This window comes from Coffea arabica, chromosome 4c (genome assembly GCF_036785885.1).
Source record: "Coffea arabica cultivar ET-39 chromosome 4c, Coffea Arabica ET-39 HiFi, whole genome shotgun sequence".
NCBI lineage: Eukaryota > Viridiplantae > Streptophyta > Magnoliopsida > Gentianales > Rubiaceae > Coffea > Coffea arabica.
In genome coordinates, this window is record NC_092316.1 from 4,051,389 (window position 1) to 4,286,332 (window position 234,944).

The window sequence follows — 234,944 nt, forward strand, 5'->3', positions numbered from 1 at the left end:
AAAAATCAGTGCACTATAACAAGGCTACAAGAGACTATTTATCAAAAGCATTGCCATTTCTTGTAACACTACTAACTGAAAAGTTAATATAGTGGGCGGTGTAGCCAGGCAATACTAGTCAATCTCCAGAGGGTACAGAAATCTGCTGGGATTTGCAGAAAATGGAAGGCAAACACAGGATAGTTTAACAAGACTCTGAAGCGCAAAGAAATTATATGGAAACCAGTGTTGCACTGCAAGAAAACTTTTACTAAAACTACAGATTAAGTATTTTGAGAGGTACCATAAAAGTTCTGACATTGGCATTTTCTAGGTACAAGGGCAACGTGAGCAATTAGTATCTCTATGGTCCATATATATTCCAAGCAAATCAACTTATGCGCTTAATGAATACACACAATTAAGGCAGTTAGAATTGCAACTGCTGCGACTTAGTTGCTTATGTCTTCATTTCTTATAACAACTGCAGTTAAGAACTTCATTCCAATTCTGCAAGATTGTTTCTTTCACCTGTCTCTAAGAAGTCAGAAACTAAGCAAGCTCTGCAGTCTAGAGCAGTGAATTGGAACCTACCTTTATATTTTCCTTGACCCTTCTCTTTGTAACTCCAACCACCGCAATCGCAACCAAAGTTGCCACATTTGCTCCGAAAACTAGCACTGTAACTGCTCTTAAGGAAGCGAGATGAGAAAAAATAATTCAAAACCAGCATAGCAATTTTTTATGTATGTGCTAAGCAAAATAGAAGCCAGGGCAAGTGTAGGATATATGTCACTAAAACACTCCGAGACACCTTTGCCATCCCATACCTGACCAAGAATAACAAAGACAGAGTCATCAGCAGGAAACCAGCCAACAAAAATTAGGAATTAATAACCATTGTTTTATGTCCTGGACACCACGGCAAAGAGCAAATATTTACATCCACATTTTTTGATGCCAAATATGAGATAACCCTTCCTTCAATGCCTTGACATTTCCTTCAGAAGTCAAACTTTTTGCTACTGTATCGTTTCTTCATTGAAATGGCAGAAGGTAACACAAAGCAAAGAAGATGTCATAATCATCTTTGTACGTCAGACGAATTAAGCATTCCGGTGTCAAACAGATTATTCTCGTATACAATAAATCAAATACTTCGTGCTAGTCAAAATTGATCAAGAATTCTAGAAACACAAAGTAAAAGAGAATAAGATTGTCCCATAGAAACAGAATTCTTGGAATTCTTAGCATGATATCTTCAGCAATCATGAACCTTTCTCAATATTAAAAAAGAGGAAAGAATTTGCATACATATGGTGAGTCGGGGCAAATGTGCTTCAACAAGTCCATCAGAGCAAGGCTTCACTCTTGAACAGCAAATTTCTTTCAGGGCTAAAATTCTAATGGTTGAGGAATGCACTCGTGTTAGCATGATAAGGTAAGGTGGCAGAGGAACAACTACTAGCCCACTATCTTATGTTCATAAGTATGGCCTGATTAAGATTGTGACAGAGGAGTGTGGGTTTTAATGATTAGGTTTTTGGGTTCTAGGTGTAATATTGCAATCTGGGATGTGTTTTGTTGAGACTTTTACATCGGTTTTATGGGCAAAAGCGAAAGATACTCTGGTACTGGTAGCATGTGTGGGAGAGAATCCAGATTAAGAGAATATGTCAAAGATCCGCATGCATGTTTGTTTTTATGCCCTACACGTGGAATATGAGTGGCACGGAAAAGACTACAAGGCTTTCGCCCTCTCATTCTACAGAATCTTCTTTGTCTTCTTTTGCTTTTGTGCCCTTTAAATTTGCCTTTTGTTTTCCTTTGTTTACTTTTACGCTATTTTTCCCCTTTAACTTTTTGTTTCTCTCGTCTTATCTGATCCTGATTTTGCAGGAAACTCATCAGAGCCCACTCTCTTGAACATAGTGCACCAAAGCTCTTGCTAATCTAGCATATGTCTGAGGCAACTTGGACTGTCACCATGCATTTTTGAAGGGGAGAAGTTGATTGTAGATTTAGAAGAAAAGCATATTGATTGCTTATGTTTCTGCAGAGAGGATGTATCTGAAGAAATTTATCCATTGATTTATGGGGTGCAGTCAAATGACCCGATGCTAAATCCATAACACTGATATGAACAAAGGCAGCTAACAGAAATTCTTTTCTCCGTTCCTAATGTGTTGTTATACTTGCTTACAAATAAAATGGTTTTGTTATACTTTTCGATTGACATTATATTCTAACGCTTTCAAGTATTTGTTGTCAAATGATAAAAAAAAAAAACATTCATATATATATATATATATATATATATATATATAAGTTAGAATTTTTTCTTTAAGGAAAAAAAAACACTAACTGTATATATTTTCTTACCATTGATTTGAACCCCGTTGCATTTTTGGACTGCATTTTGCATTTTTCCCTTGTAGTCAAAACAACAATCACAAATTACACCTTCGTCTTTTTCAATTTCCAAAAGTCTTCTCATCTTCCTGCTTTCCATTCCTTCTCTCCCCCCCCCCCCCCCCCCCCCCCCCTTTCCAAATAATCCCTTCAATTCCTTTTCCGTTAATAAAAGGAAAATCAGTAAAAAGAGACCGATACTACCAAGTGAGAAAATACTGCCAATTATCAAATCCATTATATTTATAACCACTTCAGCTTCTGAACCTTGTGCTATCTTCCCTCCACTCCCCCGCTGCCTCCCACCAAGCAGACCTTATCATGGCCGTTCCCGTGCCCCTTTCACCCCCAGCACAGCCGCGTCCACTGTCCTCGACTTCCCTCTTTAAGATTCATCAACCACTTGCTCTCACTTCTTCTGTCTCTCTCTTTCCCACATTTTCTTGCCCGCCAAAAAGACTATGTTTATCTCCCGCCAGCTCATCGCAGTACCGCACTACCATCAAAGCAGCAAGAACAACTGCAGCTAACGAATCGGATCCCAAGCTCGGTGTCTCACTTTACAAGCCTAAATCTTACGAAGTGCTCGTCACTGATGCTGCCAATTCTCTGTTCTGTGCTCTTAATGATGGCAAGACCCGCCTCGAAATCGAATTCCCGTAATTTTTCATCCCAATGTACCTACTTAAAGTTCTCACTTTTTGATTGAACTTTACGGTTATTTTTAGTTTATTTGTGCAATTTTAGACATGGATTGTTGTTGTTCATGTTGGAATTATTTTGCTTTTGCTATACCACTATTAATTTTTTTGCAGCAGGGTCAAATGAAGTCCTGTAGAGTTCTTTAATTTATGATCCTACATTTCGTCTTGCGAATTTCGGCCGTGGGTTTTTTTTTTTGTTTTAGCTTATAATTGATGAATAAATGCGCACTCTTGCGAAAGAAAAAAAATTTTAAGTGCAGTTTAACTGAGGCAATTTTTTCAGCGAAGTAACAAAAATGACATTTATGATGTAGCTAACAAATCAGGGACTCTATCATGTAGAATTAATCTAAGATGCATCTCAATTCCCTGAGTTAACATTGCATTGTAGGGTGCCTAAATTCTGGTAGTGTAATTGCTTATTAACATTGGCGTAATCGTGTTTCTTAATCTACTTCAGTATCTGTCGTTACCGCCTCGATTTCTCTCTTGCTTATGCTGACACCATTTTCGTCTTTGTGTTTCACTTTTCACTGGTTTGCATCAAAAAGTCCCTTGCCTAGCAACATGTCTTCTTATAAGGTAATTCGTAGCCGGCCTTTATTTACAGAGTTTGTTTTACATGGATCGCGTGTCCTTTATTTTCCATAATTTGAGTGTGTCGTACTTATCCTTTTTCTGATGCAATTTGGAAATTGGAAAGGTATTGGCCTTTAACAAAAGATGTTACATGATATTGTCGAATTGCTGCATATGTGAAGGGATCATCAGATGAGTTCAGTGATGCCAATATTCAACTGGCTTTGGCAGTTGTAAAGAAACTTCAGGAGAAAACTGAAACAAGAGCTTGCATTGTAAGGCTAGACTTGTTTCGTTCACACACACACACACACACACATATACAGATAGAAACACGCTAAAAAGGGTATGAACTCTTATAACTCCTATTGGAATTCTAGGTGTTCCCAGATAAGCCAGAAAAGAGAAGGGCCACAGAACTCTTCAAAGCTGCCTTTGACTCAGTAAGAGAGTGTCTCATTTGTACATCACATACTGTTCTCTTCAGTCCGAGGTAGCTAATTCATATGTAGAAGCGCCTCAGGAGTCACATTGACTGTGAACTACCAGTGGAGTTGCTTTAATGCAGATTTTTTTTTTGAGAAGGAATATTAATGGGATGTACATTGTATCACGTGAAGTTTATGGGCTCTTTATCTTCTCTTGCTGGAAGTGCTGAAATGACTTCATCTTATCATCTCCAATGGTTGCTTTAAGATCAACTGAGGGAGAAGAAAGGAAATTTTATAATAACTAGTGTTGTTAGGACAAGTTTTCAAGATTTTTTTCAGTCTAAAAACAGGTTTTCAAATAGTTTGAATCAATTTTTATACCTCATGTGTTTCTAATAAAGTCAGTGAATTTCACATACCAAATTTTCACAAGTGTTATTTAGGTATTGAGGCTCAGTATTTACCTCTTTTGTTCAATGTTTTTAATGGTATAAAGAGCAGTTGCATGGTTTTGTGCTGCATGTGCTTTTATGTTGAGACGGCGCAAGGCAAATCACAAAAATCTTCCACATGATGTGATGGTCCAGAAATTAATTGTTGTGAGGAAAGGAGAAAAGATACATGCATTGAAGGATTGACATCCAATTAAAACTAGAATATTACTTGACTGAATCAATAGTTACATTACTCATTATCTTGTATGATAGAAACCTCTTAGCCAATGTCTTATGATACTTAGATGCATGAAATTGCTTGATGCTGCTTCTGGGAAAAATTGCCGGAGCTTTAACAATTTGTAAAGTCATATGATCTCAAGTGTTTATTTGTTTGTTTACGTGTTCAGATTGAAGGATTAACCATTGGATCCTTGGATGATATGCCTGCTGGTCCTATTACCACATTTCTTAGATCTGTACGGAACACCTTGGATTTCGATTTTGAGGATGAGAATGAAGGTTGGTTGAACGAATATAAGTGTCGCATTGCTTTGTGGAATTTAGACTAGACTTAGCGTATCCCTACAAGCTCATAATTGGTAAAATTAAATCTCTAGTATTTCATGACATAAAAAGTTCCTGTAGTCAAAGTAATGGAAATCTCATCATGAAACATGAAGGAACTATTGACATGCCAATGGAGGAGAAATAAGGAGGTCTGATTTAATAATCTGTTTCTTCTCCTTTGGATTTTGGCTGAGTGCAATATTCTTTCTGGAATTAATAGAAAAGTAATCACTATACCAACCATTCCTTCCAAATGCAGGTCGTTGGAAGTCTGACAAGCCACCATCAATCTATATATTTATTAGTTCTAGCACACGTGATCTCTCAGTGATAGAGAAGTATGTGGTATGCTATCCTTGCAACTATAATTTCCTAGTACTTGATGTCTATAAACTTCACGTGCAAATGTGACTGCATAGATGATGTTTCATGTCCAATAGTTGAGCATCGGCAATTTGTCAAGGTTATTATTGGCATCATGCATATATAAGGCTCTCAAAAGGTTTTTGTAGGGGTATGAACCATTTGTATGGATAAGGCTGTATGCACCTAACGTTCCTGCCATGATGGTAGGGCTTTTGTCCGCAAGATAACAAATAACCACATCAACAGATTTCTCCTTTTTTTCATGTGTGTTTGTGTTTAATTTCTAATACAAGAGTGTAGTGTTTCTTTGAAAGAATGAAATCCTTCTTAGATATGTAACTTTGCAAGGCAAGTGTGATTTTTTTGAAAAAACCTATGAGAAGAATCAGAAGAAGCTGAGTGATGTAAGGCTATTACCTTGACTCCCATTTCCTCCTTTAACATCACCTATTAAAAAATAACCAATTAAAACATAAATACTGAATTAACCTGAGGCATTTTCAGGTTTTGCAGTTTACATTCCCAAGCTCCGGACTCTGAGTCTGAAACTTATTATAATTGACAAATTTAGAGGTTGTGTTACTGATTGCCAATCATGAACACTAGTTGTACTTCTTGCAGCCTGTACTTTTCTAACTATAAAAAAGAAATTTATATGTGGTGCTCATATTCAGGTCACTGATGAGGCTTTTATTTCTTTTGCAATGATGCAGGAAAAATTTGCCACCTCCACTCCTACCCTTCTTTTCAATCTGGAGCTTGACACGTTGCGGTACTTTATGATGACCCGACTTTTAGTTGGATTAGTGGTAGTCTCATCTTTGATTTGTTCCCTCTGACCAAGAACCAATCACAATTGCAGTGCTGACCTTGGTCTTCTTGGCTTTCCAACGAAAGATTTACATTACAGATTCCTCTCTCAGTTTACTCCAGTTTTTTACATTCGAACAAGGGAATACTCAAAGGTAATAATTGCTGTTGTAGGTTTAACTTCCTGCTTGATTTCTCATAGTACATTTTACAGATCTTTGTTTTCTGATTTGGAAGACAATTGCAGTGGCACCTTATGTAGTGAATTATAGTGGAGCATTGTTTCGTCAATACCCTGGTGAGATATATAGCTGTCACGCATTCTTATAATACAAATCCTTATCATTTTCTTTTCTCTCTGCATCTTATAATGTTCCTATCTTTTGCTTCTACTGCTGATGCAGATTTGCTTTATTTTAATCAGGAGATTTCGTATAAATTCTCCAATAATGATTACTAGAAATAGATGTCTCTTACCTCAATCATAAGTTCTCAATGGTATGATATTCATTGAGGAGAATTTGGAGCAAAATTTTGGAGGAAAATCCATCTTTTGATGTTATTGTTTTGCATTCTTCTATAACACCTTAAAAGCACAAAGATTGGTTCTGCTTTCATCCCTGTAGCTTACACATTGGTACTTCTACTTCACAGTGTGTCATTAGCTATACAATCTTAATATGTAGCATATAGCAAGACACAAGACTCATGATTAGCTAACAAAATACAGTCATGCTCTTACATTCCCTCAAAAATTGCAGGGCCTTGGCAGGTTATGTTGAAACAAACAGATGGTTCTTTTGCTTGTGTTGCTGAGAGTACAACTCGCTTCACCCTTGGTGAAGTAAGAATCCTCACTAATCCTTAACAAATTCTAAGGCGTTATTATTATTTGTTAACTTGAGATTTTCTTGGCCTGCCAGGCCAAGGAAGAACTGTTGAGGGTCCTTGGACTGCAGGAGGAAAAAGGAAGCTCACTTGAATTTCTTCGAAGAGGCTACAAGGTTGTATTTCAGAGTAGTTTCCTGAGATCTCTCCCCGCCCTCAACTCCCCCCCAACCCCCAACAACACCCCTTCTGGCTTCCTCTGGATATGCATCTGTTGTTCTTGCATAACTGCACTTTTTCCATTACTCCTGGTCCTTGCTCACATACTTGAATTGAAAAATTCTCATTTGAAGTACATAATTTCAGACTATCACTTGGTGGGAAGAAAATATTGATCTGGAACAGTCTGCTGCTTGGCGGAGCTGAACAGTAGCAATGGCAATGAGACAACTTTCACAGGGGAGAGGAAATTGAAGAATGAGAGAAACGAGTTCACTACATGGGTTGGGTGTTTGTAGTGGGAACCAATATGAATAAAGGGAACTCAGTTAATAGATTAAGTTACACATTCACCTTCATACCGTTCCCCTTCCTACAACTCAGCAGAAATTGTCTGCTTGCTTTACAAATGTATCGCAGTTGCTTTGCAACTGCAGAAATGGAAAGTTTTTTTTTTTTAAAGTAGTGGATTATTAAGTTCATTCGTGGAGGCTTCCAAAGTTTATAATCTCCAAGGAGCCCTAGCGATGAGAGATCAGATTGTCAAGATTGATTTTATGCTTTATTTCTGTTCTTGATTTTGTTTTCTGGCAATATTCAAAAAGAAAATTGCAATTGAGACTTGAGACTTGAGGCTTGAGAGTGGGTATTTGTTTCTCTTCATCCCGTTCATGATCCTTTTCTACCTGATACAAGTAGTTCTAAATATTTTGACGCACGCTGGTTAGTTTCTATATTTAACTTTTCCTCATTTGTTCTCGAAGCCAGATAATACCACAGATCAATTGAAAACTATCCTCATTTGAAGCGGATTAACATAAATGCTTTTCAACTACTAAGAGGACATTTGGTCTACAGCACAGATTACTGCTAGAGATGCTGCTTGGATACAGAAGAAATTTCACTTAGTACAGCAGATCCGGATTTCTATTTCACCTGACAAGTTAATCTACAGTTTAATCAACTTCTCAATCCACAACATCAGTGTTGGAATCAGGAGAGCTTGGCGCAGCTTCATCCAGCAGTTATAAACCAGCTTCAAAGTCAGGTTCGGGGGGCTTTTGCGGCTTTATCAACCTGGAGCTACGAATCCTGTGAACACCACGCAAAGCGTTGGCGGCAAATCTTGAGGCGTACATCGCAGCTCCAAAGCTGGATGATGGGCCTGAGTTGGATTCATATTCTGCATCTTCTGCGGCTTCATCTTCAAGGCGACGAATTTCCATGTGCTTCCTCCTTGAATAGCGCCTCCATGCAGCCTGGATGAAGGTGGCGGCCCAAGTTCTCCACTGCTGTGAGTAAAAACGGAAGGTATGCTGCACTTGTCGACTATGAATGCGCCTGAACTGACTGGTAATGTATTTCACTTCATCTGCTATCAAGGCAAACGCCTCCACTTCTGTTAAAGCCTTGACAGTACGAGTAGATGGTGGTAAGTTGGAACCAGCTTTAGGATCCAATGCCCAAGTGAGGAGCTCCTCCCCACAAAAGTCACCTTGTTTCAAAAGACCTCGATTGAAAAATCCACTTCTCCCACCATCTGTTGTTACGCTCTCCAGGCGACCACGGATTATAAACAACATCTCGTCTACTGGATCCCCTTCTCGGACAATGTATGTATTTTCTGTGCATAAACTTGGTTTAAGTCTCTCACAGATTGCATCAAGCAACCTCTCATCCATATTGGCAAATAAAGGAACCTGCAAGCTCCCATTACTAAAATCAATAGCAACATATAAATGTTTATAATCGTTCAATGCTCATACATGATCATATACCATGCCATATTTCATCTGGCGCCTTTACAACCAGAAAAAAAATTCTTAAAAAAATGTCACCCCAAAGTTATCATACACAGAAATACCCTTGGTCTTCATATTCTTGTTCACGACGACACAAGATAGAAAGTAGCTTCACAGACATGTATCAGATAATTCTACTCCCCAACAATGGAATATTTATCTAAATTTGAGGACTCGGGAGAAAAGCAACCATCAAATGCTTTTACCTATTATCTCATAGTCCCAATGCACATCTAAAAGAAAAGCTCACGTGGCAGTAAACAACTACAATAACAGGGGATAAAAGTTATATAACACTTACTCTTCTGACCAAATTCAAACAGAGATGCCGCTTGATATCCCTCCTGAGATCTTTTGGCAGACTCTGGACCAAGCTCTCTTCATCTACTCCTCTTGTTTCCATCCATTTGTACTGATCATAGCGCCGAACTCTTTCTCTTAGTTCAGGGGGAAGCACTCTATGATGCATCCACTGCTCAGAGTCACGTCTTTTAATTCTCATCTCCTCAAGCCGAACAGTCATAGATTGAAGATAAGTCTGTCGGAGAAACCACAAGAGTCAAGAAAGTCTTGCTTTCATTGTAGAAAATAATTGGTGTCTTAAAGATAAAATACTGTACGGATGTACTGCATAAACTTTGTACAATGGCTCTTTATACTCATTTAGAAAACTGCAGAAAAAAGAAAAACTTATGAATTCAGTATTCTTATTGATACATATGGCTTTGAGTAAGAATTTGAAAAAAGCCTTGGTACCCAACAAAGAAATCCTTATAATGAAAAGGAACTGTAAATGCAACAAAAATGTGCAAGTTAAATCCCTGTAAAGCTGTTCTGATCATAAACCTAATAACAGTATTCAATTCTTATCCAACGTATGGGATTCTGGGCTACCAAGCCGATGCTTCTGCAATTTCATCTGCTAAGCAGGTTGTGACACAGTGCTAGCAATAAATCGTTGACCCAAAATAGGTGGTTTAGCTAGTGTAGTGATCTGTATAAGTGCAGATTCTGTTTAAAATGTAAAGACATTGTATAGTAAGAATAATTTTGCAATTTATCATGTAATATCTTTATAGACGGTGTCTTTGTTAATCAGCAGAAATGAACAGATTAGTTCCATTGCCACAGTGTGCTGGTAAACTAAAGAAAACATCTGCAATTGATTTCTTACGCACCTGCATGTTACCGATGAGAAGAGCAAACAAAATGAGACCAAAAATTGCAATCGCTATGGAGAATATGACCTCTCCAGGATAAGTACTGGTTTCAAGCCCCTGACCAAGTGTACTGGAAAAAATGAAACATCAAAATGAGCTCTGAATACTGCACGCTACTCAACAGTTAAATTCTCTAAGCATATTGGAGAAGTATTGAATTTAGTAAATAGTTCATTTATGGCTTTTGTTACCAAACTATTTGCAACCCAGTCAATCAAATATTATATGCTTTCTCATGCGCAGCTTATACAAAAGACATGCACATGCACTAGCATGTACAGGATTTTGATTTTTTTTTCTGCATAGCCCTCCCTCGGATTCAGTTTTTTGACAAGTTAATTGAGGAGGGAAAATCTCACTGGTAAAAGTGACATTTCAGAGCTTGTCTAAGATATTCCAAAATTAGCTCCTGCATCTTTTCAGTTAAACATGATAAGGAAAGTGAATGCGTATAATTTATCACAGAAATGCAAAAGACTCCAAAACAATATTTTAGCTGATAAGCATTGCATGGTGCTGCTTTTCCCCTCCCCACTTTCTCTCGAAGTCCGTCAGAAGTGGAGGGGACTTTAAATTTCAGTGGAATCCTGAATTATCATTGACAGAATGGCAGTGTAGATAGTATCCAATTTTTAAACATTTTAGCAGCTTACCTCAAATTCTGGAGGCCCCACCATAAACAGTAAAAGTATTTAGAGATAAAATATTCGGATTCAACAACTCCAGATGTTAAAGCATTTGCATAAATCCCATAATCAAATGCTGAATATGTATCATTAATAGCACAGCGAGAACCGAGAACTGTCTGGGTGACGTTTTCCCAATTTGAATTACTTGGTCTCTCACTTGCACAATAGAGAAGATTAGCATTAGCTTTGCACATATCACTGTCTTGACAGGCTTCCTCCCAGCATGCATCTCTGCGTTCCACAGCTAATAGGTACCAAAAGGCCCCAACAATCTGTAGTGTCAGAGTAACATATGAGCTCAACATTTTTGTAGAGAGAAACTAGAGCAACTTGAGCAAGTAAAGCAGTTCCTTCAAGTAGCTCAGGTTTTTGATTTTCTGTTTCTGAGTTGGTGATTCAGAAAATCTTATTGCAGCAAAAGGACACCGTTTGAAAGTCAATTAGTTAAATCGTATCATATGAAAGACCATGATCTTTCTTAGGATGATTCACCTCAGTAGAGCCTCCATTCAATGATCAAAGATAGCAGTAAAATTGCAAAGAATGCCAGAGTAGAGTTTCGCCTTATAAGTAGCTGATTCTTTTTATTTGTTCATTAGTATCTTCAGAGCAACTTACATGGCTAGAAAGCAAAAACCACAGCAGATAGTATACGGCACCAGCCCAAGCACTTTCTGCAAAAACTCCAGCTGTTTTTTTCAACTCTGACATCAGTGGTAAAAACCGCAAAAACCTGGGGATATATTGGAGAAACACAATGAATACTAATGCTTGTTTTGTTGCCAAGACATCTGAACCTTTTGCCCTATGAAGAAATCTCCACACAACAATCTGCGGATAAAAAATGATGTAATGGCAAATCAGATCAAGGATTTCCTGTAGTCTAATATTATGATATAGCAAAACAAATGTGCACTCATTCTGGTAGTCATTTCCTCCTATAAAAGGGAGATGCTACAAAAAACAGATGCCATTATATGTTAAATGTTGCTTGGTGTAATCATCTAAATATAGGATCCTATTAAAGAGTCAAAAAGGGCAACAATCACTTCCGATGTCTCTAAAGTAAGAACTTCGTTTAAGTGGTGGTAACATAACTCTCACTCAGAAGCAGATTTGATATCAGCTCCCGCTTGGAGCTGTGTTTTAACTATTTCAAATATGAAACTATTTGTCTTAGATAACTGCAATGGCATAGGTTAGTAAAAGTGCCCTTTACAACTAAAAGCTGTTTGGATATAGTGCAATTGTCAGCTGATGAAGTAAAAACTTTAACATATATTTATGAAGGATGGGAAGATCTAATTGACAATGTGGACAATTAAATTTGAAATTTCTTTACCATGCTTTGGGATGTCAAATGTCACTCATGCAGAAATCATTATGTAAACCACTTTAACTTCCATTAGCCGTTCAAAAAGAAAGAAAAGCACGAACCAAACCTGTGGTAGAGGTAGCACAGAGAGAAGATCTACTATAAAATAACGATGTGTGTATCTTTTTGCAATTTGTTTAGGATCTATCACAAGTTCACCACGGCCAAACACTCGGGATGATGGTGCAATGTAAGCTGTCCGGAACTGCAGAACCATGCGAATAAGGTAAAATGCATCTACTAATGTCCGAAGAGTTGTAGTTGTGTGAGCTAAACTGTTATCTATGTGAAGGCACATCTCTTTACTCCGGAAAACTGGAAGATACAGAAACAGAGGATCTATTGATACTGCAAGGGTGCAGGAACAAACCAAAAGTTTGTTCCAGAATAAGAGAGACTTGTCTTGAGGATCAAAAATTTTTCTCCCAGAAACTTTAAGATCTTCTGGGAACACAGCACGGCTGACTCCAGATTTTAGTGATCTGCCCAAGGTAATAATACCCTCGGATCCTCTTTTCATCCCTACCCTAAATGATTTTGATGGTTTGTTGGAAGAACGACTGGCACCAGTCAGTCCCTCTAAGCTAAACCCAATTCTTGTTTTTCCAGGCATATCGGCTTTAAATGATAAATTAGAGTCCAAATCATCTAACCTACAACACAAACAAGTGTCAAATTATCATCTACAAACATTAATAAACATTTCATAGAGCCAAGCAAATGCAGATTAAGTCATCCAACAGAGGCTTCAAGCAATGTATACAAAAGAATAACCAGTACTCCAGCATCATTATAACCATCTATCATGCCACAGTATTTACAAGACAATATTTCAAAGGTTCTTACCAACTATACCTCCAGTACTCGAGTATTAAAAGGATGAGCATATATTAAGTATAACGAGGAATGCAACTTAATTTGTTTTCATTAAGTATATTAATTTGTTTTCATTAAGGATGAGCATAATTAAGTATAACAAGGATTGCAACTTAATTTGTTTTCATTCTGGATATCTATACTTGCCATCTTGTCTAGGGGCAACACATCAATATACTAGATCTCATTCTGAGTGATCGCATATGAGATAACATCAATCTCCTTTAAGCCCTTAATTGATTGCGAATGCATGAGAGACACATGTACAGACTTCAAATCAAGTTAGTAAGAAACAGGAATTAGTCGTTCTGGAACTGTCAGTTGTATCATTACAAGTTGGTAACTACAAAAAGGCCAAATTTTAAATCTATCAATGAAAGAATATGCCTCACATCAAATTTTCAGGATCTCTCACAGAAATGAAACAAATATATACATGCAAAATTTCAGGATTCCTTGCAGTCTGCAGAAATACACGCACAGTCTTAAGCATTCCAAAAGAGGGGGAGAAGGGAGGACTAACAGGAAACCACTTATGAGTAATATTGAAAACCTGAAATGCTGAAAAGCCTTTCACTCTAGCTAAAGGAAACTGTAACGACATATTTTAACTTGCTGATAATTTGTTCATTCACCCAACAACATGATGTCCTGAATGGTTTTAATGCTAGAACATCAATTACCACCCTACCAGGAACTTACAATCACCATGGAAGGGGAAGCAAAACAAAGACAAAATCAAATGACCTTCGACCATACATGCATAAGGTAGTTAATATGATTGTGACACTCTTTAGGATGATTATAACACCATCAGTGGCACCATATAAAGCAAAAAAGTAGGCCCATAAAATATAGTCAATGGCATTTCAGATGGCTAAAGCAGCTAAAGTCAAAGAACCAAAAAAGTCCATATATTATAATTGACATAACCACAAATTCTTAATAAAATTACCATATCCCTGCAAGGCTGGTGCATTATCTTACCTGACAAACTTCTCTTTCTTGCCGCCCATAAACTGAGCCTTGTAGTTACTGAACATTTTGTAACACTGACAACATAGAGAATGAAGGTTCGCTTAATCCAAATATCAATTTCTTGTGAAGAATGCTGTACTGGTGTACCATAGGTCGGGCATCACGGTAATGCAATTCCTTTGCTGCACAATGATATATGATACAGCATGTGAATTCACATCTAACGAAGCAAATGACATACCTCGCAAGGTAGCTTAGGCAGCTACATTGTCTCAGATGATCAATTAATTGGAAACATCAGAAGTAACTTAAGCTGAGGAAATATCAAGTCTCTTGTCCAGAGTGCAAATTTTCAGACTAACAAGGGCGAAGAAACTTATTATTTTTTAAGGGGATCATAAAAAGGAAATTATTGAATCACCGAAAATGCAGCAAACAGAGAACGTAGAAACCAAGACAACGTTTTACAACTTTTCATATTTTTCTGGTGATACCAACATTTCGTAAATGCCCCATCTTAAAAAATGTCAAATCCCCTGCTTCAATTGGTCGGAAGTCTTTCATCCCGTTGATCATACAAATGAAATTAAAAAAAAAAAAAAAATCCTTAGTCTAACTACATTGCCTTTTTATGAATGTGAACAGGAATATTTCAAACAGATGACAGAATTGCATTAAAAGAATCCTTAAAACGAATGATTGACTTACAGGAACATGTGTCCAGTTTTGGTTCCCCAAAATGCTCTTCTCAAATGGGATGTTCGTATCCAATCCAATGAAAAAACGGGAAAGGAATTTCTGGAAATTTAATAATTTTCCCAGAGAAAGAATGATGGTTTTTTCGTTTGGACGGAAATGCGCGCGAAGTGGATATCCTGCCCATTCAGATTGAGCAAACGGATTTGGCAAAAAATACTAACCGATTAAAGCGGTTAAAGAATCGTCAGACTCTGACCCTTTTTTAAGAAAACAAACCAATAATCTCGACTGTGTTTTGCATGATTCAAGAGTTGGAGAAATTATGTAAATAAACTAAAGTTTGAGTCTTGCACAAATAGTATATAACAAGAATTGAATAATATTAAACATATATTTACGACTTTCTCTTATTACTTGTTTAGAATATCTACTATATATATATATTACAAGGTTTCAATTTCTCAGTTTGAACCCGCTTGTTGCTTGTGATGTTGGGTTGTATCAGTTGAGGAGCTGGATTACATCCTACCAAAGCAACTTTCATGCATATGAAGGTAAATTGGTCCAATCGCACCTTGTGAACCGTCCAAAAAAGTCTTTTGCATACGAATTTTTTCATCTTTAGTTTTAAAATGATAACTTTATACCTCTTATAAAATTAAGCCATCCAACACATGATCCACACATAACTATTTTTTATGGGCAAAAACATTTAATCCCATTTATAATCAAATAAATAACCTAATTTGTATTCATTTTAATCCCTATAAAAATAGGATCCGATCCCAATCGTATTTATCTATTTCTTTAAAGGGTGAGATTGGACCTCATTTTTGCCACTGAAAAAATAAGATCTAACATTTTTTATACTATAAAAAAAATGAACGTGTGTGGATCACATGATGATTTCAAATGATCAAAAACTTACGTTAAAATCAAATTTTGCTAATTTGAATTTATAAGAAACGTGACTTTTTAAAAATAAAAAAAAAATTTGTTTTACAAAATATGACGGACACTTCGAACAATTTTTCCTCTCCCGACCTTGGGATAGTTGAATTGGTAACACGCTTGATTATAATTCTCGAATCGAGCTCCTGTGGTGGAAATGAAGAAGATAGCCATCAGATAGCAGTTCCAGTCTCTAACCAATTTTTTTGGGGGAAAAAACAAAAAAAAGGTACAAGAATGTATGTGTGATCCAGCTGCAAAAGAAGATAAAAAAACGATGCTAAGGCAGGCAGTTCAATTAGACAAATGTTTACAGTTAAATTTACATTGATGCATGGAGCACAACGTCTCTCAAAGACTAATAAAAGCTGAAAGGCAATGATGTTGTACTTCTTTTGATAAAAATTAACTTTTTCTAGTGCGCATCCTTTTCAAAAGAATATTGCAACTCGACAATTGACAAGGATTTAGGGCCTAAAAGTAAAACGAAAGGGAAAACTTTCTCCTGATGCTTAAAATGGGTAAAGTTTGGAGACAAACAAGATAATATATGGGCCTAAGCAAGTTGTCCGTGGTTGAGGGTGGAAACGTTGTACCGTCTTTTCACATTCCTTTCCTGTTTCTCGTCAAAGCCTATAATATTCTCATGTTCGAATCGGATTAGTGGATGCAGGTCATAGGAAAATTTTTCATGAGAATGTAACGCAAATTTTAAAATCAGGAATTATGGTTTGGAAAGTGGACAAAATTAAACCGGCTGTGGATAAATTAATTTTTTGGGTGCAATTTATAACCATTCTTCCCAAAATTCATAACCATACAAAAGGCTTCCGCGAAAAATGTGCTTATATTACAGCCATATAAAATCTATTTTCCGTAATCCTTGAAAACTTGAGTCCAATAAAAACCCTACATTCTCTGTTATGGATCAGGGGCATGTCTCCATTATGGATCAGGAATCTCATAAGTTGAGTTTTGTTTGATTCAAACCAAGCCATGCAATTTCTCCTGCACTTGATGTAAGCTCATATAGTTTTTAGGAATATTAATGGGTAAGGTAAAATCCGATGCCTGTGAGTGGTCAATCTGATGGTTAATCTGATTAGATGATCAATGAGTAATCCGTTAGGGTTTGATATTGACGAGAGATTGCTGACAGATAATCCGATAAGGTTTGATAAGCAAACTCTAAATACCAGATACATATGATGCATGCACATAGCCATAATTTTATAGTCTAATAAAATATAATTTTAACCCAACTTTTTATATAGCCCTTCACAGAAAAAAAAATGTTGAATTTCTCTTATGCAGGTTCTATGACTCTATCCAAATTTAAGATTTAACACAGTGGGTTAATTTAATATGATGCATGCATTAATTTTAATTTGATAATAGTTAATTCCTTTTTTTTTAACTATTCAAATTAGTGAGTAGACGATACTTGATGGATTATCCAAACTCGAGAGTCAGAAGACTTGGGGATGAGAGTTAAAACGCGTAAGGTCATCTAATTGAATTTGGTGAAAGATTTAAATATGCGGATTACAATTTGGTAAATTGGATTTTTGAGAGTGTCCGATCGGCTGCCATCCCTAACAATTTTGTTGTATTTGTAATTTTGCATTTATTTAATTTTATGAGTTGATAAATTTAAATGTATGCTCAAAGCGTATGAATTTGCACCAAAAATTAAAAGAATTACATCAACAGATTTCAGCCGGAGAAATCCACAACTTGTGAGACCCGTTTCCCTTTGCTATGTACCTCTCACAATAATGTCATATACCTTTCACAATCCAAGGTGCCCAAGCCTACATGCTTCAAGCCCTGTACCCAAGCAAGATAAATCGAGGAAGCACAAAGGAGAGGAAGGAAATGCAACCACTACAAAAGTCTTAATTCTGGTGATCTCTTACCCTCTTCTTGGTGGAATGGTCCTACATTTTCCGCCACCAGCAACAGCAGCCACGTTTGGTTTTGCCTGCCAGCAACCGGCTAAGCACGAGAAAGATATACTGCGATCCGTGACCTGTTTAATTAGGATAAACCTTTCTTACTTACCAAGAACAAGTGCAGCAAAGTGACAAGAACAACTTCCCACACGTCCAAATTCTGCTTTTGGTTACAAACACAGTGCGGTGGAAGTGAGACTAGTGCTTTGCTGCAATTAATGTCAACATCAAACGAAGATGAGGATCACTTATTAACGGTGCCCCAGCGCCTAACTATAAATACAGCGCCTAACTATAAATGTCACAAACTTAAAATTATTAATTGCATGGCTCAATCATGCTTCAAACCAAAAACTAACCACGATGGCTGGACAAATGGGAACCTGTTCAAATTTATAAACTAGTAAATTTGATACAAATTGACAGTGTATACATTTTATTATTATCATTAAATTCATGATATATGTGTAAAAATAAAATTTAAAATTTAAATTTTACGTAATTATTACTTATCAAATGCTAACAGTTTATACACAGTTAGCGTTAGCGCAGAAAAGATTAATCCATATATAAAACAAACAAAAAAAAAACACTCTATCTAAGTCTAGGGCTTACACCGGGGGGGGGGGGGGGGGGTTTAACTTGCTAATTGTGAAGGGTTTTAATTTTCAAGAAATGAGTTGCATCATAAGAACATCATTCTCAATACCAATTTTAACCGTCAAAAGCACTTCAGCAGCATTGATACCGTACTACTTGATATGGGGTATGGTCCTTCAAGCCATGTGAGATTTGGGAACATTAGTAGGATGTAGATTGATCTGGTTAAAAGCACTACAATGTACTGCAGTCAAATTCACACGCATGCAATCATGAAGGGGAGCACTACTAATATGTTCCTTTTCAGTCATATTATCTCCCGCAATTCAATTCAAATGTTTGGAGAGGAACACAATTACAAACTTTTTTTAGATTCTGTTTTATTAAATTTTATAAAAAAAAAAGATTGTTACTTATATAACCCCCACCACGCAAAACCCAAAAAAGAAAAAGAAAAAGAAAAAGTCGTGGTACTTTTTATCATGATTTTTGCTGATAGCTATGGACCAATATTACACTTTTATGTTGAGATTTGAGAATTAGAAATTAGGAGGAATAGAATAGGTAACCTACAATTATTATGCAAAATGCAACTCTGTATTTTAGGCAACATTTTTTTTTTTTTTTTGGAAAGGATAATGGCAGCAATAAACATGATTTCGTAAGGGAAATGTTACTGGCACTCTTTTTTACCATAAAAAGGTAAATTTAAGCAAATTTGGGATAGTGAGCTAATGGAAAGTGGAAAACTCCGTGGTGGCATTAATTAATTAATTGCGTAAAGACCCAAACGCTGCCGATCCGATCCACATTGCAATTGCAAAAGGCCAACATCTTTGCCTAAGCTTGCGGATTAGCACACGACTTTTTGTTGCCAAATAAAAGTGAAGAATTTATTAGTTAAAAAAACGAGTGCATAATCTGCTGTCGTTCAATTTACAAGTACCTCAAAAGTCAAAAAAAAAAAAATGATGAAACAAAGCATATCCTTTTCTTTCTTTCTTTCTTTGATTTTTTTTTTTTTGCCTTTCCTTTTTGAAGCATGCCTAAATGTAGCTTTAGCTGAAAAATGTAGAAGGCTTTTCTTAAAATAAAAAAAAATAAAAAAAATCTCAGCCACAAAGCCTCTTGTAATGTCGTGTTAAACAGGAAACAAGCCTAGGCCGAGTCTGAATAGAGCAGCAGTTTTATGCTCTATGATTTGCTTGTAAAAACTCAGCATAGTGGGACCAAAATTTCAAGGTTCCTGATACTAATACCTCAAGACAGTCTTGAGTCTTGACTCTCAGTCCGCGGTTCTACGCCCGGAGGAAGGGGGTATTTGGCCAAGGCCAAAACAGAAGCATGGCACTTGGCAGTGCCAGTACCGTGTTTGGACTTTGGAAACCAAACAAGTTATATGACAGAAAAATATTTTTATTAACAAGTTTTATTATTATCATTTTTATTTTTTCCAAGGGAAATTACCTTTGTATGATACGAGTACTTTATGACACGAAAAAGGCTACCGTAGATTGAGAAAAAAAAAAAAGTTTTTCTTCTCTCTAAATAATCCCAATTCAAAAACACTACACCTAATTGTGTGTGTCTCTTCTGTCTATGAAAAAAAAGAAAAAAAAAACACTACACCTAAGAAAAGAAAAAAAAAATGCAAAAATACATGCAGTTTTTCCCTCCAATTTTCTTCCCCAATCCATCACCTGCAGAAACCTTCTCTTTGGTCAAAAACCCAAAAGCCGATTGGGTCCCCCACCCCACAATTCCCTCTGCTTTCATTAATCTCCTCCTTGGCCTCCTAACTTACACTAAAACGACTAAACAGCCCCAGAAATACGTACGACTTTATTGTAGTGTGAAATGTCTCGTCTCGTTACAAAACTGATACTAGTCTCATTCTTTTACAGAGTCCATACATCATAATCTGATCAATACCTCTTGATTACCCAACTGTAAAGCCAACCCATAACATAAACAAATACTCCCTTCTTCCCCGGACAACTCCCCCCTGCCCTGCCCTGCCCTGCCTGCTGCCATTCCCCACCCCAGACCCCGAACAATACGTCCTCAAAGACCCCATGAACTAGAAGAGTGAAGCTGAGTCGAAAAATGCCTTCAAGACAGCCATTTTCAGCAACCTCCAGGCCTAAAGCAAGCATAGTCTTTCTAACTGTAACCATCTGTTCTTCTCTGATTATCCTCTTTGCAGTTGTTTATTTTCTTTATTATTTATGGTACTCGTTAGTCCACCGTTCAAGAACAAGCCCATTTGATTCCACCACCCCCCTTGTCAAGCTTCAAAGATTCACCTTCAAAGAGCTTAAGTCAGCCACCAATGGGTTCAGTGAATCCAATTCCATTGGTAAAGGAGGGTCTGGCACAGTCTACAGGGGAATTCTCAAAGATGGAAAGTTGGTCGCTGTCAAACTTCTTGATTCGGCTTCTTTGCAGAGTGAAAGGGAGTTCCAGAATGAGCTGCAGGTTCTTGGTGGGTTGAGATCATCTTTTATTGTCAATCTTTTGGGATATTGCGTAGAGAAGAGTAGGAGGCTTGTGGTTTATGAATACATGCCTAACCGTAGCTTACAAGAGAGCTTGTTTTCTGAGTCTAATTTGAGTTTGAATTGGGGTAGAAGGTTTGATATCATTCTTGATATTGCTAAAGCATTGTCCTTTCTGCATCTTGAATGTGATCCACCTGTGATTCATGGGGATGTGAAGCCTAGTAACGTGCTGCTTGACTCAGAGTACAGGGCTAAACTTTCAGATTTCGGCTTGTCCAGATTGAAGCTTGAGGCTGAATTCGGGGTTGATATGTTTAGTCAGGAGCTGGGGAAGAGTCAGGAGTTGTGGAAAAGTCAGGAACTTTCTGGGAATTTAGGTACTGGGGGAGGAGGAACCGGAACCGGAACTGGAACTGGAACTGGAACTGGGACTCCTGTAATTGGGACTCCAGTAGATAGTCATGATGAGGTTGATTTTGCTTTGGCTTTGCAGGCTTCCTCTTCCACGAAAAATACTACAGCATTCCACAGTTTGAAAAGTTTAAGCTGGGGTTCTTTGAACTTTAATGGTAATTTTTTCATTGATGACGATACTAAGAGTCGCAATGCTAAGGGGAAGGAGGTTTCAGTTGTTGAAAATGGTGGTGGAGAAGATTCGAACAAGTTTCTGAATCCTGATAATGAGCTCAGTGGCGTTGAACTTGGTAAAGAGTTGAATCTGAATGCCGCTTTGGTTGGGGATGAACATGGTACCAGGACCAAACAATGGGGGAAAGATTGGTGGTGGAGACAGGATGGAAGTGGTGAATTATGTAGTAAAGATTATGTGATGGAGTGGATTGGGAGCCAGATCTGTCCATCCCCAACGCCAGATTGGGATGATGAAAAGAAGTCCTCTCCTCAAGACAATGACTTGGTGGATAATTCAATGCAGCTAAATAAGGTGGAAGATAAATTCGAAAACCAATTACAAGAATCCAGATTGGATTGTCCTAATAATGGGGTTGAGATGGAGGGTTCTAATCGGTGGAGGAGAACGCGTAATAAGAAGCACAGGAAGATGCAAGAATGGTGGAAAGAAGAGCATCTTGATGAACTTAGCAGAAAGAATACTAAGGTAAATGAACCGGACGTTAGGATGAAGAAGCGCTTTAAAATGCCACACTTCAGTTTGGGTAAACGTTTTTACTTAAAGAGGAGAAGTGTAAGGCGACAGAGCCAAGATTTAGACAATCAGGATGGGGAATTTAGCTTTAGAAAGGGTTGGAAGAAGAAGAATGCACGTTCTGTAAACAGCGATATGTGGAGCGGAGATCTCTTTAGTGGACAATTGAGCAGCACAACTAGCATGAGAGGCACTCTTTGCTATGTGGCACCTGAATATGGTGGTTGTGGATATCTAATGGAGAAGGCTGATATTTACAGCTTGGGCGTTCTGATCCTTGTGATTGTCTCTGGTAGAAGGCCATTACATGTGCTATCTTCACCTATGAAGCTTGAAAAGGCAAACCTGATAAGCTGGTGTAGGCATTTAGCTCATGCTGGAAATGTATTAGAAATAATAGATGAGAAACTAAAGGATGATTACAGCAAGGAGCAAGCAAGCTTGTGTATTCACTTGGCACTTGCTTGCTTGCAAAAAGTTCCCGAGCTACGGCCAGATGTTGGGGACATTCTTAAGATCTTGAAAGGGGAAATGGAACTCCCACCACTCCCATTCGAGTTTTCTCCCTCTCCACCTTCAAAATTATTCAGCAGGTCAAGAAGGAGACAGAAGAGCAATCCTGAATAGGTTTTTAGTTTGTTAACATAAAGGAGAGGAAGGTTCTGATGATCATGTTCTTCCAGAAAGGCTAGTTTATTTTGATGCAAGATTGTAGATGCTGATTGCCAAGTTTTATTCTATTGTATGTAAATAGATGAACGAAAGCTTTTCTGAATTGAATTCACTTGCAGCGGCCCTTGATGCTGCTGCTGCTCTTTTTTTGTCCTTAGATTCATGTTTTACTAAACAATAATATCAAATCGCACTGTTGACATCTGAACCAAACAATGCAGCACTGAGCTTGTATCCCTCATACGTCAAAGACGAACATTTGTTATGATTGTCAACCCATCTCGTCCCTTCCCCCTTTTTTTCACGCCATGGTCCGTTGGCATGAAAAGTGAAAGAACAAAGGGTGGGGACTGGAGAGTAAAACAAATAATGCCTAACTTCTCCTTGTGGAAATCGACTTGGCCTGCTTTTACTGGAGAAGGGGATGGAGTGGGTGAAGCACCAGCAGAGAATTGAAATCAAAAAGTTTTTAACTAAGAGGAAAAAAGTATGCACTAGAGCGTTAAACAGCTGCCAGTATCAGTAGGTATTAGCAGTTTTGGCTCCTCCCTCTCCTCTTCCTTGGACCAACCTTCCTTGTTCATTTGGTGAGCAAGAATTTGCACTTTCCTCGCTTCTTCTGATGATGGGAGAAAAATATACAAAATTTCTACAAACTTTCCATTAACTTTTTCCCCCTCTGTATATTCGAATCCAAGGACCCTGTTTTTAGCAGCTCGTGTTCATACTTCATAGGATACTATTACTACTAGTGTCATGGCACCACCCACTTTGCGCTGCCTGCTATACTTGACTGCAGTTGGTCCACTTCATGAATGCCATCACACGCTCTGGCAGTTTTTGTTGTTTACTGTTTAACTTCCTAAAGCCCTAACAGACGCTATATGCCAATGGAAAGCAGATTGCTTCAATATTAGCCTTGGGAGGAAAAGGAATAAGTTTTCCTGAACTTCAAAAGAGTGGTCAAATTCAATACCACACGAGTCACCATCACGGTCTGCACCAACCACCAGTGCCCTTTAAACACACACAACACAACCAACAATTGATATATATACACACACACACACACACACACACACACACACACACACAACCAGCATATATATATATATGCTCGTAGCTGCATGGCAAAAATTTCACGAGTCCGTTTGCATAGAAAATTACTAGTATATTTCTTTCAACTTGTTTTTTGAATAGAATAATACCGTTGTTATTTATGTGATGCGATATACGTGAAATAAGAAAATCATCGAAAAAATATAATTAATAAACTTGTATATAACGCAAGCAAAAAAAAAAAAAATTGCTAATAAGGATCAATCCCGACAACCTCACTCACCTTGGAGATGGAAATCTACTTTGAGAGTTGATTTCTGTGTCTATTTTTTTTTTTTTCCAGGATAAGGAAGTATGCGATTCTCTCTCTCTCTCTTTTTTTTTTTTTTTTTTGGTTAAATCATTGCGCTACAATATTATTTGTCTACTGGAGGCATGTATAAACACTTCATGGCTAGTTTGGGAGATAAGATTTGAGCAGAAAAGAAAAAAAAAAAAGGGAAGAAAAAGATAGATGTTTCCAATGTTTGGGAGATTTAGTGAGATAGAAAAGAAAAGAAATCAGCTGATTTGGAAGAAGAAAAACAGCAGCTACGGTTAAAAAATTTTTCCATCCCAAAGAAAGCCGCGGAGAGCTTGCAAAAAATTTTGATATTACTCATTCCATCCTTAAAAATTATGCAGAGACAAATCCAGAAATTAATTGCGGAAAATCTCTTCAACAACTCTTTGTGTGATACGAATATTTTTCTTTCCAAGATATCATTGATCTCTTTTATCCAATGCCTTTGAAAATTCGAACCGCCACTTCTCTCAGCTATGGAATGCAATGCCATGTGTCATTTTTGCCCCTCTTCCTTTCAAGTAAAGAATGTTGGCGTATAAACTTGGTAAAACAATTCCATTCTAGATTCTAAAACAATCCCTTTTGTTTTTTCTTTGTCAAGACAATATAATCTTCTGGATTAGACAACAAATTTGGGGATCAATCAACAAGACATCACTTAGATGATCAGTTGGCAGCAACAAGCCAACAGGTACATTAAGTTTTGTCCTGTTCGTATCATCGATATTTCATTTGGCTCTTATCCTTTAGCCTTTTTTTTCCCCCTCTTTTGGCCATTATTGTCATTTCATTTCTCTCCATGTGATATGATGCCACCACCAAAGTTGCTGGGGTGGGAGGTCAGGAATCAAATCTTGCCTCTCATTATTGGCCACAAAAATGTGGCAAGCCATTTTAAGTGGCTTCCAAACGAATGTGCAGTGCACTCGTTTGGACTGGTAGGTGGTTCCATCTCCTCCAATTTTTTCTTGATTTCTTCGGGTCTCTTCTTCAAAATATAGAATAAATGTAGGTCTAAAAAAAAAAAAAAGAAAGAAAGATACGGTACCTCAAAACATGCGTCATAATAAAGAAGTAATACTACAAAATTAGAACAAAGCCTCAGGTCGAGGCCCATCATTCAAGTAGGAATGTAGGTTGTTGGGCTTTGTTCGTCAGTAGTTCTGTAAATGGATTCACCCCATCTTTTTAGCGCACTTAATCTGTGCAATTCAGTTGAATTGTCGTATCAAAAATGAACAAAGCCTCTTGCGTTTTCAGTTACTATAGGAGAACTGGTAATAGGGCAGCCCACGCATTAGCCCAGCTAGCTAAGTTCTTGGATTTCCCAAATTTCTGGTCAACCACTCCTCATTGTATATCAACACAACAATTATGTTGGCTGATTTGATTCATGAACGAAAAGCTTGTTTAGTTTTGCTCTCTCTATTTAAGGGGGGAAAAAAAAGAAAAAGAAGAAAAATTAGACAATTGGGTTCACAAGAGGTTTTTGGGCTTGTGAATGAGAAAGGCATCTCCTTCAGCCCGTTCGTTAATTGTAAAACTCAAAAGTCATCCATCGGTACAATATATAAAATCAGAGGTGGCAATGCAAACCCAGTCACATTTTTCTAGTATAATAACTATTGATAGCCACCTTAACTGCTGTAATTACCAAATTACCGCACCTTATAAATCAAAGTTCTTTCATTAATTTGTCTAAAATTGTATTTATGTGAAAAACAAAATTCATTTTAATTGTTTTTAAATTGCATATATATTAGGCGTGCCCTTATTCGGACGAGAAAAAATTATGGAAGAGGACAATTCAACAAAAACTTTACGACCACAACATGAACAAGATGAATATGAATTAAAGACCCACCAATCTCCCACTAAAAAATAGGAGAAAATAATTTCTCCAAATTCTTCAACACTTGGATTGGATGGATCCCACACACAAGCACAAATCAAAGGCAATGGATTTTTTCGCACACCCACAAAAGCAATTTTTTTTTTTCCAAAAAAAAAAAAAAAAAAAAAAAAGGGGAATGCAGCCTAACTAGAAGAAGTCCGGATCCACAATCAAAGCCCAATCCATATAAACGGAAAAAGACCCATCAAGACCAGCATGGAGTAAATCCCACGCGCCGCTGCGGCTGCGGCTGCGGCTGATTTAGTGGACGCATGAGAGGCCGCAATGGCAGGCTTGGGCGGAGAAGGAAGAGGGTGGACGATGACAGAAACCTTCATCCCGTTGAAGCAGCCACCAGTCCCACAGATGAAGTAGTACCTTTTAGCTTTGTTAAGGGGGATAAAGTCCTTTCCGCTGCTCCAGTTGCCCACTGCCCCTTCGATCGTACAGTTATCGTAGCCTGTCTCGTTCACTTCAAAAACGTTGTACTGTGTCTTCTGATACCTAAATGCTGTCCCATATATTGTATATAACCAAAATTAATCCAAAAGAAAACATAACATTATTGCTGTTTACAAATACAACGTGGATCGTATGAGAAAGAATGTACGCGGTGGTGGAAAGTAGTATATGTACGTACAAATGAGGTCTCCAACGTAGAAAGTTTGGTTGTTGGACCAGAGGGTGTAGTTGATGCCAGGATTCCAGCCTTGGTTGGCACCCACAATGTGGTCGGTGGCGGAGACTCTGGTGGTCAGTAGGAGGAGGAGGAGGAGGAGGAGGGGGGTGGTGGTGGTGATAAGGTGGAGCAGGGTTGAAGCTGCTGAGTTGGGCATGATTGGGGTTGATGGTGGTTGGTTGGTTTGGTCGAATTTGTTTTGGGAGGTGATGACTGTAGTACTTGCAGCTCTTTTGACTGTGCTTGACTACTGCAGGTCCACTACTGACCACTGGCTAGTGGCTACCCTTTTTCTTTTTCAAGACTGCTAAGCTACTAATTTGGGTTTGGCAGGAAGAAGCCAGCTTGTCATATAAAGTGCGGTGCCCCCGCAAATTTGAGCCAGTTAAGGAAACAAACAACGGTTATCTAACGGATCCAAGAAAATCCCGAACGGATAGTAAATACTAATAAATAGAATGCTGGAGACTGCAGGGTACCCTTTCCTTTCTTTTATTTATCAGCATCATTTTTATTATTATTATTATTTTTTTGTTCTTAGCAAGTCTAATGAAGTTGAGGTCATATATATATATATATCACCAGATCAGTTAAAGTAGAGGGTGTAAAAAAAGAACATTTTAGCGCTGGTTATGCTTATACATGGTAGTAACTGAAGATGTAAGTTTTTTTTTTTTTTTTTTTTCAGAGACGATAAATCTATTCCATCCCACAGTAAGGAGGAGGGGGCGAATCTAAGGAAATTCAGGAATAATTCGGAAGAAACTAAACCACCATCAATCCAAACGGGTGCACAGCACGCCCCGCTCACTTAGGTGGTTTGGGCTGGTGGTTAACTGAAGATGTATAAGTTAGAATCGAAAAATCTCGCAACAATTTGTTTTGGAGAAATTGTTATGTCAGATTTTTTTTTTTTTTTTTTTTATCAATCATTTAACCAGCCCGAGATTTGAAGGATGGCTTTGTAGATATTTAAGACTAGTACATACAAGTTGTGAAATGGCTGGACTTGGCTGCACCGTACCAGGCCAGAAATTGTGATGTGGACCTTCCGGTATTCTAAGTCTCAAGTTAATTAATTAATATGGCTGTGACTGTATTCATGTAATGTAGCAGACGAGCCAGAGGACCTTCTCGATGAGATGGGACCAATATATTTTCTCGGTGGAAGCACCCACTTGAACACTCACTAGTGAAATGTTGGAGCACAAACATCAAATTCGGGGATATGGACCCCAATGGTACGAGCGAGCAAAGCCTTAAAAGTCACGCTTGAATCTCATGCGCGCTTCATTTCCTTCGGTTTAGTTTATTGATTCTCGCTAATCGCTCTTCCCCAATCCCAATTATCCACAGGCAACATTCTGGACTTAGCGTGGAACGTTACGTTAAAGAATCGCCCTGCGAATTCCACCATACTCAAGATCTTGATTTGGCGCGAAACGCTGAGTCGGTTCCAGTGATTGCTATCAAGAGCTTGCCAAACAATGGGGATCTACAATTACATGGAGTAATCAGTGAACCAGGCCCTCATAAAGTCTTGATCCCGCAAATAAACACACAGTTTCCTCCCCTCTCTCTCTCTATGCGCGTGTTTGTGTGTGTGCTTATTCTATTGAATCCAAATTCTCCCGGCTTAACCATTTAACGAACTAAAATCACATGGCCTGTTTAGAATATTACCACATAAATCCCTGCAAAACACTAGACCCTACATCTGATGATTTCGAGTGAAAATGGCAGAACATTCCAACCTCTGAATTGCTGATAAAATGGTGGCTTATATAGTTAAAGTTGCAAACTTGCAATCACCAATGAGCGACGTCTTTTGCATTCAAGATGCCAATGTTCTCAAAGTGACTTTTATGAGTATATCCTTGCCATCTTACACTTCTTCTTTTTGAGTATACCAGTCATCAGGGGACTAGACCTCAGAGGCTTACAAGTTATAACTGAGCTTCAAGTTGAAGCTCCGCTCTTTCCTGAATTTCATTCATAGTCCATCACTCCATGATACTGAATAGCACAAGGCACACCAGAGACTCCAAAGAATGCAAAATGCAACAGCTCACCTGGGCACAGATTGACTCGCAATGCTGCCCATGGAACCAGCCCAAGCACAGCTCCTCCATAAATATAGGAAGAGGAGAAAAATATATAACAATCTTCCTAGTTTAGCCAATCTCCAAAATCAATAATATGCTTTCAGCAGACCACCCAATGCAGACATCAAATATAAATTTTCCATGCTAAAATCCATGCGCTGACCCAACGAGTCATTGATCGCCAAAATATATGCATTTACCAAAGCCACAAGAAGAGCAAAGGAATCTCAACCTCGAGTTATTTTATTCTTGCTTGAAGTTTTAGTACCTCTTCTATTTTGCATAGCAATATTTCTCCCATGAAATGAGGATTTGCCTTCCTCAATGTGTTTTATGGTTCTCCTACGGTCTCCTTCAAGATGCCTGTCCTTCCTTGGTTCTTTGAAAAGTTTCTCAAGCTTCGGATCCCTAGCAAATCCTCTAGATCTCCTCTCATTGTAAAATTCTCTAGCCTTGACCAACAATCCACATTTAGCTAACCCTTCAACCAGAACTCTGTAATGTGCTAAGTCAGGCAATATCTCATAGTGCCTCATTTCCAACCATACCTTCAGAGCACTTTCAGGTTGCTTCAATTCAAAAAATTTTCCCAGAATTTGGAGAAAGGTATTCCCGTTTGGACCAAGACCGGCTTTTCTCATATGATTAAGAACTTCAAAAGCTCCTTCTAAACTTGCACCAGTAAGAAATGCATGGTATGTATCAATAGTTGGACTGACATTGTCCTCTATCATCATAGCCAGTACCATTCTTGCCTCCTCTAGTTTCATATCTCCACAAAGAGGGATTATGATGTTGTTGTATGTGGTAGAATCAGGATATAGACCTGCTTCTTTCATTTTATTGAGAATGGTAAGAGATTCCTTCAAGCAGTCCTCAGAAGCCAGAACATATGCTAAAGAATTATACACCTCAATGCCAGGTTGAAAACCCCTTTTCTTCATCTCGTCACACAGTCTGAGCGAGTCAAATAGATTTCTAACTTTCGCAAAACAGGAAATCAAGTGCGTATAGGACATCCCATTAGGCAAAATACAGCATTTTGACATTTCTCTCCACACTCTCTTGGCTTCAACTATATCAACTGCTATATTGCACCATCCATTGAGAATTATGTTAAAGCCCTCAGTCACCAGAGGGAAGAACTTTTTGTTGAGAAACATGAATTCTTCAGCCTCCTCGATGTTTCCATGCTTGCAGAGAATGTTAAGAAATGTGAAGAATGCATCCTGATCAGGCAACAAGCAGAACTTCTCCATAGTTTCAAATGTTTTCACAGCCTTGTCAAATTGATTTGTTGCTGCATACCTGGTGAATTGTAATACAAGAACAACACCAAAATAAAAAAGTTAAAATCAATTATACTGATACTGTAAAAGACTCTAAAAGAAGTCGTTTTGACTGTTAGATACAGGCAGCTTTGGCCTTCAGTGACTGGATTACTATTGTACAACAGATGGATTTTGATTCTCAATAAACTCTAGAAGGAACATGTCTACTAAATCTTTTGAACAAAACAAGTGCGACAGAAACAGAGCGACAAAATCCGTCAGTAAAATCTGTAATCACACATGCAAAAAGGAATGCACTGCGCCACTGGCAATCGGCATGAACATGCTAGTAGCTAAACAAGATATATGTTGGGAGTTTCTTCTGCAATGAATTTCTTCTACAGGGAGCGGTGGGAGGACGATGGAACCGGTTTTCACATTTAGGGACATCAGACTTGTACTCCAAATTAATATTGCAAATGTAATTTATATGCTACCAAATTCAACATTAGCTGAAAGATGTCATTTGAAGTTTGACAGGTAGTGAGTGAATTACATCTCCTAGTTGGAATACCTGCTCTTTCTTACGGACGATCTACATTAATCAAGGAGATACAACCTGCATAATGACAGCGATCAAGACTCTGCATTTACCTATCAATCATGATGAGCAATGCTTCTTTAGTATCCACTGAATTTTTATGAAGGTCATGAATCAAGGACCAAGCAGTACCAAACTTTGTATGGTTCCCCAGAACCCATATCATCAAACACCGAACCATTTCATCCACACAATCCCATCTCTCACCCCATTTATATAACAAGAATGCCAACTTCCATTCTTTCCTTAAAGCAAACATAGAGGAAAAAATCAAATATTTATTGGGTTTAACACCTCCCTTATCAAGAAAATCCAATGCTTCATCTCCAGAATCAAAATTCTTAGCTTTTTGGATTAACTCAGTCAATTCACTGAGACCCACTTGAGCATTTTCACGGGTTTCTTTTACACACTCACGGAAGTTGATGACATCATAGATGTGTCGTTGGTCAGAACTACGGGATGCCGAGGAATGGAGGCTCTGTAGACTGGAGTGACCAGGGTTGATAAGCGTTTGCTGAAATGCCCCAATGGAATGATGCGACGGAGAAGTATCTGTACAGCAAGATGAAAGTTTTTGATGAGCTAGTGGGTTCAGGAGTTGAGCCAAGAAGAGTGAGGGATTTGCTCTATGGAGTCTTCTAACATGGATAAGTAGTCCTATCATTTTCAGAACTGAAGCATGTTTTAGGACGAGAGATCTAAAGGCAATTTTTAGGAGAGCACACAAAATGATACAACCTACATTTCCTCTTTTTGCCTGCAAAATAGATGCAGATTATTGCATATTGAGTCTTTCACCAACCAAATTTAGACACAAATACATATTTTCTTTTTGGCAAAGCAGAAAAAAAAAAATTTTTTTGCCCAAAATATATTTTTTTTATGAAGGGAGAAAAAAATAAATCGGCCAAAAAAATTTTCTGCTTTTCTTTTATGAAGGAAGAAAATAATAAAGCAGTTGGAAAGTGTGAGATCAATGCCTTGGCGACAAAAATAATCTCCAAAAAGTGTCACGTGGCTAGATCAAACAAGGTAATAGTATCCCCCGGAGCCAACACGTGCCGCCACCACTAAGCCCAGATTGCCTCTAGAGTCTAGAGTCAAGGCTATTCACTACACTATTTCTTTCCTTCGTCGTAGGGTTTAAGGATTTAAGCTCAAAATCAAGAAACCATAGAGTAATAAAATTGGGGGGAGGGTTTAAGGCTTTTCAGATAAGAAGAAGAGAAAGAAAGAGACCGAGCTAAAGATGGCTAGTGAAACTAACAAAACAAGTGGAAGCAAGAAGATTGGAGGCGGCAATGGTGGTTTCAGGGCTAAATTGGATCATTACCTGTATAGTGGGGAAAAGAAGCATGTCATCGCAGGAATAGCCATAATTGGCGTCCTCTTTGGGGTTCCATGGTACCTCATGAACAAAGGTATCATCTTTTCACATTTTTCCCATTTGTTTCAATACAATTTCTCTCTGATCCTTTTAAATTTGAGGATTTTACTTGGTGCAAGTTGTGGTTGGTTTTGGAAAGATTACGTTTTTATTATCCAATTGTAAAGATTTTCGCGTCCCCAACTCCTTTTTGTGAATTTATTTGGTTACTAGAGAGGACTGTTGTTGTCGTCGTCTTTTCCTTCCCTTTCTTGTTTGTGGTCTCCCCTGTTTTGGAGACAATTCAAGTGATTAAGATGGTTTTGAAAGTCGGGCATTTGTTTTTTGATTTAGTATGTGTCAATTATTAGTTTACGGGAAATAAATTGTTTTTGGGTGGAAATGTAGAAATCCTTAGCTTTGGGAAGGTGAGATTTTGCCTGAAAGATCAGGCATTATTTTACTTAATTCAAGGACAGAACATGTTCTTATGATCAGTGGCCTGGGAGAATGTTCTTATGGTTCAGTTGAATAATATGGCATGAGAAAGCCAGTATAGCAGTCATTGGATTCCGAAGTATGACAAGCGAAAAAAGCTTGAACTTTCTCGGACTTCAGCAAGTTTTAACCAAATGGAAAACGTATCCATTCTTGTTGCTACAGCAACCTCAACCCTCGTGCAGAAGTTCTTTTCCAGAGTGGTTACCCATGCTACAAAGCAGACAACAATGTGATTGTAGTAGTAACTTCTGCTTCTCCCAGTCGAAGTTTTGATTAAATTGTATGGATTTCCCACAAGCTCTTTTCCAAGTTTATCAGATTTCTCTCTGGGAGACATGCATACAGAATGCCTCCTCAAGGGTCTTATCATGTGGCAATCTATGTCTTTGAATGTACTAAAATGCAGTGAATCTTGCGTGAAAGCTTTGTGGATTAAAATTGAGTTGATCCTGAACCATTGAGTAATTGTGTAGCTGTTCCAAACATTGTTTTTCAGGTTGATTGCACCAGCGCCATAAGACTTTTCTTTTATTAGATTGTGTATCAGGTTGCTCTATCCTCTCCCTATTTGCCCATGCATAGAAAGAAAAAATAAATCTGCATCTTGTCACTTGTCTTCCTTTATCAGATATGCTAGGATAGTTCTTGTTGGAATTCTATGTCTGTGCGTTTCTTTGTGTGATCCAGATGTAATGGAGCTGATAGTCCACTGGTCTAACAAGATTGTAATGAACATGATAGATTTCAAACATGTAATTGTGGATCTCTGTCTCATTTATCGTCAGTAAATGTTGAGAAACTGGCACGAAAGCTGTATCTCACGCTCTGCATTGGTTGCTTTCTTTCACTTACTGATCAAGCATGGAAAACTGAATTTTCTATTGATACCTGATCTTAACAAAATTTTTCCACTTTCAGGCTCAAAACATCAATCTCATCAGGACTATATGGAAAGAGCTGATAAAGCACGAAGTGAGAGACTTTCAAAAGGTTCATCAGCAGCTTCAACATCTTAGTGTGGGGAAAAGCTAGCTCGATGATTGTCTCTCATTATGGTTCATTGGACTTGCTGTTTCCTTTATACCACCCTGGTCCGTTCTATTTTTTGTGCTCAACAGAGAGTAATGGAAGCTTCATTAGGATGACAATATCTTTTTCAGATGTTATAATGTTTGCTGCACCGTTGTTTATATGTGAATTCTTAAGGCGTAGGTTCCCTTTTACATTTGATTTGACCATCATGTTCAAGAAGAGCATTTCTATTTCAAGAAATTGGAAAGCAGGAAACTTCTGCATTAACAATGAAAATCAGACGGTTGGGGAGTCAATTGATGTGCCTTATTGTCATCAGAAATACGGCCAGGATGCTGTTGGTTTAGAATATCACCATCTCATACTCTGCATCCGGCAAAAGGATGGATTGAAGTTTGAATGTATCCCGAAAACCGAAATTTGTTATGGTTAGAAATTCGCAGACGTGCATATTTTCTGCATACCCGATCTATGTTTCTTCTTTTGGGAGCATTCCAGTGCTTTTCGTTATCACCATGGCGTTGGTGGGCGTTACGCGGTTCAAAGTATATTGGTCGAAAAGTTAGAAAAGGGAAAGTATGAAACAGAGCAGGGAGCAGGGCCTGTAAAAGAATTGAGGCAGCTTGCTCTTTTGCCATATTTCTTGGCATAGATTAGAAAAACTGTTACAAAAATTTGATGCTAAAGGTTTGCATGACTAGCAATGCTCCTAAATTTCCTTACAGCGGCATCAGCCTTTTGTATTTGAAAAACCACAAAAATGAACAGAATATGATAATTCCACAGACTGCTGTAATTATGAGGACCCACTTGAACGCATTTGGATTATCGAACAATGGTACTGAAAAATTCATGCCAAATATTCCAGCTACCACACCAAATATGGCAACGACAAATGTTGCTGTTGTAAGTAACAACTCAAATTGTATAAGCTGGTTTCGGACATTATCCTGCAGAAAGAAATAAAAATAGTTGTCACAACTGGCCATGCTTATTTAAGAGCTAACGTCCAGAAACAATAACGAGTCATGTGAATTCACAATAAACACTTTATAACGCAGGACGTGTGATTGACGAAAAATCCTTGCAATTGTTTACATTGATAGACACTTCGATGTCCTACGTACGTGATGCAAGTAAACAAAAAATTCAAACTGGGTAAAGCAATTATGACTAAACCTCGGAAACTATATATGTTTGACTTGCTGTGCAACGATTAGCTTACAGTCAGATATCTCAAGCGTATCCAAAGAAAATAATCGATAAGTCAACTATAAGCATACAGTCAGATATATCAAAAGTATACAAACAAAACCATCTACATAATTTTAACAAAGATGACCTGTGGACCTGTGGTGTGTTCCAAGAATATATAATCAATATTGACTAAAATGTTCAACTTCAACTTTAAAAACTTAATAAATTAATGTTGACAGACCCTTTGAGCAGTGTGTCCACAGTTTTACCGTATGAGTAATATTAGAGATCATAGAAGAGGTATAGGTTCCATATCAATCCAAGATACATGCATATCAGTGTGCAACCTGTAGCTAAAAGACTGCTCTCACAACTTAGCCAGAGAAAGGAATGCATACCAGCTGAATGTTGATGAAATCTTCTGTGTCATCAATGTACTCCTTCAGCTGAAATCAGACAGAGAAAGTTATTCATCAACCTTTTGCCTTAAACCAACAGACAATAAAAAGCCAGCATAGGTACTTTTGACAACAGAATATACCGATGTCAACTTGTTCAAGGTGCTGTCAATAACAACAAAATAAGCTTCCAACAACATTTCGAGCTCTTCTATACTCTCATTTGCACTTTCTGAACTCCTGACACTCTCATGTCTGCTCCTTGCAATACTTAAAGTTTTCTCCAGCTTTCTGGAATCAGGAGGTGACACAACAGGCGAGACTGGAGCAGAAATAGATTGTACACCATCACTTGACCGATATCCAAGAAGAGATTGATCACCATAAAAGGATGATTCCATTCGTCTTTTCTTCTCAGTAAGGTACATTTCAGCCATATCTCCATCATCGTCCATTAGCTGCTCTATCTCATCCCTAACCTAGATGAACGGTGGTATAAAAGAAAGACAGAGAAAACATCAGAAATGGGAAGAATGGGTTTCAATAAGATAGCAAAAATATAATAAGCACAATACCTTCTGAACTCTCCGGGTCAAAGCAACAAGTCGGCTTTTTAATCGACGAACACGCTCCAAGTTTAAGGTACTAATCTTTGATGTAAGCTCATCCAGCAGTGGGTATGCTTCAATCTCCAATTCTGCTGCCTGAATATAATAATCGATTTTCCAACAGCTAATTATAACCATATACTGCTAAAGAAGGCATGGATAAAATTTCCTAGCACTCTTCATTAAGAGCTCAATCAATTCACGTTTCCAGCAAAGTCTTACTATTATGCAGTTTAACTATTTGGTCATGGTTTCTCTTACGCACCTGAGAATCCAAAAATGTGCAAGCAGCCTCCAGAGCAACTTCAAGAGCCCGAAACTCGAAGGGCAAATAATCTGGTGAAGTATTTCCAAACATATTGTCAAAGCTCCTTCCCCTCCTGCTCGAATCACTACCTTCTGTCTGCCAAACATCACTGACTCCAGCAGCATGCAGCCGCCGTTGCAGCTCCACCACATACTGCACTACATAGTTATCTAGAGAGTTCAAAAGCAGCACCTCATCTGCTGTTATAATACATCGAATCTGCTCCAGGTTTACAACTATTGCCTTCTCTCTTCCAAGAATTGTGGATGGGTAAACAAATAATGGATCTAACAGGCGCAAATCACGGGCAGGAAGATCACAACGACGCATCATACTGAATTTGTCAACCTCAATAACTTGCGAATTCCCAGAGGAATCGACGCGAATCCATGAACGAAGGCCTTGGCCACGCTTTTTGAGGCCTAGAACGTCAACACCTGGAAATGGTGGACGGCCAGATGCAGAGGGCCTATACGATACATCTCGAAGATTGGCAGCTGATGCAGGTTTTGGGGGTAGAAGGCGTTCTTTAAGATCAGCCATTTTCTAATTCTGAGATGTGAGAGAAGAAACAGAAATCAAACCATTACTTTGCATAATGAATGCAAAAACGAACAGAAGAATGTCACAGCGTACAAAATGCCAAATATTTCATGATTTCAAGTAAAACTCATCCATTCACTATCTACCCCATGCATCATGTAAGAATTAGGGAACACTGGATCTATTTGGCATTGCATGATGCTCCAGTGGAAGCATTATTACTGAAAAACTTCATCACATAACTAAGTACTTTCACTAAAAGTAAAATGATGTATGGTTGAGCTGGAATGATGAAATTCCTTCAGGAAAAAAGAAAAAAAAGTCATGACATCATATCTCTTGTTCAGCTTATGAGGAAAATATACATTTTATTCCAAAGTAAGGACAAAATGCTCGACTGCAGATATCAATCACCTTTGAATTGTCCTAACTCCAGCTAAAAATTTTGCATAGTTGTCATTCATCCAACGCTGACAGTGAACATCTACTTTGAGTTTCAAAGAGAAGGTTCGAAAACATATTTATTCTGACTCAGACGGAGAAATACACTGGAGTATCGATGTGTATCATGCGCCCCAATTTACATATTGTAATGTGCATCTATTACCAAAAACAAGTCATTTATGGATATTATTAGGAGGGCCGTGCAGATCGAGTCTAGTCTCCCTTTCGCTTCACAAGGATCAAGATCAAATAAACACGTATTCTCTTTCTGTAAAGTGAAGATATACTTATAAACTCTCAGTAACGAATGATCGGGTGAGGTACAAATTCTTTAGTTCGGATTTTTATGGTAAAAAAAAAAAAATAGGATTCCTGATTATTTAGACCTTAATAACAAAACCCTATACTTTTCATTACAAAACCAATAAACCGGAAAAGGATGGATTATTTTGTGAAAGAATTTTTGGACCTATTAAAAGTGAAATTTTTGAACACACTGTCAGTCAGTGTAGGAAATATTAATCCCTTTACTTTTCCAATGCCTAAACGCAAAGATGATCAAAGGGCGTAGAATAGCAAACTAAAATTTGAATCTCCCCTATCTGAACTAATTCATTCAGCAGAGCTACATTTTCAACATGACACCAGCAACAAGGCATCAACGAAAATAACATTCCCTTCACTGTTTAAAGGAAATGCCAAATCACATTCCCAGAATCCCAGAAATCAAAAGAAAAAACCGATAACCGAAATAGATGCTATTTTCCAATTGTCAATCATACTCTTTCCAACAAAACAGCTTCAACCCCCATAGCCCTTCACTTTTTCTTTCCACAATTCAATTATACGTAATAATATGGACAGTTCAAAATGAAAACAACACAGACAAATAGATTCAATCACAACATCCATCTCAAATGGGGACAAGTAAATTAGAAAAACAGTGTATTATTGTCAGAAATGCGATCAAATCCAAAAATTCCTCCCAAATCCGCGAAAGAGAAATTCGAACAAACTCTGCCAACTTAGCTCAATCAATTGAATTCACAGAAAGCTACGAACTCTGCAACATACCTCCAGAAGAGGAAGAAGCTAGGGTTTGGGCCAAAATGCCGCCGTAGCTTGCTCCACCGTAATATTACGTAAGACAATTATAAAATTCCTTACACTGTTGCATCGGCAACTCGAGAAACAAAAGAACCAAAAAAAAAAAAATTCCCACCGGGACTCGTGGGCTTATATTATCTGAATCATCATTGTCGTCAGGAAAGGTACAAGAATCTTGATTGCCCACCTCGGAGAGAAAGGAAGGAACTTCTCAGTGAAACGACCTCGTAACTTGGCCCCTTTGATTGACGTCAGCCTTTCATAAAGCCGGAGCCACAACTTACCGAAGCAATCATAAGCTTGTTGTTGTTACTATTATACTCCCCTCCGTAATACTTTGATAATTTTGTTTCTTTTTTCACACCGTTTAAAAAAAAGTAGTTCACTTTATTGGAAAAGTAAATTTAGATTGCTATTTTTCTAAAATACCCTCATATTAAATATGGTATAACTTTATCGAAACTTGAATTGATGGAAAAAAAAAAAAGAATCAACTCTCATTAAATAGGATAGGTTTATAGTAACAACTACTTACATTGAATAAGGGTATTTTAGAAAAAATAAAATATAACTACATTCTTCAATTGGGAAGCGGACTATAATTTGGGACAGATGAAAAAGGAATACAAGACTATTAAAGTGGAACGGAGGGAGTAGTAGTTTTTCTTTTTGGAGACTATTGTAGTAATTAATGTATAACAATGGATTTTTTTTCCCCATTTTCTTCGTAGTGAAGTGTTTTGGTGTCCGCTGTTTTCTACCGCTTTTTATCCTAAATTCATTTCGTAATTGATATATGATCATTTTTTAAAAGAAAAACGGTTAGATCCCTTTGGTAGTTAAACAAATGATTTGGTCCATATTCATTAAACAAAAATTCCTACTTGTAGGCTTTAGCTTTTGATTTTCATTGAATCTGGTGGTTTAGATTTCATTTTTCCTTCCTTTTCCACTTGTTGATTATTGTATTACGACAACAGGACGAATTATTATATCCTTAACCTTCCGTCGGGACTAACTCCACGCAAACTCAAGAGTTGGTTTTTAATCAATTCTTTATCTCTAAGTGAATAAACGAGGGGTCACACATGCCAAGTCACAATGGTTGATGATAAAACTCACGGGGCTCACGATCTTCCTCAAAGTATTTTGATTGGTTAAAAAATATCAATTTCTAACCTTGTCAGGTAATTAATCTGGATCAAGATAAAACTTCTCGTCGCCAACAAATAATAGCCACATTTATCGACTTAGCTCCTCCTTAGATCATCTTCTTACTATTACTACCATTTATGGTTTTTTTCCTCCTCCTTCAGTCCTTCTCTTCATCTTTTCCTTTTTTCCTTTTTCTTTTTGATTCATGGATAACGAATCAAACTTTTCAATCCAAATTACCCAGTAACTACTCCTTACTACATCACCTTCAAATGGCAAGGAGTAGACAATTCAGAGTTCAATCTGCCCAAAAGGGCAAGAACCCTGCAGAAAACAACACGACTTCAACCGTCTACGAGTTCATTGACCTCGAAAGCGTTCACCGGCAACCACGACTTCTCCCAATCGGGGGCGTACCCCGGGCCAAGGGGCTTGTTGGTTGCTGGAGCATCACATTATTGATCACTGACGTTCTTGAAATCACGTACCTATTCTCCAAAAAAAAAAAAATCACGTACCTCACAGATTACCTGCCTCTCCGATTGTGACGTCCCCACTATTGATTATTGAGATGGCCGCCCCACCAATCATATGAGAGCTGATTTGCAATTCTCCATCCTGGAATCCTCTTCTCCTTCATGATGTTACAGTAACTGCATATTACAAGTTAATGACTTTCGTGATCCATTTTCTTTTCCAAGTTACATTTTAAACGGGAACGGGAGAACAGTGAAAAGAGAGCAAGAACAGGGCAATCTTGTGATCCTAATGGTCGAATCTTCTTGATACTTCAATCTGTTATTTTTGAATGAACAATTTAAATCAGTGTCTTCTGATTAACCACTCCTTTTATCTTTAACTTCAAGATTGATGGGCTCAATTTCATTACTAGCATCTGCTTCAAGATTAAAGCAGCTTTTAGATTCAGCAGCATCACTCCCAAGTCCCATTCTGTCAATCCCATCGCTTCGAGCTAGTATTACTGGGCAAACCAATTTCCTGTTTTGAAAAAAAAGAAAATTTCCTTGATTACTCCCCTGCACCTGCAGGCCCCTGATTGCCCTTTGATGTTCCATCTATATTAAGCTTCCGGATGTTAGGCTCAGGAGGAATTAATTCAGTACTAAGCTTGGAGTTTAGCGATGAAATCATAGGAAGGAGTAATTAGAAACCAAGTTCCTGGCATTTGAAAGTGGTGAGGGGTGAGCTCAGGGACGCGGGGCTGGAGCCATTGTCAGAACAATCGCTCCGGAAGGTGTAACATCATTTGTACATGATATAACATCATCTGTATAAGGTGTAACAATAATACAACAGCGAATAACATTAGAACAACATTTTTATGGATCCCACACGACGTGAAAATCGAGTTACAAGACGTGATCTGAGCCACACAAATTTTTGAGGCCTCATCCAGGCCACGGTTGCCTCTGGCGACCGTCCAGGCCCCTCGTCGTGAGCTCAGTGCTTTGACAGGCCCAATATAGATTTTTTCCTATGATTCCATAATGCCCCAGAGGCAGAAGGAAACAAATGTACTCAGGGCCAAGGAACCAAGTTGGGACAGATAGCATAAGAACAGTACAGAAGCGAAAGTGAAATCTTTAAGCTTTGAGCAAATTTTCAGTTCATTGATAGATGAGCACATGCAGTGCATTGAATTCACATCAAGAAAAGGCTCCGACATGATACAACTAATTAGAAGTACCCCCAGAATATTTACATAAATCCGACAATTTGTACATCAACCTCAACCATCTTCATCTGTTTCTTAGGTTGAAGATGTGGGTTTTTTTTTTACGGCCCTGTACTGTTTAAACAACCAAGCAATAAGATTTGATTAAATGTATGGATTGATATGGGATGTGTAGTCGCGAATCCCCGCTCCTTCCCATCCCATCCATTCTTCCCACATGTCCCAATCAGGATCATTCATCCCCCTGAATGAATCATCTATACCGTCATCATAAGCCTCCATTTGCGATTGGGTTGATTCCCCTCTCAGATTACTCATCACAATCTGCAAACAAACCATTGAAAGGAAAAGGCTCAATAATATATAGTACAGGAACCGATGACTATGATATACTGTAATAACCAATTTTTATCCAAAATTCTTGAATTGCTTCTTTCGGATAAGATCAGCAACTTGAGCAACCTACACCTGATGTGGCTTTTATCCTAATTTTTTACATGGCTGGAACAGATGCAACGTCTTGGGACAGGTTGAGGAACATTGCGTGATGCAATTGGCATCACTTTGATTGACAATGAAAAGGACTTGTTCTCCATTATTTATTGTCAAGTATAATAATTTTTTGGAAAGTTGTCGCGCATAATAATTGAATGAATACGATTGGGAATAGCTACAATGCTTGGCATATCCTTTTCAGTTTTAACATGACATTATTATATTCCAACTCAAGGTCAACCATACATCCGAGGCTCCCACTTAGACCATAAAGTAATCAAGCCCAAAAAAGAGTACTATAGGCTGATGTCTGAGATATCACTTCATTATCATATACAGTATATGTTATTTGCAACCTCAAGATCAACTGAACCTAATTTATTAACGAGAACAGAGATCATCACGGTGACTTACATCATAAGCTTCATTAATTTCGTGAAATTGCACGCCACAGTTGCTCCCTTTGCAGACATCAGGATGATACTGAAATTGGATCACGGATAGATAAATACATCAATAAACCAGCATTAGTTATGATATAACCTTAGCGCCAATTTTTTTTTTTTAAATGCAATTTGAAACATTAACAGGCAACAATTGGCAACCAGAAAAATCAAACTCGAAGGATCAGAAATAAGAAACTCTCCTTCACATTATTACATGGCCCGGATTGAATACAGAACCAGAGAAGTTAAGAACTTTCCAAATGAGCAATCAATTTAAAGAAAAGATTTTTATCCCAAAGCTGGCGTCTAGAAAATGGAAATGTTTGTAAAGATCACATTTTTAGTGACAACAACACAAATAAAATGGAAAATTGGAGGTTAAAAATAAAATACCTGAAGAGCGAGCTGTCTGAAAGCCTTCCTGACCTCAGATTCAGAAGCACTAGGGTGAATCCTCAGGGTCTTATATGGATCTGCGATAGAAGAAGAAACGCACGATACCCTGAACTTGGTATTGTCCTTGCCATTGTTCTTTCCCTTCTTTGCTGAGTTCTTCATCTGAATCCAAGAAGACGATGAAGAGGCAGAGCCTACAAAAGTCGCCATTCTTTCTGAAAAAGTCAAAAGCTACTCTTGGATCAATAAAAATTGGATCCTGTATTCTTTTTTTCCAATAGAAATGAGCAAACCCGGATGCGATTTAGCAAAACCAGCTTCAAAGATATATATAGATTATGGGTGTAAGATCATCTATCGAAGGGTCTGAAAGGAACAGGTAAATGAATATGGAAACGGGTTAGACAAGGCAAGTTTTGGTGAATGTGAAAGCTATGTGAATATTTTAAAAGGGCAAAATTCAAAGAACAAGTCAATTGCCAATGAAGAATAGTATGGGGAGGGTACTTTTCTTTGAATGCAATAATGGGTTGAAATGGATAGGATATGATGAATCTGTTCAACTGGGGAAGAAGAAAATGCGTATATATAAAGATCAAGAAGAGAGCGGAAAGGGCAAAAAGGGGATGATCTATGTGTCAAGCTGACGTAGGAAATGAAGTCCTTATCCATGGTGGTGAATTTTGGAGGCGAAGTGTCACCTGGCAATTTTTTATTTCTCTAGGAGCCAAGTCCTTTTGAGGTGCGGACAATAGAAAGGGAGAGATTTGGAGAGTTATCCGACCCTTGGGAGCTGGGTTGGTGACTCTGTCCAAGCCTTTTCTCGCAGAGAATCTTTTAAGATTTTCAAAGGATATGCCTCGTCTTTCCTGTTATTCACTTGAGGCCTAGTTTTAAGTTATACTATTCCAAATTGTCCCTCAAACTATGAATTTCAACATGCTACTCCTTATCTATATTTAGATTAGGTTGTTACATGAATTTATCTTGAAAACCACTTAAATAGATGAGTTAGAAAACTTATGTCCTAAGTAATTTCCACTAGGATTTACATTATTGTATATGAATTCTATCATTTTGTTGTGCACTTATATAAAAAGAAGTACTTTGAATCTTTTTTCTCTCTATAACAGGATTTCAATTACTTGGTCACAAAAGTGTACGATCGTTTCAATAGCAAACTTAGATGTAGCTACATTCCCTTACTTTCTTTTACCACATTTTTTTGAAAAATTGGATCAGTTAACTCATAATTATTACAAGTGAATTCTATCCAAAATAATAGGAGAAAATTAAAAAAAAATTAATCTTCACAGACAAGCCTTTTATCTCTTATTTACGTCTCCCAACCATATCATATTATTTACCTCTATGGTTAGATTTAACTATTTCTTCTCGTGAGGGATTACTACTACATAGAGCGAGATTTTTGTATTCTTTTTCTACATATTTGATGTGATTGGATGTTTTGTGATGCCGCCAAATATCCTGAAAAGTTATTATGCATGTAAAAATATCATATTATCATTAAAAAATAATAAAGATGTAAAATGCTACCATTTTTTCGCTAATTTTCCAAGTGTTTTTGCTGAATTTTTAACGTATTACATAAGAATTGCTCGTTAGTGTTTCATTGTTGTACATAAAAATTTTTCACCGTAATGAATTCAATCCAATGAAAGAACGAAAAAGAAAAAGCCATCAATTAGGGTAGCCATCAATTATTTGAAATGATCGAGACGAAGAGCAGCAATAACAAAACAATTGGGGTTAAAGGTAGAAAACGTAAAATCAGAGGGCGAAATCAAAATCGGGTGAAACAAAAGTGCTGATGTGGAAGAATTTGGTGACGTGTGTTTTTGTCATCCAGTAAAACAAACAGTAGTAGTGTCTATCCTAATCCAATAAATGAATTAATTACCAAAAAAAAAAAAAAAGGCAAAGGAGCTGGAGGTCGAGGCAAATATCCAGCGGCTTCTCATCCGCTGCCGGCGGGCGCGGTCTGGGTTTGACGTCATCAAGCTAATTTTCTGTAACTGTCATTTGAAGATGGTGGATAAGGATTCTCTGGTACTCTGAACACGTGTCTATCATGCACCGCTGCATCAGCCCTTGATGGTCTGGGATCCACATTCCACACTTGAAGCCCCATTTCCAGGAAAATTCGACTTTTCAAAAGCCGCATCAGTTCTTCTATTTTGTTTCCCGAAGACAAAAAGCGTATTCAACAACGTCTAGTTGTTTGCAAAAGTTTCCTCCATTTTTAAGCTGAAGTTTTCCACAATTCAGGTGGTAAATAATATAATTCACATTGAATCCGCTCTTCTTTTTATTTTGTGTGATATATAGAAACATAAAAATTTCTAAAATTAAGAAAGTAGATCCTCTTTTAGTTTGTTTTTGTCCTTCAAATCTTATGTTGTTTAGGATAGGACTTTTCATACAAAATAAGCATGGACTTGAAAATTCTCACCCTTCATTCTCCGCGGATGTTGCAAGTGTTAAAAAAAAATGATTTCAATCTTTTGGGATATAATTAATATGTCTCGCACGATGACGAAGGAATGAGTAAATAACTCTTCGGAAGTGGAGATGATCGTCATTCAAAAGTTTTGTGGGCAGGTGAATTAACGAGTTGGAATAATATTTGTTAGAAATGTATTGTGTCTTCTAGCCATGGTGGACGCAATCTTGCTTATTCGTTATCACTGCATACTTGGCGTCACGCTTTTTTACAATCTAGGTTCAAATTTCTCCTGAAACATTTGTCCATTGCACAGAACGACCTGTATAATGCGTTTTATCTCTCCGTGTAATTGATAGGTTATTGCGTGAGATGGGATTTATCCGGTGCGCATTTTTGGATAACCAATTTGAGTTCCCTTGTCACAAAAAAAAAAAAAAAAAAAAAGGTAATGGTAGCTCAATATGATGAGAAGAAAATCTTTTTTTTTTTTTTTACTACACTAGCTGCAAGCCTACAATATGAATCTACCCTTAGGGGGGATATACAGTACATGGGTTCTTTTACTTTTCCATGGATGCCTCTTTACCTCAATAATTCGAATTGACTTTTATCTCTCTTCTCGAGTTAGTTATAAGCTATTAGCCTTTAATAAGGGCAAATTTTATATTTTTATTTTTTCAACGTTTTCGCAAGACCACATTGAATTGGGGAAAGGAGCGTGGACCACAAAAGCGTTCCGTAAACTAAAAGCCATTTCTTGTGTAGACCGCGTGGTCCGAACTGCAGAAGTGGACTTGGTCCAAGACACAAAAAATTGGAAAAACCCATGCATGTCTAGTCCTTGTCTCGTCCAAACAAAAATAATTTTCACGTGTATTTTACTAAGTCCTGAGTTAGCGCGATAAGTCTAGTTGATAAAACATTTTAACAGGTCATGAGTTTAACTCATCAAGAAATTAAAGTGAGTTGGAATCACCATTGATCATCTTTTTAATAATTAAAAAAAAAAAAAAAGAGTCATACTCACAAAGAAGAATTAAGCAAAACTACAAGGACTTGGGAGCTTTGGAAGAATGAGGCAAAAACAAGAGAAGAAAAGTTTTCATACTCACAAAGAAGGAATTAGGAGAGCATCAAGTTTAGAATTAATCATTTGTACTCAAAGTAGGTATCCACATACATCTTCAACGCAGCAAGTATGAAAGTTAGAAACCACCAACCTTAGACTAGTGGCCACTACCAAGCCTTTAAGGCTTTGGTGGGATGGGAGGCAGGGTTCGATCTAAAAAAAATGCATTGAATTTGACTATCAATCAATTCAATTAAAAAAAAAAAAAGACTGTCAATTGCTTCCTACTGTATTTTGGTTATGCTGAGTTATGATGGTCCATACTCCATATTAATATCATGCAAAACAAAGTCCTAGGACTGGAGAAACTAAGGAACTTTTACATATAGTACTCTCTCCGTCCTACTTTGATAGTCCTGTATTCTTTTTTCATCTGTCCCAAATTGTAGTTCACTTTCCAATTGAAGAACGTAATTGTATTTTAATTTTTCTAAAATATACTTATTCAATGTAAGTAGTTGTTACTATAAACCTACCCCATTTAATGAGAGTTGATTCTTTTTTTACCATCAATTCAAGTTCAAATAAAGTTGTACCATATTTAATGTGAGGGTATTTTAGGAAAATAGCAATCTAAATTTACTTTTCCAATAAAGTTAACTATTTTTTCTTAAACTGTGTGAAAAAAAAATTGGACTATCAAAGTGGGACGGAGGGAGTAGAACAAAACGCAAGATATTTCTTCCATCACCTGTTCTTTTAGTTGGCAGAGGAAGGTAGTGTTTTGTGCATTCATGGTAGATGTTCTTAATTGTGTGAGGTAGGTAGCTTTTTGACTTTTGAGCGGATTTATGTGTTAGAGAGCACTCTTCCTTTTCCTGGTAGTTGATGCTACGACAAAATTCCATTGGATTGGCTTTCAATACATGGATTATGATCAGATTAAATCTAACTCGTGTTTCAGTCTTTGATGGAATTGGGTTTTGCTAACATTTCCTCTCTATATGTGTATAGCAATGGAGAACCTCTGAATTAGAAGCAGGATTCCATTCTTGGTTATAAACGTACGCAAGGACATTCTTTTATTAGTAAGTGCTCCAAATTCGTAGCTTGTATGCTTGGTCCCGTCCGTTGATCAAACGAGATTTTGGTCTTTTTCTGCTCTCCAATGGTTTTTATGTAGTTTAGTGTGAAAAATGGTCAAGGATTTCAAGGGGAAATTTTGTGATGTGTTGAAAAAAAAAAAAGAAGAAAAAACTCATGAGATACCACATTAAAAGTGCATGCGTCCAAATAATCACTAGCATAGCAAGAAACGGAATAAAACAGCTGTTCTTCAGTTTCCAATTTAATCAGTGAGAACCATGATCGATGCAACTTTAGGACGAAGGGAATCAAATAGTCGTAGTTGTTGTTGTTTTTGTTGAGAGAGATGGGGTACATGATGAGATCAATATCTTGATAAAGAAATATTTGGATATGAGATTATTTGAAATATTATTTAAAATAAGTACTATAGTATATATTTTTGGAATACGATGTATGTGAGATAAAAAATTAATTGAAATAATAAAAAGTTGTTTGAAAATTGTGTTTGGAATAATTTATTATCCAAATATTCCGTTAGTTTCGTTAGTAAAGAATTATGTTCCACATTAGTTCGAGATGTAAAGAAAAAGAGCGGTTAATATGTAAGTAAGAACTCAAAACTTAATAGTTTAAACTTTTGAGTCAGAGTTGAAATCTTGACTTATATATTGGACTCTTTGATGGGGTCTATAGAAGTGTTTTTTCCTAACAAATGGTATTAGAGCTTCTAGTTGCAAGATTAGATTACTCATGGGCAAGTGAATTTGGACTCTTTGATGGACTCTCTCGAAATGTTTCTTTCTAACAAGTGGTATCAGACTTTCTAATTGTAAGATAAGGTTATTCATAGGCAAGTGAATTTTTTTGGTGAAAATTCTCTTTTTGATGGTGCGAAACTGGATTACTCATGAGCAAATGAATTCTTCTAGTAAAAATTCTTTTCTTGGTAGTAGATCAAAGTGTTAAAAATTTTGGTTGCGAAATTGAGTTGCATGGGCAAGTGGATTCTTCCGGTGAAAATTCTTTTTTTGGTGGTGGACTGAAGTGTTAAGGAGTTTAGTTGCAAGACTAAATTACTGATGGGCAAATGGATTTTTCTCGCAATTGAACCGATGAATATTCTTTTCTTGGTGGTGGACAGAAGTGTTAAGAAATTTCCTTATACTATATAAGAACAAGTTTAGGACTAGATTTCAACCGCAGGGGTAAGGTTATTTTGGAAACATTTGAAGAGTAATTGGAACATTGAATACAAGTCATTATAACTTTAATTTCACTATAATTACTTATATAACCTTTCAGACATTTAAGGTTAGGGGCATGTTTGGTATGTTACAATTTTTGGTGCCAAGTTGAGTATCAAGTACAACTGAATAAAGCTTGTATTTTGATAGAATTACATAAAAGTCCTTTTAATCATTTATTATACTAACATCCAAACCTTCCAATTTCCTGAAACCTTTCTCATCCGTTAAGGAATTAATTGGATGTTACATAATTGGATTTTAATTACAATTAATTAACTTAATTATTATCTGAACAATCATTATCATATTTATGTCCCCATGTTTAGCTATACCCTTTTTTCTTTTTCGGTTTCACTTCTTTGATTTTATTATGGCTATTAAATATTTGGTGAAATGCATAACTTTTCCTTTAAATTGAGGTGAGTTCTTTAGGTTTATTCTCTTCGATTGTAGTTTTTTTTTCCTGATGATTGGTTTATTCAACAACTCCATATAGTTTGCTTTTTGATACTTATAATTCCAAAAACTAACTAATTGTATTGTTTTTCTTAGTAAATCCCAGAGATTCTGTCTCTGATCAAAGTACAATTTGACATAATGTTGTCACTTTCTAAAATAATCAGAAAAGCAATTTTATCATCTTTTTTTCCTCAATCAAGGTATTATCTCTTTATTTAAGTTAAATAACCTTATTTCTCATGAACTTTCTCCTATTATTCTTGACTCCAGAGATCTGTTGACTACATTCCAGCAGTTATGGTTCAAATAGTTATTTTTTCATGTAATATGATTTGGAATTCAGGTTGTGTTTATTTTAATTGAAAATTTTATGATTGTAAAATTTATTAATTTAGAATTTTGTACTTCATTGAAACTGAAAAAGAAAATTAATCATGCTACATAGTACTAAGATGTCATTTGCACTCTATTTGCTTTCCATGTTATGATTTCGTTCTTGTATTATACTATTTATATAGTTTCAAATACAAAAAATTTACTTTTTTATGCTATGTAAAAGAATTTACAGTAGAACTTGATGAGTTTAAATGCTTTAGCCACAACACCATTTTGATTGCATTGTTTTAATTCATTTACTCATAATTGTATGTTGTACAATGATAAATAATGTTTCTTGATTTGATTGAAGCAACTATTATCCATAGTTCAAACAAGTCAATTAAGTAGATATATTATATTGGATACTTATATAAGTAAACATTGAAAAATATCATTAAGCAGTTTCTACCTATAGTTTGCAATTCGAATTCATATGAGGAATTTCTTCTGATTTTATTTACCATTTTCTACAATTTCAAATTTAGAAAATATTATTTGCACCAATTTTTTATAATCAAGATAGTTTCAATTCAGATCTTTAACAATTATGTAAATTTGAACTTATTTATGAGATTATAAAGAAATGTCCCTAGTCAAAAACACTAAATCTAAATAGTTTCTACAAAATTTTGAAAAAGACAACTTAAGTTTCTTATCTATCTATCATTTTTGGGCATTATTATCTCTGTAAGAAACGTGTGATTAAGTCGTATTATACCCACCAAATTATATAAATAGTTAGTAAAAATAAAATTATTTTAGATTAGATTGGACGCAAAGTAATTGATGGATCAACTTGACTTGATAATTCAAGTTGACCTTAAGTCAGAGGAGAAATCAGAAGCATTGCTTGAAAGATCATTCACGAACATATATAAATTCGAGAGATGAAAGATCCAATTGATACTTTAAAATGTTTTATCATCTTGGATAAGTTTTAAAAGAGACCTTTGGATACTTTTCAATTGCACTTCAAATATTTTTACATTTTCAAACTACCCTTATCTTTGCGGTTGAAATTCAAACATAACCTTTGATCGCAACGGATTCTCATATAGTATAACGATAAGGATGTCTTATTGTACATTATTTTTATTGACTTACTATATAACTTATGATTTTTCTATTAAAATCACATGATAAAATCATCATACTTCAGTTCTTATCCTGCAAAATATTAAACAATAATTATTAATTATCTTGAATCACAAGCACCAAATTCCCGCGCGTCGCGCGGGTTGTCCCTCCCTAGTGGTTCCTATTAAATCAAGTGCACCAAGAGTTTGACAAGAGGTTCAGTACTTTTAGACCAAAGAGTCAAGAGTTCGCAGGGGTCTAGAATTTAGCTTGGACGTTAAAGAAAAATGGATCCATAATTGGAGGAATAGATGACTTTAAGTGTTAAGGTGAATTTGCATGGAGTATTAAAGTGGCAGAGCCAAGGGTTGGTAGGGGTTAAAATCCAATTTGGATGTTGAAAAAGAGTGGATCCATGATTGGGAGAAAATTATCTCAAGTTGGATGCTGTGAGGGGTTACTCATAAAGGGTTGTAAACTTAGGTTTAATATAAGAGGTTACTTGTGAAGGTTTGGATGCTGAAAAAAAGTGGGTCTATGATTGAGAGAAGAGATGACTTCAGATGTTAAAGTGGATTTGTATTGAGTATTAAAGTGAGTTGAAAAAGAACTTGTGAATTTAGATTGAATGTGAAGGGTTACTCATGAAGAATGTAAATTTGAATTTAATGGGAGGTTTTACTCATGAAGAATTAAATGTTGAAAAATAATGGGTCCATAATTGCGAGAAGAGATGACTTTAGGTATTAAGGTGAGATTGCATTAACTATTAAAGTAGGTTTAGAGAAGAGTTTATAAATTTGGATTTAATATGAGGGGTTACTCATAGAAAGAGAGATTTATAAGAATTACTAGGAGGGGAATGTCTGCGCATCGCGCGAGTGTTTGGTGCTTATGATTAAAGAAAATTTTACGGTAGTTCAAGTGAATATCAAACAATTCACACACATTGAGTAACAAAATGAAGTAACAAAATGAAGTAATAAAATGAAGTAACAAAATATCTAATGTATACTGGGAGATGGGGAAGTAAATTATGCATGCTATCTGCTTAGTTCATATATTTTGAAACAAGCACTTGTATATGAGTTTTTCATTAACAAGACTAAACGAACTTTAAACAGATACCCAAACGATTCAGAGAATGGCAAATAAACAAAGTGATTATCCACTTAAAAGTGCATCTACACAACATTCTTGTTGATGAAAGTAGCCAACTATGATGGAGGCTTTTTGATCAAAGTAGCCAACATTCTTTTTGATCAAAGTAGCCAACATTCTTGTTGATCAAAATCTATTCCAATAAAGCCATACCATTTAAATTGTATAGAACAATCAACTTTGTGGAGAAACAATAATATCAATATTAAATTACGCTAACAGAGTATCCAATTTTGGAATGAGAGCATTTAACTAACAATAGAAATTACGATTTTACAAAGCAAATCATAAAAAAAAGAATGAAACCTCACCTCAAGTTGAACCACCAAGAATAACTTCACTAGAGAACCATATTGAAATTTAGAGTACAATAGCAAAACAAATAAGTATTTATTGGAAGATGAAAGGAACATAACGGAAGAATGTGAAGGGGTAGACATTTGAAGAATTGAAGTTGAAACTAATGTTCAATCATAAATTCCTTAATAAACCATATTGTTCTTACTTTAATTGAGATGAAAATGACGTTTGAAGTTCTTCAAGTTATAATAGCAAAGTAATAGTAATAATTGATTTAAACCAAAATGAATGTCTTTGCAAGGGCATTTAAGTAATTACACCAATAAAGAAACTATTATGGGTTGTACCCATTGTAGAAAAGATGACCAAATAATCTCACATTCCCAAACTGCCCAGACCTTTGAACAAATCATCACTGCATCTTTTAGAATACAAGGACATTTCAGTAAACACAATAATACACATGCTATCTAAAGTAGTACCTAATACTATAACTATATTTAAAACCACCTCATAATCCCAAAATACCCCTACTCTTGCGGTTGAAATTCAAAGTCATTCTTTAATCCAAACTCATTTTTATATAGTATAAGGATATCCTACATTGGTTCAAAGATGAAAAAAGAACGATTAATATATAAGTAAGAGGCTGAAACCTAATAACTTAAATTTTTAGATTAGAATTAGATTTCTGATTTACATATTGAACACTTTGATAAGCTTTCTTGACGTTGTTCTCCCTAACACATACTAATTGGGATGATGCCATACTAGTCTAGATCATGCTGACTTGTTAGGGGGAAAATGGTGCCACCCTAGTCTAGATCATGCTGACTTATTATGGGAAAATCCTTTCTTCAATATGATAATTTACTAGAAGAAGCAAGTCTTACTTAGACATAATATTTAAAAGGGTTAAATGTAGAAAACCCTCATAAACTTTTATAGCTGTCGCATAATATACCCCAAAGCATATTTATAGACACTTTGCACCTTAAGAAAATTATCGTTCACAGATTTCACGATCAAACAAAAGCACGTGTCTTGCAAGTTTTGTTCGTTGAAATTTCCTAATAGAATTGTCCTCCTTCCAAACGAACATAAATGACTGTCTCTACCTGACAAAATATTATTACGAATAATTTTGATGTCGAAAAAGAAAACAAAAAGTACAAAAAATTTATCTTATCAAATGAGTAAAAATTTTCTAAAAAAGTGTCATTAACCAATAATATACTGCTACTCATATTTTTTTATTTTAATCTTATTATTTGTCACTTTGCTATTAATAATTAGATTTATTATGAGCTTATTTGTTTTAGATGTATCTAAATAATTTGAATACTATACAAAATATGCTTTGCACATAGCTAACATATATTTGCAATTATTATTACTACTAATAATTGAACACAAAAAAGAGATGAAAAGAGAATAAGTTGAAGTTCATTAAAAATAATATATACAAATAATAATAGTAAAAAATTAAAATAACTAGTCATACAAGACAAAAAAGAACAAGAAAAATGCAAAATAGAACAAGGTAAAGAGTAAAGAAAAAAGTACAAAAAATAATTGATATATAAATAATATTCTAAGTAACAGTTTTTTTTGCATACATCACATTCCAAAATTATTTAGATATTTTATTGACCATCACATCCCACTCCACGCAACACAATGGGCCATGAAGGGTGCTTTTGTCCATTCAATTATTATTTAAGGATACAGACATACAGTTATCATTTCAATGGTAAATAAATGGTGTATACAGATTCGTTAATTTTTAGTAGAAGTGCAAAGTGCATATAAACATATTTTGGAGTGTATTGTGCAACAGTCATAAATATTTATGGGAGTTTTTTGCATTTAATCCTATTTAAAATACTAGTAGTATTAATTTCACCTGCCGAGACATTCGTGTTTTGTTAGGCCTTGCCCAACTGATTTTCGGAAATACAAATCATGAGCTGGCAGAGGTTTAAAAATTAGGGGACACGTTTCCCTAGGTCTGTTTGTACCTTTAATTGTGGTTAATATAATGATATCATGATTTTACCAACAATAGAAAAGGTTATCAAGATTTTACCAACAATAGAAAAGGTTAAAAAATACTGTGTTTGGATATGAGATTGTTTGAGATAATTTTTTTTTAAAAAATACTGTAATATTCTTTTGATGTGATATATATGAGATAAAAAAATGATTAAAAAATATGTTAATGATGCAAACGAATCAGTGTGTAAATAAATTGTAAATAATGTGCAATCCAAACACACTCAGCCTTGACATCAAGTGTTTCATTAGATGTGTACTGCAGAAAAGGAAATCCACACGTTAACAACTGGATCTTGTCATCGAACAGGATTCAAAATTCCTAAAAACACGTTGGTTTGTTTGAATTGTGAATTATTAGAGATATTTTTACTGTAGCACTTTTTATGATGTGATGTATATGCGATAAAAAGGTAATTGAGAAGATAAAAAGGTGTGTTGGAAATTGTAACGATGATGTAAACAAATATATTTTGACAAATAAACCGCAATCCAAACAAACTATTTTAAACAGAATCTCCAAATTTACAGAGAGGTTTCACATGAACTATTTACTTTCTGCATGACTCAGCATGGGCTTAACCTGGACTCGATTCAACATCTGCTTGATGTAGCTTAGGTTCAATTTCTGCTGGGTCTTTCATCAGATTCAGCTTGCTCATCAAGAGGAAATGGATGATCCTTGGAAGAAGCACCATTGTTCAAAGGTTTATTGAACTGGACAAGTATCATGGTCATGTTGTCACAGCCTTCCCCACCAGCAGTTGGTGCCAAACATTTGTCAAGCAACCTCTCACACACTGTTGAAAGCTTCGTCTCCTAAGTAATTTGTAAAATACCGGATGCATCAACAATCGTGTCATCAAATGACTTTTACTTTACAAAATTTATCAACAGCATTATTTGAGATATACACAGAAGACTTACGTTGTACAGCTGCTCTCGAACAAAGTCCACTACCTGTTGACTTGACATGCAATCCCTACCACAAAAAGATACATAATTAACATGGCAAACCATGTTACAAGAAGACAAACGTATGAATTAAAAGTTCTAACATTCAGCAGGGCAGGCAAAGCAATGCCATCAACCAAGGCTGTAGAGGCAAAACAGTGGAGTGTCTTGTTGTACTCGTAATCTTCAGGTCCACTTTTCACATTGCAATTTTCATGCTAAACTCTTACCATAAAGAAACTATGGATGTTTAAAGTATACATTAATTTATGTATAGAGTACACATAATAGGCTAAAGGGCCAACAAAGGGACAAAGGTTGCAGGCTTTTAATTCTTAGGGACACAAATTCAGGACATATGTCGATGAACTACGTGACTAAGAAATGAAGTAGCAGTTAGATGGATTTGATATTGTCAATTTCATAACACACTACTCTTATCACAGAAAACATGTTAAAAGATCATCCACTATGCATCAGTTATCTTACATAAGTTTCATGAGGAGGAGATACAGCTCTTTTGCTAGAATTAAGAGTTTTCAATCTTTTACAAGCAAATCAGTGCTAACTAATTTTCCTCCTAGAGCACTATGGTAAAATCTCTGAATTCGAGACCTACCAAATTCACACAAATATAACTTAGTTTTGCCTCTGCATGAAAGTCTAACACAGCAATGCAGAGCAGCAAGTTCATGACATGCATAGGTTAGCTACTACAGACAGTTGCAACATATCCTGATATAAAACCACTGGCTCAAAATCCTTTAGAGGATGTTTTTAAGTCAAATTGATTACCAAGAAAAGTAACTATAACTAGGAAAAAGAAAGGAGCCAAGCGGAAAAGCCCTACCATATCCCATCACAGGCTAGAACAAGAAACTCATCGTCATCTTGGAGATCAACCTAGTATCAAAAGGACCAATGGAAAAAAACCATGTCATGTGAAGCTACTATTCAATGAAATGCAAAAATATGCACACTAAATATTCCAAATCTTAACCAGGCGATTGCCAAATTGAATTAAACTTAAATCAATAGCCCTTTCCCATAAAGAAGATTGTAAAGCAAGACGTTGAACATAATATCACTTCTAAAATCATCGTTTAGCAGATTCAGCTCACAATAGCATTCAAGTCATAAATACCATGGTAATGTCAGGATCTGCTGTTACAATTTGCCTTTCAGCAGGAAGTGCTTTGTTTTGCTTTAATTCCATGTCACCTGAAGTCATAAAAATTGTCACGTCCATGCAATCAAAAAAGAAACAAATTTCATTTTCTCGATAAATACCAAAAGTAAAGCTCTCCGCCTCCCAACAAACCAACATGGGTACCTATTGCCCTGGCCAGGTTCAGGCTACCATTGACACGTCCACATTGGACATAGCCACCAGCTTGCAGTATCCTTTCTTTTTCCAATTCATGGTCAGGCTTGTGATCTTTTGACAGAGCATAGGCCTAAATTAGAGATAGTGAATTTCCTATTAGCACAGTTAGGACTGCCCTATAGAAGTAACCAGCAACATATTCCCTTTGGATTAGAAAACTAACAAGTTGCCTAAGTTCTTTGGTCTAAAAGAGCAAGTGAGTGGGAGATGGAGAGCAAGACCAGATTTACTCTTCCTTCTTCAAATAAAAAGAATGAAAAATAAAAGTACATTTAGTTAACCATACTATATAATTAACTGATAGCATAGTTTTATTTTGGTAGGGATGCTATCAGGTCTCCAAACTCTTTGTATATCACGAAATCCAGTATCAAAAGTATAACCTAGATGGATCAAGACAAATCAGACTTCTTTCAGAAAACACAAGACTACAAAATTATTACCCAAAGCTTCAGCAAAATCTCTACCTGACCACCACGAGACATCACGCAACGAGAATCACCAGCATTAGCAACGACAAGTTGATTGTCACGGATAATTGCAACACAAGCTGTGGTACCAGAAGTTGGTCCAATATAATCAGAATGTGGTCCCTTCACTCACAATCATGTTTAATATGCCTTAGTTTCAAAACAAGATCATATGGGCTTATATAAATTTAATTAATAACACTATTTAAATATTTGCTTGCTGACACAAAGGAGGACAATAAATCATCTCAAGTCTTAGCAATGCTATATGACATACAGGTAAATAGTTAACCACAAAGAATCTGCATTGTAGCAGAAAATACAGGAATGATAAATTCCTCATCTCAACTCAGGTGGTGCATGCAAAATAAAACAATCAATCCTCAAGACCCTGAAAAACCCATGTTATATAACAAATTCTCAGCTTTGGATTGATGAAAAATTAGTAAAATAACAACATGGCACTGATGTCAAAATCATATATCGTAGAAAGAAAGAGCATGAAAAATTTTCCATACAGGATATGTTTGCAGACTAGGGAAAGATGCTGCCAAGAAAATAAGATTGTCTTTAAAATTAAAAAGTGAAAAGATCTCGGTGCTTGGAAGTAAAAGAAAGTTTGTCATCACTTCATTCATTCTCATAATATAGACAATACATACAGGAAAATTTATTGTTACTTTCATAATATTATCTCATGATGGAGCTAGCTTAACAGAACATGGCCATCACCTCCTCATGCAAAAACTAACAATCCCCATTAACAGAACAGCACAAATGACTTTAGTATTGCAGCATGCAAATATAAGCTCCAAAAAACATGTGATATACTAAGAGGGGGAGGTATGCAATGGAAATACATAGGAGGTGATATATATTGACATCTTTAAAAATCATATTTGTATCTAGCGTACTAGACAGATGCAAGACCAAGGGCTTACCTGCTCAGAAGGCCAATCATTAATCTGGCTGTTGGCTTCGCCACTCCTTGGGGACCATATCAATCCTTCTATCATGCCTGTGACCTTTTGCATTTTATCCCCAAGTACAGATAATTCTCTCCAACCTCTTTGCCCACACATCATCTCATCCATCCTGAAAGATAAATGACCACAAAGTAGACACAAGGTTACGCGGCATTTACATGTTGCAACGCCTAAAAATTTGAAGAACTCTGTCCTACATAAGATTCTTCTAGTAAGACAACCACAAAATACAAATTGCAGAATCAAAATTATCCGAATTAAATGCTATTCCGACACTTACTGGGTATTATTTGTAAATTCATCAATCTGTACAATAATCAAATGATTTTTTTTAATCAAATGACTTAAAACCATCAACAGACTAACAAAAATTTTAATTCCATACAATTATAAATGACTTCATACTCAAATGAGAAGTGACCAGGGTAAACTCCTACTTCACAAATCAAGGTATTACATAAAACTCAACTTGTGGGAATTACTACAGTTTCAGTGGCCAATGTTGTCATGAACAACACAGTCTGGTTCCATAATGCTAATCTGATATGAATAAGTGTTTTGCTAGTAATAACACCATACTGAAGTTATACATGCATTCCAGCTATGGTTTGACCGTGTCAATAACACATGTAGGTAAGGAACTAAAAAAAAAAGGATTGGAGTAACCTGAGAAAAGATTTCTTCATCGAATCTCCTAAATCACCAGCTAAGTAGGCTTCATTTTTTAGCACTTGTTCATGAAGATACTTGGCACAAAATTTAGCAACTGCTTTTCCTGCAAGAAAATTAAGGACACATATAATGAACCCACATATATCTGACGTCAAAAGTTCAAAGATCATATTCTTATTTAAAACCAATCTCGTCCTCCCCCAACCCTCCAACCACTCCACACGCCTCCCCAAAGAAAAAGAAAGAAAGGAAACAGGCACACACACACGACACCAACGATGATCTCCAACAAGCAAAAATTAGCTCAGTGTGAGATTAACTTATTCCAATCATTTTGTTTAGTGCAGCAAGAATATAAATCTCATTCCAATCATTTTGTTTATTGCAGCAACAATATTCTTACATTTGGCATCTCAATTAATCATATTTGTAATTAACTAAATGGAATCAAGGTCATAATTGTAGCGCCCTGAGCCCGCCAGACTGGCCCAATACCATTTTGAGCTGAAACCATGGGCTCAAAATGGTTAACCCAAAGTTATTAGTTACCTGATGGTCCGGACGTTCTATACGATTCTTTTTCTTCTCTTGAGTCCGATGTGGGATATCACAATAATAATCCAGTATTAGCCGATTTTCCTAGCTCTAAATGGAGTTATATGAATCAAATATGAGCAACTCTTTATTCCAAGAGAAAAAACAATACACAAATCTCGCAGGTTCTTAACTCATCTCTGTAATACTCTACTCTACATAAATTGCTATGCTAACATAAGCAATTAAGCACTTTAGTCAAAATTACTTGTGAGCAACAATACTATGTTTGTGATTATAGGAATAGATGTCTAAATATGTTTCCATTGTAAAGAGATTAGTTTTAATTATCTAACCAAGTTGCAGCCTTTCTTGTCAAATCCATCTTACACCTTTGAAGTTGTTTTTCAGTATATTTAATCTCTTTCGTCAGCTTGTTTATACATATCAGAATTGCCTTTGAGAAGCTATGCTATTTACTTGCTAAAATAATAGAAAGTATTAAATAGAAGGTCACAGAAATTGATAGATAAGAATAAATACCATTCAGCACTCCTTATAAGGGAAAAAATAGTATAAAATTAACTGATAGTAAGTCATGCAACAGGGGAAAAAAAATCAAGTTCAGTTTCAGATAGAAAAGGCAAAAAAGGTGATGTAAGGGGAAAAAATATAAAGGAGAAAGGTGCTAGAGAGGTGGATATTTTCTTCCTAAAAGGCTGAGCCATATCCTAAAGATGTAGCCAGAAAGCAAGGCCAAGTACAAGTCAGCTTCATTTCAGCTTTCATATAAGTCAACAAAGAGCTATAAAAACTGACTCCGTTTAAAGTCTTACCTCCATGGCCATCATAAACTCCAAAGAAAGATGTAGCCTTGTCCAAGTTGGGATAAACTGCATGCTACAGAAAACAAGATGCTGTAACTAAGTAGCAGATTCTTTTAGTGCTAGTGATATTGTCCACATCCAAAGATAAAAGCAATAAAAGAAACATTTAAAGCTCACTGTACCATCAAAGAAGAATATACCAAGTATCTAGGCCTCATATATAAAGGTCCACAGGAATCTATGCATATATAAGAAAGCTAACACTTAGTTAATATCTCATCAAGATACCTGATTGAAATGCCAAATGGTGAATGACCTAGTCATGAGCTATTTGACAATGAACATATATTTTAAAAAAAATTAAAAACAAAAAACTAAAGAAGGTGATAGAAATGAAGAGCATGAACTGCTAAAAAGTCAAATGACAAGCTGCAATAGGTTTCATTTATCATTATTTACTGCTGACTAGTACTAGACTCCCAATAATTAGAAGCCAGAAGATACTTACAGCATCTTCCATGGTAGAGCGCCATCCTTGCATGGAGGACATGCCATATCTGAGTCTATCATTCTCGCCGTCATCTGATGACTTCTCCGTTTTAGGAGTGCTTAGATATACCCCCATACTTCACTGCAGCCAAACTCAAGAATAAGCATAGACTACAAATTTGAACAAACACATTCTCTTTTCTTTTGTTTCACAGCAGCCAAACTCAAGAATAAGCATAGAATACAAATTTGAACAAACATATTCTCTTTTCTTTTGTTCTTCTTTTAATAATTTTTTTTTTTAAAAAAAAAAAGATAAATCAGGAAAAGAAAAGTTTGTTTATGTACGAAAAGGCTCATGTAGTACAATGAAAAAATTAACTCAACTCGCTATGACAGAAATACGTAGAAACACTCACAAAATGAAACTGTGGAGCCAGTTTACACTCTAAATTCTCTAAAATTTAGTCAATTGAAAAAAATCGTACAACTATTTATGTTATCCACAACATCCTACTTGGCATATGTTTTCATCTGGTAGTTTAGGAAATTATACTAATTATTAAAGAATTAACAAGATGCATGCCACCAGCAAATAACTCATTTGAAATCCTTTTCCCCGATTATTTCTAACTTAAGAGAATTTGAGATTTACAATATCCCCGCAAAAACTTGCCCAGTATAAAGTGCAATAAAATTGTAAAATAATTCCAACACAGTTCTTTATACTCTTAATATTAGCACGGAAATTGAATCAACAATGAGAAATCAACAGCATTTAAAACATTTTCAAACCAGCACAGCAAAACTCTATCGTTATTTCTCTATTTTCGTCAAGATGCCCGAAAATTCCACAGAGTTGACTCCATTTTCCACACATATACGATGTGATAATACGTAACAATTCTAACAACTCCACATACTTATAATCTTCTCTCTATCGTTCCAATTTTATTTGAACTATCACCAAACAGCTAAATAATATCCTGCGCTAATATCGATCATAACATAAGAAGTTACAACATAGAAAAGAATGAAAACGGTAAAAACGCAATTCATCGCCATGATATATGGGGAAAAAAATAATTGTACAATTGATCACGAACATAAACTAACACAGATGCTTGGTAACGATTTAAAAAACTTACCAAACAAATCAAAATCGCATCCGAAATGAAGTCGAGAGAGTTGATGAAGCTGCGTTAGGGATTTTTCAACGAGCTGGCAAGCAAAGTTATCAATGTAGAAGCACCCGGAGAGTGAGAGTATTTTGTGTGTGTGTGTGTGGCAGTGAGTGTGTGTGTGTGGGAGTGACAGAGAACTGATCAATGGAAGGCAGTTTTGGGTGACGAGCGATGACTCGGCAGCGGTGAGCTGTGGATTAACTACGGTCTATTTATTTTTGGACTGTGATATTCTCTGGGTTTTAATTATTTTACTGTGTGCTGGTTTAATGAGTGGGCCCGATGATGAGCGGATGCTATCCTTTTGGGCTGGACAGCTTTTTCGTAGGCAGAGAGTTTTGTGTTCCCAAAAAAAGGAAAAAGAAATGGATAAAAGGGGAAGATAAAATAAAAAGTTGGTCGCCACTTTTCTTAGTCATGTAGTCATGTAGATGATTCCGAAAGAAAAAATAAAGAAATCTGGTGAGAGATTAAAGGTGCAGGTTTAAATTGTAACTTAATTTGTAGAACTTTCCTAATAATGGTTGATTACAGGCAAAATTTTAATTGCATTTTAACGAAGTTTTAGCTCGCCATGTAATAGAGGACCATGCTAGAAGCAGCTAAATATTGAAATCCTCATTTAAATTTAATGCTTTTTTAGTCAAGTTAAAAAAAATGGTATTTATGTTTCTTCTTAAAAATTTGGTTAGGAGGTGAGGAGGAGGAGGAAAGGAGAAGGGTGCATGATTTTTTTTTAATAACAAAATATATTTCATTAACATATTGTTGAAAATAGTCCAACGCAGTTGATATATATCATTGCCCTAATTAACATGCTGTTTTTTGATACCATAAGATAAGATTTTTAAGAAATTGAATTCTCATAGCTTGTAAGTTAATGTGAAATTCACCAATTGGCTGGATGGTGTTGGTTTGTGGGTTCCATCTTAGATTGTGCTTTGCACCGGGATTTCGATTAGTTCTGAGTGTTAATCTAATTTTGTTGTGTTATTTCCAGAAATTTCGATTGTTAAAAAAAAAAAAAGTTAATGTGAGATTCCGTGGCTTGGAACTTATGCCATAAGAGGATTCACCTTTGTTGACACAATAAAGTTTTGGTTCCATTTCTAAGGTTGGGCCGAACTATAAAGTAGACTACTTAAATTGGGCTTTGATCTACTGGTCAGGCAGCGTCTCGTAGAACTCTTTCTTGTCGGAGGTTCAAACGTCATTTAGTGCATTACAACGAAACATTGTGCTTTATTTGTTCACAAAAATTCAGAGAGTATAATAGCACACTTATATGGTTTCCCCATACAATGCCTAAATGATGATACTCGCCCCATCATTTTCATGAGCCATTAGTAGCTAAAGGAATTGAAAAGTTTAAACTTCTAGCCTCCATCAATTAAAATTTCATTTCGAGTTTTATAAATGGATCAAGTTAACCTTGAATTTGAGCCTCTAAACTAATAATTAAATTTCAGCTTAGACTTGGAGTCTTGAACAGTCGAAACTAAGAAAATTTCAGTGCGGTCACTGGGTCGCCGGTGATTCACGCATAATGCTAAGAGTTCTTACACACCCAGTAGGATTTTGGACCTGAAATTGAAACTGGGGGAAATGACAACCATGAAAGTGAAGCCTAGTCCAGCGGGTAGATCTAAATATCGTGGCCCGAGTCCAAACTGCAAAATCAATGGATTTAAGGCTCATTCTGGCCCAGTCCTCTCCAAATTTATTTATTTTTTTTTTCATTTTTCCTTTTTTCGCGCCAAAATTTATGGGATCACAAAATGTACTTCATGGCACTAAAACAATCAAAATTTTTTGGGGGCAAAAGGAAACCTGAATCCGAAATTACATAAAAATAATGTGACTATGAATGGTCCCCAAGTAATCAACGGACGAAAACTACCAAATTTATTCCACCGGTAGAAAAGTAACTCTAGGTTGTATGTTAAGGCTCAACTTGGCTCTAATACATTTTAAGTTACTCCCCCTGATAAGGTTCTTACTCGGTGATGTTATAATAGTATTTTGTTTAGTTTTTTTTTTTTCTCAAATTTAAAAGTTTTTAGGATATCTTGCCGGTCCACCCTTCTGCACTCCGTGGCAACGTGAAGGGCTATGTTTGAGCAAAATTCGTTATTTGTAGTCCGCTTGCCAATCACTTATGGGTGATATAGGAAAAACAAAAGATGAGGGACATATATACAACATTTGACTCAGCTGTTATGTATTTTGTAGACCATTCAACTGTTGAAGTTAGAGTTACAAACGAATCGAGTCGAATCGAGTCGAATTTTGATCTAATCGAGTCGAGTCTTAACTTATTTTTATTGAACTCAAACTCGAACTCGAGCTCGACGAGTTGATAATTTAAAGCTCGAGCTTGAAAAAATAAAAAATAAATAAAAAAATATTTTTTTAATAAATAATAAAATATTAAGGATATATATATAATTTTACTATTTATATATATATATATATATATACTCGAGCTCGCGAGCCTGCTTAATATTTTGAGCTTGAGTTCGAGCCTCGAGCTCGATATTGATTGAGCTCGAGTCAAGTTTGACTCGCGGACGGCTCGGTTTGTTTGCAGACCTAGTTGAAGTGATGCTTGCGAAGGTATACTCGTATTCTCCTGCCACTATTCTTACATTTTCACCATTTTATGTTCTCCTCTTGTGTTACTCTCCTTAAAATGTCAAGGACTGAGCTCAATTTAGTAATATTTCTTCATTAGTAACGTTTATATATATATATATATAAGAAAAGCAAGTTATACACTATTAATTACGGGAATTGATTTAGTGGTCAGAAAAGGATTCTTAGAACCTCTTTCACTGTAAGATTCATGATTCGAATCTTATTTTTAATAGTTAGAGAGGAAAAAAATGAGGAGAGGTTAAAGGGTAAAAAGGAAAAAAAAGTTATGTATCACTAACTCTTTTTTTTTTTTTTTTTTTTCTAAGGAGCTAACTCTTTAGACTTTGATGTTTATAACTTTATCCATAACGATAATCGTCAACTCGAACACCAATTATGGGTATGTAAATCAGGTTTGCTCTGATCCATACATCCGTATGTTTATTTGAATCCTCTATACTTGACCTCAGGACAAAAATATGAATCAAATTATTTAATACTTAAATCGAATTCGACTTAGTAAGAATTCATTAGAATTACCTTCGTTGACTAGTCAAGCAAATTTGAACAACATTTTATGTTTAATAACTTTCAAATTTGATAAAAAAAATCCCGTTCAAATTTGATTGAACGAATAAACAAGTCAAAATTGAATTCAATTTCAAACTTGTTAAAATAATCAAATAAATTTAAGCACTAAGGTGTTCAATTTGACTGTATTTATTTACACCCGTACTTAACCAACCATCCCACAAGCAAGTATCGAAGTGGACTAAATCACAAAAATACAAAATAAACCGGATTTTGTAACAAGGCCGCCTAAAATAAGATTATTCCGTTAAATGAGTGCGTGGACTTAACGCCTCAATAAAACTTGAACCGGTATACCTATAATTAACAGTTCAAGGCTTCAAGCAGTTTATTATTACTATTTTTTTTTTTCAAAAAGCCGCCATTAATCTCTCTTTTTTTTTTTTTTTTTCCCTTTGGGTTCTGATCTCAGCTAACTGATAATTATGGGCCAACCAACCTTTACCATCACCTAATCTCTAACATTATTTTGGGCCAACCAGCAAGAAGGCGTGACTGTTTTTTTTTTTTTTCCTTTTTTTTTTAATTAGTTGGATGCAAGTGGCCTAATGTGCACATCCATCTCAGCACATAAACAATTGTAAGACTGAGGGAACTCACCTCCCAAAATAATAGAAAAATAATAAATGTTTGTGGAATATATTTATATTCCTTACTAGTATTGCTAAATAATTCAAGACTATTGAACCAAAAGAGGGTAAATGGCAGGCTTCATCATTGATAGTCCACCACTGGTAGCAAAGCACAAGCATCGTAAGAAGACCAAAGAGAGAGTGGAATTTGTACGATTTGAAACTAATAAACAATATAATTAAAAGCCAAATTTAATGCTGGAATTATTGATTGTACAAGCAATTTTATTATTCTTCATTGGATGTCATGAAATTCCTCTAACAAACTTGTTAACATTTGCCCCAAATAAGTAGTTGGTCCCGTACATTTATAATTACGAAGGTTTGTTTGGATTGTAAGTTATTTGGGATATTTTTACTGTAGCACTTTTTGTGACGTGATGTATGTGAGATAAAAAGATAATTGAGAAAATAAAAAGGTGTATTGAAAATTGTAATGATGATGCAAGCAAATAAAATTGGGAAAATAATGCAAACAAACCGGATTTTTCTTGACTAGCAGCCGTTTAATTGGTTCCAACTTCCAAATTCCTCTTAAGCAATTGGATGCAGACACCAACACTAATAACCATACGTGAATAATCAATCTCCACCGGCACAACTTCATCTGAAATTAAACTATTCCTGTTATCCTTCCCATTACGTTTATGTTATGAGAATCTCTCCGCACTCAAATTCCGGGATTCCTAAACGGCTTTTCCTGATGCTCTAATTTGGTATTCGAGGATATTAATTGTGAGGAGAGGAGAAAATATATGGTATTCGACATCATATATGTTTGGATAGAAAATTTTTTCGAAAAAATTTTTCGCGCTTGCATCATAAACACATTTCCCAATTTACCTGTTAGGTCTTGTTTCGAAACCAAGTTTGTCCGTTACAAGTTTTTTAAAAACTTTAGTCACAGTAATCTCAAAAAACTTTTCAAACTATACATTTTAAAATATTTAAAAAAAAAAACACACTTCAAAAATTTTTTAAAAAAACTTCTACAATAAGTTACAGTAAAATTTTAAATAAACACCCAGAAAACTCGCATTCCAAACGGGGCATAATTTTGAACCCAAAAGGCGACGTAGCCAATCTATGATTGCTAGCTAGAAACAATTGAAGCTCACCAAGAAGCATTGAGTTGTCGGTATCCCTCTAATCGCAATAATCATCCAATGACTTGGAAATTAATTTATGTTTCTTATTAGAAAGGAAAATCCGATGGAGAGTTCTACAACCCCTTTTGAGTAGTACATACATCGATGCAATTAAATATATCATTGAACGTAGAATAAGATCTATCAACTCCTAGATAACGTAGCCACTTATCACATTCTTTCTTTTTACCCGTTTGTTTAGGAATCATATGGAACCAAGAGCAGAAGGCTGTTGCTATGGATCAACACGACACGGCTGAAGCTACAATCAATTGTAAATGAGCCAGTATACTTCGAACGAACGAGGGACGATATTGTCCTGGTCCTGGTCTTGGCTTCAGGCGAGTTTCTAGTGGGCTGCCAGTCTTGACCAGGCTACCCAGAAATGTCAACGATCAGGGGCAGTTTTTTGTTTTTGTTTGGGTCAAACGATCAGGGGCAGTTGCGAGTTGCGACGCCTTTTCCCGTGCAGGTTTTATCCCCTTAGCAAGTGGCTACCTTCCCCTCCCTGCGGGGGGCAGCTGATTACCGGCCGATGAGTTCTAGACCGTGAATCGTCTTCATTCATTCTTTAACTGTACCTCCGATCTTGTCCGGCAACTGCCAGATAAAGACTGTGGGGTGCAATTGACCGCATCAGACAATTAATCCCAACCGAAATCATTCAACTAGATTTGCTCTAGCAGGGAAATTGCAAAGAGATTCAAGAATTAAGAAGTTTTGACCAAGAACACTACCACTAGTTCATCATGATCGGGGGTTACAAAATGGTTGGATTGTCAATTCAAGAGGTAGAAAGAAAACTGAGGGAGGGCAATAAAAGTAACTCTGTAACTAATGATTCAAGCAATCTCAAGAAGTGAAAATTAGCAATGTCAAGTTTGATTTAAGTCATTATTTTATCTTCACTCTAGACAATTTGGTCTTCATTTAACCTAATTTAGACATTTTAGCCAACATTTTTTGGGCTCCAGCAGAGGCACAACTTTGAAAACGAGTCACGTTCTTCAAACATAAAGTTGTGGATATCTGATAGATTCAAATTATGTGGTTCTGAATAAGCTATTTTCCGTTTGTCAACACGGGAAACTTTATGGCACCCATAAACCATCCCGTTGGCAGTTTTGAGTAATGACTCAACCATCCATCCAAATATATATATATATATATATATTAGTAGTAGTAGTAAAATAAATGGTTCATTTAAGGAGAAGCAAGTGACATAAGGTGGGCGTAGGATTCAACAACCACATGTGGGACCGGGCAACTCATCGAGTGGGTGGGTGCAACCGTGCAAGGCGTGGCTGTGCCGCTACACTGCATGAAATTGGATTTTGACCCTCTTTCGGCTTCACCATCAAGAAATACACACTTGTCAATTATTAGAGCGCACTTTTTTCTTGTTTCTTTTTTTTTTTTTTTAGAAAAAAATTCTTATATCGCTAGGATAATCCACCCAAGTAACGAAGGAGTGCAGATAAGTTAGGAGATAAATGATTTGTATGACAAACTGCTGCAACATGTACTATTGTTTGAGGAGTTAAATTACCAAATTTCAGAACCTTTGAATCTCCACCCAAAAAAAAAAAGAAAAAAAATCAGAGCCCTTCACTTGGAACAGCATCTTCACCAGTCTAATACTCATCTTCATCGAAAAAATATTGGCATTCGAATTAAACGAAGAGCTAGTAATTTGGGTTGACGCTGATTACCTAATTTCAATGCCCACATTTTAACAATTAAGCCACTCAAGACCAGTCCTTACCAACTACACAAGTGCATGCAACTCAAAATCAAATCCCCTCGCTCTGAATCAATTTTCGATGAGCCATGTGGATAAGAGACTTGACAATGAGAGAGTTGGTGAGATTCTTCTTGGGGCAATTCCAAATCCCTCATTGAGAATTACAGTGGGTATCTGGTCTTTGCTTGAAGCGCCCTAGGTCACCATCTCACCAACCTCCGTGCTACCCACAACCGTTGGCCATTTTCTCCGTTGTTTAGTGATTTTTTTTAAAAATAAAAAATTTGTGTGGGTTTGACTTCAATTATCAACACGGATTACTGGATATTGTCCCCGAAATCATAAGTTACGTCTTACACATTACCCACCAATACAATTGTTTGTAGGTACTTCATTTATCTCAGATCAGAAAGCACCTCATTTAACCAAATCTAGAAGATATCTCGGACTAATTTGCTTTTGCCAGAACCCAACTCGGGATGACCTATTTATCCGAAGTATTAATAGTCCCGACTTATCTCTACGACATAACTGATGATTGATATCACAGTTACCCACTCTATAATTCAACCCTATTACTGACATCGCCGTTATATCTTATTTTACGTGGTCAGACTACCAGTAAACCTCATCATTTCACTCTCTAGATCCTCTAGTATAAATATTGGCATCTTGCTCACTTGAGAGGCACGCACTTTAACTCATCCAATATGACTCTCGACAACTACTGATTTAAGTATCAAAGTGAAATCGGGGAATTTAACCCTAACTACTTCTTATTTTGCAGGTGAACTAGTCTAGCTTTTGGCCTCGGTTTGCTAGTCCTTGCTCGCACAACAACCTTCACTTCGGCAGCGGAATTTGAACACATGACTGTTTGTAAGAAAAGTTATTCGTTTTTATCAATTGAACCAACTTGTGTTAGCCCCTTTAGCGTGTGCATGCGTGTTTTTTTCTTTCTTTTCTTGTTTTTTAATTAATTTTTCTTTGGTTACGGCCACTTTCTCCGTCACTCACAACCATGTTGTCTTTCTTTTTCTCTCTATCGTTGACGGACTTTAGGAGTTAGTACAAAAAAACTATTTTCCCATTTAATTTATGCAATCTCTTTTAGTTAGGCAATTGATTTGTTGTGCGGCGAACCCGTCAATAACTTTCTTGTAGTGGGGTTACAAGTAAGCTTTCTTAGGCGCGGTAGGTAAGTCCCCCAAAACAAATTATATAGTCCCCCTGCGGTCTCGCACTCTTTAACATTTTTTTTCCCGTTTTGTTAGGACGCAGATCAGATTCATTTCGATTAAAGTCCAACCCACTTCGAACAACACCATACCTACAACATCATTGTCCTTACCACTTCTCCCATTAGCCAGCCTGCCACCTCCTCCTCCTCCTCTTCCTTTTTGAATTTCTTATCCCACCACCCAACATTCTTCTTCCTTCTCAACTCTTCAGGTACGTTTAATGCAAATTTCACGTAATATTTCACGTTCGAAATCCATTCTTCATCACCATTAAACTAATCAAAGTACGTTTATTGCACCATTTTCTTTTATGTTTTTTGGGGTACAGTTAGTTGTTGTACGTGTCAAGCAAGGATCATACAACTTTCAACCATGAAAATCGAAGTGAAGGAATCGACTATGGTGAGACCTGCCCAAGAAACTCCTGGGAGGAACTTGTGGAACTCGAACGTGGACTTGGTGGTGCCAAATTTCCACACCCCTAGCGTCTACTTCTATAGGCCGACGGGATCATCGAATTTCTTTGATGCCAAAGTGCTAAAGGACGCTTTGAGCCGAGCCCTTGTCCCGTTCTACCCAATGGCTGGTAGGTTAAAGAGAGACGAAGATGGGCGGATTGAGATTGAGTGCAATGGTGAAGGCGTGCTTTTCGTGGAGGCCGAGTCTGATGGAGTAGTTGATGATTTCGGTGACTTTGCACCAACTTTAGAGCTTCGTAGACTCATTCCTGCAGTTGATTATTCTCAAGGAATATCAAGCTACGCTCTCCTAGTGCTGCAGGTATGCTAACTCCTTTTCATCTTTTTTTTTTTTCCGATCAATTTTGTATAAATATATCTGATAATTCGTGACTAATTAACCCGGATATATGAATATCCTAGTCATAAAATTGTGTTCACTGGTTCAAATAAGATATACGTTAATCGTCAGCTTGTGCAACAAATCATGGAGTTTTGCTTAATTTATGAGTTAAGTGCTTATTTTTATTTGATTACGTTCTTAGCCCTTAGGAATTAATGTATTACTAATACTTTATGCGCTACTGCATGGACAGATTAATTATCTTTTGTTTTAGTTATTCGTGAAATATTTTTTTTTCTCGACGTTAGCTAGACTTATGAGCTCATACGATGTGAAAGCTTTACCTACCCTGACAAAAGACAAAAGTCAAAAGTCTGTGGAGGTTGAATTAAACTAACAATCAATAAAGTTTTTTTTTTTTTTGAGAAGTTTTATGTTGATGAAAGCAAGGTGATCTAAACTCTGACAACGAAATCTGGGCGTAGATTAGACTTTAGAGCAAAGCATGTCAACTTCATTTGGTGTGGAGATTCAAACCTTGTACTAGTAAGTTTGTTTTGGTACTAATTTCAGATATCAAAAGAAACTAATAAGTTAGTAAAACTTTACTCCCTCCGTTCTATTTATTTAGTTTTGTTCAGGGAATCAAATTTTTTTAAAAATAATGGTTTGATTGTGATGTTTGTATTTTTTTTTTAATTTTACCTCTACAAATTTAAAATCTAAATTTGAATGGTAACATGTATATAATTAAAAAGAAGAACTACATTGAAAAGAGAGACTAAAAAGTATTTTGACTTTTCTCATATGATAATTATTTTGAAACATCTCAAAATGAAAAGTACGGCACTTTTAATGTGACGGAGGGAGTATAAGACTAGTTGGTGAAGCCGTTTTCCTTTTGGCTTTTTTCTTTTGAAAGGTGTATTATATGGCTTTGGCACCTTTTTTTTTTTTTTTTTTTTATAGCTTGTATTATTGCCTGGACCAATTTTTTTTTAGGTCGATTAAGCTTTACACAAGTGGTCTCAAGATTGGATGGTTTCACTAGGAATTGTCATCACTAGATTATTACCATATTCTTCTTGTTCTTTTCTTTTTGGTAAATACATCTCAGCCTGTTAGCTTCCAGCCGCCATGTAGGAGCCTTGAATAATCGGGTTGGTTGAGTTGGTGACATAATTTATTATCACTAGGTATTAGTTGGAGTTGGAAAATTTTATCTTGATCGGTGACGGTGCTGAAATTGAAGGAAAAAAAAAATCAGCTAACACTTCTGACAGCGCATCATAATTTATTTTGTCAAATTTAGATATATAGACACTATAATATAGATTTATAGACATTATCATAATTAGATGGGGGGAATATATGTCCAGTTAATTTGGAAATTGTGGACCATCTAATTCGTTGAATTACAAACCTATTTAGTAAGTCCAATAATGGTACAAGTATTAATGCGTTATTATTACATTCACCTACCCGCCTACCATTTAAGCATTGATACGTAACTATTTACTAGTTTTTCAGCCCTGACGCCATACGTCAGGTAGCTGAGACTCATTATTTTGCTGTTATATTTGTGTGTTTTTTTTTTGGTTAGATATAGTAGCCATGTGTGTGAATGTGTGTTTTTTTCCTAATTTTACAAATAAATATGACTTTGAAATCAGGTTATCTTACATTCTTAATATAACATTAATCAGTAAGTAATGTCTAAAGGGCATGATTATATAACATTCTTAATGTAGCATTAATCAATAAGTAATGCCTAAAATTAGGTAGAACTAAAAGGCATATAGCTATACATGTAACGTGTAGCCTTGCTTATTAGCCACGTTACTTCTTTAAGACAAGCAATTTGACAATTTTCATTTTTTTTGACAATTTCTGTTTGCTAGTACTTCAAATTTAACAATCTTTTAGAAGAAAGAAACAAAGAAAGACAATTATAAAATGGATTTGTCATTTTCTTTTGTTTGCTAAACTTGAATGAGCATTCAAACATATTCAAAAATATTGTCAAACCAATGTAAAATTGAATTAATCTTTTTTGTATATTCAGTGGCTGTTTTGTTTTACATTAATAGGTCTATATTCATCACACATAATTTTTATTCAACTCTAGCCCACCATGGCCTTGGTTTATATATTCCACCATTTCTCCTAATCAGGATTTCATATTGGATCCTATTCTTTTTGTTGCAATTCAAATGATTGTTTGATTGATAGATTAAAAGTGTTCAAGAATGGAGGGAGCAACAATAGTTTCTTTGGATAGGACATCATCTATTGAAAATGAGCCTCGGACTCTCAATATTGAACAACTTTAACTTGCAAGGGTGTATATACATATGTGGTGAGTACAAGGAGCATGGAAGAAGCTTTTTGAATTTTCACTAAGATAATGGCTTAGATATATACAATATCTAATAATTTCTTGAGCTTAAAATTTTTCTTTTTTACTTTCTAGGTTCTTTGGATTTATAATTCATTTATTTGATGATTCTTTCTCTTACTTGGTTGTTGAATTTTTTTTTTGGTAATCTGTATCATAAGCTGCAAATTTATAGGTGAAAAAAAAAATCAGCTAACACTTCTGACAGCGCATCATAATTTATTTTGTCAAATTTAGATATATAGACACTATAATATAGATTTATAGACATTATCATAATTAGATGGGGGGAATAAATGTCCAGTTAATTTGGAAATTGTGGACCATCTAATTCGTTGAATTACAAACCTATTTAGTAAGTCCAATAATGGTACAAGTATTAATGCGTTATTATTACATTCACCTACCCGCCTACCATTTAAGCATTGATACGTAACTATTTATTTCATTTCATGAAGAAGAACGTGTTGGGCAGTTCGGGACAGAAGGGAGTGTGAGCGAGAGGTCTTGAATTTGAACTCTCTCACCTACATTTAAAAAAATTTAAAAAATATTATACACGTGTTTATCTAAATTAGACGTACACACAATTAATTTAGACACTTTTTATAATTTTATTTTGTTTTGTATTAAATGATTAATATCTGAATCTCCTCTTTGGACAAACAGCTATATACTAGCCTTTCTAGTAAAATTTGTGAGTTGAAACACTGAATTCAGGTTATGATTTCATACTGGGTTAGGTTGTGCTGGAATCATACGCACTAGGTAGCATGTAGCAGGATGAGAAGAGCTACACTTGTAGGTTGTTGCTAGTGATCGAATTCCTGTTAAGAAGAGAATGCAGAAAAGACTAGCATGTCTTCGTTAATTTCGATTTGCTATGGCTAATAATAATAATGTTAGTTAGCTCATGAGATTCTTGATTGTAACTTTGGATCAGGTGACATATTTCAAGTGTGGTGGAGTCTCTCTTGGTGTTGGCATGCAACATCATGCAGCTGATGGATTTTCAGGTCTTCATTTCATCAATTCATGGTCTGATATGGCCCGTGGCCTTGATGTGACCCTGCCACCATTCATAGACCGCACCCTCCTCCGTGCCCGCGATCCGCCCCAGCCTCAATTCCAGCACATTGAGTACCAACCTCCTCCAGCCTTAAAAGTTTCCCCGCAAACTGCAAAATCTGACTCAGTTCCTGAAACTGCGGTGTCCATCTTCAAGTTAACCAGGGAGCAAATCAGTGCCCTGAAAGCCAAGTCCAAGGAAGATGGAAACACCATTAGCTATAGCTCCTACGAAATGTTGGCAGGCCATGTATGGCGCTGTGCTTGCAAGGCACGAGGACTCGAAGTTGATCAAGGAACAAAATTGTACATTGCTACTGATGGACGGGCAAGACTTAGGCCTTCGCTCCCACCTGGCTATTTTGGCAATGTCATCTTCACGGCAACCCCGATAGCTATAGCTGGTGACCTTGAATTCAAGCCAGTCTGGTATGCTGCAAGTAAAATCCACGATGCATTGGCGAGGATGGACAACGACTACTTAAGGTCAGCTCTTGATTACTTGGAATTACAGCCTGATTTGAAGGCCCTGGTTCGTGGTGCCCATACTTTCAAGTGTCCAAATCTGGGGATCACAAGCTGGGTAAGGTTACCCATCCATGATGCTGATTTTGGCTGGGGTCGGCCCATATTTATGGGTCCTGGTGGCATCGCTTATGAAGGTTTAAGCTTTATATTGCCTAGTCCAACCAATGATGGAAGCATGTCAGTAGCTATTTCATTGCAGGGCGAGCACATGAAACTCTTCCAGAGTTTCTTGTATGACATTTGAATGGGAGCACATCACATGAATTTTCACGCTTGTATTAATAGCTTTCGGTTCCGGGCCAGCTATTCATGCGGTGGTGGTTTCTTGAGTAATTGTTTAAGCTTATGAAGAACCACTGTTCTGTTTTGTACCTATGTGGACAATAATTCTTGTCTAAGTTCCTTGTGCATGTAATGATGGTGAAAGGATAAGGTTCATTTCATTTTATTGTTTTGTCATTTGAGTTCTGAAGTTGTAATCTTTCTAACTTCACAAATTCGTTAGTTATTGTTTCTTTTTTAGTATTTGATGAGTTTAGGACGGTTGATGAGATGAATATATTCTGTCCAAATGTGCAGGCTTGGCCAAGTAATGTCTGAAGAAATTTTAAGCTGAATTACCAATCAGCGAAGGATCAAGTGTTGCATGGTTCCGCAGTTAAGATTTTGACCAAAGAATTAGCAAAACCATCCCTCGAATTTGCATCTATGGGTGCGACAGGAAAAAAAAAGAAGAACTCCAAACCAGTGGCATAACCAACATTCACATGAAAAATTTGGAGATGAGCCAAAATTAAGAGCTCATGTGACAGTCTGCTCAAGGAAGAAACTTAGTAGTCCAAATCATAAATAGCTGAAGACAGAGAAGTGGCGGAAACTTCTGTGGTTATACTCTAGGAAGCATTTAGGCAACGAGATGAGGTAAAATAAGAAGCAAAAATAAGCCAAACGGGCTTTCTAGGACTGATGCTGCAGCCTTCTCACCAGGCCTTCGATGGACTACATTTGCACCGCCATAGGTTCCCTTCCCTCTCTGTGTCATCTCTGTATCGGTGGTGTGATCCTTTGCACCCCCATGGCCATAAGTATGGAGACTGAAATTGCCACTGCTATATGTTCCTGCAAACAGTACAAAATCAGGCTATTTCAAGCAACCGTTAAAAAACACAAAAAGGAAAAAAGTAACTTACCCTGTTTTTCTTGGGCTACTGGCGTAAGTTTTTTGATCTTGGGATCTGTATTTTGGAGTGTAGGAGCTTCATCAAGAGACAAGCTACACAGGAATAATTGAGAACATAGGAAGGCGAAGAACCATAACAAGTAGCCTTTCCTCATCTCCCTTTCTATCAGTCCTGGGTGTTTCTTCCTAGCTTTGAGGGGAATACCCTTCCTTCCTTTATCTTTGTTTATTTACTGCCGGTTGAGGCTACTTGGTTTATTTGCCGCTGTGGGTCAAATAGAGTTCTTTGCTTGAAGGAAATGGTTTTACGCTTTTCTCTTCAGGAACGATGAAGTTATATATAGTGGCTAGTGGTTATCTTTCAATGGTGATCAAATTCAAAATATTCTCCACAAAGTAAAAATTAAAAAAGAAAAAAACTGCAAAAACGTGGGTTCCTCCTTTTTCCCCTAAAAAATAGTATTAATATTAAAGAGTGGCCTGAAGCATTGGAGCATCCTGTCAGCAGATCTAACTGTAGTGCCATTTTCCTGCTTGCGGAAGTATTCGTTTTAACTGTACCTGCACCAAATTGCCTTTAACTGTTTACAATGGAAATCAGAGTATAATTTGTAGGATATAACTGTTACCACCGCATCATGTGAACATAGCATAAAGGATCCCTTTACATAGTTACTTGTAAGCATTCCCACTTGTCTTCCAGGATTTGAGATCCTGTCTTCCTAAGACAGATCTGCGAGAGTTCGATCATCTTTCACTATTTTCTGGCGACAAGCTTACCGCCTTTGAGTAGCTGTAAAGAGATGCCGAGGCGAATATTTAGCTGATTAGAATACAAGATTTCATCCATCTTGAGGGTCCCTTCATTAACTAATCCATTCAAGAGGGAATGCGATTCCATCATCTTCTCTTTAGCTTTAGAAGTATCTACTAGATGCCAGTTGATGTGAGAAACAAGTAGTACCTTGGAAGCTATACTAAGTGTCTTGTGATGTCGACCCAATACTACTGTTAGTCATATGATAAGTTGTAACAGTTCAAGGGCTAGCTGCTAAAAATTTAATCATGAAAAGTAGATCTAACCTTATGAAACAATGTATAATTTAATGTCAAAATCCTGCAACAGTCACCCATAATGAAAAGGAAACTTCATCTAATACCCCATTAACGAGAATTGGAGATGAAAGCAGTTCAAAATGATCTTATATTACCCATAACTCTAAAGATGTGGAGTTTGCTATTTTGCAACCCGGTTTCTGCTCACCACTCTCGGCGGCATTTCAAGCGACTTGTTACGTAATTAATGGTACATTGTATTCTCGTCTCTGTAGATTTGGAGTTCCCAAGCAAATGTGAAGATGATCATGGTGGCCATACTAATCATCATTCAATCTCAGAACCCGACTGATAGGCCGTCTACAGCTTCACCATATATTTGACGAAAGGAAAAGAGTTCAGACGATCTCGGTTGTGACTTATTCGATGGTAATTGCATCCCATCATCTAGAAAACAGATCAGTGAAGAGAAAAGCTAATGAAAGCATAAGATATGATCACTGAACACTTATTAATGAAAGCAGAAAATGTCCGAGATTTAAATTACAGGCAACCAAGCTGTAAGTTGATTACGATTGCACTGATTGAGTGGTAAGTGCTGCAAAATAGAAACTAAACAGGAGTGTGTTGAAGTGAGGGAATCTCAAAGTAGCCGCGCAACTAAGATGTAAAATCAATAGAAGATTTCTTAAAAGGCCTAGATTCTGAGGTCTCGTAGGAGTCCCAAAATTGCAGCAGACCTGCGCTCCATTGGGAGAGAGAGAGGATTTTGTCTGCTCTCATTATTTTTTGAGTTGTCATATTATTATTTGTGATTATTGTTACTTCTTTGGGTTGAGACTTTTTAAGTCTCATGATGGCTCATCATGTTTCAAAGCATATTGTGAAAGTCCACACAGAAAAAGAAGTTGCAGTGAATCTAAAATGCAGAAGAAATCAGAAATCAGACCCCAGTCAATTACAAAAAGAGGAAACTTTTTATTATGAAGGACCTAAAGATCTACATCTATTACAGCTTTCAATCTGCCGCTCCCAACTGTTTCTGTCACTCCCAATTTTTGATACTACTATCATACAAAAAAAACAGAAAAATAAAAAGACATGCGCGGGTGAAACAGAAAATCATAAACAGGACATTTCAGCAAGAACTTTCAACTCTTCAATCAACTTCCTCAATCTTAGGCCCAGGACCATTGCTACCACTATCAGCTGTGCCACGACCAGCTCCAGGCATATCAGCAGCAGCTCCGCCCATCGGCACATCTCCACCAGCACCCTGGTACATTTTAGCAATAATTGGATTGCAGAGCGCTTCCAGCTCTTTCTGTTTGTCTTCAAACTCATCCACTTCAGCCAATTGGTTCCCGTCCAACCACTCGATTGCCTCATCAATTGCCTTCTCAATTTTCTGCTTGTCAGATGGATCCAATTTCCCAGCAAACTTCTCATCTCTCACAGTGTTTTTCATGTTGTAAGCATAGTTCTCCAAGGAGTTCTTGGCTTCTACCTTCTTCTTGACTGCCTCATCTTCAGCCTTATACCTTTCGGCTTCCTGGACCATTCTCTCAATTTCATCCTTGCTCAATCTTCCCTTGTCATTGGTAATAGTAATCTTGTTCTTCACACCAGCGGTCTTGTCTTCGGCAGACACGTTCAGGATACCATTTGCATCAATGTCAAAGCAGACATTAATCTGCGGTACACCTCTTGGAGCTGGTGGAATGCCACTTAGCTCAAATTTACCGAGAAGATTGTTGTCTTTGGTCATTGGCCTCTCTCCTTCATACACTTGGATTAGCACTCCAGGCTGGTTATCAGAATAAGTGGAGAAAATCTGCTCTTTCTTGGTCGGTATGGTGGTGTTTCTCGGAATCAATACCGTCATCACTCCACCAGCAGTCTCAAGTCCAAGACTGAGAGGGGTGACATCAAGAAGCAACAAATCTTGAACTTTTTGATCTGTTTCTCCACCCAAAATTGCTGCTTGAACAGCAGCTCCATAAGCCACAGCCTCATCAGGATTAATACTCTTGCAAAGCTCTTTACCATTGAAGAAATCTTGCAAGAGTTGCTGGACTTTTGGTATCCTCGTCGATCCACCAACAAGAACCACATCATGAACATGGCTCTTGTCAACTTTAGCATCCCTCAAGCATTTCTCCACGGGCTCCATGCACTTCCTGAACAAGTCCATGTTCAACTCCTCAAATCTTGCCCTTGTAATTGTAGCATAGAAATCGATCCCCTCGTACAAAGAATCAATCTCAATCGTGGTCTGTGCAGTGGATGAAAGCGTCCTCTTTGCCCTTTCACATGCAGTCCTCAACCGCCTCAAAGCCCTAGCATTACCACTGATATCTTTCTTGTTCTTCCTCTTAAATTCTTGAACAAAATGATTGACAAGCCTATTATCAAAATCTTCACCACCCAGATGTGTATCTCCCGCTGTGGCCTTGACTTCAAATATCCCTTCCTCAATAGTCAGCAGTGAGACATCAAAAGTTCCACCACCAAGATCGAATATCAGGACATTCTTTTCGCCGGTTCTTGAGCCCTTCTTGTCCAAGCCATAAGCAATAGCAGCAGCCGTTGGTTCATTAATGATCCTCATCACATTAATCGCAGCAATCGCGCCAGCATCCTTTGTCGCCTGCCTCTGAGAATCATTGAAATAGGCAGGCACGGTGATCACAGCATTCTTCACAGTTTGCCCCAAGAAAGACTCAGCAACCTCTCTCATCTTCGTCAAGACCATCGAAGAAATCTCCTCGGGAGCAAAGTGTTTCTCCTCGCCCTTGTACTGAACAACGATCATGGGCTTATCACCTGGGCCAGCAATCACCTTAAACGGCCAATGCCTCATATCAGCCTGGACAGAAGGGTCAGAGCAGCGACGTCCGATAAGTCGTTTGGCATCGAAAACAGTGTTCTGAGGATTCATAGCAACCTGATTCTTAGCTGCATCACCAATTAACCTTTCAGTATCGGTGAATGCAACATAAGAAGGGGTTGTTCTGTTGCCTTGATCATTCGGGATGATCTCAACTCGATCATTCTGCCACACCCCGACACAACTGTAGGTTGTGCCAAGATCGATGCCAATAGCCTTGCCTTCACCTTTTGCTGCCATTTCAGCAACAAAGAATTGAACTCAACAAATCAAGAAACGAAGAATTAGCTCAGGTCGATAAGAGAAGAAAGAGGATTTCTCAGAAAAGGCGCAGTTTTTAGATTTTTTTGAAAAGGTATCGGTTGTCAGGTTGGTCTTCTTTCTTATTGGTCTTGGATGCAGGAGGACTAACGAGGTGTTGGAGTATATATACAGGGTTGAGGGATGGGGTCGGGGGTATTAAAGAGATGGCTGGAGGCTGGAACACGAAGCAGTAAACTGGAGGGATCGGGAAAGAACGAGGAGGTTGAGCTGGAAACAGGAGTCCATTTTTTCAAAATATCGTTGGGGACTGAGGGAAAATCAGAGACTTCTGGAGAGGGCGGGAAAGGACTGGGGAGTCCGGGTTCTCGAGGGAGTGCGTTGCGACGTAAGATGGGACAAATGGATCGAGTATATTCACAACTTTGGGCCATTTTGTATTCAACCACAAAATACGTGGATCACTACTCCAGTGTCATTTTTGTGATGCTCTTACCAGGATCGAATCATTGGGTAGTTTCGGGTTGTGGGCTTGGCCGGATTATATGGGTAATCCACATTTCTTTGTTTTTGTTTCCTGGTTGGTTCCCTTTTGCATGCTACCCAATCAAAAAATAATAAGCTGAGAGTCCTCTCTAACCTAGAGTTGTAAACTTGGTGTTCGGATTGTAGTTTTTCTATCAAAATTTTTTAATATTTTTATGAATATATTTTTCAATCACCTTTTTTATCTTACATATGTCAAATCGCTATATCATATTTCTTCTACAACTACTTCAAAAAATAGCAATTCAAATGGGAAGGTTTTGTTAAATTTTTTCTATTTTTGTAAAGTAGATTTTATTGAATTTACTGTTAGAAATTAGATTTCTTAAAAGGAATCATATGCTTTTGTTTACTGTTAAAAATGCTAGTTAGGTGAATCTACGGTCTTAAAAATGCTACTTAAAGAGGTTTTAGTTACTTTTACTAATTATCTTAAAATTTTGAGGGTATTTTTTTTTGCATGAAAAAAATATAATCCAAGATTAGAATCCTAAAGCAGCGTGAGCCATGAGTTTCATCTGTGATTGTTAGCTTTTCTTGGCCCAAAAAATTTAAAATTAAATACAATAAAAAAAGATGGAGAATTTCATAAAATAATTTTGTGAAAATCAAAAGCTAAAATCCAGGTTACAAAAGCATTGAGATCAAGCCCAACAGATCAATACAGAAAAGTGTTTTCAAGCCCGACAGACCAATACAGAAAGGTAAAAACACGATTGTCTGAGATTGGGGTAAAACTATCAATATTTATTTAGTTTTGAATAAGTGTATCAATATTTGCATAAATAACCGGTAAAACGTGTTTGCATTTGGTTGCTTATTTATACTTCGTATCCATGCTGGTCGTTCAAGCATCGTCGCCATTTCTGGGATTCAATTCTGCTGTTGGTTTTCAGTCTCATTACCATATCCAAAGCCAAATTTCAGAGCCCCGCATGATCATTCACTTAAGTTTGGTCAATACATCAAATATGTTTTGAATGACCCGTACTTGTCTTTCATTAACAAACTTCTAGTTTGCAAATGCTTAAAAGGGTTAAAAATGGTTGCTTGATAAGATTGAGAATCTTCCTTTAATAACAGAAGTAATAATAAGTTTTCAGCTTTGCAATTCAGCACTTGAGCTGGTTTCTCTGTTGATCAATTGCCAAGCGCAAATTCTTTTGGGCCATCTTTTTCACCACTTTTTATCTACTTTCCAGAAAGAATGGTATTGTTCTTTCTTTCTTTTGCACAGCAGTTGATCACTTCTTTAATTGACCATATAGAGCATGCACTTAATCCCTCATTCCCTCCTAGAAATGAATCAATATGGTGAGAGGAGTAAAGATTTGATTTTTACGGTATCACCCTTGTAACACTATTACTTCTGCTTAGTTTCAGCACTGGGTTTTTCCTGTTCCGGGAAGATGAGAGTAGGACTGTTCTAATGAGAAACACTGAAACGGGAATGCACCAGTTGTTTTACAATTCCCAAGAATCATGAGATTAGCAACTTTTCAACACTACCCCTTGCCAGTGCTGTAAGTAATATGCCTTTTTGGCGGGACACTAAGACTTCGATAACAATGATGCTTAAAGAACTTTTGTTGTTGCTACGAGGACTAAGTTTGTTGCTGCTGTTGCTAATGGAGACCACATTAGGGGAAAGTGATGGCTATGTTGTGAGAGGTTTAATCAGTTCTGCAGTTCTTCACATGATGGCGTTGATATTGCTGGAAGTCACTTTTAATGGGACCTTTGACATGTCTTAGCTGGAAGTCAATTTGATAGTCTAAGTAACGAGCAAGCAATATTCAGGAACAAATTGTAGCGCTATCTTAACAACATTGACTTTTTACGAGGAGTTTTATGCTAGATGATTTCACAATGTGATTCAGCAGCCATTTCATCTTGTCTGCTGAGGACAAGGTGTAATCAGGATAGCCTAGGTGCATGAAGTTGCTGTCTTGTCAGTTGTCATGAACCTTGATGATCTTTACGGTATTGTGTGTTTAGTTTTGCGCTTGTGACCATTTAAGTTTTTCTCTTCTTCATGCAAAGTGCCTTCAAGCCATAACCACCCTGAGGTATGGATGGAAATTGACATATTCTCATTCATCAATACAACAAGTTTCACTATGGCTCAAATTAAAAGTACGAAGTTGTTGTAGTATAGCTGATTTCTCTTTCTACTAACTAAATGGATAAACTTAAGTTTGATCATTAGAATATTATGTTAGTATGGTTCTCTTAGACTTTTTAACTGAATTGTTTTGCTTGTGATCAGTTCGTATGTTGTCCCTTGTTTTATGTGACTGTATGAGTGGACTATACTTGCCTTTGAGAGTATATTATGTTAGTATGGTTATTTTAGAGTATAGACCATAGCCTTTGATTTCGCATATTGATATCATATGCTATACCTGCTCCGTCAGGTCAAGTGATTAGTAAGTAGTTCACAAAAGACGGATGAAAAAAGTCAATGAGTTTTGTTGTAAGAAGCTTAATTGAACTAAATCAACACAATCACCAATCACTACTAAAAGTGGATGATGATATTCCGAGAGATGAGGCAAAAGTTGCAGTGGTATCCCCACCTAAGTATTTCTTCAGGCGATTCAAATCATCTGCAGCATCGAGCATTGTAGGCCTCGCAGAGGGAGAATCCTGAGTGCAAAGAATGCCCAGTTCAATTAGTTCTCCTATAGCAACCTCCGACATTTTCTTGACTTCGGGAGTCTCGTCTTTTACAGCTCTTATCAATGAAGAGTCTACAATTTTCTCAACCTCTCTATGATAATAACGTTTTACATATCTGTGCAGGCTTAGACCACCAACAAACATGTCATCTGTCGGTCTCTTCCTAGTCACCATCTCAAGAACCATCACACCAAAGCTGTATACATCTCCCTTTGTGGATGCGCTTGCCCCAAGCCCATACTCTGCACAGTGCAACATAAGAATCAGCCACCAATATCTGAACTAATATAAAATGGCCAGCCAAAAATGTTGTTTCTGGTCATTGACCTATAATCTGCCCTTTGTAGACAATACTTCAAACTAAGAATGATATTTATGACGTTATTCATCATCCAAAGCGTTAATTTTTCGTACATTGCAGCAGATTTGCTATGCTAATCTGACATAAAAACTAATTAATTTCTTTGCTTATGTTGTTTTCTTACTCTGTGCTAATTGTTTTTGGTGTAGATTTACTTTTGTCGAGTTTCCAATTTGCATTATTACCTTTTCTTTTCTTCGTTTCAACTTCAGAGGTGCACAAGTCAAAGGGAAATTGTACCTGGTGCAATATATCCAACAGAACCACGCAATAAGTTAGCAGTAGAGTTACCCATATTCTCCATTACCCCAGCATTTCCTGCACCAATTGTCATAACCAATCTTGCTATCCCAAAGTCAGAGACTAAAGCTGTCATGTCATCATTGAGAAGAACATTGCTTGGCTTTAGATCACAATGTATGACTTTTACAGGAGAATGATGGTGTAGATAAGCCATCCCTTCTGCAATATCACTGCAAATATTAATCCTCTGCGGGAGACTCAAGTCCGAGGAGCCCGAACTTAGACCCGTTCTTGGGTGTGGGTAGAGACGACTATCTAAGCTCCCATTTGCCATATAGGGAAGAACAAGGGCCTTGAAGTCAGGCAAACTACATGCGGTAATAATTCTCATCAGGTTCCTATGACGAATCCTTTTTAATACTTGGCATTCTCTGTTAAAACTCTTGGTAGAATTGCCAGTTTGTAAATGCAGAACCTTGACAGCTATGGATGTGCCATCTGGTAGAACTCCCTTGTAGACGCGTCCATAGCTGCCTGATCCAATCAGCCTCTGGTCTTCAAATCCTCCGGTTGCCTCTGCCAGTTCTTTATAGGTAATTCTTGGAAAATTGTGCATCACTTCTGGGGGCATTTGGTTTTCTCTTTCAGGCTGACTAGTAGAGCCAATTACGACTTTGAGTCTCTGACATCCAATGACACAGCATATCGTTGACGAGAACATTGATACAGATACGACTGAACATAAGATGATCAGAAACAGATGCGAGTGGAAAATTTTCAGTTTCTGGTGGCAAGTTGGAAATCCAGGAATAATCCCACAGAGATGCTGATTGCCGACAAATGATAGGTTCGTGGCAAAGTCAAATATGCCTCCAGTGGGTATTCGTCCATCGAAGTTGTTGAATGAGAGATTCAGAAAAGTAAGAGTACTGGTTTTGTTCAAGCTTGATGGAATCCTCCCAGACAACTTGTTCCATGCAACATCTAGAACTTTAAGGCTCCAGAGCTCACCTAGGGATTCAGGAAGCTGACCTTCAAGAAAATTATTTGACAAATTTATTGTCTGCAAAGCAATGCAGCTTGAAATCTGAACAAATATAATTCCCCCTAGCTGATTTGATGAAAGATCAATCTCTTGGACGTTTTCAAGCTTGCTTAACTCAATAGGAATGTGTCCTTCTAGCTGATTATGAGAAAGATTCAGGAAAATCCCTATCCCACGGATTCCCATTTCTGGAGGTATGCTTCCTGTCAGTTTGTTATACGACAGGTCTAGCTTGTTTAAATCCCTGCACTTCCCTAAACTTCTTGGTATTTTTCCCGACAGAAGGTTGTTGTTGAGGAATAAATAATATATGTTCACTAGATCTCCAAAACTTTCGGGGATCTTACCCGAGAGTTGATTATTTGACAGATCAAGCAGGCCCAGACGAGACAACTGTCCTAATGCTGCTGGAATCTCCCCAGAAAAGGAGTTAAATGATAGAGAAAGTTGTTCCAAATATGAAAACTGACCAATTTCATCTGGAATGGTACCGTTAAACTGGTTGAGTGTCAAATTCATCAGTTTGAGATTGGACAGGTGTGCAATCTGAGGAGGAATTGACCCATGTATATGATTTTCCTGCAGCAACAAAATCGCAAGTGTTTTAGTAACTCCTCCAATGGAATAAGGCAAGCTCCCTCCGAGGCGCATGCCAGCTAATTCCAGCTCCTCCAGTTCGCTGCAATTTGACAGGGCAGTAAAGAAAGGTTCCAGATTAGTGTTGGCATCTTGACTGATCATATTATTGTATGACAAATGAAGATAGTTGATGCTATATAGCTTTGAAACTACGTCCACGGGCAGTTCACCAGAAAGTTGGTTGTTTTCAGCATCGAAGTTGAATAGTTCTGAGGCATTGGTTATAGAGGAAGGGATTTCTCCTTCGAGTTGGTTGCTGTAAATGTTGAGAGTCCATAATTTTGGGCAACTTCCAATTTCAGGCGGAATTTTGCCACTCAGAAAATTCTCAGAGAGGTCTACATTGTGCAATGATGTGCAGTTGGAAAAGAACGAAGGTGGAATGGTACCACTCAAGTTATTTCCACTCAGAGCGACCAATGTAAGGTTGGCAAGAAAAGAGAACGTCTCTGGGATTGGACCACACAAATTGTTCCCGTCAAGCTTGATATGATGAAGGTTACGAAGGAAACCAAACTCTGATGGAATGAAGCCAGAGAACTGGTTATTGACTAGCTCTATCACTCGCAGCTGTGTTAGGTTCGATATGAATGGCGAAAGTCTACCAACAAGACCAGAATCATTGAGATTAAGCCTCACAACACGATGATGATGCCGTCCGTCGCATGCAATGCCAGTGAAGCGGCACACATGAGTGGTCTCATTCCAGTTTGCAAGTCTGGAGTATGGATCAAATGATATGCTACCTTTGAATGCCAAGAGTGCTGCTTTATCTGTTTCCAGAGAGTGGCGAAATGGGAAATGGTGTTGGTGAACAGAAAGACCTGTTGCAGAGATTATTAATAAATGTTGTAGGAAGTAAAGGATTACAGTTCCCTCGAAGACCATATTGGAGAAAAATGCCATGCCCTCATAATAGTTGATTCCCCTATTTCGTTCTAGGGGCTAAATATTACTCGCATGAATGGAACGCAACTTGCATACTTTTGTGTGCTTGTGGGCTGCTGCTTGCGTGAAATGCGTGTCGCAGAAAGCATGGCTTTTGTTAGAGGACGTCTGCACGTAGGGTGAAAGGAGATTTTTTTGGGATGAACAGTTGTATTGTGCTATGATTCGTGGAGGGACTAAAAAAAAAAAAAAATTGTATGCTAAATCAGATTTGCTGCTGTGATGAGTAGATTTTCAACTCAGAGGATCACCCGTTTGGGAGGACAGGCCACTAGAAGAAGTGCGGCTGCAAGCCATTGGTCGAGAATCTGCTTCAGTTTTGCTACATTTGACTGATGTAACATGTCACATTTGTGTCCAATGCAGTGCAAATCTTAAACAGAGGGGGGCTCCGAGGCTGTGATTTTAACGATGCAAAAACTGATTAGTTGATATTTACTTACTTGGCTATGATCATTGTATTGTTTAGCAATTTTTGTTTTTTTTTTTTGGCGTTCAGTCCATGATTGCAACCTTGATTATCCGTCGTGTTTCATCTCAAGCTCCATTATAGTTTGGGTTTCCACTTTCCATTATAGTTTTATCAAGGGTTAAATATCAAAAACCCCCCTGTGGTTTGCCTAATGTTCACTTTACCTCCCTATGGTTTGGAAACCTACAATTTGACTCCCTGTCGTTTCAACTAAAGTAAAAGCCTAACGGAAAACATCTAAACTAACGTCTGAAAGAAAAATGTCAAAATTGCCCCTCTATAAGGGTTTTGCGTTAAGTACCAAAAACTCCCCTGTGGTTTGTCAAATGTACACTTTACCTCCCTATGGTTTGAAAATATACAATTTAACTCCCTGTCGTTTCACCTAAAGTGAAAATCTAACAGAAATTTCATTAAATGCACTTTAGTTGAAACGACAGGAAGTCAAATTGTAGGTTTCCAAACCATAGGGAGGTAAAGTGAACATTAGGCAAACCACAGGGGAGTTTTTGGTATTTAACCCTTTTATCAAAATGTTGCTGGAAAACCTCTTGTTGCATTGCTAGTCAGATTCTTAACCACAGCCACAGTTGATTGATTCTGTGCTTTACACCGAGAGGACAAAAGCATGGCAACATTCAAAGGGAAAAAAAAATAACCGTTTAATTGGAGAGGAAAAGATGATAAAACATACTTAGTATCATTTAATAGGATTTGGATCATCCATTGCATTGCCGTAGAAAACTATGTGGTAAAAGAGAGGGCTTACAACTTCCAACCTACGAGAGATTGCAGTAGACATACATATTATTAAAATTGTCAAGTGGCCAAAAGACGCATAAATTAATTTATTAAATAACGAATTCGGCATGCGCAATCGCGCATTGCTAAAAGTGGTGGAAAAACATATCCTATAATGGCAGGGTAATCATATGCTTGTACGAGTATTATATTAGGATAATATGATGTGGTTTGATTGGTTGTATACGTATTTAGTCATTGTTGATACCAAGAATTTCCAAAACAAAGTGGAGCATCATTATTCTTTTGCAACTTTTATTTGTTTATTTACTCAACTACTCTCCTCTCACCTTATTCAAAATTTAGCAACTTTAATTTGTTTATTTACTCAACTACTCTCCTCACACCTTACTCAAAATTAATTTGTTTATTTTCTCTTTCTCACTATCTATGTTTTCAGTTCTTTTTTTTTTTTTTTTCTAAATGCTTATGAGGTAGGTGTGATAAAGACGCTAGAATGAGATACACGCAACTTGAAATGTATTTTCTGTTTTTCTTTTGCAGGCTAAACAACAATATGATGGTCCTTGTTGGAACAACTGATGTTACATTATTGATTTTGAGGCACATAAACACAACACAGCAGAACATTTGGGGAAATGGGAGGAGCATAACTAAAACAAACACTGTAATTTCCAAAGTGATTTATTGTGATGCCTTAGTTGTAATGACAAATCAATTTTAAAATCCTTTCATATTTGAAAACTTGATGGATGTGTTTTTTAAGTAAAAAAAAATTATAAGTTTAGAGTTAAGAAATCCTTTAACAAATCTTATCTATAATTTGGAGACAAAATTTTAAATTGAAAAATCATAAATAGTTAACAAAGTATGTAAAAACTATTTGAATTATTGTAAAGATGTGGAAAATAACTTTTTTTCATCTTCTAAACATCTCAAGTAAACTCTAAATGTAATTTAAAATTTTTTTACTTTTCTAAAATTTCAAGCCATTGATTCAAATAAATAAAACTTACAGATTCTAAACCATTCATAAAATTTATTAAATTCAATCAAAACATTTTACATAAAAAGAAATATTTTTCTCATTTGATAATCTAAGGGCATGTGATAAACATATGGATAAATAAAGGTTGGACATATGCTGAAGTTTTTAAATTATAACTAGCCTCCTAAATTACAACACTTTTGTAGAAGAAATCTGCATTTTTGTCAAAATATAACAACAATAATATCAAGTTTATTTCTTACTATGTGACCTTAGAGTACCAAATAGACAAACCTTGAACGAAAAAAATTACTTTGGAATTTGATAACGTGTTAAATAAAATTTTATTATTTGTTTGTACTTTAAAAAAGTATATTGTTTATGGTTGCAATTATTAAATGTTGTTCCTTTAAGAAAAGAACATTTTCATGCTTTTTGTACTTATAATGCCCTGAGATTGCAATTTTGTACTTATTTTTAACATAAGATTATTATTGGAAAGAAATTATTTCTCTTTCTTAATTGAGTATTTTAATCATATAATTTGAATTGGATTGAAAATGTTACAAAAATTTAAAAATAGAGAAGGCAAGTAATATTTTTAAAATTTTAAGAATGCTAAGTGAAATTATCAAAAACCTCAGGAGAGGTTTCTCAAATTACCCCTATTAGTAAAGGAAGAAATGAAGAAGACAACAAATGTCTCGTACCGTGGAGCAAATGCCATGGCGTCTGTGTTTGTGCAACACAGACGGGCTCTCAAACAGTTCCCCGTTGGTGTTGCATTGCCAATCTAAAACTTTGATAACAACCGTACTACAAATTCCACTTGGCTTGTAAGCAATAAGCTGGGACATGGTTGCAAATTTGGCTTTACAGATTTCGCACCTCCAAGTCATGGCGATCTGTTCTTTGTTTTCTTATTTATTTCTTTCACTTTGAATTGGGGTAAGAGCTGAGTGGGTTGAGATTCTAACTTGGTTATCTATACTATATATAATTTTTTTGGGAAGGTGTTGTGTGTGTGTGTGGGGGGGGGCGGGGGGAGAGGGGGGAGGGCCTCCCATTTGGTGTAAACAATGCATGTCACTTAATGTTAAATAACAAATGTAACATCTAAAATTAGTTTTTGAATTATTTAAGTTCCTTCTTTTCTTTAGTCGTCTCAATTCTCAAACACAGCTATTCACAACCTCGCTTGTTCTTTACCATGATTTTCTATGCAATGGCTGCCTTAAAAAAAATTAGAGTAGTATTTATAGATTTGAAAAAAAAAGGCACATATATGCTCTAAATGATTCTATAAGTATAATAGCTTACTGTGGAAAGAAAAAAATTAATTATAGATTTTTAGAATAAGCACATATATAGAATGTGCTAAAAGCACTAGTTTGTGTTTAATCTTGAGCTCCTAATTTGGGTATTCACTTTTCATTATAGTTTTATCAAGTCAAATCAGATTTAGGATAGGTTTGATAAACCTAAAGTCTGAAAACTAAAGTTTAAAATCTGAAATCTGAATTCATTAACTTTCTAGTCAGCTGAAATACCTGCCCTTCTTCCTCTCCTCCTCAATTCTCAATCTCCGTCCACTTTGAACCTTCCTTCCTTCCTTGTGAATTTTCTTTTCTGTTTTTTTCTGTTCGGGGAGGGGGCTGGAGGTTCAATCTCCATCATCATTTTCTTTCATTTACTCACCTTACTACACATTCCACTTGGTTTGTGAGCATCAAGTTGAGACATTGTTGTAAATTCGGTCTTACAGATTTGGCACCTCCAAATCATGGCAAGCTTTTTTTTTTTTATGTCTGTCTTTCAGTTTGAATTGGGTAAGAGCTGAGTGGGGACGATAGAAAATGCTTGATATCTATGCTATATATAATTGGGGGTGGTGGTGGGGGGGGGGGATTTGCCTCCTATTCTATATATAATTGTTACAAATAATTGTCAAATGAAGGAGCATCTTGCTAAATACGTAGCCAACAGAAAATGTATAGTGGCGAAAAAGTTATCAAAATAGACAAAAAATTGTCTTGCTTCAGATCAACCTTTTCTTATCTTCACGCATAGCTCTTACAACTCGATTTACCTATACTTCCCAAAAATTATCAAATAGAAATGAGAAATTGTCTTGCATCAAATCAACCTTTTCTTACATTTATACATAGCTTCTAAAATTTCAATTTAAGCCTTGTTCTGAACTGGTTTTACAAACTTATATTACTTGCAGCACTGGCAAGTGATAGTGTTGAAAAGTTGTAATCTACCTGGACAGTAACAATCCAATGCTGAAAAGTTGTAATCTACCTGGACAAATCAATTTTAAAATTCTTTCATATTTGAAAACTTGATGGATATGTTTTTTAAGTAAAAAAATTATAAGTTTAGAGTTAAGAAATCCTTTAACAAATCTTATCTATAATTTGGAGACAAAATTTTAAATTGAAAAATCATAAATAGTTAACAAAGTATGTAAAAACTATTTGAATTATTGTAAAGATGTGGAAAATAACTTTTTTTCATCTTCTAAACATCTCAAGTAAACTCTAAATGTAATTTAAAATTTTTTTACTTTTCTAAAATTTCAAGCCATTGATTCAAATAAATAAAACTTAAAGATTCTAAACCATTCATAAAATTTATTAAATTCAATCAAAACATTTTACATAAAAAGAAATATTTTTCTCATTTGATAATCTAAGGGCATGTGATAAACATAGGGATAAATAAAGGTTGGACATATGCTGAAGTTTTTAAATTATAACTAGCCTCCTAAATTACAACACTTTTGTCGAAGAAATCTGCATTTTTGTCAAAATATAACAACAATAATATCAGGTTTATTTCTTACTATGTGACCTTAGAGTACCAAATAGACAAACCTTGAACGAAAAAAATTACTTTGGAATTTGATAACGTGTTAAATAAAATTTTATTATTTGTTTGTACTTTAAAAAAGTACATTGTTTATGGTTGCAATTATTAAATGTTGTTCCTTTAAGAAAAGAACATTTTCATGCTTTTTGTACTTATAATGCCCTGAGATTGCAATTTTGTACTTATTTTTAACATAAGATTATTATTGGAAAGAAATTATTTCTCTTTCTTAAATGAGTATTATAATCATATAATTTGAATTGGATTGAAAATGTTACAAAAATTTAAAAATAGAGAAGGCAAGTAATATTTTTAAAATTTTAAGAATGCTAAGTGAAATTATCAAAAACCTCAGGAGAGGTTTCTCAAATTACCCCTATTAGTAAAGGAAGAAATGAAGAAGACAACAAATGTCTCGTACCGTGGAGCAAATGCCATGGCGTCTGTGTTTGTGCAACACAGACGGGCTCTCAAACAGTTCCCCGTTGGTGTTGCATTGCCAATCTAAAACTTTGATAACAACCGTACTACAAATTACACTTGGTTTGTGAGCAATAAGCTGGGACATGGTTGCAAATTTGGCTTTACAGATTTTGCACCTCCAAGTCTTGGCGATCTGTTGCTTGTTTTCTTATTTATTTCTTTCAAAGTTTCACTTTGAATTGGGGTAAGAGCTGAGTGGGTTGAGATTCTAACTTGGTTATCTATACTATATATAATTTTTTTGGGGAGGCGTTGTGTGTGTGTGGGGGGGGGGGGGGGGGGGGGAGGGGGGGAAGGGGGGAGGGACTCCCATTTGGTGTAAACAATGCATGTCACTAAATGTTAAATACCAAAAGTAACCTCTAAAATTAGTTTTTGAATTATTTAAGTTCCTTCTTTTCTCTAGTCGTCTCAATTCTCAAACACAGCTATTCACAACCTCTCTTGTTCTTTACCATGATTTTATATGCAATGGCTGCCTTAAAAAAAATTAGAGTAGTATTTATAGATTTGAAAAAAAAAGGCACATATATGCTCTAAATGATTCTATACGTATAACAGCTTACTGTGTAAAGAAAAAAATTAATTATAGATTTTTAGAATAAGCACATATATAGAATGTGCTAAAAGCACTAGTTTGTGTTTAATCTTGAGCTCCTAATTTGGGTATTCACTTTTCATTATAGTTTTATCAAGTCAAATCAGATTTAGGATAGGTTTGATAAACCTAAAGTCTGTAAACTGAAGTTTAAAATCTGAAATCTGAATTCATTAACTTATTGAATTGTTAATCTGAAAACTGAAGTTTAAAATCTGAAATCTGAATTCATTAACTTTCTAGTCAGTTGAAATACCTGCTCTTCTTCCTCTCCTCCTCAATTCTCAATCTCCGTCCACTTTGAACCTTCCTTCCTTCCTTGTGAATTTTCTTTTTTGTTTTTTTTTGTTCGGGGAGGGGGCTGGAGGTTCAATCTCCATCATCATTTTCTTTCATTTACTCACCTTACTACACATTCCACTTGGTTTGTGAGCATCAAGTTGATACATTGTTGTAAATTCGGTCTCACAGATTTGGCACCTCCAAATCATGGCAAGCTTTTTTTTGATGTCTGTCTTTCAGTTTAACTTGGGTAAGAGCTGAGTGGGGACGATAGAAAATGGTTGATATTCCAACTTGATATCCATGCTATATATAATTGGGGGTGGTGGTGGGGGGGGGGGGATGGGCCTCCTATTATATATATAATTGTTACAAATAATTGTCAAATGAAGGAGCATCTTGCTAAATACGTAGCCAACAGAAAATGTATAGTGGCGAAAAAGTTATCAAAATAGACAAAAAATTGTCTTGCTTCAGATCAACCTTTTCTTATCTTCACGCATAGCTCTTACAACTCGATTTACCTATAATTCCCAAAAATTATCAAATAGAAATGAGAAATTGTCTTGCATCAAATCAACCTTTTCTTACATTTATACATAGCTTCTAAAATTTCAATTTAAGCCTTGTTCTGAACTGATTTTACAAACTTATATTACTTGCAGCACCGGCAAGTGATAGTGCTGAAAAGTTGTAATCTACCTGGACAGTAACAATCCAATGCTGAAACTAAGTACAATAGTACAGGTCTGATACCATAAAAATCAAACTTTTGGTCCTCTGCCCCATTGATTCATTTCTAGGTGTGAAGTGATGGGGATTACCCCCTACACCCCTACTTAGTTAAATGCATGCTATATGTGGTCAATTAAAGAATTAATCAACAAGCATGCAAAATAAAGAACATTACTATTCTTGCTGGAAAGTAGGTAAAAAGTGGTAAAAATGACAGCCCAAAACAATTGTGCTTGGCAATTATTCAGCCGAGAAACTAGCTCTTGTGCTGAACCGCAAGGCCAATAGCATCTTATTAGTTCTATTATTAAAAGAAGCTTGCCCAGTCATATCAAGCAACCATTTTCAACCCATTTAAGAATTTCCAAACTAGTAGTTTGTTATTGAAAGACAAGTACGTTTCATTCAATTCGAAACACATTTGATTTATTGACCAACCTTGAGTGAATGATCATGTGGGGTTCTAAAATTTATTAGACTGAAAACCAACAGCAGAATTGAATCCCAGAGACGGCTATGATGCTTGAACGACCAAATGAAGATATTCTTAATCAACTGGGCTAGGATTTGGACGGTAATTTGAATGAACGTAATCAAAGGTGTCAATCATAACCTCATTATGTTGATTCACCCAAACCCATCCACTAATAAGTTAACTCGACTCATCCATTTATATTCATATAAAAATAATTATACATTTAAACTCAACTTTTAATGAGTGTTAAACAAATAAATTTGAATTTATTATAAATCTAATAATAATAAAATATCATTATTTCTTGTCAAACAACATATGAAAAAAAATATAAAGTAGAATTATAAATGATTCATAAATGGGTAATTGGGTATATTCGTTTCGTACCTATTTATTTAAGGGTTAATATCAGAAACCTCCGTTGAGGTTTTTTCTAATCACACCTAGAACCCCTCATGTTTTCGAAATCACACTTAGCACCCCTGGAATGACAACTTTGGTATCATTGTCAGCCCCTCATTATTTTTGTTCCACTTTTACCCTCTTTATGAACTCTATTTATGTAACTCACATCCCTCCAACTTTTGTAACACTACAAAATCGTCATTGAGCAGTGTAACATGTTTTGAATATTTTGTAATTTTATGTAAGATTCTTGTACATCTTTATAATAGATTGTGTTTCTGTTATTAAGTTTTACAAACAATTCACATAAAGTTACACATTGTTTAAAAAATGTTACATTGATCTGAACGGAGATAAAAAAAAAATGTGACTATGGATTCTCATAATGGCAGCAATAGTTTCAATATGTGGTTGTAGTTGTAAATAAACTTGCTTTTCCATTTTTGTGAAAATGAGGTGGTATAAATAGCTTTTTGTGCATCCTAGTCGAATGGAGTTTGTAAGTTATTAATATTGCGATACCCTATTATCAAGTAAAAAAGGATTGCTATGAATTCCCATCATCTTTAAACTACTTTTAGATTATGTTATTATTCACTTAGAATTTGCAATTTTGGCAATGACACTATGTCCATTGCCAAAAGTCAAACATCACTGGAAACTCTATAGCTATTTAATATTAGGGAGTGGGATAGGAACAATTGTTAGATCAACCATCCCTAAATCGTGTAACATTTTTTGAACATTTTGTAATTTTATGTAAATTTCTTGTACATCGTTACAATAGAAGTGTGATAGGTTGTTAGTGTACATATGAGTCCAATATGTAATAATCGTATTTGTGTTGATAAGTTTTACAAATAGTTCAATTAGAATTACACTTTGTACAAAAAATATTACATAATTACATAATAGTTTTACATAATTTAGGGAAAACCTCAAGGGAGGTTTCCGAAATTAACTCTACATAAATAGAGTTCACAAGGAGGGTAAAAGTGGAACAAAAATAATGAGGGACTGACAATGATACCAAATTTGTCATTCCAGGGGTGCTAAGTGTGATTTCAAAAACATGAGGGGTTCTAGGTGTGATTAGAAGAAACCTCAAGGGAGGTTTCTGATATTAACCCTTTATTTAATTAGGTATAAATGAGTTGACCAAATTATAAGGTGGGAGAAATTATAAGTAGATGGTTCTAGATTCAAAACCTCCCATTTTAAAAAAAATGTTAGTTTTCATCTAATGGAATACATTACTCCATGGCGTCATCTGGAGATGCAGAAAGTTGAAGTGTTTTTGTTAATTGGGAACTTTTTATTTTAATTTTTTTCCCTAAAGTATAACAAATCCACTGCTGAAAATTTCGATAATAAATTTCATCCACACGCATGGTTAGGCTTGCAGCTACCGGGCAATGGACTAATAAGTTCACGTCGTATGATCGAAAATACACAAGCTCGCTACATGATTAGTAGATATGATTAAGGAATCTAACTTAGACTATCTCAACCAAACAAATATCCTTTACCTTCAAATGGAAAAATTATACAACTTATTTGGATGCTAGCTAAAGGAATATGGAGGTTTAAACTACCTGTTGATTGAAAATTCTACTATCATATCTCATGTCTAACAGTTGCAGTCATCACGAAGATGAATTGACCATTGTTCAATGTTCTTTTCACCATATTATCGGTGCTGTTATTTCACTGTTGGCCTTTTTAAGTTAGTGAACAAGCACCAAGAGTCGCCAATCACTCGTACATCTTCTAGTAGCTAAGAGTTTTTCATCTAAATTTAAAATCCCTCGATTCCTGTCTTCAGTTTATTAGATCAAGAGTTGCATATTTCCTTCAAAATCACAACTGAGTTATGGCCATTCTAAGAACAGATGAGACGGAAAAGACCTCTACCTACGTTCCTACTAGACTAATCTTCGTGTTTACAAGTCAGAAGAGATTGAAACCACGAACCCCTATTTTCAAGTCCTTGTGATATACTCAACTCAACTTCATTCATATTAGCTTTGCCTTCCATCTAATCAAATCCTATCTTTTGACAGTTTTCTGTTCCTTCCCACATATGGGGTGCCCGCATGCAATGCTTTTCATTTGAAATTGCATAGCATGCATGCTAAAGCACCAGTTTCATATCATTAGATTGTATAACTATATCATCACATCACATTTGCATAACATGATAAGCCCCCTGAATAATGATAGCGAGGATTCAAAGTTTTGGAGGATGCTAGGTACACTATGTTTATCAGAATCCCTTTTTTTTTGTTTTTAATTTGGCAATCCGAATTAATGCTCTTGAAAGTGAAAAGTACTGAAGCATCATTTGTCATTCATCTCAAGATTCTGCTTTAGATTTGAATAGTTCCCAATTCTTAAATTTGTGTCCTAAGGTAAAAATTCCTCTCAGTTACGAGTCTTGTGAGTTATTAGAAAACAAGGTACTATTGTCTATTGTTAGTTTTATGGTGGGAACCCAATAACAGAATGTTTCGCTTTGTTAATCCCTATTTAATCAAGTACCTCTTTCCATAGATGCTATATGAAACTTTGTCAGCTCCCCTAGTGAAAAGTATCGTGGGATCTTGATATAGGATTAGGATGGTTGCTCATAGTAGGTTGCATCTCATGCTTTAGTACATACCTGAGATCATGGAAAAACTGGAAATACCAAATGTCAGAGTAAAATCACTCTTTACCTATTCGGCGAACTTTTTTTAATAAAAAAATTTTGTAATCTCTCAGTTTTCGCAACATGAACTTCAAAATGTATGATTCCACTGAAGAGAATATGAGGCAAAAATTATGATTAGACTGTTATTTTCCAAGGGGGGGCTGAGTTTGATGAGCGAGAGATCTCGTGCAACATTCAAAATGAAAAATAACCATGAAGGAGAGGAAAAGATGATAAAACATGTCATTTAATTGGTTTGGATTCATCCATTTGTGTACAAAACTATGTGGTAAGATAGAAGAAGGCTTACAACTTCCAGCCTACAAGATTCTATCTTAGTATACATGTTAAAATTGTCAGATAGCAAGGTAAACTGTGCGGAGTTCAGTTTTATGCGGTTTTATTTAGTCATCGTTGATGCCAAGAATTAATACCCAGAGGTGGAGCATCATTCATTCAACTACTCTGCTCTCACATTTTCTCGTCCAAAATTTGCAAATTTAATGTGTAAGCGATTTGTGTGATGTGTAAGTGGCAAATGTAATTTGTATTTTGGGCATATCCACTCTCCCTGCACATCCTTCTTCAAGTGACAAAAGGTATACTGCTCAAAAGTGATAAAAAATAAGTATCTTGAATCCGCACATCTTTGGATCATCTGAAACTACTCACAATAAGTCTTTGGTATTCACAAGGATTAGATGTCACACTCCAAAGTGCTTGTTGAAGCAAAAGTAATGAAAGTTGATAACAAAAAGCACGGTTCACTAAAAACTCATCTGTGCACCTAAGGCAGGAATAACAATCTTGAACAGGGTCAAGTTTTGGAATCATCTACCAATTGAGTTGTTCTTCAGTAATGTGATGATCTGCAGTTGGCTCAATCCAACAGCTACGCAATTGCTCCGGAGTATTACATAGACTTGCACTCGAGAAATCCTTCAGCAATGTGTGAAACTTTTTAGTGTCGAGTGAATAAAACACACAACACCCTTTGTGCAATCTTGAAAAATAGATCTTATTATGCATTCCTTCGATGACTTTTTTTCTTGAAAAGGAATTTGTGGGGCTAATAAACACCATATTATCACCCAAATCAGATACCTCTTCCCAAGCCATCTTTGTCTCGTCCAACCTAAAAACAGAAATCTGTGAACCCAGCCGCTGGACAAACACGGAGATGAGCTCCCCATCAATCTCAAGTAGATAGCTTTCATGGCCTCTTTTATAGATTTTCTGGGGTTTGACAAGAACAGTCCACTGATTGTCGTCGGGACTGAAAACTCCCAAATTCCCTCCTTCACCCAAGCAGTAAAACATGCCCTTGTGGAAAACTGGATTGCAGTAAGACGGAATGATGGGCAGATTGTTTTCGAACCTGTAGAAGTTCCAATGTTTTTCTCCACGACGAATGATTGAAATCGCCACATGCCTGTAAAACAAGGCCGATAAACCAAGGACCAAGCAGTCCGGAGATGCTGGTGTTGACAGAAACGTTATACCTCTTAAGACGTAACGCTCAGGATCAGGTACAAGTGGCAAATACATCTTTGCTTTGGTGAATGGATTGTAAAAGAATACCGAGAAGCGCCCTTTCGACATCAGCAACCAACCCCCCTTGGAAAAACGTAGCACAGAAGAAATAACTGCATCACCACCAGGAGGAGGCTGGTGAGATGGCTGTGAATGCCCAGGCAATTCAGGGGAACCGAGGCAGAATGCATCTCTATAAACCGGATGGCTGAATTTGCATGTCCCCCGGCTTAAATCTTTATGCATGAGCCACTGCTGACTGAGGCACCGGGAATCGGATTGGGGATTGTTCGAAGGGATCAGGGACCGATTTCCATGTTCTACGCACGTTTCGGAAACGCCCGGCATCGTCCAGAAATAGATGTGACAAGATCAAGGTCAAAAGCTCCTCTGGAATGTTAGTCCAATCTCTCTGCTCCATGTTCATCCCTTCCACAACGTCCATCCCTTTTGATTCTAATGGCTGTTTGATTGTAAGGAAGATTGCAATACCTCTTGCAATTAAGACTTAATTAAAAGAAGAAGATGAATGGAAGAAAGCAATTACACCCAAGATATCAATCCAAAATCGCACAGAATTCTTAACCATTGTCCCCGTCTAATATTTTGACTTCAATCCAATGGTAACTATTTAAGCCACAAACGGCAGTAAAACGAGCGCTTAGCTTTGATACGAGGAATCAAATGGAAACAAACTTGATTCTATCTATCAGTAGGCTTGTTTAACGGCATAGGGCATAAGTATTGTGACGAGTCTCACTAAAATTTTGTCAGATGACACAGCAAGAGAATAGAGTCAAAGTTAGTAAAATGTTAAAACTTACTAAGCAGAATCACTAAAACAAGTGTAATCAGGGCGTACCTTTCAGATTGAAGATGCAAAATATGGTCTCGGACAAAAGATCGTTTTCCTGAATGCTCTTGCAATTTGTGTGCATGTATGTGTCTAACGCTGGTTCTTATACCTTTTTTTTTTTTTTTTTTAATTTAATGCTTTGCTGCTTTTTCTTTCTTTTTATTTATTTCTTGGTTGCTTATTATTACCTGTGATAATCACGAGGAGACTGAAGATTAGGAGAGCTCTAAGAAAGCTTGAGTACCGTACTGCTAATCTTTAAGCTTTCTAATGTGAATTGCTTTATGGGGTGGTATTGTTTTATCTTGGCTGCTTAGAATCTTGCTGCACATGTCCCCAGTATGTGGTAAAGTTTACATTATCACCTCTTTCATAAATTCGACTAATTAAGAGAATTAAAAGAGAAAATCATTGGGAAAAATGTAGCATGATGCTCATCTCTGCATGTGTTTATTTCTTCTTTTTATATGGTTAGCTTGAGTTCACATTGATCACTATAGTGTAGTGGTTGATTGTGCTGATATGATTTCTCTCCTTAATTCTACTGTGAATCCTGATCATCTTTTCCATCCAATTATCATGGACTGCAGATGCCTGCTTTCGCAGCTCCAGCATGTTAAACTCAGGCATGTCTACCGTGAGGCCAACAGATGTGCAGATGTCTTAGCGAAATTGGGCAAGCTGGATCAAAATTTTATGATTTTTGAATCATGTCCTCGAGAACTCCTTTTTGCTTTTGATGAGGACACCAGGGGCATCTGTTATCCCCGTAGCATTAGGACAGTTCTGTAATAGCCAGGGGAACTTTTGATCGCTTTTATTTATATTACGCCGTTTTCACCAAAAAAAAAAAAAAAAAAACTATAGTGTAGTGGAAACTGATACTACTACTATTATATATATATATATATATATAAAATCATTCTTAGAGTAGTCCAATATCATATCACATAACAATATTGACTGACTAGCTAAATTTGTACATCTTGTAGATGATGATGATGATGATGATGATGATGATGAATATAATTAGAGACAAGGGGTGTTCCTCAGTACCCCCAACCCCGAAACCTCATCGGTGGCTCATTTGTCACCAGCTCATTGGGTTAATTTCTTACCGCTTAACTAGCAGTAAGTGCCTAATTTTATTGAGTCGACCGGGTTAAACGCATAAAAGGTTGTTCTCTATTATGGCTGCAAGGATTTATCTCGCGTTTTGGAGTTCAAGGTGTTTATTTTTTTTATTTGAATTAAATACCATATTTTGTAAACACCCTCTTTTCCCGCACAAAAAAATAAGGCTTGTAGTTCTTTCGTTTGAATAGAATGTATGCTGACCTGCTTTGTCCTCTGATGCACCCAGCTGCTGTCATGCTTTCAAATTGAAGGCTAACCAACAATAATGTAAGCTCGGTAGCTTCATTATTGGTTCTTATCCAGACGTCACCGTTTTGAGTCCCACTTATTACTGCGTTGCGTAGCGCATCTTTAATCTGGCACAGGTCAGGATATCCCTGCGTTAGGATACCTCCTCCTGTTTCTTAGGAACATTATTGATTCTTTCAAGATTGCACACAATAATTTTTAACATATTCGTCTTCTCGACTAGCTAAATTGTGGTTTTTTAGTCGGAGTTGCATGGGTTCCTTTTGTAATTAGTCCAATAATAAAGTTTAAAAATTGGTAATTTGCATTTCAAAATCTAATGTATGCACTCCCAAAAGAGGCAAACTAATGAAATTGAGTTGACTTTTTCTTTTTTTTTTTTGCAATTTTTACATTAATTATTCATTTATCTTTTCTTCTTTTTGCGTAGAGCTGAGGGCTTTTTTTTTTTTTTTTTTTTGGTGTGCAAGTGAGAGGATTTGAAGGAGAAGGGTTGGATTGGATGATAAAATGGAAAGGATTTTGTGCTTTCAGTTGCACCATCGTTATTCAAACTTGGGCTATTCTCTTGAAGTAAAATTTTTCCAAGAGTTAAAAAAAAAAAAAAAAAAAAACACACAAAGGCTACTCGTCACATGTTGTTTCTTCTTCTAGTCAAACTAGTAGTTAAGTGAACTATTAAAGAGATGAAATGTGTTCATAAATCAAATATGCAATTATCTGGTATAATTGATGCAATCGTTCAATTAGCATATTCTAGCTAGAGCACCAACTTCACTGTAAAAGAAATGTATTCACAATATATTGAAAAAAGCAAATTATCCGGTTGGCCATTAAACTTTTGCGATCGTCAAATTTTGGTCACTCAACTTTTAAAGGTTTGATTTTGGCCACTAGACTGTATACAGGTAAGATAAGATGCGAGGCCATTCTGTTACATTTAATCGTTAAGTTCTTTGATCTGTCCGTTAATACATTGAAAATATTAAGTATCTTCTAGACTCTATGGCATCGCAAAGAGTTTTGTACAAATTCCATGAAAATGTATGATATGTTGCCTCCATTAATCCTTTTTTTTTTTTTTTTTTTCCTTCCTAAGGGGAGATTTAAAGCCTTGTAAGGAAGAAGGGGGAGGGCTTCAAAGTAACTAATTCTCCATTAATAATTTTAGATGTTTATGTAAGTAAAAGTAATGAGGGAAAAAAAAGATTTGTTTGAGGAAACACCAGAAAAAAAAAAAAGCATATTTGCTTAACGAAATAAGACTGACACTGTGAAATAACTAAGACAAAGAACAGATACTAAACAAGAAAAAAAAATAATGAAAAAAGAAAATAGATGAGAAACTTAGGACGCAGTTGATGGGCCATGTCCAAAATTTCCACGCGAAGCCGAAATGCTAAATCCAAGTTCTCTGGAGATGAACAGAGTCCATTGTAGTATGCTTTGTTTTTTTTTTTGTACACTTTGCTTTTGGCTTTTAAATTTTGAACCACACAGCATGAAGTTGTGTCCATTGCCGGGTAGCTACAAGCCTAAACGTACGTATGGATGAAATTTATAAACGCTAAAAAAATCCAGAGCCATCACCACATCTTCTGAGTACATCTCGCTGAAGCAGTGGTTCAAATTAACTTGCCATCTTCTTTTACATCAACCTGTCAACTTCTCCATTCTTGTTATCACTTGAGTGTCTGCCAGCTAAAATCAACACACAAAATGACCAGGATAGGTATGATGCACGCCTTCTAATATGTGGGAATTTGCATCCTTGGTACTATTACTTTACTTCCACAGCATTCAACAGTATTCAAGAAATACATGCGCTTTCTGACATGTGTATATCGGATTTCACATAATGAGAATTTTAATCAACTTATTTATCATAATCTCAAGGGTCTTTATCCTATGATTCACAAGTTTCAAATTGAGAGAGAGATTTGTCAGGCAGGTCATTAGCTACTGCTCGGATCACCTAACACCCCGACTTCAATTATTTGTTACTTGCTGCAAAAAGAGAAAACCAAGTAAGGAGATGGAGTAGTTAGTTTGATATCAAGTAATCTCCTCCCCCCCCCCCCCCCCCCCCCCCCTTTTTTTTTAATTCACTTGGGACTTGGCAGACGACGCCAATTTTAGATTTGGGGTTAACAAAGAAATTGATTAGGACGTCATTTAAAAAGAAAAATACGCATAGCCCCTCTCTCCCTGCAACAAATAATGATAGTATTTAACTGAATGATGATTAAAAGCTGTTGGAGGTATTTACGGTATGGAACACAAATCAGTGCGAGGAAACTGGTCCTAGAAAGTTCATGCATTAAGGAAGATCATGATGAAGTACAATGCTTTCTTGCCACATTTTGAGTCCGATATTCAGGCAAATACAGCGGCAACCACAAGGATAAACAAGAAGAAAGGAAGCACTCTTAACTCTGGAAAAGAGACTGGGGCACCTCCATCTTACTTGAGGTGGAAAAGTTGTGCTCAAGTATCAGCACATCTGATGGTTGATGGTTTTATGCCTTTCTCCATCAAACTGAAAATTCTGGCACATGCATGTCTTGGCATTCTCCATACTAGTGAATTTCGATCAGGGCAACTGAACAAGTTGATCAATATATATCCACGTGATGTATTTACTCCTCAAACAGAGGCACTTCAGCAACGTGAGCATGTCGTAATAAGCTTGCCACTATTGAAAACATGGGTCTATATTTGAAAGATATGCTGGGCAGTCAATAATTGCATCAGATGATATTTTAATGAGGATAAAACGTAAAGATTTACATACAAAATTTCCTAATGTTTGGGCTATCAATCATGCAGGAACAACTTAGATATGGCCACGTACAGGTGAAAGAAGTCGGGGGAAGAAATCAAGATTACCTGCGAGTGACATCTCTCCGAAAATGATAGCCAATCTATGGACTGTTTTAATCGTTTCCAAGCATGCATTTGGATTTTGGCCATGGTTCAACCAATAGAACTTTTTCTCGTACGTTAAACATATCAAACAATATGATTCTGTGACATGATTAAGCCGGCAATATAATAAACCTAGTAAAACCTTAAAAATATATCTTGTTTTTCATACTGTTTGGGCTGCGCATGCGTTACCTACTATTCTTTGGTTATAAATACACTAAGCCTTCAATAGAAGGCTTGTGTCTCTTAGTCTAAGTTAATATGACGATTCTCGGTATGAGAGCTTTGTTTCTGATTTGCCTCTTTTCTCTTTTGGGAATTCAAGCAAGACCTTTGCTAGGTAACTTTCACGTTTCAACTCCTAACTATGCTTCCTCGAATTTAAAATCTATTACTAAGCAGCCTGAAACAACAATGGCATACCATTGTCTCTGTGCTGCTACTGCTTTATATAAGTTGGAATTAGCGAGGCAAATACTCTAAAATGTTCAAGTCAGTATACTTCACACTCATTCTTGCAGTGGATTTTCTTATTCAATCTTACTGTTTCATGATACTTGATCTTGAGATCTGGTGTCTTCACTGATTTCAGCTGCCCGGCAGGTTCCTTTCAACACTTTCCACATTTTCCTCTAATTAATATGTGAACGAATGCATAACTAATTTCATTACTAGTTATTTCTGCTCTAATTTGTTATCATATCTTTGGAGGCTTAATTAAATGCTTACCCTTCTACCAAGTCATTCTTTCCTTGTACGAATCAATGATTCTTATGCCAACTATTTTCAGGTTCATCCATTTATCTCAAAATTTACTGATATATTGTGCATGGTACCATGCAGTTCCTGGAAAATACTAATGGATGGTTTAAAATTTTTTGATTTTGCACATTATTAGCTTGATTACCTAACGATTTCCTTGCGCTGCAGAGCATGGTTACACCTCTATGGTCTAGTCAAATTACGGAACTCCTGCTCCGAAGAGTGTAGACAAAGTCCTGTTGAGGATGATCGTAACTTGCGCGCAAGCACCAGGCTTACATCTGGTTCAACCGTCCTTGGCAACCAGCTATGGAAGGACTCTTTCACCTCCTCCTCCACCAATGCCAGCATCACCAACTCACTATCATGAAGCAAGCCATGGAGTCGAGCAAACGCCAGGCTTACATCTGGTTCAACCGTCCTTGGCAACCAGCTATGGAAGGACTCTTTCACCTCCTCCTCCACCAATGCCAGCATCACCAACTCACTATCATGAAGCAAGCCATGGAGTCGAGCAAACGCCAGGCTTACATCTGGTTCAACAGTCCTTGGCAACCAGCTATGGAAGGCCTCTTTCACCTCCTCCTTCACCAAAGCCAGCATCACCAACTCACTATCATGAAGCAAGACATGGAGTCTATGAATCACCTCCAAATCCTTTCCTAGCCCCAAGCTAAAGCTTGTTCTGACTGATCAAAGGTGTGGACGGTGAATATGCATGAAGATCTTCTAGTCTAAGTTCTAGTATTACTTGTAGTAGCTGCTTGAAGCAATAAAGTCTTTTCTGCTGCTTGTGCTTTTCCCTTATAAATGTAACTTCCACTATGTAGTTGGCAAATATGAAGTTGGTTTATGTGGCTCTAAGGATCCATGCATTCATGAGTCTCAGCTTAGAATTTTTGGTTAACATTCGATTTGCTATTTTCCTTTTTCACCTTTTATATACTTATAAGGTCGTTGAAGCTCCAGACACGATTCGGCTCTAATGTCTTGATTCTCGGCACAATGATCCGGTTCCAACGTTCTTGAGAGCAAAAGATATAAACAGATGTAAACAAAAAAGAGACTGTCTGAGAACGTTTTCTGGTCAATCCTTGGGAACGTAAAGGAATTATGCGTTTGGAAGATTTTTTAAAAATAAGTACTCTAATACTATGTGTGATATAAAATATGTCGTACGCAAGATTGAAAAAAAAAATGTTACTAAAAGGTAGAACGTAATTCAAAAAAATATGTTTGTGACATAAACAAAAAAGAAATTTCAAATAATAATAATGTATTCAATCACATTTTGTACTGCATGCATCTTTGATAATACGAAAGAAAATGAAAATGAAATTTCGGAAAAACAAAAAGGAAGTATGAAACTTAACCGAGAAATACATTAATCTTTTGCATCATCAGGGCAATAATTTTTTAACTTTTCTAAGTAACAAGTGAAGTCTTGATTAAAGAGAAGTCATTTACGAAAGGAGTAGCAAATTATAGACCTATGATTAATTGAAGTGATAAATTAGCTCCGGGGGAGGAATACGAATGACCCCACTAGGTGAAGACCTACATAAGAGCAGGGGGGCAAAAAAAAGAAAAAAGAAAACTCGTACTAATAAAAATGATATAAAGCTTGATTTCCTATTAAATGTGCATCATCATAGAGGACCTGTTGAATAGGAAAAACATACCATATTGTTGCCAAAAGTTTTATATTTAATCAGCATACACAAAACACTAATTACCTTGGACTTTTTCTTTTACATGAAATAATCCAATTGTACTAAATTTTTGCAGAACTTTCATGGCTAGGAAGGTAGAGTTATCTGAAATTCACCTGCAAAATAGCTCTATTTTTAATTTTAATGGACATTTGTAATCAGACCCTCAATCCACTTATTGATTTGTTCTTTTACACTAAATCAAACTATCATCCTTCTATTTTTAATTTTGTTTTTCTTCCAATCAAAAAAATTGTTTCCTTTCTTTCTCTCAGGGGATAATGGCAGAAACCTCCCCTGAGGTTTTTAATAATTTCACTTGGCTCCCCTAAAATTTCAAAAATTACACCTACATCCCTAACCCATTTAAAAGGACAATGCTAACCTTAATATTTTTAATAAAACTCTCTTGCTACCATGCTTATGGAAAGGAAGGATTTTATAATTTTTTTACATTTTTTCTTCTTATTCATTTCTCTTTTATTTTATTAGAAGTATAGAAAAACTATCAATGTTGTCCCTAATATCTATCCAAATTAAACATTAAACTAGTATTATTATTTTTTTGATAACTTTTAATATCATCCAATTTTTTTGTAACTTTTTTTTTTGTTTCAAAATCAAGGATATGTCAACAATGATTAAAAACAAATAACCCAAAATCACTACTAAATTATGATAGTTTCATCAACAAACTAGTCCATAAACTTTTATTAAAAAAAATAGTCCATAAACTTTAAAAGAAACAAATTATCACTTTTTTCTCTATCTTAAAAAGAATTTATATTTCTAATAAAGCACCATGAAAAATACCCTACTATAACAAAAGATTTATTATAATAGTTGATTATCAAATAACAAATATTGGCATGAAAAAATTGACACTTTTTTGTTTAGAAAAACAAATTGAATTTTATAAGGTAAGGACATTTTAAGGTATTCATTAAATTTTTTACTTTATTCTAAAGTTTGATTACCAAAGTGTTAAGTCAAGCGAGGTAAGTGTACCTTTTAAAACGTGAAGAGAGCTAAGTGAAATAATCCCTTTTCTCATTAAATGAGTCAAAAAAAAAAACAGAAAATGTTGTCCCTGAAATGCCAAAACTTAGATGTGAAAGTGTAATTTTACTAAATTTTATGGTCAAAATATAACCTCAAATTTATCCATTTTTAGAATTTTTATAAAATTAATCCTAAATCTGCACTCGCATTGGTATAGGTGACCTGCTATACCCGGCAGATTTTAGAAATTCTTTTTTTGATTTACTTTTTTTATCCAATTTTTTAATTTGACTAATCACACCAACATCAGCATTGTCGTCTTCTCTTTGGACCTAATTGTAATAATATTGAACTTTTTAGGGGCCAAATGCTATTTTACCAAAACTTAGATGTTAAAGTGTAATTTTACTAAATTTTATAGTCAAAATATAACCTCAAATTAATCCATTTTTAGAATTTTTATAAAATTAATCCTAAATCTGCACTCACATTGGTATAGGTGATCTGCTAAACCCGGCGGATTTTAGAAATTCTTTTTTGGAATTACTTTTTTATCCAATTTTTTAATTTGACTAATCACACAACATCAACATTGTTGTCTTTTTAACAATTAGATGAAAAAAAATTGAAAATGAATTTGAAAGTTAGGGTTGCTTTCTTTCTTTGACACTTAGATTTATCATTTATGTTTGTATATAATATCAATATGAATTCATAAACTAAAGAATATGTATGGGTATGGGTTGTGTGTATGAACTATGAAATATGAAATGGATTATGGTTTATTAAGATTTAAGAATTTATGTACTTATATTATAATTTATATGTTTAGTTATATTATAATTTATATATTTATTTAATTATATTATTTTTTATTACATAATTCCAACGATCCCGTTGAAGTGTTGAACCATTAACCCGCGCCAACCCGATCTTGCTGCCGTGTTGGTGCCGAATTGGTTTTAATAATTATGCTATCAACATCCCCATCCTTGGACCATCGTAGCGTGTGCAGTATGAGTGTGTTTGGATTGTAAGTTATTTGAGATATTTTTACTGTAGCATTTTTTGTGATGTGATGTATGTAGAGGTGGCAAATCAATCCACTTAACTAAATTTACCCATACCCGCCCATGAATAGATTGTATGGGTATCTTAAATTTTTATATATGGGTATAAATGGGTTACCAAATAATACTCATTTAATAAATGGTATTATTGGGTAACCCATCAAACCCAATTAACCCATTTAAAATTCTTTTCCCCCTAAATCTCTTCTTTTTCCCCACCTTTTTTTTTTCAAAATTTTCATTTTGTCATGATGTTAACTACTTTTGTTTCATTATTATTATTATTTTTTGGTTTTATTTTATTATTTTATTTTCTCTTAATTTGTTAACTTGCTCATTTTTCGGCATTACCAATTTATGATAAATTTAAGCCTCTTTTTCTTATCTTTCTAAAATGAAATTTTAAATTTATATATGAAAAAAATGTTAGGGGTTCAAAATTTTTGGATTAAATTTTTATATTAACTTTCATAGTACTTAGTTCAAATTTTTATATTCTTATTATTCAATTATTAAATAATATGTAATTTTGTGCAATAGAGTATAAATGAAAAAAAAATTGGTAATTAGGCTTATTGAACATTATAAGTAAATATTTAAAACTAATGATGGGTACAAAAAGCGGTTTAAATTGATAACTTAATTTGCAAAAATGAATTTAAATGAATTTACAAAAAATTAAAATAAATGGGTTATAAATGGGTAATTGGGTTACCCAATTCATTTTTTGACTTACCTATTTATACCCATCTAATTAAATGGGTATAAATGGGTTGACTCACTTATACCCATTACCCATTTTATCCAACCCAAACCCGTCCAAGTCACCCATTTTGACACCTCTAGATGTATGTGAGATAAGAAGGTAATTGAGAAGATAAAAAGGTGTATTGAAAATTGTAATGATGATGTAAGCAAATATATTTGGACAAATAACTCACAGTACTATTATGATGTGGGCTCGTACATTTCTACTTTTGTAGGCGGGGAAGTTCACAATCTTTGATTCTTTTCTCAACTAACCCTTTTCTATCCTTGGCTTCTTAGTAATTGTCCCTTTCCGGGTAAAGAACTGTGATTTCATGATTTCAACACTCCAACATGTTGCCAACAGCCTGAGAGTCGGAAATGTATTGCGGAGAACAAACAAGAAATACCTGGTCCCTTCTCAGTAATATTTCTCCGTCATAAATAGTGTAAACAAATTTCTTCGTATTGCCGGCGTTAGGGTTTTTCTTATCGGAACGGCTCAAGAATTTCCGGTTCGTTAATTTAATCTCTCTCGAGTTTAGGGGTTTAAACCCCTCCAAGTCCAAGCCTTTCTTTGCTACCCAAGTTCTTTTTTATTATTTATTTATTTATTTGTTTTTCTTGGCGCATTGAACATTTCTTGAAATTTAGGACGGGCGGTTCGCGCACCTGGGACGACGTAGAAGCATAACCTGCGAGACGGGATAGGTGTTTATTCAGTAAGACGCTGCTGGCCTGGCAACTGGCATCGTGTTTGAAACCTAATTAGCTGCTGCAAATTATCCCTGAAATTATCCCTTTTCTCAAACAACCAAATGAGCCCATAGGCCTCGGGGAGCCGTAACTCATAAACGTTGTCCTAAGAAAACGATTTCTTCTTTTCACTAGAGGTCTAGAACCACGCTTTTTTAAGATGGTATTGCTCGAAATAGAAACGAAGTACAGTCCCTTTTTCACTCTTTAGCGCGTATTTCTGGAAAAACGGACAAAATGGCGAAGAAGGAGACTGGAGCTTCTGACGTGCGAATCGATAGCGTAGTAATAACACCATGGAAGGCCCTTCTAACGAACATAACCTGCGGAGTAGGATTAGGAGTAGCTTTCCATGCTGCCAATAATTTCTACTCCATCAATTTGATTCAAAATCCGGCAAAAACCCTCCGTCTGATCTGGGTACTGACCATCTCTATCAATTCCTGTCAACTCCAAGTTGATTTTTTCTCATTTTTTACTTTTTTAATCTCTCTCTCTCTTTTTCAATTGTTGGTTTGATTTTTTGAAGGTTATTGAAGCTCCAGTCGTGATTCTGCTGTACAGTCTCTTTCGACATCGTCCTAATCAATGCTCTGTAATTCCAATTAATCCCATTTCCTCGTCTGATTAATTTCTTTTTTTTTGTTGGTTATTTTTATATGTTAATCTCTTCTTTTTAACTATTAAACGAGGTTTTGATATGTGTATTGGATAGTACTTGAAAGCCGTAGTACGAGGTTTGTTGGCACTACCTGCTGGTTAGTCGTTCGTTGTTTTTTTATTTTTATATAATTTAATTAACTTTTATCACTCATACTTCTTGGTTAAGTGGTTGGGATTTCAAAAGTTGCAATCTTTAATTGCTCTGTGCTCTTTATTTTTGTTTCTTATTATTTTTTAAAAATTTATGAAGTGATTTCTTTCTTTGAAGGTTAATGATGTACAAGTAATAGATAAAGTTGAAGGCTTTGAGAAGTAATTTATAGGTTGAAAAGAGTTACGTTAGCACTGTTTAGCACTTGTACCTGTAAAAAGATAGGTTATTTGAATACAGAACAAGGATATTACTTGAGGACTAATTCTTACACAACTTTCTATCTTCTGTTTCAATACTTTGCCTGCACTAGTGGTATAATAGCTTTATAGCTGAATGTTCGTCTGTCAATACTTGCTTAACATTTTTTGTTATTTTGTTGTCTTTTTCATTATATTGGATTCTAAGTATGTTGGTTTTTGCATGTAAATATACAGGGGCAGTAGTGAATGCACTTGGAGCTATAGCATTGGGAGCACCCATGATTCAGTATGTAACTTATCTGGGTTGTTTCCAGTCTATTTATTATGATTTTGAGAACTACTGAGGTTAAACTTCAGGTTGGACAAATGGTCTCTGTTCTATTCTATCCCATGGTACAGAACTGCTCGTCGATGTTATGGAGTATAGCAAATCCTAGACTATCTTGCGCTGAAATGGGTGAATAGCAGTAACCTTTACTATGATCAAATAGACATGTGCAGAATAATACAAATCCTGAGTAGCAAGCATGAAAAAGAGTTTTTTTTTTTAAATTATAGTTCAGGAGTTATTTTGACACTTCACGACTATTTTGTGGAACAAATTGAGATAATTTTCACAGTTTTTATCGATATCTTGGATCGGATGTTTTATTCTGTGGTTAATTACAGGAACTTCAACAGGACCCTCCACTGGTCTCTTCTGATGTCAGTGCTTACTGTAAGTGTTTCATTTGACATCTCATTTGCCATTCTGTATCTCATGCTTCAGTAAACTCCTGGATCAACTGGACTAGCTCCGAAATTTGTGCTGGAAACTTAGTAACTTGATGTAAAATTTGCTTTATTTTTGAAAGTAATCATAGATAACCATCAAATTTTCCTCTGTGCCATAAGGATCTTAATCAGTCATTTCCTGGTCTGTAAAACTTCTGCTGCTGTTGGCAGTGTGTCCCAGCAGCTTCTGTGTTTGGTTCTTCTTGGGCTGACTGGCACCAGATATTTGCTCACACAAAGTAAGCATATGAAACTAATGTGATTTTATTTTGCCGACATCATTCCCTTTTTGTTTTTCTAGCATTGAGAAGTAATACTCGTGTCATTTGACTTCTGCAATTGTTCGTAACTTTTTGTTAGGCCAAGTGGACCTATAGAGTACATGATCTGCCTACCTGCTCATGGAGCTGTCATTGGAGCATGGTTTGGCGCTTGGCCAATGCCACTTGACTGGGAAAGACCATGGCAGGTAGGCTTACCTTCCTATCGAATCCCGGTCATTTGAGACTTAGATGATTTTTGCATTCCTTTTATCTAAATAATTCATCTGGTTATTCTATGTGATTTTTTACCACTTTAAGGATTAAACTCAATCTACTATAGGCCTTTTTCCAAAAATTAAAAAATTGTCTAGTGAAATTCTTGTATCAGTTGCAGAGAAAAACTTGAAACAGTTTTTCGTTTTTGGATACATATTGAAGTTTGTTATGTTGAAACTGTAGCCGAATGAAGTTGGTAAAAGGTCACAGGTTTTGACTTTCTCTCTCTCTCTCTCTCGTTTCTTCTTCCTTTCTTACTGTGAACATCAAGAGTTGGTTCATCAAGAACTTAGTCGTAAGAGTGGCTCAGAAACCATTGATACCTTCAGGAGTGCCCCAAGGTCTACCATCACATGGCCAAAAAATCTTCTCTTGTTACATTCTCCAAAATAACACAGTAAAGTATGGAACTTGATATGTTAATGCGGTGTCAGGGTTCCCAGTTGACAATTCAATAATTGATGCTTAGCTTTCATGGTTAGATTGTTGTGTTGGCTCTGATATTCTTGTTGTTCAATTTGCCTTTGCATATAAAGACACCATATTAACATTGTCTTAGTATGAATTTTAGACCTTGCACATGAAATTGTGTCTTGAAAAGCACTGGAGAGATGGTGAGGGTTTACGCATGGTAGTCCTGATGTGGTTCTGATAATTCCATGATGTAGTGATGTGTTGATATATTGTTCCAAGTATAATCCCCTAGGACATGTTAGTTGCAATGGTTTTGGTAAATGTACTTGACTATATATGTTTGAGCTTGGCAATTAGATTCTAATTGTTGGATATTGTTCAGCCTTGGTTTCAGTTGTCATGCTTTGTACCCTGATACTGAAATTGTTTGAATTTGTTTGTAGGACTGGCCGGTTTGTGTGAGCTATGGAGCTTTGGCTGGGTACTTTGTCGGGATGGCAGCAGCTTTTGGTTTTGTCCTCTTCCTAAATAAACGAAGGCACGTAAAAGGAGACTAATGATGGAGAATTCGACATTAATCTTATTGGAGGTTGCTATCGATGACCCTATTGATAGACTGAGTTGCATCCAGCTGAGCATAGGACCTCACCTGCTGAGCGGAGGTTTTGTAATTTTTTCCCAGTAACACTACAAAACTCATCCCTCCCCAGAACTTTTCTTTTTGGGCGGGCAATGCAATTTGCAGAAACTTAGAAGTACCTTTGGTTCCCACTGGAAGTTCATTCTTTACCCTTTCTTTTCTCTTTCTTTTTCCCACTGTAATTGGAGGTTGCTATCGATGACCCTATTGATAGACTGAGTTGCATCCAGCTGAGCATAGGACCTCACCTGCTGAGCGGAGGTTTTGTAATTTTTTTCCCAGTAACATTACAAAACTCATCCCTTCCCAGAACTTTTCTTTTTGCCCGGGCAATGCCTTTGGTTCCCATTGGAAATTCATTCTTTACCCTTTCTTTTCTCTTTCTTTTTCCCACTGTAACTCTATTTCTTCCATTATGATCTGCTACTGTCTTCTAAAGGGAAAATCCTCGTCTGGTGTATGTTGAGGTTGTGAACAAGAAGGATGTTGTTATTCCTGAGAGATTAGCATCCATGCATGGCACACATTCCTCAATTTTTCGCTTTCCATTGTGAAAAGCTTGAATCACTGAGTCCTGGTTTTTGCTTACAGGTGAAGATATTTCACAGCCATTGTTTATGCTTTGTCTTTCAAATAAACTTTGGGCAGATGGGACGCTTTATACCCTTTTTTAACCCACCATGTTTGTACATTTCCACTTCTCATTGACTCACCATGACTTTTGACGAGGATAAGCAGAGACACAAACCAGGTCACCACGCATCACCCATCACTTGCTAATCTTGTAACAGTGCTGCAATTAATGATGCCGGGACCAGTACGTACCCAAGTCTTATTTGTCCATTTTCTAAATCTACCCAAGAAAAAAGTATGGTACCATGCCAACTGATCTTTTCCTTTTCATCCTTTACCATGCTACGAATGAGGGATTAGGCAACAAAATACCAAAAAAATAATAATAATAAAGAAAGAGAATTTTCTTTAGCATGTTCAAGCTCATCAAAAGCCGATTCAAGCCATTGGCCAACAAGCCTAGCAGTGGCGGGAAAATTTACCGGACGATAATGAGCAGAGCACCCTTTCTTTCTAAGCCTCCGGTTCTGTAACTCCGCGTTCTCGTCACGCCATGTTATGCTTACGTGCACGCTAGACTTCCATAAAAGCCCTTGGGCATTCCATCACAATGACGATATTGCCCCAACAATGACCAAATGTCGTGCCATTATAGGCTCGTCACTCATCAAACTGTCACAGCCGGTCAAGCTACCGGAACTGCCACATCAGCGACGAGCTCAACCCGCGATGCCCCCACATGGCCCTCTCTTTGTTACACGTGTAACGGAGAAAATTGCAAAAGTGGGCCCTACAACCGAACCCTTTAAAACTCTCATAGAGCCCTAAGCGCCAAAAAAAAAAAAACCCCCACCTTTTCCCTTCCCCTCCCCTCGCACCAGGCCACTCTGAAGTCACAACTCACAGCCCCCAAAATCTCTCAAAAACCCCTGCACTTTCTCTCTCTAGAAAAAATCGCTTCTTTGAAATTTCTCCGATCATCTGTTTCCATCATCAACTGGTACCTCCACTTCAGTAACTGGTACTTGTTTTTAACATTTCTATATGCATATGGGTTTAGTTCTCGATTTTAATTTGGAGCTTTTCTTCTTTTTTTTTTTTAAAAAAAAAAATTTCTTATTTAAGCTTTATTTTTTGCCTGTCCTGTATTTAATGTGTTCGGTGCCTTTTTTTTTTTTTTCTCTTTTTTCTTTTTTGGTTGTTGGATGATGGAATTTTTAGACTTCTGTAATTCTTTTAGTGCTTTTGGTGTGGTTTCTTGATTATCGTAACCATTAACTGTGGGCATCGCTGGGCTTTTGGAAGTCTACAACAATTTTGGAAGATATTAATCGCAACAGGGTTTAGGGCTTTTCTAGAATTGGAGGTTGTATTCATCTGTTTGCTGTGTATATCTTGCGCACAGATGGTGGTTTTTTTTTTTTTTTTTGGTTCTTTCTCGAAATGTTTGAGCTCAAATTTTGCTGGGTGGTTTCCATCCGATTTCTCATTATTGGGACTCACAAATATTACCAGCAAATTATTTCATTTCTTGGTTCTGATGAAAATGTTATTCAGGGAGATACTGTATTTACCTATATGCATACAAACGAATTGCTGATACCCTTTTTTCCTCCCTTTTTTTTTGGGTACTTAGACGGGATTTATTGATTTGAGCAATAAACGGGCACAATCACTGTTCAGACAAGGTGGTTTAGGACTTTCTCTTTATTAGATCTTAGGTTTGTGTGCTTTTTGTTAAATTGGAGTATTCAGCAAGAATTATGCCAGGATTTGTTAATCGCTGGCGAGATAGTGTCCACCTACTTTCCGATTTTGCAAATGTGATGTAATTATCCCTTTATTCCATTTCAAGTTCTTTTTGCACATATTACTTGAGAAATGAGATTTGATGTGTTCACCTATAGAAATTGCTTATGCTTGGTCTTTTCCCTTTAACTGTCAGCTTCTACTAATCTTGGTCAGTTTAGAGATTTGCTTGTATGTTTGCTGGTGCTGGGTATTTTGCATTGACATTCTACTGTGTCATTTTGCAGAGTTAGACTGGTAGACATCACTCTCTTGACTTGTCTCTCCACTCTGAAACTAATGATGGGATTTGACAAGCCAAATGATGAGCAATATCCACCTATGCCATTGCAGGGTGATGGTGGATGTATGTTTGCCAGTAGGGAAGGTGGAACTGTTGACTGTGGTCAGAATTTTCCAAGCTGTACGGGCTCTGCTGACTTTTCATTCCCATATGTATCTCTGGCTAATTCTGCTTGGAATGACATGCATGCAACCCATCATTCTTACCCACATGACCTTAGAAATGGTAGCCATTGGATGACTGGTCTAATGGGGCTTGACAACTTGCAAAGTCAGGACAACCTTAATTTGCACAGTCTCGGAGGTAATGTGATTATGTACCTTGGCAATCTCAGAGCTTCTGAAAGTTTCTATCCTGAAGGAAAATTAGAAAAGATGTAGGTTAATTAACTAAAGTAATATGGTTATTTCAGGTAGTTTGAGGAATGTAGATGTTCAGAATACTCAGGCTAACGTAAATTTTTTGCCAACTGGGAGTAAAGCTGCTGGAGATTACCAAATGAATGTTCTGGGAGGAGAGGCAGAAGGTAGTACCGTAAACTGGTCACAGATTAGTGAGAGTTCTTTAAATTTAGGATGTGGTGCATCCTTGTCACACCAAAATACAAGCTTTCTTGAATCTGGAGTTAGAAATGATGTCAAAGTAAATGCCTTCCATCCAAGACAAGTGGACGGAAGTTTTTTAACCCTTGGAATTGGAGGTAATCCAGAGACAAGAGCTAAATCTAAATTTGATTCCCGAGAGGTCGCCAATAAACTGTTGGAAGCAGTTGGGCCCCAAAGCAGCAGTTCCCAAATTCAACCTGCCACAAGTCTATCAAGTTTTCAAACTTATCCTGGTTGTTCTCCAAGCACTGTATCCAAACTAGGTGACTGGACCACCTCTAAAAATGTTGATGCTATTGTTGGGATGCGTTCAACCCCACATCTCAGTCCTCAGATGCCAGAAGCTTTTAAGCAATATGATTTCTTTGAGAATAATGCTAAGAATACAGGTTTTATCGATGAGTCTATAGGAAGAAATTCTGCACTAGAATCTTATAAATTTTTTCAAGGTGATCCTTCTCCATCTTCATTGCCGTTTAACAGCACTTATGCTTGCGTCCCCCAACCTGGATATACCAAACAGTCAGAGTTGGGATCAGAAGCCTTTGAGTCTACCTGGGTGTCCGCTCAACCAGCCAGAGACCTTCTGTGGAATTCTCATTCTATAGAGCCAGGAAATATCTCATCCTCCTTTGGTTCCCATTGTAGCAGGCTGAGGGATGTCTCTCTCCCACAGGATTACTTAGGTGAGTTTTAGAAGTTGTTTCCTGTCTCTTGTCACTTATGAGTGTAGATTACAAATTTGGCTGGAAGGTTGTCATTTTTATGTTTATTTCATAAACAAAGTCAAAGTTGGGTTCAATGATTTTTATTTGTCATCAAAGCTGTCTAAGTTTCTTTATGTCTTGAATGACCAAATTGTGGTTGCACAAAGGTCCATAATTTTTAATTTACTTCTTTAGAAAAAAGGAGGAATTGTTTCCCCTTTTTTATGACAAAACTAGTATATGGATAAAGTCACAATCGATGGCAGGCAATTTCCTTGGACTGAGATGGAAGCTTTTCATACAAGTGCCCAAAGTGATACATGCGTACATTCACTGTTGTTGTGAATTCTCTAGCAGCATGACAACTTTTCTTATTGCATTGAGTGTAAGCTTATCTGTAATTTGGGTTGTAGACTACGTAGAAATTTGCCAATTAGTAAAGATTTATAAGGTAATGAGAGTTGGAATTGATTTTGATTTTTGCTGTTCCACACCTGAGACAGAGAAGCAAAAAATGTTAGCTTGTGTTAGTATAGCCATTATCACTTAGAACAATCTGTGAACCTCAACTTCAGGAATTTCAGTGCTTCCATCAGAGGGTTGTGGAACTCAAGCTGTTGGAAGTGGTGATCAGTGTGCCAGTGGTCAGCCAGATGGTGAGTGCATCTCATTTATGCGTATTTGCATCACATACAAATGCACAAACTCCTTACATACCAACTACTTTGCATTTTATAAGCAATTCTTTGTTTAAGAAGCTTTTGAAACTCCTTTGGCATTACCATTTTTCTGCCAATTAGGAGAAAAAGGAAAAGCTTTTGTCAGATATCAAGAACATGTTCACATAAACACAATGGCCTGATCTACTTTTCTGTTAGTTCTTTAACATTATTTTGTAGCCTAGTTCAATTTGGATGGAAATGAGATTATCTCTAAGTAGTTTCATTCCTTTAAATAAAATTTCTTCAAGTGATTATGGCCGTGGTATCTCACACCGGAAGTGTTCATTTATTATTTTACTCGGCCGTACCTGATCTATTGTATGTCCAATTAAAGTGATTGTGATCATGACTTCTACAATGTACTGAACTTGTTAAGTTTGGGCCTTGGGAACTAGAGGAAAATTTGTGGAGTTTCCGATAGTGTATGGTCTGATAGTGCTTAAACTAAATGTTTTTCCCCTCATATAGAATCAATTAACAGCAAAATGGACCAATATTTTTCATCTGCTATCCTTGAATTAACTAGCACAATGAAGTGAGCAAATTTCATGGTAAGCATTTACTTGCTACTATTCTTCTGCAGGCCATGTATCTTCTCCTTACAAGGTTAATTCTGCACAGCATTTTCGAAGCACCAATTATCCCAAGAATACCAGTCTTCTGATTGCAGAGGGTAGTGCTAACAAGCCTGCTATACGTGCTCCATTTCCTCGAAGGCTAGGGGTACAAATTGATGATCCTGCTGCTACTCAATCTGCTACTGGAAGTGTATTATCCGAGAATATGGGAGCCCAGACAAGGAGTAAGTAATTCTCAATTCAAAAGCAGCTCAATCCTTTTCATGATGCAGTTGAATATCATATCCTGTGGGCTGTTTGATTTAGTATATTGGGCTGCATTTTTTCTGTTTTGTCCTTCTTGAGACCTTAACAAGAATAGTGCTTTAAGGATGACTACAGCATTTTTGACACCCCAATGCTCGAGAAAAGTTCACCACCCACCAGAACCCCCCAAAAAAAGGGGGAAAAAGATGAGAGAGAGGGAGAGGGAGAGGTTTTTTTTTTTTTTTGGGGGGGGGGGGGGGGTTTGTGTGTGTGGAGGAGAAGAAAGCACCAGTTTATTTGAGTTGTGAATTCCATAGGCTGGTTTCTAGTAGCCAAGTATGCAAAATGCTCTAGTTTAGCCTTTGGGTGACTGCATATTAGTGATCTATGTTGGCTCCACTTTTTTGCTTTTCTTTATTTGTGTTTTGTGTGTGACAAGAAGCTTTTCCTAGTGTGACTTATCAGGGAAGCACGTTAGACTGGCCCCATACTAAGTTCCTTCAGTTCAACTGATGTTACTTGAAAATTGTGTTGTGTTGAGCTAATTTTGGTAATATGACTCAATGTCAAGGTTCAAGGTGATAAGATTTTTATCACATGATGGAAAGACAAAACAGAAAGAGAAAAAGTTGAAAATAAAGACCGTCTAAAATCTGGTTCACATACCATGTGCATCATCTTTTGACCTTGTGATTATGTTGTTAATTGTCCTTGGTGCTTGGTATAAATGTTCAGGTAATGAGCATCAGTCTCAAATTTCTGGACCTGTTCAGCTTGCTAAAAATTTTCTCGGGCCCATTTCTGGTATTAATCTATCATACTTGATATATTGCAATTTAGTCTATACATAAGCATAATATTCTGATGTTCAGATAATCCATAAGAGTGACGGTCTGATGTTCCCAGGTCATCGTCAAGACCGTTTGGCAGCTAAATTTAATGTTCAAAGTCCCTCCCTCTCAACTGGTATTTATGATTAGATTTTTATCAGGAGAGAGAAATCTGAGTACCCTTATCGGCATGTTTCCTGTATGAAATATTTTTGTGTTTTCCTTTGTCTGAACTAGGTCAACCTCAACGTGCTGTCCCTGTTCGGTTTCCCAAAGATCTTATGAGAGTTGATCATACAACTGGTATTTGTTCCTTTAGAAGTGCTTATAGTGTTTTATGCAATCAGACTGAGTTTCATGGTCAGCTTATTGTGATTAATGATTATGATTGTAACTTTTCCACTTACAGGTCAGGTAGTTCCTCAAAAAATTGGTAGGACATCTCATGTTCATGGTGTTATTGGCCAGCCATCTCTTAAAAGGAGAGCAAATGAAACCCCATCAGTGCCTTCCTGGGGTCAGCGTAGGAGGTTTTTCACTCCCAGTTACCATTCTGCAATGAGCACTCCTGCTATTCCCCCTCTTCCTTCCACTTCGGCTCACATAAAGTGGACAGGTATTCCCTGGCACCCTTTCACTTGCACCATTTTCCTATAGTTTCGGATATACTGCACATCGTGGCGAACTGCAATTACTATTTATCCATGCCTGAGCATATAGACCTCCATTATTGACATTTAAGAGACCTGCAAGGAGCAGTATTCTTCAGAAACTGCATGGAAAGAAGTAATTTTTTCGTTTTAAACATGTTTATCGCATCACTGAACGTTGATATACCTTTCACATTTAGCGCAAAATTATTTCAAGGACTGGGCTGACTTTGACGATAACAATTTTGCCTAGGCTTGTCCTGGGTTCGGACCATATTTGTTCAAGCTGATCTAATGCAAAGTAACCACAGCGAGACAAAATTGATTAATTAACCAAATGCACCTTCTATGCTGCTACAATCTTGATAAAGGTTACAAGAAGTGACTGTTAGACGTGCTTGCAGATTCTGAAAGTCCTCCTCGGCCAACTGGACATAGATGCATGTTATGCAAGAGGGATCTCTCTTTCAGACCAGAAGGCCCCATTTACCAGCCTATCAATCCCCCGGCTGTCGCAGTTCTTCCCTGCGGCCATACGTTTCATGACCAATGCTTGCAGAATATCACCCCAGAAGATCAATCGAAAGATCCTCCATGTATACCCTGTGCCATTGGTGAAAAACAAGCTTGAAATTATTCTCTCATATTCTGTGTTGGGCAAACTCTAAAGATGGGAAAGCTGTATCTACATTTAACTGTATCTACATTCAATTAGGATTTTAGTAAGTGAAGATAACTTAAGAGGGAAGTAAAATTTTTGTATAGTTGTTGGAAATTAGGTGTAGAGTTCTTGCAACTGTACATAGTGAATGTGGGATGGCAGATGCGGTGGGACAGGTATTAAAAGCAACCATTCAGTTACCAATTTGCCTCGAGTGTACATGAAGCCTCCCTTTGTTTTGAGAATGAATAGAACGAATTTCATTTTGTACTAATGAGGATGGTACTATCTGTCCTTCTTGGCGTTTGAACGCGTCTAAAGTTCTTCTAAGCTTTTTCTTGGAATATGCTCTGGATTATCATTGTACGCGTAAGCCTTGCGTGTCCAAAATTGCTCTGCGCTGATTTCTCCTGCAATTGTGTGGTATTTCCGTAGTTATAAGGTAGATTTTGATGAGTGCTGATTCAACTCTTAAACTGTAAATTGCCTGGAAAATTATTGTTGGTAACTTCTTGTCCTTGTAATTATTAAATTGGGATTTAATTGATATGTTTCCTTTCAAGATAGTTATATGTTTCGTTTTTCAAGAAAAAACCCCATATGAATATGATCCAGCAAAGCGCTTCCTAATTTCCCTCGCTTTTCGTTGAGGTAAATTTGTCATTTAAAAAGTTGACAATACACAATTATTTAGCCTTACCGGCGGGGCGGGAACATGGCATATCCGGAACCGGAAGTAGTTATTTGCAGCCATATGAGCCCTGGCTGGCTATCCGGCGGCTGGCAATTAGCAGTAAGAACACGTGACTGCTCGTGATTTCTGGCATAATAAAACAAATAATTAATTAACTGCACGTGACGTAGTCTTCCAGCCTTTTCAGGACCAAGAAAATTCTCCCAAACAAACATCAGCATATCCTTTAGTATTTAGGAATTGGATCCCTTCACTTTCTCTTTCTGGGCATCTCCGAAAGTCCTTACAAACATTAGGTGGGGTGCATTTCAGTAATTCAGAAACTGGACCCATAAATTATGAAATTAGTCTATATACGCATACTATACGAATGTTTTTAAAATATGATAAACAAATTCGATACAAAAAATATGAGTTCAATAACACATTTGCAAATAGTACAAATATATTTCAAAATTACGAAATTAAGAGTATAAATAAAGTTAATATATATTTTTCACAAATCTTGCTATACTAGTACCAATTTTAACTCTTATACTTATATAAAAGAAATTAAATTAGTTAAAATTTTATCACCTTATTAGCTTTATATGAATAAATCTATGGATGTTATCACCTTAAAATTTTTTTTTTTACCCAAAAAAATCTATGGATTTTATAATATAGGTTATTGTTGTTTTGTATGTAACTCAAAACATATTTTATTATTCTTACAATAATTTTCAAAACTTTTTTCACAATTTCAAGTATAATTCGTGAATTATAATATGCCCAAATTTTGTTACATACACAATTAGCTGAAAAATATTCTTGAAAAGAAAAATAATTCAAAACATCCCCTACATTTCGTCAAATAAATTTTTTAATCCCTCATTTTTAAAATATTAATTTTACATCCCTTATAATTTCAAATTAATAAAATTTGATTCCTACCAAGGTTTTTGATGACTTTTTAATCTAAAATCACCATGTAACCCATATACAATTATTTTTTATATACAAAAGGCCAGATATCACATTTTTAGTTGCAAAGATGAATATACATTATGTCAAATTCCACCTTTTTCAGGAGAAAATAAATATGGTTCATGCCAGATCCTACTTTTGTAGAAGCAAAAGTGAATATAGATGAAGAAATTTGTTTAACTATAAATGAGATCTAACCTTTTTTTCTCTTATAAAAATGATTATGTACGGGTCCCGTGATTGATTCAAGATAAAAAAAAATGATCAAAAATTTAGATTAGAATCAAATGTTATCGACTTAATTTTGTAAATGAATTAAATTTATTATTTTAAAAGTGAAGGATAAAAAATTCATTCAACGAAATGTTATGAATATTTTAAATAATTTTTCCTTCTTGAAAAGTACGAAACATAAAATAATTATCCATACAAACCACCAGACCAGTATGATACGAGTATAATACAAATTTGTACAAACTCGGCCGAACAGATATACCACTTACAAAACATGAAAAACGCGACAACAACCTTTGCCTCAGTAATTTCAAATTTTATTTAAAATTTAAATTAAAAAACTAAAATACCAACTGAAAATGGGGTCCACTAAGAAAGACAAATCTAGGCCGTCCAAAGCCATTGACGATTCCGTCAGCCACCTCTCTCTTTGGGTGATGAATTTGATGCCAGGAAACCTGGAGTGCTAATCCTCTCTCTCTCTCTCTCTCTCTCTCTCTCTCTCTCTCTCTCATTTCCCACATCCGTCCGTGTTGATGATTCAATATTCTCTCACTTCATCGGCTTGAGTTGTGTAATAACAACCTTCTTCTTCTCGCCTACTCCAACTCCTAACAAAGCCTACTATTTCCTCAACAGCAACAGACTTAAATTAGTACTACTACTATAATTAGCAGCTAAGGTCTGAAGAGGCAGATATAATTACTACTACTATAAAAAAAAAAAAAAGATCTTTTCTTTCCTTGTTATCTTATGAGTCCATAAAATAAAAGGAAGAAATAGCTTTTGATGGTCAGCTCTTGACTTGTAAGTCGGATAAGGTACGAATGCTATGGAGGAACCAAATAAGAAGGTGGAGCAGACTTTGATCAATGGATTCTCTCCTGTTTCTTCTGCTCCTGTTTTCTGGAAATCCAGGAGAAGGGCAGGTTAGCGACCCTTTTGATTCTTGTGCTTAATTATCCTTTTCTCTTCGCATCCTTGGGGTCAAATTTTGTTTTGAATTTGTGGGGTTTAAGGATCAACCCATGGTTTGATGAGGGGTTGCAGGATGCAAATGACTGTAGAACCGTAGATCTCTTCATGCAAAGGCTAAGACTTGGGATCCAGAATTGTTTGCTTTCTTGACATTTGAAGCTTGGAGTATTTTTCTGCTTTGGTTCTTCTTGTTTGTCGGCTAAATCATTTGCAAAACTAATCCCAACAATTAACTCTGACAATTTGACACAGCTGCTCCGAGATTAAGCAGCTTAGCCCTGAACCTTATCTCTGCGACTCCTCCTCCCTTTTTCTTTTTCTTTTCTTTTTTTTTGCCCTTTTCTGGGGTTGGGAACTTGCTGCTGGGATGTGTACTCTGGACATGGGCGATGATTGTGAAGTGGGATCTTCCCATGTGGATGGGGTGCTGCGGTTGTGGGTTAGGGAAGGGAAGCGTACAGCTGCACCACCAATACTTGGTCTGACTTTGCTCCCACGTCACTTCATTACTCATGATTGGCTCGATTTAGGTTGGAGTTAGCTAGCAAATCAACCTCAAAGAAAATACTACTATTAGAAAAGAAAATAAATAAATAAAAAAGATGGGAGAAAATGGATTGTCCATCTACAATCCTCCCCGTCTGATTGGAATTTAATGTTTACCCCTAAAGATTATTTTTTAAAAAAAAAAAATTCCTTTTAGACTATGAAATGACCACCTCATGATTAGTTGGCTTTAAAGTTTTGCTGATGATTTATTTGAGATAATTACTGTAACACTTTTTTGATGTGATGTGATGAATGTGAGATAAAAAGGTGATTGAGAAAATAAAAAGGTGATTGAAATTTGTGAAGCAAATTATTTTATCTGAAATCATGCCAATCCAAACAAACCCACATTTGATTTTTCCGTCACCAAGATAAGTATTTTTCTCCTCCACAGTTTTTCCGCTATTAAGATTTTACATTTGATTTTAAAATCATCTATACCTAATGTTAAGAATCTTTTTCTACTCTGTGACATTTTTCAATGGTGAAACTTCTGATCATAGTTAATGATTGTAAACTTGAGATCTTAGTTAAGTCATAATCGCAATTTCAATCACTTAATGTAATAGCTGTAATATTTTCAAACCAGTATGAGAAGATCAAAATTTTGCCAATGCTAATTTGCAGTTTGATCAGTAAAGTAGAGCCTATTAACTGGAGACCTGCAAGCATTTGACTCTGGAATACCTCTTCAGACTAAAAACTAAACCAAACTAATACTAGTTATTTTTAAAGACTCTGAGACTAGGTTCACGTTTACAAGTTTAACTTCTTCATAGCCTTGTGGACATAGATTTCAAATAAAAGGGCGCCTCCTTCTAGTCAGAGTTTTGCCTTCTTACTTACTGCAACCCTAATTTGAAAGCACTAATTCTTGTTACTTACTATAGCATCTATTTAGCAGATTATAGAAGGCAGCAATCTTGAGCTCTTTGTGATTCCCATCTTGCTTACTGCCTTAGTAAAAATATTTTGAAACTAAGCATATTTTTTCCTGGAGAGATTCCTGCTGAACGTTTGCATCTTCCTGCAGTCAGCGTGAAGTATTTAGACAAACCAACAGAAAATGATGCTGATAAACCTCCAGAAACACAGGAAAATCCCACCGCTGAGGCAATGCAGGAGGATTCAACCCCTGTTGTTCTATCAGAGAAGAGGAAGGCACTCTTTGAACCACTGGAACCCATGACAAATATAAATGGTCGTAGACCATCCGCTGAAATGTTACTTCCCCCACCGGACTTTGATGCAGCAACTTATCCCAAAGGCTGGCTGATTGGCAAGAAGAGGAAGCTTGTGAATGTTGATGTTGTGGAAAGCATGCGCAGGATTGCCGTCCAGGAAATGAATAGAAAGGTGGTGTTCTCGGTAGCCTCTTTGAGTACTAGAGCAAATATTGCTCTTTTTACTCGAAAACGCCGGTTGTCCTCTCACAGGATGTAACAACTAATTACATTATTTCGTTTGCAGGATAGGGAGATTGATGGTCTGAATGAGCAGTTAGAAGAGGATGCTCGATGCCTTGAGCATTTGCAACTCCAGCTGCTGGAGGAACGGAGCAAGCGATCTGAAGTTGAGCGTCAAAATGCAATGCTGCAAAACCAAGTTACAATGCTCATGGACATGTTACAGGAGAATGACGACGTAGATGATGATGAAGGTGGAGAGGAGCCTTGATTTTTTCGTTCTTTCTTCAATAGTAGGAACTAGTCATATGGACTTTTCTTCTGGGGAGTATTGTTTTATTTTGCATATACGGTTGGCACAATATTTATTTTGTAATTTTGAGACTTATGCGGTCATGTGTGTGTATAATTAGTTCACATATATTTCACAACTAGCATAAATTGTATACTGTAAATCTTCTTAATGAAAGTCAACCAGAACAACTCTGCGCTTTGAGCTCTATTTTGCTTGCAGCTGACTTTTCGCTTGACTAATCGATCAAAGACTCTGCCTTTAGTTTCTTATACTTGTCATTTTACATCCACACGCTCTACCTTTGGTTTCTTATGCTCATCATTTTTGTCGTTCATAAATCAAGAGGTCTTTGATTGTGAATCTAAGCAGCAGATAAACACGGAAACCCACTCCAGGCTAAGTCCTTACCTGTGGAAATTTATGCAATCACCACCATGCACTGAGCACATGGATGTATGTAGTTTCTGATTGCCAGAAAGGAAGCCTCGGATTCATATGTATACTAGAGATGTTCTTCGATAAGATAAAACTGCACATTTTCCACTTTCCACTTAGATAATGTGATATCAGCTACACCCAATACCAAATCTACAACCCAACAAGCATAACACAAAAAGAAAAACATTTAGGATTCTTCATCAATGAGAATCTCCGAATCCACCACGGTATGCAAATTGCAGCAAAAGACCCTAACGTATGTATATGTACAGGTTTCTGGGCAAGGAACTTCACTGGTAGACCCGAAGGACACATGCTACCGAGCTTGATTGTCAACATCTTCTGAGATGTTGAATAAGAACTGAGGCAGAGATGCTATCCTTGGAAGATTTAGCAGCAAGTCCCCAACAGAGTCCTTTCTAGACATAGGAGGAGGCTGCTTGCACCCTAAGATATCTTCCATTTCCCCCTCAGCTACGGCAGACTTTTCATCGATCTTGCTTCCACTGGCCTGTAAAGTAAAGCTTGAATCATCTATTCTCTTATCCATCACCAACACATCAGAAATGCTCTCACTTTTAGATGGCAATATTTGGCCTGTCATAGGGTCTTTCTGCAGAAGACAGCACAGAGAATTGACCCTTGACATGAGAGACTTTTCATCAGAAGCTGGCACGTATTGAGAGTCACTAAACAAACATCGGTTAATTTCTTCCAGGATCTCCAGCCCTTGTCGTTCATCACTTGAGAGGATGAAATTGTCAGATGTCCTCTGCTCTGATATCCGATTTTCAAGATGGCTCACAAGATCAGACATAGACATAGAAGAATGCAACCCCGGTACTCTTATCTGATGCCAGCTGCTAAGTTCCTTCCATTGCTCTCCTCCACTATTTTTTATTTCTTCAATTACATGCGTATCCATTACTGAATAAACCAAAACACAGAGTCAAATACTACTAGAGAGACTCGACTACATATATAAACCTCCTTGGAGGAAAAGAAATACTCTGTACACATTATAAATCAAATGAAAATGACATTTTACATTTCTGTTGGTCAGAAACTTTTAGTAAATATCAAATTTTGGTTCAAGACTATTAAAAGGACCGGTTACCTGAGCTGGGTGATGGTGTTTCATGTCTAATAGATTCTCTAGGTCTACTAACAGTGTCTTGTTCATTCCTCGAAGAAGATGATTGACCACCTGATGGTGATGCTGCATCCCTCAGGTTGAAGAAAGTGGGACTCTCATGATTGTTCAAATCAAATGCAGCTTTGTTTTCACTTGGGTCATCAAACACAGAGATTCTGGGTTCAAAATATGGAGAATCCAACGTTATCTCTCCTTGTTTACTCAGGAAGTTAAGACGAGGATCACATTGAATAAGCTTTTCGAAATGCTTTCCCAACAAGCCTTGTGGACACTGCAGAAAATGACGCCTGCCAGAAATCCCAGAAAAAATGCCAATCAATGGTGAGTCAGACCATTGCTATATTGCACTTAGTCTCCAGAGATTGAGCAAAACAACGAAAAGGAAAAACTGTCACTTTAAAAAAAAATAAAAATTAGAGCATCTCTCATAAGCTACCAAATATATTTCAAATGTCCAATTCGGGATTACCCCTCTCCCCTGTTTCTTCTCCCCCACCCAATAAAAAAAATCATCTCTTTGGTGATAAAGGGAGAAATGCTAAGAGCACAGAAGGCTAGAATAGAGTAAGTCCAACAATTGAAATTCAGTCGTGAGTCGCTGATACTCATAAAAGTCAGCATTTCGCTCTAAATGCTCATAAGATAGGAACTTGGAAGTCAACATCAGAGAAGAGAGGTGTATGCAGACTATTGTTCAGATACATCTGCGGTCAAGGCAGTATAGCTGTGGTGATAACAAATCGCTATCTACATAATGCTGAGATGTTACTGAGAAAGTCAAAGAACCACCTAAGAAATAACAAATTGATGAAGTAACTCAAATGGTACAAATCAAAATGTGGGGGTGGAGAACAAAAACTCCTTGCTACATAAATAAACAAATAGGACACATACAGTATGGAACAAGTAGCTTGTTGCCTAAAAAGCGCCATTTAAAAATGGCAACACAATAAACTCATGAATGAATGAGAGATTACCATACCTTTGTATGCTGGCCTGACCCCCAGTAAAATCAGATGTTGCCTGCCACAGGGTATGCTTCCTGGGCTGTGGATTTGTCTCCCTAAAGAAAAGAGGTTGTCTTGCAAGCTACACCATTTAAAAAAAAAAAAAAAACATGATTTCACTATAAAAAGTTCATAATAACGGCATACAGTGTAATTAACAAAGGCACAGGAAGTGTTGTTAATACCACTACATCCAAAGTCCCCGGTCCATCATCAGGATAATTCGCCTTCAAAGCCATTATATCAGACCATTGAATTTCAATCTTATTCTTGAGCCCGCCATCAAGAACCTCCCATACAAGCTTATGCTTTGCAAAATAACACTTTGCTACCAAATCCCCTTCATATCTTGACTTATACTAGAAATTAGAACAAAGATATGCAATCAAAATTAACGAAATCATAAGCAATCCAATAAAACAAGTTTCTAAAATCCATGATCAAATGCCAATGTATAAAGATACCTCCCAGGTCCCAATTCGCAGAATCGTTGCTGGAAAATTTGAGGCCTTGAGCTTCTCAGAGGAACCAGAAGCAGCGGCCCCTTTAAGCTCTTTTTTACTGGAACTTGCACCCTTAGGTGAATTAGCTTGAGAAAGCCTCATTTGGATCAATTCCAAAAGGGAAGGACTTTTCCTCAGCCTCAATCCCAATGGACTCGGCTCGTCTAATGGGTTATACTGAGCCGGCGGTGCCACCGGAAAGCCACCCACTTCCCCACTTCCCTGCTGCAACAGTCAAAGCCCCCGAAAGTACATCAGAAATTGAACTTTCCAATCATACAGACAAAACCACATAGAATAAAACCAGGAAAAAAAAACCCAAAATTCACACAAACTCCTAAAAACTGATAGATGTTCAAGATCCAATTATTTGGAGTTAATCCGATTCAAATATATATATATATATATATATTTATATGTATATATACATATAAACTTAAACCGGAAGACAAAACCCCAACACTTCTACAAGTATACATGAGAGAGACAAAGAGAAAAATTACGAACATGAAGCGAAGAAGAGTGTTTGGATCGCTTGTTAAGAGGGCCATATTCTTCTTCCAAAGGGTCTTCAAGTTCCCTCTTCACTGCCGCCATTTCCCCTCTCTGCAACTCGCCGCTTTTCGTCGCCTGAACCATCAAATCAGAAAACTACAAAACTGGAATCGCAGAAATCAATAGGAAAACTCACCAAGTCAAAGCAAAGAGTTTGCCCTAAACAACCAAAGAACGACAGATCTCTCCAATCTCAATTTTTCTTCAAAGCCTTGAATGGAAATTTCTACTGCTTCGCCTTTAAACAAAGTGGCTGCTAAGAAAACTAGGCGTAAAAAGCTTCTGACGCGACTCACACGTGTCACCAACACGCGCTGCTATTAACCTTGCACGTGCAATACCCTCACTCTCCACAGCTACCGCGTGCAATGCAGGGGTAACAAATGGAGTAAGAGTAGAAAATGTCTGGTCCGGATCGATGAGTTCACCCGCCTGTATTGACCCCGGCCGCCTAAGATCGATGAGTTCACTTACATATAGAAAACTTCCAATTATTGAAAATGAATTTTGTAAAGGTTTTCTCAAAATTTGGTCATTTTGCAAAAGATATCATTGGGTTGCTTGTGCCTTCAGGTTACCAAATAAATACGCTCTTTATGCAATACTATTAATTTTTACTGCTCAATACTGTCAATTACAACTCATATACGTTTATATTAATTACCGCGTCGAATTTAAAACTTGGCCTTAGACTCTCGCTGATTATACTACTATTAGCCTAATCTAAAATAGTTTCTATCAAATGTTTTACAAATTTCATCAATAGCTCATCTTTTTTAGTTCAAGAAAAATGTCAAACTTTACGAGAGAAGAGATGAAAAATTTAGGCCATGCTTGGATTGTTTGTTTTCGTCAGAAAATATTGTCGTTTTCTGTGATCATATTTTTCTATCACCTTTTCTCCTCACATATATCAAATCGTTACAGTAATTTTTCCATAAAAAATGACGAAAAATGCAATTCAAACACAACCTTAGCCTGTCTCTTCTGATGATGATATCAAAATATAGTAGTGAATCTCGGTTCATACTTCTTTAAATTCTGTTTAAATTGTATTTTTCATGATTTTTTTTAAATTTTGCAAAAATATTTAATTTTTTAAATTACTTTTTTCTTCACATGTATTACATCCAAAAAAAAATGTGTTAAGTATATTTTATTCTACAAACAATTACTAAAAAAAAAAAACATCCAAAGAGGTTCCAAGACCATGGAATCCCATTTCAAGTGTTGGGTTGGGAGGATAGAAATTAGAAAGGTCATTGGATCACGTGAGCGCTAGTGAGTCAGTGGATAAAGTGCGGGGACCGCACATGAGAACGTTCTGCTCGTCTAGTTGTACGATACAATGCAGACAAATTTAGAGAGATGGAACGTAGGGAGATGGTGGAGGTTGGCGGTGGTGGGATGGCTGAGATGATAACGTCTGTACACGTGGAGAAATCCAGTTGCATGTAGTGACACGTAAGCAACCCAAGTGGATAATGTTTGTGAGTGATTATTGTCTCATTTTTTGTCCTATTGCGTAGGTTACGTAATCCACACGCGTTCGCTTCTGGTACTTGGCGGCGGCAACTGTATCACGCGCTGTTTTGTTGCTTTCTTTTCAAAAGATCACGCGCGTGATGTTCTTTTTAACTGGCAAGTTTTATATTTACTCTCCAAAATTTGATTACTGAAAACTATTGCCATGTGCAGTTTTTGATTATGATATTGATGTTGAATTCGGACATAAAGGATAAGAGCAGTAATTTCTGAATGGGACAGAGGGAAAAAAAAAAAAAAAAAAAAAACCTCTTGCTTATCTCTTGCATTTTGGGCCCTTTTAGCTTATGCCATTTTGGGCTCTTGTTTCTATTTATGGTTAGAGCAGATTTTTTGCTTTTAGGACAGTGTCCACTGAGATTGATGTTGTTGCCAAAATGAACGAATAAATAAATAAATGCTTTTATCTAAAGTTATATATAAACCCCCACTAGGGAGGGGCTTAAGTCCCTCCTTGGACTGTAGGTGAGGGTTACAACTTTATCTGCAGTGAAAAAAATCTAAGAATTGTGTCATAGCACTCCCTTGATCTAGTTGGATCTGTATATCCACTAGTCCCTTACCACAGCCTCCTCAGGCTTCCCCTCTCCCTTAGATTATGATAGAATAGATTATACAAATGTATCGTTGCTGACAAAACAAAAAATAATCTAAAGCTATATATAAAAGATTTTATCCATTCTTCAATTCATCATGCAATGTAACATTATTAATTTCTTCAAATCTACTCTCAACTGAGCAATGTTGTTCTAGCTATGATATATTACTAATCTTTTTCACTTCCTTCTTTTCCCCCTTCCATGACATGCAATATAATAGTTGAGAAGAAAAGTCATACTACTAGGCTTTGTAGCAGAAGAATCCTCGCTGGGAGGTCTGGAGTATGGACCACGTATATGCTAAAAGAGGCCCGTTCACATGCTAATTGACCCTTGTTACCAGTCGAAGGGCCAACACATTTTCAATTGAAAATTTGGGCTTCAAGGCCCAATAAGTAATCAACATCAAGGCCCAACGAATGTACATCTTCCACTCTACATTTTCTTTAGAACGGTAAAGGGAAGTTGTTATTGAGTCCTTTGCTTAAAGTTCATTGATGTTTTTGTCCGCTACATTTTATTTTCCTTCACGGTCGCCTAGTTAGTGTTTTTTTTTCCCTTACTAGGAAGGGAAGCCGGGAAGGTAGGGTTAGAAGTGCAAATGAGTCAAGCTTACTTGAGTTGCTGCAAGTTTGGTCGATCAAAATTTGAACTTGAACTTGCATTGATCGTGTTTGAACTCGAGTTCAATCTGATTGAATTACTTAATGAGTCGAGTTCAAACTTAATATTTGAAGATTGAAAGCTCATTGAACTTAATCGAGTTCAATCAACCTTCACACACACACACACACACATATATATATATATATATATTATTTTTAGGATAAAAAGTCTATTTTGTCTTTTGCTTAAAATTATATAAATTTATATTTATCAAAGATATGATATGGTCCAAACGATTTTGTCTCATTGACATAATGCAAAGTGAATGTTAGCTCTTTGCGAGGTGTTGTCCCCTTTTGTTTGGAGAAAATTGTACGTTTTCCGTAAATACATTTTCCAATCATCTTTTTATCTTACATATAGCAAATCGTATCAATAATTTTCTATAAAAAATATTGAAAAATGCGATCCAAACAAATCTGTCTCCAAATATTCTATTATTGGTAGTACAATAGTACTAATATACTACTGTTAACTTAACTCAGCTGTGGAAAGTATTTGTTATTCGGCCAATTAATGCGATTCCAGTGAAGCTACCACAAGTGTTTGGTATACCCGTGAGCTACTCTTTGCCTAAATATTCCCTAAACATTTATAAACCTGAGCTGGTTTATGTTTGAACAAGGATAATGCCGGGAGAAATTCCAGACGCAAACAACACAATTTGTCTAATTAATGCAAAAGTTTCACGAGCTAAATATATATAGATGTAAGGGTTAATTACATTTACCTCCCCTGAGGTTTGACCATATTACCAATCAATCCATGTAATTTGTCCAAATAACGGTCTCACCTTTTGAATGATCAAACATTTAACAAAAATCCCCCTTAATACCGAAAATGCCCTTATTGAGGCCATGTTGTATTAAAAAAAGAATATATTTTTATTTTATTAACCCTGAAGCAATCCAAAAAAATAGAAAAAAGTTTTTGCTTATTATTTTATAAAAATCATATATTTACTTCCATAAATAGTTTTGAATCAATAATTATTTTAAATCTTAATAATGAATATTAAAAATTAGATAAATCGAAAGAAAAATAAAAAAGAAGCAATTATTTTAAATCCTCAAGTATAGTTCGAATTTGTGGTTCAAGGCATGTTGCGGAGAGCACAGGACATGTTTTCCTCAATTTGAACCATACTTCAGGAATTAAAATAAATTCTTATTTTTTATATTTTTCTTCCAATTTATCTAATTCTTAAGGACCATTGTACTTTATGTGTAATCTTTACACATTAATTAATTTGTTATTGAATTTACGTGAAGCAAAAACGAAGGGCGCACCCCACGAGGACGGAAGGTAATGCAAATATTGATCCTTTTTTTTTTGTTCTTATGATAAGTCTTCATAATATTGATCAAATATATTTCTTCATCATTATGCATTCTTCCGTTTTATCCAAACTAAACCCAAGAATATTTTGCTTTGTTGATAAGTTTATCAGAGAATTTTGCTTGGTTGGAGAATTTTGCTGATATGTTCTTGGCTATTAATAAAACTTACCTATCCAAAAAAAAAAAAAAAATTTTTTTTTTGGGAAACATTATTATTGTATTTGTCTGGATCTTAGAAAGGTCCAGGATAGAGATAGGGCTTCAGAATACTCAGTTGTTTTCGTTGGTTACAAACTTACACAAGAAAAGACACTAACAAAGCTGGAGTTTTGCTGAGTGACTATAGGCAAGGATTGAGGAGGCCTACTTTGTAATAGTAGAAGAGGATAAGCACCATATGCATCTCTCCCTTTCTCTCGCAATCTGAGCTTAACATCTTTCCCTTTCTCCATTCTATTGTTTGTTTGTAAGCTGCGACAGTTGAATCCGTGAAGGAATGAGTCCTTATCCATGGAAGCCTCAACGAACCAATAAAAATCTTTGCAAAACAATTTTTAAAAAAATGCTCAAACAGTAGCTCGTGAAAATTGAAGTCCCATTCCAACCCCATAAAATAAACACAGAAGAGAAGACTTGCTTTGTTTTTCTTTTTCTACGCTTATGCACGTGAATTCCCAATAATTTCTCATGCAAAAGTGGGTCCTAAAGCCAGCCTCGTTTCTTTTGTTCTTAAGCCAAATTCCAACTCTCAAGAATCTCTCCACTTCTCCTCTTCTCCTCTTCTCGTCCCTCCTCTCTCTCATCAGTCCTTCGTGCCTCCTTCCCACGTCCTTTGATCTTTTAAATATTTCTAATTGTTTTGTTTCTCCTTCAACAATTGCACCGGGATATTGGCAGAAATCTAGATGGCTTCTTGCTCATCGATGGTGCTTGTAGCTGTTATTCTACTTCTTAGCACTAATACTCGTGGAGTTTTCAGTAGCTACAGAGAGAAGGAAGTCCTTTCTCTGAAAAAGCTTCAATGGTCACAGAGAAGTAGCAAAACAAGTTTTTTATCGCAAAAATCAAGTGAGTATGTGAAATGATGAATGCTAATAGATTCTTTAATTGTGAATTGTAACTTTGTAGCTTTATGAACTCCTTTGGGATCCGTTTTCATGCACTGTAGTTTCTTGAAATGCCATAAGATTCTTTCTCTGTCTCTTCAGTCTGAAGAGACTGGACTGGACCGTAGCAGTAGTACTAGTAAAGTAGTGGAATTCAGCTGTAAAGAGCAAAGAAAAAGCTTAGTTCTCGATTGTGGTACAGTTTTATGCTATGTTAACTGTTTGAAGTTGGCTAGAATTGCTTCATTGCCCCCAGAACTGAGATTTATTTGCAAATTGTCTAAATTATGGACGCCAACAGAAAGGGAAGCTCCTTACGTACATTCTTTCTCCTTGTTTAGAATGGAAAATTCATTTCTCTATATAGAACTTATACTGAAAGCTCAAGGTTCGTTTCAAGTATAAATTTTCTTCATACGAAAATGTCTGTAGAATAAATAATACCTTTGCTTTTGCAGGAACGGAGAATGGTGCAACTATTTTGGAAATGAGGCACAGAGATTGCTTCTCTGGAATCATATCTGACTGGAATCAGAGGCTCCAAAATTGGCTACAGGCCGATAGAATTCGAGTCAAGTCAATACATGCTCAAATTAAAATCTTGGCTTCCGGCAAAACTGAAGCCCACTCCCAAACTCGGATTCCCATTGCTTCTGGTGTAAATCTGCATACTCTAAACTATATCGTGCCTGTGACAGTAGGTGGCAGAAATATGACAGTAATTGTTGATACAGGCAGTGATCTGACTTGGGTTCAATGCCAACCTTGCAAATTATGTTATAATCAACCCGAACCTATATTTGACCCCTCATTATCATCTTCATACCATTCAATTCCTTGCAAGTCATCAGCCTGTCAGTCTTTGCAATTTGCCACAGGCAATTCAGGACTGTGCGGAGGTGATGCAGGAACATGTAAGTATGAGGTGAGCTATGGTGATGGATCTTATACTCGAGGCGTTCTGGGCAGCGACCGCCTAATACTTGGAACCATCCCTGTTGAGAACTTTGTATTTGGCTGTGGAAGAAACAACAGAGGCCTCTTTGGGGCTGCTTCAGGTCTAATGGGGCTGGGAAGGAGCGATCTTTCCCTGATTTCTCAAACTTCTGATGTATTTGGAGGTGTTTTCTCCTACTGTTTACCTACAACTGATGTTGGTTCTTCTGGTTCGCTAATATTAGGTGGTGATGCTTCAGTTTGCAAGAATTCTACACCGTTTTCGTATACTAGAATGGTTCCAAATCCACAGCCGGTGACATTCTACTTTCTCAATCTCACTGGAATTACTGTTGGCGGGGTTGCTACACAAGCTCCAAGTTTTGGTAAAGCTGGGATTCTTATTGATTCAGGGACAGTTATTACGAGGTTGCCTCCATCAATTTATGAGGCTGTGAAGACCGAATTCTTGAAACAATTTTCAGGGTACCCTACAGCACCAAGCTTTTCAATCTTGGACACTTGCTTTAATCTTTCTTCATATGATGAAGTAGATGTTCCCACGGTTAAAATGCAGTTTGAGGGTGATGCTGAGCTCACTGTGGATGTCACTGGAATTGTTTACATTGCAAAGAGCGATGCATCTCAGGTTTGCTTAGCTCTTGCAAGCCTGACTTTTGAAGATGAGATTGGTATTATTGGCAATTATCAGCAAAAGAATACAAGAGTCATATATGACACTAAAGAGTCTAAATTGGGATTTGCTAAAGAATCTTGCAGTTTCTATTAGATTAGATGGCCTACAGGCTGCTGGTAGGGAGAGCCAAACAGCTAGTTGGCTGCTATGAAGGAGATTAGGCATTTCTGTTTCAGTCATGTATGATATCCATGATTCCTAATTATTGGGAATGGTATAGGTAGTGTAATTGTATGAAAAGCCACTTGTATTTGCTGAGCGTCCAAGTGTAATATATGACACTATGAAATGTAGCTAGGGTTCTGGAGGCAAAAAGCTTCAAGTGCATATCGGTTTTCTTGAGCATTATTTTATGAAAGTAAACCTAGCGTCATCAAGAGAAGCCATTGAAATCGTGGTCTGTCGTAGGTTTATAATCAAACCGAGCTGCTCGTGAGTTGCTCGCGAGTAACTCCGTCAAAAGCTTGACTTGAACTCGATCGAGTTCGAGTAGTTTGATAGACCCTAACGCGTCAAGTTTGAGTATCCAGTAGCAAAATTGGAAGGCTCGTTGAGCCTTATCAAGTTTTTTAATTTTAATTTTTAATATGTTATTATTATGAAATTATCCTTATGCCCACAAGAGTGGTTAAATTTACAAAATATTTTATATTGTATGAAATTTTTTGAAGGATGATAATGCTTTTTCACTCAAAAATTGTCAAAATAATTTCAAATTTTTTTGACTCGAGTTCGATAAGGTTAGCTTTGACTCGAACTCATGCGAGTTGAGTTCGAATTCGATAAGCAATGTATCGATCTCGAACTTGAGCTCCAATAATGTGACTTGCTCAAGTTCGAATATCCTTCCTGCAAGTCAAGTAGAGCTCGAGTATCGCGATGCTCGAGCTTGACTTGACTCGACTTAATTACCTCCCTAGTCCGGCGGTCGGAACAAGTGTGATATGTTTGTTACCTAGACCATAGAGGCCATACCTCCCAAAAGAAACAATCCTACGTACTTGGCACACTCAATATAGAATATAGATTCATTGCTTTTTATGTAGATTATGATTCCTAAAATACACAGAAATCACTTTGAAATGGATAACCTCAACCGTCGGATAATCTTAGCCTTACACCCATGGTTCAAAGTTGCCGTCGCAGTTCAGACCGTTCCACATCGATCTCGACATATCGATTATAATTTCGGCGAGACGTAAATTTTGAACCATTTAATACTCTAAAATTGTGAATAGTGTTCAAAAATATGCTAAACAAAAATAATAAAAAAATTAGCAAAAGAAAATTTGTAAAATGTAAATTTGCGAGTCGACTCGAGGTGATTCGAGCTGACTCAGCAGAGACTATCCATAGCGGAGACTTCTCGACCAAGTTCTCGGTGACTTGGCCGAGTTTTCGGTGAGTCAAGTATCTCAAAATCATTTTGTCCCGATATCATATCGGAGGAGTCTGTTCCAATAATGACTCAGCCGAGTCGTATTGGTCTCGATCAAGACTTTGAACCATGCTTACACCTATGCAATTATTATATGGAAATGCGATTTTTTCCACCCCTCTATCTCTTTGCTGGAAGGACAAAATGACTACAAATATATGAAAGTAATGCTAATTAGGCTTTGAGCATAGGAATTTCCAAAGTTTATATCTGGATCACCGGAGCGTGCTGGTAAATGTGCAAACATCCAAAATCTGCAGTATCTTCCACAAATTCCAAATCCAGCAAACTTAGACCACAAATCCGAGAGCAGGAATATAAGAATAGTGTACGAATTAAAGCAGACATCGGTGCAAACAATGCCAGCGGGATTTGGATTTTTTTTTGCTATTCAGAGGTCTCAACAAGAATGCTGCCAAATAATCTTGGAAAAACCAACGCTTTTGCAGTGCTAAAATAAATGAAATGGGAATATAAAAAGTATTATTATATCAGAGATTCTTAACACGAATGACCACACACAAAGCTCATCTTTGGAAATGCCTCGTAGACAGAGCATATGATTTCTCGTTCATGAAATGGCACAATCACTTGCCAAATTTCTACCTAATCTTGAATGATACCCTCCAGCCAGAATTTGAGGATGGTTAAATCCTGGCAAGACTGCCAGATTAATATCTTTATCAGCAGTCAATTAAGCAAGTTTCCTCCACTGAATCACTTTTGCATCAATGGCTTCCAGCCAAACTGCTTAAATAATGAGATCACTGAAAACTTGAACCAGCAGAAAGTCAAGGACGTTATAAACTGTTATCATATGAGTAGCATTTCTTCTGTCCGACTTCCCAAAATATTTCAGCAAACTTTGATGTGATGATCTAAGTATCAAAAAGATTTGGATACTGTCCATATGATATGATCTCTTGTCTGGCAGAAGCCGTTGGGGCTGAGAGCGTTCGCGGATAAGCAATTGCCGTGGGCAGGTCCAAAGCAAATAAAATGCAGGGATGAATAGAGGAACAGATACATAGGTCCATACGAAGCAAAAAACAGAAACAAGTTCATTCAGCAATAGTGCAAGAAATTTGCTCATTTACTAAACACGAGTGTCGGCTCAAGCATGCTGCTAATTCTGGTGGATGCAAGATGGAATTATTATTTTTTTTAAAAAAATATTTTTAGTAGATGTGTACTAAGAAGGGTAGAAATTACATCATATAAATATTTCTGATAGATCAAATCAAAACCAGAGCAATTAACATAATTGCCAGTGTTGTTTTCACCTCCAAGTGGTTTGCATTAGCTAATTGACCCACTAGCCAAAAAACGATGCATTGTCACTCCTGGTCCGAAATAGTAACGTTAAACAAGTTATTTAATGTATTTATGAATCACAACTGCAAGTAAGCATGCATGCGTCCACACATCCATGTGCTACACATACTACCTGTCGCTATTACTAGGTTGTTAAGAATTATACACTTCCTTATCAGCTAAAATAAAGATCCAAGGAGAGGCAGGAAACTAACTCTTTTTAAGTTTCCATAACGTTTATCGCTTTTGAGGACGAAGGTATGGTTAACCGGCCGCGTATCCCCGTATACAGTTAAACAAATCAACCGAAGAATTATGCCGGCTACAGTCCAGAAGTAACACGCACGCGCCGATCCACGCTGCCTAGCAAGAAATCACCTACTGCTAAAATATGCTACCACAAACTACAAAACATCAGACTTTGAGGTTTGAATTCTCGTTATTGACAATATTCGTCTGCTTGGCTGTAGAATCTCCAATGTCTGCTTCTTGCGCCAATCTGAACTTTAGAATCTTGTGAAGTTGTGTTATTGGCTTGACTTGCTTAGTGGGGGCACGCTTGTTGTCTACTATACATCTTCCGGTGAAAAGGTTGGCTTCAGATGGGCCTGTTTCTTGATGGAGCTCAGGAGCAGCATCTACAAACATAACTCAGTTTTAGTATACTATAGGAAGAGGTGTTCAATACATGTATTCTTCCTAAGATTTTTGCTAAGAATGATACAGATTTAAGATGCTGGATAAATAATCAACCGTGTAAAACCAAGAAATTCAACATTTCAATGTCCAAAATGTGTCCAAACTCGCTCGTAAAGTTTCATCTATCTACTCGTTCAGTGGTAACAGGGCAGATATTCTTCTTATTCCTCGTTCTCTGCCCCAGTACTTACATGAAGTCCAGAATGACAAATGTAAAGCAAGCGAAAAATAGGAAATTTTAGAACCCATAGCCAGCTGATTCTTTAGAGTGGGGCAATTTGGCCATCATTTCATCTACAACCTTTAATCCAGTCCCCATAGAGCTAATCTGAAAGCAACTCAAGGATCACCAAAAATTCCGTTTCAAGTACTAGAGCAGTCACTGTAAGTTACATTGAAATGAAGGGCACAATATTCGTTGCAAGAAATGAAGGGCCTTGCCTATGGTGGAAGAGTGGTTATTGACCTGTATGCCAACCACTTACACAACTACAAGCAAGAATCATCAGAAGACAAAAATCCTAAAAAATTTTGGTTGGAATTCCGTTGTGCCATTCAAAGCATAAAATCTCACTCAGCCATCATTTAAGATACGGTAATAGGACTTCAGCAAACTTACATCAGAGCTAATTAAAGTTGCAAAGTGCGTCAAATTTGAAGTGAAGGAGGAGAGTAAACTAAAGCATTTGACTGATGAGTTTAAAGGTAAATAAGGGATAATCGAAATTCATTGGTCTAATAAAGAGGTATGGAGCCTTCTCTGCACTTCTATGTCCAAACACACTTTTTTCAAATTAAAATAAAAATGGACAAAGAACAGGGAGGATTACATCTTACCACATTCGCTAAAAACAAGGCACGTCCCAATTGTTTCTTCATATTCACCTATCTGAGAAATAAAAGAGTAGTGTGACGTGAATACATCAAATACAATGTAGTTTTCACCACCCAAACCAAACAAATTCCAGAAAAGCTTAACACTCACCAGTCTAAATTTCTCATCGATGATCAAAGTTGGATTTAGTGTGTCTAAACCCTGCATAAATTAGCAACCAAAGGTTAGACATCACATAGCAAAAGCCGGAGCTGTAAATCATTTAAAAAATTCCAAACTGCACCTAAAAAAAAAAGCAATTTAGATATTGAAACAATTTTGAGCATTCAGAATTTCAATCAGACTAAATAACAAAACCAGAAAACACCGTATCCACCCCTCCAGGAGCAGAAAGAATAGACATGAACCAAAAAGATAAACAAGAAGGATAAACAGACTGCAAAAGTTATAAACATTGGATAAAGCAGCTTTACAATATATCTTCCAAAATTCCAAACTTTTTGCTTCTAAACATGGTAGCTTAAACAAGAACAGAATAGATGACGGACTTCGCATTTACCACAACAGAAGCAGAAAAAGAACCATATTTATAATCAATCAAGCAATTTTACAACACACACACACAAAGAAAATGACAACATGAAATTTAACAATATACTAATAAGAATAAAAATTAGAGTTTGAGAGCGAGGTTGAAGAAATATTACAGAGAGAACATAGGGAGCATTGGGAGGAATGTTAACAAGGTCCGTCACAGCATCCAGATTTATCAATACATACTCTTCTTCCTCCACCTCTTCCTCCCTTTTATCATCCTGGTGCCATCTTATATTGTTGCCTTCCATCATTAATTTGATTTTTAGCTGGAAATAGCATCAATTATTTCAGAGTATTACTCTAATCGCTCAATAGTTATAATAAATGAACATGATATAAAACTCACGTTGATGAAGCTGCCAAAACCAAAACCCCAGAACCCAAAACCCCTATTAGCATCCAAAGAATCGACATTCAGTAAAGAAAATCAAATTTCCCAGAAAAAACACTTGCTTAGCTTGGAAGGTTTTGTGAAACCTTGATAAAGAGCAGGGAAAGTAGAGATTCGAAATTACTCATACCCTTTTCGGCTCCAGGAAACTGAAAAGGGGAAAAAATTCCTCAGGAATGAGTTTTCTATGTTTGGCAAATATGCAAACTACTAAGGAAAGAAAGTAAGTGAAATTGCTAAGGGAAGTGTTCGCATATTTTGCCTAGAATAAGAGATAACCAGCTTCCACACAAAAACGCGCGGAAACGGAGGAGAAACAAGCCTAGATGGATCAACACGCATATCGTCAAGTAAAATGACAGAATCGGATCAGTTGTTAAGGAAAGTAACCCTCTCTTTTCTTTTCTGCAACTCACCGGACAGAGGAAGGAAGAGAGAAAAGGAGAGAGGGAAAGAGTCGCGTGATTGGATGACTACTGCCCGGAATTGTGCCGTCTCCGACTCTGGCGCCGCGTGGAATTGGGTAGAATAGTGGCTGCGATGGACGTTGGTGCCTTGGTGGGGATGGGGCTTTTTGGGCCGAGAAACGATGGAGAAGAAAGCAGTTTCAAAAATTTTACTTTAGCCCCAAATCTTTTGTTCTATGTGCTCAACCCCCTCCAGAGTTTTATATCACTGGACTTTAAATAACTTTTTAATGTTACATGTTGGCCGGTCAATTTTGTTGAGAAATAATTACATTAAATAACTTTTTTGTTTTGTTTTGTGAGAATGAACATTAAATAACTTCTACATAGGTTTGACCAAGATTAATTCAAGTCAAATAATTGTTGCTTTATAACTTTGGTTTACCCTTTTTTTTTTTAACCTCCCACCCCTACTTGACCCAGCCCAGCCACATTCAATGGAAACCTAATCACTGGCTAGTGATTTACAGTTTTAAAATAATTAAATTCTTGCTCATAATAGCTAGCTTTATTTTCAATCTTTTTGACAATAAAAACAAAAAATTTGTTAAAATGATGATAAATAGTTTTGGTCCCGCACGTGCAGTTATTAAAAAATGTGAGTCATAAATAGAAGATTGGCTTTAATTCAATATGTAAATCTAAGCACGAAAATTGCAGCCTAAGTCAATTCCCACCTTACCATATGTTTCTCTTTCATTCCATCTGAACTACCATTCTAACTTGTGACAAAATTACAATTCATGTCAAAACAATAATAATAATAATATTTTATAGACAAAATTATATAATAAAAAGCAAAAGGATTCAAAGGAGTGTACACTACGATAATAGGCTTCATGTTCAAAATAGAGAGAGAAAAAGAAAAGAAAAAATCACTTTGTGAGGAAAAAATGGACTTTTTTAATTTTAATGTCCAAATTAAGACAAAATTTGTTCACCTATTGTTGGTTGATATTTGATCGCAATTTGAATAAAATAATTTAATTCATAATGTGTTATATGGTAGAGTAAACATAAACTTATTTATGAATAGCTAACAATAGATATTCGTGTTTCATATATCAAAATTTATAATATAAAAGATAAAATAGAATCGATTCATTTAAAATAATAAATAAACAAATTTGAACCGTTTTTTTTGGTTTTACTCTTTCAAACTAAACTTAGCTTTGCATTTTCAAAATAAAAGCACCAAGTTTAGTTATTTCAAACATAAATGTAAATTGAGTGATGTCAAATTTTCAAAGTTTAACTTCAACCAAAATTGAAGAGGTCAACTTTAAAGTGAAAAAGAAAAATCTCATAACCTGCATGCAATTTGGTTTACATTTGAGTGTTAATTTTTTTTTATTAAAAAAAGTATAATTAATTTGGAAGAGTGTCTAGATACATGGGGATAAGTAACCAATATCAAAAATAATCATATTATATTTTGGTAAGGTTGATAAAAATTGAAATTCATATTGCAAAATCATGGGCATTAAAATTCTGCTTTTAGGGACTAAACTAAACTAATTAAAGAACATGTTTAGAATGAATCCAAACAAAAGGTAGTAATAATAACAATAATATAAACAGCAATTCTCAATTCATTCATCTAATACGGAAGTAGTAAGAGAGTTTGGAATTTGAATTCGAAATAATGATAAGATTAGTTATAATCCGCTATTTTAAAGATTTATTGAATTTGATGTAGTATTAAATTGGAGGCAGAAAAGGTGCATCGGTTTTAACTCAGCATGTAAACCTAGGCTAGAAAATTGCAACCTACATCAATTCAATTCTTAGGTTACCATATATTTCTCCTCTCTTCAATCAAAATTTAAAAACAGCTTAACCCCACCAGCAAGAGCCAAGAGGAGGAGCTAAGCAATATAACCACCAACTCACTAGCAAAACAAGACAATTCAGAAGGAAACCAAGAAATGTACTCCCCACACCAAACCAAACCCGCTCATAGACGGCCGTACTAACTACTAACTATCCACCCTTTTTCCTCTGCCGGCTTTCTGGTTTTCTCCTCTGATTTGCCACCTCGCTCTCTTCCAAATAATCCAAATAATCTTCTCTACGTCGCCATTTTTTTTTTCGTCCCTTTCCACCCTTTATATCCCTCACATCTGATCTGAGGAGGACCAAGTCATTCTAAATAGTTACCATTATTTCATTACTAGCTATAGTTCATTGGTCCATTATTATTCCTTTTTTCTATCTTCCTCCTCCTTTATAGCCTTTAATCTCTGCACTCATCAGAGCGATCTTTCCTCAATTTTTTCGTCCCTCGAGGTGAACTATCTAATCTTCCTTATTTCATGGCGAAATCTTCCAAGCAGAAAACAAGTTCCACTACCACCACCACCACCACCAGCATTGACGCCGATAATAATAATAGCAGTAACTCTACTACTCCCGTTGTCAAAACCACCAAAACTAAGCGAACCCGCAAGAGCGTGCCCAGAGATTCTCCACAGCAACGAAGTTCTGTTTATCGGGGTGTTACCAGGTACTGTAAATATATGAAAGTGGTGTGGTGATCATCTTTCCATATATAACCACGGCTTTTCTTTTCTTCTTTTTTGCCTTTCTTTATCGAATAAAATTAAAGGGTTTCATTTTACCACCTATGCTTGCTGCAGACACCGGTGGACTGGCCGGTATGAAGCTCATTTGTGGGATAAGAACTGTTGGAATGAGTCGCAAAACAAAAAAGGAAGACAAGGTTTTCTTTTTTTCTTTTAATCACAGTACTATTTAGGATGCATGTTTTAACGTCTTTGTTTTAATTAGTGGAGAGTGATTAACGTGGGGGTTTAATGTTTTCCTTTTTGTTGGGGTGTTTCTGTTGACCGGTGTTCACGGTGGACTGCAACAAAAAATGCAGTATATCTTGGTAAGTAGGTTTCCATCTTTATCAGCATTGTCATATATTCTTTAATTATCACTAAACCTCAATTCGAATTCTGAAAAGAAATATTACTGTACAATATCGGTTTGAAAAGGTCCACTCTTCTTGCGCTCATATATATATATATATGAAATAAGAAAAAAAAAAAAAAAGAGTCACTTTAGTGTAGCTACGTGGATACAAGCAATATTGTACAAGTGGATGTGGATGCTCCATGAATCGGGCTTTCTTTTTTTTGGCTGGCAGGAGCTTACGATGATGAAGAAGCGGCGGCACATGCATATGACTTGGCAGCATTGAAGTACTGGGGACAAGACACAATTCTCAATTTTCCTGTAATCTATAATTCAACTTGCAAATCTTTTTTTTTTTTTTTTGTTGAAGGAATTTATACTGTAAGATTTTAAAAGACTTGAATTTCTTTCTGTTAGATAATCATAGCGGTTTTGCTTGATGTATGTAGCTCTCGACGTATGGAAATGAGCTCAGCGAAATGGAGGGTCAGTCTAAAGAAGAGTACATTGGATCATTGAGAAGGTACGTTGTGTACAAACGCAGTTGCCAATAGGATCACAAATTTCCTTTAAATGTCATGGCCCTTTTTTATTTTGATGCAAAGTCGGATATCAACTTAATTTGAAGAATCTGTTTTGGCAGAAAAAGCAGCGGGTTTTCGAGGGGTGTCTCTAAATATAGAGGAGTGGCCAGGTAAAATTAGTTTGTTTGTTTCTCGAAGGGAATAATGTTATATTAATTTTCGCATTTGATGAGCATGGTTCACTTACCATCAAGCAAAATAAAAGACATGAATCCCGCCTGTGATTAAGACACATAAGTATGTTTCTCTCCTGAAATTAGCACCTACCTATCATTTACGGTCCTTTTTTTTTGGAGTTTTGTTTATAACTGATGCCCAACATTAGAATTGACTTAACAACGTACCGTGTAATTATTACCCTTCCTCGCATTTATATACTTTTTCCAGTTATTTTTACTTACATTCCTTTGTATTTATTTTATTTTTTCTAATTAAGAGTATTATCTTTTAAACAATATGACACGTGAAATAAATCGTAACCAGTATCCGTTGGCACCCGTTAGACAGATTTTTTTTTTTTTTATTTATAATGTACCAAAATCCAAATATTTGTTGTTCATATCACAACTTAGTATGAGGTGGGGTTTATACTGATACATACACGGGAAATTGCTGTACTCCGTTAATGGCAAGGCCCCTCCATCCAGTTCATTTTAAAAGCCAGCCGGTTCTGGTGAAGTAAACTTCTTATTATAACTTCTGGGCATCATCCAGCCACAAAGTGGTTAGGAAGACGTAAATTTATGACTCTTGACTAATTGATGCTGGACCAATGATACAAAGTTGTCAAAGTAGTGCTTAGGTATCCATCACCCTTACTTGCCCAATTGACATGCATCATGCATGCCAAGTCTGATCGGTTCTCATCATTTTCATGCAATAGCACATCAGTCAGTCCACAGATCTGGTAGAATTGAGATGGAACTTTTTGGGATGATCTTCTCTCACATTTTAGCATTAAATTCTGGCGGTGTTGATTGCGCAGACACCATCATAATGGGAGATGGGAGGCCCGAATAGGAAGAGTCTTTGGCAACAAGTACCTTTACCTCGGAACATATGGTAACTCTTTCCATCTTGCCCTTTGTTTACCCTCTGTTGGCTGGTATATTTTTTATGCCAAAAATGCTCATTGCCTCCTTCCACCATAAGGACAAATCTAACTAAAAATTTTCGTGGTTTTTTGAGTGTTATTCTTCTTCATTTCTTGGTTTAAGAGCTAGATTAATTATGACTCTCGTTGTTGTTGTTGTTGTTTTCTTCTTTTCCCCTTTCCCCTGGTGTGATTCAATAAAAAATGAACCTGCTTTCTTAAAAAAACGTTGTCAAGATTACCAAAAGTAGGTGACTAATGCTTTCTTAATTAATGGTTAGATAATCTACTATAGAATGAAATCAACATCTTGGTCGCCCACCTAATTAACCAACGGCTCCCAATTACTTGCTCGTGGCACAACATTTGGCACTTTCCAAATTCAATAAGCTAATTAATCTATTCAAACAGATTTCATAAACATGATATGACCCTTAAGATTATCTATTGATACGCCTAATTAATTGGATATTTTAGTAGAGAAAGCTCCTTGTACCTCCATATGTCACTAAGATTGATTTGCATTCTTAACACAAGTCATGCCAAGTGAAAGCAAACAATAATAATATTTTGTGTTGGTTCTCACGTGGTATTATTAATAAATACTCCCTCCGTCCCACTTTGACAGTCTTGTTTCTTTTTTCACACAGTTTAAGAAAAAGTAGTTAACTTTGTTGGAAAAGTAAATTTAGATTGCTATTTTCCTAAAATACCCTTACATTAAATATGGTACAATTTTATGGGAACTTGAATTGATGGTAAAAAAAGAATCAACTCTCATTAAGTGGGGTAGGTTTATAGTAACAACTACTTACATTGAATAAGGGTATTTTAGAAAAATTAAAATACAACCACATTCTTCAATTGGGAAGTGAACCACAATTTGGGACAGATGAAAAAGGAATACAGGACTATTAAAGTGGGACGGAGGGAGTACCACAATCTTGAGTAATTATGTATATCTAAAGATGAAAATTTTGAAGTAGTTACATACATGCATTAATGCGTAGTCATGAACAGAATTAGTAGATGATGAAAGAGCATCAAATATGGTTGGTAGTTGTACGTGGATCACCAAACTCTCAACTGCTAAGGCAAACATTTAAGGTTTAAACTTTTTTGATGGAGTATTATAACTTTTTCAACCTTTTCCACCAAACATTATAATATGTGGGATGAATTCTTGAATTTATTATAGTTACGCCCATGCACGTCATGCAGCTACACAAGAAGAAGCAGCGACTGCATATGACATGGCGGCAATAGAGTACAGAGGACTTAACGCCGTTACTAACTTTGACCTTAGCCGTTACGTCAAGCGGCTAAGACCAAACCAAACTGGTAACGGTGTCAATAACGTTGCCAGCTCTGAACAAAACCCTAACGTTGACCTCGAAGTTAATCCAATCAAGGATGATGCCAGTGAAGAAGTGGATTTAAGCTTCATCCATCAGCAGCAGCAACAACAACATAGCTCTAGCTCGCCCGACACCTCCACCACCACCACCACCACCACCACCGCGCCACAGCCATGTCCAGCTGGCGGTGCCACCGCTTCGTCCGCGTCAGGGCTTCTCCTGCAGTCATCCAAGTGCAAGGAAATGCTCGAGCGGGCATCAGCTGTTGACAGCCCTTCGACGCCTCCCGAACAGCCAGAGCCGCCGCGGAGGAGCTTCCCTGATGATATTCAGACGTACTTTGCTTGTCAAGACTCGGGCAACTTTGCCGACGAACATGACAATATTTTTGGTGACTATAATCCATTTGCATCAACTATGTTCCCATGTGAGCTTGATGCATAGCAGAAGAGACGCAATTATATAAACGGTGGCTTCTCAAGAATTAAATATAGAATTATACATCGATTTTGTGAATACAGAGGTTGAAGACAGCGGCTGAGAAATGATAAGTAAGGCGACAAAAAAGAGTCTTAGGCTTCTAATTATTATTATCGATCGAGTTTTTAGTTAACACGGTGCTTCCATGCTCTTCCCATCTGCAATATCGGAAGAGAAGAGTTTTTCTTTCCTTTTTACTTTTGTTTGTTGGTTTGTTTGTTTTACTTTGGTTGTTAATGTAGATAGGTTGGGTATAGACATTCATTTATCAGTTGCATTGATAAAATTTTTGTAGCCAATTAAGGGCATTTATTCTTCTGTTAGTGTCACACTGTCTATTTTTTCTTAAACTTTTGTGCTTTATATCCCCTGTCCACCATCTAATCCAAGGATTTGGGGCAGGGACGGTCATACACGGTTAAGGGCCAAGATTTGCCTTCAAAATTTTGTGTGGCTGAGATTACACCATGTAACTCGATTTCCGCACCAAGTGTGGGACCCATCACTATCTGTTGTGAAAATACATCCTGTGAAAAAAAAATTACACGATGTACAAAGAAAGTTACGCGCAATTGATAATGACCAAAATTGCCCGGGACGGTTGCACCTGCAACCGTCCGTGCCCCGAGTCCCTAATCCAAATACTTTCATACTCATGAGAAGCCAAATATTTGGGTCTGGTTGCCAAATATTTGGGACTGGTTGAGGAATCAAGAGACTTCTTGATAGGTTCTTTGATACGAAATAAAAGTTTAAAATCAATCGTTTATGTAGAAGTAATTGTTAGACATTGGCACAATGTGGAAGTTGCTTCTTGTCTAAATCTATGCTCTTTTTCCTTGAGCATGCCATGCCAATAATACTCCAAGCTACAGACATTTCTCCTATTAAAGACAAAGGACTCAAAAAAGCCTATTCTTGCTTTACAATTTGCTCTCCAGATGCGAATCAACTCCGAAGTTTCTCTCTTTTGGACTACTTGCCGGAATTTTCTAAGATGCTTCTTTCATCTCCTTTTGTGATTCACCCGTAAAAGCTGCAAAACATCTATGGTTAATTGCAATTGCCCTTAAACTATCAAGTTTTTGAACTTTACCATCTTATATTATCTATTTGTATCATATAGTTTACTCAAATAAGTTAAAAGTTTGAATTTAGATTACTGTTTTTGTATGAAAAATTTGTATACCCCAAAATTGCATTTGTTTACCAACAATCCCCTTGTTCACGTAGGGGTGTCAAAGTGTTTTCACTCAAACGTAGCTAAGAACATCCATTAGGGAGAATAACTTAAACACTTGTCTTCTTTTTTTAAGGGATTTTTAAAGTACTTTGAAGGACCAAGGAAGTCACCAAACAAATGTACCATACCTGCATTTCTCAATGTCCGCCGATTAGGCAATTCTTCCCAAATAAACTGAATGCTTGAATCTTTCTGTTTCCTTGGACTTTCTTTAGTGTCATTTGGTTGGAACTTCTTGTTCTCCGACCTAAAGAATTTAACATACTTTCTGATTGGTGCAATGAACATATGTCGATCGAAAAAACACAAACCAGATTCATCTTTATCTCTTCAATTCAGACCAGCTTCCAAATGTCAGCATGCATTTGCACAAAAGGCCAGCTCAGGGCCATTTATTGGCAGTTAGCGACTAAATTAACGGGCAATATCCGATTTTATGCGTAAAAATCCGCATCAGCTGGTCCCAAATCCAAAAAAAAAACAAGTGGAAAATAAGCAACCAACTGGCAACCTTTTTGGAGTTCTACGCTATCCTGCTCCCCCGACTTAGTATAATGGGATATGTATTCTGGGATTATTTCTTGGGAATTCAATGTCACAATCTTTGTTAATGTACTAACCAGCAAGAAGATACCCATGTGGACAACGTCAAAGCATAGGTAAGGTCAAGTAGCGTGCTGCTTATAGCTTGAGACAGTAAGTTTGGGATCAATTTTGTTTAAATTTGCTTTGTCGGATGTTTGTCGTACTCTTGCTTCGTTTTATTTTCTTTTCCTCGTACTTAATTCAGGGCTACCCGAATTTGCTTAGAAGATTTGGACAGTGCATATACGATTAACTTACTTACAATTGATAAATTCCTGTGTGTGTAGATTACCTAAATCTAGAAAATTGTATGGCTATCCGTACTATAAAGTCGCTTTTTTTTTTGGTAGAATTGGCAAATTGGAGATCTTAAATTTATGCAGTAGCCTGTGTACACGAGATGCTTTCAAATTCCCACGTACAGGCTTTTTGATAGAATTGGTCCACTCGGAAGGTCTTAAATTTATACAATAGCCTATCTCCTCTATCTACAGGAAATGCTTCAAAATTCCCACATAAAGATCACACAGAACAGTGCAAAAGAAAAGATTGGAGAAGAATCTGATACTTTCTCTTATCTCCATTTAATCATCTCTAGTCGCCTAGCTTGTTACCAAAATATGGTATTCACAAATCAGATATCAGAATGTTACTTAGAGCCTCAACCTCAACTGTGGAGGCCCCCCAAATCAAGCTAAGAATTAGCTAATGACCGAAGAACTCGCTAAAAATTATCTTTCCCTCGCTTGTAAAGAACTAAAACAAAAGAAAATCATAGTCAATGAAAGTTGCTGCTGCTTTTTGTGTGTCTATACCAGAGCTGGATGTTACCAACAACATTGTAATACCCTGGTCTTGCTTCTTCTACCTATGTTACTGGCTTAGAGTTACATACATGCTAGCTTCAGGTCTTCAAAACGAAGTTCTGCTTTGAATAGTATGCCTGGCACCTCTATCCCTTGTTGGCGGGGGAAGTCAGCCAATGAATCAGTGGCTTCATCTTTGGCTGTTGCATTGCCAACAGGATATTGTAGTTACATTGTGCAACAGGCCTTTGAATCAATAGAAGCTAAACTGATGCAGAAGGCCTGAAATCCAGTCATGGGATATCTGCAAGATAGATTACATTCCTTGAATTATGACATTGGTATAAAAAATTCATTTCTTGCTTGTCGTCTGTCATGTGTTCCAAAATGCCCAAACCTTCCACAAGATCAAGCATATATTGAATTAGTTTTCTCTACGCAGGTACCTGAAATCCATCACATAGTTGGACTTCCCCACCCTTCCAAGCTGGAGGATTGTCTGCCTTCCATTCTTCTAGTGACACAAAGAGAATCTTTTAGAAAATCGATCGACATCATTATGCAAAGTGTCGTCTATGTGAAACAGAACCTGGGGCTTTAAGAGCATATAATAGTTGTGCTTGAGAAACTAATTCTATTCGTTTGATTTAATCTTGTAAGGTCCTTACGTCGATCTAATAAGCTATCAGGATTACCTCCAATGTCAGCTGGAAATTCTTTACTGAGCTCTGGATCCGAAGTCCTGTCCTTCCTCTGTCTCTATAATCTAATTCATACTTCTTTGAAATCTTTTTGCACAATAAAGCAGTAAATCAGCAGATTAATCGAGTAAAAGTGCAAAACATCAGTGAAGAATAAAACAGCCACCACATACATTTACCTTATTGTAGCGTGGAACCCTTGAGAACAGTTGATGTACTTTGTCCATTTTCTCCTTCCAATCCAGGGGTAGTCCATTGATATGCTGTAAAAAAGAGGTATAAGCATTTTTCCAATCTAAAAGGAGACTAACGTTTATAGCTCCATATAAGTAAAGAGTTAGTTGCTTCTGATTAAGTGAATGTGACAGAAGATATGAAAAAAATTGTCAAGCTAACCTGAGTCACGTTCTTTAGCTGCATTGATTGATGCTTTGGTATCCATGCCTTGATGCTTCTATGACTACCAGTCCAGGTAGTTATGGTAGGAGTAAACCTATTCACAAAGAGGGGAAATAATTGGCTTTAACAGTTTGCAAGATCACAGAAAAACATAGAAACATAAAGATAGGGAGGGATGATGTAGCTTACGTTACAGCTGCAAGTAATTTGAACAGTTTGGTCAAGGGATTGAGTTGATTTCCCTGCAACAAATTGGCTATGTCCAATTAGAAGCTTGAAATTTGTGCTTGCTTTCGCTCTTGAGCAAAGCACCTTAGCCCTCTATGAGAGGCACTACAATTCATTTGGACTTTTCGTATCGTACCTGGCCCCATATATGGTATTTTGAACCCATAAGATTTGCTGTCATATTGCCAATTAAACTGTCATCCTGACCACTTACTAATCCCTTAACACATGATGCCACCAAGAATTCTGATCTTCCATTTCGCCTTCTGTGATGAGCAACAGCAAGCTTTCTGTTTTGTCTGCCATGACCCTCCTGTGACGTGTTAAAGGCGAATCATAAATATGTTCAGTGCATCTACTGAGAAAGTTCTCGTAATTAGAGCTCAACAACATTACTGATAGGAATTTTCTTATAGCAGAGCATTGTAATCAAATTCATGCACACACGTCTATGTTTCTTGCTCCAATGAGGCGTTTCAGAAAGCAAATGACTCTTATACTACCTTGAACATTAACTATAATGGTTATGATTGGTTGAAAAACGTCAAAATATTATTATTTTTAAAAAGCATAGTGACTATAATGAGCAGCCAAATTTCAAACTCAATAAACAAGAAGGCCTAGACGCTTATAATCCAATAATCATAATGATATCATAATCCCTAAGCATATGAGCTGCCCCTCTGTGCATAAGAGAACTGCGGTAAAGTGCAGCTAAAACTCCATTTATATCTATCAAGATTTGAACTTTGCACAGAAGCCTTACTATTTTGTGAGTCCAGATAGGCTAAAAACTTCGTGAAGCACCGCTTAAAGTTGCAAAAGAGACTTACATGAGTGTAAAGAGAGTAGAGGGTCCCTTTATCCAGTCCTTCTGGAGATGGTTCCTTCACTATGAGACAAGTACACCATCCAATGTCCACAGGTAAAGGCCTACATAACAATGACCTGAAAACATACCGCCAAAACATACATTATTAATTTGCTAAAAAATATGCAAGCAGCTTCTTGCATGGGAAATCTACTTAAATGTCAGACCTATTAGGCAGAGTAGACCAGGAGGAAGCTGGTGCAGCCTCTGAATCAGAGTAATCCCAAATATTTCCAGAATTTGTAGTTCCAGAATCAAGAGGTTCCAAAGTTCTGGTCCCAATTATCGAATCAGGTTCATGTTTCTTAATACATAGCTGAAGTGAAGACGGCTTCAAAGCCCTGTCTTTCGTATTCAAATTAGGACAGTTAGGAACAAAATCCCCGGGGTCTAGCCGAATCCCTTTACAGAAGCCTGCATTTTCTTTATCATTCCAGCACCCAATTTCAGTCCTATTAGGAGTAAAATTCTCTTTGTCATCAGAAGGAACATTAGCAGGGTTGAGATTCCTTCGAATATGCACGGCAAGGGGAACAATGTTGTTGCCTGAATTCCCCCCTTCGCTGGAGCTCCGGTTATGCCTGAGCTCACTGAGAGGATTAGCATATAAGGAATTATACGAAGACTGCCGAGGAAACACTGAGGTTTTCTTGAATTCTGACATTCTTTTTTCTGGTCTGAAAATGGAAGTAAAAGATAGATGGGGTGAAGTATCTAAGCCTATGCTGCTGCTGATGAACTGAGGTGGTGGTTCACGTAGATTTTCTCATGGGATTGTCTGTTTTTGGTGCTTTTGAAGTGAAGTACTAGTTGGTAGACTGGATATGCCATCCGCCTTATCTAGCGTTTGATGCCATCGATGGAAATCAACAAAAATCAACCGCAATTTGAATTTGAAAATTTTGTATTGGAAAATGTGTGAGTTGAGGATTTTTGGAGGAAAGTGTAACGGTAACTAGTTTTGTCTGGGACTTCTTGCAGGGCTTTGGTGGTCTGGTCGGTTGGACATGGGAGCCGTAATTCGTGAAGATTAATAAATACTCGGAGGCGGGAAGCAGATTTGAATAGAGGAATCAATAAAAGTAGGAATCTATTGCCATCATCATTAGAAGCCTTGTCCTGTTACGTACAAATCTGGTAAGCAATTATGACTCAAAAGAATATTAAGTAACTCAAAACCCGACATCCATCACCATGGTTGGCTGTCCCACATCTTCCAGTTTTGTTTCTTCAGGCTAATTGCAAAGCGCCCCCTGAATTACTTCCTGTTTGCCATGTAATCCCTGAGCTATCAACTCTACTGTCTTGTGCTAGCATCTTGTGGAGAAGCGTTAATCCATATTATCGAGTCATTAAGTGTGTTTGGTTAGTAAATTATTTGAGATAATTTTGTAAAGGAAACGCTACTGTAACACATTTTGGATGTGATGTATGTGAAATAAAAAAATGATTGAAAAATGTGTTGATGATGCAAGCAAATCAATCAATATGTGTAAATAAAGTGTAAATAATATTCCAAACAAGCTCAATTATCATTTTACACTTCATCAAGTTCAAGTGCGAGTTTGCTAAAATGCTACTATCTAGCAGATGATTTAGCAAGTGCATTAAAAATTATAGTAGTTGATTGGGGAATTTAAGATTTAACTGTTTTCTTCACTATTCGAAAGAGATCTTAAGGTGGGGAAACATTTCATTTGCACCAATTGAGTTTCTCTACACTTAAAAATTTAAAATACTCTCTTGTCGTGTTCTTGGTATTCTAATCATTTTTTTTATTTTTATTTTTGATTATGTAATCCTTGGAATCTGATTTAATTTTGCTAGGAACGAGGTACTATCTACCATGTGTTTGAGCAACTACATATGAGTTAAATGCTTAACAATTCGTATTTGAGCCCATGGAATTATGTCTTTATGGACAATGAGCCATTTATAAAGTTTTCAAATTGCAATTTATTGATTGGCTAGATCCCTTCAAGTTCTAACTCAAGCTGTCCAATTTTACTCGGCCAAATTATTATAAAAAAAAAATAAATTTGTGTTTATACTTGAGGTTGGCCAAGATAGAGATGGCAACAAGGGAGGCACTTGTAGTAGGGATGGCAATAAAGACAAATGTCACGAGTGCATGTTCTTGCAAGGGAAGAATAGGAAGAGAATTGCGCTCTGCCTCAAAACTGTTCTGTTGTCGTCCCTAGGCTAAGATTTTAAGTATTGAGTTTATTTTGCAAGAACATATTGATTTATGACTTTAAGTATTGCTTCATTTGTGTATATTTATAAGCTTCATGATAAACTAATCTTTCATAGATTACCTAACCATTAGGTAAAGCATAAAATGCAATTTTGGATGCAAGTCAGGATTTTAATCCTTGCATTAGTGCACCCCTTGGCGCCCTCTTATAGACTTCCAATATCTCTTTTTTTCGATTTTAAGGAGGCTCAAAACCTTACAAAATGAAGCAATACGTGAAAATATTTGAAAGGGGACTAAAGTAATAAATGCAAATATTTGAAAGTTCGATCTCTTGAGTCTTGATTATCGGGAACTCAACCTTTTCAGTGAAGCCTCAAGTCTTGAAACGTTTTGCGTTCGTTCACCCAGCGGGCTGCATGATTCTGACCCGACTAAGTATTTAAGCGTCGACCCGAAGGTCATGCCCCAAAGTCTGAATAAGACACTGGACCTAACCCGATATGCCACGCTGAAAACGAGTGGCTCTCTTGATGACCCGAATCATCTGAAAAACCAACGCACATTTCCACCATGGCACCAAAGCCAACTAGCCACCATCACCATGGCCGCCACCGCCGCCGCCACCACTACAATTGCTCTCTTCACTAGCTCCTCTACTCTCTGCTGCAGAAAACCCACCTCATTAAGACCAAAAATCTTCAAGATAAAAGCATCATTGGCTACCATGTCCGCAACTACAACCAAAGTTGTCCCTGCGATTATAGTAGGAGGTGGACGTGTAGGAAAAGCTTTACAAGATATGGGAAATGGTGATGATGTTTTGGTGAAGAGGGGTGAATCCGTGCCCATTGATTTTCCTGGGCCCGTCTTGGTTTGTACTAGGAACGATGATCTTGAAACTGTTCTTGAGTCTACTCCCAAGTCTCGTTGGAACGGTACGATTACTCGCTATCTAAACCTGATTCCTACTCTTGTGGATTTTAATTTTCCTTTGTTTCTTTGTTTTGGATAGTCCATGCATGATTTTTTGAGTATTTCATCTCGTTTTTTTGTAGTATCAAGCTATCCGCAATGACCGAAGTACGTTACTAGCACATAGGGCCAGTTCAGTATAGCATTTCTTAAGAATCAAAAGTTGGAATAAGTAACTATTGGTAATACTTGTATTCTAGCACACAAGGCCAGTTCAGTATAGCATTCATGAATATTTGAGTATTTCATCCCTTTTTTTTTATCCTTTTGGTAGTCTTTGGCTATCTGCAATGACCGAAGTAAGTTACTAGTACATAGGGCCAGTTCAGTATAGCATCTCTTGAGAATCAAAAGTTGGACAAAAGTCTGGGATGAGTAACTATTGGTAAGACACGTATTCTAGCGGCTGAGCATCCTGAATGCTGTTGCTAGATAGGTTGCTAGACGGGTGAAAAAGATAGTGTTTGAGCTACAAATGCTTTCGAGAAAGTGTGCCAGTTGGGTTTCCATTTTTTCATTTGATGCTTTGATAGTTCCCTTGTATAGTTGTATATGTAAATTACTTGACGCATTTTCCTTGACTAGACATTTTTTTTTGTTTCATTTTTCTTTGCACTCATACTAGTAAAAGAAATTTGTTTTTTGGTAAGTACAGGGGATTATGAGAGGAAATTATGTAATAGACTGGCTTAATGATTGTTGGGTTAGTTCAGAATTGGGTAGTCATACTTCAAAGGCTTATATCTTTATCATCCTGTTTCAGGATGAAGAACTAAATGTTTCTCTAAACCTGATTTTCATGAATGTTTACTGGTTCTACATGATATAATTTTATGCACTAGCCAAGGAGTTGTAGTGGATAGATGTGTAATAGTGCATGTTAGGTTGAATTAGAATGGGACATAGGTTGATGTGTAAGCACACTAAGCACAGTTGTAATAGACCTTGAAAATCTAGCAGATCTGGTTTTTTTCCAGAACGGGATGCTGGAGACTTGGTTCCAAAGTAAAGGTCTTAGTGACCCTGACCAAGTTCTGGCATATTTTGCTGTTTCAAAGCTTGGCGAATCTCCTACTGATGGGAAAACAGACACAAATCCTGAGGGACTCACAGCAGCTTATGGGAAGTGGGCTTCTGCAGTTGCTGGCAGATTGCGTGCAGGAGGTCTTTCATGTAAGGTAACAAAATTAGTTTTGATTTCTATTGATTGTAAATGATCTCTTAGGTGCAAAATTGAAATCCAATCAGCTTTTGAGGAAAAATTAGGAGAGTCCAGGTCAATGATTGTGAAATAGGGATATCCATTTGCTCATCCATGTTGGGGATGAGTTTAATTGGCTGATGAAAACATCTGCTTGCATTAATTCATCCTCTGCAAAAATTCAATAGTTGTTGAGAATCAAATCCACACTTGGCCATGTTTCTTCCTGGTGTCAATGATATTTGATTCTTTCCCCATAAATGGTAATTGTCTGGTGAAAACATCAGCATGCGTTGATTCATCCTCTGCAAAAATTAAATGGTTATTTTCAAGAGAATCAAACCCACACTTGGCCATGTTTCTTCTTGGTGTCCATGAATATTCGATTCTATTCCATAGATGGTACTCTTGTTTTGAGGATGCTCTATACATCTATCATGTGAGTGATAGTGTATAGACTAGAGCTGGCAATTTAAGTCATTCACCAGTTCTCCTGATTTCGATGTTTTGGTTTATACATGCACCATTACACTTTTCTGAGTCACAGGTTTGAGATTCTGTAGTAAGATTTTTCTCATGGAAAATTTAGGTTCTTGAAAAGGAAGCATTCCAGAAGCAAATGTTCGAGAAGCTTATATGGATATGTGCCTTCATGCTCGTTGGTGCTCGCCATCCTGGAGCAACTGTAGGCGTTGTTGAGAAGGAATACCGATCTGAGGTAAATTTTTTGCAGCTGTTAAACAAGTGAAGCATGACATTGTTTCACTTATCTTTTATTACTCCAAGGAGTAATTTTGACAAGCAGCACTTATTTTCCAACTATTATGTTACCTAAGGTGAATTGGATGCACCTTTTGCAATCATTCTTCTGGCTGTGCATGCAGTGATCCAGCTTATTCTCAGTTTGTATCTTTACCAGGAACTATTAATTTGATGAAATATTTTCTTTTCTTTTCTTTTCTTTTTTTTTTTCTAGGAATGAGGATCTCTTGTCACGTAGAAAATCACGTACAATGGAAAAGGCAAAACAATGCCTGAGCCTACTGCCAATGCCACTTCCTAACAAATAGTTTTGTGAAAGGAAAGTAAAAGAAGAGATAGATTCAATAGGTTCCGTAGAACTCAAGCACTTGCATTTCTTAAGGCACTTTCAACAGTTCATTTCCTTCTTCAGCCAGTAGGTGAATTTTTTAGGGAGGATACGCATTTGTTGAAATTATGTTTGTGTTTGAGCAATGCTGAGTATGAGCTGCAGCATTTTCTTAAAAAACAATTTCGTCTATCTTGGTCTGGGAAACATAGCTCTTAGACATCTTGAAAATTTTCTTGGTGTGCAATTGGTGACTTTTTCTTAGCTTATCCAACAATTAAAAGTAATTGTACAATGGAAAAGTAAAGGAAGCTGCAAAAAATTGGAAGAAGATATGTTAATGGTTTGATAAGGACAGTGGTGCTGCTCATTTCGTGATCTAAACTGAAAAGCCTGACAAAGAGCATAAATTTAGTTGGCAAACACCTTCCTTTACATCACCTCTTATCAGGACAAAATATTTACAGATTGACATTGCTTGTATCAGTCCTAACTTTGTACGTGAGAGACAGCAGGATGAAGTCTTAGTATAGATTATCATTACAGAAAGTCTGAAAGACTGTCCATTTGTCAACTCCTCATATATTCTGGATTGAGGTTCACTTACTGTACAAGAGACAGTTTTAAGTCTTAGGTTCTGAATTAACCTAGTTTTGAAGTTGCATCATGTTTCTGACTTCTAAGTGTGCTCATGTAGAACATAGAAGAAACTTGAATGTCCCACTAATTTATGTTACACTGCATGGGCCATACTAGTATGGTTTTACATATTAACAGAATTAGGAGCTAACATTTATTAAGGTTGCAGGTGTCTAGCCTGATCTCTGAATTGGCTGCTGCAGCAGCTGCAGAAAAGGGCATTGTTTTTGAACCAGCTATGGAGGATAGACTATGTGCTTACTCTCGGACAGTTGCACACTTCCCAACAGCAGTTAAGGAGGTGAAGAACGTGAATTTGTCGTCTGTTAAGTGGTTGACTGAGTTTTTTAAACTTATGAATCTTGTTTGATGCTCACAGTTCAAATGGAGGAATGGTTGGTTCTATTCACTTTCTGATAAGGCAATCGCAGAAGGTAAACCAGATCCATGCCCATTACATACAGCATGGCTAAAAGAACTAAATGTAGTATAACTCGCAAGTTTCTATAGATCAGAATCAAGGCTGATGCATACAATGGTTTCAGTTTCTTAGATCAGGCAATTCCTTCTCCTGACTGCAGTGCTTTTTGCCTTCTGGTGCATGAACTTTAAACTTGTCAGTATCAGTATGCTTGCGGAATTGCATAAATTTCAATTGCTAGATTCATTACGTCATCCATTAATTTATATGCTGACAACGAATTGTAACGTGAGCCCTAGGCACTTGTACACATGATTTGAGCTACTTATATCCAAGATTTAACAGAGTCCAGCCGGGAAGAAAATCGAAGGGTTAGAAACTCAGGTCTTAATTAATTCAATACAAAATGGATGTTCCTTTTTATTCGACATATTGAGGCGTCTTGGATAACTTGAAAAAGTCCCTCATGCTTTTTAATTTAAAGCGAATTTAAACCATTTTTGCACGTTTGTAACATCTAATTGCAGAATGTGTCTCCTTGTATCATCTGATACTCAATGCAGATTATTTTTCATGAATAAACCAAAAGAACACTCTTTCGGATGTAAATAATTGACTAAATACAACCGTGGGCCCGTGGGAAGCCCGCCTTGGGGGCATGGTAGAGACAGGCTTTGAACAGAGGCATATATTTGCTAGGTAGCACAACCATTTCATCTAACGTCATATTTTCAAGGTTAAGAGTAATAGCCCATCGGTGCGTTACCAGGGTGTCAGTAGTATTTTGTTCTGCGCGTGAAAGGGCATCGTCTCCTCCCGCTTGAGTTCACTATCTAAGCCACCTGCACGGGTTACAGGTCTTTTCAACATGCTGCATTTTAAATACCACCACCAGCTGAACGAACGAATGCATATGGTACTCAACAACCATGATAACATTTGAAGAACCGAGTCGCTTGTTTCTTTCATCATTAACCATGATATTCGCTCTGCATTATATCAACAGCCAATACCCCTTGGACAAAAGAATGCAGTTGTAGATCTTTATCATTCATGAAGCCTGTAGATTCAGCACTCCAAGCATGTTGACCTTCGAACTGCTGAGCTTTAAAAAATTGTAGACGTGGAAGAATGATATGGACTTGCCAACAGTACTTCATGGATGGGCTCTTTCACCTTGTCAAGCATCATAATCCCTATCTGTGCTGTTTTGTGCTGTTCCTAATCTGACCAGACGTTCCATTTCATCATACACATCAAGATTCTCACATGGGACAGGGAAGATCTTTCCGATTGCACGGCCATGAACATAAGAGCACTGGAATATATGCTTCTTCTTGTATGTTATCCCAACTAACATGCCCCTAAAAGTGACATTCCGCACAGGAATTTCTCGGCTCCCATATATGCGAACTGGAATACGAATTCCCTGTCCATGTATGGAGGTGAAGCTTATGTCTTCAATAACTGGAAGGGCATTTGGATCAAAGCCTTCATCTGGATGCTCATTGTAATCAGTTTTTATCACAATACCCACCCGCACATTTTCAAATGTCAGGTTCTGGTAGGATATATTTCGAACATATCCTCCCCTACCAGCACTGGTCTTAATCCTTATACCCCTTTTAGAGTTCCATACCAGGAGATTCTCCACTGTTATATTTGAGACTCCACCAGACATTTCACTGCCAATTGATACTCCTGCACTGCAAAAAACATGTACAGTTCAGTTGAAAGAGATACGTTACATATGCTTCCTAGTCCACGTCACGAAGTCAGAAAGAATGATGCACAAATGCCTATACTTCTGCTACTCTCAGAAACTTCCAACCTTCTTGAGTCCATGTCTCAATATACAACCCAAATGTGCATATATAGTGCACAGGCCAGGTGGATATCTTGATACATATACCAAGCCAACAAAAAACGCATCATTATGCACTGACACCAGCAACATTCAAGGGGGAAATTTTTGTGTGCATCTGGGGTATATAGCTCATCAGCCAAAAAAAAAAAAAAAAATTGTATAAACAAGATCAGGAAAAACAAATCTTCACAACATATAATGGGCTAACACTCAAGAATCAATTTCAGTGGGCAAAAGCAAACAAATGTAGCACATCAAGACATCATATAATTTAAAAAATTATCTAGTGATCCAGAACACAACCTATTAGGAGCTGAAAAAGCTAGTGATCTAACAATACAAACATTCAGAAACTAGGACACCTTGAGTTTTCCCCACAGGAGGTGTCTACAGCATGCAAATGTTAAAAAGATAGATGAAGCACAGGTAGAGCTTTCTATTTAAAAAATGCATTAAAATGACGAGATGAATAAGGAGCATAATTATAAATATCAGGTACCCTTGACAAATTGCCACTCTGCTGAAAGGGCATTACATGCTTCCATGAAGATAAATGTTTAATCAATGAAAGCATGCTGCGATAAATTAAGAAACCCAACTGGAGTGGTACATTTGTGCAATGTTCATAAAACACTTCAGAAGAATGATCACCTTATCATGGAACGGACAATGAGATTACGAATGACAATATTGGTGGAAGGCCGACCATAAGCAATTCCGTACTGATCCCAGCCACTCTTTACTGCAATTCCATCATCTCCAACACTTATATAACTGTCCTCTATGATCATATTTTCACATGAATCTGCATTGCCAGGATGTCAATTTTACACTATAGAGTCTAACATTTGCTTAAAAGAATGGCACATGCAGATGGTCTATGAATAGCCTAGATATTCACAGCATAATAAGGAAAAGAAAATTTTGGAAAAGTTGTAGGGCATACAACATAGCATCACAATATTGAACTCATATTTATCCAACCCAATGAGAGTCATTGGGTTACTAAACACTCTTAACAAGCTAACTACAATGACATTCTGATTCTTCCAGGTCCAACATCTATCATGACTGAACACCATTTTGGCTAGGCACTCAAAAATGTCATACTAATTGCTACAATTTAGCACGAAAGAATTACAACATGCCTAGAAGTAAGTACACCAGAAGTAGCACCAATTTTCTGATCAAGATTACCAAAAAGACCAGCAGTTTCTGTAAGTTGGAAGGTAAAGCAAGAAAGAAGAATGAAACTCTATGAAAAAGCATAAAACAATGCAAATTTACCAGGATCTATTCCATCAGTATTTGGGGCTTCAGAAGACGGAGCCAAAATAGTTACATTTCTGATCGTCACATTTTGACAATCATAAGGGTGAAGTGTCCAGAACGGAGAATCTCGCAAGGTAATGTGAGAAATCACAATATCCCTTGACCACATAATCTGCACAAGGGGGCCCCTGGTGTGATTTAACCGATTCTTCCTATACTTCTCCCACCACGCTTTACCTTGTCCATTGATGGTACCATTGTGCCCTGTTATCATTTGAAAGATCACAGCACACCAACTCAACAAGCTATTTCCAATCAGAATTTACTACTCGGTGCACTTTTGGAACCTTATTAACCCTACTAACATGCCAAAAATGAAGATTCACAAGCTCATAAAAATCAGATCTGCAAGGAGTTTAAATAAAAATCTAATTTCCATAATGCGAAACCACTTCAGAATGACCAAATTACCTGTAATCACAACATCCTTCAGATTCTGGCCATGGATTAAACTTCCATAACGAGGTCCAGGACGTTCTCTTCCATATCCATAGGACGGCAATGGAGGCATCAGCGGCCAATAATTCTCATCCTATTACATTTCAATTCAGCTAAGTACATTTTTTTTTGGTTTTGTTTTTACAAACAAATGCAGCAGTAAAACAACAAAACCAGCAAAATTAGCTGCCTAATATGCCTTGAGGAGGCAACAAAATAGGGTAAAAATAGTGAGGGCGCTTACGTCAATTCCAAGAATAACAGCATTCTCAGCAAGGAACAACGTCATGTGGCTAGTGAGATTGAAAGGGGCAGTGAGCCAAAGACCAGGTCCAACATTCAGCTGGCCGCCGCCTCGCTTGCGAATTTCCGAGATTGCCCTCTCGAAGGCCTCAGTGTTCAAGTAGACGCCATCGCCGACAGCACCGAAGTCGGTGAGGTTGAACGCCAGACGTCTTAGCTTGGCAATAGGGCGAGGGGGCGGGAAGAAGCGCTGGTCGTGGTAGGTTAAGAGGCGATCGACGGCGGTTTTTTGCCAAAGGGCGACGAGGATGAATCCGGCAGTCCAGATGAGAGTGAGGAATGTTTGGTGCGAGGAGAGCAAAGACGGGAACAGGCGTTTGTAGTCGAGCCGTCGGGCGTGGACCCGAAGGGAATCGGGCATGGTTTTGGGAATGGAAATTGAGAAATGGTGCGGGAAAATGATAAGTGGGAATGATCGGAATGGAGGTTTAGTGAAGGAGATGAGCGGAACTTTGAAAGCAAAGATCGGAATGGGACCATGCAAATAAGGGAAAAATAATTATGGGAGATTACTGCAAGTTTCAAGCCGATTAGGGGTTTAAATTTTAATTGCATATAATCAAGGCTAACTTGTAGTACTACATCACATGTAATTTCCCCACTCTAATTAATTAATGCTTATTAGGTTCAAATAATGTGCGCCTAATAATGATCATAATACTCTCTTCATTTTTCACTCCCCCCCCATAACTTATTAACCATCAACTGATCAAAGGCTAGGCTATTCCTTTTTAGAGAGTAGTAATACTTCGTTGTTCCCCAAACGCCAGATGCAAGTGCTTAGAGAGATTCTTGCCCTTGTACTAATTAGTTTTGGCAAAATTGGACAAAGGAAAAGCAAATCCCTAAAAGCATAAATTGGAACAGTAATTTAAAAAAAATTTTTTGTTTGAAAAACCTAAACCATTACCCACCAATTTGTTTTGCCACCTACAAGTACAAAAACAAATTGGTGGCTTAAAGGCTTTTTAGCAGCGATGCTCATGCGCTGAGGAAAATCGTAGGTTGTGTTTGAATTGTATTTTCCATCATTTTTCATGGAAAAATTACTGTAGCGATTTGATATATGTGAGGAAAAAAGCTGATAGGGGAATGTGATCACGGAAAACGATAATGAGTGTGTTTGGATTGTAAGTTATTTGAAATATTTTTACTGTAGCACTTTTTGTGATGTGATGTATGTGAGATAAAAAGGTAATTGGGAAGATAAAAATGTGTATTGGAAATTGTAATGGTGATGTCAGCAAATATATTTGACCAAATAATTGGCTGTCCAAACACACTCAATATTTTTCGACGGAAACAAGCAATCCAAGCAAGCCTGTAACTTGCAAGTGTGTTTAATTTCTTGCGATTTGAATCAAGCGAGACAAATTGTGGCATCTTGCCATCACATCGGATTTAATAGTTCAACGCCTGGAAACCTCCCTTTTTTTTTTTTTTTTTTTTTAAAAAAAAGGGGGACGCCTAGAAAGCTTTTGATGGTAGTCGATCTTTCTCAAAATCTCAGTTACTGATTCACAGAAACCAGCAATTTCGCTGATCTCGGCGGACAAGGAAAAAGGTTTCAAGTAAAACTGGTAACCAGAGAATGAAAAGCAAAAGCAGCGCATACTCATAAAGCCATAAAGCAAAATCTAGAACTTGGAAGCGAAGCGAAGCGAAGCGAAGCAAAGCAAAGCAAAGCTTAGGGGGTTATAAAAGTATATGAAAAGCTAATAAACAAAAGCCGTTCTTACTATTAACAACAAAAAATAATGACCACGATTGACAACACAACCCTCATCACCAAAACCCAACTTATCCCTTTCCACGAGGGAGAATTCACTTAATCGGCTACAATTTTATCATTTGGCTTTCCAAAAAAAAATTTCACATCCTCCTACTCAGGCAGTGAGGGCTAAACTAACCTACTTGATATTCAAAAGTCTATAGCTCAGATTTTCCTCCTCCAGGTTCCAAGAGTGATATGGTCAAAATGAAATCAGCAGCCAACCATGGTGCTAGAAGAATTTCAATTTCCCCTTGCCTACAGCTGCCTTTGCCTGCTGCAGATGACATGCTGCTTTTTGAGCCCTGGATAATCCAGAGCACGAGTCACTGCCACCCAGGGTTACTGCAAAGTAGAGGTAAACAGTGCAGAGAAAAGCTAGAAGAGCCAGAGCAGTAAGGAGGAAGCGGTGCCGCTGAATGAGGGTTGAGCAGTTCCCGAATTCATCCCCACGTGACATCTGTTTTTTAAGCATTGGTGAAGAAAACCCACTCTGAGGTTGAGATCTCCTATGAGGTGAAGTTATGATGCTGTCAATAGCAGCCATTTTCTACACAATAAGCTTCTGCTACCACTTCAGCTTGTCTGCACCTGCATCAATCTAAACTTAAGGACAGGCACCATATTCAAGCAAAATTCATCACAACACATTAATGAAATTCAATACAGAAAATAAAAAAAGTCCTTGGTATGCAAAATAACAGCTAGCATTCACACAAAGCCAGATCAACTAGCAAATTGAGTGAGAATTAACATAGAACAGAGACAAGATGTATGACTTCATTATACAAAAGTAATTAGAAATACATCATTAAATAAATCAATGATTTCAATCATCTATGGAGCAATAATAGATCAAAAACAGAATTATCCACCACAATAACAGTTCTCCTTTAAGGCACACTGGTACGTCACAAGGAGATGAGCCCTCAATGGCAATCAGAATACTCTCCTCATGAAAATTCACCATGATATAATCTCAATCATCTGGAATCATACAGGCAATAAAAGAGATTGGCTAGCGTTTACTATAACCAAAAGCAGGGGCAGCATATCAAAAGTGCTTGCTTGACCGTTCCATTTCAGATATTCAGTCCACAATATTAAACTCACAAAACCACAGCAATTAAAATGTAACTTGCTGTTTGAGAGAGAGAGGAGAACACCTAGTAGCCAAAGAACAGGAAGTTTTCGAGATCAATTTAATCCCTGTTTGCTTACTTTATCCCTTCCAGATGAGCAGGGCTCTGTTCAAACATTCTGGTAAGGGAGCTTAACATGGAAGTATCCAAGCATGATCAACAACCATTTGATCATGTGATCACTTGACACCCTGGACTTTTACATTCATAATAACAAAATGGCGCTAACACTTCAATGTTCTGGACTTTTATATTCAATGTGTTAAAAGGTTCACCCACTTCTATACTGAATAAAGGCGCTAACATGGCCAACCTCATGTGATAGCTCTGGCTGTTATTAAGGTTGAAAATATAAAGAGAAAGATACTACAAACATAATCTGAGAAGACGACAGAGAGAAGTTTGACAGCCCAAAATTACAATTGCAGGCGATATATGAAAAGATGATCACTCATACTAATCAAACACCTGAAGGCAAAGAATATGGTTCAGTCATTTCATCCAATTTTATTCTTCTCTTTCATCCGGCAGATTCAATAGTATCAGTCAAACATTGCTGACTCCATGACATCCAGTCTAGAAATGATATCCAATTCCTTCCTAGCCTAATTATCAAAAAGGCCGTATCACAACTACAAGCTCAAAACACACACTGCTCTTTGCTCGATCTGCAATCCTTGCTTAGAGTTAGAGCACGGCACAATTCAACCATCAGTGAGATCTGAGAAAATGCACCAAACTACGATACAATGCCTTAGCCCTCGCAAGTTGTAAAATGTAACCAACTCATCTTAGCACTGGAATTACCTCTGAAACACAAACAATCACCAAATACTCCATGTATCCTGATGGATTCCCGAGAACGAACCAAAGCTTCTAGATCTTATGTGACAAGTTTTATACACGCAAGTTCATACCCAAATTTGAGTCCACAATTGACCTCCAAATTCACATTCGCTTCAATCAAATATACTAACGGAACAGTATAAAAAATCGCAGACAAACAAAAATCAATCACAAGTTTCAACACACCAAAACTAACAGCTAATAATATTCCACAAAGGAGTTCCCTCAAATTCACAGCTGGAAAATGAGATTCCACATTGCAGTCGGCAATAAAAATCACATGATCAAAATATAACAATATAATGCGGCAAATCAACGCGTAAATCAAAAGGAGCAGATCTGTAAAAAGAAGCTTCGCGACATAGTTAAAGGAACAACCCAGAAAAAAAATGCGCCAAGGAATTTACAGACGAGTTTCGGCCATTAGGCACATAGAATTAGATAAACACAAAACGAGAGAGAGAGAGAGAGAGACTTACAACCGAAGAAAAATGAAGAGAAAAGGATAGTTGAACCGATCGGAGCTGATGCACTCCGGATTTTAATCTTCCCTTCAGGTATAATTAATGTCAGAAGAAATCAATCAATATTTAATCAAGATCTTTAATTGGGACAATAATAAATAGTACTAGCAGAGTATTCGTTTTCAGTTTTGTGCGCTTTTCTTCCGGTTGCTCGAAATCCGTGTGCGTTGGGGGGCTGGCGTTTGGGGTGGATGTGAGGAGGAGAGCCTGCCCGCCCACACGCACACACGCACTTCTTTCCAAACTACCGACCAGAGACAGGAGACTATCAAAATCTTTCCGCTGCTACTTATAGATAATTGGACTTTAATTGTGGAAAAAAAAAAAAAAAGACGCGTTCCTCTAATTAACGAGAGAGATAGGATAGGAGGAGAAAAAAGCCAAAAAAAAAAAAAAGAAGAAGGTAAAGAGTTGCGGCACCTTTTTGGGTTTTGGGATAGTATGATTTTGCGTGTGCGATTTGACTGGGAACCTTTTTCTGATATTTTGCGCGTTTTTTCCTTTTTCTTTTGGGCAGAAAGGGAATGGTATTTATTTACGGGTTTTGGGGAATCGGATATCATTTTATATGGGACCCCAAGAAGGGTCGGGCCGGGCCGGGTCAGGTCATGGACTCATGGCTATGGCAAATGATCAATGATGATTGTCTGATGGACGCTGAAGGTTGGGGGAAAGAAAGGTCCGTTAATTAGTCCGGCTTTTGGAGGGGCCGTAGGGTCATATCAGTTTCTGTTCCAGCCTCCAAATGGGGTGCTACTGCTACCCACGTATCTTTGACTTGTCTGGAGCCTGGACAGGTCAAATGGGGTGCTCCAAATTTAGGTGGTGTTTGGTAAAAAAATGGAGGGTTAGGAGCCAGTGTCAAAGTTCGTGATTCATTTCAGTCATATATAGAACGAAACACATTTCAGTTTCAAATGTGTATGGTAGCTGACACACCAAAAAAAAAAAAAAAGAGCACATTTCAGTTTCAAACTAGAACATGTAAGAAGGAATCGCTCAAATCCATGCCTACACGGGATTTAAAAATCGATGAGAAAGTAGGGCGATTAGAATAAAAAAACATCAAAATTTAAATTTTTCAATATTTTAATTTTAATCACTAGATCAAAAATCTCCTCACTTAATCATAGCTAACTTACAGTCGACTACTCATATATTTTTCATTACATGCTAGGAGGAGAAGGAAATGGTTGGAATCCAGCAGACAAACACGCAATTTGTTTGTTTGACTGTTTACTATTTGTTTTTCTTTTTTGTCTTAAAAATTTAATAATAGGTTTGTTTGGATTGCTGTTTATTTGCCAAAATATATTTGCTTGCATCATCATTACAATTTTTAACACACCTTTTTATCTTCCCAATTACCTTTTTATCTCACATACATCACATCACAAAAAGTGCTACAGTAAAAATATCTCTAATAATTCACAATCCAAACAAACCTGATCAAATAGCAGAAGATAAAACTAAATGTTGCAAAATTTGGACAGTGTAACACACAAACATTACAAAGGGATGCTTCTACACTCAAGCTATTTGAGATAAATCTAACAAAAATTGTTGTTTTATTTTATTATTACTCAAAGGAAATTAGCTGCTTTTCACCCCACGAATGCGTAAAAAAGAAATTTTTTGCATTAGAAGATTCAAAGGATCATAGAGCACAAGGAAACATTTCCGTAATATTAGGACTTTAACGCAATTATCGTTTGTTTCGATAGAAGTTTATTTGGATGATTTATTTGAGATAATTACTGTAACACTTTTTGTGATGTGATATATGTGAGATAAAAAAGTGATTGGAAAGATAAAAAGGTGATTGGAACATGTGAAGCAAATTATTTTATTTCAATCCAAACACACATGTTTTTTTAAGATCAAATTACATTAAAGAAAAATTTTGGGTCAAAAATAACGAAAGCTTTATGTGCTACACTTTTACCACTGGTGTAGGGTACCTAACAATACAACACTCCGCAAGACCGAGCCCAACCCGTTTTCTTGGCTGATTTTAAGCCGTCAAAGCCCACACTCAAAACTCGCCCAATTTAGGACCAATCTCTCAAGTCTCAATAGTTGAATACAACCAGGTCTTCATTCCAAAGTTACCAGAGTCATCGTTCATCAATAGATTCTTTCTTCTTGTCTTTCCCAATTTCTCCCCTTCTTCCATCCGCCTTTGATCATCTAACTCCCCTTACCTTTTCACCCTCCGATCACCAGAAAAAGAGCAAAAGGTACAACTAAAACCTAAGCCATCTATTTCACCGGGAATTACACCAATTTTGCACTTGTTTGTTTTGTTTTGTTTTTTTTTTAAAATAAATTATTGCCATTTAGTCACTGCATCTGTTATTTCTAGGGTTTGATCAATCAGTGCTGGACGGTTTTTGATCAATCTGTTAAAGTAGTGGAAGCTAAAGATGTGGGCAGCTACATGCCTAGCGTCATGCTGCGCCGGGTGCGCCTGCGACGCCTGCCGGACGGTGGTGTCCGGAATCAGCCGTAAATCGGCTCGGATTGCCTATTGTGGCCTCTTTGCGTTCTCGTTAATCGTTTCTTGGATTCTTAGAGAAGTTGCAGCACCTCTCATGGAAAAAATCCCCTGTAAGCAGCCACTGGATTATCTGTCTTTTACTTGCAAAATTTCTCTTTTTTTTTTTGTTGCATGATTTTTGGGTGAATACGCATTATCTTAGTGTTGGACTAGTTGCACGAGGAAAGAATTCTGATTTATAATTGTGTACTTTAGGGCAAATTTGGTCTTAAGTTGGAGACGTAGCTGAATTTATGTATAGTTAACGTGGTTCATTTATTCTAGATACCAGTTCAATATCCAGGCAGTGCTTTTTTAAGTGCTACTAGTTAAGATTATTAAGGTGGTTATCAAGTATGAAATGAAAAACATATGAAAAGGGCTTTGCGAGCTGAAGAGTTAAAAAGAATGATCTTTTTGATAGGGAAAAGAAGTGATCGAATGAGAGACTATGTGGACAATGAAATACTAACTTGTGGTTGAGGGTCTTGTTTTGCTATCTTAAAACATGAATTTCATATTGCCTGCTTCTCTCTCCTTCTTTGTTCATCCCTTCTGAAGGGGATTCTATTTTAAAAAATGTCTTCTGTTAAGTTTGAGTTTCTAACTGTTGCTTCAGTGGCCTGTTCTGCACAGCTACGTGTCTCTGCAGCCTGGTTAGCCAACTAAAGGAAACTGTATCTTCGTTTTGATTTTCTTTTGATGTATTTTGCTTTTCTGGGAAATTGGAGAAGGATATATATATTCTGTAGCTCAAACTTTTACTTTGTTGAGCAATTTTAAACTCGCATTAACTTTGGTTCATAAAAACAAGTGAATTCTGCCCTTGATCAATTTTACTTGGCTTCTCATCTGCTATGCTGCCTACATATATTCATAGACCTCTAGGAACCATGTAATAAATTGAGAGAGAGGCAAATAGGGGGGGGGGGGGGGGCGGGGGGAATTTAAATTGTCAATAGGCATCATTGTTTTATTCCTAAATCAGTTATAATGAAGATGACAGCTATTTGGTTTTCTCCCCAGGGATTAATCATTTCCATCAAACACCGGATAGAGAGTGGTTTGAAACAGATGCTGTGTTGCGAGTTAGTTTGGGAAACTTCTTATTTTTCACGATTCTAGCTGTCTTCATGATGGGCATAAAAAACCAGAAGGATCCTCGGGATAGTGTGCACCATGGCGGATGGATGATAAAGATCATTTGTTGGTGTCTTCTTGTGATTTTGATGTTTTTTGTTCCAAATGAAATCATTAGCTTCTATGGTAAGCCATATCTTTTTGAGGTTTTCCTATGGTTATGGATTGTCCTTGTCCTTAAAGTTTCTTTATATGTGGTGTTAATTGATTTGGGGCAAATGCTTCACATAATGGATTATCCATTGTTGGAAAAATGGTAAATTTGTATTACAATCTTTGGATAATGGCCAACTAATCCTCATCTCTCTTTCCTTTTGCAATTTTTTCTTTTTTCTTCATGACCTGGAGTATGCTTAGTATTTCATCTGTTAAATGCAGAGACAACATCAAAGTTTGGTGCGGGATTCTTTCTTCTTGTTCAAGTTGTGCTTTTGTTGGACTTTGTTCATGGATGGAATGACAAATGGGTCGGCTATGATGAGAAGTTTTGGTTAGCTTACTTTGTTTTATATTAGCAGTTCTCACTTACTTCTAGACCACCATTTTGTTCAAGATTCTATTACTTTTACCACACTTTGATTTAGATTGGCTCGTCTAACTATTCTTAATGTTGTTCTTTTTCTGTTTCTTTCATTCATGTATTGCAGGTATATGGCTTTGCTCGTCATCTCTCTTGTGTGCTATGTGGCAACTTTTGCCTTCTCTGGGCTTCTCTTCTATCTTTTTACTGCTTCTGGACATGACTGTGGGCTCAACACTTTCTTTATTGTGATGACTCTGATCTCTGTGTTTGCATTTGCTGTGGTGACACTACATCCATCAGTAAGTTTCTTAGATTTCATTCTCTGGCCAGAAGTATTAAATATCCTTTTCCTTGGTCTTTTTTATTTGGGGTATATTATGTACTGAGCTTCCTTAATTCTAATGGAATTAAGTGCATAGATGTTCAACATGGGAAAGATGTGATAATGCTGCATTTAAGTAGTTCTTGATGATATTGCTCACAACTGAAATTGGCACAAATAGGTTGGTGGGAGCATCTTGCCTGCTTCAGTTATTTCATTGTACTGCATGTATCTCTGCTATAGTGGACTTGCCAGCGAACCAAGGGATTATGAGTGCAATGGCCTTCACAAGCATTCAAAAGCTGTTTCCACTAGCACACTAACTATTGGTCTACTCACCACTGTGCTCTCTGTTGTTTACTCTGCTGTTCGGGCTGGATCTTCTACAACCTTGCTCTCCCCCTCCCCTCCAAGCTCACCCCGGGCAGGTGAGGATCTTATTTCATTGTGTCCGGCAAAGATGCCTAGGATCTGTTTCAATAATATGGACTAGAAATACATCAATTTCTTTGATGTTTGTTGCCAGTAACTTGGTGTTGGAATGGCTTCAAGATGATTTGAGTTGAAGTAAACTAAAACATGACATTTTTGTGTTGAGTTCATGATCTTTGTTACCCTTTTTCTCGATCATACAAAGTGAACTGTAACAGGAGTGTTTGATATTTTTGTTCTTGGTCTTTGTATTTTATGGTCTCCTTTCCTCTCTGAATATGCAAAGCTTAGAAGGAATGTAACTATTAAGTTGTTGGATGCCAGTTCAAGATACTGGTTTTCTCCTCCAGTTTTCTCCCTGTTTAAAATGGAGTTGTAGTGCTGATTGCAACTTGAGAAGCTCAGTAGGTGTACCTTATTTGTCTCTGGTTTGCTATTTGTTGGACTGGTCAATTGTTTCCTCTGACTGACCTACTAAAATGTTTTTCCACTACCTGCTACTTAACTTCTGGCGTTTAGTTATCTGTGGTTTTGTGGTGTTACCGAAAAGAACTCCTTAGTCCTAGTCACTTCTTTGCAGCAAAATTTAGTGAGATATTTCGTGAACAGTGTCTGACTCTTGGATTTTTACCAATGAAGGGAAACCATTATTACCATTAGACAAGGCAGACAAAGAGGAGGAGAAAGAAAAGGCCAAGCCAGTTACATATTCGTATTCCTTCTTCCACTTGATCTTTTCACTTGCTAGCATGTACTCCGCAATGCTCCTTACAGGATGGTCAACTTCAGTGGGAGAGAGCGGGAAGTTGGTTGATGTGGGGTGGCCATCTGTTTGGGTCCGAATTGTAACAGGTTGGGCAACCGCTGCGTTGTTCCTGTGGTCACTGGTTGCACCTATTTTATTCCCAGATCGCGAGTTCTGATTTATTGTTCGGATACTTGGTGGCTGTCTGTGTAAATGTTTCCAATGACTGTTGTGGGAAGTCAAACATGTATTCACCTCGTTTAGTAGAAAGCAGAATGTCGTACGGTTGTGCTGCATTAATGTGTTGAAAGTTGTGGATGGATGGCTTTAAATCTCGCAATGGAAAAATTGTTTAAGCTTCTGTTCATTACTTGTTGATAGTTGCATTTTGATTTTGATCTGGATGTGCTGTAGCGATCCATTAATTTTCTGCCTTATTTTTCTGTCGTAGCCGGCATAAAGGTCAGCCTTGCTATGTTCACCGGTTACCGCTACTGCGTTTTTAACAGAAAGCTGTTCAATATAAACAAAAAAATATGTGGTTTTCGCTTTTACTGTTTTGAGAAAAACGAAAGCAAGATATTTGTCTTTTAGGCTGTTGGAAAGTAACGCTATGCTAAAACACCACCAAGATGGCAAGATTACTCATTTAAGTTCCGTCTCTTCTTAAAAAAAAAAAAAGAAAGAAAAAGAAAAAGTTCCTACTCACGAATACATATATAAAAAAATGAAAAGAAAACCTCAAAATGATTTTCAAATTGAAGTGAATTAGAGTCATTGAAAATAATAACTAAACAAGTGAAGGCCCTGCATTCTTTCTTACATGGGTTTCAAAGACGTATTCTGCAGCTAACCGCCACAGGAGCTGAAGGAAATAATAGGAAGTCAGAAGAAGAATTGGGTCGTCCTACACTCATCAGAACCCGGAGACTTGGTTCAATGGCGCCGCGGCTTTTCCTGTGACTGAATGAACTCTCAGCAATTCACTGTGTTGAAGGCTTATTTAAATAACCAAATGCCATTAAATATTCAAATGCGTGTCATTAATTTTCAAATTGACTTGGATGTTGGGATTGGGCTCTGAGTGGGTCATAAAAACATTTCTTTGATTAAGTACGTTTCCAAGGCTCAGTCTTTACCGCTACTAGTTCTTTAATAGTAGTACTACTTCTGCCATGTTTCATTTCTGAGGTTTACTTGGTTTGTTTGTCCCAGTCATAGCGTATTCTCCTATAAGAGGCACTGCTATTCGGCGGCATTGTTAACATATGTACATGCAGTGCGAACCTTTTGAGATTAGAAAAACTTCTTTTTCTTCCATTTTTTTGCATTGCTACCTTCTCCCCCTGTAATCAAGAAGCCGCTCATGGCATCTATGCTGGCTCTTATTGGGCTGTTTCTGCTTACTCCCAGAATATCACGTGCAGGGGCACAGTCAATAGGCGTCTGCTATGGATTAAATGGCAACGATCTACCTTCTACGCAGGATGTTATAAATCTTTACAATGAAAAGGGCATTGCAAAAATGAGAATATACGCCCCATTTCCACAACTCCTCGACGCTCTAAGAGGAAGCAACATAGAACTCATTGTCGATGTAGCCAACGAAGACATTGAGCCCCTTGCATCAGATGCTTCTGCAGCCGCTCACTGGGTTCAAGACAATATCTTGCGCTACTCACCAGATGTTCAATTCAAATACATAGCTGTCGGGAATGAAGTATTGCCTAATTTTGACAATGCTAAGTGCATTCTTCCTGCCATGGAAAACTTGCAAAACGCAATCATAGCAGCAGGTCTTCAGGACCAGATCAAGGTCTCAACGGCAACATACACAGCTCTCTTAGCTGTTTCCTCTCCTCCTTCACAAGGTTCCTTCGGGAATGATTCGAAGCTATTTATGAAACCTATAATTAATTTCCTGGTACAAAATAATGCGCCATTACTAGTCAATATATATCCGTACTTCGGCTACATTGGTGATCCAGCCAATATTGGGCTTGAATATGCATGATTCACCTCGCCTGGAATTGTTGTTCAAGATGGTTTGTTGGGGTATCAGAACCTTTTTGATGCTATGTTGGATGCTCATTACACAGCTCTGGAGAGAGAAGGTGGTAGTAACGTTGAGATCGTTGTATCGGAGACTGGCTGGCCATCTAGCGGAAATCCTCCTGCTGCTTCATTAAAAAATGCTGGAATTTACTACAACAATGTAGTCAATCATGTGAAGGGAGGAGTGGGGACTCCAAAGAGGCCTGGAAGGGTTATAGAAACGTATTTGTTTGCCATGTTTGATGAAAATGAGAAGCCAGGAGCTCAGACGGAAAGGCATTTTGGCCTCTTCAGTCCTAACCAACAGCCCAAGTATTCAATTAATTTCAATTAATCACTATACAGTGCAACTAGCAGTGTCAATAACAGCTCGTAATGTGCACAGTTTTTCTTGTAATTGACCTGTATATGAATTTTTAGAGTCCCTCGAAAGTTTTAGATACTTCGAAAAGCTCCTCGCTATGAATATTTTCACCTTTCTAAGGAAAACACTAGATTCATGCATGCTAAAAACATAATTAACACTAGATTCAAACAATTTCTGCTAGCTTGTTTTCAGTTGCTTCTATTCCTCTTGAAAAATGATTTTGGAAAGTTCAGATCCTGCAATCCAATTGAAGTGACTAGGCAAGCGTTGAATCGGTCATATTAAGTCGATTATTTTACTGAGACATCTCCGGGCTCAGTCTTTCCTATTGCTGGATACTTTATTTTGCAGTGCATTTTATTATAGTCGTTTCAATGTTGCAGATGTAAACGTTGAAAGAGAGTTCATTTTCTTGACCTTATAAGAATTAGACAACACGTCAGATTGTTAAAATGGGATGCTACTAAAACAATTGATTAGAGGAACTAAAGTGAACATCATCAATACAATCACTTAAGGTCGATGTCGCGGGCTCCTCAGAAGTCTTACTACTCATGTGGTCTGTTAATTTGTTGTTTGGCTTTATTTCTTCAGCCTTCTCTTCTTTTTCTTTAATTCTTGCAGAGCCAATATCATTTCTTCTTCTTTTCCCTCCCTATAAATAGGGCTGCTACGGTGTGCCCCCACAAATTAGCATTATAAATCTTTCGACTTTTGAGTTTGTCTTTAATTTTCCTTTTTTTCCAAACTTCATATCATTAGACTCTGCTCAATAATGATCACCCAAGCTCTAAAGCCATCTACGCTTTCACTTCTTGGACTGATCCTGCTTATTTTCACTATATCAGCAGGTCAATATCCATCTCTTTCAAGTTTCAATATATATATATATATATATATATATATATATATAGATATGTATATGTATTTGGTCCGAGCATGATTGCATGAATTTATGTCTGCGAGAAAGCCTAATAGTTATCATTTTTTGGTTTCTTGTTTTCTGGTAGAAAATGATAGAAATATTCAAAACTTTGTACATGAAAATATTCATTTGGTGATATGATGAATGAGTTCACATTTATATGGCTAGTGATGCTCAAATTAATGATAGCAACTGCATTTGACACCAACATACGTCTATACATGATCTTTCTTATGCAGGAGCACTGCCAATAGGTGTCTGCTATGGGCTGAATGGTAACAATTTACCTTCAAAACAGGATGCTATAAATCTATACAAGGAAAAAGGCATCACAAAAATGAGAATTTATTCCCCAGTACCAGAAGTTCTCAATGCTCTAAGAGGGAGCAACATAGAACTCCTCGTCGATGTATCATTCGAAGATATTAAACCACTTGCAACAGATGCTTCAGTAGCTCCTATCTGGATTCACAACAATATACAAACCTATTGGCCTGATGTCAAGTTCAGATACATAGCTGTAGGTAATGAAGTGAACCCTGAATCTGAATATGCTCCATTCATCGGTCCTGCCATCGAAAACTTGCACAATGCAATTGTAGCAGCAGGTCTACAGGACCAAATCAAGGTCTCAACTTCAACATATCCTCCTCTTTTAGGTGCATCCAACCCTCCATCACAAGGTTCATTCAGCGATGTTGCCAAACCATTCATCAAACCTATTATTGATCTCCTAGTCGGACACAATGCACCATTGCTTGTCAATATATACCCTTACTTTACCTATCTTGGTAATCAAGGCAACGGAGAGCTTGATTATGCATTATTCAGGTCACCTGGAGTTGTTGTTCAAGACGGTTCATTGGGGTATGAAAACCTTTATGATGCAATGTTGGATGCTTTTTACTGGGCTCTGGAGAAAGAAGGTGGAAATACTGTCGAGATTGTTGTGTCAGAGACTGGCTGGCCATCTGAGGGAAGTTCTGCTTCTTCAGTGGAAAATGCTGGAACTTACTACAAAAATTTGATTAATCACGTGAAGGGAGGATCAGGGACTCCGAGGAGGCCTGGAAAGGCCATAGAGACTTATTTGTTTGCCATGTTTGATGAAAATGAGAAAACAGGAGATGAGACTGAGAAACATTTTGGCCTTTTCACTCCAAACAAGCAGCCCAAATATGCAGTTAGTTTCACCTAATTGGTTATTGATCTATATCTGATCTTAACTAAATGTGCGATGTTTGACCTATATTTTGGTTTGTATCTTTCGATGACAAGAGGGGAAAGATTATAATAACGAAGTTAAACCAAGCTCTTCTCATTTTCTAAATTTTATATAAGTTCTTTTGGATTCAAATTTTATAGAAGTTCTTTTGGTTTAATATCTTTCTTTTTCGGCAAGCTTGCATTTAATTTTTCAATGGGAAGAGAGGAAAGAGTGTAATAATGAAGTTAAACCAAGCTCTTCTCAGTTTCTAAATTTTATAGAAGTTCTTCAAATTTTGTATCTTTCTTTCTCAGCAAGTTTGTACTTAATTTTATACCGTCTTGCTCTTAATACCTCTTGTTCGTCGAGAATTTGAATAGGGCTTTGAATAAGAATCGACTATAGATTTTAGTGAACTCAATAAAGAATCTTTAAAGATTATTCATGAATCTTTAATTCCTGTGATGTTTTCGTTCTAGTTTGTATTAACTATATTATTGTTATGGAATGTATTCTTCAAGTCTTACACTCTCTCTATATATATTTTTTAAACATTAATCTTTCCTACACTGGTAATGTATATAGTATCAGAGTTGAATAAATGACAACTATACAAAATTTAAATTTAAAATTCAATTTTTGCACATACATCATGGATCCCAACGATGATAGCGTTACACTGTGAATGTATATAAGATTTACTCTTCTTTTTAATCGTATAATTTCTCAATTCATAGGCGAGCTTGAAAGTCTTGAAATTTACATGTAATATTAACTTTACATTTTTCTCTTTGAAGTTCCTAGCTACAAATAGGAAGCCGCGGAAGTTTATGAGAACAATTTCATATTGTACTCTTTAACTATGCAAGTAAAAATTGTATTCAAGTGTTAAACTGAAGTCTTGCATTAACACTCACAGAGGCACACCTCCTTAATTTATTTATTTATTTTTTTTTTTGTCAGCAACGATGCATTTGTATAATCTATTCTATTCTAATTTATAGGGGAGGAGAAACCTAAAGAAGCTGTGGTAGGGGGCTAGTGGGTATACAGATCCAACTAGACCAAGAGAGTGCTATTGCACAACTCTTAGATTTTTTTCGCTGCAGATGAGATTTGAACCCTTACCTACAATCCAAGAAAGGATTTAAGCCCCTCCCTGGTGGCCACTGAGCCATTGGCCCTGTGGTTGATAAATCCTTAATTACCACAAAAGCATTTTAATTAAACATAATGTCTTGTGCTTGTGCTTGTGGAATTAGTGACACTTAAGCAAAAATTTCAAACTTCTGTGGCGCAATTCGTTAGCAAATTTCTTATTTTCACGAGGAGAGGGTGGGAGGGAAGAAGCAAGAAATGGAGGGGAAATGAGATGGCAAAAATCGAAATCTCCTAAAACTATAAAAATCTCAAGCTATTCATTTGTGTATATACATACATACATACATATATATATATATATATATATGTATTTGGTATGTATGATGATCCTTTATCCTTGGTTTGCAATATTATTGAGCTAATATTGCAAAGAAACTGGAAACTCGAGCACTGTCAAGAAATCCTTTTTCGTACAAACATCAATTGAATATCCATGTGCTCAACCCACAACTTCAGTTGTGTAGCCCATAAATGTCCCGCCGATGATTTCTTGAGGTCTAACGTTGCTTTCTCTTCCATTAATCAAATGAAGGGCACTGACTATATGTGCATGGATGGACCTAGAATTCCACCTTTTACAAACAAGTCATGTTCTACCATGGATCTATCTTTGCCTGATACTAATAATTATTGTACCACCTTACCAAAACAGAGGAATGCACGAATTGCTGCGACGACAAATGCAAAATGGACATGCACAACCTTTTCGTGGATACCCACAGCCAACTGCCAAGCAAACGATACGGATAACAGTCCACAACCCTTGTTTGCAAAGAAAAGAAATGAACTCACAAATCCAGGCAAACATGACAAGATATGAAGGGGCAAGTTGGAAGATTAGATCAACCATATTTGAAGTTGTGAAATCGCTAGACACTAGGAATTAGGTACTAGATATCCACTCTTTTTTAGAATGCAAAATGAGCATTTATAGCGGATAAGAGTGGCTCGGAAAAGGGAATTGACCTCCTTATTTACAACCTGCCCGGTCAATTACAAGCATACAAAGTAGAGGAGAGACTGCAGAACATCTTGTTCAGCTAGTTTCATGCTCTAAGATTGCTGTCCCGTATGGGCGTGGGAAATGAGACCCTTTTATCTGAATTAAAATCTTAAAAGTCATTATTGATTTGCATGCCTCGTACCAATATTCAGCCAGGAAATGATTGCACGCGATTGCGATAATTATCAAAGAAATGGAAACCTTGCTTAGTGTTGAGCTTTCTGAACTCCAATCTAACGTTCTATATCAGTTTCCAGGAAACCCACGAGCGAGGTTAATTGCAGTAGTCGAGGGATGGGCCTGGAGAAAAGGAAGAGAAAGGGGGGGAGGGGGGGGGGGGGAGACGAGGGGAGGGCGGGGAGGTGGGGGGATTTAAGGGAAAATGATACAGAACCATACAACCGCCTTAACAATGTCTCTATAATTAGGAGCCATCAGAATGTAAAACACAGAAGTTTGACAAACTCCAGGAAACACGATCTTCAAAAGTTCCGGACTATAACTATACGTAATAAAGAATCTTCAAATAGAATGTTTCCGCGTTCAATCTTCATAATCTCCAGCATTCTCAAGTAGATAATTGATTGCCAGTTCCTCGTTGCGGTCACATGCTAGGAAGGCCTCAATGACAAGGGCTCTATCAAAGCCCATTGCCTCAAGCTAAATTGAAATAAAACCAGCAGCTATTAGCATAGTTAATAGATGGTACAAATAAAGCTTTTCAAAATGTCAAAAATACAAAGTAACAAATGAAACCATAAGAAAGGGGGAAGGCATTCACATACTCGCTCAATGATCTCCTGCTCTGCTGGTGTGACACTAACTGCATGGGGCATATCCTGCTCAGCCTGATCAAATAAATCCCTAGAAAAAGGAGCTAAATCAAAATCAAAACGTACGGGCATGCTCATCATTACTGCATTAGACAAACAAGGTCCACTGCTTGTTGAAGCTAGATTAAAAGATCAAATGTCAAAGAGCTATACACCACCACCAGCAGAAAATCTATAAATATCCAACATTTTCTAGAATTGAGATAAAGAGTACCAGGCAAACACCAGTCAGAAACAAACAAGTATTATATGTAAAAGAAAAAATAAACATAGCCCAACAAACCTTCTACGCACAATCTTGAATACAGCAGCAACTTATGACTTTCAAAAAAAAATTGTTGCCAATATGAACTAATGGACAATGAAAAAGTTTTATTATATGTTCTTTTTTTCCCATTGGGCTGGTGTTTCAGTGGGTCAGAAACCCCCCCCCCCCCTTTCTCTCTTCTCAAAGAAAAAAGACCCAAAAAATGACTGATACAAATTAAAAATGAAAAACAATCATGTGTTTTTGGTAATAACTCAATATATGAGAGAATGGAATTGTTTTCCAGTTCCTTGAATTTTCCAGACAGTGAGTAGCCACTCACCCCTCAGAACCATCCATTGGTTCGCTGATTAATTGAAGAAACTCTTGATGGTGCTCCTCTATTAATCTCAGTAGTTGAGGATTTTGCTTTCCGAGCTCCTGAAGCATTGGCTGTAAGAAATAAAACAACATTAGACTTTCCAAACAGAAAAAAATCAACACATATGATAGCAAAGAGCATATACAAATCTACACCTGTAAAATTTGCGGATTAGCTTGAACCATTGACCGCAAAGCTTGGAACTGAAATGCAAATGAAAGGACAATTGTTACAAAGAAAGTTGCTGTATGAGATGACCTAATACAAAAGCCCAATGGTAGATTCAAAAGTTGGCTATTCTAACTTCATAGAAAACATAATCCAAATTAACAAGAAAACCACAAATTATGTTGCTCCTTGAGAAAATCAACAAATTAATCAATTTTGTCATCAAACATTTTCTGGAGTTGTGTAAATATGATTACTTGAAGTACAAATTATGCAACAATGAACCACCACCTGTTGGTTGTTCCTAAGAAAATCAAGAGAACCAAGACCTGCACCAGCATCACCAGAAAGATTCTCCTGGAAAGAATACATCTTGGACTTTGTAAGATACAGTATAAATGATTAAACATAGCAAACACCAGCAAAATTGAGGAGAGACCTGAGGAAACAAATTTAGTGGAGAAGAGTTGGGTGCCCCAGAAACAGCAACATCAGAGTCCAAACCAGTTTGCGTCGCTGAATTAGTCCCAGTAGGAGCCACTGGAACAGCAACTTCTGCCATTTCTGGAATTCCCTGATATGGAAGACAAGGTCAACAATTAAGGATGACAAAGCTAAAGGTGGAGGAAAAAGTAACAGAACCTACAGAGTATAAATAGTCCACAGCTCTTTCTGGATTGTTATAAGCAGCTCGAAGAGCTCGAGTAACTGTTTCCTTGTCCCAAGTGCCACCACCCATATCCATTATTTGTTGAATTGTTTGCTCGAGATTAGTGCCAGCAACTAAATTAGAAGCAGCTTCTCCATAAGCATTGGAAGGTGCACTGTTGTAAGGCAAAAACAATGTATGTTAACTCTCTCATAAGAGTTGTAGTCACTAAAACTTCTACAATGACTGAGATCCATACCCAGCTGGCAGAGGCTCGTGATTAGAAGCAGATGCATTGGTCTTTGTGGCCCTATAAAGCAAAATTACATTGTTAACCAACAACCTAACATAAAAGTGCTGATTTTTACCATCCTTCATCAACTTACAGGACTGGAGGAGGAGCTTCAGGTGGTGTAGGATTAGAAATTGCTGCAGCAGTAGCTGTAGGCTGTACAGGGGAAAAATACACAAAACAAGTTCATTATTACAGATAACCCCTTGCTAGAGAAATAACATACCCATCCGTAAAGAAATACCAGGGTAGAAGATGTCCCACCAGAGCCCGAAGCTTTGCTCTGCAGACATGAAAATAACCCAAAAAGATTGATAAGTAACCATTCAATTATATATTCAGAAGTCATACTGATTCTATAGGAGTTGCCAAGAGATAACAAGAATAACCATCAACGCCATGAAGCATTGAGCACTAGAAGTGCCACCTAGAAGGTATTACACAAGGAATACATGAGGTGCACCAGACAATACCTTACTGAGCATGACCACGAGAAACCCGTCTTCAGACACTTTGTTTTCTGCCAAGGTACTTTCATCTTTCAATACCTTTCCATTATGAATCAATAACTGCTGACCACATGGATAACTATCTTTTCCTTTCATATCTTCAATGTTCTTTTTAACTGCCATAATCTGAAACCAGAAAAGTAGCATCTGAATCATTCAGAAACAAATTGTTTGACAAAATAAAACCATTTTATATTTGTTTTAACATTTCTGGTAGAATTCTGAAGCACCCAACAATTCAAACAATTCAGCATACTCAAAGGGAACCATTGACTGGAGAAGGGTATAAATAGAGTGAAAACAATCAACATATGCTAAAACCACAAAATATAAACAATTAAGCTGAACAAAAAAAAGAAAAAAAAAATCTGTCTTTTGTATTGTTTTTGTTGTCAAACCAAGCTGTAAATTGATACCACTAATAAGTGCGCCACAATTTGAATTCCATCGCCATCAAATAAATCTCAGGCTTCTCCAATTCACAATTAGTCACCATACTTATTGCACATGTTTCCTATCATCAGAACCAAAAAATCTCAGCCTACATTAATAGCCTTTTTATTTTTTTTGGGGCCCCGGGGGGGGGGGGTGGTGGTTGAAGGGCCTTTGGTACTGGATAACAATATTTTATCTTTTGAAGACCTCTGATCCCTAAATCAATCTCATAACCAGCACGTCATTCTCTCTCTCTCTCTCTACTTCATTAGGTTACCCATTGCCTACTGTTGTCATAGGATCTGATATGGAAGTAGCACTGCAATCAAAAACCAACACCAAATCTGGCAAAGTTCCACAACATCTCCACAAATTTGATGAGAATTATACAAATAAGGATGTCCTATATACCTGTCCAAAAAACCATTGAGGAACACAGAACTGTATCCCACCAAGTAGTCAGAGACCACTCCACTTGAAACCCCTCCGTATTTATCTATTTTTAGCCACAAAATAAGACCTACCGCCTGTCAAGCTATAACCCATTTCTCAAATTGCTCAAAGTCCAGCACTACTACTCTAACTAAACCAAGTACAACCCACTGCCCACCAAACAATTGTTTACCCAAAACCATATAAGCTCTCAACATTTCTTCGCTTCCTTTTGTACACTCAACAAACATGAAGTTCCCCAAATCATCTATAACAGGGCTTGAACAAAAAACAGGGGGCAAAAAAAAAACCAATCATTAGTGCTAAAACCATAGCTTAAATGCAAATGCCAGAAAAAAAAAATCTTACAAAAAAAAGGATAAAACTTTAATTGAAAAACCCCTATATTTCCTATTTGCACCATGAAAAAGCGAACGATATCTCCAAATTTATCAAATAAAACAAGAGCCTGCGAAACGAACAAAACTGAAAGAAAAATAAAAAAGAAGCAACACTGAAAAATAAAAAACCAGAAAACAAATGCAAATGTAATATCAAAATCACATAATTTTCAATAATATGTTATGAAAAGAGAAAAGGGATTTTACAGTGTCGCTGGGCTGAACCCTAATTTCAAAGTGGCTGCCCTTGAGAGTTTTCACAGTGAGCTTCATATCGGCGAACTCGAAATTTGATGAGACTTCTTTTGCTTTTTTGCACAAATTTTGTCCTAGGCTTTTCGATTTCGGTCGAATCAGAATGGAAAAATATGTAGGTGAAGTTCGAGGCTTTGGATTAAAGAGTTGGAGGAAAAAGGAAACCCTAGAACCAGGCAATGCTGATTAGGAATGCTCCAGAAAAGGAAGCGCCAGAGGGAATCAAAATAAATGGTGTTTTTTGTGCGACTGCGCAAGAACGGAGGACGTGACTTGCAAATTTGTAAACCTTTTTCTTTCTTTCTTTCTTTTTTGGTTTTAATTAATGAAAGTTGCAAATGCGCAACTCCATTTCTTTACCCCTTGCCATCTCAAAAGAGATTTTGGACGGCCAAGTTTTCCGAAATAATACATGTGTGTTTGGATAGAGTATTATTTGAAATAATTACTGTAGTATTTTTTATAATATGATGTATATATGATAAAAATTTAGTTGGAAATATAAAAAAAATAAGTTGAAAAATATGTTTATAATGCGTGCAAAATATTATTTGAAAATATTTATCTATCGAAACACAATCTTTGTTTACTAAATATTTTTTAATCATTTTCTTATAATATCAATAACTTTTTTATCTCGCATACATTCATATGACAAAAGCGTGATAATTATTTATATCACATCACAAAAAGTGTATTCAGCTACTTAGTGCTGTTAATAATAAATTCGTTATCTTTTTTTTTTGAACCTATTAAAAGGAAAAAAAAAAAAGGACTTATAAGTATTAAAAGATTACAAGTAATACTTTTTTTTGGATAAAATTACAAGTAATACTTCAAGGTAAATATAAGTGGATGAGTTCTCCCACTTAATAATGTGAATCATTGTACTATAATCCTATCTAGATTTCTCTTCAAAGAAGGTGGTGAACCTGGCACCTTTGGCCTTCATTATTCAAATCAGTTCTCCAACATTGTATTCACTGTAATTGACCAATTAATTAAGAAAAGATTTTATTACTTGAAATGTCTAATAGCCCCTTTTGGGAAGTTATTATAAAATCCAACAATAGTTGCTTATGCGTAAATAAGATAAAAATCAAAATCAAAATTTGTTTGGATAGGAGGTTGTGATATGAAATAATTATTGTAGCACTAATTGTGATATGATAAAAATGTGGTTGAAAATTGTGTGTATGATGTAAGCAAAACAAAATTAAAATTTTTTTTTTGAAAATCTTGCAATCCAAATACACCCTTATTCGGATAGGTTTGGAATTGGGAAACGTAACCCAATAAGGTTCAGGATGATCCAGGTTAGGGACTTGCAAATCTTAACTAGTTTCTGACTAATCATCGCTAACCCAAGTTGTACCATAACAAGGAGACATAACCCAACTAAACCTCGAAAAAAACTAGCAAGTCAATTTCCATACTCGACTGCATATATAAAGTACACAACGTATCCCTCAAAACATAGTACATTACTTGCTCGTTACATTTGGTTGGAAAACTTATGGAGGAAAGTAGTACAAATAATCATGATGACCAAAACGAAACCCAGGAGTGGGCTTCTGCATGGAAGGATTATATGTCAATGGATGGAAGCAGCATATGTCAACGAGTGAAGCAGAATTAGAATGGAAGAATCCAAGTTCATCATTGACCTTAAAACAGTTGTTGGTGTTGCGAAAACTCTACCAAATTAAGGTATAACGAGTAAATTATTGTACCTAAAATTGCAAAATGGTAATTCTCAAGAAATATTTAGTGAGGCACACTGGCTTGTTTAAGTACCAATTTTCTAAACAGAATCACCTATATATGCAATTAATTGTATAATAACTCACTATAAATATACCTACAAATATAGCTACTAAATAGACAATAAAATAGAACACCAGAATTTAACGAGATTCGACTAATTTGCCTATGTTCTCAGATACTACCGATAACTTAATATTTCACTAGAAGAAATATTACAAAGAGAGAGAAGAAAGCAAGTTATAATGCTCTTGCTTGGTGTATCTTAATTGAGAAAATAGAGAGCTTATTTATAGCTCTCAAAACCTTCTCCAATTTATAAATCCACCGATGTGGGATTGTAATTGTGCCAAATAATTCAACAATTTTAGCTATTTCAAAGTCAATAATTGAGACTTGGTTTTGAATTTAACAAATCTCCACCTTAGTATAATTTCTAATCCCACTAAAAATACAAATCTTCTCCCTCAAAATTCGGCGGTGTCTTCAAATGCGTTGTCAAGCGCCAATTTTCAAGTTGTGCACAATATTTATCAAATTCAAACAATGTTGGAATTTGATAGTTGTCACAACCTTCGTAAGCATATCAGTAAGATTCTCCTTTGTCTGAATCTTTTGAAATAGTATCGTACTATCTTCCAAAATCTTCCTCACAAAATGATACCGTACGTCGATATGCTTCGTTCTTGCATGATAAACCTGATTCTTTGCTAAATAAATAGCACTCTGACTATCACAATGAACTTTGAAAAGCTTTTGTCTGATTCTCAATTCATCAAGCAATCCATAGAATCCAAATTGCTTCCTTAACAGCCTCCGTAACTGTCATATACTCTGCCTCTATAGTAGACAAAACAACCGTTGACTGTGAAATAGACCTCTAACTGACTAGTGCCTTAGCAAGTGTAAACACATACCCAGTCGTTGACCGACGTGTATCTTGATCACCTGCATAGTCGGAATGACAATATCCAACTGCGCCTTGACCAATCTTCTCATCCCGCTCAAATACTAATCCAACATCTATGGTGTTCAAAATGCACCGTAAAATCTATTTCACAGCCTGCCAATGCTCCTTGCCAGGATCATGCATGTACCTGCTCACAATTCCAATTGTTTCTTAAATGTCGGGTCTTGTACACACCATATTATATATCAAGCTATCTACCGCATTTGCATATGGTACTTTTGCCGTATATTTTTGTTCTGCATCATTCTTTGGAGATAACGATGCACTGAGCTTGAAATGAGGAGCACGTGGAGTACTAACAGGTTTGGTCTTTTCATTCATACCAAATCTCTTTAATACTTTACTAAGATACTCTTTTTGAGTCAAATAAAGCCTCCCTAATCTTCTATCTCTACTTATCTCTATGCCAAGAATTTTCTTGGCTTTACCAAGATCCTTCATTTCAAATTCTCGACTCAAATGAAATTTTAATTTTTCAATCTCACCTTAATCCTTGGAAGCTATCAACATATCATCAACATAAAGAAAAATATATATGTAGGATCTATCTTGTAGCTTGCGCAAATATACAGTCACCATATTTGCTTCTTGTGTACTTTTGCCCCATCATAAACTTGTCAAATCGCTTGTACCACTGCCTTTGAGATTGTTTCAATCTATACAACGATTTGTCAAGCTTACACATCATTTTTTCTTTACCAACAATTTTGAATCCTTCTGGTTGAGGCATGTAGATTTTTTCTTCCAAGTCACCATGTAAAAATGTAATTTTTACATCTAATTGGATAAATTTCAGATCCAATTGTGCTACCAAAGCCAATAAAATTTTGATGGAGGAATGTTTCATGACTGGAGAAAACATTTCATTGTAATCAATTCCTCCTTCTGATCGTAGTCTTTAACCACCAATCTTGCTTTGTAGCAAACACCAGATTTGTCAGAAAATCTTTCTTTCTTTGCATATACCCATTTGCACCTAATTGCATTCTTTCCCTTTGACAGATTGACGAGTTGCCAAGTCTGATTCTTATAAAGGGTCTGCATTTCTTCTTTCATGGTTGTCCTCCATTTTCCTTTCTCTGAACTTTGGACAGTTTCAAGATAAGTAGTAGGAACTTCATATATTGCAATTGCAGATGCATTAGCCACCATATTAACATACGGAGCAGTTACTTTGATAGTTCTCTTTGGCTTACTCAATACAATTGATTTAAGTTGCTGTGAAGACTCTCTAACTAGAACATTTTCTTCAGTTGATTCTTCTTCTACCATAAGAGTCATTTTTCAGTTGATCTTTCTTCTACCATAGGAGTTCTTTTATCTGTTCCTATATCCATTGCTGGTCTGATAATGTTTCTTTCAAACTCCACTTGCTTAGGAGTGCTCTCCATCTGTTGGGGAGTACCATCATTCTACTGTACATCTACCTTTATTAACATGGTAGATTCATCAAAGGTGACATCCTTGCTAAAAATTATCTTCTTCGTTTCAGGATACCAAAGGTGATAATCTTTAATGCCTGTCATGGTCCCCATAAAGAGCGCCTTTTTCGCCCTTGAATCCAACTTTGATTATTTAACATGATAATATGCAGTAGAACCAAACACATGTAAGAAATAATAATCTGTAGCAGGTTTCCCCAACCATTTCTCTAATGATATTTTGCCGCCAATAGTAGTTGATGGAAAGCGATTAACGAGGTGATTTGCATATGCTAAAACCTCAACCCGAAATTGTCTGCCCAATCCAGTATTGGACAACATACACTGAACTTTCTCCACCAATGTCCGGTTCATATGCTCTACCATCCCATTCTGCTGTGGTGTATCTCTGACTGTGAAGTGCCGAACAATGCCTTCATTTTTACAGATCTCTATGAACGGATCGCTAGTGTATTCACCTCCATTGTCTGTTCGAAGGTGTTTAATCTTTTTTTCTGTTTGAGTTTTCACCATTTTTTTTCACTTGATGAAAATTTTCAATACTTCACGTATCGCCTTCATAGTATACACCCATACTCTTCAAGAGAAGTCATCGACAAAGGTAACAAAATAATTTTTGCCTCCCAGAAAAGTTGTTTTGGAAGGTCCCCACACATCAGAGTGCACATAATCCAAAATATCCTTGGTATCATGAATTACAATGCCAAAATTTACCTTTGTCTACTTTCCTTTGACACAATGCTCGCAAAAATCTAACTTGTAAACACTGGCTCCTTTCAACAATTCTTGATTTATCAGAAGATTCAAGAATTTTTCTCCGACATGCCCTAAGCGCATATGCCATATTTTGGTTACTTTCAATTCTCGATCATTATTAGAAGCCACTGTCACTACTCCAACAATTGCATTACCTTGATAGTAATACAAGTTATTATTTTTTCGAATTTCTTTCACCAACACCAATGCACCTGAAATGATTTTCATCACTCTATTATATGCCGACACCTTGTAACCTATTGATTCTAGTACTCCCACAGAAATGAGGTTCTTTTTCAATTCTGGCACATGTCGGACATCAGTTAGAATCCTAATTGATCCATCATGATTTTTCAGCCTAATTAAACCAACCTCATCTGTTGTTAATGTGGTCTCATCTATCGTGTAGACGACTCCACCTTCTTGTTCTTTGAAATCCAAAGAGTCATTCCCTATTGGACGTCATATGATGATTACAACCTGAGTCCAATAGCCCTGTACTAGAATGACCAGTAGGCATGGCAGCTAATGAAAAGTCTGAGTTTTGATCAATGCACTCGGTAACATTTGAATCCGTAACAGCTTTTTCCTTATCAGGTATATTCTTCAGCTTTGGGCAGTCCTTTTTCCAGTGTCCTTTCTATCTGCAAAAAGCATACTCATCTTTGCGTAGTTTACCTCTCGATTTGGATCTACCTCTCGTCCCCTTTCTCTGATTTTGTGAGCGTCCTTTAGTTATCAGAGCTTTTGCTATTCCATATTTGCTATTTTGCTTGTCTTTTTTTCTGAGCTCGTAGCTGTATAGGGCATAGCTAATTTCATTAAGGGACACCTCAACTTTTCCATAGAGTAGAGTTGTTTTGAGATGATCAAATTCCTCAGGAAGAGATCCTAACAACATAAGAGCCAAATTTTCATTTTCAAATGTCATATCTAAATTTATCAGATCAGTGATTAACTGATTGAAATTAGTGATGTGATCACTTAGAGTTGTGTCGGGAATATAAGTGAAGCGAAACAAACGCTTCTTCATATTGAGTTTGTTCTGACAATTTTTCTTCAAGAATTTCTCCTCCAATCCAGTCTGCAATTTATTTACAGAAGTTTCTTTTGAAAATACATATTTCTGTTCTCTTGAAAGACACGATCGAATTGTACCACACGCTAAACGATTTAGCGTCTTCCATTCATTCTCTTCAATCTCTTCTGGTTTCTCTTCTTCGATGACAATATTTAGATCTTGATTAAAGAGCGCGTCTAGAATTTCACTTTGCCACATACCGAAATGACCGGTACCATCAAATGTCTCTACATTTAATTTTGCATTCATTATAGCATTTCTTGCCATAATAGACGATGACGAGCTTGTCGATGCTTGCATTGTAGATGAAGATCTACTTTCGGTCATCTCTACAAATTATATTTAGTAGTTCCTAAATGTAAAATAACAATAGCCCAAGAAATTTTTTCTGATGTGGAAGTTTAGACTATGCTGCAACTACAGAGCATACTAAGAAACTTTGAGCTTTGATACCAATTGTTGCGGAAGTTCTACCAAATTAAAGTATAATGAGTAAATTATTGTACCTAAAATTACAAAATGGTAATTCCCAAGAAATATTTGGTGAGGCATACTGGCCTGCTTAAGTACCAATTTTCTAGATAGAATCACCTATGTATGCAATTAATTGCACAATAACTCACTATAAATATACCTACAAATATAGTTACTAAATAGACAATAAAATAGAACACCAGAATTTAACGAAATTCGGCTAATTTGCCTGCGTTCTCGGATACTACTGACAACTTAATATTTCACTAGAAGAAATATTACAAAGAGAGAGAAGAAATCAAATTATGATGCTCTTGCTTGGTGTATCTTAATTGAGAAGGTAGAGAGCTTATTTATAGCTCTCAAAACATTCTCCAATTCATAAACCCACCGATGTGGGATTGTAATTGTGCCAAATAATTCAATAATTTTGGCTATTTCAAAGTCAATAATTGAAACTTGACTTTGAATTCAACAGTAGGAATGGAAGAAATTTGTCCCAATTGGTTATAAGTTCGTCCCAAGTGATTATGAGCTTCTCAAGTATTACCTGCTCCCAAAGGTTCGTGGTGGATTCACCTTGTCGGCCGCTGGTTTGGGTATTATTCAAGAAACTGATGTCTACTAGTCTCATCCTGCTAATTTTCCTGGTAATTACTTCTCCCACTTTAAAGGGGGGTTTTTTTTTTCCAATTTAGAATGCTGTGTTCTATAAGATGTGTTTTTTGTGTTGCCGTAATCTGTAATCTGTAAGATATGTTCTGTAAGTGCTGTAATTTGCAAGATGTGCTTTCTCTCGTTCTTATGATGTGTTGTTTTTTTCGTGTTATCAACTTGGAAAAAATGATCAGGCTTGGACAAAGGAGAGGAGTCGTGTTATCTTTTCACCATAAGAGATTTGAGGTATGAGAACAGTGAGAGGACTGCCCGGACCACAAAGGATGGAAGGGGCCATTGGAGGATGACTAGCAAGCGTACTCCATTGTTTGAAGCTGATCGCTCAAACTTGAATCAAAAGAATACCCTAGTTTACCACCTCACTAAGCCCCCAAGACCAGGTGTTCCCTCAAATAAGGATCTCAAGACTAATTGGATAATGCATGAATTCGTTCTCGACAGAAGTCTATATGATTGCTGTCAGATTCCATCAGCATCAACCAATAAGGTATACATGACTTGTTCTTCCTAATTAACCTGCATCACAAACTATTGTAGTTGGTTTCTGCTATGATGATTAAGAGCTATTCTAGTTCAATACAAAACGTGAAAATTGATTCCATTAGATGTTTAAATATAGAGACAATTCTCATGTGAGTTTTCTACTTATAAAACATGTAGTCATATAGGTAGACGGGTTCTTTGGAAATAAGCAGAGAACCACTGTTTCTGTTTAAACTAAACTAAATAAATAAGGTGGATGAGTCCTTTGAATTCATATTTTCCATACTTATATATTTACTTAATTTATTTTGCGGTGTAGCTCAAGCAAGTTGTGTTGTGTAGAATTTATGAAAGAAACAAGGCTGAAGCAGAACAAGAAAAGAGCCGAACTGATCAGGATAGCACAAGTTTACGAATCAGAGACGCAGGTGGCAGTTCTGTTGGAATTGAGAGAAGAGAAACTTGCACCAAAAGGAAGCAACGTCCAACGTCCACCCCAGAAAAAGGCACATGAAGCTGCAACCACCATAAATCTGTTGTACTATTTGATCAAGAGGGACTGCCTTCTAGTCCGCCAAAACGATCTAGACTTGTTATGGTAGAGCAGGATAAATCCCGGATACGCTGCAAAGAGGAGAATGGTCTTGAAGGAAATAGCCGCAATGAAGAGGATGAGGATGTCCAGTCGCGGATTGGTTGCATAGAGGATAATGAAAGCGGACATCTGATGGCAAGCGTCAACCAGGAGGAGGAGGAGGAGGAATCCTGGATAACCACGATGAACGGTGGTCATATTGAGGAAGGGAATGAAAGTAGTCAAGAGCTGCATCCAGCAAACGCGGGCATCGAGGAGAATTCGATAGCCTCTGGAGATTGTTTCAACAGCATTAACAAGCTGGCCAAATATACAAAGGCATAGTAGCGGTGATGTTTCATCTGATACAAGCTTTATTCGTGGAGACACAAGGCAATAAATTCTTTAGGAAAGTTTCCTATTCTTACAGCAATTATCCATCGAGCTTGGAAATTTTTTTTTTTATAAAAAAAGGCTTGGACTTTCACCATTGCGAATCATTCGATACTTCTATATAGCGGACACTGGAATAGGATACAGAAGTGTTCAAAAGAAGTCTTGATACTTATTTAATCTAAAACTTTAATACTGTGATAGGTTGCATTTTTGTCATTAATTCTATCATTATTTTCCTCTTCTATTATTCCAAATATTGTATTAATTGACAGATTCTACTTATATTTGGTATTTGGTACTAATTGTAGGAAGGTGGAGCAAAAAGAGATAAAAAAATGTGATTTTTCAAGAGTTTCTTAATTCAAAATGGAGTCTACGTGGATTATTGGCAGAAGATTAGAAGGAAGTCTATTTGGTTTTAAAAAGTTAAAAATTAGGAAAATGATAGGATGGTCGACCCGTGTGATTAATACTCGAAGGAGTCAGCAGCGTGAGTGACTCTTTGGTGGGCCTGGCCGCACAAGAGACAGGAGGCATCATCTTTTCTTAGGCTTTTTTCCAGGGAAAAGCTTGTAACAATTCGGGGGGAAACTCTCTTGTCTTTGTACTTTTCTTTTTAGCCGACTTTTGGGAAAGAAACAAGGGGGAAGCTTAAAACAGATTTTTACATGGCTTGTTCTCCATTAATGGAGAACTAACCTCGTATTTCTAATCAAGGAGACAACTGACGATTTGGTTCGGCAAATACTGTAAGATCTAAACCGCTTTTAATTGTTTCTTTTATTTATTGGTATTTATATATTTCCTACTTTTAATTGTTATAACCCTTGTGTATGATTAATTAGTGCGCAATAATTAATTATTCATATAGGCTATTTTGCTAAATAGGGGTAATTGAATCCGTAATTGTTCGTTTATCTCTATCTCAGTAGCAATTGACGTAATTGGCTTTATGTCAGGGGAATACGATCTAGTTTAAACAAACCTTCGTAGCGTGTTTGTTAGTTAGGATTGAGGCTTTCTAAATCTTAATGCAAACCAGAAATTAAATTCTACGGTCGTATCTAGGATTGTTTTCGGGTTAGAGAAGTAGTTAACGGCCGTACCTTAACTATCGATAAATTAAGGAAAGGTTGGTTGTTTATCGCGTGCATGACAATTATAACCAGTCTCTTAATAAATGTTGGAATTATTTTTGCATCAATGATCAGTGCATGAACTATTTCTGAAGTGTATCCTTGGCTAGAGTGCTCCCAATTATTTCTTTTAATTAATTATTTTCTGCAGTTAATTTATTTAGTTAGCATTTAATCCTGAAAACCCCCATTTGTCTTGGCTCGAAAAGAAACAAATTTCTCCTCAATCCCTGAGGAGACGACCCTGCTTGCCATTATCTACTAGTTAGTGAATTCAGTTAAATAATTAATTCTGGTATATCGGATTAAACAAACTCTTCGGAAATAGGGTAAATTAAGTAACCCATTGCACACCTAGGGTCCCTGCTCCAGTACTAGAATTGATTATTGACTGCTTCAGGTGATAATCAGGTTTTATTATTATTATTGCACAGGTTCGGCACCTGTCATACTGATTCGGGTAAAAAGCAATTTTTTTTTTTTGTATTTCGTTAATTAGTATATGTGTTTCATACTTAATTTGTTATGCAAACACTCTTCTAGGTTCTGGAATTAATCTGAACCTTTGACTACTGTTTGTAAAGTTTCATTGCATTTGATCCTTCCAAGTATACATTCATGGATACAAGAGACTAAATCTGGCTTCGTGCATTCACGAATTTACGAACCAAAGTTAGTACCATATAAACCTGCCCAGTTTCCATTTTGAAGGTAAAAGAATTCATAATATCATCGAATTAACCATTATGTCCAATGTCCAAACTAAAACTATAAATATCAAGATTGCATCTTCTCTCAAAATCTCTTTCATAATCAAAACCTGGGGCCAATTAAAAAAATGTCTTCTTTTCCTTCTCACGTTCAATATTGCTTACCCAAAATCCTGCTCCTCCTAACCCTTCCCATTCAACCATCCTTGAGTGTCACACCCGATGGTCCTACTTTTCAATTGATCGTCAAAATCTGTAACCGAACACCAGACACACAATTCTGCAGGGACGTGTTACAACAAAATCTGCATAGCCCATCAACAGATGCTCGCACTTTGGTCGAAATATCGATCAGGCTGGTGATAGTAAATGTCACCAACACACTAGTTGCTGTGAAGCGGGCGAAAGCCAGGGCAACTAAAGAGGTAGCAGACCTTCTTACAATCTGCGAAGAGGGTTATGACGTAGTATTAAATGAATACGAGGAAGCTTCGCTTGCCATCAGCAAGAATGATATCAGGACCACGTTGTTTGATGAAGAACAGTCCACCAGTCCTATAGAGGACTGCATCAAGAACATTAATCCCGTGGTGCCTCAGTTCCAATCATATAACACCATAAATCTAGCCCTTCATAGGGTCTCAGTGGCTTGTGCTGTGATTTATTACACCGAGCCACGTACTTTCAACTTTGAAAAGGCTCAATATTTGTGGTGCTTTATCGCCATCTTGTTTTATGTGGTTTTTTTTTTTTCCATCTTGCATGAAAAACGATGACAGTCATAGCAAACATCCTTTCATGACTCGAAGATTGTTGATTGGGCTCGTTAATCGGGGTTCAATAAGTTCGAGCCCACAACATATGAACCAAGGGCACTTCGGTTGAATGCAGGCCAGCCCAACATAAAAAACGTTCCTTTTTTTTTTTTAGCAATAGATTATCATATTTTCTTAGTCATCATTATAACATCTCGTAGTGTATCATATAATTAATATAAATTACGTCGCAATACTGACTAATTACTCGATAATCTAAAAATCCACAGGTGCAATGATCCACACAAGTAAGTACTCTTTTAGAATCAGTGCCAGCGCAATTACTTCGTAGATTGGCCGAGGCCTGTCTAGGGCTTATTGAAGCTTGGGCAAAATTTTGATCAGGATTTCGCAACTTCAACTGAAACCGCAGGTCAACCCAGTTCGGTGGCTCCGTCTTACTCTCTATTTTTAGTGCTGGGAATTGAACCATGCGTGTTGCTCGGCCGTGCAACAGAACCTGGTCAGTAGCGCGTTAAGATTTTTTTTGAGGCAAGATTCAATTCGGTGGGGGGTGGAATATCCAAATTTCTTGTCCAACTCTCTCGCGTCATTAACGGAATCTCAGGTGCACTTGCACTCCTCGTACTTATCATACTCATATCATACTTCTGCTAGAGTTAGAGTTTGCTGATATATCAACCATCAAACCAAATCTAGAACTCTTAACCAAATGTACGACTGCTAATTGAGACAGAACAAGTGGCGGGATTTCTGCATGCAAACTCCTCTTTTCTTTGGTATACTTTACTTTCAGTTTGAGCGGCGTCCCGATTTAACCGCGTTTTCTCGTTCTCTCTCTCTCTCTCTACGTACTCCTTTTTTCTCTTTCCTTTTCTCTCTGCTCACGGGAAAGAGAGAACAATCTCGTTTGTCATCATCATTCAATGTCCCCGTCCTGCCCTACTGCTACTCTCACCTTTTGCTTTTGCTTTTTTGTTTTGGCCCTTCTCCGATATCTTCTCTAGATACAAATAACCTGACTTCTAAGTTGCTTGCAAGTATAAAAGGTTTATTTTAATTGTATTTTTTCGTTTTTGACTTTGACTTTGGGCGTGAGAGTGAAATTCATTCAATTAGTTGGAGACAGAATTGGAATCGGGCTGCTGCTGGCTTGGCTTCGACAATTTTGTTTAGGACTCGGATCTGCAGATCACCGTCTAGCTAGCCGCAAAATTTTTTGGTACCAGAGTAATCTAAGTTTTGTTTTTTGTTTTTTGTTTTATATAAAACGTTGATTCTACAAATACAGTTGCTAATAGAGGAGGAAAAAACAGGAGGAAACAATGGAGAAGAAGAAGTATCCAATCGGTGCGGAGCATTATACCCTGTACGAGGAGGTCGGGACTGGCGTAAGCGCTTCTGTTCATCGGGCACTTTGTATTCCGTACAATGAGATTGTCGCCATCAAAATTCTCGATTTCGAACGCGATAACGTTGATCTGGTAACTCTCCCTTCTTGCCTCTGCGTTTTTTACTTTTTGCTTAAATAATTTCTTGGCCTTCTTTTACGAGTAAATTTTATATATATTGGTAGCGTGACATATGAGCAAATTTTGCACATGTATCGTATGGTGACAGTGTATATATTTTGACCGTATATATAAAGATTAATCTTTTATATATGTATATATGTGTATGTATGCGTATTTTCGAGTCATTTTTGCTTCGTGTTAATATGGTAACTCTGTTGTTGTTGCATGTGGGCTTGATTCATCGTCAACTGTCATTACGCTGGCGTGCGTACTTTTTTTTTTTTTTTTTTTTTTTTATCGTTTTAACGGAAACAGAAAGTAAATTGGAGTTTTTTTTTTTAAAATTCTCTGGGTTGTTATATTATTGGGTGTAGTGATCGCCTCTTATGTCGAAACGAGTGCGAAATCAGATCTTAAGAGTGTTTAAATTGACAACGTTTTTAAAAGAGATCGCCGGCAAAGATGTGAGGGACAAAACAAATAAACCTGAAGAAGCGCATTTTTTGTCGTCTAGCCCATTACCTAGTATGATACACAGAAGGTAAGTATATTTTAATTCATTAGACGTTGGATTGTTTGAATGCAACGTGGAAAAGTTACTGAATATTGACCAGTTATCGTCATTACTGTCTACTGTTTGCACAAATGCTGGAGTCCTTGAAGCTTTGATTATTTGGAGCTCTGTGTGTACTCTTTTCCCTTGTTTTCATGGTTGTTGTTAAATTAGTTTTATATGAATAAGAAATGAAAACAGAGGAGTTTCACTGGATATGTGTTTTTTTTTTGTCCAACTTTTAAGTTGTAATTTTGAAATAAACTTGTTAGTTTTATCAAATGTTGGTTATTATATAAGTGATGGAACAGATTTTATGATTGATATCAAATGAATTATAGACATATAGACTACCGATATATTCATCAATATATAGCTTTTTGTTTGTTTGCCAATTTAAAATTGTTGTTTGGAAAACTATGTTATGTTGTTTCATTATAAATATGGTCGTATATTGGATAATTTGACAAACTTACATAATTTGACTCTACGTAGAACAACATTTCTCGGGAAGCCCAAACAATGGTCCTGGTTGATCATCCAAATGTTCTAAAATCGCATTGTTCGTTCGTGAGTGATCATACCCTATGGGTGGTCATGCCTTATATGGCTGGGGGTTCTTGTCTTCACATACTCAAGGCTGTACATCCGGATGGCTTTGAGGAGACAGTTATTGCAACCATATTACGTGATGTACTAAAGGGATTAGAGTATCTTCACAGTCATGGCCACATTCATCGAGATGTTAAAGTAAGTTGCCGTTGAACTTTTTGAGCAAATTGTATGCAAAATAGTCTTGATTTCAATCTTCATTATATATTATTTTTGCTTTCAATCAACAGCTTATCATATTTATAATGACATGCAACAGCATGTGTTGTGCAATATGGCAATTGTGTGTTTAAATACACAAGTGTACCTACTTACAAGTTGTGGGCAACTTCTTGTTACTTCATTGTTTAACAAGACAGGCACGAAATTTTATTTCAATCTTCATTACCACTTGGTAGATGCGCATATAGTAGACTTGTGCAAAAAATCAACCATGAATATGAAAAAGTATTACAGTGTAAGTATGTAAAATATTCTAAGAATAAACTTGAGCTTTTCCACTAGGTAGTAATGTTTAATAGATGAATCTGCATATGAGGTAGAAAAGACTTTTGGGAGGCCTTAAAGTGTCTTAGCTATGTATACAGCTTATACTACAGATTAAGTGAAGAAAACATAAAGCTGCATGTTACCATTCCCGGAAGAAAATGCCTAGCTAAGGCATCTCTTGTTTAATAAAAACTAAAAGAAAGCTGCGATACAAGCAGGATGAATAATTTTGTCCAATTGGAAGCATGTGGAGTTTCATGCTTTTGATAACTTTTAAGATCAAATAGGCATATGCATTAAAAGAGAAGAGCCAATCCTAATTGATGAGATGATAAAGCATGGCTTTGGAAATTCGTTGATGGCAATATTTAAGACACTTAAACTGTATCTTGTTGTTAATGCGACAGCTTTATGCATTAAAAGAGGAGTGCTAATCCTAATTGATGAGATGGTAGAGCACGGCTTTGGAAATTCATTGATGGGAATATTTAAGACACTTAAACTGTATCTTGTTGTTAATGCGACCGCTTTTTTGAAAGTACTCAATTTAGATCCATCATCATTTTCATTACCCTTTTTTTTTGCACTCTTAGGCTGGAAATATTCTCATCGACTCTCGTGGTGGAATCAAATTGGGAGATTTTGGTGTTTCTGCTTGCTTGTTTGATTCAGGTGATAGGCAGCGCACGAGGAATACATTTGTTGGAACTCCTTGTTGGTATGTTCCATAGCAAGAGACTACTTTTTCACATTTTAGCACTTTCTCAATGTTATTTTGTTTGTTTGAATGACTACGTTGGAGGATTTCTTGTTAATACCTATATAATTCAAAAGCTGATTCATACCCATGCATAAGTACATTAACTTAGTCTACTATATCATCTTAACCAGTTTTTATGATTCAGGCATATGGTCATTTTCTTATCACTTTTCTTTCTGTCGTTTGTCCATTTTCTTACAGGATGGCGCCTGAGGTTATGCAATTGCGTGGTTATGACTTCAAGTATGTCTAAATCTCGTCTCACTTTGTAAATTTGGATTTAAGATCAAAATTCTATGAATTTAATTTGGGTTTGTTTATCTTGAAGAGCTGACATTTGGTCATTTGGTATAACTGCTTTGGAGCTTGCCCATGGCCATGCTCCTTTTTCAAAATATCCCCCAATGAAGGTGTGTATCTTCAAGTGACATGCTTTTTATGTTTTACACAATCAAAAAATTGTTAGTTTGAGCAGCATCTCATCTTATAGGTTTTGCTTATGACCTTGCAAAATGCACCTCCGGGTCTTGACTATGAGAGAGACAAAAAGTTCTCAAAGGTATGCTATTGACAAATATGATGTTTTTTTTTCCATTATGATTGTATTCTGAGATGTTGTTGGGCGTTTTTCCTATTATAGTCCTTTAAGCAAATGATTGCTAGTTGCCTGGTAAAAGACCCTTCCAAACGACCTTCGGCAAAGAAATTATTAAAACATCCTTTTTTCAAGCAAGGAAGGTCAAATGATTATATATCAAGAACGCTCTTGGATGGTCTTCCTGCTCTGGGTGACCGACTTCAAGCACTTAAGGTTAGTGAAGTATGGCTTTTGATACAAGCACTAGTTTTCATTTTCATGGTTATGTTGCTGACAGTATTTTATGTCAACCACAGAGAAAGGAGGAAGATATGCTAGCACAAAAGAAAATACCAGATGGGCAAAAAGAAGAAATGTCACAGGTTTGATTCTTCAATAGGCACTGTTTGGAGGGAACTAATAATTTTTACTTTTTATTTTTGGTTGCATCCTCTGCAAGATTATTGAGAATTATGGTGAACAATAAATATTGATGTTGGAACATGCCTATGTTCGATAGGCACTTACATGTAAATTTTAGGTACCCAATTGATAGTGACTGTATCTATGGTCATGACAATCGTCCTTTGTGGCTATTAGTGTATTAACATGTGAACTTATACGAGCAATTGATTAACGTGAATCAAAATGTGCGTCATGCTCCAAACTTCTTTTCTTCCAAGAACGTAGCCAATTGTACTCGAGTCATTATTCAAATGATCTAGTTGCATGGATTGTTCCTATGACAGTTGATATTGAGGTGTTATAATCGTTTTTGACAATTAACTTGTCTAGTTATTGATCCCATGTATACCCCTTGCAAGAGTATGTTTGGAGTGTCAAGTTTTACTCTTTTGAAGGAAATTTAGGATTTTGGTAATATGCCCAATTGTTTAGCAATTGTTTTATTATCTAATTTACCTAGGAAGTGAAGCTGCTTAAGAGTTGATGTTTGGTACTCCTATGTTAGTTGTGATCTCTTAGGATATTGCTAAAACCTGTACTAGAATTATTACATTGTCAATTGTCTCAATTTATTTGGTTCTTGCACTACTTAATTTGTTTTCAAATGTCTGCAGAATGAGTATAAACGTGGCATCAGTGGTTGGAATTTTGATCTTGAAGACATGAAGGCTCAGGCTTCCCTGGTATAATAAATAGCTTTGTCTAGCATATTTTTTTTTTAGAAATATTGTATTCTTGGTTTTAGGATTTGATGCTATTCTTTTTATCTAATTTATTCTTTATCTCAGATCCAGGATGAGGACATTATTGTTGAGAAAGACCAGAAAGGGAGTACGAATTCACTCTCAAGTCTTGATGTACATGGAAAACAATTTCAACGTCAATTGTCTTCAGCCAGTCAATTTGCACTACAGCGTCAATCGTCGTTTGCAAGTCAATATTCTGATCCTGTAGGTCATTTTGGTTTTTACAATGTGTTCTACTAGTATGTAACACTATGAGAGCTGCTCTTCTTGATGACCTAATGTCTCGTCGCTTCTCAGGATGACAATAATCTGATTACTCATCCTTCGTCAGCTGATTCTACCGTGATCTGTAATATGTATGTGATCCTACATCGAAGTTTGATTCATTGTTTTAATCACATTGGTGCATGCATTTTACTCAGTGATAATTTATGAGCTCATATTTGGTTTTAATGCATATTGGGCTTGTTACTAAAGAACTTGGATCTCATACATTTTAGTCTTTTAGGAGTTCGCTAATTCAATATAATTTGCAGAGCTAAAAGCGAGAAATCTGATGATGATGCAAGCTGTTTCAATTCAGTCCATGAGCACCAGAACTCTATCCCCCAGAATGAGTATCATGCAGAAACTAATTCTTCCATAAGACCACATCCAGAGACCAATGGAAAATTAGCAGAGAACTTCATGCCATATTCTCATCAGAGGTAAATTCACTATTGTACAGTGGATTGGACCATTTGCTAAATTATGTTTTTAATGAATAAGGGATAAGAATTTTTCTAAACTTATCCAATTTTTATGATTCATGATAGTTAAGCATTCCCAAAAAAGTTCTCTTACAAAATTTGAAGATTTTTGTGCTTTAATGACCATTTCTTCATCCATAATCATTTTTCTTGGAACTTTCCTTGCTACATTGATAGCATCTTGATGCGCACATGCATGTTTGGTGATTTTTTTTTAAGTTTATTAATTTCTCCTTTTAGAACATGTTTTTATTTATTTATTTTAAAAATATGCAGTGATAGTTTTCAAAGTCAGCCACAAAGCACATCAAATTACAATGTTGATCTTTCTCATCAAGCAGTAATTGATGTGCCTTCTGAGACAAGTTCTAAGGCTTCCAAAACATCAGGCAAGATTTTGCTAGTTTTACATCTTTTTTGTTTAAACGCATTGCGATCTTGTTTCTTGATTTCTATAGCTGTCAAAAGATAATAATCTTTTACATAAAACACACTTTTTGAGCAGTAAATAGCGACGAACTAGATGAAAAAGCAAAATGCCCTGTTGTTCAGCAAAAAGGCCGTTTTAAGGTTACTTCCGAGAACGTCGACTTTGAAAAGGTGATTTCCATTGTCTTAACGTTTAACATCCTGCAATAATGTCTGAACGTACTTTAGAAATTTTCTTTTTTCTTTTTTCAGGTTTCCCCTTCTCCAATTCTTCAGAAAAGTCACAGCATGCAGGTGAGCTTTTTTAGTTGATGCATAAAAAATATATATATATATATATATATATATATATATTCTGTTCATTAGATGTCTCGTGCAATTGCATCCCTAAGTACAGCAATTGCATGATTGCTACTTTGTCAATTGTCGTTATACAGTTTTTTTAAATAGCATTACGGATAATGCAGGTCATTTCACCACAGCCTGGTACATCTATACCAGTTACTCTAAGTGAGGCTACGGTTGCTGTACCTCCTAATCTTCCTAACCAGCCCATTCATTCAATGCTGCAATCAGTTTTGCAAACAAATATTGTCCAAAGGGTATGGATTGAGTTTACATATCACCTTTTAGGGGTATCATTTTGCTAATAGCTTGTGACATTTATATTGATCTCAACAGGAGAGTATACTGAGTCTGATGAAGCTACTCTCTACTGGGGATTGTACAGGTAGGTGATGTCGATTAAATTGAATTGTTTTGCTCATTTTGACTTTCTTACATAATTCACAATTATGCAGTGGATGGAGCATGTGCATCGGCAAATGCAGCTATGACAGAGAAATCTTTGGTACGTAACTATTTACACTTCTTGGAAGTCGTGATATAAGAATTTGGCTTGTTTTGTGTGATTTTCCTCTTCATGTGGCACATAAGTGTTGTAGTAGTTGCACGAAAACTTTTTTTTTTTTATCACCTTTCAAGTCATGATATCTTAATTTCAAACCCAAGTTGTTGCGTATAGAGATGAGTTTGAGGATATTAGACTCGATAGTTTTGAATAGTCAAGTACCAAGGAGCTTCGTGAATTGTGTTGTTTAAACTAGTCTTTTGAGGTTGATTTTTCACAGTTTAAGCTAACCATGTTTTCCCCTTTGGACTAGATGGAGGCAGCTCATGATCGGGAGAAGGAATTACTACGTGAAGTAACTGATCTGCAGTGGAGGTACTTGTGATGACAAGCATATAATGCATGCTAACTTGTGTTTAAAACCAAATTCTAATTGCTTTGCACTTCATTTCCTTTATGTAGGCTCATGTCTGCCCAAGAAGAGCTTCAAAAATGCAAAACAGAAAATGCACAGGCTGAATTTTGATGATATACTTGAAGAGCAATACAATGAGGTTTATGTTCAAAAGATTAGTCAAAACTAGGTTGGTGTTTGTACAGTTGGGTCTCTTAAGTAGGTTAACATATTACTATAGATTACCAATTCGTGCCAATTCTGAGCCTGAAATCGGCTTTGTGCATAATGAGCTTTTCATCAAACTTTGTGATATCTAATCACGATCGTATCGTATGGAGCAGACTCTTGCTAATTTCTTTTCTCCTTAAAATTAGCCAACACGGGAACTTTCCTGGTAAAGAAACCAATCAGAACAAATTTCAATCCTGTGTTCCCATGGACCACGGGCAGGAACGGTTGCAGGTAACAAATTTCAACCATTCCTAACGGTTTTGTGTATTTTACACATTGTGTAATTTTATTTTTACACGATGTAACTTTGTTTGTACAACGTATAATTTTAGAACAAATTTTTGTGGATTCCACACACACTGTTAAAAACGAGGTACAAGAAATAATCTAAACCGTACAATTTCTTTGGGTCAAATTCTGGCCGTCCGCTGTTCAGAAACGGTTTTTCTGATTACCGTCCCTGTCCCGTCTCCATATTCCCACCGTCGCAAGCCTACTGCAGCTGCCTATATATATATATATATATATATATATATTTAAGCACACTCCAATTCTAAACTCCCACCATTGGTTGATTGCTGATGGATTTAGGCCCTCCTTATACTTTATTACCTGTTTGGTTTCTTTATTTATGTTGCTAAGTTAGAAATTAGATTTTGGCCTCAGTTGACACCTGATGATTGATTATGTATAGAACCCGTACCGAGAGTAGCGGAGTAAAGAGATGTGGCAAGACCAACTAATCTTTCCTCGCTGATCAAAGTTTGAGCTGCCCATTCCAAGAAAAATGAAAAAAAAAATAAAATCAGATTGTCAACTTGCCTTTCTAAAAGCCTTGGTGTGTCCAATGCATCATCAATCACCCATGAGATCATGAATATGCTAATTAATTACAAATTGATACAAGGTGTCATTCATCTGAGCAAGCAAGGCCTTTGCTCTATGCAAGTTGGAATTCACTCAGAAGCCATAATCACGTAGCTTTTCTTGCTTAAACAGAGTGGGGAACGGGATAGCGGTAGAAGAGAAGGACGTCAAGCACAATGCCCGGATTTGTATTGTGTGGAATGCTTGGCAACAATAAGAAATCTGTAATGAATAAGATTCAATGGCAACATGAACGGGCTTGTAACATGAAGTGGAATATCACCCAACAGTCAGTACTACTATATAATCTGATTTTAGATCTTCATCTACAAATTATGATATTGGATTATCGAAACAAGTTGCATTCTACCTGAGTTATAAGATATTTAAGTTTCAACTCAAACTCAAATTTTGATGGAATAGGGCTTCTAATGGTAATAATCTTGATGCATTTAGGCTGCCTAATCCGCCGCCATTGATATTAAAGAGAGAGCCTAATCCGTCATTTTGTTCAAATTTATCTTTTCTTTCATGCATTGTCAGCCAAGAGAGAGCAGCTAGTGATATATATATCCTTAACTAGGGTTGGCTTAACATCACAACGAACCATGTTCGATTCGGGCCAAACAGTCACTCATTCCACACGAGACAAATCCGGGCATTGTGCTTGACGTCCTTCTCTTCTATCACTATCCCGTTCCCCACTTTGTTTAAGCAAGAAAAGCTACGTAATTATGGCTTCCGCCCACACAGGACAAAAAATGTCTTTTATAGCTTTGCAAGACGATACAAGCACAATGCATCTAAGAAGGGAAAACTATCGAGGTAGCTGCAGGCTAAATAACGTGGTAGCTGATTATACGTTAGAGAATTGAAGTCGAAAAAAATCAAAGGTAGGTGGATGTCCAATTCTTTAGCTTACTTCGAAGTTTTAATTTATTGTACCTTGATAATTGAATGCTGGACAGCAAATGTTCGAGTACAGAGCCCACAGGCGGCTACTTTTAAGTTTTAACAAGGTTTCCGGAACGATGAAAGGTGGTGACATGATGCTGAATTGGTTTTATGTTATGGAATTTCTGGGTCTTGTACGGACAGGTTAACCTTTTCGTAACAATGGTATCAGAGCCAGGCAACGAACCCAACATTCCAGGTTCGAATCTCGTAGAGGCTCTGCCTCTTTGAAGGGGGAGTCCCAAAATTACCAGGCCGTCGAGGGCGTCGGCCTCTAAGGAGGGGCGTTTGTTATGGAATTTCTGAGCCTTGTACGGACAGGTTAACCTTTTCGTAACATTTTACTTGCGTTCTGTCTTGAGCCTGATTTTTTATTAATGTTTTCTGCAGAAAAAGGAACCAAAGGTTGTGGATCTTGTGATCTAGCTTAATACTATCGTGGCTTCCTGACAAACAACAATTATATGTTTTCGGAGTTTCATTTGCCAGTTGGATGGATTGAATAAAGATTCAATCTCTGTCGCATTAGATGGTCTGAAAACAAAATCGAAAATGCCAGAAAACTAAAACCATTAATAAATTAGGTTCAATCTGGTGAATCCGCCGGCGGCACCTATGATCCCTGGATGAATTAAAGTTTATCATTTTGCCTTTTTCTAACATTAAAAGTAACCTATGAAAAGCTTTGCCCGTTGTCCATGAAAAATTGAACAATCACAGTAGAGCTGTTAAGCCAATCAAGTAGCTCGAAAGCTCGTTAGAGCTCGGCTCGTTAAGGCTCGAGCTCGGCTCGTTAATTTTGGTTAACGAGTCGAGCTCGAGCTCGAAACATGCTCGTTTAGTTAACGAGCCGAGTAAGCTCGGCTCGTTTGATACTCGAGTAGCTCGTTAGAGCTCGTTAATGAAGGGCATATTTGTCATTTTAGAAATCAAAATTATATAAATTAAAAATTATAGGTTTTTATTAATGTTAATTTGCACGAGCTCGAGCTCGAGCTCGAGCTCGTGAAGCTCGACTCGTTTGTGATAAACGAGTCGAGCTCGAGCTCGAGCTCGAGCCACATGTACATTTAACGAGCCGAGTTCGAACACATTTTAAAGCTCATTTTCTTAACGAGCTCGAGTCGAGCTCGGCTCGAATTAAACTCGAGTCGAGTTCGGCAGCCAAATACTCGGCTCGACTCGGCTCGATTAACAGCTCTAGATGTGAGTAATAATTGCTGCAAATTCGCCAGAAGCTGCGGCTAAAGCGGTTTTGTTTTAGCAGATTTAGGGCGCGTTTAATAAAATTTAGAGGCGTAAACAAGTCGAATATCTCGTGTTTAAATACTGTTTGTTAAACTACTCAAATAAATCTCGTGTTCATTCGATAATGTTCAAGTTTCAAATCAATGTTCGTGTTTGGCTCGTTAAACAAAATTTTAATTCGAGTTCGAGTTCTAATTCGACTCATTTAACATAAACGAGTCATTTGCAAACAGGCTTGAGATATTCGAATCCAAACTCGGAGACGTTTGAGCAACAACACATGTCTGAGACTAACAGAGGCTGAAAAGCCTGTAATAGAAATTAGGAATACAATACTAACCCTAAGTTTTGTGAAATGACAATTAGGCCTTGTTGTATTCATTCGATTACTTATCGAGCCAAAATGTTTGTTCGAACTTGACTCATATAAAATTTCAAATGAGCAGCTATCGAACAGAAATGAGCCTAAATGAACCAAGCTAACGAACAGCTTGGTTCGTTTAACAGCACTAATAAAATTGAAGTTTGAAACTTGATATTTAAATCCGTTAATTTATTCAATTATTAAGTATTGAAATCTTAACATTTGATAGTATTTTGTATTAAGTGATAAATGAACAATTTATCAATTATTGTATTAAGCAAGTTTTGTTAAACAATAGAGAACCAATTAATTAATCAAGTCGTATTTTTTGTAACAAAAAACATCTGAACGTATAACGTGTAAACAGTATTAAATTGAGTTATCAAACATGGTTTTAATATTGAAAATTACGTGAATTATGATGGACTTGAAACTTGAAAGTGGAGAGGGAATGTATAATCAATGTTGATCTTGAGTTGGATTTGAATTGACCTTTGAGTCTAGATCATGTATGATCCATACCTAAACCGGGACCAGAGTCTAAACAAGTAAAATAAAAATAGATTGTAATCATATAATAGCAACGGTAGAGTGTATATGTTTCGCTGCACCTACCAAGCCCCCAATTAATGTATCACAAAATCTCTTGGAAGCACATACTAATTGCACAACTAACTCTCTTTTCTTTGTCCTCTCTTCTATTCTCAATTAAGTAAATTAATTTGTGAAGTGGGACGAGGATAGTTGTTGACTTGTCCTCTAGTCCCAGAAGAAATGACACGAGCAGAAGGACATTCTCGATTTTGTGAATTTCTATGACATGCTATTTTGCCTGTTGAGGTAAATTAATTCGTTGTATCCAACCAAATTTGGAAGCAAAAATTCTTTATCTTTCTTGAATACGGTAAAAACCAAAAGGAAATTAAATTCTGGGGCAATCACTGCAGGGACATATTAATGATCACCAAATTCTAGTTCAAATGCTTTGGTGGCTTTTCAAATTTAAACCGAATTTAGAAGTTTTATTCATTTTCAACTAAAAAAACATGCAAGCACATATAAAATTTCCAAAATTTACATCATTTGGTTGTAAGGTTTTATTATCCAGTTATTTTATGCAGCACTCAAGTCTCTTAAACGTTCATCGAATTTCAAAGTAATTCACAATATGTTTGTCTATTACTAGGAAAACTTTTTAAAATGCTTCTTATTAAGGAAAAAGATACCTAAAACATCTCAATTAATGTTCTCTTCTATTTATGACCATTCTTTTTACTTTTTGAAACTATGCGATATTTTCATAGCAAAACACAAAGATGGTGGATTGATTCGACACCTCTTTGGATTAGATAGGATTCAAACCCCTGATCAACAGCTCAAGGAGGAATTAAATTTTTGGTGGCCACTGGGCCGAAGCACAATGGTTCGTGAGAAACATGTTAACTTGTAAGTAAATGAGAATGACAATTGCACTCTCAATCTGAACAGATAAATGACAAATCAATCGCAGTGACATTAGCGTATTAGCTTTTGTTTTCCCAATTAATTAGCTTTTGTTTTCCAATTAATTCATCATTAATTTCTTTTCACACAAGAACTGTCCCATTTTTCACCAAACAATTTCTTAAATCTAAAATCATCCACGTAGGTGTGTGTTTGAATTATGGGCAACCGGATGCGTGCATGCAAGATGATAGCACCCTTTTCAATTTACTTTTTGTTGTTATCGTTTCTTAAACCCATACATACATGCAAATATCAACTAGCAGTCCAGCGGCGCCTTTATCCTCCTCAAAACATTGAATAACTTGAGAACATCTTAACAGGAAGAAAATGAAAAAGAAAAAGAGAATGGAGTGAGTTTGAGAGACGCAAATACTTAAACCATTCACTGCGTTCTAATATAAACAAGTAATGCGATTCACCTTGAAATCTAAAGTTAGTATTTTATTATCATCCTCAAATTTTAGGTACTTTCGTTCTCTATAAATAAAATAAAGGGTTCATCTTGTATACGTTCACATAAAACTAAAATTTTGTCTTAGCATTTCAGTAGTAATTAACAAGTAATATTCTGAACTTACATTATTATGCTTGTGAATTTCAAAATCCTGTGATGCTACAATAAGAAAGTTATGATGGCATGGAATCCTCGAGACCAGGCTTAGGAAATTCCATGTTGTTAGCGTAGGTCTATCATATAAAAGTGGCATATTTTTTAAGAACACGAAACAGCTCCAAATCAAGCCATATATTTGCTAAATTGATGCCAACATCAAGGGCTTGCTTGCCAAAGTATGAACTCTAGCAAAGCTTGTACTTGCAAAGAAACAGAAGCCAAATTCGGGCGTCCAAACTTCATGGGCTGTTAGTTAGGTACAGAGCTGTTAAGATCACTGCTACTCTGCACTGGAAGTTGTTCGGTTGGCCCCCCACCTTCCCTTCCGCCCAAGCTCATGGCTTACATATCCACACAAAATCGATGAACATTGTTGCAGTTATTCAACACTACTCAATGAACTCGCAAATAAGAAAGCTTCATTGGAGCCAGGGCCAACATCAGAGAAACTTGTAAGTGAAAAGTATTGAGCTGTTCTACAACAATCATACCATCAACGTCTCGACTGTAATCCAAATCCACTACTTTCTTGTTTTACCGGTCACCCACCACCCCTCCTCTGCCCCCAATCCCAAGAATGTAGCAAGTCACTGGCCACCACCATACACACCTCTCATTAATTCCTTTCTTTGTATGTGATGGCACAACCAACAACTGTCAACTATTAAAGTTGATTTGTTTTATTAGAAATGGACGATTGGTTAGTTGTCAATTTTTAGCAGGTGGGATTTTGAAAACTGCAATTGCTACGCATAGACAGAAGGTTTTCATGATTATGAACGGTAAAAGCTTTGTAATCCTTAGATAGGCTGCTTTCTTTCAAGTCCTATAAGTATTCTGTTTCCTTGGAACTATGCATATAAATTTGAGCAAGAGTCAAGCCTAAAAGTGACAGTGCAAGGCTAAAAAGAGATCCAACTGACTAAAGGGTGGTTTTCATTCTCATGTTGTTTTAATTACCCTACCAAGTTTGCTTCTTTTTTGTCATTATTGTTTGCTTTCTTTTTAGCCATTTTAGTTATTTTGAAATAAGTTTCAGCGAGCTCTGTCTCAAAACAAAAAAAAGTTTCCACAAATGGAGGGAGAAAAGGTTACTACATTGATTCAAGCAAGGATAACAATCCCAGATAAAAGAACTGCTTTTTCTGGGACAACGACTGCTCCCCTGTTTGCCTGGCCATGGGAACACTATGGCAATTACAAGGTATGTCTTGCTCTGTGCGCGTGTATGTATGTTTATGTGTATTTTTGTCTGTTTCCAACTTTCCTCCATATGAAAAACGTTTTGTCTCTACTGATTTTGTGCATTGGTTTATGGGATGATACAGTACTTGTTTTACGTGGCACTTCTTGCAAAATACTTGTATCCTACTACTACAACTGAAGAAGGCACCGAGGGGAGTAGTTGGTGCTTACATATTCTACTCTTGTTCCTCCTAAGAGGTCTCCTTTATCAACTGTGGAGCTCTTATGATTATATGTTTTTCCTCAATCGAACCCGCCGGATTTCTGAAGAGGGCATTGATTTTAAGCAAATTGATGCAGAATGGAATTGGTAAACAATTTACTGTCTTTCTCCTTCGCCTTCCCATGTCCAAATCTCACCAGAAATTTTTTTTTTTTTTTTTAGCATTTGCCATCCTTTATTATTTCGTGAACCAGTTTTATGCTTTATGGTGGGACAGGGATAATTTCTTAATTCTTCATGCTATTGTGGCTGTGCTGGCCTATTGGAGCTTCCCATCTCTAACCAATCTTCCCCTCTGGGATGGAAGGGGTATTTTTTGTTGTCTTGCACTCCACATTGGGGTCTCGGAGCCAGTTTATTATTGGCTACATAGATTACTGCATTCCCCAAATCTCTTCACAGATTACCATTGGCTACATCACAGCTCTAAAGTTTCACATCCGTTCACAGGTAAAAAAAAATGAAGTATTACCAACATTATCAGCTACTAAAAAGTTAAAAGATTTATTGGCCAATGATTTCTTTTTCATTTTTTTGTTGTGCAGCTGGACATGCAACATTTCTTGAACATCTGGTACTATGTATAGTTATAGGAGTACCAATCTTGGGCACTGTCTTTATCGGCTATGGATCAATAAGCATACTGTACAGTTATGTTTTGCTTTTTGATATGCTCAGATGCTTGGGACATAGCAATGTGGAAGTTATTCCTCATCATCTTTTTGAGAATATTCCACTTCTCAGATATCTTGTTTATACTCCTACGTAAGCCTGAAGATCCTGTTTCCGTATTATTTTTTGAGCAAGTTTAATTTTTTTTTCTCTTTGTGAATTCTGCCTGTCGGTTCTTTGCCTTTATCTGGTTCTTTGCCTTTATCTGGTTTTTCTTCAGAAATAAGTGAAGTAGAAAGTGCAGTTATGTTGGCTCAGGAAGCAAAAAGTTCTGTAGTGTTGGGTGCCATTTATTGCACAAGGTTCTGAAGTAGGAATTTGCAGAGCAGTGATGCAAGGATATAACAGGGGCACCATGCAACTGAATCTTAGTTAATGATAGATGTCACAAAACAAAATTTTTTTTTGGGCGTTGTTGGATTGCTGGACTTAAAAATATTTAGATATTTAATGGAGGCCAGATAAATGATTTTGCTGTTTTGATCTGAATTTAAGATCAACTCGAGCTCACTTTGTTTTCTCTCTTTTATCACGTAAGAGCTCTCTTTCAAAAGCTTAGTCATCGGGAGACGTACATTTAACAGTATGAGAGTGGTTCCTTTCCTACTAGGTTGATGGGTGGTACTGTTACGATTCAGCCAAGTAAATGCAGAACTTAAAACACCTTGCAAAAAATTCTAATTATTGATATCAAAAAATTTGAATTAAACCAAAAAGAAAATAAAGTTGCTGTCTTTAACATGTAGTAGTTACAACTTAAGTCACTCACAAATATAGTTTCTGTTTGTCTCTGCAGATACCATAATATACACCACATGGACATGAGAACAAATTTCTGCCTCTTCATGCCAGTTTATGATATATTGGGAAAGACAATAAACACTCGTTATTGGGATCTCCACAAAGAAATAAGCTCAAGGAAAAGTGAGTCTTTATCTACATGATTCTATCATCCGTCAGACGTTATGCTTGTTAAGATTGTATAACTCAATACTTTATTACTCTAGATTTCATTGTTTTACTGCCGAAAATGACTTACTGCAACATCTTCTTGGTACTTTTGCTGCACTTTCTGAAGCATTATGTAATTTCGACAATACAAAGCTATGTGTAGGTGTTCAGTAAATTATGGGGGAAGGTCCTCATTTTAGTTTGGCATTTTTTCTGTACGTAGTTTTAGTTTTTCATTTTTTCCTTCAACTTGCTCCAATAACTCAAAAGATCATCATGGTAATGATGAGTTGCACACCTGAGTGGTCAGAAGCAGCTGTCTTTCAGGCATCTCATTTATGATAGTGATTGTTACTTTGCTTCTAACAATTTTGATCACCTTGTGTTTCAATTTATCTATCTTTTCTTGGCTGGACAGAAACAAGTGCACCAGGGTTTGTTTTTCTTGGCCACGTCGTGGATATAATGGCTGCATTGCACACTCCATTTGTTTTCCGATCATTCAATTCCATACCTTTTAGCAAAAAGTTCTTCCTGTTTCCTTTCTGGCCTCCTACCTTTTTAGTAATGCTTGCCATGTGGGCCAAGTCCAAGACATTTTTGGTCAGTTTTTACAATCTCAGAGGCAGACTGCACCAGACATGGGTTGTGCCAAGGTTTGGTTTCCAGGTAGTTGCTTTACTCCTTTATCTGCTGTATTCTCTTACATATGATAACTTTCTATGAACCTGATGCAAGTTACTAGAATGTCGTAAAAAGTAGAAACTCAGACCTTCATGATTAATAGACATGTATCCACAGCTTTTTATTCATTCCTAAACATTTCTTTTACTGGACAAGCTATAAAATTCTGCAGTTTATTATTGGAGGTTAAGTTTCATAGATAAGTTTGTAATCCATTTGATAAAGAACACTAGAATATGTTATTTGAAAGAGAAAATTAGCGGACATTGTAGCTGCTTTTATTTTTCATGTAGATTTTCAGCATCATGGACTAAGAGAAAACTAGTTGATATTACTGTTGATTTAGGTGATCAGGTTTTACCGATTTAATCTGAAGCATTTGTGATTTTAAATTTTGCAGTATTTCTTACCTTTTGCTGCAGACGGCATAAACAAGCAAATCGAAGAAGCCATCCTTAGAGCGGATAGACTTGGTGTCAAGGTCATTAGCCTTGCCGCACTAAACAAGGTTGGCCTCGGTCCTTTTTCTTTTGCTTTTCCTGTCATGATCCTACCTTGTTTATCTTTCTAGCTGAACTGCTATTACTTATTCAATGCTGAGCTTAAACTATTAGATGATGAAATTTCAAAATAAATTCTTGAACAATGATCTGCCCGTTAAGTTTGTAGGGAAAGAACCATGGTCAAAACTAGTACATAAATTTGCAAGGTATAAAAAACATGTTCTTCGGTATGCTTTACACAGATCTCTACTGAAAATTTTTGATGATTCGACTGGGTAAAGATTCACTTCTTGAAAAATGTTTTGACAGAATGAAAGTCTGAATGGAGGTGGAACGCTGTTTATTAACAAGCATCCTGATCTTAAAGTTCGGGTCGCCCACGGAAACACCTTGACTGCTGCTGTGATCCTAAACGAGATTCCTCGAGATGTTAATGAGGTGTTCTTGACAGGTTCAACTTCAAAACTGGGAAGGGCCATTGCCCTCTATCTGGCTCGTCGAAGGGTCAGGGTTCTGGTAAGAGCTGCTTGACACCTAGTCACCTACTAACAGTTGGGATATGAGTGGAGTTTTAGATTCATTTGCGGTTTCCCTTTGAAATGTCTTTGCTACAAGAACAACATGCTGCTGCCACATACAAATACCAGTTCAGCTAGCCGAAGAAAGGCTGAAATCTATAAAATCTTTAAGGCAAAATTCTTGTGAACAGAATGTACAATGTACTATTTTGTTATCAACACAGTGATGGCATGTTGCTGCTATTATGATAGACATTTGCCTTTTTATTCCCTTTTTAAATCCAACAAAGATTGCCCTTTTCATTATTTTTCCATTTTTGGTAAGGACCTTATACATATGCAGATGCTTACACAATCCACGGAGAGATTCCTAAAAATCCAAAAGGAAGCTCCCGAGGAACTCCAGAAGTTTCTTGTTCAAGTAACCAAGTATCAAGCAGCTAAGCAGTGCAAGGTAACAGTTATTGTTAACTTACATGGATTAATTCTGCATATATACTGGTATAGAATTTTATTTGTGAAAGTGACAAAGACAATTTGGAGGATGCCAAATCCTCTTTAAGAAACATAACTTGACCAGATTTTGTTACTAATCTATGTGCTTATCTCGGTGAAGATTGTTTAGAACTCCAACTTGTATAGAGACCCGAAGCATAAGGAAAACCAATCTTATACCAGAGCATTAACAGCATCACTCGTGTCTGAAAATGTCCTTCCATGCATCTCCTTCTATGCGGTCTTCTTAATTTCCCTCTTGTACAATCTGGTCAATCAAGATGTTATCTGATCAATACTGTTTGAAGGGGGAGATGGCTTTCTTTTTGTGCTGTCTAGTGCCAACTTTTCCTACTTACTGTATTTTTAGCATGGTCATTGACTTTGATGGTGTAATCCTGAAATTCATGATGCTTCACAATAACTAATCACCTTTTTATTTTTTGAATCACTAGACATGGATTATTGGAAAGTGGACTACTCCTCGGGAACAAAGTTGGGCGCCATCAGGGACACATTTTCATCAGTTTGTGGTTCCCCCCGTCATTCCTTTCCGCAGGGATTGTACTTTCGGGAAGTTAGCAGCGATGAGACTTCCAGAAGATGTAGAGGGCCTTGGATCATGCGAGGTAGAGTTGACTTTATCACCTTTCAGTCTCGTTATTATCTTAGAAAAACAGGGATTACACCAAGAAAACAAGTTCAGAATGAAAGTCCTATTGAAGATTTAATTTTGTGCTCAGTTACTTGCTTATTACGTATTTTATTATTCACTTGTTACCTCAACATCACTTTTCAATTTCCTTCATCTTTTTTTTTTTTTTTTTTGGGGGGGGGGGGGGGTGTGGGGGAGGGGAAGGGGAAGGGGGGTGGAAGTATGGTTTCATTCATTAGCATGATCAACTTATTTATTTCCTGCATGTTAGTTGGCTACCCCTCAATGTCATAGATCGTCTTTTTCGATCGATCATTCGGAGATTAACAACAGTTGGCTTAAAGGTATTAGCATTTGTAGGAAAACGCTAATGAACCATTTAAATGAATAATCACATGCAATGAGTTTGGTTTGTCTCTTGTTTGTGTCTACTAACACTCTTCTCCATACTGCTCCAGTACACAATGGAAAGAGGTGTAGTTCATGCTTGCCATGCCGGTGGGGTGGTTCATTTTCTTGAAGGTTGGAAACACCATGAGGTGGGAGCTATCGATGTTGATCAGATTGATGTTGTGTGGAAAGCTGCCTTGAGGCATGGCCTCAAGCCCATGCAGGTCAAACAAATTACAGAATTTCATTAAACTGCTGCTGCCTATTCCTTCCATAGATCGATAGATATCAACTGGGTATCAATATACTCTCTTTTGTAGCCAGTTCATAGATATCACGCTCTTTTCTCCTCTTTCATTTATCTTATCCTTTTGGAGAAAGAGCTCCATCATATCCCAAATTTTAATATGTTACCTATACAAAACAAAAGAATTTGTACAATATTATTACGATGTCAAACAAAATGCAAGCACATACACACGCACACTCTCTTCTCCCCCTGCTCGGGATTTCGTTTTTGTCCCGTTTGTCCTCTTCCTATTTAATTGTCATGTGTATTGATTAATAACTTTTAGAACTCTATTTTACTGATTAATAACTTTAAGAATTTTATTGTAGATAAGTCCTGCAATTGGGGGATAAGTCAGTAGGACAATACACGTGGCACTCAAATAAAAACGGGACAGGCGGGACAGAGTCAAAATCCGGAACAGATGATTTGAAGCCATAATTCTCCACCAAATTAGGCGGAAAGAGCATTACTCCTATAAGCAGTTTTTCAGTCTATACCCAATTTGGATGTAAAATCTTATCCTTCACCTTCTTCTCCAATGCTTGTTGCAAATCTTGCTATTTGTCATTGAGAAATTGACATAATGCGTTTCAAATACCAGTTTATGTTCTCTTTCTCTCTTCTCTTCTACAGTGCTGATTCATATTAACATCACTCAACTTCTTAGCCAATATAGACATGGGTTTTTCTAACGGGTTCGGACAACCGTTGACACATTTAATATTTAACTAAACCTATTATATATATACACATACTAACAATTATTATTCTGTCTTATATTAACGTACTTTCTCTATTTAACTTTACATACTCTCCCTTGTATTTATTTACTTTTTCTAATTAATTTTATATTTTAAAAAATATAACACGAGTGAAATATGACCCCGGTTAAACAAATGTTATAAACATTTCAACACATTAACTAACTATATGTCACTCAAACCCGAGTAGCAAACACCATAAATTCACGCCAAACAGTCACTATCTTAGCGGTTGATAATGGAGGCGTGTCCGACACAGATCGTACATACTTTTGGCAAACTTTTGTAGATGCTAAGATTGTGCATACATTTGACATAAGCAATACAATTTATCGCTTCGACCCCAAAAAAAAAAAAAAAAAAAAAAGATAATGGAGGCATGTCCCCGCTATCAGGAAAACCAGCAGGCGTACTCAAGGCCATCATGAGCGTACATGTAATTCTTGATTTTTACGATGTTCGAAAGCTCCAGCATTTACAAAACAAAACTGTAATTCTCACAACTCTTTTTCAAGCCAGTGGAGTTGCCACTGGCCAACCAGGTTTTCTAAATGCGACAGACACGGGCACTGGAAGTGTTGTGATTTGTTCCGCTGCCAAAGGCGCTACACTTTGGTGCCAATTTGGTTGAGTCCATTGCTGTCCAGCCACACGACGTCTCAGTCTCGCAGATTAGCACTGTGATAATTCCGTTGACAATTCCACCTCAAAACTCTCTTCCCCTCCTTCCCAATCGCATTTGCCTGCACCTGTACCGGCACTAGCTCACCTCAGTCGCCTACTCCAGCACCGTCTCCCCCTCCGCTGATGCCCCCGGCGAAGTCTCTCACCTATGGTTCAAAGTCGCGGTCGCGGTTTGGATCGTTCCACATCGGTCTGAGTATATCGATCGCGGTCTCGACGAGACGCGAATTTTTGAAATATTTAATATTCTAAAAAATAAAAATAATTAAAAATTAGTAAAAATAATAAAAATTAGAGTTGACTCGGGATAATTCGGAATGATTCGGTATGACTCGGTTGTTTCAACCCTTCACGGTGACGTCTCGATGAGTTGAGTATCTCAGAATCGTTTCGTCGCGATATCGTATCGGCGAAGGCCGAGACGGTGACGACTCGCTCAGCCGAGTCTTCGAACCATGCTGCCACCTCATCCTCGACCATATCTCGAGCTATACCTACCACAACAAGCCTCCCACCGCCTCCCCGCTGATGCCGGGTCCTACTGCAGCTGCAGATGCACCACTTGTAGATGCTGCTCATGGTGCAGGCACGAATCTGCGGCTCAGCCATGGGGCTAGCTTGACGATTATTTCATTTGCTCTGTGGCTTGTTGCCACAATTTGACAAGGGATAGTTTAGCTAAACAGTTTGCAACTTTAGTTCTGCTCCAGTGTTTTGGGTTAAACTAGAAATGGTTTTCAAAGTAGAATTTGCATTGGTTTATACGAGATCCATCTAAAATGTGAAATCTCATAATTTGCCAGTTCCAAACCGCGCAGCAAATCTTTCAGTACTAACCCGTTCTCGCAGAGAACTGCAACATGCTAGTTGACTTAAAAGCAGTTTGCAGAGATTTATTACGGGCTCAAGAAAGAAACTTTCACTCTGGAAATTTTGGCCTCGATGATAAATAGCACAGGAAAGCTTGTATTATAAACGCGGTCTTAACAACAATCGTTTCCAAATCATTTCCTTTTTAGAACAAGAAAGAAATTTAAACAGGTTGAACAAACATATATATTCACAGCCAGAGCAAATCTAAAGGCACCGTGAACATTCTTTGCCAATCGAAAGCTAATCATCATACTTGAGCTGCTTTAGGGGCATTTATAGGCTTACAAAGTCCAGCGGATAAATGCAATTTGGTATAAGAATTCTGAGCATCAAACATCACAAGAAATTACTATAATACACTTGCGCAAGCACAGGAAAGCTGAAAACAATGAGACGGGTACAAAAAAAAAACATAAAAAGCACTGGTAATTAACATCACAGATATTAAGTCAAGTCATTATGCTTTTCCCTGTTGCAGAAGCTAATTGCTCAATTCAAGAAACCTTAATGCCATAGGATGCTTAGCTTCAGATAGTTTATCAGGTTTTAAGATTTCAACAATCTCACCACCGACAAGAAGGCAAACTACATCAGCAATCCTCTGGATTTGTTTGATACTGTGAGAGACCATAACTATAGTCATCCCCTTTTCCTTCTTCAATTTTACAAGAACATCTTCTATGTTCTGTGTTGAAATTGGATCCAAGGCACTAGTCGGCTCATCAAGTAGTAAAACCTAAATTGTAAAGGGAAACGCAATGTTAAAAGTTGCAACTCTACAGACTCCATAAAAAGAGAATTTCCTAGACATATAACTATTGGAGTCCTGCAGTCTCATATGAATCTTACCTCTGGCTCATTAGCTAAGGTACGAGCAAGAGCGACTCTTTGAGCTTGACCAACAGATAACTCTCCACCAGATTTACCGAAGAAAGTAGAATCCAGGTCTGCAAGAGTAAGCAACTTATAAACCTCGTTGTCAGTCAGCTTCTTCCCCTTTAGCTGCGGCCCATATCTTATATTGTCAGCCACCGTGCCTGCACAAGTCCACAGCAGGTAACGAGATCAATCAGTCAGTCAATCTATTTATCATCAAACCACATTATGATATCAAAAAATCTATCTCTACAATACTTAGACCATGTGTCCCACTAGTTCTCTTTGGCTGTTTTTTAGCCTAGATACCCCAGGCTCAGATGATGGTTATATCAATCAGCTGCTTAGGCAATGAATGACACAGGGACCATCCTTGACATGTAAGCGGATATCACAATTTGAACATTCAACCACATAAATCTAATGAAGCACGACAGACAATAGTAATATTGTCAAAAGTTCATAGCCTTCAATGGGGCAGAGTGACTTAGCAGGCAGTAGGGGAAAGACCTCTTTCAGATTGTGACACTCCTCTAAGATCCTTATAACAAAAAATACAGGAGATGCAGAACATCGTTTATATGCATATTCAGCTGCAAGGAAGGCCAAAAAAAAAAAAATCACAATTTGGGAGAACGGAATTAAGTATTAATCTCATTTCCTAGGAAGCGTATCTACTCAATAGACAGACATTAGTTTGTTTGATCAACATATCAACTCAATTTTTTTTTTGAGTTGATCAACATATCAACTCAATTTCCAAGATAAAGCAGTGCCTATCTCTACACAATCACCTAGCTCATGAATTAGTGCTATGATTTGAATTCACCTTCAAACAGAGCAGGAAGCTGGAAAAGCATGCCAACTCTTCTACGAAGAGCAAGTACATCGAGGTCACCAATGTCTTGACCATCCAAAAAAACAGTCTTGGATGGAGGCTCCCATAATCTGTTGAGAGCCCTTAAAAATGTAGACTTTCCACTACCACTAGGCCCTATGACTCCCATGATCACGCCCCTAGGAATATCGACGTTGACTTTGTTCAGGATTGGAACACTCTTGTCTGAAACTTTTGACAGCTCCCTTATCTGAATTTTAGCATCCGATGATTCATTCCCGCTTCCATGTTCATTCTCATTCACATCCACCACTAGCAAGCGTTGCTCAGCCTCGTCTAGCCCTGTAAGTCAAAAGGGTAAAAGATTTTTGATCAAGAAATGAAATTTATGCTACTGAACAAAATAAAAATCAATTCTTGAAATCGAGTTTGGAAAAGAAGTTGTATAGATGTATGATGATGTTCTGACCTGAGTAAGACCCCATGGGAGTGTAGGAAGTTGAAGAAGAAGGTAAGGTTGAGAGGTGAATTGCTGCATCTTTGTTTTTATAGGCAGGTGGAACTGCCTTCCCTAGTTCCACTTCTTGCATAATTGGACAAAGTCTCAGGATTCTGACCACACGAAATGATTGTTTAATCGAGGAAGAAGAAAAAGAAATTGTTTTCCAGGAAGAGGAAAGGGATGGTTTTGGGAGTATCCTGCTGAATAATTCTGCAATCCCCAATAAACAAATAGAGAATTGGGCATGTAGCTCGTGACTCAAGTGAATTGTACAATTTATGATGCAAGTAAAATAGTACTCAAAAAAAATTTTTGTGTATCCAAAAATTATGGGGCTTGAGTTTTAGAACTCAACTGTTCAACGAGTAGATTCTCTTGATATATTGAACCTCTTGACCATTCTTAGTTAAGAACCCGAGATGCTTCGCAGTCCGGAAGGTAGGCTAGCTTATAAAACACACAAGCCACAAAGTTGGCCTAAAATCTATCAAATTATCAGTGGAACAAACAGGTAAAAAACTAGCAATTAAATAAAACATGCTCCTGATTATTCAGTTCTAAAGTTTACCACATATATTCCATGTTCATGTGGTGGACTTGTATAGATTTGGTGTTATTGTTGCCTGGGGTTATGATCTGTGGTTTTTGGAACTCTTGTCAAATGCAAAAATGGATTGATAGTGACAATATAATGTTGCACGACAAAGGGTACGGATTTCTTTGGATTTGGTTGTGGGATCAAACCTGGAGGAGAAGAAACCTGTCTAGATACTCATGTTAGTCTTTCCGGGTAAAAGTTTCATCAGCCATTTCATTTATCCGGTGGAGGAACTACTCAGACTGATTGCCATGCCAAAACAATCATCATATAGGAGTATTATCTATTCGACTCCACATGTCGAGTTTCATCTTGGTTCATTTTGGCCGAGTATTTTTATCAAGAATGTTTTACAAGCTCAACTTTTAAGGAGTACAAGCACAACATCCAACTAAGACAACTAGGAAAAGCTCCAAAAAAAAAAAAAAATGGAGGTTATTTGGTCTCATTGAAGCGCAAAGGGAGTATGTTCCCATAAAAGAATAAACTAGCATCCACTCGGTCAAAGTATTGTTCTAATATTTTCTATGGCAAATTGGCAAGTTTGTTAGAATTCCTTTTTTTTTTTTTTGGAGAAGAAATAGTATCAATAAAATTGGTCTCCTTGTACGCGAGTACAGGACCTTAACCGGGCAAAGCCAGCTTCAAGTCGATTTTGCGACTAGGGTATAATTAATCAAGTTACTCAATTCAGACTCGCGAGTAGTTCAATTAAAATTTCGACTTGAACTCAACGTTGTCCGAGTTCGATTTACTTGATAAGGTAATGGAGTCGATTTTGAGTAGAAAAAATCAATACTCAAGTACTCATCGAACCTTATCAAGTAGCATATTTATGATATAATTTTTAATTATTTATTGTAAAATTATGAAATTTATTTTTTTAAAAAATCAATATTAAAACTCGATTGAGCTCGAACTCAATGTCAACATTGAAGAACTCAACAAGCTTGAACTCTAACATTTTTATTTGAGTAGAGTTCAAGTACTACTTAAAATTTAACTCAACTCGATAACAATCCTACCCATAACACAATCCACTTAAAAGGGACGGAATTCCCATCAGTTCGAGTTAGGCTGAAGTCAGGTCTGGTAGTCATTACATAATAAAGATCTGATAAATCTAAAGCCAATCTTTAGCCCCGATTAAGGCATCCAATGGTTTGTTTCGTCCGTCCATGTCAAAGTTTCTAAATGACATGCTCTACGGAAGACAGCTAAACTTGTTAAAAATTTTAAAGCCTGAAGACTTGAAAATGTGAAGCTCAAGTCTGTGTTGGGTAAAACCTCATAAGTACTCAAAGTTTGGGCTGAGTGGTGGCCCAATTCAGGAGCCTGATTGGTCAGTTTTTGGGCCACATTGGCCTTACTAAAGATGGGCTTGACAAGTCTACTGATGTGGAAGCTGATCTCCAATATTCTGCTGAATCGTTCGTTCGTTGATCTCGTGCAATTTCACCGATCCATTTTGACATTTTCCAGTTATAATCCTTTTTTTAATCTAAAATTATTAATTACTTCTTTCCAATAAGGGAAAATACTTGAGTAGACCTGATCTATGTAGACCATGTGATCCAAATTTTATCATACCATCTTACTAATTCAAAAATTGAAAACGCAACAAAATTTGGGTCACATGCTCTACAAGATCAAGTCTATTTAAATTTTTGCCGTCTTGGTTAGATTGGCCTGGCCGGAATGGGGATTAAACCAAGGGTTCCAATGCTTCTTTTAATTCATTAAATGCGGAAAAAAAGGGCATTGAATCAAAAACCAAGTGCAAAAAAGGGCATTATATCAAAAACCAAGGAATGAATATTCAAAAGTATAATATTAATACTCTCAAAATGTAAATTGATATTTTCTAATAATGAGTGCATGGTTGAGTGGCCGATTAATTTTCGATTACAATACTCATACACTATAGTAGGCCTATATGATAAAATAAGTATCTAGTAACCTAACATTTTAGACATACTCTAACCTAGAAAAGGAATAAAACAATACTACGTTTTTCGAGTATAAGTTTGCAAGTAAGCTATATGTTGTTGAGAAAAAGGCCTAAAACAATACTATGTTGTTGAGAAAAAAGCCTATATGTTGTTGAAAGTAACTTTCTTGCCTCCTCGAAAAAAAAAATAAAAATAAAGGCTGAGTTTCTTGCTGTTTATACGCAAAGAATGTATGACTATTGAGACCGAAAGGATATTGTACTTGAGATCAATATATAAGGTTTATCGACTAAATGATTCAATCGATTACCTGAGCTACTGCTCAGAAAGCGAAAACTAAACGGAAACATTACCCGAACTCGTTGATAGCAGTTTCAAGTGGTAATCGGTGCTGGACGGATCGATATACCAACAATCAAGCCTTCAGGCAACTGGTGGAATACATCGCATCAGCACTGGGAGCATTAGCCAGCTTTAAACACAGCTCTAATTCAACACCAAGAGGAAACCACTCCCTTCCTTCGAACATTAAATGGGTTTTGCCTCAGATAACTAGTAATCAAGAACTTAGTATACGGCATAAAAGTTGGCTCCAACTAAAGGGTTCCAAAAAAATCTATGTTCTAAAGCAAAGAAGAAAAGCTTTTGATGATACAAAAGATGGATTTCTACATCAGCAGAGGTTGTCTCCGTGTTCGGCTGGCCTCCATCCAAACAAGTTGTAGGACGGACTGCTTTAGAGTTTCTTGCAACCACAAATTGTATCTCCTCTCCTTCTGAAAGAGTCTCCTATCCTTGGAAGTTCTATTATCTTGAGGAATCAGTTTTTAGTGGCTCTATGGATGGTTTTCATGTTTGGAAATTTGGCTAGCTAGTTGCTACGAGCCTTACTTTTTGACTTTTGTTTTGCTTCTTTTTACCTTCACAGAGTAACTTTAACGTGGCACAAGTTTATGTACCACCAATATCGTCCAAAGTGCACAAGTAAGATTGATAATCTTGAATTGTCAAACTCGGAAGCGTGTTTTGAAGTCGATGCATTGAGAATCTGTTCTACCCTTTCTTTTTTTTTTTTTTTGTCAAAATGTCATCATTTAATATATATGAGATAAAAGTTACAATATTTCTAGCATATACGTACTACTGGCACACGGCCAGGACATCTTTGTGGGCTTCATTCTTAAGCCACACAGGGAAGTCTAGCTCCCACCTTGCTTCATCAATTAGGTTGATGGCAAACTTTGCCAAACCATGACTAGTGCGATTATGTTCCCTTCCAATAAATATGAAGGAACACGTCAAAAGGATCGACTAAGATGTATGATATCATCTACCAACATATCTAACAGAGATAACCCAATACATCTGTGATTAACTCTATCCACTAAACACTTACAATCTGAGTGTATGAGTAGAGAAGTCCACCCTTCTTCCAGAGCTTTGAGCATGGCTGATCTGATTGCTTCAGCTTCTAATATGGCAGCATCCTTCATAATTCCAGTAGGGACTGCCCATGTTTTGACCAGTCTACCCTATGTTTTCAGAATCGGATCGGGTATCGACTCAGTCGAGTTCAAGGATCAATGGATTCAACCGAGTTCGATCGGAATTGAGCCGGATGATGTCAAAAATAAAAATTATTTAAAAATAAAAATATTATATATAAAATACCTAATAACATGTTATATTAATAAAGGTATATTAATATATATTTAATGTTTCAAATATATTTAACAAGAAATTAGAACAATCAAATAGCAATTTATACTATTTAATGAGCATTAACAAGTTTAGAATTAAAATTATGGACTTAATAGAAAAATAACACCAAACTTTAAGACAATATTTATAAAGTATGAAATATTTGAGGTATACTAATAATTTTTAACAACTTAAGGGTCAAAACATAATATTAAAAATATTTTGACCTTTCAAAAAAAAGTAAAAAGAAAAAAAAGAAACCCGGTTTTTTTTCCGATCAAATCCGATTTTTGACAGAATTTTTAATTTTTCGGTTTTTAAAGTTAATTCGGACTGGATAATTGGCCGGTTCCCGGTTCAATCGGTCAGACCGGCCAGTCCGGTCCGAATTTAAAAACAAAGGTTCTACCTACGGAAAAAAAAGAAAGAAGTTGTCTTTGTTTGGATTGAAGAATTTGGTGAAACTCAAATCGGTCTAATTGTCAAATATCCCATAAATAATCTAAATAATTAGAGGGATTTGAGAGAGTCTTGAACCCATTGTCAAATCCCCCAATCCAAATAGGAAATGTTGCCACTTAAGTAATTTTTCACTGCCATTACTGTTATTGGTTTATTTCTTTACTTAGTAATGAACGAAAACATTAAGCATCATATTGACATGGTGATCCCCTGTAATCTACAGCTTAAAATTCAGATCCGGGCCGGGGCTTCTATTACACCATCGGAAACCTTGGAGTGCCACTCAATCAAGTCTCAAGTCTCAACGTCCAATGTATCAGTCAGTTGATTGGTAGTTTATGCTGACGATAGAGAAATTTATTCAGGTGAATACATTTATGGAAGAATTGGCATAATAGCACGAATAGAAAACACTCCTTTATGGTTGTAACATCATATATTTCTAACGAATAAAATGCAGATGTTATTTCAACCAAAATGAGCAAGTCAATTAACATATAAGCACATCAAGAGGACAAAAATAGAAAACAGCTTGAACTTTAATTGAAAGGAAATGAGAGGTAGGTACCTTCAATGATGAATGAACTACAAATTTCTCCCAAAACTTTTGTTGGGGCATTCCCTGAATAAGTATGTAGGAAAGAGGAGTCTGAGGTAGAAGAGAAAGGGATTGTGATCATATGACTGATGGAGCAATGTCCTTAATTGTCTATAGGAGTTTGAAGGTGAGATTTGAATGAGAAGAAAGCTCTTCACAAATGCCAGACGAAAGTCCTATTAATATGGGTCTACTAAACAATTTCTGTTTTTATCGACACAGGGGTGTTCGGGTTAATCCTTACTGGATCCGACTAATTCCCTGCGACCCGGGCCTGGCGCCCTAATCCGGCCCGAACACGTTAAGTGCGCGGAAGAATCCAGTGGAGCGGAGATTCGAACTTGTGATCTCAAGGCACTGGTGAGAAGCGCTGCTGCTGGACCATTCACGCGAAGGCAATCTTCTTTTGTTTTACTGCTCTTGTCTGTATTTGGTGGCTGTCACTTCTGTGAGTTAGCAAATGAAATTTAGATTGTGTGCCAAAGTGCTCAATGCCTTGCCCCCCTCCGCACCATGTCAGCACTTCCCTCTTATTCGCTTTACAAAAAGGGCAAAAAAACTTTCACGTCAGGGTTGTATTGGTGGATAATTTGTAAAAAACTCTATAAGCAACTTATAGACTAAAATATATTCTAATTTGTAATAGTAATCGAAGTTAAATTTATCCAAATCTTTTCTCTTAGCAAAAAGAGAGCATCTCATAGAAAAAGAAAAAAGTAATTATATGTTTGGCCCATCTTCACTGTGCCTGTGTAGTCAAATTGCACATGAGGACCATGATCCTAAATTCCACAACATTATTGAACTTGGAACCAACAACCCAAAGCTGTTGGCTAACACCAAAGACTTGAAGTTTTAGTGAGGTGAGAGATCACAGGATTAAATCTTACCTCCCACCATTTGCATGTAATTTCTTCAAATCCATACGGGTATGTAGTACACCTATCTTATCTAATGGTAATTCAGTTTTTATCGATTCCCCTATAGGTCCAGTTGGACTTTCAAATAATGGTTCAATTCTCGTCGGTTCCCTGTAGGTCCAGTTGGATCTTCTCCTAGATTACTTTAGAGTAAGAGTAGGAGTAAGAATAATAGTAGAGTAAATAAGTGACAAATGACAAAAAAAAAATGAATTTGGAACCTTATAAATTTTTTGAAAGGAAAATATTAGTAAAAATAACTCTAAATCAAGTAGTGGAGAATTTTCCGTTTCTCTTTGAAAGCAATAAGATTATACTTTTTTTTTTCTGAAACGATAGGAAAATAAGATTATACACATTGTGAAAATGAAAACTTAAAATGGAGGATAGGTGAAGTGTCCACGGACTACAGCGTTAGCGTTGGCCTTTTTTTCTGTTTGTAAGTAATGTAGCCTTGTTCTCAAAGATTCTGTTTATTGTTGAGCATACAAACACTGCAAAGTTTTTTTTTTTTTTTTTTAAGGCCAAATACTACAAAGTTTATACATTCTTTTAATTACTTCCTCTATTTACGTGTACTTCAACTTTTGGAATTTTTTTTCCCAATTAATCGGATGGAGAACAGAAAGGTCAATTGTCTAGAGGACTAAAATGTCAAATTCCAGAACTTCATGAGAATAAACATATTATCCCATACCATAGAGGATCCGAATGCAAATTTTCGTAATTTTCGTATCGTCTCCGGTTAACGTGCGCTATTCCAGACCAGAGTTGCAGAGTTGCTCTTGCAGCTATTCCCCGAACGGCGTTGTTAGCTGAGATACAAGAGATATCATTACATTTATGTATACTCCGCTGATTCTTCAAGTTTCAGTTTATATCTAGAAACGGAAAATGGCGATCACCTTCGTCTCTTCTCGGGCCAAGACCACAAAAGATATACTCCAATCGTTACTCAAGAAAGCCCATTACTTTAGACCCTTTTCATCTTTCTGTGACAAGGACCCACCATCCCCGGACCTTGTGAACGAGCTTTCTCGAATTCTCAGCGACTACAGAAGCCCCCACCACGATATTCAATCAGTCCTTCATCCATTTTCCTCCAAAATGTCAACCAACTTAGTCGAACAAGTCCTTAAACGGTGTAAAAATCTGGGCTTTTCAGCTCACAGGTTCTTCCTCTGGGCAAGGGAATTACCGGGTTTTCAGCATAGTAAAGATAGCCATCATATTTTAGTTGATATTTTAGGCAGTAGTAAACAGTTTCCATTAACATGGGATTTTCTTGTCGAGATGAGGGATACTCGAAAATTTGAGATCAGCTCAGAAATTTTCTGGATTGTCTTCAGGGCTTATAGTAGAGCTAATTTGCCAGCTGAAGCTATCAGGGCTTTTAATAAAATGCTTGATTTTGGGATTACCCCGACTGTTAATGACCTTGATCAGCTTATTTATCTGCTTTGCAAAAAAAAGCATGTTAGACATGCCCAGGAATTTTTTGATAAGGCTAAGGACGATTTCACTCCAACTGCAAAAAGTTACAGTATTTTAATCAGAGGGTGGGGTGAGATTGGGGAGTTGGGCAATGCCAGGAAATTGTTTGATGAATTGCTTGGTAGAGGATCTGAAATTGATTTACTTGCTTATAATAGTATTTTGGAGTCTTTGTGTAAGGGAGGGAAAGTGGATGAGGCATATAAGTTGTTCAGTGAGCTGAGGTCGAAGGGATTTGTGCCTGACGCTTTTAGTTATTCAATCTTCATTCATGCTTTTGTTGAAGTAAATGATATGCATTCAGCTTTTAGAGTTCTGGATAGGATGAAAAGGTACAATCTTGTGCCAAATGTGTATACTTATAATTGTATTATTAAGAAACTTTGTAAGAATAATAATGTGGAGGAAGCATACCTACTTCTGGACGAAATGGTAGAGAGGGGAGTGATGCCAGACGTCTGGAGTTACAATGCTATTCTAGCTTTTCATTGTGATCACAATGAAGTGAATAGAGCACTTAAGCTGATTTCAAGAATGGATGATTATGGGTGCCAGCTGGATAGGCATACCTACAATATGGTGCTAAAAATGCTTATCAGAGTGGGAAGACTGGATAGAGTTCAAAAGGTTTGGGAGAGTATGGATCAGAGAGGATTTTATCCTCCAGTCTCAACTTATGCTGTAATGGTCCATGGTCTATGCAAGAAGAAACACAATCTTCAGGAGGCATGTAAATATTTTGAAATGATGGTTGATGAAGGATTACCACCTTATACTGAAACCTGTAACTTGTTGAGAAACAAACTTATTGGGTTAGGAATTGCAGAGCAGACTGAGATACTTGCAGATAAGATGGAGAAAAGTACTTCCTGTTCAATACAGGAGCTATCAAGTATAATGCGTGGTACGAAGGTACCGCGCAAGGTTGATAATAAAATGAGATTTCGAGGTGAATATTCAGATGAAAGTGATGACTGGAGGAGAACAGATGTCTCTAATTAGGTAAAAGCCTTCTCTCTCTATCTAAGAACAAGAGGCAACTCCTCGTCCTTCTGTACACCATTTAATATCTGTTCTCATGCTAGGCAATCATATGTTGCCTAATACCAACCACTAGGATTTCACAAGTGATATATCTTAGGCATCTCAGTGATGACTTAGAAAAGAAGCCAATAAAATTGATTCATTGTATGGTTGTTATGTTGCTGACAAAGGTTATGAACAACTAGTGATCAATTCCAGTTGGTTAGAGAGTTTAATTTTACTTGATTCTGAGCATTTTGAAGCACCAATTTAATGTTATTTCATTTGAAATGCATTTTTTCTGTTCCACTGTGCAGTAATCCAGTAATGTGCATGTTATCATTTTTTTGTATTTTGCAGCTAAAGCAGCAAGCTATTTGTGCAACATACTAGATTAGTCTTCATAGGCTTCTTATATCTTAATTTGAATTGTTCCCTGCATTTCAGGCATATTGGACTGTTTCATGAACATCTTTTAGGACTATGAATGTGGTGGTGGCAAGGTTTCTTTCTTCAATTTCTACAGTCAATGTGTTTTTATTTGCAATGTCTATTCCAAAGATGTGACCTTAAGGTCTTGGGAAGGCGCTGATATATAATCTGACCTTCATTTATTATAGGAAAACTATTGCGCCTGTTTTCTTAATTTTTTTAAATTTTGTCTTTATTGATGGCTTGTAGTATCAAGTTATACGACACTGGAAATAATAAACCTTGTCCAGCATGCATAACAAACAAATGATTCCTTTGCTCTGCTTCGGTGCAATTCAAGTTCGTCAGTTTACTGGATTTGTAGGTTACTGCTTTGTTAATGGTCATTGGGGCTTAATCTACTGTTTGTGCACATATAGGGGCTTCTGTAAATAATCATGAATCAAGAAAAGTCTAGTGGAAACTGGAAAAAGCGATCTATCTGTATGCAATTTGGTTCTATCTCCAAGAGTGACCATTTGTTTTCCTTTCCTTTTTAAATCCATTTTTATTTTCTTGTATCTCTCTCATTCTCACACTAGCATGTGTTTGGACTCCAGTGCCAGAACGCATGCCCTTCAAAGTCAAGCTGAAAGTGTTCCTAATTTTCGGATGAAAAAAATTGGAGTGAATTCATGCTGCTGGTTTGGGAAGCTGATTTTTTAATAAAATGAGTTTAATTTTCTGTATCAATGGCCTTAATTTTGGACTTTTTTTGAAACAGAGCCAGTTGGCTTAATATTATGTCAATAACTGCGACCGTCTGAATATATAAATTCTTAAGAGATCAATTTGTCCTTTTTTTACTCTTTAATTTTGTGTTAACATCTGTTGTTCCCTTTTCTGTTTATTCTTGCTAGTTTAGTATTTCTTTCAAAACTTTTCTACAAATGTTATTGATAGATGAACAGTGACATCTTAAAAGGGTAATGCAGTCTTGCATGATCTCCAGTGTGTAATATAATTTTTCTGAAATATATCCCCTTGGTGGGTTCAGTACTAAAATCATTTGATATTGATCTAGGTGGATTTGCATAGTATAATGCTTGTCATCATATAAGTATACAGCCTAAGACTAGAATCGGAAGAGAATGGTCCTTGCTCTGTTGGATTTCTTTGTACTCCTTATTGATTATCATTTGTTATTGATTTTTGAGTTTCATTTTTTTCCATTTTCCTTTTGAAGCTCAGATAGATGCCTTGAATGCTAAGGCAGAATACCTCAGTGGTGATGGATCTGAATTTCAGAAGATCCTTTGCCCGAATCACTGGTATGTGTTTCTTTCTCTATCTGTATCATGCTATCTTTTGATTATAGTTTCTTTAATAAAGGAAATTGCTGCAATAGTGGACCTGTGCATTCCATTTTATTTACCATGTAACAACTTTCAGTTTGACATTTTGTCATGTTTTGTTTTAATTGGTTTTGTTTCTTGCCTTTATACGTTACTTTGAAGGGGGTTGGGAAAACGTGTAACTAGCTTTCCGGATGGTTTGCTGCTTGGGAAATGTTTTGGTGCAGTAAATTGGGGTCACAGAGTTTTCGTGGACAAAAGGGGATGTGGGGATGGGGATGGTAAATTGGCATATTGCTGTTTCAGTATGCTTGTCCCGTTTGGTTTAGCTTGTCAGAGTTCTGGAAAATCCTGGTTCTTGCTCATTCACTATGTGTCTAATTTTTCTCTACCACTTCATTAATGATTTTTATGAAGCCTTAGGAGAACCTATAAGGTAACTGCTCCAAGATTTCATGAGATCTATATTGATCCTTTCTTAAAATCATTATGCATGTTTCATGAGAGAAGCCTTGATGATAGCATTTACCTATGTTCATAGAATATTCATTTGCTGGATTCCTTTCCCCACATCACTTTAATTTTGAGGAATCTCGCTTGTAAATCTTTTTTCTTGCTGACATCCTTCCAATTTTAGACACTGTGTATTGACTTGTGTGTTTTAAAAAGATTGTCTCTTACCTTATAGTATGGGGGATCCAGGATATGAGAGTGGAGGTGGGGGAGGGCTAGGGTGGAGAAGATGGAGAAACTAGGGTGGAGAAGATGGAGAAACTTATCATGCAGGGGTAACTTTCTCTTTACTACAAACTTGTAGGGGGCCAAAATCTTATTTCCCATGCTCTCCTAGACAGAACAATGGAATTTTTTGATTTCCTTTTTCTTTTTTGGGGTCGATTTTGGGGAAGGAATATACCAACCTGTCCTCCTTACATCAGCAAGTGTGCTGTAGCTAAGTTTTATGCATGTCACTGGTTTACATTTTAATTTTTTTTCTTGATTTTATTTTGGTTATCTGGATGCAGTTAAGGTTGGGTGGACCATGGAAGCTTTTAGCTCAGATTTCCTTTCTGTGTTGACGGGGAGAAAGAATCTAATGCGCCTATACATCAGCGTGTTGCCCATCCCTTTTCCAAGCAGCTCATCCAGTTAAAGAAAAGCTTCAAAGCTGCAAACTCCTGGTAGTTGGAGGAAAAGATTTCATTATCAACCTCATGGTCCTGATGTTCTGTGTATTAGGAGGAAAGAAGTCTGCTCTCTTAAAGTGAGAAAAGTAACAAATGAAAACTGGAGTGTTATGGTAAATGCAGTCTTTTCAAATTCATTAACTTGCTTTTTCAGAAAACTTGTTATATGTTTGTACTGTTATTAACCCTTTGTGACACTAGAGTCTGGTGTTTTTTCCTAGTCTTGATTCTTTCTTGCTTTTGTGATGCTTCTCATTGCAACCGCCAAGCTGTTGATGGGGTTGGTGGCCTTTTTTGGGCTCCTTGAAATGGAAACGATATTGTTGACACACTTTGCATTCCAGTTAAAGGATTGTCAGAGGAGGTTACATACTTCCCTATAATTACCACCTCTATAACTAATTGTTTGTGTGCTTTGAATGAATTCCATCCTGTTACCCAAATTAACTTTAAGTTCAGCATTATCAGTAGTATCTATAAGATATGATTGTTTTTCACATCATCAGGCAGAATTTAATGTATATTTTCTCGACAATGATTTTTTCCACAAATTACAGCCAAGAGAATGAGAAACCTTGGACATCTGAGATTAAATATGCGATGACTGAATACTGTTGGGCATGCGTGATTTACTCTTCTGATTACCCAGTGCCGCAGCTTTACCTCAATTAACAGGAAAATACATTTTTGAGGAATGCATGTGGAACAAGGTTGCATCTTGTAAGCAGTAAAGATGTGGTATTCCTTAAGCCTGTGAGACCAGAAGGATGAATCCTGTGAACTCTTCTCATTTCCTTTTCTTCTTCTAATGCATTTTAAAAGCTGTCATGAAAAGATTTTGTTCTTCACCCCAATCCGAAACTATTTTGTCAAATATGAAGCCTAGACTGAGCTATTGACATTTGATTGCCAGTTGGAATTGTGCATCTGAGAAAGATTTGCTCGGAAGTCTTGAATTCCTATACCTGAGAACTGTGCTACATGATCTCGCCTTCGCCAGTAAAGTGTTCTTTGCCTGTTTTAACCGTGAAGAACACTTTAAAATGGTAAGTAGTGGAGGAGCCCAGTACCTCCTCCATCTAACTTCTGTTGTTCTGCTGCAGGACATGAATCTCCCCTGCCTCACTCTTTGACAGGACGAGATCGTCTTTTGTCAAAACCGAAGACTTATTGTTTCTTCTTTTTGGGTTACTCAAAACCAAAAATTTCTTGATAGTGATTTGCTCTATCCTTCAGTCTATGGCTTCCTTTATTCAGGAATATTTTCCTTTTCTTTTGAAATAAATGTTTGATTTGTGACACTGCAAGGACTACCATCACACTCATATCTTTCTAGTGGACAAGGATTCCTCTTCAGCATGTCACTCCTTATCTTTCTACTCCACTTGGGCATATTCCTCCAAAACTCCTGATACAGTGTCTGGTCAAGGGAGAAAACCTTTTAATGACACTACTGCTAAGTTGGAATAGACAAAGAAAGGATCAAGAATGGTCTGATTGCCAATCAAAGCATCAATCCAAGTCCTAGCTCAAAAATTGCCCAAGTCAAGAGATTTAGTGAACTTGTACATAGTTGGCCAATTCAAAGGTCAGTCAAAGATGGTCCAAATTAGCCAAACATCTAAAGATAGGGAAGAGTTATACTGGTTGGTGCATTTCTTTTTCCCCACTAAGTGAGCAGGAGCTGGTCAACCCATTCTTAATTGGTCATCTTGATAAAATGTTGCAACCAATAGAAATTACTCAATGGATAAAAAGACACACTGTGATGTGAATTTTTGACATCCCCCAAAAAAAAAAAAAAAAAAAAAATTAAAGAGAGATTACATGGTCATGGTTCCTGTAGAAAATTTTGAAACGAAAACAGGGAGAAAGTAGGGGGGCGGTGGATAAGGCCATGTCAGGCAGCTATAAGCCTTTTATGCTTGCATGCTCCTATTTGCATGACATCCCTTTTGTTCGACAATCAATCGTCCTTCGTATTTGATATC

The 234,944-nt window shown here is 36.8% G+C and overlaps 33 protein-coding genes, 2 long non-coding RNA genes and 1 pseudogene across 64 annotated transcripts in view; 18 read left to right on the plus strand and 18 right to left on the minus strand.

Annotated features, from left to right (window-relative positions):
* Positions 1–1,746, minus strand: part of LOC113740430 (ABC transporter C family member 13-like) — an 18,126-nt gene extending 16,380 nt beyond the window's left edge. For 3 of the 6 annotated variants that reach the window (XR_011812927.1, XM_072045549.1, XM_072045548.1), the window contains exon 1: positions 574–712. Coding sequence is in view for 1 of the 6 variants with exons in the window: in XM_072045558.1 (XP_071901659.1) it covers positions 574–661; positions 769–809; positions 1,294–1,332 (168 nt within the window). In the remaining 5 variants the exon portion in view is untranslated. Of the gene's footprint in view, positions 1–573; positions 713–768; positions 810–1,293 lie in introns of those variants that run through there. The other 3 variants (XM_072045558.1, XM_072045553.1, XM_072045551.1) reach the window with 3 other exon arrangements.
* Positions 1,747–2,563: 817 nt separating this feature from the next.
* LOC113739875 (protein LPA3) lies at positions 2,564–7,969 on the plus strand. The gene is made up of 12 exons (XM_027267272.2): positions 2,564–3,050; positions 3,647–3,677; positions 3,857–3,949; positions 4,055–4,117; positions 4,950–5,061; positions 5,369–5,454; positions 6,189–6,247; positions 6,338–6,440; positions 6,523–6,583; positions 7,047–7,129; positions 7,209–7,289; positions 7,480–7,969. Exons 1-12 carry the CDS (start codon positions 2,713–2,715, stop codon positions 7,537–7,539), a joined length of 1,170 nt encoding a protein of 389 aa, XP_027123073.1. The 5' UTR covers positions 2,564–2,712; the 3' UTR covers positions 7,540–7,969.
* A 161-nt stretch (positions 7,970–8,130) lies between these two features.
* LOC113739874 (probable cyclic nucleotide-gated ion channel 5) lies at positions 8,131–15,385 on the minus strand. Its single transcript, XM_027267271.2, has 8 exons — positions 14,981–15,385; positions 14,282–14,454; positions 12,486–13,071; positions 11,662–11,874; positions 11,008–11,315; positions 10,313–10,424; positions 9,436–9,672; positions 8,131–9,032 (listed from the first exon to the last, which is right to left on the minus strand). The coding sequence occupies exons 2-8, from the start codon at positions 14,335–14,337 to the stop codon at positions 8,358–8,360; spliced, it is 2,187 nt and encodes a 728-aa protein (XP_027123072.1). The 5' UTR covers positions 14,338–14,454; positions 14,981–15,385; the 3' UTR covers positions 8,131–8,357.
* A 4,966-nt stretch (positions 15,386–20,351) lies between these two features.
* On the plus strand, positions 20,352–22,972 carry LOC113740459 (putative receptor-like protein kinase At1g80870). The gene has a single exon (XM_027268088.2). The coding sequence runs from the start codon at positions 20,584–20,586 to the stop codon at positions 22,768–22,770; it is 2,187 nt and encodes a 728-aa protein (XP_027123889.1). The 5' UTR covers positions 20,352–20,583; the 3' UTR covers positions 22,771–22,972.
* A 3,312-nt stretch (positions 22,973–26,284) lies between these two features.
* On the minus strand, positions 26,285–26,950 carry LOC113738842 (early nodulin-like protein 19). Its single transcript, XM_027266120.2, has 2 exons — positions 26,755–26,950; positions 26,285–26,625 (listed from the first exon to the last, which is right to left on the minus strand). Exons 1-2 carry the CDS (start codon positions 26,948–26,950, stop codon positions 26,285–26,287), a joined length of 537 nt encoding a protein of 178 aa, XP_027121921.1.
* Positions 26,951–27,924: 974 nt separating this feature from the next.
* On the minus strand, positions 27,925–31,652 carry LOC113738783 (pentatricopeptide repeat-containing protein At1g80880, mitochondrial-like). Its single transcript, XM_027266050.2, has 2 exons — positions 30,824–31,652; positions 27,925–30,206 (listed from the first exon to the last, which is right to left on the minus strand). Exons 1-2 carry the CDS (start codon positions 31,435–31,437, stop codon positions 29,126–29,128), a joined length of 1,695 nt encoding a protein of 564 aa, XP_027121851.1. The 5' UTR covers positions 31,438–31,652; the 3' UTR covers positions 27,925–29,125.
* A 163-nt stretch (positions 31,653–31,815) lies between these two features.
* On the plus strand, positions 31,816–33,968 carry LOC113740334 (uncharacterized). The gene is made up of 2 exons (XM_027267934.2): positions 31,816–32,194; positions 33,559–33,968. Exons 1-2 carry the CDS (start codon positions 32,023–32,025, stop codon positions 33,654–33,656), a joined length of 270 nt encoding a protein of 89 aa, XP_027123735.1. The 5' UTR covers positions 31,816–32,022; the 3' UTR covers positions 33,657–33,968.
* A 309-nt stretch (positions 33,969–34,277) lies between these two features.
* On the minus strand, positions 34,278–38,564 carry LOC113740332 (magnesium transporter MRS2-1). Its single transcript, XM_027267933.2, has 6 exons — positions 38,244–38,564; positions 36,141–36,734; positions 35,843–35,971; positions 35,411–35,746; positions 35,268–35,315; positions 34,278–34,622 (listed from the first exon to the last, which is right to left on the minus strand). Exons 2-6 carry the CDS (start codon positions 36,723–36,725, stop codon positions 34,392–34,394), a joined length of 1,329 nt encoding a protein of 442 aa, XP_027123734.1. The 5' UTR covers positions 36,726–36,734; positions 38,244–38,564; the 3' UTR covers positions 34,278–34,391.
* A 2,477-nt stretch (positions 38,565–41,041) lies between these two features.
* On the minus strand, positions 41,042–43,251 carry LOC113740034 (chaperone protein dnaJ 8, chloroplastic-like). Its single transcript, XM_027267523.2, has 3 exons — positions 42,462–43,251; positions 42,037–42,105; positions 41,042–41,451 (listed from the first exon to the last, which is right to left on the minus strand). The coding sequence occupies exons 1-3, from the start codon at positions 42,672–42,674 to the stop codon at positions 41,272–41,274; spliced, it is 462 nt and encodes a 153-aa protein (XP_027123324.1). The 5' UTR covers positions 42,675–43,251; the 3' UTR covers positions 41,042–41,271.
* A 10,969-nt stretch (positions 43,252–54,220) lies between these two features.
* LOC113739905 (probable protein phosphatase 2C 21) lies at positions 54,221–61,453 on the minus strand. The gene is made up of 11 exons (XM_027267318.2): positions 61,234–61,453; positions 60,105–60,227; positions 59,606–59,669; positions 58,230–58,338; positions 57,519–57,672; positions 56,575–56,700; positions 56,054–56,177; positions 55,865–55,941; positions 55,571–55,623; positions 54,694–54,748; positions 54,221–54,585 (listed from the first exon to the last, which is right to left on the minus strand). Exons 2-11 carry the CDS (start codon positions 60,219–60,221, stop codon positions 54,388–54,390), a joined length of 1,077 nt encoding a protein of 358 aa, XP_027123119.1. The 5' UTR covers positions 60,222–60,227; positions 61,234–61,453; the 3' UTR covers positions 54,221–54,387.
* A 7,809-nt stretch (positions 61,454–69,262) lies between these two features.
* Positions 69,263–74,516, plus strand: LOC113739648 (shikimate O-hydroxycinnamoyltransferase). 2 transcript variants are annotated; one of them, XM_027266915.2, is made up of 3 exons: positions 69,263–69,473; positions 69,591–70,042; positions 73,405–74,516. In XM_027266915.2, exons 2-3 carry the CDS (start codon positions 69,635–69,637, stop codon positions 74,299–74,301), a joined length of 1,305 nt encoding a protein of 434 aa, XP_027122716.1. In that variant the 5' UTR covers positions 69,263–69,473; positions 69,591–69,634; the 3' UTR covers positions 74,302–74,516. The 2 variants fall into 2 exon arrangements, with proteins under 2 accessions (XP_027122716.1, XP_027122717.1); XM_027266916.2 differs by having other exon boundaries at positions 69,595–70,042.
* A 289-nt stretch (positions 74,517–74,805) lies between these two features.
* LOC113739650 (uncharacterized) lies at positions 74,806–76,006 on the minus strand. Its single transcript, XR_011812928.1, has 2 exons — positions 75,248–76,006; positions 74,806–75,176 (listed from the first exon to the last, which is right to left on the minus strand). It is a non-coding gene; the product is annotated as an uncharacterized lncRNA (long non-coding RNA).
* Positions 76,007–77,251: 1,245 nt separating this feature from the next.
* Positions 77,252–79,798, minus strand: LOC113739647 (heat shock 70 kDa protein-like). Its single transcript, XM_027266914.2, has one exon. It carries the CDS (start codon positions 79,421–79,423, stop codon positions 77,453–77,455), a length of 1,971 nt encoding a protein of 656 aa, XP_027122715.1. The 5' UTR covers positions 79,424–79,798; the 3' UTR covers positions 77,252–77,452.
* A 2,644-nt stretch (positions 79,799–82,442) lies between these two features.
* On the minus strand, positions 82,443–85,955 carry LOC113739646 (uncharacterized). Of its 2 annotated transcripts, none has more exons than XM_027266913.2 (2): positions 83,274–85,955; positions 82,443–82,914 (listed from the first exon to the last, which is right to left on the minus strand). In XM_027266913.2, exons 1-2 carry the CDS (start codon positions 85,864–85,866, stop codon positions 82,499–82,501), a joined length of 3,009 nt encoding a protein of 1,002 aa, XP_027122714.1. In that variant the 5' UTR covers positions 85,867–85,955; the 3' UTR covers positions 82,443–82,498. The 2 variants fall into 2 exon arrangements, with proteins under 2 accessions (XP_027122714.1, XP_071901661.1); XM_072045560.1 differs by having other exon boundaries at positions 82,779–82,914; positions 83,219–85,955.
* An 11,556-nt stretch (positions 85,956–97,511) lies between these two features.
* LOC140005033 (F-box/kelch-repeat protein At1g57790-like) lies at positions 97,512–98,558 on the minus strand. Its single transcript, XM_072045102.1, has one exon. It carries the CDS (start codon positions 98,556–98,558, stop codon positions 97,512–97,514), a length of 1,047 nt encoding a protein of 348 aa, XP_071901203.1.
* A 10,389-nt stretch (positions 98,559–108,947) lies between these two features.
* On the plus strand, positions 108,948–113,193 carry LOC140005153 (PIGF/3-ketodihydrosphingosine reductase fusion protein-like). Its single transcript, XM_072045561.1, has 9 exons — positions 108,948–109,188; positions 109,328–109,849; positions 109,959–110,024; positions 110,145–110,187; positions 110,681–110,732; positions 111,116–111,164; positions 111,392–111,459; positions 111,581–111,689; positions 112,617–113,193. Exons 2-9 carry the CDS (start codon positions 109,667–109,669, stop codon positions 112,728–112,730), a joined length of 684 nt encoding a protein of 227 aa, XP_071901662.1. The 5' UTR covers positions 108,948–109,188; positions 109,328–109,666; the 3' UTR covers positions 112,731–113,193.
* A 1,020-nt stretch (positions 113,194–114,213) lies between these two features.
* LOC113740200 (uncharacterized) lies at positions 114,214–120,751 on the plus strand. Of its 3 annotated transcripts, none has more exons than XM_027267729.2 (10): positions 114,214–114,407; positions 115,423–115,781; positions 115,891–116,769; positions 117,366–117,446; positions 118,096–118,314; positions 119,072–119,140; positions 119,243–119,302; positions 119,404–119,469; positions 119,576–119,782; positions 120,221–120,751. In XM_027267729.2, the coding sequence occupies exons 2-10, from the start codon at positions 115,475–115,477 to the stop codon at positions 120,445–120,447; spliced, it is 2,115 nt and encodes a 704-aa protein (XP_027123530.1). In that variant the 5' UTR covers positions 114,214–114,407; positions 115,423–115,474; the 3' UTR covers positions 120,448–120,751. The 3 variants fall into 3 exon arrangements, with proteins under 3 accessions (XP_027123530.1, XP_027123531.1, XP_027123532.1); XM_027267730.2 differs by having other exon boundaries at positions 114,214–114,386; XM_027267731.2 differs by lacking the exon at positions 117,366–117,446.
* A 2,280-nt stretch (positions 120,752–123,031) lies between these two features.
* Positions 123,032–125,806, plus strand: LOC113739659 (protein HEADING DATE REPRESSOR 1-like). Its single transcript, XM_027266930.2, has 3 exons — positions 123,032–123,300; positions 124,932–125,254; positions 125,369–125,806. Exons 1-3 carry the CDS (start codon positions 123,204–123,206, stop codon positions 125,573–125,575), a joined length of 627 nt encoding a protein of 208 aa, XP_027122731.1. The 5' UTR covers positions 123,032–123,203; the 3' UTR covers positions 125,576–125,806.
* A 312-nt stretch (positions 125,807–126,118) lies between these two features.
* On the minus strand, positions 126,119–129,531 carry LOC113739655 (uncharacterized). 2 transcript variants are annotated; one of them, XM_027266923.2, is made up of 7 exons: positions 129,395–129,531; positions 129,211–129,333; positions 128,665–128,928; positions 128,386–128,559; positions 128,176–128,282; positions 127,155–127,480; positions 126,119–126,964 (listed from the first exon to the last, which is right to left on the minus strand). In XM_027266923.2, exons 2-7 carry the CDS (start codon positions 129,298–129,300, stop codon positions 126,354–126,356), a joined length of 1,572 nt encoding a protein of 523 aa, XP_027122724.1. In that variant the 5' UTR covers positions 129,301–129,333; positions 129,395–129,531; the 3' UTR covers positions 126,119–126,353. The 2 variants fall into 2 exon arrangements, with proteins under 2 accessions (XP_027122724.1, XP_027122723.1); XM_027266922.2 differs by having other exon boundaries at positions 129,211–129,476.
* A 4,638-nt stretch (positions 129,532–134,169) lies between these two features.
* On the plus strand, positions 134,170–136,474 carry LOC113739656 (aspartyl protease family protein At5g10770-like). Its single transcript, XM_027266925.2, has 2 exons — positions 134,170–134,476; positions 134,973–136,474. Exons 1-2 carry the CDS (start codon positions 134,314–134,316, stop codon positions 136,238–136,240), a joined length of 1,431 nt encoding a protein of 476 aa, XP_027122726.1. The 5' UTR covers positions 134,170–134,313; the 3' UTR covers positions 136,241–136,474.
* Positions 136,475–139,100: 2,626 nt separating this feature from the next.
* Positions 139,101–142,042, minus strand: LOC113739660 (uncharacterized). Its single transcript, XM_072045563.1, has 7 exons — positions 141,838–142,042; positions 141,552–141,570; positions 141,377–141,419; positions 141,141–141,296; positions 140,584–140,634; positions 140,436–140,487; positions 139,101–139,537 (listed from the first exon to the last, which is right to left on the minus strand). The coding sequence occupies exons 4-7, from the start codon at positions 141,279–141,281 to the stop codon at positions 139,314–139,316; spliced, it is 468 nt and encodes a 155-aa protein (XP_071901664.1). The 5' UTR covers positions 141,282–141,296; positions 141,377–141,419; positions 141,552–141,570; positions 141,838–142,042; the 3' UTR covers positions 139,101–139,313.
* Positions 142,043–143,754: 1,712 nt separating this feature from the next.
* LOC113739657 (AP2-like ethylene-responsive transcription factor At1g79700) lies at positions 143,755–148,641 on the plus strand. The gene is made up of 8 exons (XM_027266926.2): positions 143,755–144,394; positions 144,528–144,610; positions 144,773–144,781; positions 145,043–145,131; positions 145,260–145,333; positions 145,454–145,504; positions 146,380–146,456; positions 147,709–148,641. The coding sequence occupies exons 1-8, from the start codon at positions 144,204–144,206 to the stop codon at positions 148,287–148,289; spliced, it is 1,155 nt and encodes a 384-aa protein (XP_027122727.1). The 5' UTR covers positions 143,755–144,203; the 3' UTR covers positions 148,290–148,641.
* A 2,061-nt stretch (positions 148,642–150,702) lies between these two features.
* On the minus strand, positions 150,703–153,979 carry LOC140005154 (tubby-like protein 8). 3 transcript variants are annotated; one of them, XM_072045565.1, is made up of 9 exons: positions 153,326–153,979; positions 153,121–153,235; positions 152,424–152,600; positions 152,249–152,301; positions 152,057–152,153; positions 151,840–151,923; positions 151,655–151,747; positions 151,406–151,470; positions 150,703–151,263 (listed from the first exon to the last, which is right to left on the minus strand). In XM_072045565.1, exons 1-9 carry the CDS (start codon positions 153,820–153,822, stop codon positions 151,188–151,190), a joined length of 1,257 nt encoding a protein of 418 aa, XP_071901666.1. In that variant the 5' UTR covers positions 153,823–153,979; the 3' UTR covers positions 150,703–151,187. The 3 variants fall into 3 exon arrangements, with proteins under 3 accessions (XP_071901666.1, XP_071901665.1, XP_071901667.1); XM_072045564.1 differs by having other exon boundaries at positions 151,406–151,473; XM_072045566.1 differs by lacking the exon at positions 150,703–151,263 and having other exon boundaries at positions 151,459–151,554.
* A 1,825-nt stretch (positions 153,980–155,804) lies between these two features.
* Positions 155,805–159,935, plus strand: LOC113739662 (uncharacterized). Its single transcript, XM_027266936.2, has 5 exons — positions 155,805–156,293; positions 157,291–157,508; positions 158,121–158,249; positions 159,430–159,561; positions 159,640–159,935. The coding sequence occupies exons 1-5, from the start codon at positions 155,819–155,821 to the stop codon at positions 159,751–159,753; spliced, it is 1,068 nt and encodes a 355-aa protein (XP_027122737.2). The 5' UTR covers positions 155,805–155,818; the 3' UTR covers positions 159,754–159,935.
* A 267-nt stretch (positions 159,936–160,202) lies between these two features.
* LOC113739661 (probable polygalacturonase) lies at positions 160,203–164,313 on the minus strand. The gene is made up of 5 exons (XM_027266935.2): positions 163,563–164,313; positions 163,292–163,412; positions 162,836–163,084; positions 162,200–162,353; positions 160,203–161,387 (listed from the first exon to the last, which is right to left on the minus strand). Exons 1-5 carry the CDS (start codon positions 163,980–163,982, stop codon positions 160,862–160,864), a joined length of 1,470 nt encoding a protein of 489 aa, XP_027122736.2. The 5' UTR covers positions 163,983–164,313; the 3' UTR covers positions 160,203–160,861.
* A 1,027-nt stretch (positions 164,314–165,340) lies between these two features.
* On the minus strand, positions 165,341–168,206 carry LOC140005155 (uncharacterized). The gene is made up of 2 exons (XR_011812929.1): positions 167,860–168,206; positions 165,341–165,983 (listed from the first exon to the last, which is right to left on the minus strand). It is a non-coding gene; the product is annotated as an uncharacterized lncRNA (long non-coding RNA).
* Positions 168,207–170,004: 1,798 nt separating this feature from the next.
* LOC140005156 (uncharacterized) lies at positions 170,005–173,972 on the plus strand. The gene is made up of 7 exons (XM_072045567.1): positions 170,005–170,144; positions 170,270–170,514; positions 171,470–171,709; positions 171,962–172,073; positions 172,231–172,405; positions 172,610–172,856; positions 173,500–173,972. The coding sequence occupies exons 2-7, from the start codon at positions 170,331–170,333 to the stop codon at positions 173,781–173,783; spliced, it is 1,242 nt and encodes a 413-aa protein (XP_071901668.1). The 5' UTR covers positions 170,005–170,144; positions 170,270–170,330; the 3' UTR covers positions 173,784–173,972.
* A 985-nt stretch (positions 173,973–174,957) lies between these two features.
* On the plus strand, positions 174,958–175,994 carry LOC113738845 (glucan endo-1,3-beta-glucosidase-like; annotated as a pseudogene).
* A 774-nt stretch (positions 175,995–176,768) lies between these two features.
* Positions 176,769–178,263, plus strand: LOC140004881 (glucan endo-1,3-beta-glucosidase-like). The gene is made up of 2 exons (XM_072045034.1): positions 176,769–176,878; positions 177,192–178,263. The coding sequence occupies exons 1-2, from the start codon at positions 176,803–176,805 to the stop codon at positions 178,148–178,150; spliced, it is 1,035 nt and encodes a 344-aa protein (XP_071901135.1). The 5' UTR covers positions 176,769–176,802; the 3' UTR covers positions 178,151–178,263.
* A 2,450-nt stretch (positions 178,264–180,713) lies between these two features.
* On the minus strand, positions 180,714–185,179 carry LOC140005157 (ubiquitin receptor RAD23b-like). 2 transcript variants are annotated; one of them, XM_072045568.1, is made up of 12 exons: positions 184,879–185,179; positions 183,368–183,529; positions 183,139–183,177; positions 182,989–183,050; positions 182,862–182,912; positions 182,600–182,777; positions 182,393–182,527; positions 182,245–182,310; positions 181,941–181,988; positions 181,747–181,856; positions 181,109–181,187; positions 180,714–180,983 (listed from the first exon to the last, which is right to left on the minus strand). In XM_072045568.1, the coding sequence occupies exons 1-12, from the start codon at positions 184,942–184,944 to the stop codon at positions 180,867–180,869; spliced, it is 1,113 nt and encodes a 370-aa protein (XP_071901669.1). In that variant the 5' UTR covers positions 184,945–185,179; the 3' UTR covers positions 180,714–180,866. The 2 variants fall into 2 exon arrangements, with proteins under 2 accessions (XP_071901669.1, XP_071901670.1); XM_072045569.1 differs by having other exon boundaries at positions 183,159–183,177; positions 184,879–185,020.
* Positions 185,180–192,169: 6,990 nt separating this feature from the next.
* On the plus strand, positions 192,170–193,088 carry LOC113740097 (NAC transcription factor 25-like). The gene is made up of 3 exons (XM_072045103.1): positions 192,170–192,176; positions 192,265–192,578; positions 192,894–193,088. The coding sequence occupies exons 1-3, from the start codon at positions 192,170–192,172 to the stop codon at positions 193,086–193,088; spliced, it is 516 nt and encodes a 171-aa protein (XP_071901204.1).
* A 2,430-nt stretch (positions 193,089–195,518) lies between these two features.
* Positions 195,519–196,676, plus strand: LOC140005034 (uncharacterized). Its single transcript, XM_072045104.1, has 2 exons — positions 195,519–196,046; positions 196,551–196,676. Exons 1-2 carry the CDS (start codon positions 195,519–195,521, stop codon positions 196,674–196,676), a joined length of 654 nt encoding a protein of 217 aa, XP_071901205.1.
* LOC113738796 (uncharacterized) lies at positions 196,437–204,659 on the plus strand. Of its 8 annotated transcripts, XM_072045573.1 has the most exons (23): positions 196,437–196,453; positions 196,579–196,773; positions 197,296–197,388; positions 197,483–197,650; positions 198,729–198,983; positions 199,928–200,052; positions 200,296–200,337; positions 200,423–200,504; positions 200,585–200,653; positions 200,735–200,905; positions 200,989–201,054; positions 201,751–201,819; positions 201,925–202,086; positions 202,180–202,238; positions 202,419–202,589; positions 202,908–203,020; positions 203,137–203,231; positions 203,313–203,354; positions 203,528–203,662; positions 203,742–203,790; positions 203,861–203,910; positions 204,224–204,285; positions 204,373–204,659. In XM_072045573.1, exons 4-23 carry the CDS (start codon positions 197,492–197,494, stop codon positions 204,434–204,436), a joined length of 2,040 nt encoding a protein of 679 aa, XP_071901674.1. In that variant the 5' UTR covers positions 196,437–196,453; positions 196,579–196,773; positions 197,296–197,388; positions 197,483–197,491; the 3' UTR covers positions 204,437–204,659. The 8 variants fall into 8 exon arrangements, with proteins under 8 accessions (XP_071901674.1, XP_071901673.1, XP_071901672.1 ...); XM_072045572.1 differs by lacking the exon at positions 196,437–196,453 and having other exon boundaries at positions 196,477–196,773; positions 197,286–197,388; XM_072045571.1 differs by lacking the exon at positions 196,437–196,453 and having other exon boundaries at positions 196,477–196,773.
* Positions 204,660–210,224: 5,565 nt separating this feature from the next.
* Positions 210,225–217,334, plus strand: LOC140003740 (very-long-chain aldehyde decarbonylase CER3-like). 6 transcript variants are annotated; one of them, XM_072045579.1, is made up of 13 exons: positions 210,225–210,542; positions 211,124–211,294; positions 211,419–211,645; positions 211,776–212,008; positions 212,104–212,323; positions 213,027–213,154; positions 213,600–213,850; positions 214,266–214,373; positions 214,678–214,884; positions 215,212–215,340; positions 215,837–216,010; positions 216,495–216,650; positions 217,032–217,334. In XM_072045579.1, the coding sequence occupies exons 2-13, from the start codon at positions 211,166–211,168 to the stop codon at positions 217,074–217,076; spliced, it is 2,007 nt and encodes a 668-aa protein (XP_071901680.1). In that variant the 5' UTR covers positions 210,225–210,542; positions 211,124–211,165; the 3' UTR covers positions 217,077–217,334. The 6 variants fall into 6 exon arrangements, with proteins under 6 accessions (XP_071901680.1, XP_071901678.1, XP_071901679.1 ...); XM_072045577.1 differs by having other exon boundaries at positions 211,130–211,294; XM_072045578.1 differs by lacking the exon at positions 210,225–210,542 and adding an exon at positions 210,557–210,872 and having other exon boundaries at positions 211,130–211,294.
* A 1,924-nt stretch (positions 217,335–219,258) lies between these two features.
* LOC113739779 (ABC transporter I family member 17-like) lies at positions 219,259–224,626 on the minus strand. 3 transcript variants are annotated; one of them, XM_072045584.1, is made up of 5 exons: positions 224,156–224,626; positions 221,220–221,362; positions 220,742–221,092; positions 219,886–220,073; positions 219,259–219,772 (listed from the first exon to the last, which is right to left on the minus strand). In XM_072045584.1, the coding sequence occupies exons 2-5, from the start codon at positions 221,338–221,340 to the stop codon at positions 219,518–219,520; spliced, it is 915 nt and encodes a 304-aa protein (XP_071901685.1). In that variant the 5' UTR covers positions 221,341–221,362; positions 224,156–224,626; the 3' UTR covers positions 219,259–219,517. The 3 variants fall into 3 exon arrangements, with proteins under 3 accessions (XP_071901685.1, XP_071901684.1, XP_071901686.1); XM_072045583.1 differs by having other exon boundaries at positions 221,220–221,462; positions 224,156–224,625; XM_072045585.1 differs by lacking the exon at positions 224,156–224,626 and adding an exon at positions 221,608–221,695 and having other exon boundaries at positions 221,220–221,462.
* Positions 224,627–228,208: 3,582 nt separating this feature from the next.
* Positions 228,209–233,336, plus strand: LOC140005158 (uncharacterized). 3 transcript variants are annotated; one of them, XM_072045587.1, is made up of 4 exons: positions 228,209–229,979; positions 230,448–230,503; positions 231,663–231,742; positions 232,792–233,336. In XM_072045587.1, the coding sequence occupies exon 1, from the start codon at positions 228,378–228,380 to the stop codon at positions 229,977–229,979; it is 1,602 nt and encodes a 533-aa protein (XP_071901688.1). In that variant the 5' UTR covers positions 228,209–228,377; the 3' UTR covers positions 230,448–230,503; positions 231,663–231,742; positions 232,792–233,336. The 3 variants fall into 3 exon arrangements, with proteins under 3 accessions (XP_071901688.1, XP_071901689.1, XP_071901687.1); XM_072045588.1 differs by lacking the exon at positions 230,448–230,503 and having other exon boundaries at positions 231,658–231,742; XM_072045586.1 differs by lacking the exon at positions 230,448–230,503.
* The last annotated feature ends 1,608 nt before the right edge of the window (positions 233,337–234,944 follow it).

Bases quoted from the DNA above. Each gene is read 5' to 3' on its own strand.
- LOC113740097 (XM_072045103.1), top strand. The intron at 192,579-192,893 runs GTATACATGACT...TTTGCGGTGTAG, and splicing joins CATCAGCATCAACCAATAAG to CTCAAGCAAGTTGTGTTGTG.
- LOC113739875 (XM_027267272.2), top strand. From the start codon at position 2,713: ATGGCCGTTCCCGTGCCCCTTTCACCCCCAGCACAGCCGCGTCCACTG. The intron at 5,455-6,188 runs GTATGCTATCCT...GCAATGATGCAG, and splicing joins CAGTGATAGAGAAGTATGTG to GAAAAATTTGCCACCTCCAC. The intron at 6,248-6,337 runs GTACTTTATGAT...TCACAATTGCAG, and splicing joins CTGGAGCTTGACACGTTGCG to TGCTGACCTTGGTCTTCTTG.
- LOC113739657 (XM_027266926.2), top strand. From the start codon at position 144,204: ATGGCGAAATCTTCCAAGCAGAAAACAAGTTCCACTACCACCACCACC. The intron at 145,132-145,259 runs GTAATCTATAAT...TGATGTATGTAG, and splicing joins ACACAATTCTCAATTTTCCT to CTCTCGACGTATGGAAATGA. The intron at 145,334-145,453 runs GTACGTTGTGTA...CTGTTTTGGCAG, and splicing joins TACATTGGATCATTGAGAAG to AAAAAGCAGCGGGTTTTCGA.
- LOC140005033 (XM_072045102.1), bottom strand. From the start codon at position 98,558: ATGCCGGGCGTTTCCGAAACGTGCGTAGAACATGGAAATCGGTCCCTG.
- LOC113739647 (XM_027266914.2), bottom strand. From the start codon at position 79,423: ATGGCAGCAAAAGGTGAAGGCAAGGCTATTGGCATCGATCTTGGCACA.
- LOC140005157 (XM_072045568.1), bottom strand. From the start codon at position 184,944: ATGAAGCTCACTGTGAAAACTCTCAAGGGCAGCCACTTTGAAATTAGG. The intron at 181,188-181,746 runs GTGAGTGGCTAC...TCCTTTTTCTAG, and splicing joins CCAATGGATGGTTCTGAGGG to GGATTTATTTGATCAGGCTG. The intron at 180,984-181,108 runs GTATGTGAATGC...ATTTCAATTTAG, and splicing joins AGCAGGAGATCATTGAGCGA to CTTGAGGCAATGGGCTTTGA.
- LOC113740200 (XM_027267729.2), top strand. From the start codon at position 115,475: ATGATGGGATTTGACAAGCCAAATGATGAGCAATATCCACCTATGCCA. The intron at 116,770-117,365 runs GTGAGTTTTAGA...CCTCAACTTCAG, and splicing joins TCTCCCACAGGATTACTTAG to GAATTTCAGTGCTTCCATCA. The intron at 119,303-119,403 runs GTATTTATGATT...TGTCTGAACTAG, and splicing joins AAGTCCCTCCCTCTCAACTG to GTCAACCTCAACGTGCTGTC.
- LOC140004881 (XM_072045034.1), top strand. From the start codon at position 176,803: ATGATCACCCAAGCTCTAAAGCCATCTACGCTTTCACTTCTTGGACTG. The intron at 176,879-177,191 runs GTCAATATCCAT...TTTCTTATGCAG, and splicing joins TATTTTCACTATATCAGCAG to GAGCACTGCCAATAGGTGTC.
- LOC113740034 (XM_027267523.2), bottom strand. From the start codon at position 42,674: ATGGCGACTTTTGTAGGCTCTGCCTCTTCATCGTCTTCTTGGATTCAG. The intron at 42,106-42,461 runs GTATTTTATTTT...ATCCAATTTCAG, and splicing joins TCAGACAGCTCGCTCTTCAG to TATCATCCTGATGTCTGCAA. The intron at 41,452-42,036 runs GTAAGTCACCGT...GTTTGTTTGCAG, and splicing joins AAATTAATGAAGCTTATGAT to ATTGTGATGAGTAATCTGAG.
- LOC140005158 (XM_072045587.1), top strand. From the start codon at position 228,378: ATGGCGATCACCTTCGTCTCTTCTCGGGCCAAGACCACAAAAGATATA.
- LOC113739659 (XM_027266930.2), top strand. From the start codon at position 123,204: ATGGAGGAACCAAATAAGAAGGTGGAGCAGACTTTGATCAATGGATTC. The intron at 123,301-124,931 runs GTTAGCGACCCT...ATCTTCCTGCAG, and splicing joins GAAATCCAGGAGAAGGGCAG to TCAGCGTGAAGTATTTAGAC. The intron at 125,255-125,368 runs GTGGTGTTCTCG...TTTCGTTTGCAG, and splicing joins TCCAGGAAATGAATAGAAAG to GATAGGGAGATTGATGGTCT.
- LOC113738796 (XM_072045573.1), top strand. From the start codon at position 197,492: ATGGAGAAGAAGAAGTATCCAATCGGTGCGGAGCATTATACCCTGTAC. The intron at 201,820-201,924 runs GTATAATAAATA...TCTTTATCTCAG, and splicing joins TGAAGGCTCAGGCTTCCCTG to ATCCAGGATGAGGACATTAT. The intron at 203,355-203,527 runs GTGAGCTTTTTT...CGGATAATGCAG, and splicing joins AGAAAAGTCACAGCATGCAG to GTCATTTCACCACAGCCTGG.
- LOC113739662 (XM_027266936.2), top strand. From the start codon at position 155,819: ATGCCCCAAAGTCTGAATAAGACACTGGACCTAACCCGATATGCCACG. The intron at 157,509-158,120 runs GTAACAAAATTA...TGGAAAATTTAG, and splicing joins CAGGAGGTCTTTCATGTAAG to GTTCTTGAAAAGGAAGCATT. The intron at 158,250-159,429 runs GTAAATTTTTTG...TTAAGGTTGCAG, and splicing joins AGAAGGAATACCGATCTGAG to GTGTCTAGCCTGATCTCTGA.
- LOC113738783 (XM_027266050.2), bottom strand. From the start codon at position 31,437: ATGATAGGACTACTTATCCATGTTAGAAGACTCCATAGAGCAAATCCC. The intron at 30,207-30,823 runs GTAAATGCAGAG...ACAATTCACCAG, and splicing joins TTGCTCATCATGATTGATAG to GTATGCAGCAACAAATCAAT.
- LOC113740334 (XM_027267934.2), top strand. From the start codon at position 32,023: ATGGCTAGTGAAACTAACAAAACAAGTGGAAGCAAGAAGATTGGAGGC. The intron at 32,195-33,558 runs GTATCATCTTTT...TTCCACTTTCAG, and splicing joins ATGGTACCTCATGAACAAAG to GCTCAAAACATCAATCTCAT.
- LOC113739655 (XM_027266922.2), bottom strand. From the start codon at position 129,342: ATGGTTCAGGCGACGAAAAGCGGCGAGTTGCAGAGAGGGGAAATGGCG. The intron at 128,929-129,210 runs GTTCGTAATTTT...TGACTGTTGCAG, and splicing joins AACACTCTTCTTCGCTTCAT to CAGGGAAGTGGGGAAGTGGG. The intron at 127,481-128,175 runs GTATGGTAATCT...GATTTCTGGCAG, and splicing joins GGTCAGGCCAGCATACAAAG to GCGTCATTTTCTGCAGTGTC.
- LOC113740332 (XM_027267933.2), bottom strand. From the start codon at position 36,725: ATGGCTGATCTTAAAGAACGCCTTCTACCCCCAAAACCTGCATCAGCT. The intron at 35,747-35,842 runs GTATTGTGCTTA...CCGTTCATCTAG, and splicing joins TGACCCGGAGAGTTCAGAAG to GTTAGGGATGAGATAGAGCA. The intron at 35,316-35,410 runs GTATATTCTGTT...GTCTGATTTCAG, and splicing joins CCTTGAACAAGTTGACATCG to CTGAAGGAGTACATTGATGA.
- LOC140005153 (XM_072045561.1), top strand. From the start codon at position 109,667: ATGGCGAAGAAGGAGACTGGAGCTTCTGACGTGCGAATCGATAGCGTA. The intron at 111,460-111,580 runs GTAAGCATATGA...ACTTTTTGTTAG, and splicing joins CAGATATTTGCTCACACAAA to GCCAAGTGGACCTATAGAGT. The intron at 111,690-112,616 runs GTAGGCTTACCT...ATTTGTTTGTAG, and splicing joins ACTGGGAAAGACCATGGCAG to GACTGGCCGGTTTGTGTGAG.
- LOC113740459 (XM_027268088.2), top strand. From the start codon at position 20,584: ATGCCTTCAAGACAGCCATTTTCAGCAACCTCCAGGCCTAAAGCAAGC.
- LOC113739648 (XM_027266915.2), top strand. From the start codon at position 69,635: ATGAAAATCGAAGTGAAGGAATCGACTATGGTGAGACCTGCCCAAGAA. The intron at 70,043-73,404 runs GTATGCTAACTC...ACTTTGGATCAG, and splicing joins ACGCTCTCCTAGTGCTGCAG to GTGACATATTTCAAGTGTGG.
- LOC113739905 (XM_027267318.2), bottom strand. From the start codon at position 60,221: ATGGGGGTATATCTAAGCACTCCTAAAACGGAGAAGTCATCAGATGAC. The intron at 58,339-59,605 runs GTAAGACTTTAA...ATTTTCTTGCAG, and splicing joins AGTTTATGATGGCCATGGAG to GAAAAGCAGTTGCTAAATTT. The intron at 54,749-55,570 runs GTAGGGCTTTTC...TTTTTGTGGTAG, and splicing joins CTAGCCTGTGATGGGATATG to GGATTGCATGTCAAGTCAAC.
- LOC113739656 (XM_027266925.2), top strand. From the start codon at position 134,314: ATGGCTTCTTGCTCATCGATGGTGCTTGTAGCTGTTATTCTACTTCTT. The intron at 134,477-134,972 runs GTGAGTATGTGA...TTGCTTTTGCAG, and splicing joins TTTTTTATCGCAAAAATCAA to GAACGGAGAATGGTGCAACT.
- LOC113739779 (XM_072045584.1), bottom strand. From the start codon at position 221,340: ATGCAAGAAGTGGAACTAGGGAAGGCAGTTCCACCTGCCTATAAAAAC. The intron at 221,093-221,219 runs GTCAGAACATCA...TTTGACTTACAG, and splicing joins TCCCATGGGGTCTTACTCAG to GGCTAGACGAGGCTGAGCAA. The intron at 219,773-219,885 runs GTAAGATTCATA...TTTACAATTTAG, and splicing joins CCTTAGCTAATGAGCCAGAG to GTTTTACTACTTGATGAGCC.
- LOC140003740 (XM_072045579.1), top strand. From the start codon at position 211,166: ATGGAGGGAGAAAAGGTTACTACATTGATTCAAGCAAGGATAACAATC. The intron at 212,324-213,026 runs GTAAGCCTGAAG...TTGTCTCTGCAG, and splicing joins TATCTTGTTTATACTCCTAC to ATACCATAATATACACCACA. The intron at 214,374-214,677 runs GTTGGCCTCGGT...ATGTTTTGACAG, and splicing joins GCCTTGCCGCACTAAACAAG to AATGAAAGTCTGAATGGAGG.
- LOC140005034 (XM_072045104.1), top strand. From the start codon at position 195,519: ATGTCTTCTTTTCCTTCTCACGTTCAATATTGCTTACCCAAAATCCTG. The intron at 196,047-196,550 runs GTGATTTATTAC...AATTTTGATCAG, and splicing joins GGGTCTCAGTGGCTTGTGCT to GATTTCGCAACTTCAACTGA.
- LOC113739874 (XM_027267271.2), bottom strand. From the start codon at position 14,337: ATGTTCAGTAACTACAAGGCTCAGTTTATGGGCGGCAAGAAAGAGAAG. The intron at 11,875-12,485 runs GTTTGGTTCGTG...TTTTATCCGCAG, and splicing joins CTGTGCTACCTCTACCACAG to ATTGTTGTGTGGAGATTTCT. The intron at 9,033-9,435 runs GTAAGTGTTATA...GGGAGCTTGCAG, and splicing joins GTTTGAATTTGGTCAGAAGA to GTTCCTTTATTTGCCAATAT.
- LOC140005154 (XM_072045564.1), bottom strand. From the start codon at position 153,822: ATGTCAGAATTCAAGAAAACCTCAGTGTTTCCTCGGCAGTCTTCGTAT. The intron at 153,236-153,325 runs GTCTGACATTTA...GTATGTTTTCAG, and splicing joins TGGTCTACTCTGCCTAATAG to GTCATTGTTATGTAGGCCTT. The intron at 151,264-151,405 runs GTACCTGCGTAG...TCTATCTTGCAG, and splicing joins AACTATGTGATGGATTTCAG to ATATCCCATGACTGGATTTC.
- LOC113738842 (XM_027266120.2), bottom strand. From the start codon at position 26,950: ATGCCCAACTCAGCAGCTTCAACCCTGCTCCACCTTATCACCACCACC. The intron at 26,626-26,754 runs GTACGTACATAT...TATATGGGACAG, and splicing joins CTACGTTGGAGACCTCATTT to CATTTAGGTATCAGAAGACA.
- LOC140005156 (XM_072045567.1), top strand. From the start codon at position 170,331: ATGTGGGCAGCTACATGCCTAGCGTCATGCTGCGCCGGGTGCGCCTGC. The intron at 171,710-171,961 runs GTAAGCCATATC...TGTTAAATGCAG, and splicing joins TGAAATCATTAGCTTCTATG to AGACAACATCAAAGTTTGGT. The intron at 172,857-173,499 runs GTGAGGATCTTA...TTACCAATGAAG, and splicing joins TCCAAGCTCACCCCGGGCAG to GGAAACCATTATTACCATTA.
- LOC113739646 (XM_027266913.2), bottom strand. From the start codon at position 85,866: ATGGCATTTTTCTCCAATATGGTCTTCGAGGGAACTGTAATCCTTTAC. The intron at 82,915-83,273 runs GTACAATTTCCC...TGCACTGTGCAG, and splicing joins TGTTGGATATATTGCACCAG to AGTATGGGCTTGGGGCAAGC.
- LOC113739661 (XM_027266935.2), bottom strand. From the start codon at position 163,982: ATGCCCGATTCCCTTCGGGTCCACGCCCGACGGCTCGACTACAAACGC. The intron at 163,085-163,291 runs GTAATTTGGTCA...AAATGATAACAG, and splicing joins GAAGGATGTTGTGATTACAG to GGCACAATGGTACCATCAAT. The intron at 161,388-162,199 runs GTGATCATTCTT...TGTTTTTTGCAG, and splicing joins ATTGTCCGTTCCATGATAAG to TGCAGGAGTATCAATTGGCA.
- LOC113739660 (XM_072045563.1), bottom strand. From the start codon at position 141,281: ATGATGGAAGGCAACAATATAAGATGGCACCAGGATGATAAAAGGGAG. The intron at 140,488-140,583 runs GTGAGTGTTAAG...TTTATTTCTCAG, and splicing joins TCGATGAGAAATTTAGACTG to ATAGGTGAATATGAAGAAAC. The intron at 139,538-140,435 runs GTAAGATGTAAT...TTATGTTTGTAG, and splicing joins CCTTGTTTTTAGCGAATGTG to ATGCTGCTCCTGAGCTCCAT.